At 41.5% G+C, this 253596-nt stretch overlaps 2 protein-coding genes and 2 pseudogenes across 43 annotated transcripts; 3 read left to right on the forward strand and 1 right to left on the reverse strand.

The window, feature by feature from the left end:
• The first annotated feature begins 5012 nt into the window (after positions 1–5012).
• SLMAP (sarcolemma associated protein) lies at positions 5013–180299 on the forward strand. Of its 42 annotated transcripts, none has more exons than XM_008964035.4 (24): positions 5013–5464; positions 5670–6971; positions 82650–82797; positions 92570–92642; positions 98501–98537; positions 101027–101089; positions 108963–109058; positions 109318–109389; positions 111931–112071; positions 113183–113320; positions 115756–115924; positions 116016–116066; positions 116451–116501; positions 122766–122828; positions 141132–141191; positions 147602–147682; positions 147965–148024; positions 158987–159109; positions 160178–160252; positions 163477–163797; positions 164254–164371; positions 168020–168191; positions 174008–174142; positions 178424–180299. In XM_008964035.4, the coding sequence occupies exons 2-24, from the start codon at positions 6774–6776 to the stop codon at positions 178514–178516; spliced, it is 2538 nt and encodes an 845-aa protein (XP_008962283.1). In that variant the 5' UTR covers positions 5013–5464; positions 5670–6773; the 3' UTR covers positions 178517–180299. The 42 variants fall into 42 exon arrangements, with proteins under 42 accessions (XP_008962283.1, XP_054966953.1, XP_063458534.1 ...); XM_055110978.2 differs by lacking the exon at positions 178424–180299 and adding an exon at positions 176974–177062; XM_063602464.1 differs by lacking the exon at positions 122766–122828.
• LOC103784985 (pyruvate dehydrogenase E1 component subunit alpha, somatic form, mitochondrial-like) lies at positions 49218–51527 on the reverse strand (annotated as a pseudogene).
• Positions 64031–65090, forward strand: LOC100994911 (small ubiquitin-related modifier 2). Its single transcript, XM_003811634.6, has one exon. The coding sequence runs from the start codon at positions 64171–64173 to the stop codon at positions 64456–64458; it is 288 nt and encodes a 95-aa protein (XP_003811682.1). The 5' UTR covers positions 64031–64170; the 3' UTR covers positions 64459–65090.
• A 6337-nt stretch (positions 180300–186636) lies between the features above and the next one.
• On the forward strand, positions 186637–198154 carry LOC129397530 (peptidyl-prolyl cis-trans isomerase A-like; annotated as a pseudogene).
• Positions 198155–253596: the final 55442 nt, after the last annotated feature.

A 253596-nucleotide genomic window follows, 5' to 3' on the forward strand; every position in this document is an offset into this window, starting at 1 on the left:
CTACCACCTCCCAGGTTCAAGTGATTCTCCTGCCTCAGCCTCCCAAGTAGCTGGAATTACAGACGTGTGCTACCACACCCGGCTAATTTTTGTATTTTTAGTAGAGACAGGACTTCACCATGTTGGCCAGTCTGGTTTTGAACTCCTGACCTCAGGTGATCCTCCTGCCTTGGCCTTCCAAAGTGCTGGGATTACAGGTGTGAGCCACCATGCCAGGCCAAAATATCATAGTTTTCTTAGAATAAAGTATGTACTTAAAATATATTTTTAAGTGCCACACTTGCAGGGAATTATTATATATACATATGTTACAAATCATTTGATGAGCAAAGCCATCGTATATAGAGTCTCTGATATTTTACTTGGTAACTAAGTTATTTGGAAACAAATCCAGATATACCAATAAAAATTCAGAAAGAAAATGCCTCATGGGGTTTTCTGACCCAGCCCTTTTACTCTTAAGCATTTGCTACATTCCAAGTAACATTCTCAAATTAGTTATAAAAAAACAAGCAGATACTTCCAGTAATCAAAAGGGGACTTATACAAGAGTGACAAAAAATAGCATAATTTCTTCCCTTCGTCGTCCGCCTGCCCCAATACAGGCTTTTTGCTATTGATATAAATTATTTATCACTTTTAAGAATAAGGCCCTTAGTGTTGACCTTCCCACTTCTAATAAACGTGGTATTTTTAAAAGGGCATGCTTCATGTGGCTTAGAATAGCATCTGGAAGAATACAGCTAACAAATTGTTAACAGTAGCATTAGACTAAGTATTTGTGATGGGGCTAGAGAGGACTTTTACTTTCCTCATTTTTGCTTACCTGAATATATGCAATGAGCATGTGTTTCTTTTATCAATCAAAAAAATCAATCGGGGCCAGCATGGTGGCTCATGCCTATAATCCCAGCACTATGGGAGGCTGGACAGGAGGATCACTTGAGCCCATGGGTTTGAGACCAGCCTAAGCAACACAGGGGATCCGAGGTATACAGAAAAGAAAAAATTAATAAACAAAAATAAATTAGCTGGGTATGGCGGTGGCACATGCCTGTGGCACATGCCTACTAAGGAGGCTGAGGTGGAAAGATTGGTTGGGCTGGGGAGGTTGAGGCTACAGTGAGCCGTGATTGTGCCATTGCACTCCAGCCTAGGTGACAGAGCAAGATATTGTCAAAAAATAAATAAATAAAAATAAAGATAATTTTTAGAAAGAAAAAACCCCAGCATGTACTTCGGATCTAGCATGGTGACTTATTTTCAGTCACTCAATCGAATATTAAGATTCTTAATGTTTTTCTTAATGTTTGAGCCTGAGCCTTAGTTTCCTTACCTATAAAATAAGGTTAATACTTAATACACAGAGATGTCATGAGGAAAATGCTAACCACATGGTAAATACACAATCATTAAAGTTCCTTCTCTGAGCCTCAATTTCCTTGCCTGTAAAATGTGGAAGCTGGATTTGTTGTCTATGATTCTTTCTGGAGTTATAATATTGTGATTCCCTCCTTTTATATTCACAGAAAAAGGTTGCTAAATGAACTTAATGTCTTCATTTCTCTTCAGGTAGTTATTTTTCTTTTATTTCCTGAATAACCAGGAAGCCACAAACATATGAGCAGTGCCTCTGGAATGTCTGGGCTACTCCACCCTGGGCACCTGGGAAATGACAGGGTATTTCCACTCATTAGAATCTCCCTGATGAGGAGAGCTTTCCTTAGTGGGAAGAGGATCTAACTTCAGTTGTAATAAGCCAGTGTGTGCCACTAAAAATGTTATATACTCTCAATTTTGGGCTTTGAGTACTCCCAGCTTTCTCTTAATTGGTTTGCTTACCTATATTTGCAATCCAGATACTCTGCTGAAACAGTTATGCAAGTGTTCCATAATTTATTATATACCAAGTGTATGTCATTGGTCAAAGTCCAATTAGATCATTATTAATTAGAAAGGGCTGCATATTAGTAGAGTTTACAGAGTTGTCTCCTACCATCAGAAATGCTAATAATTGCCCATCTTTGATGGTACTAGGATGATAATTTTACAAGTCTGTCTTTGCTTTTATAAGATTGAAAAGTGGCTTGGATCATAGCAGTGGCAATACTCATCAGACTATAAAAAGGCAAAAACTTAAAAAGGGAGAGAACTACAAAATCAGGAAACATTGCCATTCCCAATTTCTCAAAATATGACATGTTTTTTATTTAATAAAAATTTTGTGTGGATACAGAATCACAGAGAGGAACTCCCACATGACTTAGAATTCAAAGTATCTCATGTATGAGATTTCTTAATTTAAGCCTTTTCTGTGCCTGCTGAATACCAGTGGGTGAAGAATGCCTTCAATGCCATTTTGGCATTTCTAGCACCCTGTGTAGCTTGATAGGATTCTTTATCCTGACATGTTATAGTAGTCCCAGCTTTTCTTGTAGAAGAAAGTCCACTCTGCTTAACGTTAATTTTAAGAGATATTATAGTAGAACTGAATATAAACAGACTTTTTTTGTTTCCATATGTATGATTAAGTTTCTCTATATACAAACTAGAGATAAAACAACTTGCTCCTTACTATATGTGGAAGGCTGGGGGAATTCTTTCTATGAGCAATAATGATAAATATTAACATTCTGTGAGTGTCTACTATTTCCCAGCCACCATGGTTGGCATTTTGTATTCCATTGTTTTATTTAATCCTAAGAAGACTCTGTAAGGTATTATCTACGTTTTTCCTTCCCCCTTCCCAACCCCCCCTTTTTTTTAAAAAAAAAAAAGACTAGTCAAGTGCAGTAGATATATGCTTTTTTTTTTTTTCAGATAAGGAAGCTGAAATTTAGGGAAGCTAAATAATTTACCATTTATGGTGCTGGTAAAAGTATGCCATGTCTGATTCCAACACCTTGACTTTCATTACTTCTCTTTGATCTTCTAGGAGGAAGATGGAAATGTTCTGAAGTCTGGTGCATTGCCTAGAAGTCCTTCAGCAACTGAAACCTCACTTCTGTCACTCTTCCTCCTCGTTTTCCCTTATCTCTTATGCTCTGGTGATACGAACCTACTTGCAATTCCCTTAAAGTCCTGTTCTCTCAAGTCTCTGGACTTTTGTTGGGATTGCTTCTTAGCTTAAAATTTCTTTATCCCAATAGCATCAGACTAGCTGTTCTAATCCTTTCAAGTTTCAGTTTAAACTACTCTGCCATGCTTCCACTACTCTTGACATACTCCATTACAGCAAGGATCTTTCTGTGTCATCACCTAAATCGAGCAACTTGAGGGAGTCTTTTTGTTTCTTCATTATTGTATTTCCAGGACCTTTCAAAATATCTATTTCACAGTATCAATTAAATGTTTATAGAATGAATGTATGAAAGAATGCATAAATGACTTGCTATTCGTGCAAAAAAAAACTCATTAGGGATCTGTGGAGGGTCCTATCTTATTTTATTCCATAACAGCCTAAAAGTTATCAGAAGTGAAAACTTTTCATCCTCTCATAAGAAAGCATATCCTCATTTTGAATAGCATACCTGGAACACAGTGGTAGCTTGACAAATATTTGTTGAATTGATGAAGAGCTTGAAAAACGAATATAACGTCTTTATTATATAATGCCTATTCTTTCCAGACTCACTTTGTGTCCCGCATACTTTATCCTCTAATAATGAGTAACAGTATGTAATTTTCATTCATGCATCAAATACTTATTTATCCACTATTATGTGCCGGCACATTGGTGCACTGTTTCAAGTAGGCTCCTTCTTTTCCTTGCTATCCGTGTTTGGGGAAATTCATGAAACCATTCAGCGAATACCATATTTATTGTGGTTTTCCTATCTTCCTTCATTCAGTTCAGTTACTTCTCCCAGACCATCCCTGACCCCTTGGGCAGCTAGTGCCTGCCTCTATCTTAGCCCTGATTACATCAATTTCATGTTTGTCACTCCCTACCCTCATTTCTAACCCACAATACCGTTATGATCTCAGAAGGCAGGAATTGAAGTTTGGTTCAGTTATGTGTCCCCAGGGCCCAGCAAAAACCTAGGACACGGCCAAACTGTCTATATAAGTATTGAAATGAATAACTGCTACTTTTTCTTTCTTTCTTTCTTTCTTTTTTTTTTGGAGAGACAGTTTCACTCTTGTTGCCCAGGCTGGACTGCAATGGCGCGATCTTGGCTCACCGCAACCTCCGCCTCCCGGGTTCAAGTGATTCTCCTGCCTCAGCCTCCCAAGTAGCTGGGATTACAGGCATGCGCCCCACGCCCGGCTAATTATGTATTTTTAGTAGAGACGGGGTTTCTCCATGTTGGTCAGGCTGGTCTCAAACTCCCGACCTCAGGTGATCCGCCTGCCTCGGCCCCCCCAAAGTGCTGGGATTACAGGCGTGAGCCACCGCGCCCGGCCTAATTGCTACTCTTTATTGAACAACATGGATTAACATTTTGAAGTCTCACCACATCAAGTGAATTAACTATTATTAACATGTCATCCATGAGAAAAAAGAGGCTTGAAAAAGTTTAGAAACTTGCTTAAGGTCACACAGTGGTGGAGCCTGTTATTGCAGGAATCTGAAGAATGAAGTCACCTTTGATTCTAAATGAGTAAGTCTCCTTCTCACTATTTTTTCTTAAAGTTTTCATTTAGCCCTTGCAAAGTCTTCCTTCTTCAGACCAATGACTCCTCATCTTGATATTGTAAGTGGGGGAAATACCCTCTTTTTTCACTTTGGAAATTGTTCAATCTCTCTTTGGAAGAAACATGATTTTAAACTTTCTGGACGCTCCTTCTGTGGAAGAATCCGCGCAGGAGCCCTGGGGGCACATAATAGGTTCAGTGAGAAAGACTGTCATTCGAAATGGAATGCGGGAACTAAGATTTTTTTTTTTTTCCGGGAAGAAAACATAACGAATTTAGCAGAGGGGAGAATGGTCCTTCTGTTAGGTGCACAAATCCTGAGACTTCAGGGAGTTTGGCGGCTCACACTTAAGGTAGCTGCGGGTGACTGTGTTGCCCACAGCTAAGATGGCTGCTAATGACCATCTCCTTTGGCTGGGTCTGTTCTTTTGCTCGCTAGTATTTTCATCGAGAATTAAACAGAATAAAATTTAGTAAAAGTTGGCACCCCCTTGATAAGTAAATAAAATAAAAAGGTGGCACTGTTTGTTTGGAAAACCTTCTACGGCGCAAATTGTTCTTGCCCTTAACCAAAATGGTCGTTAAGGTTGTCCCGAGGTTTGAAGCTTCCAGCCCTTAACTAAGATGGCGCCTGGAGGCCCGTTAAAAATTACCTTGCCCTTTTTTCTGCCCTCTACCAACACGGCTTCCGTGGCGTCGTTCACGTGACATTCCTGGACTACGGCGCGGGAGAGGGGGTAGGAGGGCCCTTGAAGGGTGCGCGTTCCCGTGGCGGTGCACCGGGTAGGTTTCAGTCAGAGTCACTATGGCGGCCGGCGCTGGCAAGGTAAGCTGAGGCGGTGGTGGCGGCTAGGGAGGTAGGACCCGTCGTGGCGTCCTGGCTCCAAATCCTCGTAGCCTGCTTGCGGAGAGGTCGGCGGAGGTCGTGCCTAGCGGTGTGGGCTGGCGGGGGTCTGGCTGGAGGGGGCGACGGCTGAGGCGGGCGGGCTGAGGCGCCTGACGGCCGTTTGTTTTGATGTTTTCCCCACCAGGTCGGAAAGTTTCCTGCCTCGTCGGGCGCAGCTTGAGCTTGCCCCATCGGCCGCGATCGGTGGAGGCTGCGGCGGATCCAGCCCGGGGCCTCAAGGCCTCTCCCCAACCTCCGGGCCAGTCTCCCTCCCCCACCTTCTCGTCCGCCGGGAACTGCGGCTGCCGTCCCTGAGATGCGACCCTCGCGGGGGCGACCCTGAGGGGAGGCGGCCCATGTGCTGAGCGGCGGCCCAGAAGCCTAGGCGTCCGGGGACCAACTTCCTGCCGCCTGGGAACCCGAGCCTCCCGGTGTCGCGCCTCGCTCGGTCCGCACCGGCCTGCGGAGCCGGGTCCCCGCCCTGGTCGCGGGGACGCTCGCCAGGTGCCCAGGAGTCCCGACTTGGCCACTGCCCGCGCCCCGCCGGCCTCCACGCCTCGCGCGGAGGACCTCAGCCACCGCCGTCTCGGATCGTGCCAGGCCGGGGACCGCGTCCCCCTTCCCGGGGCGGCCTCCGCTCAGCAGGGGCGATGCAGACTGTCCCGCCGGCCGTCTAGAGCCCCTCCGCCTCCGTCACCTCTCGCCCCTTCACTCCGGGCGAGGACTGGCGGTGGCTGCCCAGAGGTGCCCAGCCACACCTTCCTTCGGCCCAAAAGGACTTTCCTGGCCGCGCCGAACCGACCCTTCCTTCATGCTGCAGTGCTGCAACGTTTCCGCCACCAAGGGGGAAAAGCGGCCGCGATCTCAAACCAAACACAAGAATTGGCGTGTGACTCATCTGCTTGGATACCTCCAGTCCCCAAACTGTGTTCCAGGAGTTTTCTTGGCCGAAGCTGCCCGATGTTTGAGCCTTTTCTTCCCAGAGAAGAAGATGGACTGAAAGCTGCCAGTTGGGGACTTTTTGTGATCACGGCGTTGCAGGGTTTTAAAGGAGGTGATGGGGCTTGCGCTGGCTTGTCTTCCCACCCAAGTGAAGAGTTGATGTTCACTGGTTATGCTTAGACAATGTGCAGTTTGTGTTAATTTAAAATTTTGGGTGGGATAGGGGCATAGGCTTGTGAAGGGCAGTCCGGATCCGGAGGAACTCCTCTTTGTCCCTGGTAGGAGAGACACCCCCAGTCTATCCTCGATGCCGTCAGCCTTGGCCATCTTCACTTGCCGCCCGAACTCGCACCCGTTTCAGGAGCGTCATGTCTACCTGGACGAGCCCATCAAAATCGGCCGCTCAGTGGCCCGCTGTCGACCAGCGCAGAATAATGCCACTTTTGATTGCAAAGTGCTATCAAGGAACCACGCTCTTGTCTGGTTTGATCACAAGACGGGCAAGGTAATGTCACCACATTGTCCAGCGGCATTGTTTAACAAACTTTTTTTCCCCTTTTGCCTTCCCTGAGAGGCCTAATGTATGCAGGATCCCAGGGTTTGCATCCAGAGGAGGCTTTGCGCAAAGCCACGAATCAACTGTTTGTGTGCCTGGTTCTAGTGGAAATTTGATTGAGGTGGTTGAATGGAAAACAGAGAAGGTATTGTAATTAAAAGCCTCAGGAGGGCTATGGCATCTTGATAACGTGGTCATTCCCAGTGAAATCCCAAACTAGATAGTGAAACTTGGCGTCTTGCTTTTAGTCTGTTTAGAAAGGTGAATTCACAGTTCAGCGCTTTATTAAGCAAGCAGCAGTTCTCGAAGCAATTCGGGGAATCCGTGGCCATTATTAGCCCGGGGCTCAAGTGTCTTAGTGGTGAAATGTAGTTAACACATAGCTTTAGGTGAGTTCAGATCAGGACCTTTCTAGTAAGGATAATTGCTGATATAAACCTAAGATTTTTGAAAGGTTTGATACATACTTGCCCTTGGAGGAGTAATTTGCAATAATCAAAGCTAATTTAATTAAGCATGAACAACTGTAACTTTATATATTTTCAGAGTTTTTTTTACAAGTTGGAGAACATACACATATTGCGTTTGAAAATCACTTTTTGATGTTCCCTGCAGCACTTATTAAGTACTTAATGCATACTTACAGAGGTGCTATTCAAAAGTTAGTGTTAGGAAATAAGCTTACTTTCTGAAATTATACCCTATTCTGTCAATTATAGCATTACTTAAATGTGATACGATGAATTCAGTGCTTTTCATTTTAAGCGTAACCAATTTAGTATTTTTATGTTAGTATCGTAAGTTACTATACATGTATGTGCTTTTATTTTAAGAAGTGAAGAAAGAAATTAAGATCCTTTCCATTTTTAAAAACTGTTTATTTATGTTTGTGGAGAGTATACTAAAGAGCTCATCTTTGTGCCTAAACCTCAGGTTTTTAGCTGAGCTACTGAATCAGTTCCAACTTTAAGTTATGTAAGACTAATAGGACTGTCTCAGGTTTCACCTCCTGACTTTTTGCCCCTCTTTCTGAGTTAAATAATTAAATCTTTCTTAAAGGAAGAACTTAAGTCTTCAAGAATATGTTTTGAAATGAAAGAAACCTGAGCCTCAAAAGGAAGAGAAAAAAATGATACTTCAGCAGCTACTGATTTAAGGAATTATTTTGTAAATTATTTTTTAAAGAAAGGAGGAAAAGATTGTCCAAGTGCTGTGTGCTGCATAATATCTATACTTTACGTGTAGGATGAGAACTGAAGAGTATGTTAACTTTTCTGTTTAACACCAGATCCTCATTTACCTGTGGAACAGACCCTTCACTCGCTCCCCGCAAGCTGAAGTTAGGGTGCCTAAAATACTTCATAGATTACTCGTAATCCTTTTTTTTTTTTTTTTTTTTGAGACAGATTTTTGCTCCTGTCACCCAGGCTGGAGTGCAGTGGCGCTATCTCAGATCACTGCAACCTCTGCCTCCTGGGTTCAAGTGATTCTCCTGCCTCAGCCTCCGAAGTAGCTGGTATTACAGGCACACGCCACCATGCCTGGTTAATTTTATATTTTTAGTAGAGACAGGGTTTCACCATGTTGGCCAGGTGGTCTTGAACTCCTGACCTCAGTTGATCCGCCTGCCTCAACCTCCCAAAGTGCTGGGATTACAGGCGTGAGCCACTGCACCTGGCCCTCATAATTCTTTAAAATGAATATTCATAGAACTCATTTTTCCAGCAGTTGAATTCAAACATCAGTTTACTACTAAGTAGTGCCTTAACTCAACCAGCTTTTACATTTTCACCATTTTATGTTCTTGGGCAACAGGTCTAAACTAATCAGACAACAGGTTTGCTTACAGTACATACTCTGCAAATGCACTCTCTTTGATGAAACACTCGAAGGGGACTCCCATTTTTTGTTTTACTTATTTGAAAAATACTGATTTCATGCCCAGTGCTTTCCATGGCTGTACTAAAACTCTCACAATAGGTTATTTTGAGATAACTAAGAATAGGTCAATAGTGACTGTTTCATGAATTGAGATGACATGCTAATATTTGTGGGTTTTTTTTGAGATGGAGTCTCGCTCTGTGGCCCAGGCTAGAGTGCAGTGGCGCAACCTCAGCTCACTGCAACGTCTGCCTCCTGGGTTCGAGCGATTCTTGTGTCTTAGCCTCCTGAGATCACAGGCGCATGCCACCATGCCCAGCTAATTTTTATATTCTTCGTAGATACTGGGTTTCACCATGTTGGCCAGGGTGGTCTTGAACGCCTGACCTCAAGTGATCCACCCTCCTCGGCCTCCCAAAGTGCTGGAATTACAGGCATAAGCCACCACACCTGGCCATGAAATCAGTTCTTCAGAAAAACTTATCTTTGAATGGTAGATAGGGCTTATTTCTACCATTTTCACTTTTTTCCTCCTTCTGCTTTATTAGCTAAAATAACATGCAGGCTATGAGATCACTACTTTAGATATAGATGTAATTATTGATTATTATACCACTTAATCTAGTTATAGCGGATGCTCTGTCAGATCTTACCATGTCATTGAATTGTTTTAGGAATTAACTATTTAAAGTTTTGGTTTGGACAGATAGTAGGTTTTAATTGAGCATCTATTATGTGCCAGACACTGTGAGGGATACAGTTCCAAAGAAAACCCACAGTGCGACCAAATAGTTCTCGTATGAAATTTGCAGTGTCTGTAGTCCCAGCTACTCGGGATGCTGAGGCACGAGGGTTGCTTGAGCCCAGGAGTTTGAGGTTGCAGTGCTGTGATTATGCCACTGCACTCCAGCCTGGGTATCAAAGCAAGACCCTGTCTCTTAAAAAAAAAAAAAGAATCCCTTCAGACAAGGAGTTTCGTTCTTGTTGCCCAGGCTGGAGTGCAACGGCGCTATCTTGGCTCACCACAACCTCTCCCTCCTGGGTTCAAGTGATTCTCCTGCCTCAGCTTCCTGAGTAGCTGGGACTACAGGCATGCGCCACCACGCGTGGCTAATTTTGAGTTTTTAGTAGAGACAGGGTTTCTCCTTGTTGGTCAGGCTGGTCTTGAACTCCCAACCTCAGGTGATCCACCCACCTCAGCCTCCCAAAGTGCTGGGATTACAGGCATGAGCCACCGCGCCCGGCCAGGTTTTTTTTTTTTTTTTTAAACATCTGGGGATGATAATGGTACCTATTATTGTTTTGAGAATTGAGGTAATTATATAAATCACTTAGCACCCTGTCCCTGGCTCTTACTAAGCACCCAATACTCAGCAGAGAGGGTGTTTAGTGGGAAAGAGGGAACTATTTAGACAACACTGTGCAATTTGCTATAGTGCTATGGAGTCTTAGGAAGGTGATGAGAAATTATTTTCTTTAATGTGATGGCATATGTAGAAGACATTTTGTTTTTGTTTTTGTTTTTTGTTTTTTTGAGACGGAGTCTGGCTCTGTCGCCCAGGCTGGAGTGCAGTGGTGCGATCTCGGCTCACTGCAACCTATACCTTCTGGATTCAAGGGATTGTCCTACCTCAGCTTCTCAAGTAGCTGAGATTACAGGCATTCATCACCATGCCTGGCTAATTTTTGTATTTTTAGTGGAGACAGGGTTTCACCATGTTGGCCAGGCTGGTCTCAAACTCCTGACCTCAGGTGATCCACTTGCCTCGGCCTCCCAAAGTGCTGGGATTACAGGCATGAGCCACTGTGCTTGGCCAGACGAAATTTTTAAAATTGAAACTGATGTAGTTGATAACTTTGTCTAAATTGGCAGTTTACCTGGGAGGTCGACAATTGGGGTAATATGTGCTTTGGGTGACTTTCACTTTGTGGTGACTGTTGCATTCTGCATTGTCCATTATGGGAGGCTCATTAAAAGTTGGAAGAAATAGGCCAGGCTTGGTGGCTCATGCCTGTAATCCAGCACTTGGGGAGGCTGAGGCAGACGGATCACGAGGTTAGGAGATCGAGATCATCCTGGCTAACACGGTGAAACCCTGTCTCTACGAAAAATACAAAAAATTAGCTGGGCGTGGTGGCATGTGCCTGTAATCCCAGCTACTCGGGAAGGCTGAGGCAGGAGAATTGCTTGAACCCGGGAGGCGGAGGTTGCAGTGAGCTGAGATCGCGCCACTGCACTCCAGCCTGGGTGACAATGTGAGACTCTGTCTCAAAAAAAAAAAAAAAAAGTTGGAAGAAATAATAAACACTTGAAACTTTATGATTATTCAAATGATACATGTTCATTTTAGAATATCTGCAAAATGTAGGCAGGTGGAAATCTAAGTGACACTTTTTAATGCTAAACTCATGGAATATCTTATTGTATAATACTTAAATCTGCATGTTGAAGGGTGACAGGTTTGGCACAAAGCAGAGTTTCATAATCTTTACCAAATCATCTTCTCAGTAGTGTAGCAGTTGGATATTGCCTTGTTGGATGCTGGCCCTGTGTATTATCCTTCATCCTTTTCGGAAGTCAAGCTCTTCAAATTAGATGGCAGATAGTAGAATGGTTTTGTTTTTTTTTTTTTGAGTCGGAGTCTTGCCCTGTCTCCCAGGCTGGAGTGCAGTGGCGCAATCTCGGCTCACTGCAACCTCTCCCTCCTGGGTTCAAGTGATTCTTCTGCCTCAGCTTCCCAAGTAGCTGGGATTACAGGCATGAGCCACCATGCCCAGATGCCTGGCTAATTTTTTGTATTTTTAGTAGAGACAGGGTTTCACCATTTGGCCACGCTGGTCATGAACTCCTGACCTCAGGTGATCTGCCTGCCTCGGCCTCCCAAAGTGCTAGGATTACAAGTGTGAGCCACGGTGTCCAGCCTAGAATGGTTATTAATTCCTCTGTTGATTCAAGGCACCACTGAGCAAGCAGATCTACCCATATAGTGGTTACATAGAAAGGATAGTGAGTGGACTCTTGTGATTTGGATGGCCCTATTTGATTTGAGGCTTTGGGGTACCGGTGACATGCTAGTGGTTGACATAGTAGTCTATTTCCAGTCTCACTGAAGTTTACTTACTAGTGGTGGTAGTTGTCTACTTCTAGTCTCACGTTTAATTTAAACTTAGTGCATCTTTTTTTTTTTTTTTGAGATGGAGTCTCGCTCTGTCACTCAGGCTGGAGTGCAATGGTGTGATCTCGGCTCACTGCAACCTCTGCCTCCTGGGTTCAAGCAATTCTCTTGTCTCAGCTTCCTGAGTAGCTGGGATTATAGGCACACACCACCACGCCCAGCTACTGTTTTTTATTTTAGTAGAAACGGGGTTTCACCATGTTGCACAGGCTGGTCTCGAACTCCTGAGCTTAGGCAATCCACCCGCCCCGGCCTCCCAAAGAGTTAGGATTACAGGTGTGAGCCACCGCGCCGGGCCTAGTGCATCTTTTTGAGCACCTGTTCTATCATGATTTGTTTTAGTGAAGGACATAGTGGTAAAGGGGGAGAAAATGACACAAACTGATAAGGATTTGTTATTTCTTCTTTCTAGGAACTTTTACATTGGATAGAGAGGGTGACAGTGCACTTTGAAAATAGTTGAGATAGATGATATTATATAAGTTTCAATGGCAAAAGAATGATGACATTTGACTTTAAAATCAGGGGTGGATAGATAAGAAAAGGTGTTTTTTTGGTTGTTTTTATTTTTTTTGTGGGGATGAGGATGGAATAAAAAGCAGATAATTTTGAATGAGCTTTGCATTTTCCAAATGCTGAGGAAACTGACTTTGTTGGATTAGAGAGTTCTTTGAAGAGTAGCCAAGGGTGAACATCTATTCTGTGTGATGTTCTTGTTTGTGCCTTGTCTTTGTAATTAATTTTCACACTCTGGAAGACAGGAACGTTTTCCTACTATCTTGTATAAAGTAGTTGTTGAATAAATGAAGCTGACTAGATAGTGTGGTGCCAGGTTGTGAAGTGCCTTGCTTACCAAGCTAAGGATGTGGACCCTTGGGTTATGGAAGGCCTACGAGAGTTCTGAGCAGAGCACTGACATACCAAACCCCTGTTTAAGAAAGAGTGGGCCGGATGCGGTGGCTCACACCTGTAATCCCAGCACTTTGGGAGGCCGAGATGGGTGAATCACCTGAGGTCAGGAGTTTGAGACCAGCCTGGCCAACATGGTGAAACCCCACCTCTACGAAAAATACAAAAATTAGCCAAGTGTGGTGGCATGAACCTGAAATCCCAGCTACTTGTGAGGCTGAGGCAGGATAATCACTTGAACCCAGGAAGCGGAGGTTGCAGTGAGCAGAGATCCCATCTTTGCACTCCAGCATGGGCAACAGAGGGAGACTCCATCTCAAAAAAAAAAAGAAAGAAAGAAAGAGTGATACAATAGTGATACAATAGCAGTATGTAGAGTTGCCTGGAGCAAGGAAAAATGGGTAACAGCTTAAATAACACTTTTGTACTAACTATATACTGGGCCCTATTCTAAATGCTTTACTTGTTAACTTATTTAATCTTCAAGTAACTCTTTGAGGTGCTTGTTTTTTCCGCATTGACCTGTGAGGAAATTGAGGCACAGAGAGATCTTGGTCAAGTTCACCTAGCTATTAAATGGTAGAATTGAGATTTAAACTCAAGCTCATAACCACTGTGCTATTCTAAAGGCTTTATAACACTTTAGATATGATGTGATTTTGTGAGGGCATAGACCAGGTTAACAGTAGGAATGAAAATGATTAAATGCCAGAAAATGAAAAAAGATAAGAGTATTAAATTAACTTGCACATTAGGACTTCGGCAAAGCGCAAGGTCCTATGTGAACTGAAGACTTTAGGGAAAGTTTAATGGATGAAACAGTTTCATGGATGAAATCCAATTTAAACTAGACCTTAGGACTTTTAAAAAGAGGAAGAATGGCCAGGAACAGTGGCAAATGCCTGTAATGTCAGCTACTTGGGAGGCTGAGTCTGGAAGATTGCTTGAGGCCAGGAGTTTGAGGCTGTAGTATGCCAAAATTGCACCTGTGAAAATCCACTGCACTGCAGCCTGTGCATCATAGCAATAATTTGTCTCTAAAAAACAAAAAGTTCAAAAACTTGTATTTGCCAGGGGTGCATCAGGTCTGTAGCCCCACCTATTTGGGAGGATGAGACAGGAGGATCACTTAGGCCAGGAGTTCAAGGCTATAGTGCACTATGATTGCTCTAGCCTGGGTGACATAGTGAGACCCATCTTAAAAAAAAAATATGGGGTTAAGGGATAGATTGTAGTTAGGGTCAGTCAGGGAAAGGAGTTTTGGGTGGGAGGAAGAAGCAGGGATGATACGGCATGTTCCAAGGACATTGTAAGGAAGTCATTGTGAAGAGCCTGCTGAATTTGACAACCAAGATTGTTTCTTCTTTTTTCCTCCACACATCTAAACATGACCACAAAGATCCTAGCCTCAGCTTTTGGGAGAATGGCAGGTCATACATTCTTTTACTTTTTATTTGTTTGTATGTTTGTTTTAACAGATACTTAAGTTTTTTGTTGACAGAAGTATAAAGATCATTAAGGGGTGCTGGTGTTTGTGAGAAAGTCTTTTACTTGACAAGTTGTATTTAAGACACATAATGTGAACATGTATAGGAAGCCAGATTATATATTTAAAGCACATGTTCATTTCCTTCTATATTATTTTTCATAATAGTGGGAAATTGATAAAATATTTTATCTGTGATTTCAAATTGTTAAAAATATCGACGGTGTATATACTTAAAGCATTCTTTTTCCCACTTAGTTCTTTGACATTACTCCTTAGGTTAAATTCACTCTTTGCCCTTTTAGGCTTCTGTCTGATTTTCTTTCTTTCTTTTTTTTTTTTTTTGAGACGGAGTCTTGCTCTGTTGCCCAGGCTGGAATACAGTGGCGTGATCTCGGCTCATTGTAAGCTCCGCCTCCCGGGTTCACGCCATTCTCCTGTCTCAGCCTCCTGAGTAGCTGGGACTACAGGCGCCTACCACCACACCCGGCTATTTTTTTTTTTTTTTTTTTTTTGTATTTTTAGTAGAGACAGGGTTTCACCGTGTTAGCCAGGATGGTCTCGATCTCCTGACCTCGTGATCCGCCTGCCTCAGCCTCCCAAAGTGCTGGGATTACAGGCGTGAGCCACCACACCCAGTCTACCTGTCTGGTTTTCTTAAGTGATATTTCTGCTAGAGCTTAGTATTTATTCTTTTTGGTAAGTAGGGAAGAGAATGTCATTTAGAGTTTTAAGTGAAAAGATTGTGAAGTTAACTCTTAATATATGTCAGTTACTTCATAGTTACTTGAATCAAGAAAAATGGTGGCATTTATTAGCGGCTGAAACGTTCTAAGTTTACAGTCCAGACTCTTTCCTCTTCTCAGGTACATGCTTCTCTTACTGACACTATATAGGTAGATAAATAGTTACACCTTTGCTTAAAAATCTTTGACGTTGCCTCATTAATTTTTAGCATTAAAATCTATATCTTATTTTCTTTTTTTCTAGCTCTCTCTTTTATTACTGTTTTTTCTTCACCCCAAACTTTGTGTACTAGCTGTATGACAGTGTTCACTGTTTCTAGAACAAGTGCCTTTTTTTGCTGTTTTGTCTTCTAGAATGACCTCTTCTCGTCATCCCTTAAGGCTCAGTTCCAATGTGAAACCTTCCCTGACTCCCTTTAACTGAAGAATTAATTGCTTCTTCCTCTATACTTCCATTTAACTTTGTGTATAATTTCTTTATTTCTTTTTTTTAAATTTATTTTTATTTTTATTTTTGAGACAGGGTCCCTCTCTGTCACCCAGGCTAGAGTGTAGTGGTGTGATCTTGGCTTACTGCAGCCTCCACCTCATGGATTCAAGCAGTTCTCCTGCCTCAGCCTCCCAAGTAGCTGGGATGACAGGCACCCCCCAGCACACCTGGCTAATTTTTGTATTTTTAGTAGAGATGGGATTTCACCATGTTGCCCAGGCTGATCTCGAACTCCTGGCCTCAAGCAATCCACCTGCCTCAGCCTCCCAAAGTGCTGGGATTACAGGTGTGAGCCACTGCACCCGGCCTGTATATAATTTCATTATGGGACATAAACAACAAAATAACTATGATGCAAATGTAGTACTGTCCCATCAGATGTGAACTCTTGAGAACAAGAGAATAGGCACTATATTCATGTTTGAATGAGGGAAATGTGAACAATGGAGCGGTTTGTATTTCTGCAAACCTGTGCAGTGTTAAAGGGCAGAAAGTCATTCAAGTTAGTTCTCAATTTGAGATCATGGACTCAATTATCAATATGTAGTCTTTGTATAAGTCATTATTTATTGAGAGCTTGCAGTTTGCAAAACATTTTGCTAAGTGTTTTTGGATCGTAGATCCAAATCTTGTGATTGGTGATATTAAATTATATATATGAACTATTACAATTTCACACAAAATAATTTTAAAAGGTTTTAGAATAATCAGAGTGCTTTCTTGTTTCATTTGGTCTATATAACACTTTTAGAAGGTAAGTAAAACAGCTGCAGTCTGGCTCCCTTTTGTCCAAAAAGAGTTTGATGTTTAGAGGTTATTTGTACAAGATCATCTAGTAGTAACTATGGGAGTTTTTTTCCCCCCGAAATAAAAGCCAACTATTAGACATTTATTCTGAACTGTCTTCTTAGGGACTGAGCAATTATTATGAAAATCTGTCTTTTGCTCTCTTGAAAGGTAATCTAAGCTATTGCTTTTTGATGTATAACCGAAACTTGTCATATTACGGACTTTCAAAGACTGAAATAACTCAAGTTAATTATTTCTCTGAGTCAGCTAACATTTTAAAAAACTTACCTCTACTACTCCTAGCAATACAATATTTTTTCTTGGGCTTGCATTCAGGCAAACTGATTTGGCTTTGGGTATATATGAAAATGAATGAAACAGCCTTGGAAAAACTTGTTTGGCCATGTACATTTTTCATGCTTTATAAGAGAGTAGCTGACAAATGTAAAGAAAAGAAGGAAAGCTTATATAGGCACTTGAAAATATGGATGTGTTTGGTGGTTAGTACTGTATCTTTTGTCAAGTATACAATTTGGGTTGGATTTTAAATTTAAGCACATAGAAACTGTGTGTTAAGATTTTCTCAATATTTTCAGGCTTACAGTTTTATTTATATATAAGTACTGACTTATTCTAGCTGAGCCAAGCAGAAATGATTTTCCAATATAGACTTTCAAGCTTTTCTTATTTTTTACTTATACAAATAACAGGAATACATTCTCATAAAAAGTCAAGCAGGCCAGGTGTGGTGGCTCACACCTGTAATCCTAGCACTTTGGGAGGCTGAGGCAGGAGGATTGCTTGAGGCCAGGAGTTCAAGTTCAGCCTGGGCAACTGTTTATATGAAATGTGTAGAATAGGTAAATTCATAGAAACAAAGATTGGTGGTTTCTAGGGGCTGAGGGTAATTAGGAATGTGATGGTTAATTTTATGTCAGTGTGGCTAGGCTGTGGTATCAGTTTTTCACTTGACCAACTTTTGGTCAAACACCAACCTGATATTCCTGTGAAAGTATTTCTTAGATGTGACTAACATTTATACCATTAGACTTTGAGTAAAGCATATTACCCTCCATAATGTGGGTGGGCCTCTCTAATCAGTCGAAGGCCTTAAAAAAAAAGACTGAGGTCCCCCTGAAGTTAGGAATTTTGCCCTCACAAAGCTGTTGGACTCAAGACTACACAACAGCTCTTCCCTGAATCCCTAGTCTAATGATATGCCCCGCCAATTTCATACTTGCCAGCACCCCCCACCCCAGTTGCGTGAGCCAATTCCATTAGATAAATCTCTCTATATAAATATACATGCAATCGGTTCTGTTTTTCTAGAGCCTTGACTAATATAGGATATGACTGCCAAATTGGTACAAGTTTCTTTTTGGGATGATGAAAGTGTAAAATTGATTGTGGTGATGGTTGCACAACTCTGAATTGTATACTTAAATTGGCAATTGTATGGTGTTTGAATTATATCTCCAAAAAGGATTTTTATTTTATTTTATTATTATTTTTTGAGATGGAGTCTTGCTCTGTTGCCCAGGCTGGAGTGCAGTGGCGTGATCTCGGCTCACTGCAAGCTCTGCCTCCTGGGTTCACGCCATTCTCCTGCCTCAGCCTCCTGAGTAGCTGGGACTACAGGTGCCTGTCACCACGCCCAGCCAGTTTCTTGTATTTTTAGTAGAGATGGGGTTTCACCGTGTTAGCCAGGATGGTCTCGATCTTCTGACCTCGTGATCCGCCCGCCTTGGCCTCCCAAAGTGCTGGGATTACAGGCGTGAGCCACCGCGCCCGGCTGGATTTTTTTTTTTAAGACACAAGGTCTCACTATGTTGCCCGGCTGGTCTCAAACTCCTGGGCTCAAGCAACCCTCCCACCTCAGGCTCCCAAAGTGTTAGGATTACAGGGTGAGCTACCACACCTAGGCCCAAAAAGGAATGTTAGATGAAGTAATAGCTTAGTGAAAGCAGCTTGGGATATAGGAAGTAGAAGACAGTGAGTGAGTATTCAAGGTAGGTAGGATTAACAGAGCAACTTTTGAAGTACCATATAGTTTGATTTTTCTCTCTGCTTCCTTATTGTGAATGTCTTACTCTTGGTTGGACCTTTGTTTTAACAAATGTAGTATATAGATAGTACGTTTCCAATCTTGAAATATTTGTTTCTAGGCACAATTTTGGTGTTATTGAGAAGTTGTAGTGCCAGAGTATTAATGTGAGAATTGAGAGAAATGGTTAAGATATAGTTTAAAAGTCTCGATCTGCACCTCAATCAGTTCAGCATAAGATTGATTTTACTTACCAAGGAATCTTTGATGTATGCAGGCACATACATAGAAGCAGTAAAGTATTGTTAGGATGAACTGTACTAGTTTGATTAGAAGACTGTATTCATTTAAATTGTAGCTGAACCCAAACTGGGGCCATTATGCATTCTTAGTCTTTAGTATCTGAGTGTCTCATTCTTGCAGTGCGGTGTGGTGTCCAGCACATAGTCCTGGAAAAATATAATTACGATACAAATAAGTCAAACAATAGTAGCATCTGTGAATCATTGTTTCCAGGGAGCTAAGAGAGTGATGTATTCCTTCCCCCAGGATTGGGGGCAGAAAATGTGGGAGCAAAGAAGAGAGCTTCACAGAGAAAGTTGTTTTTAAGCCACTGTTTGAAGAGTGAGTAGGGCTTTGCTAGCTGGATAAAAAAGAGCAATGCATTCTAGCTGGAAGCATATGTTTAAGGCAGAAAAGCCTGAAAGAGAGTGATGTATTCTGGGAATGCAAACCCAAAAGTTGACAAAATTGGGGGGAAGAAAACAGAGCTGCTGTCAGTTCTTTGGGGGTAGTCGAGAACTGAAGGCAGATGCCTTAAGGGAGGCAGTGTAGTCAAAGATTTTGGAGTTGGACTACTGGTATTGGAATCCTGGCTCCATTGCTTGCCAGATATGTGACCTTGGGGAGTCTCTGTGTTTTCAGTTTTCCTCATATGTAAAAGGAGGCTAATAATCGTATTTACTTCATGGGACTTTTGTAAACATTTGATGAGAATTGTAAAGCACTTAGCAGAATACCTGGCACAGGATAGGCAGTCAATAGCTTGTGGCTGTTAGAATTTTTCTTTCTTTTTTGGTTGGTGTGTTTGTATAGTAATACCAGTTGAATATCCCTTATCAAAAATGCCTGAGATCAGAAGTTTTTTGGATTCCAGATTTTTTAGGATTTTGGAATATTTGCATTATACTTACACTTACCAGTTGAACATTCCTAATTCAAAAATCTGTAATCAATTTGCTCCAAAATTCAGAACTTTTTGAGTACTGACATAGTACTCAAAGGAAATGCTCATTGGAACCTTTCAGATTTCAGATTTCAAATTTTCAGATTTGGGTTGCTCAACCTGTATTACTTACGCAAACTTCTCTCCTGTATGCTGCTCCTGCTCCTCCCTCTGCTCTCCCCTCCCCTTCCCTCTCCTCTCCTCTCCTCTCCTCCCTTCTCTTTCTCCTCCTCCTCCTCCTTTGAGAGAGAGAGAGAGAGAGAGAGAGAGGGAGAGAGACTTACTCTGTCACCCAAGCTGGAGTGCAGTGGTGGATCACAGCTCACTACGGCCTCAACCCAACCCTGCCTAGGCTCAAGCAATCCCCCCTCCTCAGCCTCCCGAGTATATGGGACCACAGCTGTATGCCACCATGCCTAGCTAACTTTAAAATTTTTTATAGAGATGGAATCTCGCCATGTTGCCCAGGCTGGTCTCAAACTCCTGGGCTCAAGTAATCCCCCTGCCTTGGCTTCCCAAAGTGTTGGGATTACAGGCATGAGCCACTGCACCTGGCCTTTTTCTTCTTTTTTTTTTTTAGACAGGGTCTTGTTCTGTTGCCCAGGCTGGAGTACAGTGCAGTCACAGCTAATTGTAACCTTGAACTTTGGGCTCAAATGATCCCCCAACCTTGGCCTCCCAGACTGCTGGGATTATAGGCATGACCCACTGTACTTGGCCTTATTTTTTGTAAATGTGCTTTTTCATTGTTGAAAAAAATTCTTCTTTGAATATATCTTTTGAGTTCCCTAAACTAAGTAAATTCTTTTTTGAATGCGTGAAACTTTTTTGAATATGTTAAAGAAATCATCTGTTGATTAATGCGTGTTACCCACTTCTACTAAGTTTGTACAGTTTCCCTGTTAAAGCAATAAAATCAGTAGCATAGTTAAGATCCGCCTTACTTGAAGATTTGAAATTAAAGAAGTTGGGTAAATTACAAGAATCTAGTCAGTCAGTTAGGAAAAATATAAAAGAACCTATAATGCTCTTATCAGGCACCATAGAACATGGTGAAATTACGATATTACTTCAGTCTTCAAGGAGTTTCTCGTTTAATTGGAAAGCTAAAGCTAACTCTCATAAAGAATTAAGGAAGAATTAAGAGCACTATGTGATCAAGATTGAGAAGGCTTGTTTGTCATGTAAGGGGGACTTGAATTGGACCCTGAAGATTTAGGGTAGAGAATAACAGATGTCCTTGGTGTATATGTCCTTGGTGTATAAAGGTCTGTATTGAAAGGCATTCCCCAGAGGAACAGTCAGGAGGCAGTTGAGTCTGGAAGAACAGTTTATCAGTTGAGGTTTTAGTTATATGCCACAGACATTGTTGATAGCTGATTTAAGAAGAATAGCAGTATGTTGAAAGGGGATTGGGTTGTTTTCAGAATCCTTGAAAGGCTGGGATCCAGTTTGGAAACCGATGCTGGAGTCACAGCCAAAATCGTGCCACAGAAGTGGCGTTGTGCAGACATGGCTGCTGCATTTCTTGAGCACTTATACCTCAGCTTATAATGTTGACATTTGATATTGGATGATGCCTTTGGCACTGTTGTTATTGCTGCTTCTGGAAAGTGGGTGATGATGCTTCTGCTCTGCCACCAGATAAATCTACCATCATGTTTCTTTTTTTTAATTTTTTTTTTTTTGAGACGGAGTTTCACTCTTGTTGCCCAGGCTGGAGTGCAGTGGCATGATCTCGGCTCACCGCAACCTTTGCCTCCCAGGTTTAATCGATTCTCCTGCTTCAGCCTCCCGAGTAGCTGGGATTACAGGCATGCGCCACCACGCCTGGCTAATTTTGTATTTTTAGTAGAGACAGGGTTTCTCCATGTTGGTCAGGCTGGTCTTGAACTCCGGACCTTAGGTGATCCGCCCGCGTCGGCCTCCCAAAGTGCTGGGATTACAGGTGTGAGCCACCACGCCCAGCCTACCATCATGTTTCTTTGTGGCACTAACTCCTGATGTAAAGTGCTAAGCTTGTATGTTTGGTTGAGCCTAGGTACATGACCATGACTTAGCTTCAAAGGAAGCTATAAACGACAGCATGTGTCATTTCAGCTTTTAGTGGGGGGATAGGCTTTGCCTCCCACCAAGTTGGATAATTATCCAGTAATAGCCAGCGGGTTGAGATGCCAGCATCCAAGAAAATGACCAGTGTTTCCTCCAAGTAGAGTTTGTATTTTAAGGAGCCCTATTACTGGATTACCACCAGATGGTTTAGATTAAATGACAGAGTTGAACCTCAGTTAGACTGCATTTCAGGTAAGCGGTGGAGATAAGTAAGTCCTCAACATCAGTGTCATCAATAGGTTCTTGGAAACTGTGAGACTAAGCCACATCATGTACTATATGCTGTAGGAACTTAATTCTTGTTTATATTAATTAGCCTATGGTAAAATTGGTAAAATTGGTTTCTTTATACAATATGTCATTTTACTTAAAATCACAGTTTCCAAAAACCTATCCATGACTATGTTAAGTGAGGACTTTCTGTACAGGGTTGATGGGACCATAGGGCAAAAACCTTTAGGAAATCAAGGCATAAACTTTGGGGGCTAAGAATCTTGGAGTTGCAACTGTGGGGAAAGCAATGCCTCCACTTAATTCATCTCGATAACCCAATAACTAAACTAGTATGTCCTAAGGTGGGTTATGAAACACCTGTCTGCTTTAGCATTCTGACTTCATATTAGAGTGATTGTAAAATGATAAAGATTTGTTTCATAAGTATAGTGAGCAGACAAGATTTGAAGATTCCAAAGTATTAATATAATTTATTTTCTTTTATTTTTAGAAACTACCTACGTATTGGAAAATAGGATGTTTCTTATTTTCAAGATTATTTTTATCTTGGCATATTAAAAGACTGCACTTGTGTGCATTTTTAAGATTTTTTTTTAACATTTAAAATACTGCAGTAAGCTCATTTAAATACTATTTCTGATATTGCCAGAAGTATAGATTTAATACTTTGAATAAAACAATGAAAGAAGTTAAAAGGATTATGATGAAAATATTGTATGTAATTGTCCAAGCAAAAGGTAGGTATTAAATGATAGAAACTGCTTCAAAACTTCAGTATGAAATATATTTTAAAACATAACACCTATGTAGTAGTACTAGTCTTACCATTTTAAACTGATACTCTAAACTGAGGTTTATTTATAATTGCCAGTTGTGTGGAGGCAGAGTTTTAAGATGAGCAGCAGTTAAGTTTGTTGGTTTTAATAGTTTTTTTACCCACTTCCCTGATTTGAGAACTGTATTAAAATTTTATCCTTTATTTTAGCTGCAGCTATTTTGAAAGCTGATATAAAAATAGGTAAACTTTTTGAATAATGTGTGAAAAAATGATTAAAAAGTACTTCAAACATTAGGTGTTAGTATTATTATGAAAATTAGTTGTTATTGCTGTCTCCTTTCACTAATCTTTATTATTATTGCTTTGTCATAGTGGTATGTAGTCTTAGGCACAAGGGAAATTACAGACTTTAATAGACAATTATTATTATTATTATTATTATTATTATTATTATTATTATTATTGAGACGAAGTCTTACTGTGTCCCCCAGGCTGGAGTGCAGTGGCATGATCTTGGCTCACTGCAACCTCTGCTTCCTGGGTTCAAGCAATTCTTCTGCCTCAGCCTCCCATGTAGCGGGGATTACAGGCATGCATCACCACACCCGGCTAATTTTTGTGTTTTTAGTAGAGACTGGGCTTTCATCATGTTGGCCAGGCTGGTCTTGAACTCCTGACCTTGTGATCCACCCGCCTCAGCCTCCCAAAATGCTGGGATTACAGGTGTGAGCCATTGCGCCCGGCCAACAGACAATTATTTTTAACATGGCTGCCTTGTTGTAGGTCTGATGATTGTGTTTCATATATTTAAGCATTAATATGTATTCATATATATACTTAAATGCAAAGTTAAACATTTTGTATATAAAAATGTTTACTCCTGATATTTAAGTCCTGCTGCCAAAATATTATTCCCCAAACCAAATATTTGGAGTTTTGGTATCTGAATGTTGGGATTGGATAAGAAAACTTTATATTTTTCTTTTTTTTTTTTTGAGACGGAGTCTCGCTCTGTCGCCCAGGCCGGAGTGCAGTGGCGCGATCTCGGCTCACTGCAAGCTCCGCCTCCTGGGTTCACGCCATTTTCCTGCCTCAGCCCCCCGAGTAGCTGGGACTACAGGCGCCCACCACTGCCCCCGGCTAATTTTTTTGTATTTTTAGTAGAGACGGGGTTTCACCGTGGTCTCGATCTCCTGACCTTGTGATCCGCCCACCCCGGCCTCCCAAAGTGCTGGGATTACAGGCGTGGGCCACCGCGCCCGGCGAAAACTTTATATTTTTCAAGTTCAGCCACTTTAAAAATACTTGTGGCTGGGCCAGGCATATTGGCTTACGCCTATAATTCCAAGACTTTGGAAGGCTGAGGCAGGAGGATTACTTGAGCCCAGGAATTCAAGACCAGCCTGAGCAACAAAGTGAAACCCTGTTGGTACAAAAAAAAAAAAAGAGCCGGGCGTGGTGGTGTATGCCTGTAGTCCCGGCTGCTTGAGGGAGGCTGAGTGCAGAAGATAGCTTGAGCCTGGGAGATGGGGGGCTGCAGTGAGCTATGATCGCGCCACTGCACTCCAGCCTGGGAGACAGAACAAGACCCTATCTCAAAAAAATTATTATTATGATTATTGTTGAGACGGAGTGTTGCTCTTGTTGCCCAGGCTGGAGTGCAGTGGTGCAGTCTTGGCTCACTGCAACCTCTGCCTCCCGGGTTCAAGTGATCTATTGCCTGAGGCTCCCAAGTAACTGGGATTACAGGCGCCCACCACCACACCTGACTACTTTTTGTATTTTTAGTGGAGATGGCGTTTTACCATGTTGGCCAGGCTGGTCTCAAACTCCTAACCTCAGGTGATCCAACCGCCTCGGCCTCCCAAAGTGTTGGGATTATAGGCGTGAGCCACCACGCCGGGCCAATTTTTTAAAATAATTTAAAAAAATTAAATAGATTTGTGGAAAACGATACTCATTCTCCCTTCTGGAATCAATGCCATAGTTTCAGTTTTATGACTATGTGCTACTTTGATAATAGTAGCAGTTAGTTGTTATTCCACTCACTTAAGCTTTCTTTACTTTTGAACTTTGAATTTTCTGGTTGTCTTTGGAGTTGGTTGGGCTGGGTAAATCTTAGTTATTAAGTGCTGTAGGTACAGAAAATGAAAATTTATATAATGTTTATACATTTAACATTGTTACCTTCATTATATTTCCCATTTCTGTTGCTTTCACATTAGAGTTTTGTACTAATTCAGACTTTGTGGTTCTTATCTGTTGGCTGTTTTAAGTGTGGATATGTTTTGGGCAAATTCTATGGATTTTTGTTTTATTCTAAATCAGAATTGAGTGATAGATCAAATAAGTGATCATTTAATGCTTTCTTTGTGAAATTTTACCAATTTCCACAATTCTCCCTGATTTGTCCCTTCTCTCTCTCTCTCTTTTTTTTTTTTTTTTTTGAGATGGAGTTTCGCTCTTGTTGCCCAGGCTGGAGTGCAGTGGCGCAATCTTGGCTCACTGCAACCTCCACCTCTCAGGTTCAAGTGATTCTCCAGCCTCAGTCTCCCAAATAGCTGGGATTACAGGTGGGTGCCACCACTCCTGGCTAATTTTTTGTATTTAGTAGAGACAGGGTTTCACCATGTTGGTCAGGCTATCTTGAACTCCTGACCTCAGGTGATCCACCTGCCTCAGCCTCCCAAAGTGCTGGGATTACAGGTGTGAGCCACTGTGCCCGGCCTGATTTGTTTATTCTCTTAATATTTTGAACTTTGATCATGTTTAACACTTCACTTAACCCTTAATTATATACGGTTCTGGGTAAATTATTTGATTATTATGGCCCTAATTAGCTTAAAATCTCCTTAAAAGTAACTGTAATAGACTATGCTACCTTGTGGCCCGACAGTATAGGTATAGTGCTTGTCATGTAGTAGATGGTTAAAAAAAATTATTGCCAACACAATACCTTTCTCCAAAGAAATTATGGAAGTACTAGCGTAAGAAATTTGACTTTTTTTGGGGGGAGTGGGGAGGGATAGCATTAGGATATATACCTAATGCTAAATGACGAGTTAATGGGTGTAGCACACCAGCAGGGCACATGTATACATATGTAACTAACCTGCACATTGTGCACATGTACCCTAAAACTTAAAGTATAATAATAATAAAATTTTAAAAAAAAGAAATTTGACTTTTTTAAAAAAACCTCTTAGAAGAGGATATAGGATAACATCCTTATGACCTTGAATTCAGGGAGGCTATAATAAGTAAGTTACAGGAAGCATACATTGAGGGAAAAGATTAATACATTCAAATACATTAAAAATTAATTTTATTCATTGGAAGATAGAATAGCCAGGCGCAGTGGCACTTGCTTTGTAGTCCCAGCTACTTGGAGGCTAAGACGGGAGGACTGCTTGAGCCCAGGAGTTTGAGGCTGTAATGTGCTTTGATGGTGCCTGTGAATCACCACTGTATTCCAGCCTAGGCAGCTTAAAAAAAAAAGAATAAGAAAAGTTCAGAAGAAAAAAATTGGCAAATATATTTGTAAAACATATCACTTGCAAAAGGTTAGTATTCAGAAAATAGAAATAAGTTGTTTAAATAAAAGACAACCCAACAGAAAAGAAACAGTCAAAAGACACACATAAGAATTTCACCGAAGAAATAAGATGCAGCAATAAACAAATGCTCAACTTTCAACATAAGTAAGGAAGTGTAAACTTAAACCATGAGATGCCGTTTCTACTCAATTAAAAACTTGGATAATATCAAGTGTGAGTGATACCGTAGAGCAGTAGCAACTCTCATACTTTGTTGTTGATATGATGAATTTCATTGATTGATTTTTGAATGTTAAGCCAAGTTTGCATTCCTGAGATAAACTACACTTGGTTGTGATGTATTATCCCTTTTATATATTGCTGGATTTGATTTGCTTATATTTTGTTAAGGATTTTTGTATCTCTGTTCATGAAGTATTCGTCTTAAATGCTTGTGAGAATTTACCAAAGGAAGCCATCTGGACCTATTTATGTTCTGTGGAATGTTGTAAACTATAAGTTCAATTTCTTTAATAGAAACAGAGCTTTTCTAGTCATCTATTTTTTCTTGAGTTAACTTTGATATTTTGTATCTTTCAGGAAATTTGTCTGTTTCATCTAAGTTCTTGACTTTATTATAAAATTATTCATAATATTACCTTGTTATACTTTTAGTATCTGTAGAATCTGTGGTGCTGTGTCATTACCTCTCTTATTCTCAATATTGGTAATGTGTGCCTTTTTTTTTTTTCCATTACACTTTGGCTAGAGATTTGTCAACATTATTGTTCTTCTTAAAGAATCAGGGTTTTTTTTGGTAGATTTTTTCCTATTATTTTTCTGTTTTCTATTTCATGAATTTTTGTTCTTTATTATTTCCTTGTTTCTGCTTGCTTTGTGTTTAATTTCCTCCTCTTTTTCTAGTTTCTCTTTTCTTTCTTTCTTTCTTTTTTTTTTTTTCTTCTTTTTTTTTTTTTTTGAGACCAGGCCTTGCTGTGTTGTCATTCAAGCTGGAGTGTGGTGGTGCAATCATAGCTCACCACAGCCTCAAACTCTTGGGCTCAAGCAATCTTCCCATCCTCAGCCTCCTGAGTAGCTAGGACTACAGGTGCATGCCACCATGCCTGGCTAATTTTAAAATTTGTGGTAGAGATAGGGTCTCTGTATGTTGCCCAGGCTGTCTAGTTTCTCAAATTAGAATCTTAGGTAATTGAGTTAAGGCTTTCTTCTCTTCTAATGAATCATGTAATGTTATAACCATTTTGACAAACAGTGTGACATGGTTACAATGCTGAATTTCTGTATATCTATTGACCCAGCAGTTCTTCTCCTAGGTATATACTCTAGGAAATTTTTTTTATATGTTTGCCAGGAGACATGTTCAAGCATGTTTATAGTAGGATTTTTCATTATAGCAGACATCCAAATGTTCATTGACAGGAATATGTACATACTTCTGTTAAATTACACCACGGAATACTATACAGTATTGAACGTGAATGAACAATAGCTGCATATATCAATGCAGATCAATCTCAGAAATGTTGAATAAAAAGAGCAAGGTGCAAAAGAATACTTACACTGTGATGTCATTTAAGATAAAATTTGAAAAATCAGTTGGGTGCAGCAGCTCACACTTGTATTCTCAGCATTTTGGGAGGCTGAGGCAGGTAGATTGCTTGAGCCCAGGAGTTCAAGACCAGCCTGGGCAACATGGCAAAACTCCATCTCTACAAAATATACAAAAAATTAGCCAAGCATGCTGATGTGTGCCTGTTGTCCCAGCTACTCAGGAGGCTGAGGTGGGAGGATTGCTTGAGCCCAGGAAGTTGAGGCTGCAGTGAATTGAGATCACTGCACTACACTCCAGCCTGGGCAACAGAGTGAGACCCTGTTTCAAAAAAAATAAATAAATAAAATAAAATAAAAATGAAAAATCACCATACGTACTGATATATCTGTTTTGCTATAAATATAGTAATAGGATGATAAGCAATCCTTGTGGGGGAGGCAGAGTTAATATAAAAATAGCTAAAGTTATATATTACATGTTGCAAGATGTTTTAAATACTTTATAAATGAATACTTATTTGATTCTCATAATCAAGTACTTCTGTGATGCAGGCACTATTTTTATTCTCATTTATAAATAAAGAAGCAGAAAAACCTTAACTTCCTAAAGTTATACCACTAATAAGTGGTAGACCTTATCATCAAATCCAAGCAAGTCTGGCTTGAGTCTGTGCTCTGAATGACTAAGTCTTAGTGCTTGCCATGATGGAAGGGGCAGGGAGTTTCTCAAGCCGGCAGTTGGGTACACTGACTTTTTTTTTATTGTTTCATTCATATTTATATGCTTATATTTAGTTTTATATTTAACTTAATTAAAATTTTAAAAGAGAAATAAAAAAAGTTAAACCACCTGAGAAGGAATGTAAGAACATAACCTCCCTAACTATATTTACATTCTAAATGGAATTTTAGGACATCAACACTATTAATGTTCCCTTTTTTTTTTCACACTGCCCTGCCCCTCCCTTCTTTTTTTTTTTTTTTGAGACAGGGTCTTGCTCTGTTGCCCATGCTGGAGTGCAGTGGCATGATCACTGCTCACTGCAGCCTTGACCTCCTGGGCTCAAGCCATCTGCCCACCTTGGTCTCCCGAGTAGCTGGAACTACAGGTGCACACCACCACACCCAGCTAATTTTTGTGTTTTGTAGAAACAGGATCTCGCCAGGTTGCCCAGGCTGGTCTCCAACTCCTGGGCCCAAGCGATCTGCCTGCCTTGGCCTCCCAAAGTGCCAGGTTTACAGGCAAGAACCACCATGCCCAGCTTCAACACTATTAATTTTCTATAACATATTTCCTAGATAATACTAATAAAGCATGAAATATTAAAAACTTGGATAGGTGAGGTGTTATTAATCTTATATATCTTGATCTGGGTGGTAGTTACAAGGGTGTGTTCATCTGGTGGTGATTCATCAAGCTATACACTTTTGATTTGTTCAATTCTTTGTAGGTATTTCAACTTAAATAATTTTTTTGTTTTTTTGAGACAAGGTCTTGCTTTGTTGCACAGGTTAGAACTCAGTGGCTCTATCTCTGCTCACTGCAGTCTTGATTTCTTGGGCTCAAGCGATCTTTCCACCTAGGCCTTCCTCGTGGCTGGGACTGTAGGCACGCACCACTATGCTTGGCTAATTTTTAATTTTTTTTAGAGATAGGGTCTCGCTGTGTTGCCCAGGCTGGTCTTGAACTCCTGAGCTCAAGTGATCTACCCGCCTCGGACTCCCAAAGTACTGGGATTACAGGTGTGAGCCACCTTGCCCAGTAAAATTCTTTGAAGATAGAATAAGATATATACATACACATATATATACCTATGTATGCACATATATATACATATATATACACACACATATATATGCACATATATATAAAATAATAAGATACAAAAAATAGAATAAAAAAATAAAAATAAATTAGCGAGGCATGGTGGTACATGCCTGTAGTCCCAGCTGCTTGAGCCCAGGAGTTTGAGACTGTAGTGAGCTATGATTGCACCACTACATTCCAGCCTGGGCAACAGAGTGAGACCCTCTCAAAAAAAAGGACTAAAAATATTAGATAAGATTTTCTTAAATTCCAAAGGTTTCTTATTGCAGCCACATTATGTATGTATTTGTTGGGATGATTAAAGGGATATAAAATAGGTTATAAAATGATTGGCTGGCTTTTTGAGATGTTACTTCATTGAAAAGGCTGTAAAAAGAATAAGGAAGCTGTTTATATACTGATATGGGAGATTTTCTAAGATATAAATTATTGGGTTAATAAAAGAACAAACAGGAGACAGCACCATGTGTATGATAATCTACCTTTCTTGTAACGAGAGAAAAATAAGAATCTATGTTTGTTATTTGTTTATGCCTAAAGAAACTCTGAAGGAGGCATAAGAAATTAGTAGCTGCGGTTACCTGGGAGTGTAGTGGGGATGGAGACTGTGTTGATATGAAATAGGGATGGCAGGAAGTCTTTTCACTGTATTTACCATTTTAGTTCTTTTTAAACCATGTAACTGTACAAGCTATTCTAAGTAAATAAATATTGACTGATTTTTTTTTTTTTTTTTTTTTTGAGATGGAGTTTCACTCTGTTGTCCAGGCTGGAGTGCAGTGGCGCAATTTCAGCTCACTGCAACCTCTGCCTCCCAGGTTCAAGCAATTCTCCTTCCTCAGCCTCCCAAGTAGCTGGGATTATAGGCATGCAGCACCACACCCGGCTAATTTTTGTGTTTTTAACTAGATGTGGGGTTTCACCATGTTGGCCAGGTTGGTCTCGAATTCCTGACCTCAAGTGACTGCCCATGTCAGCCTTCCAAAGTGTTGGCATTACAGGTGTGAGCCATGATTTTTAAAAGAAAGCATGTTTAGCATATCTCCGTTAGGTAAATTCAGAAAAAATTTTGGGACTTACATTTGATTATTTGTTGGATATAGGATATTTCCATTTCTTGAGATTTGGTCATATAATCTCTTGAAATAGAGAAATTTTGGGGATACTATATCATTATAAGGGCTTATGTTCAAAGAGGACTTTTTCAGTTAATTCCCCAAATCTTTCCAGCATCTCCCCGTTTCCAGGACCATTTTAATTCTTTTTAAAATTACTTTTTGCTCTTTTGGATATTGTGCATTTATAGGCAAAAGTTTCCTTTCCAATGAGATGTTAATAATATGACCTTATATTTAAACAGTTTTAGAATTAAAAAGGTGTTTTGTTACTGTGACTGAGCTTTCTGATATCATTTAGTTAAAAAGTAGGAAAAGCCAATGTTTAGGTGGCCAAACTTTCCTTTTATTCTTCTTTGTTGAGACGGTCTCACTCTGTCACCTAGGCTGGAGTGTAGCGGCATGATCTGGGCTCACTACAACTTCCACTTCCTGGGCTCAAGCGATCCTCACATCTCATCCTCCCAAGTAGCTGGGACTACAGGTGTGCACCACCATGCCTGGCTAATTTTCTTGTTTTTTGTAAAGATGGGTTTTGCCATATTGTCCAGGCTGGTCTCAAACTCCTGGGCTCAAGCAATCTGTCCACCTTGGCCTCCCAAAGTGCTGGGATTATAGGCATGAGCCACTATGCCCAGCCATGAATGGATTTTTGTCATTATCTTAGGAGTGGGTTAGTATTGTGTGAGTGGGCTTGTTATAAAAGTGAGCTTGGCCCCCTCTTGCTGTCTCCCTGTCTCATGCTCTCCTGCCTTTCCATGTTCTGCCATGCGGTGCTGCAACAAGAAGGCCCTCACTAGATGATGGCACCTTGATACAGAACTTCTAGCTCCCAGAACTGTGAGAAATACATTTCTTTTCTTTATAAATTACCCAATCTGTGATATTGTGGTATAGCAACACAAAATGTATTAAGACAGAAAATTGCTACCAAGAAGTGGGGGTGTTGCTGTAACAAACACCTGAAAATGTTAAAGCAGCTTTGGAACTAGGTAATGGGTAGAGAAGAATTTGGAGGAGCAGGCTAGAAAAAGCCAGTTGTGGTAAATGGAGCATTAATGGTGATTCTGGTGAGAGCTCCGAAGAAGGGGAGACGTGTATCAAAAAATCTGAAAACCTCAGAGATTACTTAAGTGTTCATGATCAAAATATTGGTAGAAATAGGGATAGTAAAGGCCATTCCGATGAGCTCTCAGATGGAAGAGAGAAATATCTTACTGGAAACAGGAGTAAAGGTCATCTTTGTTATGAAGTGGGAGAGAACATGACTGTTCTGTGTCCTTGCCCTAGGTCTTTATGGAAGGCAGAATTTAAGAGTGATGAGCTAGGATATCTGGTGGAAGAAATTTTTAAACAAAATATTGAAAGAGCTACATAGCTATTTGTAACTGCATACATTAAGATGCGAGAGGAGAAAAATGACTTAAAGGTGGATTTATAATTAAAAGAGAAACAGAAAGGAAAGATTTGGAAAATTTGCAGTCTGGCTATGTAAAGAGTGAAAAGGCATGTTTAAGAGAGCAAGCCAAGGGTGTGGCCAAGTAACTGTTTGCTAAGGAGATTAGTATGGATAGGAGGGAGCCAAGTACTTATCATCAAGAAAATGGGAGAATGACTCTGAAGCCATTTCAGAGATCTTCAAGGCTATCCCTGTCATCACAGGTGCAGACCTCTAGGAAGACAGAACAATTTTGAGTCAGGGCCAGGGCACCCTTTGGCACCTTTCATGGGCTTGATGCCTAGGGCTGCCCCTATCTCTGTTCCCTGCATTCTGTTGCAACACTGCCCTAGCTGTGGCTCAAGTGGGCCCAGGTGTTGCTGAACCTGCTGCTCTGAAAGGTACAAGCCATAAACTTCGGTGGTGTACACTTGGTGATAATTCTGTCACCAAATTCAAGAACCGTGGGGCCATGGCAGCCTCCACCTAGATTTCAAAGGATGTCATGGATAGGCGGGGGGCCCAGACAGAGATGTGTAGGAGAGGCAGAGCCACTACTGAAAGTTCCCACTAGAGCAGTGCCTAGTGAAGCTGTGGGAATGAAGCAGCCCCCAAGACCACAGAACTATAGGGCCACCAGCATATAACTGCACCCTGGAAAGGCTGCAGGCATAAGACTCCAACCTGTGAGAGCTGCTGGGTGGACTGAGTCTAGGAAAGCTATAGAGGTAGGGCTGCCTGAGGCCTTTGTGAGCCCAACCCTTTCCCCAGTGGGCCCAGCCTCTGTCCTAGTGTGCCCAGGATTTTGGACATGGCGTCAAAGGAGATTCTTCTCCAGCTTTAAGACTTATTGTTGTTTTTCTTGGGACCACCAGTTACCCCTCTTTTCCTCATCCCTATTGGAATGAGAGTGTCTGTCCTATGCCTGTGCCTTGTGTTTTGGAAAGTTGGTAACTTGTTTTAACAGGCTCACACTTGGAGGGAATTTACTTCAGGATGAATCATGCCTTGAGTCTCACCTATATCTGATTTAAATGAGACTTTAGACTTTTGAGTTGATATTGGAATGAGTTAAGACTTTAAGATTATTGGGATGGAATCTTTGCATTTTGCATTGTGAGAAGGACATGAATTTTGGGGTGCTAGGATGGAATGTTAAGGTTTGCATGTGTCTGCCATGGTTCATGTGTTGGAAACTTAATCCCCAATGCAACAGCATTGGGAGGTGGGGCCTAATAAGAGGTGATTATTAGGTCATGGATTAATGTTGTTATCTTGGGAGTGGGTTTGTTATAGAAGTGAGTTCTGTCCTGTCTTGCTCTCCCCTTCTCTTGTGCTCTCTTACCCTTTTGCCTTCTGCCATGGTATGTGGTATGATGCAGCAAGAAGGCCCTCACCAGATGCTGGCAACTTGATGTTGAACTTCTCAGCCTTCAGAACTGTGAGATAGATAGATTATATATATATATAGTTATAAAGTATTCAGTCTAGGGTAATCTGTTTATAGCAATACAAAACAAACAAGTATTTCAGCTATAGAATAAAATGTTTGCAAGATTTAGCAAACATAAACGTTTACTTGGTTTTAGATAATTTGAGGTACATTTCTTAATCTACATAAAATTTAAAACTCAAATATGTTGTAATAGGTTAGGGATTACACCAGTCATAATGATGCCATAGTTGCCTTACACCCTGAGAGAATGAGCCATTTTAACAAATAGGATTTTCTGAGCAGTTGAAAATTTATACCTTTTATGCCCAAATCAGTTTTGGACAGAAAGTTAAACATTTCCTGTCATCTTAAATAGAACAAAGGGCATAACCTTCTCTTAGTGACCTAGTTGCATTTACTAATATAATTATGCATTTAAGGGGATTAGAGGTTATAAAGTTTGTGCCCCGGGGCTAAATGACTAAATTATCATGATTTAAAGTTTCCTGATATATGAATTTTGTAATGTTTTGATTCTTCTGGGTTTTATTTTCTGTGTCAGCTATTCCTATAGAAACTAAATAGCAACATACATGTAAATACAGATCTGTGAGGAAGCATGTGAATTTTACATTATGTGAACTTGCCCATCTGCTTCTGCTACCACACTTCTCTTTTTTCCTTCTTGGTTAACAAGTGAATACCACCTAAAGTGGTATTATTGAGGTCTTTGGTAAATATATTCCTGAAACCTTTTAGAAAAATGTTAAGAGATTTTATATAAAGACCAGGTCACAAATGGCCATGAAATCTCTTCACCTGTTCTTTACCATATGTTATTTTTGTATAACATTTTCACGTTAACTATGTAGCTACATTTATTGGAAAATATAAGTACCTTTATAGTTATTTCAGCAACCATATATCAGTCTTCTACTACTAAGTAAAAGAACCCCTTCTACTACTACTTTTCTAGGTGACGGAGATGAAAAAACAGGTGTCTGAATTTTTGAAACCTAAAGTCTATTTGAATAAGACAATAAAAAACTGTTAAGTATAGTATAATATTTTAGTAGCAGTGTATACCTGGTGTTAAATGATATTATAGAGGAGGATCATCTAATTCAGCATATCAGTTTGATAATACTGTGGTAATAACTCCAAAACCACAGTGCCTTATAGCAGCAAAGATTTATTTCTTGCTCATGTTACATGTTTAGGTAGATGACAGCTCTGTCCATAGTTGTTCTCCTTTCAGGGGTTCAGGCTGAAGGAGCAGCTCCTATCTGGGACATGTATGTTCTGGTGGTTGAAGGAAAAGAGCTATCCAGAACAGAACCATGGAATTATAGTTAAAAAAGGGGAACATGTTATTCAACACACACTTTATTGGCCAAAGCAAGTCACGTGGCCATGCATAATGCAATTGGTTAGGGAAGTATAATTAATACTCATATAGGAGAAGCAGTAGAATAATTGAGTACAGTAATACATTCTACTACACTCAGCTTCGTTCCCAACTTCCCAAGTGAAAATTATATAGCTTTTTTTTTTTTTTTTTTTTAAAGACAGAGTCTCACTCTGTTGCCCAGGCTGGAGTGCAGTGGCATGATCTTGGTTCACTACAACCTCCGCCTCCCAGGTTCAAACGATTCTTCTGCCTCAGTCTCCTGAGTAGCTGGTATTACAGGTGCCCACCACCTTTCCCAGCTAGTCTTTGTATTTTTTTTTTTTTTTTTTGAGTTGGAGTCTCGCTCTGTTGCCCAGGCTGGAGTGCAGTGGTGTGATCTCGGCTCACTGCAAGCTCCGCCTCCCAGGTTCACGCCATTCTCCTGCCTCAGCCTCCTGAGTAGCTGGGACTACAGGTGCCTGCCATCACGCCTGGCTAATTTTTTGTATTTTTTTAGTAGAGATGGGGTTTCACCATGTTAGCCAGGATGATCTCGATCGCCTGACCTTGTGATCCGCCCACCTTGGCCTCCCAAAGTGTTGGGATTACAGGCGTGATCCACCGCACCCTGCCGAAAATTATGTAGTTTTGGGAGCCATCAAGTAAAAATGCATTATAGCAGAAATAAAGCTGTTTTCCAGTCCCTTATGAGCATTCTAATATCTATAAGTTAAATTGCTTGTGTCTCCCTTGAAGATGAGAGAAGCTGTAAAGAAATTATAATTTGAAGTAATGTTCTTTTTATGGGAGATGGAGGACTATATCATTGACACACTACTTGGTATCTTTTTTGAATAACTCTGACATCGAATTATGAGGTTCAATAATAAGTTTTTTTTTCTTTTCACATCTCTTCAATCTACTTTATGTTACCCATTAATCGATTGCTTTGTCATGGACTGAATCTATACAATCATATTTTCAAGCTAAAATCTGGGGTAGATTAGTTCATGGGGTCAAACATTAGCATATTTAAAATAGGAAATGACATGAATTATGTAGCATTTGCTTATTGGGCATCTCTTTCTTTTTTGAGACAGAGTCTCACTCTGTCGCCCAGCCTGGAGTGCAGTGGCGCAATCTCCGCTCACTGCAACCTCTGCCTCTCGGGTTCAAGTGATTCTCCTGCCTGAACCTCCTGAGAGCTGGGATTACAGGCATGCGCCACGATACCCAGCTAATTTTTGTATTTTTAGTAGAGATGGGGTTTCACCATGTTGGCCAGGCTGGTCTTGAACTCCTGACCTCAAGTGATCTGCCCACGTCAGCCTCCCAAAAGTGCTGAGATTACAGGCGTGAGCCACCGTGCCCGGCTAGGCATCTCTTTATTGAGCATCTCCTATGTGGCATATTTGCCAGCTGACTGGGATATAGGAGTGAAAGATATGATCCTTGCTTTTAGGGATTCTACATAAGTGGACATGTCTCTGGATAATACCAATACTGGGAAATAATTGCCAAGAGAGGTACTAGTCAAATGATCCGCAGTTGAAGTGTTTAGGATGGAATGACCAATGACAAGATGGTGAAGAAAGAGTGGTTAGAATGGTTTCTCCACAGGTGACAGCTGAAACAAGTCTTGAAAGAAGAGCAAGACTTTGTCATGCAAATGAGGGGAAGTACATTCTAGGCAGCACTAATATATATCATGAGTGATAGCATGAAGGAGTAAAAGCAGTGGTGGTTTATAGAAACTGAGTGATTTTTGTGAATCATATAGGAGAGAGGACAGGAGGTGAGGCGGAAAAGGTAGATTTGGACCAAGTCTTGAAGGACTTTAGTGTAATGCTGCTTTTTCCTTTAGGAGCAGGTGGTGAGGAGTTTGATAAGATTTTAAGTAATATAATCACATGCTTAAATCTTTGTTTTTAGAATAGCAGTCATGGTGATAATGTGGAAGACATTGGCTTTGTGCCTAGAGGCAAGGGGACTTGGTAGAGTGATTCAGTAAAGAGGACAGTTAGAGGTAAATTCTTGGTGTGTAGCCAAATCATCTGGATAGAGGGAGATAGACTTGGGAGTTATCAGTCCATGTAGTGAAGGTTACAGGAAATACACTCCCAGGGAAGTTTGTATATCGCTAGAAAAGTAGAGGCTGGGGAAGAACCCTGGGGATGACCAGCATTTGAACAGCTGGCAGGGAAAAAAGAAGGCAGACTTAAAAGACCATCCAGAGAAGTAGGAGGATGAGGAGAGATTAGATTTGTGAAGTACAAAGCAGGGGAGAGTTTTTGAGAAGAGAGTTGTGAATAGCCCTCAAATGCTACATTATAAGAGTTGAAAGTAGTCCTTGGACTTGTCAGGTAGGGGTCTGTCTCATCAATGGCTTGAGGGCTGGCTGTTCAGTAGAGTGATGAATGTGGAAGCTCGCCGGCAGTTGGTTAAGAAGGCAGTGAGTTAGGGAGTGTGACAGTTCTGTACATGCATTACTATAAGTGGATCCGGAGAGTAATTAAGTTATTTCCATAAGAAAGGTAGTGTTTGTATACTTCAGTGATGATCATTTGTTTTTCTCCAGTTTTAATTGTTGCTGCTCCCAAGGAGCCTGTGGTGATTCTGCCCTTGTATGTCGGGGGAAATGTGGCATTAAAAAAGCAGTACAGGTCAGGCACTCTCTGTCCAGATTAATTTCTCAATAGAGTTATGTGTAAATTGAAATCTTACTGAGTTGAATAAGTTTGTGCAAATGGGATGTTGGTAAGGAAAAAATTATTCAATGACACTTGTTAAAGCATGGTAAGGAAGATTTATTCAGGACCATTGAGATAGGTATAGAAACCACTGCAGTGGGGTGTGGGGATTGCGGGGCGAGGGTAGAGAGAGACTGGGCTCACTCTGAATACAGCATGGGCAATTGGGAATCTATAGCAAAGGACCAGTGTGAGGGTAAGTGGTTGGAAAATTACTAAGAGGAAACATCAGGGGTAAGGGGGATTCTGGCTAAACTGACTTAACAGGATTCTTGGTGGAGTCAGGCCAGGGTGTTCAGACATCACCTGAGGGATGGTAGATAATGAGGAACCTGATCATACATCAAGGATGATCAGCTGTCGAGGTTGAGGGGGTTCTGGCTAAACTGACTTAGCAAGGTTCTTTGGCTAAAACTGGATTTTACAAGGAAGTACACAGATGAGCCTAGAAGAAAGTTCATAAGCCTGAGTAAAGTTTAGCCAAGCAAAGAATCTTTGTCAACATGAGTCACATTGTTAAAAATATATGGAAATGTTAAAACTCTGTAATTCAACACAAATTAGAAATTCAGCAGCTATAGATGATATTCCCATAGATTTTTTGATGTTCTGAGTTCTTTTTTTCTTTATCAAGTCCAAAATGTCATGTTCTGAGTTATTTTTGTTTGTTTGATTTATTTTGTTTTGTTTTCGAGATGGAGTCTCACTCTGTCGCCCAGGCTGGAGTGCAATGGCATGATCTCGGCTCACTGCAACCTCCGCCTCCTGGGTTCAAGCGATTCTCCTGCCTCAGCCTCCCAAGTAGCTGGGATTATAGGTGCCCGCCACCACTCCTGACTAATTTTTTTATTTTTAGTAGAGACGAGGTTTCACCATGTTGGCCACGCTGGTCTCGAACCCCTGACCTTAGGTGATCCACCTGCCTCAGCCTCCCAAAGTGCTGGGATTACAGGCATGAGCCACCGTGCCCAGCCAATCATGTTCTGAGTTCTTAAAGCCAGAAACTTATCTTTGCATTTCTGATGATAGCAAAAATTAATTCTATGAAAAGTTTGTGTGTGTATATGTGTAAATATGTATGTGGATAGCTAAGTATACATTCAGCTCTTACTATGTCCAAAGCATATGAATGAGAGGCTAAGGACTGGTTACTATGGGGAAGAATGATTGTTACTTTACATTTGGCCAAGATCATAGATCTTATAACAAAAGGATTAAATGTTTTAGTATTGATCCTGATGAACACCTGACTTTTAAAGAAGGGTTATAAGAGCTTATAAACCAAGGTTAAGGAAAAAAAAAAGTGGAACACTGTGGTAAAATATTAATCTTTTTGCAGTAGATATATATTTTGTGAATTATCAAATTCTACCTAATTTTATGTTATTTTAATCACTTATTTTCTATTTGTATAATTTTGTAGTTTTCTAGTTTTGCATTCTTGTTTTTATAATAGGTGCTAAATATGTGAGTTTGTTAAAATGTACTTTCAACATTAAGTAAAAATGAACCCATCGAGCAATTATTAAACACGTAAGACTAATAATTCTCCTGAATTTATACCATATAAAATAAGGTCATGTATATGGAAGTATTTTATAAACTAGGTAGCTAGAAATTAAGTAGTTATTTTTAAGTAGAAGATAAGTTATTAAATATTCACTGTAAATTTTAAGAACATAATTAAGTTGCTTTGGAGCAAAGGGGTCACATAAAATAATTTCAATTTTAGAAAACAATATCCATGAATATAAAGATAATAAGGATATACTGAAATATATATGTATTAGATACACTTTCTGGGTTCTAGGATGGAAAAACTTATTTGGACAGGGGATGGGGGAAGAGGAATGGCTTTTTATGAGTTTTAGCCCAGTATAAATATAGCAGCAGTCTTACTTTTAAAAAATTGGATGGACGCGTTGGCTTACGCTTGTAATCCCAGCACTTTGGGAGACTGAGGCGGGCAGATCACTTGATGTCAGGAGTTCAAAGCCAGCCTGGCCAACATGGCGAAACCCCATCTCTACTAAAAATACAAAAAAAAATTAGCTGGGCATTGTGGAGCATGCCTGTAATTCCAGCTACTTGGGAGGTTGAGGCAGGAGAATCTCTTGAATCCAGGAGGCAGAGGTTGCAGTGAGCCGAGACTGCACCACTGCACTCCAGCCTGGGCAACAGAGACTCCATCTCAAAAAGAAAAAAAAAAGGATCATTTTATTTAGTATATGTAGTAGCTCTGAGCCTTTGTACTCTTTACTTGCACAATGTTTTCTATTGTAAAGCATGTATGTCAAAACCTAGAATCTGCACTGTCACTTCCTTATTGTAAATATGGCTCTGCTACTAAGATAACATCCCTGAAACAGGGTGTAAATTTCTCAGGGTCTTGAAAAACAGTTTGAGAAGGGGGAAAAAAAAGTTAAGGTATGAATAATTTTCTCAGTTATGACTCTTCTTTTAAAGTTCATTTCAATAAACTATCAAATAAATTTCTATTTCAACAGAAAATCCAAAAATTGCTTTTTTTTTGCATAGCATCTGAATTGGCTCAGATTAAGTATTTAAAAATTATAATTTTAATGAATAGTAGAAATCTCTCATATTTGAACCAATTTATATCTTTTACTAAACTTTAGAGTTGAAACTGATTCATTAATTTTAATAGATCTGTTTATTAATGATCTATTAATGATCTCAAATTTTGCTTGATATTTTAGATGAAAAAGCAGTACTTAACAGATAAATCGAAAACAGTATTAAAATGTAAGAAGTATAACAGGATATTTTAGTGGCCTGTCTTTTTATTGTGTTCAAAGGGAATTGTTTGAACTTAAGTTACAGCTTTAATTGCATGTCAATTATCTGCAAGTATCTTACTTAAAAAGAAAATATGTGAATTAAGCTAACTAGTGACATTTATCTTTAACAACAGAGCACTTTGATTTGAAGAACAAAATTTTGTAATAATTGTGTTGAGTAAATATTTAGATGCGACCTTCTTAGTGATATTTTTATATAAAACACCTTTATTTTGATGGTATTGATTTTACTATTTATACTTTTTATATATAAATGCTTTAAGTAAGAGCAATGTCTATCTTCTTCTCCATGTAAACTTATAAGTAAATTAGCTGAAACAGTCATTGTTAGAAATCATCCTTGCCTAAATTTTAAAGAAAAACATAGTTAAAAAACTACAGTAGTGACAAATGTGACAGCACATAATTAATGTGCTGTCACATTTGCCTGAATTATTTTAAGTCAGGGGACTGTCTTATTTGCTTCTGTGTTTATCGTTCTTAGTTTAATTAGTATTGAATAGGTTTTAACAGTTAGGTTTTATATTTTCTCTTTAGATCTCCTCAGTATTGGTTTTGTCTATTGTGTTTCACTTAAATTATATCTTCATCTATAGGGGATTTTATATTCTATATTGTGTGTTCCTTTAAATTGACCATGATGAATTCTGAGTGTGTAGGTATTTGTACCATTTAAGTCGTTAACTCTTTAGAAATGTATGGACTTATTTATATTTTTTATAATATTGACAGTAAAAAATATGGGAAATTTATTAATATGTTAAACATTTGACAACACAAGCAAGTTATGTGGGCTTTTTAATTTTTTTTAAAGAGATATAAAAAGTCTGGGCTACATTATGTTTCCCAGGCTGAACTCAAACTCCTGGATTTGACCGGATGCGGTGACTCACGCCTGTAATCCCAGCACTTTGAGAGGCTAAGGGGGGTGGATTGCTTGAGCTCAGGAGTTGAGACCAGCCTGGGCAACATGGCAAAACCCCATCTCTACCAAAAAATTGCAAAAATCAGCTGAGCGTTGTGGTGTGCACCTGTGGTCCCAGCAACTTGGGAGGCTGAAGTGGGAGGATCACTTGAGTCCAGGAGGCCGAAGTTGCAGTGAGCCAAGATCGTGCTACTGCACTCTGCCCAGGTGACAGAGTAAGACCCTGTCTCAATAAGAAAACCCAAAATATCCTCTTGAGCTCAAGTGATCCTCCCATGTCAGCCTCCAAGTAGTTCGGACTACAGGCTTACACCCCTACACCCTATAGGCTTCTTATGTCCTTCCAGTTTTTGAGGTTAATTCTTTTCTTCCCTGAAACTCTAGTTTTAGATCTCAGATATCAATGACTTTTTAAATTCATTAACATTTCATTTCTAGATATGAATTTCTAAAACATGTATGATATTTTATAGATTTCAAAGTGCTATTGATTCATTTAGCTAACACTGAATACTTCTTGTGTGCTGAGCTCAATTCTATAATTGATAAAAGTTTCTGTCCGTATGGAGCTGACATTCTAGTGTTCAGTATACCATCATCTATCTTTCATCATTACCTCAGCCTATTTAGAACAAATGAGAGTGCTTCTGAAATATTGGCAGCAAATCCAGCATAATTAATTTGTCCTATTAATTTACTGTGTAATAGCAATACTTTCATACATTTCCAGAGTATTCTGGTTAAATTTTAGTTTTGTCCTCAACTACTAGCATTTGGTGAAATCTGCCCATATCTCCTTCAGTTTTATGAATTTAGATAATATACGTACCTTCTTAACCTTGTTCTTTTCTGATGGGTAAACCTTCGCTTATTTTTTAAAGCTGGTGCGGTGACTCATGCCTGTAATCCCAACACTTTGGGAGGCTGAGGTGGGAGGATCACTTCAGCCCAGAAGTTCAGGATCAGCCTGGGCAACAAAGTGAGATCTATCTTAAAAAAAAAAAAAAAAAATTACTGGGTGTGATGGTGTGTTCCTGTAGCCCCAGCTACTCAGGACTCTGAGATGGGAGGATCATTTTAGCTCAAGAGGTTAGGACTGCCGTGAGATGTGTTCGAGTTACTGTATTCCAGCCTGGGTAACAGAGAGAGAGACCCTTTCTTAAAAACAAAAAAACAGTTTTTTAAAGTCATCAGGAAACTTTTTAGATGAGTCATTCAGTGATTTAGTTTTGGTGGCTGTTCTTTTTATTTTCTCCCTATTCTGAAACTCACTTTCCTAACTTCTTTAGTGTGCATTTTAATAGAACTTTCCAAAATTCTGTTCGTACACTATACTCTCTTAATTTTCTGACAGTTTTGGCATTTCTATCTTTGTCTCCATGGTCTGTAGTTACCACAAAGACTTTGTCTTTATCCTTTGGCTTTTACTGTCCTGAGTCTCTTTCAAAATTCACATACTTACAGTCTTATATTAACACTTATAAGCACTTCGTTTCAAAATTTATGTTTTTTTATGAATTTCTCAATCATTTTAGTTTGTTTTTACTTTTTAAGTGTACACTATAGTGGTCTTTAGTATATTCACAAAATTGCGCATCTATTACCACTACCTAATTCTAGAACGTTTTCATCACTCCCAAAAGAAAGTTTGTATTCATTAGCAGTCACCCCCCCCCATTTTCTCCTCCCTTCAGACCGTGGCAACCACTAATCTGCTTTCTGTCTCTCTAGATTTGCCTATCTGGACATTTTATATCGATGGAATGATACAACATGTGGTCTTTTGTGTCTGGCTTCTTTCATTTAGCATTTTCAAGCTTCATCTAAGTTCTAGTTTATGTAGGTATTGCATTGCTGGATAAAATTCCATTCTAGAGATAGCTACCACATTTTATTTGTCCATTAATCAGCTGATGGACATTTGAGTTTCTGTTTTCTACTTTCGGCTGTTATGAATAATGTCACTGTGAAAGTTTGTGTACAAGCTTTTGTGTGAATTTGTGTTCAGCTCTCTTGGGTACATACCTTGGAATTGAATTGTTAGGTAATATGGTAACTCCGTGTTTAACATCTTGAGGAACTGCCAAAATGTTTTCCAAGGTGCCTATACCATTCCCACCAGGAATTTCTCCACTTCCTGGTCAATACTTCTTAATGTTGGTCTTTTTTGTAGCCATCAGGTGGGTATGAAATGGTATCTAATGATTTTGATTTGTATTTCTCTAATGACTAATAATCTGATAATCTAATGACTAATAATTGAACATCATTTCATGTCCTTATCAGACATTTGTATGTATCTTTTTTGGAGAAATATTGATTTATATCCTTTTGAAAAATTGGGGCCGGGCATGGTGGCTCACGCCTGTAATCCCAGCACTGTGGGAAGCTGAGGCGGGCGGATCACGAGTTCAGGAGTTTGAGACCAGCCTGGCCAGCATCGTGAAACCCCGTCTCTACTAAAAATACAAAAGATTAACTGGGCATGGTGGCGCACACCTGTAGTCCCAGCTATTTGGGAGGCTGAGGCAGGAGAATTGCTTGAGCCTGGCAGGCAGAGGTTGCAGTGAGCTGAGATCACACCACTGCACTCCAGCCTGGGCAACAGAGAGAGACTGCGTCTCAAAAAAAGAAAAAAAGAAAAGAAAAATTGGATTATCAGTTGTATATTCAGGATATAATTCCTGTATCAGATAAATGATTTGTAAGTATTTTCTCTCATTCTGTGGGTTGTCTTGGTGGTGTTGATTGTGGTAAAATATGCATAACGTAAAATGTACCATTTGTACAATTTTAAGTGTACATTTCAGTGGCATTAAGTACATTCACAGTGTTGTGTAACTGTAACCTCCATTTCCAGAACTTTTTCATCATCCCAAACAGAAACACTGTACCCATTAAATAATAACTCTCCCTTTCCCCCTCCCCCAGCCTCTAGTAACCTCTATTCTACTTTCTGTCTCTAGGACTTTGCCTATTCTAGGTGCTTCAAATAAGTGGAATCATATAGTATTTGTCCTGATAGTATCTTTTAAAGTGTAAATATTTTTAATTTTGATGAAGTCCAATTTATCTATTTTTATTTTTATAAGTGATTTTTAGTAATTAAAACATTTTAAATTCATGTTGTCACTTGTGCCTTTGGTGTCATTTCTAAGAAGCCATTGCCTAATTTAAGGCCATAAACATGTATTTTAACCATTTTGAGTACTCTCTTACTTGGCTCTCCCTTCTATATTTAAAACATCCACCAATATAACTATCAAAGGTTTTATGGGAGGAGTTTTATTAAGTGTTCTGCTCTTTTTTGTTGTTGTTAAGATCAGAATAGTAGTTTTCAAACGGTAGAGTCTTCTGGGATGTTTAGTAAAATAAAAGTCCCTCAGCTGTTTTGTGTATTTGTAATAAACTTCCAGGAGACTTTGCATGATGTGGTTGAAAGAGTGTGGAATTAGGATAGTCTAGCCTAGTAATTAAGAGCATGGATCGTGGAGCCTGACTACCTGGGTGTGAATCATGGCTGTGTCACTTCCTGGCTGATTTTGGACAAGTCACTTGTTCTCTCTGGACCTTCATTTCCTCCCTCATAGGATTGTTGCAAGGATTAGCTAGGATATAGCTGTAAAGCACTTAGAATATCTGCAAAGCACTTAGAACGATTTGGCAACAGTCACCATATAAGTATTAGCTATTATTATACCCTTTAAGTCACAGTAATGTCATTTCTAGAGACCTAATCTAAGAACATTATCAGAGATGTTACATAAAGCTGTGTGTATAACAGTTTCATCACAGAGACTGATTATAAAATTAACCACATATAGTCAGTAGACATATGGTTAAATAAATTAATGAAATGTCATATAACCATTAAGTCACATTGTCAAAAATACTTAATGCCTTGGGAAGATATCAGTGAAAATGTCAAAAATGCAACTATATGTAGAATATGTCTCTAAAATTTTTTAAAAATTCAAGGCAAGGGGCTGGATATGGTGGCTCATGTCTGTAATCTCAGCACTTTGGGAGACCGAGGTGAGAGATCACTTGAGGCCAGGAGTTTGAGACCAGCTTGGGCAATGTAGTAGGACCCCCGTCTCTATAATTTTTTTTTTTTAAATTAGTCGAGCATGGTGGCATGTGCCTATAGTCCCAGCTACTTGGGAGGCTGAAGCAGAAGGATCACTTGAGCCCAGGAGTTGGAGGTTACAGTGAGCTATGATTGTACCACTGCCCTCCAGCCTGGGTGACAGAGTGAGATCCTGTATCTTAAAAAAAAAAAAAAAAAAGCCAGGTGTGGTGGCTCACGCCTGTAATCCCAGCACTTTGGGAGGCTGAGGCAGGCGGATCACCTGAGGTTGGGAGTTTGAGACCAGCCTGACCAACATGGAGAAACCTTGTCTCTACTAAAAATACAAAATTAGCCAGGCGTGGTGGTGGGTGCCTGTAATCCCATCTACTTGGGAGCCTGAGGCAGGAGAATCGCTTGAACCCGGGAGGTGGAGGTTGCAGTGAGCTAAGATCGCGCCATTGCACTCCAGCCTGGGCAACAAGAATGAAACTCCATCTCAAAAAAAAAAAAAATACGAGGCAGGAGAGTGGAATGTTAGTCGTGTAATGCATATAAAGCAATATGTTAAACTGTTGATGTGGTTATTCTTGGAAGCTGGGAGGTGTTATTTCAATTTTCTTCTGTACTTTATTATATTCTTCTGATTTCAATGAGTATTTTATACTTGGAAAAACAAAATAAATTATTTTTGAAAAAGATTAAATGAAAAGCCTCATAATGTGAATAGGAAACCTGAGTTTAGTACCAGTTATGTTATTAAATAGTTAGAAACCTTGGATTAATTTTATCTCTTCCTTGAGGAGCACAGTTTGCTTATCTGCAAAGTGATGAGTTGGGCTAAAATAGACAGTATGGTAGAGCGGTAAAGATCTGGAAGTCAGGAGTGAGGAATTAGGGATGACAGCTGTGGAGGTCACTGCAATGGGTTCATATCCTGGTTTCACCTCTTATTACCTTGGTGACTTTTGGCAAGAAATTTAGCTTCATTGTGCCTCAGGGTGTTTTTCATTTGTAAAGTGCAGATAATAATAATACCTCATATGGGGCTGTGAGAATTAAATGAGTTAATATATGTGAAGGCATACATGGCATGGCACACGGTAAAGACTAAATAAATGTTAACTAATTTTATTGGTATGTAAGCTCCTTTCTAAGCAGTCATTTATTACCAAGAATATTTTTAGTGAGGTGGGTGGTTTCTTAAATTTGTCTGTCATTTGAAAGTTTAACTAATTTTTTATTTAGGTATTTTCAGGATTGCTGAAGCTGTCTGTTTGTGAAGTAGAATATTTTGGACTTTGGACTTGCTTTGTTTACTTGTCTTGTTCTTATATAGGCGGCTGCTTTGGGGCCCTAAGTTACCTCATTGATGAGGGTATTTTGTAGTCCTTTTTATCACTAAAAATCTCATACTTGATTTTCTAGAGTGTTTTCTGACTCTCTTTGTTTTGAAACTAATGTTGTATGCAGCTTAATCTAAGTTGCATGGGCTGTTAGGTTGTAGCTATTTTTCCTCAACTGATGTTTTAATTTTAAATTTAGGAAATGGCATAAAACCCAAGAGAATATATATTATAGCTCAGTTGACTAGCCTATTCTAGGAAAAGCTAACATTATGACATAAACTCAGCTAAAAGTTGGTAAAGCATGACCTCTAGTTTAACTCAATTGATGCATAGATGTTATTTAACTTAATCCCAGAAAGAGAAATGTAGCCAAATGCTATTAAGAGATAAATCTGAAAATCACTTTCAGAGTCAGCAACCATATTGAAATTCACTTTTGGAACTCTGAACAAAGACTGCAGAAATGTTACTTTTATAATATTATTTTATTTCACTGTCTATATGAGATAAGTCTTCAGTGAATACTGACTCAGTTATTGTATTGCTTTGGAAATGTTGTCGGTGAGCAAGTCACTCTAGAGTACCTCACTCAGTTTATAGTTGCAGTCATAATAAAAATGATTATATTATTTCCTTATGGGGTAAGAATGGAAATTATATTTTAATATTTATTCTTAGATCTTTAGAAGCTCTCCCCATCTCTGCATGATGTAGCTGCAGAAGCAGCCCAATGCAGGAGTCCAGTCATCATTTCTGTGTTAAGAGTGTAAGTTAGAGTAGCATTACCAGGGAGCAAAAGGTAGGAGTTTGCCACAGTTAAGGGATACAATAACAGATGCTAAGGGATACTTATAACAGATGTTAAAGGATATTCTTTGCTAATCCTAATAACTTTTGTTCATTAAATATACCTAGCTAACCCATTACAGGAGAGAGGTAGTGTGTCTTCTGGCTTGACAGTTAGGTAAAGCCAGCCCAAGACAGCTTTGTGACCTACTGATGGAGGAAAAGGCTTTTGCCTTAGGGACTGGATTTTATTTTAGGTTGTTGTTTGCCTAAGGTCAAAGAATTACTACCTTATGTGTTGCAGAGATTTAACTCAGTGCCTCCAAATTCCCCACGTTTACTTTTTGTATCTTCTGCTAAGAACTTGGGTCCTGTTAATTACTTAGTATTTATATTTCTCTCCACATGTTTTTCTTTCTGAAAGTAAGAATTTATGAGCTTTTCCTTTAAACATTTTGAGCTTTTTGTGTTTGCTGTTTTTATTTTTCAGTTAAAATTTCCATTTTTTAATATATAAGAGGCTGATAACATGTTTGCTTCTGTGGAGGAAAATGGGGAAGCTCTGGAACATCAGGATGATGTATTTTTTTTATTGCATCACTGGACCTTTGGAACTCATTAAATTTTTTTCCCAACTTTTAAAACTTTATTTTATGCCATAGTACAAACGTATTTGCGAGCTTTTTGGTTTGCTTGTTTGTTTTAACAAAGTTAAGAATACAGAGTTTCTTACAGTTGACCATGGATGTTCCATTGAGGCATAATAGTAAATTTACAGTATCCCCTTAAAATGATCTGATTCTACTCTGGAGGCTAAGGCAGGGGGATTGCATGAGCCCAGAGATTTGAGGTTACAGTGAGCTGTGATTGCACCACTGCAATCCAGCCTGGGCAACAGAGTAAGACCCTGTCTTAAAAAAAATAAAAATCTACTTAAACTGGATCCACTGATTTACATCATAAACTTCAAAATGCAATAAATGTAACGGCCTAATTCTTCCAAAGGTAGTTTGGGATCAGTTGTATCAACATCGGTTTCCTTTCATTTGTTTTTTGAGACAGAGTCTCGCTCTGTAGCCCAGGCTGGAGTATAGTGGCACCATCTTGGCTCACTGCAACCTCCACCTCCTGGGCTCAAGCGATTTTCCTGCCTCGGCTTCCCAAGTAGCTGGGATTACAGGCATCCACCACCACACCTGGCTAATTTTTGTATTTTTAGTAGAGATGGGGTTTCACCATGTTGGCCAGGCTGGTCTCGAACTCCTGACCTCAGGTGATCTGCCTGCCTTGGCCTCCCAAAATGCTGGGATTACAGCTGTGAGCCACCCTGCCCGGCTGTCCGTTTATTCTTTAACATTGGCAAGATTGCTATTTACCATTTTATCTTTGAGAAGCATAATACAGTCAGTCCTCTTGCTTCTTGAATTTCTTCTTGTGTACAACTGACTCCAGGATCACTTACACTGTGCCTTGATAATGGTAAGTCTGCAGCTTCATCAGTATGGTCCCCTTTCCAAATATACAACAGGCAAACTTTGTTGCCTCATGAACACACAGAATATTCATTCTGTCTATCCTTAGTCCAGGTACAAAATTGCCTGTCTTATAGTAATCAGTGCTGGGTGCTGCTGTCTCAACAGATGCTCTTATTCCATAGCAGTTTTATTCTCACAGATGAAAATAGGAGGTAATTTCCACAAAGCGGCTATATTGTAGGCTTCAAATATAAAGTCATTCAGACCTCATCTTTTCCGTTATACTCACAGGCCAAGCCAATACCAGCTCCCAGGAGACCTGAGCTCTGACAATGCCATGGCTCCGGTAGAAGTTCTTGGCATACATATGCATTGATCCTACTTTTCCTTTAACACAACCTCCTCTTTGTCTTGTAAGCTCTACAAGAATTTCTGGGACAGAAAGTTCATGAGTAAAGCTAAAGCCAGAGCCTAATAGGCTGTGATGAGATGATCTGTGGGATTTATCCTGGCTTCAAGTCCTTCCCCTCCTCCTCATCCCAGCAGTCTTCCTGACATCACAAAAATGACAGAAATGTGAATAATTTCTGTCATTTTTGGTGACAATATATAGCAAATCAGCTATATACAGAAATAAATATAGCAAATCTGTATAAACAGAAAGGTCCATTTTAAAATTCCATTTGATGAACAGTCTGCGTCATCCTGTAATATTTGAGTCCGTCTTCCCTGGTGAGCACTATTGTGATAGGCGAGCCCTCTTCCAGCCATTGAGGTTACATTTCTTAATTTCAAGTTTGCCTCATTTGCAAAATTGCAGAATGCTACTAGCACTCTGCTAGCTGGCTTCTGGGTGAGCCCACCACACAGGGTGAGATGGAGGTGGGCATCTTCCTCTCTAATGCAAGCAGCAGTGGCCAGGATGTTATTATACTCTGCACCAGGCTGCAGGCCCACACACATTTTTTAAGGGAACATAATATTCATGGATAGGCTGTAATCTTCTTATCCATTCTTCCATTGTTGAATATTTACTGTTTTTCCTGTTTTTTTTTTAACTATTATAAATCATGCTTTGCTCAGTATCTTAATACCCTGATCTTTATTCATTTTTAAAATTATTTCTTTAGGGTAGATTCTCAGAAGTAGATCAAAGGGCACATTTTTTTTTTTTTCTTTTTTATTGATCATTCTTGGGTGTTTCTCGCAGAGGGGGATTTGGCAGGGTCACAGGACAATAGTGGAGGGAAGGTCAGCAGATAAACAAGTGAACAACGTTCTCTGGTTTTCCTAGGCAGAGGACCCTGCGGCCTTCCGCAGTGTTTGTGTCCCTGGGTACTTGAGATTAAGGAGTGGTGATGACTCTTAACGAACATGCTGCCTTCAAGCATCTGTTTAACAAAGCACATCTTGCACCGCCCTTAATCCATTCAACCCTGAGTGGATACAGCACATGTTTCAGAGAGCACAGGGTTGGGGGTAAGGTCACAGATCAACAGGATCCCAAGGCAGAAGAATTTTTCTTAGTACAGAACAAAATGAAAAGTCTCCCATGTCTACCTCTTTCTACACAGACACAGCAACCATCCGATTTCTCAATCTTTTCCCCACCTTTCCCCCCTTTCTATTCCACAAAACCGCCATTGTCTTCATGGCCCGTTCTCAATGAGCTGTTGAGTACACCTCCCAGATGGGGTGGTGGCCGGGCAGAGGAGCTCCTCACTTCCCAGTAGGGGCGGCCGGGCAGAAGCGCCCCTCACCTCCCGGACGGGGCGGCTGGCCGGGCGGGGGGCTGACCCCCCACCTCCCTCCCGGACAGGGCGGCTGGCCGGGCAGAGGGGCTCCTCACTTCCCAGTAGGGGCGGCCGGGCAGAGGTGCCCCTCACTTCCCCGACGGGGTGGCTGGCCCGGCGGGGGGCTGACCCCCCCACCTCCCTCCCGGAGGGGGCGGCTGGCCGGGCAGAGGGGCTCCTCACTTCCCGGTAGGGGTGGCCGGGCAGAGGCGCCCCTCACCTCCCGGACAGGGCGGCTGGCCAGGCGGGGGGCTGATCCCCCCACCTCCCTCCCGGACGGGGCGGCTGGCCGGGCGGGGGGCTGACCCCCCCACCTCCCTCCCGGACGGGGCGGCTGGCCGGACGGGGCGGCTGGCCGGGCGGGGGGCTGACCCCCCACCTCCCTCCCGGACGGGGCGGCTGGCCGGGCGGGGGGCTGACCCCCCCACCTCCCTCCCGGACGGGGCGGCTGGCCGGGCGGGGGGCTGACCCCCCCACCTCCCTCCCGGACGGGGCGGCTGGCCGGGCGGGGGGCTGACCCCCCCACCTCCCTCCCGGACGGGGCGGCTGGCCGGGCAGAGGGGCTCCTCACTTCCCAGAAGGGGCGGCCGGGCAGAGGCGCCCCTCACCTCCCGGATGGGGCGGCTGGCCAGGCGGGGGGCTAACCCCCCCACCTCCCTCCCGGACGGGGCGGCTGGCCGGGCCAGGGGCTGACCCCCCCACCTCCCTCCCAGACAGAGCGGCTGGCCGGGCAGAGGGGCTCCTCACTTCCCAGTAGGGGCGGCCGGGCAGAGGCGCCCCCCCCACCTCCTGGACAGGGCGGCTGGCAAAGGGCACATTTTTAATGCTCTCTTGGTATGCCTTGCCAAACTACTTTCCAGTAGTTTGTGCCAGTTGGCACAACAGGTTGTGCCAATTTGCATTCTCATGATGATCAGCTTGTGAAAAGTTTCTTTTATGGTACTCTTGGAAGCACTGAATATTTATTATTTAAAATACTTTTTGCTACATTTGACAGTAACAAATTGAATCCTTTAAATTTTTATATTTCAAGGTTATTTAAAATATGTGTATGTGTATATTTATATTTTGTTGTTTTTATCCTTCCTCTGTTCATTGGCTTCTTAAAAACAGCTTTATTGAGATATAATTTACATTCCATAAAATTCACCTATTATAAATGTAAGTCAAGTACTTGAAGTCAATTTTTTTTGTCATTCTATACAGTTACGCAACGATCACTGTAATTCAGCTGTAAAACAGTTGCATCACTCCAAAAAAAATTCCCTATGCCATTTGCAGTTAATTCTATATCCCAGCCCCAGCCTTAGGCAACTACTAATCTGCCCTTTGTGTGCTTTTTTTTTTTTTTAAGATGGAGTTTTACTCTTTCTGCCCAGGCTGGAGTGCAGTGGCATGATCTCAGCTCACTGCAACCTCCGTCTCCTGGGTTCAAACGATTCTCCTGCCTCAGCCTCCTGAATAACTGGGATTACAGGCATGTGCCACCAAGCCTGACTAATTTTTAAAATTATTTTTAGTAGAGATGGGGTTTCACTATGTTGGCCAGGCTGGTCTCGAGCTCCTGACCTTGAGTGATCCACCTGCCTTGGCCTCCCAGGCTTGAGCCACCGCGCTCAGCCTGCTCTTTGTCTGTACCAGATTTGCATATTCTAGAAATTTCAAACAAATAATGTCATATAATATGTAGTCTTTTTATCTGGCTGGTTTCCTTCACTTAGCATTATGTTTTTGAGGTTCATGCATGTTGTAGAATCTATCAATAGTTAATTCATTTTTATTTCAGCTAGACTATATTTTGTTTATATAGTGTTTGATGGACATTCAGATTGCTTCTAGTTTTTGATTATTATGAACAGTACTGCCAGGAACATTTGTGTACAATTCTTTGTGTCTCTCATTTCTCTTGGGTAATTTCTCTAGGAGTAGAATTGCCTGGAGCCCATTTAATTTTATGTAATTACTTAGCCACAAAAAAGTTTCTTTTAAAAAATGGATGATAGCACTATACTTGAGAAGAAATACATAATTAAATGGTGTAAGAGAGTTAAAGTGCAGTGATTGGAGCAGGTAAATGAAAAGTTCTAAACTATGCAGTATGAGTGTAATAATGAAAACTACTTCAGAATTTGTTGGTAAATGAGCAACTACTACAGTCTAAAACCAAGTGAAGGCAAATAAAAACAGTGAGCATCTGAATAAACATTGAAAACTTTGATTCCATGAAAAATGACAAAAATGGAAATTGGGCATGTTTGCATTCATTAGGATAGAAACATGAGTATATACTCATGTTTCCAGTATTAAAAAAGGCCATCAAGATTATGATAGATAAATAGGCCAAGGAGTTAAGTAGTCAGTTTATTCAAGATGAATGCATGTACCCTAGTGAATAAACAGGCATTCCTCCTTACTAGTAACTATAGCAATAAATATTTTATACATTTGTTGGTTATACTAAATTAACAAAATCAAATTAGTGCTAATGCTAGAGAGGTTGTGATGACATTAACTTTGTTGGTCTAGTCTGTGTGCCAAGCATTGTGGCAAAGCCATCTAGATCCTTGTAGATGTAAAATTTTGAAATAACTTTCATTTTTGTTTCCTTGAATGTAATTTAAATGTTTTAGTACTGTATAAATAAAGGAAGAAATAAACCAAAAGATAAAACAGTTTTAGATTCTCCCATGTGTTGAAGTCAAATCTGGTCATGCCTTCCTCTCCACTCTCTTTCTGTCTGTCTGACTCAAACTCTGGAGGCACAAATCCAACATGGGTTTTTTTCTTTTTGGGCCGGAGAGCTGCATGCTTGCTCTGCTGTGTTTTGAATCCTGCTTTTCTAGCTCGCCTAAATCCTGAATCCAGTTGTTCTTTAATCCAATGACTCACACCTTGGGAGTTTCCCTCACCCCACTCCAAGAAAATGCAATTAACTTTTCCATTTCAAGTAAATAATTCTGTCACGTGGTTTCTACTCTTTACCGATTTTGCTTTAGGTGCTCATCTGAAAATATGCTTCCTGTTGACTTTTTAAAAGTTCCTTGTAGAGTTCTTCTGTATGGGTGGGACCAAACATCTGTGAGTCGCTCCCAGTTAGTATAGCATAGTACAGTCATCTTAAGAGTAAGTGATTTTTTAATTTGACAGATTGTCTGCCAAAAAGTGATAAAGTAGAGCCAAAAGCAAGAACAGAAATTGACTCTTGCTCTATTTATTTTCACCTTTTCTCATCTTTTTTCATCTAACATCAAAGATTATTTCCATTTCTGATACATTTTTATTGTATTTGTATTATTTTTGTCTAATTACTAGCCTAGGTTTCTACATCATGCTTAAATGCTTTTCCTTGTTACATAGGGCTGTAAGACATTTATACTGTCAGTAGTTGAGTTTACTTGAAGTCATAGGTGAGAAGGTAATGTGTGATGATTAAGAAGTCAGGAATGATAAAATAAAAATTTTCTATTTGTTTTATCGTGCTTGACAATAAGTTTTGACTTATTAAAAATACATTGGCCAGGTGTGGTGGCTCACGCCTATAATCCCAGCACTTTGGGAGGTTGAGGCAGGAGGTCACTTGAGCCTAGGAGTTTGAGACCAGCCTGGGCAAAATGGTGAAACCTTATCTCTACAAAAAATACAAAAGATTAGCTGAGTGTAGTGTTGTGCACTTGTAGTCCCAGCTACCTGGGAGGCTGAGGTAGGAACATCACCTGTATCTGGGAGGTCGAGGCTGCAGTGAGCCATGATCATGTCACTACTTTCCAGCCTGGGCAACAGAGTGAAGCCCTGAATCAAAAAAATAAAAATAAAAAGTATATAGTACCAATTTACTTACAATAATATTAATAATTTTCTTCACTGTAGATAATCTCCTATCACTGTAAATGATCTTCCCCTATAGGTAGGGATACATCTGTGTTTGATCCTTTTAGTCTTTTGTACTCTAGATTGACTTCACTACTTTAAGACCTCAGAAAGAGATGTCCCAGTAGGTTCTGCTAATTTTCAAAAAGTTAATACAACAGAATTAGAGAGTCTAGATTGTTATTTGATGTGACTTTTTTTGATCTCTTGTGATCTCTGTTGGCTTTTTCAAGTCATTATGGTTTCTCTTTGTATACTGGTTGGAGGTATTAGCCCTTGACTGTTTCCCTGGCCTCTTGGATGGTACTTTTCCTGATTTTCCTTGTACCTTTTTGACTATATGAAATTCCTTCAAGCATTTTTTTTCCCACTGGTTTTTCCTCAAATGTGTGTTCCTAAATGTTCAGTCATTGTTTTCCCTGTTAGTGTTATTTTTGGATCATTTTATATATTAGAATAATTTTGGTGACCATTCAAATGTGGATACTTTTTAGATATATTGAACCCTGGAGTCTGAATTTTCTGCTGTCTGCTTACCTTTACTTACTAGATGTCCTTATAGTGAATCTAAAAGCAACATATCCAAAACTGAAGTGATTCATTCACTATCCACCATTGCTGCAGTATTGCCAAATACAGATACTGGTATTATCTGTCCAGTAGCCCAGGCTACCAACTGCTGCCTTTATCACTGAACACATAGTTTCTGTCACTGAGCCCCTCTTACTACTTCTAACACTGTCATAATTCAGGGCCTTATTATTTATTTCAGTAGCCTCTTAACTGGTCTCCAACTCTTTAGTCTGGTACTCTTCAAGGTACTTCTTCATTGAATGAAATATCAGTTTGATCTCAGTATGTCCCTGCCTAAACCCTATAGTCGCAAGTTCTCCATATGATAAAGGTTGTACTGCATGATATGTCCTAAAAGGCTTGGTGACTGCTTACCTCTCTAGCCTCATCTCCTGTCATTCTCAGTCTCATACATCACATACTAGTCCTCTTGACTCCCCCTACCAACCCCACACTATGTTATGTCTTACCTTTGTTTTTCATGATGTTTCAAGTCCCCTCCCTACTTCCCCTGACTCACTCTTACTCAGCCTTAATGATTCAGCATGGGACAGCTCCTTCAGGAATCCTCTTAATTCTCAGGGTTGGGCCAAGTGCTCCTTTTCTCTGTTCTTGCTAGTAGGTAAAACAGGGTTTTTTGTTTGTTTGTTTGTTTGTTTGTTTGTTTTTTGTAAATTTTACTTTAAGTTCTGGGATACAAGTGCAGACGTGTAGGTTTGTTACATAGGTATACATGTGCCATGGTGGTTTGCTGCACCTATCAACCTGTCATCTAGGTTTTAAGCCCTGTATGCATTAGCCATTTGTCCTAATGCTCTCCCTCCCTTCGCCCCCTGCCCCCCAACTGGCCCTGGTGTGTGTTGTTCCCCTCCCTGTGTCCATGTGTTCTCATTGTTCAGCTGCCACTTATGAGTGAGAACATGCGGTGTTTGGTTTTCTGTTTCTGTATTTGCTGAGGATGATGGCTTCCAGCTTCACCCACGTCCCTGCAGAGGATATGATCTCATTCCCTTTTATGGCTGCGTAGTATTCCATGGTGTTTATGTACCACATTTTCTTTTCTTTTCTTTTCTTTTTTTTTGAGACAGAGTCTTGCTCTGTCACCCAGACTGGAGTGCAGTGGCACAATCTTGGCCCACTGCAACCTCCGCCTCGCGGGTTCAAGCAATTATCCTGCTTCAGCCTCCCAAGTAGCTGGGATTATAGGCATATGCCACCATGCCTGGCCAATTTTTTTGTATTTTTAGTAGAGACAGGGTTTCACCGTGTTGGCTAGGCTGTTTTCGCACTCCTGACCTCAAGTGATCCACCTACCTCGGCCTCCCAAAGTGCCGGGACCACAGGCATGAGCCACCATGCCTGTACCACATTTTATTTATCCAATCTATCATTGATGGGCATTTGGGTTGGTTCCATGTATTTGCTATTGTAAATAGTGCTGCAATAAACATATGTGTGCATGTGTCTTTATAGTAGAATGATTTATATTCCTTTGGGTGTATACCCAGTAATGTAATTGCTGGGTTAAATGGTATTTTTGGTTATAGATCCTTGAGGAATCACCACACTGTCTTCCACAATGGTTGAACTAATTTATATTCCCACCAACAGTGTAAAAGTGTTCCTATTTCTCCACAGCCTCACCAGCATCTGTTGTTTCTTAGCTTTTTAATAATCAACATTCTGACTGGTGTGAGATGGTATCTCACTGTGGTTTTGATTTGCATTTCTCTGATGATCAGTGATGTTGAGCTTTCTTTCATATATTTGTTGGCCGCGTAAATGTCTTCTTTTGAGAAGTGTCTGTTCATATCCTTTGCCTGCTTTTTGATGGGGTTGTTTTTTTCTTGTAAATCTGTTTAAGTTCCTTATAGATTCTGGATATTAGACCTTTGTCAGATGGGTAGATTGCAAAAATTTTCTCCCATTCTGTAGGTTGCCTGTTTATTCTTCCTATTTGAATTGGAGTGGTGAGAGAAGCATTCTTGTCTTGTGCTGGTTTTCAAAGGGAATGCTTCCAGCTTTTGCCCATTCAGTATGATATTGGCTGTGGGTTTGTCCTGAATAGCTCTTATTTTGAGATATGTGCCATCAACACCTAGTTTACTGGGAGTTTTTAACGTGAAGGGATGTTGAATTTTATCGAAGGCCTTTCTGCATCTATTGAGATTATCATGTGGTTTTTGTTATTGGTTCTGTTTATGTGATGGATTATGTTTATTGATTTGCGTATGTTGAACCAGCCTTGCATCCCAGGGATGAAGCCAACTTGATCGTGATGGATAAGCTTTTTGATGTGCTGCTGGATTCGGTTTGCCAGTATTTTACTGAGGGTTTTCGCATCGATGGCCTGAAGTTTTCTTTTTTTGTTGTGTCCAGAGTTTTGGTATCAGGATGATGCTGGCCTCATAAAATGAGTTAGGGAGAAATCCCTCCTTTTCAATTGTTTGGAATAGTTTTGGAAGGAATGGTACCAGCTCCTCTTTGTTCCTCTGGTAGAACTTGGCTGTGAATCCATCTGGTCCTAGGCTTTTTTTGTTGGATAGGCTGTTAATTACTGCCTCCATTTCAGAACTTGTTATTGGTCTATTCAGGGATTCAGCTTCTTCCTGGTTTAGTCTTGGGAGGGTGTATGTGTCCAGGACTTTATGTATTTCTTCTAGATTTTCTAGATATTTGTATAGAGTTGTTTATTTTCTGTTGGTAGTTTGTATTTCTGTGGGGTCAGTGGTGATATCCCTTTTATCATTTCTTATTGTGTCTATTCTCTCTTCTTTATTGGTCTAGCAAGCAGTCTATCTATTTTGTTAATTTTTTCAAAAAATTAGCCCCTAGATTCATAGTTTTTTTTGTAGGGTTTTTCGTGTCTGTATCTCCTTTAGTTCTGCTCTCATCTTAGTTATTTCTTGTCTTTTGCTAGCTTTTGGATTTGTTTGCTCTTGCTTCTCTAGCTCTTTTAATTGTGATGTTAGGGTGTCGATTTGAGATCCTTCTAGCTTTCCGATGTGGGCATTTAGTGCTTTAAATTTCCCTCTTAACAGTGCTTTAGCTGTGTCCCAGAGATTCTGGTGTGTTGTCTCTTTATTCTCATTGGTTTCAGAGAACTTCTTGATTTCTGCCTTACTTTATTTACCCAGGAGTCATTCAGGAGCAGGCTATTCAATTTCCATGCAGTTGTGTGGTTTTTAGTGAGTTTCTTAATCTTGAGTTCTAATTTGATTGCGCTGTGGTCTGAGAGACTATTTATTATGATTTTTGTTCTTTTGCATTTGCTGAAGAGTGTTTTACTACCTCCAATTATGTGGTCAATTTTAGAATAAGTGCCATGTGGCACTGAGAAGAATGTATATTCTGTTGATTTGGGGTGGAGAGTTCTATAGAAGTCTATTAGGTCCACTTGATCCATAACTGAGCTCAAGTCTTGAATATCCTTGTTAATTTTCTGTCTCGTTGATCTAATATTGACAGTAGGGTGTTAAAGTCTCCCACTATTATTGTGTAGCAGTCTAAGTCTCTTTGTAGGTCTCTAAGAACTTGTTTTATGAATCTGTGTGCTCCTGTATTGGGTGCATATATATATATTTAGGATAGCTAGCTCTTCTTGTTGAATTGATCCCTCTACCATTATGTAATGCCCTTCTTTGTCATGACTATGGACCCTGGCCTCCCTGTGCTCTTGGTGGAGGCAGGGAGCGGGCAGGAGCCCTGCCCTTCCGGGCACAGCTGCAGGCACCCAAGTCTCAGCTGCACACCCAGGCCTCCCATTCCATGGAGCAGGCAGGAGCCCACCCCTCACACCCCCAGGTGCAGCTGCAGCCACACAAACTGTGGCTGTGGACCCAGGCATCCCTGCACTCTTGGGGGCCCAGGAAGAAAGGCCCCCCTGCCCTCGCAGGCTTGGAAGTGCCTGCTCCCACTTCCTGGCCTCTCCCTGCTGTTGGCGCCCATTTGATTTCAGAGCAAAGTCAGAGTGGAGCCCAGGTGCTGTCACAGACCAGCCAGGTGTGCACACGCTCAGGGCAGTGCTGACATACCAGCCTCCTGTCACCTCAGCCCACTCTGGACTTTGGGTGCTGACAAACATAGGAAGGAAGCCAATGAGGGGCTGAGGGAAGCTCAGCACTGGCCTACAGGTACCCCTTGGCACCTACAGCCTGGGCACCACGAACAGCAGCAGGAGGCAGACAGGTTCCTGGGTGGAAGGGGTTGGGTCCCTGGTGAGGCCCCGCCTTCAGACCAGTGAGGGCCTAAAGGCTGGGGGCCAGCCCTACAGACAGAAGCGGGAACTTGTGGTGCCTTTTCCGGTCCCATTCATGGCCACTCACAGACCAACTGGCTCACATTTCCTCCCCTCTGAGGCCCGTAGAAGCCTCGGGCTCAGCCAGAGCTGAGCAGACGTTGAGATGACCTGCCTGTAGAGAGGAGCTATCCACTTCAGGGCCTCCTCTGAGCTACTCTGTCACTCAGTAAAGCTCCTCTTTGCCTTGCTCACCCTCCACTTGTCTTCCTACCCCTTTCTTCCTGGACACAGCACAAGAACTTGGGACCTGCCGAAAGGCAAGGCTGAAAGAGCTGTAACACAAACAGGGCTGAAACATACCCCTTGCTTGCCATACTGCAGATAAAGAGGAGAGAAGAGCTGCAGCCCTTCAGGGAGCTCAGACCTGGAGCTCCCCAAGCCAGGGCTGTGACTCTTTGGTTCCCTGTGGTTCCTGGAGGCTCCAAGCTTCCAGGTGCCACCATGTTCCCTGGTGGCAACCATGGAAGCTGCTTGCGGTGTGCCTGATCTAGCCACAGCCTTACAGAGAGCCAGCACCCATGCTGGCACCTGGAGCTGCCCGCCCCACTGCAGCAGGCAGCATGCCTGTGCACAGTGGTCCGACCCCATGCTCGCTTGCTTACACACCCCTTGCTACTCCATGCCTGGCTTGCCGTTGGCAGGCATGGGATCCAGGCTGGTAGCATGAACCGAGTGCAGCCTGCCAGCCCAAGTAGGCAGAATGAGCCCAACAGACCCGAGCAAAACTCAGGCAAGGGCACCACCAGCCACAGAGGTTTCTGGCCAGAAAAGCGACACCCCAAGGATCCTGCAACAATTTTTCTCTTATTAGAAAAATTCTGTTGATTTCACTTTCTCTATTAGCATTCCTCATTTATTTGCTTCCATTTAGAGCAAAACTTCTTAAAAGATTTATCTATATATGCGGCCTCTCATTACTCTGTGTCCATTTTCTTTGGAATCATTCTGGTAAGGCATTCATCTTCCACTACGTCCACACTGTTCTCGCCAAGGTCGTCGGTGGCTTTCAGATTATTTCCAGTGGTCAGCGTTTGTCCCTTACCTTACTTGATCTATCAGCATCATTTGACTGTTGATCTCTCCCACGTTCTTGGAAAACATTATTCACGTAGCTTCCAGGACATATCACTTTCTCTTGGTTCTTTTCATACCTTACTGGCCATTCTTTACAATTTCCTTTGGTTGGTCCTGTTTTCCATGACTTTGAAACTTTGAACTGCTCCATGTCCTTGGACCTGTTGTCTATCTGTACTTGTTCCCTTGGTGATCTCATTCTGTCTCTTGGCTTTAAATTCTGTTTGTATGCTGACGACAGCTTAATTTATATCTCAAGCTGAGACTTCTTCCCCTGAACTCTAGGCTCATATATCCAGCTGCCTTTAAAAAATTTTTTATTGTGATAAAATAAATGTAACATAAAATTTATCATTGTAGCCATTTTTAAGTATACAGTTCAGGGTATTATATACATTCATAATGTTCTGTAACCATTATCACCATTCATCTCCATAACTCTTTTCATCTTGTAAAGCTGAAGGTTTTTAAATATTAGACAGTAACTCTCCATTTTTTCCTCCCTCCAGTCCCTGCCAGACTCCATTCTACTTTCTGCCTCCATGATTTTGGACCCCTGAAACTACCTCAAATAAGTGGAATTATATAGTATTTTGTCTTTTTGTGACTGGCTTACTTGATTCAGTATAATGTCCTCAAGGTTAATCCATGTTGTGGCATATGTCAGAATTTCCTTCCTTTCTAAGGCTGAATAATATTTTATTGTATGTATATTTTTATGTCATATTTTGCTTATCCATTCATCTGTTGATGGACACTTGGGTTGCTTTTACATTTTAGCTATTGTGAATAATGCTGCTATGATCATGGATGTACCAGTATCTCTTTGAGACCCTACTTTTGGCTATATACCCAGAAAGGGAATTGCTGGATCATATGGTAATTCTTTTTCAAAATTTTTGAGGAACTGCCATATTGTTTAACACAGTAGCTGTACCATTTTACATTCCACCAACAGTGCATAAGGGTTCCAATTTCTCCACATCTTTGCCAACACTTATTTTCTACTTTTTTTGAGAGTAGCTATCCTAATGGGTGTGAAGTGGTATCTCATTGTTTGCATTTCTCTAATGATTAGTGATGTTTAGCATCTTTTCATGTGCTTATTGGCCATCATATATCTTCTTTGGACAAATGTCTATTCCAATCCTTTGCCCATTTTTGAATTGGGTTCTTTGTTTTTTAGTGGTTGAGTTTTAGGTGTTCTCTATGTATTCTGGATACCAATCCCTTATCAAATGTATGATTTGCAAATATTTTCTCCCATTCTGTGGGTTGCCTTTTTACTCTGTTGATAGTGCCCTTTGACACACAAACGTTTTTAATTTTCATGAAGTCCCCTTTGTCTTTTCTATTGTTGCTTTTGCCTTTGGTGTCATATCCAAGAAATCACTGCCAAATCCAATGTTGTGAAGCTTTTGCGCTATGTTTTCTTTTAAGAATTTTATACTTTCAGGTCTTACATTTAGATCATTGATCCATTTTGAGTTCATTTTTGTATATAGTGTTACGTTAGGCTCCAACTTCATTGTTTTGTATGTGGATATCCAGTTTTCCTAGCACCATTTGTTGAAAAGACTATTCTTTCCCATTAAATGATCTTGGCACCCTTGGACATAATCTTTTGACTGTATATGTGAATGTTTATTTCTGGACTGTCTATTCTATTCATATTCTTTTGAATATGAGATATATGTCTGTCTGTATGCTGGTACCATACTGTTTTGATTAGTGTAGCTTTGTAGTAGGAATCAGGAAGTGTGAATCCTCAAGTTTTGTTTTCTTTTTCAAGATTGTTTTGGCCATTGAAATTCTATATAAGTTTTAGGATGAGCATTTCTAATTTTGTAAAAAACATCACTGGAATTTTGATAGGGATTGCATTGAATCTATTGATTGCTTTGGGTATTATTGGCATCTTAACAGTATTAAGACTTCTATGATTATGGGATGTGTTTTTATTTATGTCTTTAATTTCTTTCAGTAATGTTTTATAGTTTTTATTGTACAAATATTTTACCTCTTTGGCTAAGTTAATTCATTAAAATTTTTTTTTAAATTTTCCTTTTTTTTCCCTTAACCCCTTTCCCAACTCCCTAAGTTAGTTCTTTTTGATGCTACTGAAAATGAGATTGTTTTTATAATTTTCTTTTTGGATTGTTCATTGTTTAGTGTATAGAAATGCAACTGATTTTCCTGTATTGTCTTTGTATCTTACTACTTTGCTGAATTCATTTATTCTAACAGTTTTTTTCTGGACCATTTAGGGTTTTCTACATACAAGACTATATCATCTATAAACGGATAATTTTATTTTGTCCTTTCCGTTTGGATGCTTTTTTTTTTTTTTTTTTTTGAGACAGAGTCTTGCTCTGTTGCCCAGTCTGGAGCGCAGTGGTGTGATTTCGTCTCACTGTAACCTCCACCTCCCGAGTTCAGGTGATTCTCCTGCCTCAGCGTCTCGAGCAGCTGGGATTACAGGCATGCGCCACTGTGCCCAGCTAATTTTTGTATTTTTGGTAGAGATGGGGTTTCACCATGTTGGCCGGGTTGGTCTCGAACTCCTGGACTCAAGAGATCCTCCCGCCTTGGCTTCCCAAAGTGCTGGGATTACAAGCCACCATACCCTGCTGGGTATAAGCTTTTAAAATTTTAATAAATATTGCTGAATCATTTTCCAAAAAAGTTGTATCAGTTTATAGTCTCATGTCCAGGACAGTGAGCCTTCTGTATCCATGGGTTACACATCCATGGATTCAACCAATTTTGGATGGAAAATATTTGGGGGAAAAAAAAGGATGGTTGCGCCTGTACTGAACATGTACAGAATTTTATTTTTGTCATTTTCTAAACAATACATCATAACAACTATTTACGGAGTATTTGTATTAGGTATTCTAAGTAGTCTAGAGATGAATTAAAGTATATAGAAGGATGTGTGTAGGTGTTAATGCAACTACTACATCATTTTATAAAAGGGTCTTGAATATCCATGGTGGCTTTGGTGTCAGTCCTCTCCATGGATACTGAGAGATGATGTATATGAAAATGTTGTGCTCTCCCCTCGTCCACCGCTGCCGCCTCCTTCTTCTGCCGCTCCTGGTGCTGCTTGTGTGCTCGTTTGGTGCGGACCTGGTACCTCTTTTGTGAAGCGGCAGCTGAGGAGACTCCGGCGCTCGCCATGGCCGACGAAAAGCCCAAGGAAGGAGTCAAGACTGAGAACAACGATCATATTAATTTGAAGGTGGCGGGGCAGGATGGTTCTGTGGTGCAGTTTAAGATTAAGAGGCATACACCACTTAGTAAACTAATGAAAGCCTATTGTGAACGACAGGGATTGTCAATGAGGCAGATCAGATTCCGATTTGACGGGCAACCAATCAATGAAACAGACACACCTGCACAGTTGGAAATGGAGGATGAAGATACAATTGATGTGTTCCAACAGCAGACGGGAGGTGTCTACTGAAAAGGGAACCTGCTTCTTTACTCCAGAACTCTGTTCTTTAAAGACCAAGATTACATTCTCAATTAGAAAACTGCAATTTGGTTCCACCACATCCTGACTACTACCGTATAGTTTTCTCTATTCTTTCATTTCCCCCTTCCCCATTCCTTTATTGTACATAAAGTAACTGGTATATGTGCACAAGCATATTGCATTTTTTTTTTTTTTAACTAAACAGCCAATGGTATGTTTTGATTGATATCAAGTGGAGACGGGATGGGGAAAAATACTGATTCTGTGAAAATACCCCCTTTCTCCATTAGTGGCATGCTCATTCAGCTCTTATCTTTATATTCCAGTAAGTTATTTTGCTCTCACTGTTTTAACAAAAAAAAAAAAAAAAAAAACAACAACAACATAAAAATCCTTGCATACCTTGTTCAATTGGAGAATTTTAATGTTTTTCATTTATCATTGTAAAACCAAGGACAATTTTATAACTTTTTTGTACGTAGCTGTTACATGTAGGGCAATCTGTCTTTAAGTAGGGATAAATTACTCTAAAACAAAAAAGAATCCTAGATAGTTTTCCCTTCAAGTCAAGCGTCTTGTTGTTTAAATAAACTTCTTGTTTAAAAAAAAAAAAAAGAAAATGTTGTTTCCTCCACATTCTTGCTAGAGCCAGTTATCACTAATCTTAGTCTTTGCCAAACTTATATTAAACATCTTGTTAGTTGCCTATCTTCCTGAGCTTTTAGGCTTGAGAGTTTTGGCGTCAGGTGCCTGTTTGTACCTTCCCATACATGTCTTTTTTTTTTTAATGGAAATTTCAAATAATAGAGGAAGGTATAATGGGAAGGCCCTTATCCTTATACGGTGTCCCAAGTAGCATTTTGAGTTTTGAATAGAGTGAGTTATGACCTTCTGTGAGCATTATTCTTTTTTTTTTTTCTATTTTATTTTTTCTCCCTGCAATACTTTCCAAGTCACAAGCCCCTCTCTTGGGGTGAACCCATCCCAGGGTGTCCTTCAGTTGCCTGCCTGCCTTCTTTCCATTCATCGTCCATCTCTGTCACCCAGGCGGGAGTGCAGTGGCACGATCATGGGTCATCGCAGCTTCAATCACCTGGGCTCAAGCGGTCCTCATGCCTCATTTTTTGATTTTTTGTAGAGACAGGGTCTCACTTTGTTGCCCAGGCTGGTCTTAAACTCCTGGACTCAAGCAATGCACCCACCTCAACCGCTCAAATTGCTGAGGTTACAGGTGTGAGCCACCGTGCCCAGTCCTCTGAGCATTATTCTGTGGCTTGACTGGGTTTCTAGCCCTGTTACTTAGGGCCAGGAGTGCAGTAGGACCCTGGTTTAGAAAAGGAATTATGACATCTGCTAAATACTATTTAGCTTAATTTATTCATAAATTGGTTCACACTGTTAATTGAATAGTTACAGATCTCCTAGTCTGTGTAATATATTCTAAGCATACTTACATACACATGAGAGCTGACTAGTAATTTCCTCTTGATATAACTTCACTTAGGGCTGGGTGCAGTGGCTCATGGGTGTAATCCCAGGACTTTGGGAGGCTGAGGCAGGAGAATCACTTGAAGCCAGGAGTTTGAGACCAACCTGGGCAACAAAGTGATGCCTGTCTCTACAAAAACAAAACAAAACAAAACAAAAAAACTAGCTGGGTGTGGTGAATGCGTGCCTGTAGTCCCAGCTACTGGGGAGGCTGTGGTGGGAGGATCTCTTGAGCCTGGGAGGTTGAGGCTGCAGTGAGCTGTGATTGCCCACTGTACTCTAGCATGGGTTGCAGAGCAAGACTCTGTCTCAAAAACCCCCCAAAATTTGGGATTCCCTAATCCAGCAGTCTCCAACCTTTTTGGCACCGAGGACTGGTTTCATGGAAAACAGTTTTTCCATGGATGGTAGGTAAGGAATGGTTTCAAGATGAAACTGTTCCACCTCAGATCATCAGGCATTAGTTAGATGTGCAACCTAGATCCCTCACCTGCATCGTTCACAATAGGGTTTGCACTTCTGTGAGAATCTAATGCCACCACTGATCTGACAGGAAGTGGCGCTCACATGGTAATGCTCACTCGCCCTCTGCTTACCTCCTGTTGTGCGGCCCATTTCCTAACAGGTCACAGACCAATACCAATACCAACTATGGATAAGGGACCCCTGCCCTAATCCATATCACAGTGTTTTGTATTTGTTATAATTGGTTTTCTGTCCATGCTGTGAGACAAAGGCTTAGTGACTTCCTTCTATGCAGTAGTACACCTTTGCCCCCATCACACATGAATATTCTGTGAATATTACCATAAATATCATGGTTATTTATAATAAATATGGTTATTTATGATAACCATTTATTATAACCGTATCATTCTGATAATAACCATAAAATATTATATATGTTATATATTTATCACCTGTATATATTAGAGTTCAGCTGTTACTGATCTATTTATATCTTTTTTTTTTTAATTAGAGCAGGGTCTCACCATCTTGCCCAGGCTGGTCTTGAACTCCTGGACTCAGACAATCCTCCCACCTTAGCCTCCCAAAGTACTGGGATTACAGGTCTGAGCCACTGTGCCAGCCTTTTTATTTCTCTATCAGCTGTTTAAGTAATTGTCAAAGAACCTTATTTTTAAAAACCTTAACCATTAAAGGAAAGTCCTGAATCAGTTCCCTGACTGAAAAAAATCAAAGTGATTACGTATTTACACATATTCTGTGAGCTTAATAATAATAGCTACCATTTGTTTAGCAGTTAGTATGTACAAATACTGTGCTAATGCTTTATATCCTTTAACCTTTACAACAAACATTCTGAGGTAGGTACTGATGCCATCCTTGATTTAAATATAGGTAAAGGGAGGCTCAAAGAGGTTAAGTAGGTTGCTCATGGTCACACAATAAGTTAGAAGGTGATACAGCTTGAATTTAAACCATTTTTGTTTGTTTGTTTGTTTGTTTTGAGACGGAGTCTTACTTTGTCCCCCAGGCTGGAGTACAGTGATGTGATCTCGGTTCACTGCAACTTCTGCCTCCCAGGTTCAAGCTATTCTCCTGCCTCAGCCCCCCAAGCAGCTGGGATTATAGGTGTGTGCCACCACACCTGGCTAATTTTTGTATTTTTAGTAGAGATGGGGTTTCTCCATGTTGGCCAGGCTGGTCTCGAACTCCTTGCCTCAAGTGATCCACCTACCTTGGCCTCCCAAAGTGCTGGGATTACAGGTGTGAGCCACAGCACCCAGCCGAATTTAAACCTTTAATATATGCTCTGCTCCATATAGCATCCATTATTTGGATGTAATACAGTATGGCCTACTTTATGTTAAATCACAACTTAATAGCTTCCATTTTATAGTATGAATTACATCATTTATTGCTTCTACATTTAAAGAAGTCATATGTGACTTGTGCCTTTTGGAATTTACTGACAGGGAATGAAACATGGAAAAGATCAGATTATAGTGCTACTCAAAGTGTGGTTTGGAAATAGAGATGTGAGAGTTAGCTGCTTAACTTGGAATAAAGCCTGAGTCTTGGATTTAGTTGGGGGAAAGTGTTTATTTTGTGAGAAATGTTATCTGAAAGAAATCTTATTTGTTAAGCTATTTAAACTGAACTTCAGAAAGAAAAGGTGACTTTTAACAGGTAGAGAGTATGAGTGGGTGGAAGCAAAGGGCTTTTGAAGTCCAAGAGCAGCATAAGGAAAGACAGAGAGGCCTGGGGCTTGTGCAGGGGCACTGCTAGTAGTTAAGCAAGGGTGGAATGGATAGTACTTTGAGAAAAAGAGGAAGATTAGGTTAGATAGGGTGATTAGGGTCATTTTGAAAGACTTTGAAAGTCACAGCTCTTGGACTTGATTTTGAAGTCAGCAGAGGGTCAACAGTCCTTTTATAAAGTGAAACAATGTGATCAGGTTTGTGTTTTAGGAAATAAGTCTAGCATCAGTGTGGAGGGTGTAGAATGTGGAATTATCTTGGCAATGGTTAGGGTAAGAGGAACTGTAATCAGAAGGGAAAGGCAGTATGCAATTGAGAGATTTTACTGAATCAGAAATCATAGGAATTGGTGACACATTAGATGCCCTGAGGTTTTATTGATATTATTTATTATTACTGATAGTATTATTACCGTTATTATGCACTTACTGTAAGTGATTTCTGATGGTCACAAATCCATTCTATTATTAGTGGCTGCTGACTGAATTTCTGTTAAGAGATGCTCAGGAAATGATGGGTAAATGATGAGATGAGTCTAGGTTGTAGATGTTACAGTCATGTAATATTTATTTAAAATATTTATTTGGTTCCTGCTCAGAAGGCATTTTGTTTAGGATTGGGAATATCCCAATCTTCAAAGAATTTGCCGTATTCATGAGGAGTCTAAGAGGCCTTGTTTGCTGTTCTTTCTGTATAATCTTTGGACTTATGTTTTAACTCCTCATTCTGTTGGCTCATGTGGGATGCTGCTTATTTCATAGTGTTCTGAAGTTTAGATGAGGTAGTGTATGTAAAGTACCTAGTATAGCTCCTAGCATGAGCAAAAGCTAGTTCCCTTCTACTCTGTCATGGACACAGAAACTGGAAAACCCAAATTTATTAGGATTGTGTGTCAAATAGGTGGTAGCAGGTAGTGAATGAATTTCTGAAAGAAATTTTTAAAAGCTTACCTTTCCTGATGATTTGGCATCAGAAGGTCTGATTGCTATTTTACTATTCTTACCATTGTGACTATAGATAGGTCACTTGGTTTGTCAGCCTAAATTTACTGATTTATAAAATGAACAGAATCCTTGCTGTTTTATAGGAGGTCTGGAGAAATAGTAGAGATAGTGGATATAAAATTGCCAGATAAACATTAAGTAGTATAACAGAATGGTTGAGATCAAAAGTTTACTAGCTTAGGAGACCCTTTGGCGAGTTACTTAACCTCTTTTAGTCCTGATTTCTTTTTTGTTTTGTTTTGTTTTGTTTTTTGAGATAGAGTTTCACTCTTGTTGCCCAGGCTAGAGTGCAGTGGCGCAATCTTGGCTCACTGCAACCTCCGCCTCCCGGGTTCAAGCAATTCTCCTGTCTCAGCCTCCCTAGTAGCTGGGATTACAGGCATGCGCCACCACACCCAGCTAATTTTGTGTTTTTAGTAGAGACAGGGTTTCTCCATGTTGGTCAGGCTGGTCTCAAACTCCCGACCTCAGGTGATCCACCCGCCTCGGCCTCCCAAAGTGCTGGGATTACAGGTGTGAGCCACTGCGCCTGGCCATAGTCCTGATTTCTTTATCTGAAGTATGGGGATAATATAACATCTGCCTCATGAGATTGTTATATAGATTAAGTGAAAAAATGCATGCAGAGTAGTTTATCCAAGCACATGGTAAGCACTCAAAAACTGGCAATGATTATTGTAAATTATGTGGTACCCTTTTGTCACTGTAGAATAATTTTCTTTGATCTTGTTTTCTCTTGTTAAAACTTCTGTATATAAGTGATGTATATAAGTGATTCTGGATATAAGTGATGTTACCTTTGATGGTAGTGAAAGAAATCAGCAATGCTTTTAAAAGAAAACTTCATACTTTCATAAGCTTTGGCTCCAAAAACTTCCTAGGGAAAAATGTCTAGGGACTTATGTTTAAGTCATAAATAGAGATAGAATTTGAATGTGATACTTTCTATTACTAAATTTCAGTTCAAAACTTTAAAAGAATTAGTGATTCTTAACTGGGAGCATTACTAATTCTGAGAAGTGCTGGATATCATGAGAGGTGTTTGAACAGCTGAATCATGTGGCAGCAGAAAAATGAGAGCCACTGTACTAAACTCACATAAGGAGTTTATTTTCCTTCTTCCAAATAGTCATTTCCCATCTCAGACAAAATGACTGTTTCATAAATTGCATTGTTATTATTTCCATTTATTCACTTATGGTCCCCAGAAAGTTTGTTTGCTTTGTCTTTCAAAGTAGAATTATTATAATTTTTAAAGAACTTACCTGTGGATGTCTAAATTTTCCAAGCCTTGAGGAGATAAATCTCTCAAAGAATTAACTATCGCTAAAAACGAAGAAATATGAGTAAAGACCAAGATGTTTGAAACAAAGTTATATGCCAACTTGAATGATTGTGCCTAAAGAATGAAAAGGCCATCATAATTATTTTCATTACCTCATAAATTTAAAGCATTTTTAAAAGCTATGAATGTTCTTTTTTGGGCAGGTGTACTATTTATGTCTTTTAACATTTCCACTGAATTTGTTTGCCAAATAAATTCTTTGTGTGTGGGCAGGTTCCCCCCCCCCCCCCACAAATAAGATGCATAGTCCTATGATTTTCCAATTTTACCAATCTTTAATGGAAATTTTTTTATTTTAGTTTCTCTCTCTCCTACCTCTTAATGACTGTATAGATCAATATCAACTATCCTTAGATGGAGCCCATTGTATGCATTATTAAACAGTTTATAAGGCTTTAAACCTAGTGACCTTGTTCTTTTTTCCCACAAATGTGATCACGGGTACTTCCTTTTGTGGCAAACATGGCTGTTATTCTATGGGTAAGGTGTCGTTTTTGTTGTTGTTTGTTTTGAGACAGGGTCTCACTCTGTCATAAGCCTGGGGTGCAGTGGTGCCTCATAGCTCACTGCAGCCTCAAACTCCTGGGCTCAAGTGATCCTCCTGCCTCAGACTCCAAGTAGGTGGGACCACAGGCACACACCATCACACCCAGGTAGTTTTTGGATTTTTTGTAAAGACAAGGTCTCACCATGTTGCCCAGACTGGTCTTGAACTCCTGGGCTCAAGCGATCCTTCCCCTCCACCTCCCAAAGCACTGGGATTACAGGTGTGAGCCACTGTGCCTGGTCTGTGTGAGGGTTTTTAACAGAGATAAAGAGTGGTGGTGCAATTATTTTGTTGTTGTTTCAGCTGACCCCAGGATAGTTAGCATTTTGTGAGGAAAATCATGAAGTGTAGTGAGAGTATTGCATATTTAAAATATCACAATATGCCCTCGTTCTGTTCCTAATATGCTAAAATACATGACATTTGGGTAAAATATGTAATATTTAAAATATTGGTATTAATAATTTTGATATCCTTTGAGGTAATTAGAGACTTTTTGATGTCTAAAAGATTGAGTTTGAGATCACTATCTGTTCTTTAGTATCAGTTAAGTAGGAGCCTCAAAGACAAACAGCTGCTTCTTTGCTGTGATTAACACACCCCGAGAGGAAAAAATAATCAGAATTTTCTTGTCAACCCATCAGTTTTGGGGTGTGGGAAATAGATTAATCACTGCCAAATTAGAATTTGCTGTAGGCTTTCAGCCCCCGCCCCCACTACCACCCCATCTCTCAGAACTGTATCTGTAAACGCGAGGGCAAATGGTCCAAGGTTCCATACATGCAGGCGTTCTTTGCCTTGCAGGGTAATCTGGACCTCTGCCAACATTGTAGAATTGATTCTGCCCTCCTAGCGACCATCTCAGAGAGGCTGCAAAGGGCAATTCCAGGGAGATAGGTAAGCAAACCTTAGAGATACCTCCAGCGGGGGACTCAGCTCTCTCTGGTCCTGCTCCTCCTGGTCCACTTCGTCCTCCATATCCAGGTTTTCTTTCAAGCTTACCTCATCTTAGAAATTCTCATTTTAGGCAAGTCCCAGTCTCACTCCTGCCCCTACTGCCTGGTGAATATTGCCCCATTAAGGTCCAGGCCCTCCTTTATCTACAGGACTTAAGGCAAATTAAGGGGGATCTTACAAGTTTTTAGATGACCCTGACAGGTATATAGAGGCTTTCCAGAATTCAACATAGGTGTCTGAGATTCAGAAATCTAATTTACTTTGTCCTGAATTCTCAGTGAAGGATTGTCTTAATTTGAAAGCATATTTAAGAAATATGTAATAATTCTAGTTGGGTTTTATATGCTTTATACTGTTTTGATTACACTTTAAAAAATTTATCTTTCCCACTTTCCCTATTTCTGTCTTTCATAATCTTATCTCAGCTCCCATGTAGAGACTTATCTCAGTTCCCATGTAGAAATACTTTTTCTTTCTCCACTTTTCCTTGTGAGCTGGCCCCAAAAGAAAGATTTATTGTACAGTGAACACATCTAGAATGTCACTAGGTGGAAAAAATCTTGGCAAATTAACATCATTTGTAAGACGTTCGGGTAATATATTGGCAAGTTTCATTCTAGTTTACATGTGAGATTTCATTTTGGTGAAAACATTTCACCACTTCTATATATTTTCCTGTAGAATATGAATAAAGATTTTTATTTCTCCCTTCAGTGGCACAATTAAAAATCCCAGCCTCTGAAATGTGTGATGCTTTGTTAGCCAGGAAGCCAGAAAGGTTATATAAATAAATTAATTAATGTTGAACATGCATATAATTACTAAGTTTGTATACTCTAAGAAGCGACTAAATTGTTGGTGGCAAAAGTGAACAAATCATGGGTCTCCTTATTTCTGGTGACTCCCACTGCAGTTCATCCTACACACAGCTGCTAGATCATCAAAGCTGTTGGATTAATCTCCCTAAAACAATATTTCATCAACTCTGTCAGTAGTGCCTTCTGTCTTAAGAAATTGCAACTTCTTAGTCCAGTGCCAAAGGCCCTCTCTTTACAGCTGTATCTTGCATTTTTCCACTTGTTCCTTTGTTTGGTTTTTGTTACCCTCTGAGGGCCTTAGCTATATATAAATTTGCTGCAATACCTGTTCCTCCTCCTCCTCCTCCTCCTCCTCTTTCTCCTTGCCTTTTCATTCTGATTACCACCCTCACTCATAAATGCTTCCTTAGCAACTGATTATGCCTAACTGTATTTCCCACCAGGCTCTCAGGATTTTGGTACTTAATTCATCCTGTCTTAATTTATTCTCAGTTTAGGGTTGCTCTCCATATGATTTTATGGATGTGCAGTCTCTCCAAGATAGGTGCCAAGTAGATGTTACAGACTAAGTGATTTGCCTTAATGATGGAGGTAGAGTTGAAATTGGCTCTATGTATTCTGATTGCTTCAGGAAGTCTTTATACATGAAATGGGATTTCATAAGTTTGGAGTCAAAGATCAGAGAGTGTTTAAGTAGGGAAGAAAGGCAGTGTGGAAATTTTGCAGGAATAACAGTGTTAAATCTGCAATAGCTGTGAGGCCGTGGCACTCTGCTTAATATGCCTGAGGCTCGGTTTCTTAATCTGATGCCACGGAAAAAGGTAGAGTAGGAATCTCTGAATTGATTCCTCCACCGGAAGAACTACTGAGCTCGCATGAACTGTCTGAAGCAACTATTTTGGAACTCTGGAGTCTAGTAGAACATTTGCAGCATCCAAGGGAGTACTTGATGAGGAAAGAGGCTGGTAAGTTTCAAAGAATTTCATTGTTTTGGTGTTTGGCATAGTAGCTACCATCTCCCATCCCTCAATCCTGTAGCAGCCAGGTGATGGTTGCCTGTGTTCCTGGTATGACTTGCTGGTCCCCAGGTGGGCATTTGGGACCTTTAAAAATTGGGATTGTATATTATGATTGCTATTTTTAATTGCTGAGGTGCCAGCTGTTTCAACCCCCACAAGCTGAAATGACTTACTTGGCATTAGCCATTTAAGATTTAAAGAGACAGAACATTCCCTCGAACTCCTTTTCTTATTGGATCCAGGCATTTAAGGAAATCTGTGTTAGGTCACTGGATGACTGCAGAGATAACAGAGACTTCAGTGACCACATATGGCAGGGAGTATAATCCTTGCAAAGAATAGGTTGGAAAATTCACTTAAACAAGTGGCTGGCTGCCACCCTCATCAAGTAACAACAGCAGTCCTGGGGAGAGAAGGGAGCCTGATTTCCAGAGTTACCACATTACAGTTTTCGAAATATCCAGAAAAAATTAAAAAGCATACAAGAAAGAGGAAAGTATGGCCCATTGCTGGGGGGAAAAATGGACAGAAACCATCCTTGGGGAAATGCGGACATTGGACTTATCAGACAAAAACTTTATCTTTTTTTTTCTGATTTGGGTAATTTATTTTTTTCTTTTTCTTTTTCTTTTATTATACTTTTAAGTTTTAGGGTACATGTGCACAACGTGCAGGTTTGTTACATATATATACATGTGCCATGTTGGTGTGCTGCACCCATTAACTCGTCATTTAACATTAGGTATATCTCCTAATGCTATCCCTCCCACCTCCCACCACCCTACAACAGTCCCCGGTGTGTGATGTTCCCCTTCCTGTGTCCATGTGTTCTCATTGTTCAATTCCCACCTATGAGTGAGAACATGTGGTGTTTGGTTTTTTGTCCTTGTGATAGTTTGCTGAGAATGATGGTTTCCAGCTTCATCCATGTCCCTACAAAGGACATGAACTCATCATTTTTTATGGCTGCATAGTATTCCATGGTATATATGTGCCACATTTTCTTAATCCAGTCTATCATTGTTGGACATTTGGGTTGGTTCCAAGTCTTTGCTATTGTGAATAGTGCCGCAGTAAACATACGTGTGCATGTGTCTTTATAGCAGCATGATTTATAATCCTTTGGGTATATACCCAGTAATGGGATGGCTGGGTCAAATGGTATTTCTAGTTCTAGATCCCTGAGGAATTGCCACACTGACTTCCACAATGGTTGAACTAGTTTACAGTCCCACCAACAGTGTAAAAGTGCTCCTATTTCTCCACATCCTCTCCAGCACCTGTTGTTTCCTGACATTTTAATGATCGCCATTCTAACTGGTGTGAGATGGTATCTCATTGTGGTTTTGATTTGCATTTCTCTGATGGTCAGTGATGATGAGCATTTTTTCATGTGTCTTTTGGCTGCATAAAAAAAACTTTATCTTAAATATACCCACAGAGGTGAAGGAAATCATGGTCAAAGAACTAAAGGAAATCAGGAAAACAATGTATCAATGGGAAACATAGTAGAGAGATGAAAATTATAAAAAATATAATTCAGTAGAGAGTTCAATGGCAGATTTGAACAGGCAGAAGAAAGAATAAGTAAACTTGAAGACAAAGCAATTGCAATTACTCTGTCTGAGGAGCAGAGAGAAAAATTTGAAGAGAAATGAACATACCCTAAGGGACTTATGAGAAGACATCAAGCTTACCAACATATGCATTGTGGTAATCCTAGAAGGAGAGAGAGAAAGGGACAGAAAAAATAGTCAGAGAAATAATGGCCGAAAAGAATTTTATGGTTTTAGCTTTTATATATAACTCTTTAATTTATTTTGAGTTCATTTTTGTGTATGGTATGAGGCAGGGGTCCAACTTTACTTTTCTGCATGTGTCTCTCCAGTTTTCCCAGCATCATTTATTGAAGAGATGATTCTTTCCTCATTGAATGGACTTTGAAAATCACTAGGCTGTAGATGTTTGGATTTATTTCTGGACTCTAGGTTCTATTCCATTGATCTTTATATCTGTCCATATGCCAGTAACACAATGTTTTGATTACTGTACCTCTGTAGTAAGTTTTGAATTGAGGAAATATGCATCTTGCATCTTTGTTCTTCTTTCTCAGGATTATATTGCCTACTCAAGGTCCCTTGCAATTTCCATATGAATTTGAGGATTGACTTTTCCATTTCTGCAGAAAAGGTGGTCATTGGAATTTTGATAGGGATTGTGCCGGATCTGTGGATTGTTTTGGATAATATTGATACCTTCACAGTATTAAGACTTCCAGTCCATGAACATGGGGACATCTTTATTTAGACCATCTTTAGTATCTTTCAGCAATATTTTACAGTTTTTAAATGTAAAAGTCTTTTACCTCCTCAGTTAAATTTATTCATAGGTATTTTATTCTTCTAGATGGAAATGGAATTGTCTTCTTAATTTCCTTTTTGAATTATTCATTGCTGGTATGTAGAAACACTGTTTTTTGTGTGTTAACCTTGTAAGCTGCAAATTTGCTGGATTTGTTTAACTCATAGTTTTCATGTGAATTCTATGGGGTTTTCTATATATAGGATCATGTCATCTGTGAATAAACATAGTTTACTTCGTCTTTTCCAATTTCAATGCCTTTTTTTTTTTTTTTAATTCTTTCTAGACAAGAAACTTCTAGTACAGTGTTGAACAGCAGTGGTGAAAGCCGGCATCCTTGTCTTGTTCTTGATCTCAATGGGGAATGCTTTCAGTCTTTTACTATTGAGTATTATGTTAGCTGTGGGTTTTTTATAAATGCCCTTTATCATGTTGAGGAAGTTCCCTTCTAACGTTAGCTTTCTGAGTGCTTTTATTGTGAAAAGATTTTATATTTCATCAAATGCCTTTTCTGCATTGAGATGATTGTGTGTTTTCTTTTTTTTTTTTTTCATTTTCTACAAATGTGGGGCATTTAAACATTTTTATAGTATAAAATACCTTTTTAAAGTTGAACCACCTAGGGTAGATCCCACTTAACAAAGCAATGCCAGCCACTTTTACAGCTTGGATGAGTTCTGAGTTAGGCAAAACAAAGATGAAAGCCTTGCACCAGTTCTTCCTGTAGCCCCAGACAGGTGAAAATTAGACAAAATAATTTGTGATTAAGGTCTGCTCTGCTCCCTCTGGAACTAGGTACCAGGGTGTCCCACGCTGGGAATGCAGGCTGATGTCTCCAAGACTTATTTTGTGCTGGAGAGGGGGATGGGACTAGGGTAAGTAATGCCACAAAGCTTTCCTATATTTTAATTGCCTTTTTCTTGATTCAGCGTTTACTTGGGTGCTGTAAACCTTTGACTGTTTTCGAGACTTTTAACAAAGTTGGTTCTGATAGTTTCTGCTTGTTTTTCAGTGTTTCTATGGGGAGCTTGGAGCTGCCTACTCTGGCATTTTGCTGATGTCACTTTCTTCATTCTTTATGGTTTTAAAAAATTTTACCCTTTTTAAAACCTTTTATTTACTCTAAGGCATTATTTGTTATATTTAATCACTCTTGTGAGCCTTCTAATTTGTATTCATTTCTAAAATGAATTTTTCCTTTTACTTCTATTCTTTTGAGTTATTTCACCTTTTCTTGAGTTGTATAATTGTGATTTATTTTGCTCTTTCATGTCTTGAATTATTTTTCTAATGTCTTTTAGCTTGTTTTGAAATAGAAGTTTACAGTTTTGATCTCTTCCCAAGGTCTGTTTTTCATTATCTGTAAAGATACTATTCTGCTCCTTATTCTCTTTTTTCTTAAAATAACTGTATGGATATGACCTTGATACATTTCTGTTGCTAATTTTTATATGAAATTGGTTTTCCTGAACTTTAAAAAGGGGTCATGGTTCAGGATAACTTTTCTAATTCACAGAGCTCCCTCTTCTGTTGTTTTTGTAAAATGTTTAAAAATATGGTGGCTTCCTTTCCCCTTCTCCACTTTTATCTGAACCTTTTCTTTCCTTGTCTCTATTGTCCCTGTTCTGCTTAATTTTGGTTCCACTCCCAGCAGTTTTCCCTCAGTTTGGAGCCCATTCCTGGAAGGTAGCTTTGGTTGGTAGGTTGGTTTTAAGAATTTATATGGCTCAGACTGTTCCAGCCTTTTTAGGAACTTACCCTGCACTCACTTGTTATTGGATTGAGCCACACTATTCCCATTTCCAGCTTTTCTTCAGTTGGCCTCCATACTGTCCAGTGAACACCTAATAGCTATTTTGGTGTTGTCCTCAAGTCCCCCAAATGCCCCCTTTGTTTCCTTACATATCCTTCTGCACAGATGCTGATTCCATGCAGGTCTTGTGGCTTTTGGTGGTCTTCCCCACTCTTATTTTGGGGTTTGTGTGGGTACTGTGTCACCTACTTTTGTTACAAATGTTTCCTATGGGATTTTGGTTTTGCTGTCTTAGTCACTCTGATTTTAGGTGGTGATTCAAGGAGATTAAAAATTTTTGTTGCAGTATCTGCTATCTACCTCGAATCCATTCTGCATTCATATCTTAAGAACTCCCCTATATGGACTTAGAGTTTGTGGCCCCTGGCCTGTGGTGTGTCTACTATATTTGTGCTTTGTTCTGAAGCTTTAGTTCAAATGTTATTAATCTGTTGGTGTTTGGATATTGCAAAACCTATCAATGTAGAAAGAGTTAAAAAGAATCAGTGTATCATTATAATGGAAATGAAAATATTTACAGATTGTAGCAAAGTTGAAAGTGATGCAAAATGTATGTATTTATGGAATGAATTCATCTACAGCAGGAACTTTCTGAAGGTCAAAGAGCAAATTGTGCAACCTGTGAAGTGCTGTTCCTGTGTCATTGAAGTTAATCAGCAAGAGACAAGGAAAAGTGACTGATGAGACAGGGGTAAACCTTTCAATTCAAGGATCACCATCAATGCCTGATTGTTGGGAACTTAAAGTTTATTCAGGGAAAGCAAGGAGTTGATCAAAGAATTAAAACCTTAAAACAATGAAAGTGCTGCTGTTGAACTTTCACCTTAAGCCACACAGGGTTTTTAAATTCAGAGCTCCTTACTCACCTGCTCAACATCAAAGTGAATGTCTGGTGGCTAATGCAAATACTAGAGCTGCTAGGACATTCCTTAGGCTACTGGGAAAGAAAGATAGTTAAGACTTCAACAGATTCTTTATTTCTTTTTTAATGTGGTCAAAACTTCTTTTAAGAGGAGGGAATAAAAGCCTGATAGAAGAAGGTTTATCAGCATAGAGGAGAAGGATATTTCTGGTTTGAATTTGACAAAGGATCAAGTAATATATCTACTTGCTGGAAATGTACCCAGGGACTATAAGCATACTCCCTTTCTAGGCCCTTGCAAACAGTTTAACATTTATTTATTTATGAGACAGAGTCTCACTCTGTTGCCCAGGCTGAAGTGTGCAGTGGCACGATCTTAGCTCACAGCAACCTCTGCCACCTAGATTCAAGCAATTCTCCTGTCTCAGCCCCTCACTGCCGCCGAGTAGCTGGGATAACAGGCGTGCACCACCATGCCCAGCTAATTTTTTGTGTTTTTAGTAGAGAGGGGGTTTCACCATGTTGGCCAGGGTGGTCTCAAACTCCTGACCTCAGGTGATCCACCCGCTTTGGCCTCCCAAAGTGCTGGGATTACAAACGTAGGCCATCATGCCCAGCCTAGTTTAACATTTTTATACCTTAGAAACCTAACCTGATAGTAAATAGAATAACTTCTATACATAATGTAGACTGATTAATGGTAAATTGTTTTACAGGAGGTACAGAATCTTTTTTTTTATATATCAATCTTTCAAAACAGCCAAGGGCAAAAGGTTAAATTATATAAATGAAAATATTTCTGTAGAGAACTAAACTAATGTGCTGTAGCTGTATACAAGTACAGAGAACCGTTAGGGGGATGAATAGAAGTTAGTGTAACTGAAAAGGATGCAGAAGGAAAAGAGTGGGAGTGATTGAGTTGTGAGGGAACCAGGACCAGATCCTGTAGGGCTACAATGGTAAGGACTTTGGATTTTATTCTAAGGTGTTTGAAAGCCATTAGCAGGTTGAAAGCAGAAGAAGAATGAGCAACTAATATAAATTATATGTTCAAGCTGAACGGAGGCCAAAGGTACCATGGTATGCTTTGGACGGTAATATAGACATGTCAGAATGAAAAGAACCTGGGTTGATATTGATGTAAGAAAAAAAATTTTTTTTGAGACAGGAGTTCATGCTGTTGCTCAGGCTGGAGTATAGTGGCATGATTATGGCTCACTGCAGCCTCAACCTCCCAGGGCTCAAGCCATCCTCCCAGCTCAACCTCCCGAGTAGTTGGGACTACAGGCCTGCACCACCATGCCCAGCTGATTTTTTGTATTTTTTTGTAGGGATGGGGTCTCACTTTGTTGCCCAGGCTGGTCTTGAACTCCTGGGCTCAAGTGATTCTCCCACCTTGGCCTCCCGAAGTGCTGAGATTACAGACATGAGCCACTGTGTCTGGGCCCTGATGTAAAACCTTTTAAATTTGAAAATATGTTGTGGTTTTAGAGTTATATAGAAGCTACAAACATGAGGTGTTGATATACATACATATGTTGTATATATATGTACATATATTTCTTTTTGTTTTTCAACAGTGTTGTTAAACAGTAATGAACCTTTTTTCATGTATTCTTTATTTTTGTTCTGTTCCATTTTATGTTTTTTTTAAAATGCTAGTTGCAACTCACTAAATTGGCTTAGTAACCCACTAATGTATCAGAACTTGAAGTTTGAAAACCACTGTAAATATCATATAATCCCCTTATTTAACTTGCCCAGGCACATATTACTAAAAATAACCTGACCAGAATCCAGACATTACCACATTTCCCAAGAATATATTTATTTAAAAAAAAACTCTCTTATACAATGTAACATTAAGTTCCAGTGTAGAAAAAAATTTGAGGGTAAATATTCCTACTTGAAAGTATTGTCTGTCCTTATCTCCCTGGGTGAAATGTTAAGTCCTGTAAGTTTCAAATGTATTTAAAATATCAACACAATTTTCTAATTAATGGTCTGTAATTAGATATACAAACTGCTAATCAAAGTAACAGTTGGTCTATTTTGAATTATAAACAGAGAATAAGTCATTTATAGACAGCCTAGTGGCCTTTATATTGTCAGCTACCAATTAATGAAATGAAATGTAATTTGAACATTTTCTGCAGATTGCTTCTTAGTCTTTAGTTGTATTTAATTTTGGAAGAGAGCTGTGGGAGGGGTGAAGGATAAATGAAACATAAAGGTTGTGTCCCCTGTGAAGTAATGAGGAAAAATGGCCCTTTTAATTTTCTTATTTGAACTCTTGCTTCTGTGTTCCCCAGTTCTGTGACTTTTGAAAGATACTTAATATACCTGCATCTCACTTTTTTCCTTTATAAATGAAAGTAATAATATCTTTTTTTGTTTGTTTGTTTGTTTTTGAGATGGAGTCTCGCTCTGTTGTCCAGGCTGGAGTGCAGGGGCACGATCTTGGCTCACTGCAACCTCTGCCTCCCGGGTTCAGGTGATTCTCCTGCCTCAGCCTCCCAAGTAGCTGGGATTACAGGCACGTGCCACCACACCACCATACACCACCATGTTGGCGAGGCTGGTCTCGAACCTCTGACCTCAAGTGATCTGCCCGCCTCAGCCTCCCAAAGTTCTGGGATTACAGGCGTGAGCCACCACACCTGGCCTAAAATAGTAATATCTTTATCATAGCTTTAATGTTAAATGAGGGCCTGATGGCAAAAGTATATTTTGATATATAGTGTATTAGGTGTCTTTTTACCTTTCTTCCTTAGGAAGAAATTCAGCGAAAATGTGTTACTAAAATAAGTAGGGCTGAAGAGTGTGGAAAAATCGAAAAAGAAAGGTACACCTTTTTTTACAGGTGGTTCTCTTCCTAGTAAGTCTATTGTGTGTGATCCCAGTTGTGCTGAAATTTTTAAGGATTTGTAAGTGATAAATAGGTAGGCTTCTTGTGCCTCCTGCTATCCTTTCTGTTTTTAAAGAGGGAGGGTTACCCAAGTGATGAGAAGCAAATTTGGACAACCATCACCACTAATTTTAGAATATTTTCATCACCTCAGAAAGAAACCTTATACCCATCCCATTCCTACCTGCCACTTCAGCCTTTTGTAAGCACTCATGTACTTTTTGTCTGTATAGCTTTGCCTATTCTGGATGTTTCATATAAAATGAATCATTATAATACATCGGTCTTTTGTGACTGACTTCTTTTACTTCACATAATGTTTTAAACGTTCATTCATGTTATAGCATGTTATCAATACTTCACCCCTTTATTGCCAAATAATATTCAGTTATATGAATGTCTACCACATTTGTTTATTCATTTATCAGTTGATGGATAGTTGGATTATTTTCCCTTTTTGGCTATTATGAATAATGCCAACATTCGTGTAGAAGTTTTTATGAGAACGTGTTTTTAGTTCTCTTGGATGTATACCTAGGAGTGGAATTGCTGGGTTGTATACTAACTTTATGTTTAACATTTTGAGGACCTGACAAACTCTTTTTCCAAAGAGGTTGTACTGTTTTATGTAGCTGAATTTTAAATCACCTAGTTTTCAGATTCTAATTTCATATATATTAAAGGAGAACCTTAGCTGAAATGAGTGGTTTGAATTAATAGGGGAAAAATTCACGTGCAATGGTTGGCAAAGCTGGAAGCATTTTTTTAAAAAGTACATTTGGAATTATTACTATTAATATTTGGCCCTTTTTTGTTTTTGTTTTTTTTGCAGTTTTATCTTCAAGACACTAAAAGTAGTAATGGTACTTTTATAAATAGCCAGAGATTGAGTCGAGGCTCTGAAGAAAGTCCACCATGTGAAATTCTTTCCGGTGACATTATCCAGTTTGGAGTAGACGTGACAGAGAATACACGGAAAGGTACGGGTATGGATCACTTTTTTTATTACTTGTCTTTTAAAGGTTATTTAATTTTTTATTCTCTTACTTGACATGAAACATTACATGCTTGTGAAAGCGATTTAAATACAGCATTATATACAGTGAAAAGTTAAAAGTCTCATACTTTCCGTATTGCTCTTCTAAAATTTTAAATTCTGAAGTGTTATTTAGTAATTTATATTCTTCATCACAGTCAGGGACCAGTCAGCTGCAATGACAGCATACCCCACCAAGACAAGCTTAAATCACAGGATATTTATTATTGATGATGAGACTTAATGAGAGATCTGGAGGCAGATAGGTTCATTTGTTCAGTTGACTCAATGAGATCATCAGGGATCCAGGGTCTTACTGTCTTCCTGTTCTACTGTCTTAAACATTTTAGTTTCTCATGCTTTTGGTTGTTGCTTCATGGTCATAAGATGATGGCTGCAAGCCCCAGCCATCATTTTCCTCACACCAGTATCCTAGGCAAAAAGGATGAGGCGGGGATAAAATGCCTTCTTGTGTGGCTCTCTTCTTATGTTGAAAGAACAATCTTTTGCAGAATCCTCCCAGCAGATTTCTCCTTAGGTCTCACTGGCCACATGGGTAGATCGCATACATAGTTACCTGCAGATACAAAGAAGTCTGGTGAAGTTACTTAATCTCGTGAAAGGGAGCAAGAAGATCTATTATTGACATAGATCAGTTTTGATTTATTCCTTCAGGTTGTGTGTACATTGTTACCCCAAACAAAATTAGAGCTCTCTTAGCAAGAAAGAAGATGGAAAGGTAGTAGAGGTAGGCAGCTAATAGTAGCTATCACAAGTATAAAATAAAATTTAATGTCTCACGATTTTTGAAATTGAAAGTTCTTTAGCTAAATAAATGTAGATTGATCTTTGTTTTTACAATTCAGAAGCTTCCTGCCTCTACCTAGTTCACTGTCTTCTTTATGACCATGAAATTATATAGCTAAATCATAAAACTAAATGGATAAAAACCATAAGTGTTTAGTTCCACTTCATTAGTTTAATATGGATAGTGCAACCATTTGGCAAGTTTTTCCTTTCATTTGTCTGAACATACTCTGATCTGGTGATACTGGTCAGAATTTTGCATAGTAGAGATGGTGATGGTGGTGATGATGATAATGCTGATGATGCTGGTGTGTGTGTGTTCATATGCATATTTATGCATATACTTTCACTGGTATTGCAACAGCAGTATTATTTTTAATGGGTTTTTTTTGGCCTCCTCAGAAAGTTAGGTTTTGATATTTGAATTTGGGCAGGGCCAACATCTTAGGAATTTCCATTTACAATTGTAAACCAAAAAAGAAAGGTTTGTATTTTGGTAAAGAATATTGACACTTCTTACTAAGAGAATTCAACTTTTATATGACCATACTGGGAACAGCTGCATTAGACACTCCTATATCTGCTGTTGCCATATCACACCTACAAGTCATTCAGCAAACAGTAAACCGAGCTCATTAAATGGAACCCCGACTGCGAGTAACCCATAGAGAAAAAGAGAATTTGATTACATTGTCTTTCTCTCCAAGGAATGTCTGTTTTCTTGGCTTGCATTTCCTAAAGGGAATTATTAGGTGTTGATTGATAAAAAGGATGAGGTAATGAAATACATTTAGAGAATACTTAGGTAAGATAAGCAGGACTTCTTGGAGCTTTTAATATGCTAACATATATGCAGATTTCCAAGGAGGTGGCCATTATAGAATGCAACTCTTTCCAAACTCCTTTCCACTGTTTTTTCCCATCTATCTGTGAGGGTCTATCTGTGAGGGATACTCTTTAGAAAATGCTATAGAAAGCTAAGAAGATGACCCTGAGATTCAAGGTTCCTCTTAGTATAATCTTATTTTAGTAACATTAGTTTTTTTTTTTTTTTTTTTTTTTTTTGAGACGGAGTCTCACTCTGTTGCCAGGCTGGAGTGCAGTGGCACCATCTCCAGTCACTGCAACCTGTCTCCCGGGCTCAAGTGATTCTCCTGCCTCAGCCTCTCGAGTAGCTGGGACTACAGGTGCATGCCACCATGCCCAGCTAATTTTTGTATTTCTAGTAGAGACGGGGTTTCACCATGTTGGCCAGGATGGTCTCGTTCTCTTGACCTCGTGATCTGCCCATCTCAGCCTCCCAAAGTGCTGGGATTACAGGCTAAGCCATCACGCCTGGCCAGTAACATTAGATTTTTACAGTCTTCTGGGAAATTTGATTTATCTTTTATGCTAACTTTAAGGAGATTAGATTTTTTAAAAAAAACTTGCATCATTTAAAATGTTGTTTCTTTTGGTACTTACTGGCTTCAAAAAGTTGACTTATGTTAAGCACGGGCTCTTGGGATACAGCTGTGTCACCAGTTGAGTACTACCTGTTTAAGGACATACCAGAAAAAAAGTATTGATTTTTATCCTATGCTAAACAGTGCTGTGATAACTTTTGTATCACTTGGAGAATGCTCCTGAAATTATGCAACACTACTAGATAACCCCTGCATCAAAGAGGAAATCAAAAGGGAAATTTCACACTGTATTGAAAAGAGAGGAGACTTTTATGCCAAAATACAGTAAGTCTTTTAGTCAGATAAAATTAATAATCTTAAATTCCATTCATGTTAAAGAAGAAAGACAATTAAGAAATCTGACACTAATCAGAAGAAATTAGAAAACGAATAAGTAAAAGAATCTGAAAAGGAGAAATAAAAGCAGAAATTAATGAAACAAAAAATTCTACAAGGGATAAACAAACCCAAATGCTGGTTCTTTTATTAATAAAAAGAAAACAAACAGTGAACAAGGTAATTAATAAACCGTAATGCATTAAGTTAAAAATACTAGCGAAAATATACAAGATGAGAAATGAGAAAGGAGAAATAAAACACAAATACAGGATATACTACAAGAATAATAAGAGAATCTTATATGGCTATCTATGGCAAAGAGAAAAGAAAAAATTAGAGTAAATTGATGTTTTCCTAGCAAAATTATCTCAAGAAGTGGAAAAAATTGATTAATTGATTGTTTTTGAAAGAGACTAAAAAGTTATTAAAGATTCACCTTTGAAAAGACACCAGAAACAGAGGGATTTACAGCTGAATTTGATCTTATTTTAAAAAACAGATAAACCCTGTGTTATTTAAGTAATTCCAAACATAAAGATGGAAAGCTTTCAGAATCCTTTAAAGAACCTAGCATATCATTAATGTGAAAATCTGATAAAGATATAGATACAAAAAAGAAAACTATAATTAATTTTATTTATAACAATAGATGAAAAATTTCAATTAAGATACTAGGCCAGGGCTTGGCATAGTGGCTCATGCCTGTAATCCTAGCACTTTGGGAGTCTGAGGCAGGTGGATTGCTTGAGCCAAGTAGGTTGATACCAGCCTGGGCAACATGGTGAAACCCCATCTCTACCAAAAATGCAAGAATCAGCTGGGCGTGGTGGTGCACGCCTGTAGTCCCAGCTACTCGGGAGACTGAAGTGGGAGGATGGCTTGAGCCTGGGAGGCAGAGATTGCAGTGAGCCATGACCGCACCACTGCACTCCAGCCTGAGCAACAGAGCCAGACCCTGTCTCAAAAAAAAAAAAAAAAAAAATGCTATTAGGCCAGACACAGTGGCTCCCACCTGTAATCCCAGCACTTTGGGAGGCTGAAGTAGGAGGAGCCCTTGAGCCCAGGAGTTCAAACCAGCCTGGGCAACATAGGGAGACACTGTCTCTACCCGCTCCCCTGCCCCCAAATTTTTTTTAATTAGCTGTGGGCATGGCAGCTTGCACTTGTCTCAGCTACTCCAGAGGCTGAGGTGGGAGGATCGCTTCACTTGAGCCCAGGAAGTTGAGGCTGCAGTGAGCCCTGTTCATGCCATTGCACTCCAGCCTTGTCTCTAAAAACAAAAGATATTAACAAATTAAATTCAGAAATAAAGCTAGAATAAACAACAAAGTAGGATTTATTCCAGAAATGCCAAGATGAGTCAGTATCAGGCAGTCTATCAACATAATCCACAGACTAAAGTAGAAAGACCATGTAACTGTATAATCAGTAGTTGTGTCGCTGAATAACCAGAGATACTGAAAAGGCATTTGATCAAATTTAGAAGTTACCCCTAATAAAAATTCTAAATAAATAGGATGAAAAGAAAACTAAGTAAAATAAAAATGTTAAGTAAAATAGAATAAAAAATAGCAAAATACTATACAGCTATGAAAATGTATGGACTAAATTTGCATATATAAACAAGATAAATCTCAAACTTTATCTCAAGCAAACTGTCGAAGGATTTGTATAGTGTAACCATTTACAGAAAGCATGAATGCCTGCAAAACAATACTATATAGTGCTTTTGAATACACTTATAATAAAGTACATTTGTATACATGTGAATGATAAATAGGACTTATGAAAGGATGTTTTTGGCATCAGTGTGTATCATACTAAAAACAATGGAAGCATAATTTTAAAACTCCCCATTTGACAGGTATTAAAAAGAAAAATTATATTAATTGCAGGGATTTCTATAAGATATAATGTTGAGTAAAGAAAGAATCAGTTGTTTTTAATAATTTCATTATTTAAAATAGTCTCACCAATCCCTATAAATACCTATATGTTAGACATATATATCTCTAGATCTTTAATGTGAGTCATCCAGGAGTGTGGGTGGGAGGGAAGAAGGAATAGAGGAGAAGAGGGAGCCAAATTAAAAGGGAGAGGTTACTAGAACTACAATTAAAAAATCACCCAGTATGTAGGACATTTATGTATTTATATAAACTAATTTGTGTATATGTTAAAAATTTTCAGAAAAAGAATATGTATAATACGTAAGATTGTATGTGTGTGTATCAGGATTTTGTTAAAAAGGTAACATGAGCCTAATGCCACTGAACATATCGGTTCATATTAGTGTCATTTCTGTTCTTAGCAATCCAAAACAATCTGTTTTTTAAATTTTTTTAATTTATAGAGATGGGGCCTCACTGTGTTACCCAGGCTGGTCTCGAACTCCTGGCCTCAAGTGATCCTCCTGCCTCAGTCTCCCAAAGTGGTGGGATTAAAGGCTTGAGCCACTGGACCCCACCAACAATCTGATTTTGATGTTTGGCATTCTTTGTGTATGGCTTCAAGGAGAAAACTCAATGGTCAGGCATGTACACATAAGCTGCTCTATACTGATAAAATATTATTGTAAACAAAGAGCTGACATTCTAATAGATTTTTTAAAAGAAAGGAAGAAAGTGAGAAAGCCAAGGTTTACCAACCTAACCACTGGCCACTCCTCTTTTCCTGGACCCACAAACTGCTTAAAGAATGAGTTTTCTGGGTCACACATTATTACAGTAACCCTCTCTTGCAAAGCTTGGGGCCAGTTAGTTCTGTGAACACATGTAACTTCAGTCAGCTTATTACTTCAGGCCTTCATCACCAATATCTTTTTCTTAGTTAAGCTCCTGTGAACAAAGGGCCTATAAAGAGCAAAGTCAATGGTGTATCTTCCTTTGGCATTGTGCTTCAACTGCACTGAATTACTTTTACTCCCCCTAATAGACATGGCCTTCAAGCCCTTGCACATGCTTTTTCCTATGCCTAGAAACCTTTCTTGATCCTCAGGGCTGGACAAGGTGCCCACTCCATGCCCCTGTTGTACCCTGTACTCATCCCTTTTATGTGTTTACTGCCCTCACTAAACTGTAAGCTGTGCAACTATAGGAAGTGTGTCTGTCTTCACTGTAGAATCTCCACACACAACCTGGAACATATTGGTTGAGTAAATTTGAGAATGTCCCATTAATCTTCATCTATCTTTTGTTTGTTTGTTTGTTTGTTTTTTGAGACAAGGTCTCACTCTGTTGGCCAGGCTGGAGTGCAGTGGCACGATTTCGGTTCACTGCGAGCTCTGCCTCCTGGGTTCTTGCCATTCTCCTGCCTCAGCCTCCCTAGTAGCTGGGACTACAGGCACCCACGACCACGTCCGGCTAATTTTTTTGTATTTTTAGTAGAGACAGGGTTTCACTGTGTTAACCAGGATGGTCTCTCTCTCCTGACCTCGTGATCTGCCTACCTCGGCCTCCCAAAGTACTGGGATTACAGGCGTGAGCCACTGTGCCTGGCCCCTAAATCTCTTTTAAACCAAGCATTTCCCAAACTCATCAGACCCTCAGATCCTTTTTTGTAACACTTGCTAGCATTTTGGGAAATGCTGCTATGTGTAGTTGATTAATATAAGTATTAGAACAAAATATTTTCATCAGGTTGCTTTAATTACTTGCCTGTTGCAAATCAAAAGGATAACATGTCTATGCATGTGTGTATCTGGTTGTCATGAGAATCACATTAAAGGCATCGTTGACTGGACTAAATTATGAGCTTAGTCAGACGTGGGTTATTTTTGTTTTTGTTTTTTAAATTGCCTTCAACTGTGCAGCAACTCTGTACTGCCCAGTCGATATAGCCCTTGGTTCATCTCATAGATTTGCGCATCAGCTCATTTGCTGAACTTTCAGGGTAATGTGTCTGAACAACAGAATTACTGATGTTGTATATCACAGGTTGTCACCTCTGGAACTAGTTTTATTCTATAACTTGTTCTACCTATTTTTCTTTTTTAAAAAAACAACTTTCTACCAAATTAAAGTGTAGGTATTGCTGGATCTTCATGTTGTATTATGCTCCTGTATTTATTATAGGCTATTTATAGTGAATGTCTTGAGGAGCCATCCTCTAGAAACTCATTTATCATAAGAGAGAGAAATCTATCTCTTCTGTCTTTTGCCTGGGAAAGGAGAAAGCTAGGTGGTTCCTACAAATAGAGATGAACCCTAATGTCTTAAAAGTAAGAAACATCTTTGCACAGGAGTAATGGGAGCTATAAAATACTAAGCAGGCATGTTCCTCAACATCTTCAGTAAAATGCTTTCTGTACCAGATGACTCTGCTAAGTACACAGGTTTTTAAACTGAGAAGCAGATAATCCTTGATGCCCTCAAAGAGTTGAATCTAATTGGTGAGACAACAGTTTCTGTAAATCGTAAATATTCACAATGCAATGTGCTTAATGTTTTAAGAAATAGATATAGGAGGCTCTGGGGACATCTTACCCAGATACTGAGCTTTGGTGAAGGAATTAGAAAATCTGAGCCTGGAGACTAAGTAGCACATGGTCATGCAGGCGAGAGGATAAAAACATTGCTTACAGAAGGGACAGCCTGTGTAAAAGGCATGGGGCTGTGAAAGGTAAAGTGCTTGGAGATCGCAGGTAGCTTGGCTTTGTATAGGATATCCTTCGTAGCAGGATAGAGGATGAGGTCAGACAGGAATGAAGAAGCCCAGTGGTTCATGGCCATGGTTATTGTGCTGGGCAGAGTTTAGAAGACTGCCAATAGATGGTTCTGTTTTTTATTGTTGTTTGTTTGTTTGTGTTTTTGAGACAGGGTCTTGCCCAGCTGGAGTGCAGTGGTGTGATCATGGGTCACTGTAGCCTCGAACTCCCAGGCTCAAGCGATCTCCCAGCCTTAGCCTCCTGAGTAGCTGGGTACAGGTGTGCACCACCCCCACCCTGCTAATTTTAAAATTTTTTGTAGAGAGTGGGTCTCACTATGTTGCCCAAGCTGAACTCAAGTGATCCCCCCACCTCAGCCTCCCACAGCACTGGGATTAGGGGTGTGAGCCACTGTGCCCTGCCAATAGATCGTTCTTGATCTGTGTTAGCACTTTTTATATAATCAATTGGTAATGAAAATCAATACTGAATGCATGGTGTTAAATTCCTTAATTTTAATGTGCATTTCCAGATGACAGTCATATTACTTCATGTTTATAATATCATCTTGATGATTTGTCGGCCTGATCATTTAATATCCCCAAATGCATTAGCTCTATTTTTTTTTTTTTTTTTTTTTGAGATGGAGTCTCGCTCTGTCACCCAGGCTGGAGTGCAGTGGCATGGTCTCGGCTCACTGCAACTTTCGCCTCCCAGGTTCAAGCAGTTCTGCTGGCCTCAGCCTCCCGAGTAGCTGGGATTGCAGGCACCTGCCACCACACCGGCTATTTCTTTTTTTTTCTGGGATGGAGTCTCACTCTGTCGCCCAGGCTGGAGTGCAGTGGCGCGATCTTGGCTCACTGCAACCTCTGCCTCCCAGGCTCAAGCGATTCTCCCACCTCAGCCTCCTGAGTAGCTGGGATTACAGGCACCAACCATCATGTTGAGCAGGCTGGTCTTGAACTCCTGACCTCAGGTGATCTGCCTCGGCCTCCCAAGGTGCTAGGATTACAGGCGTAAGCCACCATGCCTGGCCTAATTTTTGTATTTTTAGTAGAGGGGTTTTGCCATGTTGGCCAGGCTGGTCTCGAACTCCTGACCTCAGGTGATCTGCCCACCTCAGCCTACCAGAATGCTGGGATTATAGGCGTAAGCCACTGTGCCCAGCCTAAGTTTTATATTTTTAGTAGAGGGGTTTTGCCATGTTGGCCAGTCTGGTCTCAAACTCCTGACCTCAGGTGATCCACCTGCCTCGGCCTCCCAAAGTGCTGGGATTACAGGCGTGAGCCACTGAGCCCGGCCTAATTTTTGTGTTTTTAGTAGAGAGGTTTCACCATGTTGGCCAGGCTGGTCTCAAACTCCTGACCTCAGGTGATCCATCCACTGTGGCCTCCCAAAGTACCGGGATTACAGGCGTGAGCCACCATGCCCGGCCAACATTAGCTCTATTCTTAAAATTCAGTTTTGTTGAGATATAATTTACGTATAACACAATTTTACATGTACAATTCAGTGAGTTTTGACAAATATATATGGTCTCATAACCACCACTCCCCTAATCGTGATGTAGTGTATTCTCATCAGCCTGCATTAGTTTTTAATCAGAGCTTAGTGAAATAAATAATTCTTTGAACTCTGGAAAATGTAATACAGTATTTGAAGAATAAAGAGAAATAAAAAACCATCAACCTTCAAGCCAGAAAACAATTTTTTAAAATTAAACCCACATATAGAGAAACTCTGTACAAGTGCTACTTTCAGGAGTTTTGTCTCTTAAAATCTTCAATAGGAAAAGGAGGAAGTAAGATGCAACAGTGAGAAGCTGTCTACAAAGGGACTGTACTGATGTCATTTTGGGGGTGGAGGAAGAAACAACTATCAAGAAAACAAAACAAAATTTTAAATATTGAAATGGAAACATGAGACACTAGCAAACAATTCTGATACTTAATAGCAGAGAATTGTCGAAGCAGTTTCACTTGTCTGAGGTCTTGGTTTTCTCACCCATAAAATGGGGGATTGAGTGGCATTTCTCAACTGTATTATGCAGAACTTTAGAGTTTTGTGAGGTGTGGTTAGGTGTGTAATAGGTTGGGGAAAGGAAGATTTGGAATAAGAACTATATTTTAAATTTGGGAATAGTCAGACCTTATGTTTGATACTGGCAGATGGGGAAAAGTGTATTTCCCCCTCACAATTTTATTTCCATATATTCAACTGACTTTTTATTGACTATTATTACAGAATTGGAGATTAAGACACTTTTCAAAATGATTCTATCCTTATTTCTACCTTGAAATTGTGATTCATTATGGACAAGATGAGTTTCTCCAGGGTAATAATGTCATTAAACCACTAGCTTTATTTTCTTTCTGAGAAATTGTTACTTTTAAGAATAAACTATGTTTACATATGAGAGGTGTGAAGTTTTATATTTTTAAACAATTATTTCATCCATATTATTTGTTTGTTTCAACCAGTTACCCATGGGTGTATTGTTTCCACAATAAAACTTTTTCTACCAGATGGTATGGAAGCCCGGCTCCGCTCAGAGTGAGTATAATTTAGTACTGTGAAGTTTTTGTGAAGTTTAGTACTGTAAAGAATTTAGTAATAATATTCTAGGTGATGGTGTACTGCTAATACCTGCTTCAGGACTATTTAAATAATGTTAGAAAATTGATTAGTACTTTTTGGAATATAATACACTTCAGTTTAAATTGCTTTTTTGCTTTAGTTACAATTCTAGTAAATAATAATGTATCAAAGGCAAAGATTATTTTGTTTCCAAATTTAATTTATATTTTGATGGATAATTAGTTGTTTTTCACAATGTTTCAAGTATATAAGTTACTGGTAAGTGATAGCTTCATTCCTTTTTATTTTCATTTAATATAGGACTTCTTAAACTGTGATCACTTCTGGTATTAATGCCAGTGTCACAATCTTACAAGACCTTGAGGATACCAATATAGTTGGTAGCTTATTTTGGTGGGAGGTTTTTGAAGATTTTTCCAATGTCCTATTTACTTTTTGTATGAAGGAGTGTAAAGGTCATTTAAAGGCCGACATTTGAAAGGGAAAATTACCCATAAAATCTAGATTTTTAAAAGCATATGTAAGTACATTTTGATCTTGGGGTTTTCAGAGATTATTATTATGAAGTGTTGAAGGGAGTTGAGCAATCTTTAAACTTAACATTTTTTATTTGTGGGAAAAGCCTTGAATATGCTAGAAGCTTGTTTTTATACCCAACATAATATTTTCCTGTCTTTCAAAAACAGAGACAGTGACCTGAGGGTAGGAGGTTAAGAGAAGCAATAAATTGAAGGAAAAGTAGAGCATTGAATAGGAAAGTGAGAAGGAAAGATTAAGCAGAGCGAGGCCCTCCCATTACTGTCTGTGCTTTCAGTAGAATCATTTATTTTATGCTTCTTAGAAGTCACATACTTTTCCTTGTTTGTTTACTTTTCAAGATATCTGAAGCAAAATAGCATAGGTTTTAAAACATTTTAATTCTTTTTTTCCTTTTTTTTTGTCCTTGGCATATGAAGTAATATCATAAATTTAAAACATTAATGTGTTTTCTATTTGCGATTACAGCTTAATTATTAAAATTAAAATAAACTTTCGGAAGTTTAATATAACTTAGCTTTTAAGAGTCAAGAATTAAGGTTTTAGAAATGAGTAACTATTAATCAACTAATGATATATTGCTTCTTAAAGACCTTGATGTTTGTATTTGATAATGAGATTTTTCTTTCATGCAGTTTGAAAACTTTGAACAGTTACGTAAGGAATCATCTGTGTTCTCAGGTTCCATCTAGTAGAACTTGTAAATTTTTTCAAAGTCAGTTGGAATGTGTTGTGTCTCTATCCTTTGTGTTTCTCTAATTCTTTTCATCTTTGCCCATTTTCTTATTGTTTGGCTTTTCTTATATGGTTAAATACTAGTATCACTTAAATTTTTGCTGCCAATGTAGTTATACATAATCTAACTTTCTGGAGAAGATGAATTTTGAACAAGCAATTCTCCAGAGCTGGAGGAAGATCAGAATGGCCTTTAGAGTTGGGTAGTCCAGTTTAAAGTCTGACTCCACTTGTTCTGTGACTTGATCAGGCAACATTTTTCTCATTTGAAATATGAAGATGATGATAGTACCTATTTAACAGGAATTTTATGAGAATTAAACAAGATTTAGTACTTAAAGAACTTGGCATAGTACTTGGCATATAATAAGCACATAATAAACATTAGCTGTTTCTATTACTGTAAACTAATTTTTAAAAGCATTAAGATGCTTTTGGGTATGCCAGAAAGCCTAGAGTTTAAGTTCCATTGTGTACATAGCATTTATTGCTTTTAAGAACTTCAGAAGATAGTACTCAACAAGCTGACTTTTTTCCTTCCTTAATTTTTATTACACTGCACAAATAATTTTCCTTTTGTTTTGTTTTCTTTTTTCTTTCTTTCTTTTCCCTTTTTTTTTTTTTTTTTTTTGACAGCCTGGTTCTGTTGCCTAGGCTGGAGTGTAGTAATCTCGGCTCGCTGCAACTCCACCTCCCGGGTTCAAGCAATTCTTGTGCCTCAGCCTCCTGAGCAGCTGGGACTACAGGTGCACACCACCACGCCCAGCTAATTTTTTGTACTTTTAGTAGAGATGGGTTTTACCATGTTGCCCAGGCTGCTCTTGAACTCCCGAGCACAGGCAGTCCACCCACCTTGGTCTCCCAAAGTGCTGGGATTATAGGCCTGAGCCACCACGCCTGGCCAATAATTTTCTGATGATAAGAAACAGAGAGGCCCAGCCAATAATTGCCTGCCTGCCTGCCTGCCTGCCTGCCTGCCTGCCTGCCTGCCTTCCTTCCTTCCTTCCTTCCTTCCTTCCTTCCTTCCTTCCCTTTCTTTCTTTTTCTTTCTTTCTTTCTCTCTTTCTTTCTCTCCCTTTCTCTCTCTTTCTTTCTTTCTTTTCTTTCTTTTTTTTTTTTTTTTGAGACAGAATCTCACTTTTGTCAACCAGGCTGGAGTGCGGTGGGATGATTTCGGCTCACTGCAGCCTCCACCTCCCAGGTTTAAGTGATTCTCCTACCTCAACCTCCCAAGTAGCTGGGATTACAGGTGCATACCACCATGCCCAGCTAATTTTTGTGTTTTCAGTAGAGATGGGGTTTCACTATATTGGCCGGGCTACCTCAAACTCCTGACCTCAGGTGATCTGCTCCCCTCAGCCTCCCAAAGTGCTGGGATTACAGGCATGAGCCACTGCACCTGGGCCAACCATTTTCTAATGATTAGAAACAGAGAGGCCTGGCGCAGGTGGCTCGTGCCTGTAATCCCAGCACTTTGGCACTGTGAGGCGGACAGATTGCCTGAGCTCAGGAGTTTGAGACTAGCCTGGGCAACAGGGCAAAACCCCGTCTCTACTAAAAATACAAAAAATTAGCCGGGCGTGGTGGTGAGCGCCTGTAGTCCCAGCTACTCAGGAGACTGAGACACGAGAACAGCTTGAACCCCGGAGGCAGAAGTTGCAGTGAGCCAAAATCAGACCACTTCACTTCAGGCTGGGTGACAGAGCGAGACTCTGTCTCCACACAAAAAAATTTTTTAAATTAAAAAAAAAAAATTGCATATAATCCCACCACTCTAACACTAAGTAACTATTTTCATTTTCCACATTTCCTTGTTATGGTTTGTATATGCATATGAACTTTATTCATACTTCAGAATATACTTATATCCAGGGTAGTTTTTGTAAAATACAGATGTATATCACTTATGGAATGTGTTGCCGGATTTTTAGCCATTTGTTTATTAATGGGATTGTTATGAGAAGATTTTATACTTGGGTCACTAAGAAAGGTGAATTAAAAAAAAATCCCTATTATACCATTTGTTTCTATTTAGACTTTTTTTTTTTTTTTTTTTTTGGAGATGGAGTCTTGCTCAGTTGCCCAGGCTGTAGTGCAGTGGTGTGATCTTGGCTCACTGCAACCTCCGCCTCCCAGGTTCAAGTGATTCTCCTGCCTCAGCCTCCCAGGTAGCTGGGATTACAGGTGCCCTCCACTACACCCGGCTAGTTTTTGTATTTTTAGTAGAAACAGGTTTCACCATGTTGGCCAGGCTGTTCCCAAACTCCTAACCTCAAATCATCTGGCATTTAGACATTCTTAAGTTCATTTCACTATATGTGCATATCTGCAGAGAAAAGGATATATACCCACAATGGTTATCTCTGAGTGCTGGTATTGAGTAATTTTTATGTATTTCCTCATGATTTACTTCACACATTTTCCATAATCAATATTTGTTATATTCAAGAAAAATAAATTATTGTTTAAAATGCCTATTTCAATGTTCTGGAGTAAAGTTATACATAATTTTTAAAAAATCTTTACTAGGCACCAACTTTGTTAGGGCCTGCTGATGGGCTTTGGGGATATACAGGTGAATAGGTCATAGTTCCTGAGAACACAGATGTATAATCAAAGAAGGACAGTAAAGTTTATGTAGGCTCAATGAAGTCTGTATCATGGGTGCTCAGAAGGGAGGTGGGTGCTGGTAGTTAATATTCCATTTTATTCAGCATTTTAGTGTATTTGTGACTAGTTGAATTAGACCAGTTCTTACAGTGTTTGCAGTTATTAAGGTGGGATCAAAATTATTCCTATTTTTAACTCACGTCTCATCAGTTTTTCAGCAGCTTACATATGATTTATCAGTTCAAGCTAAGAACTTTACCCAGTCAACCTTCAAGCTAACCATTATAAGAATGGCCTCTAGGATGTGGAGTGATTAGCAGCTGGTAGAGGTCATGCGTGGTAGCCTTGCTTTGAGTCCCCTGTACTCACCCCCAACACACATAAACTGTATCTTACAGGGCCTTGTAAAATAGGGACTCCAGCTTCCTTAGCTGCTGTATTCTCATGAGAGTAATAGTAGTGATCAAGTCCATTTCCAAAGCACTGTTTTAAGCCCTTTATTCATATGAATACATTTAGTATCCCCAATAACTCCATGGAATTGGTTGTATGATTATCTCCCCCCCACCTTTTTTTTTTTGGAGATGGAGTCTTGCTCTATTTCCCAGACTGGAGTGCAGTGGCATGATCTCGGCTCACTGCAACCTCTGCCTCCCAGGTTCAAGCGATTCTCCCACCTCAGCCTCCCAAGTAGCTGGGACTACAGGCACATGCCACCACACCTGGCTGATTTTTGTATTATTAGTAGAGATGACGTTTCACTGTGTTGGCCAGGCTGGTCTCGAACTCCTGACCTCCTGATCCGCCCACCTTGGCCTCCCAAAGTCCTGGGATTACAGGTGTGAGCCACCGTGCCTGACTCGATTATCTCATTTTATGCATGAGGAAGCTGAGACCTATATTGATTAGGCAATTTGCCTTTCAGCTGGTGGGTAGAGCTAGATTTTGGACCCAGTATAATTTCTGAGCTGCTATACTACCTTTTTGTCAGCAGTAGTTATCAGGCCAACAAGGCAACTGGTGCCAATTAATGCCATCTATTTAATGTTTTGTTTTAAAGTGTTATGCTGAGTTCAGTTTCATACATACATCTAAGTTTTCAGTTAGTTTCTGAGGTGGCTGGGTAGAGAAGAGGAATAGTAGTGTTTTGATTAAAGTTGTTCTTCACTGGAACAAGTTTCCAAATTATAACCTTGCTTTCCAGAACTTTGCTTTTTAAGACTTTCTGTATAGAAATGTTTAATTTTAAAAGAACATAATTTACATATTTCAAAATTGAAAATGGATTTTTTTTTTTTTTTTTTTTTTTGAGACAGAGTCTCACTTTGTCACCCAGGCGGGAGTGCAGTGGCACAATCTTGGCTCACTGCAACCTCCACCTCCTGAGTTCAAGCGATTCTTATGCTTCAGCCTCCTGAGGAGCTGGGACTAATGGTGTGCGCCACCACGCCCAGCTAATTTTTTTATATTTTTAGTAGAGACAGGGTTTCATCATGTTGACCAGGCTGGTCTTGAACTCCAGACCTCAGGTGATCCTCCCGCCTCAGCCTCCCAAAGTGCTGGAATTACAGGCATGAGCCACCATGCCTAGCCGAAAATGGATAAAGAGTACTCCTTTTCTGTATAGAAATTCGTATAATCAAGTAATTCATCATATCCCTCAAAAAGTAGTGGCTCCTCAAAGAGCATTTAATACATTTTGGATTTGGAATTTGTTTTTAGAACTATATTGATGTGTACAAGGTAGGTTTACATATTTTTGTTTTCTAAGAATTTTATACATTTATGAAGGATTGAAAAATAGTTCACCTTTTTTTAATTACATGAAGGCAAATGTATAAACTTTGTGGTGTAAGATATTCTGGTGCTCTCATACTCTGTTTCCTCTATTGTCCGGATATTAGATAAAACTTCTAAATTTTACTTTTCAGTGTCATCCATGCACCATTACCAAGTCCTGTTGACAAAGTAAGTTGCTAATGATTATTTTTTCCAAACTGACTCAGCTGTGTTGCTTTGAAAATGTTTGTTTTTAATATGCTTTACCTAGAAATTTATTTCTCTTTGGTAACAAAATATGTAGAATGCATATAGCTATATAGTTATTATAATCTTCTGATCTTCAATATCTGGAGAATCTAAGATGGATGTTTCTTCAGAAGAAGGCTTTGTTATCTCAGTTAAATTATTCACTGTGTAAACTAGGAGTACCTGTTTTGTGTCTAGCCAGGGATAAGGAGTATTCGCTGTTACTTTTTATTCTGAGATACAAGTCTGTCTAGAAATTTGTTTAAGTTTCTACCTAAATAGTTCACTCAACATTTACCAATACAGGGAGGTAATACAGAAATACAGGCTTACAAAAATTGTTCTTTTATTGTCTTTGAAGGTTACTTTTTACCTGATCTGATCAGAAACTTTGCAATAATTGCTTGCTAGAAAGCATTTTTCTTTTGTTCAGAAATAATGGTTTATTCAATTATAGGTTTCATTGCTAATTAGCCCCCCAAAATACATCTTTTGACATTAATGTGAGAGTCTAGTTTTCTTAGTGCAGTAACTAAACTAGTGGAAAAAATATTTTACGTTTTTCTTCCATTTGAATGAAGAATGAAAGCCTGCTTAAAACTGAAGTTCTCTGTTAGACTCCTTTTTTAAAAGTAAAAGTGGTTAATCATCAACTTCTGCAATACCAAAATTATTCAGAAGTAAATAATGGTCCTGCTAATTTAGAACTAAATTTAAAAAATAATGCCAACTCTCTGCTGTCTCGTCAGCATATTAATTAAAGTATAGTTTCCAAGCTTAATAAGGACTGGTGCTATAACATCATTAATAAGCTAACACATAGGGGTGAATATTACAGCAACCCAGTAGTCCTTCTTCCTTCTTCTTCTCCTCCTCCTCCTCCTCTTCTTTTCTTTCTTCTTTCCTCCTCCTTTTCCTCCTTCTTGGTTTTTTCTCCTCCTCCTCCTCCTCTTACTCCGTCTTCTCCTCCTCTTTCTCCTCCTCTTTCTCTCCCTTCTTCTCCCCCTTCTCCTCCTCCTGTTTCTTCCTTTTACTTTCTTCTTTCTTCCTCCTTCTGCCTTCTTTCTTTTTCCTTCTTTTTCTTCTTTCTTCCTTCTTTCTTCTTCCTTCTTTTTTCTTCTTTGTCCTTCTTCCTTCTTTCTTCTTACTCGTTTTTTTCTTCTTCCTCCCTCCTCCTACTTCCTTCTTCTTCTTCCTTCTTTCTCCTTCCTTCCTTCTCTTTTTCCTCCCTCCTTCTCCTTTTTCTTCCTCTTCCTGCTCCCTCCTCTTCCTCCTTCCTCCTCCCCTTCTTCTTTTTCTTCTTCTTCCTCTTCCTTTTCTTCCTCCTCCTTCCTTCTTCTTTTTCCTCTTCCTTCCTTCTTTCTTCCTCCTCCTACTCCTTTTTTTTTTTTTTTTTTTTTTTTGAGACAGTTTCACTCATGTTGCCCAGGCTGGAGTGCAATGGTGCAATCTCAGTTTACTGCAACCTCCGCCTTCGAGGTTCCAGTGATTCTTCTGCCCTGGCCTCCCGAGTAGCTGGGATTACAGGCATGTGCCACCATGCCCTGCTAATTTTACGTTTTTAGTAGAGACGGGGTTTCTCCATGTCGGTCAGGCTGGTCTTGAACTCCCAACGTCAGGTGATCTGGCTGCCTCGGCCTCCCAAAGTGCTGGGATTACAGACGTGAGCCACTGTACCTGGCCCTTCTTCTTTTTTTTTTGAGATGGAGTTTCGCTCTGTCGTCCAGGCTGAAGTGCAGTAGCGTGACAACGGGGTTTCACCATGTTGGCCAGGCTGGTCTCTCGAACTCCTGGCCTCAGATGATCCATCCCCCTCGGCCTTCCAAAGTGCTGGGATTACAGGCATGAGCCACTGCGCCCGGCCCTTTTTTGTTTGTTTTTCTTTTTAATAATGCCATAGTTCTATATTCTACAGCCCTGAAAAAACCCTTATAGAAGATATTCCTTATAATACTCTTGAGTTCTAAATAGTTTGACTATGACTTACAGTGTTTAAACACCATTACTTCCCATCTTTTTTCTTAAAACCTACCTATGGATTTCAAGAAACATTGCCTCAGGCCACTGGACAAAGTGTTGTATTTCATGTCCCTGCCCTACCTATACCACAAAAAAATACCATTTTGAAGATGGCTACTTCTAAATGAATGAGGCTTGTTAAAATATTAAAGAAGTATTTAATGATGAATTTTAAAGGGAAAATATGTGGATCTGTTGATTAGGAGGTTTTATTTCTGGATTAAGAAACGGCTATATTTCCGCCAGAAAAGAAAAAAATTTAAAAGGCTATATTGCCTTTGTGCTATAAATTTGTGATTTTAATAACAGTTATTTTGCATATTTAAGTAAGTAGACATTTCAAGGAATTGGTTTGTCTTTAATGTTCTTTATGAAGTGTTTTCTGTTGATACTGTGTCATTTGTTTCTAGGTTGCTGCTAACACTCCAAGTATGTACTCTCAGGAACTATTCCAGCTTTCTCAGTATCTACAGGTAAAAGTACATCTTGAGACTTCTTAAAAGCAGAATTTCTTTTAAACTTTTAAAAGTTCTTAAAAGCAGAATTAGGGCCAGGCATGGTGGCTAATGCCTGTAATCCCAGGACTTTGGGAGGCCTAGGCAGAAGGATTCTTTGAGGCCAAGAGTTTGAGACCAACCTGGGCAATAAAGTGAGACCCCTTTAATTAAAAAAATTTTTTTTAATTAACCAGGTGTGATGGCGTGCATTTGTAGTCCCAGCTACTTGGGAGGTGGAGGTGAGAGGATTACTTGAGCCCAGGGGGTCGAGGCTGCAGTGAACTTTGATGGCACCACTGCACTCCATCCTAGGCAACAGAGCAAGACCCTGTCTGAAGAAAAGAAGGGCAGAATTAAACAACTTATATTTTATTTTGCAAATTCACAAATATAGGATAAAAAAATGGCTGGATGCAAATAGAAAAGAAATACTGTCTTTTCAAAAAAGAACAAAGGATTAAAAGTAGATCTTATGAAGAAAGATAAAAGAGTCAACATTAAATCTAGAGAAAAGCCTTTGTACAAGAGGAATTTTTTTGTTCAAGTATGAGGAGGTTCCAAAACAGTTTTTAAAAATCTGTTTTCAAATTTTTTTAGAGACAGGGTCTCGCTCTGTCTCTCAGGCTGAAGTGCAGTCGCATGATCAGAACTCACTACAGCCTCAAACTCCTGGGCTCAAGTCTTTTTCCTGCCTCAACCTCCCAAAGTGCTGGGATTATAGGTGTGAGCCGCCATGCCGAGCCCCAAAACAATTCTTTATCCATAGATGACTTTTATTTTGTTTTGTTTTATTTTATTTTATTCTATTTTATTTTTGAGATGGAGTCTCACTCTGTAGCCCAAGCTGGAGTGCAGTGGTACGATCTCAGCTCACTACAACCTCTGCCTCCTGGGCCCAAGCGATTCTCCTGCCTCAGCCTCCTTAGTGGCTGGGACTACAGGCATCCACCACCCACAGCTGGCTAATTTTTTGTATTTTAGTAGAGACAGGGTTTTACCATGTTGCCCAGGGTGGTCTCAAACTCCTGAGCTCAGGCAATGCACCCACCTCAGCCTCCCAAAGTGTTGGGATTACAGGCATGAGCCATGGCGCCCGGCCCATAGATGACTTTTAAATAAAAAATAACTGGGAGAGATTTTGATTGCTTAATAATATTAATAGCAAGTAATTATATAGCACTTATTATATACCAAGCTTCATTCTAGCACTTTACCTGTATTATTTAATTCTCTCAACAGTCTTACAAGGTGCATATTTTATTCCTATTTTTACAGATAGAGTAACTGAGAGGCAGGAAGATTTAATAATTTATACAGTATCACATATCAAGTATATGGTAGAGCTGGGATTTGAACCTGGACAGCCAGACCTCAGATTTTCTGCTTTGTGTAACCACTGTGCTGTGCTGCTGGATTCACAGAATAATTTCTTGGTGTAGAGCAGATACTGCTTCAAGTTAATGCCATATTTAAAGAACCGTATAAATCTTTAAAAAGCAAACAAATGTTTTGGGTTGGTTTTTTTTTTTTCTGGTTTTTGTGGGTTTGGGCTAGATTATGTTTCTTATTCTGGTGAGGGAGCATGGTTAAAGAAAACTCCTGGATCAGGAGATTAGAGACTGAGGTATTTTTTTGTTTTTGTTTTTTTTTTGAAACGGACTTTCGCTCTGTCACCCACGCTGGAGTGCACTGGCGCAATCTAGGCTCATTGCAACCTCCACCTCCCGGGTTCAAGCAGTTCTCCTGCCCCAGTCTCCCGAGTAGCTGGAATTAAAAGCATGTGCCACCACACCTGGCTAATTTTTTGTATTTTTAGTAGAGTAGAGTACATTTTTAGGTTTCACCATGTTGGCCGGGCTGGCCTTAAACTCCTGACCTCAAGTGATCCATCCACCTTGGCCTCCCAAAGTGCTGGGATTACAGGTGTGAGCCACCGCACCAGGCAAGATTGAGGTTTTTATCTTAGTTCTGCTACTCAACCCACTTTTGTGACCTTGAGTGAGTCATTTTATGTGGGTAGGCCTTCAGTTGTCTTTTGTTTCAAATAATAGAACCAAACCTGTGATCCTGGGTCCCTATATTCTTTTTTGAGGTGGAGTCTTGCTCTGTTGCCCAGGCTGGAGTGCAGTGGCGTGATCTTGGCTCACTGCAACCTCCACCTCTCGGGTTCAAGCGATTCTCCTGCCTCAGCCTCCCGAGTAGCTGGGACTACAAGCATGTGCCACCACGCCTGGCTAATTTTTTGTATTTTTAGTAGAGAGGAGGTTTCACCGTGTTAGCCAGGATGGTCTCCAATCTCCTGACCTCGTTATCTGCCCACCTTGGCCTCCCAAAGTGCTGGGATTACAGGCCTGAGCCACCACACCCGGCCCCCTACATTCTTTTATAGGAATCAATCAGTGAGAACAGTTTCATCTTAGTTAAGAATGTACACATCTATGAAAATGAACAGAAAATTATCAATGTATTAATCAGATCTTATCTTCCACCAGGCATAATGTATGCATAGAAAAACATTACACATTTGGATTTTAATAGAGTATTTAAGAGTATTCTAAGCCAAAATTCCCTTGATTTAATCCTTGGCTTTAATTTCTGACCTACTGGAAAAGTTGTTTAACCCTTTTGTGCCTCATTTTCCTCATCTGTGAAATGGATATAGTAATAGCGCTTAACTTACACAGAATTGTGAAGAATAAAAAAATTAATATATGTAAAGCACTTAGAACAGTTCCTGGCACATAGAATGTATGCCATAAATGTTAGTAGTTTACCATTCAATAGGAAGGCACATTAATTAAGCTGCTTATTTTTAGAGGTGGAAGAAAACTTTGAGATTAATGTAGTTTAAACCTCATTTTTCATATGAGAAATTTGGGGCTCATATAGGTTAAATTATTTGCCCAGGCATGTATACTACTGTTACTAGTCATCGTGGATAGCAAATCTCACTCCCTCACTCTCTCACTCTTTCCAACCTTCTTGTTCTGTGAATATCCCTAGTGTCCTAATCCTCTGCTGTTCCTTTTCTAGCTCTTTGAGATAAAATTATACCAGTCTTTTCTGTATATGTTCTTACTGAACTGCTAAAGTTCTAATGTAACTTGTGAACATTTTAAGTAAAAACTGGAATAGATGCATTTTATACCTTAGAACTAACTAAAAGACCATTCCTGGACATATTAGATTTCTGTTAGGATATAGTTCATGGAGTTAAACTCTAAATGGAATTGAATTAAAAAGGTGAAATTACACCATCTAGTGGAAGTAGATTCTAAAGATATGGTTGGTTGATGGTTTTGTTTTTCAGTAAAACTTTTTGCAGCATCTGAGTGATTTCCTGAATGTTAGGAATGTTTTAGGAACTTAAACTTGGCAAATAGTCTCTTAAGTGAAGCTGTGTTTTAATATGGATTCTGAGGTGTATGGCTTTTTATTAGATTCTTTAACCAATAGCTTTATTATAACCTATAGCTTATATTAAAATGTAGTACCTCTAAGTAGACAAAATTTTCCATAGTCATTATTTATCAAGGATGTGGAGAGCAATAAATTAATGCTTTAAACCTCAAGTACTATGTTTGAAGTGTATAGTTCTCTGTTGAGGTGTCTCAGAGGCGTTAGGGTCATAAGTGTTCCTCTGGATAATGACAGGAATAGAACAAGGTGAAGAAGGTATGCCAAAACCACAACTAAGTGCTATGAGCATTTCACCTTGATTCTGAGTGAAGGAGTCTCGCTTAACAGCTATTAACTGTTAACAAGCCACCTAAAGTTTAGACTTTGTACACCAATGTCTTTCTGTGTAAAATATATCTTTGGGCTGGGCACGGTGGCTGTGCCTGTAATCCCAGCACTTTGGGAGGCTAAGGCGGGCGGATCACCTGAGGTCAGGAGTTCGAGACCAGCCTGACCGACATGGAGAAACCCCCGTCTCTACTAAAAATACAAAACCAGCTGGGCGTGGTGGCGCATGCCTGTAATCCCAGCTACTCGGGAGGCTAAGACAGGAGAATGACTTGGACCCAGGAGGCAGAGGCTGCGGTGAGCTGAGATCATGCCACTGCACTCCAGCCTGGACAATAAGGGTGAAATTCTGTCTCAAAAAAAAAAAATATATATATATATATTTACATATATATTATATATAATATATATAATATATATAATGTGTTATATATACACATTATATATATAACACATAATATATATATTATGTGTAAATATATATGTATCTTTGGATATATATATCTTTGGAGCTGCCAAATAGTTATTTAATTCTCCCATTATAAGTCCCTTCATTACATTGAACCAATATTCAGTGGACTCTTACCTATTTTGGTATATTAATTACTGCTAAGTGTTATATAGTCAGAGAGAATCAGAACACCTGAAAATGCAATAGGCTGTGCGAGTGAAGCAATCTCTCTTTTTAAATGTATATATTGGCCGGGCACGGGGGCTCTTGCCTGTAATCCCAACACTTTGGGAGGCCAAGGCAGGCAGATCACTTGAGACCAGGAGTTCAAGACCAGCCTGGCGAACATGGAGAAAGCTCATCTCCACAAAAAATACAAAAATTAGCTGGGCATGGTGGTGTGCACCTGTAGTCCCAGCTGCTCAGAAGGCTGAGGCATGAGAATTGCTTGAACGCGGGAGGTGGAGGTTGCAGTGAGCCAAGATCATGCCACTGTACTCCAACCTGGGCTGCAGAATGAGACTCTGTCTCAGAAATAAAACAAAAATGTATACGTTTATATAAACAACATTTTTAAAAGGAAAAATTAAAAGCTATTTCTATTTTAGATATCATACTTGTGCAATTAAGCCATTATAAAGTATTTTTGCTGATGACCAGATTATCTTGGCTTCAGTTGGAATGAGTTTGTTCTGAGATGTATATATTTCACATATATTCACATATATGTGTATGTGGTTGTATATATACACATGTATACATGTATATACTATCATGTATCACTTAACAGGCATATGATCTCATTAGGTGATTTTGTCTTTGTGCGAACATTATACATTGTACTTATATAACCTAGATGGCGTAGCCTTTACACACCTAGGCTATATAGTGTAGCACATTGCTCCTAGGCTACAAACCCATACAGCATGTTATTGTACTGCATACTGAAGGCAGTTGTAACACAATAGTATTCGTGTTTAGAAACATATCTAAACACAGAAAAGGTACAGTAAAAATACAGTATAAAAGATAGGAAAAGGCTGGAGGCAGTGTAATCCCAGCACTTTGGGTGACCGAGGCAGGAGGAACACTTGAGGCTAGGAGTTCGAGACCAGCCTGGTCAACTTGGCAAAACCCTGTCTCTACTAAAAATACAAAAATTAGCTGGGCATGGTGGCACATGCCTGTAGTCCCAGCTACTTGGGAGGCTGAGGTACCAGAATTGCTTGAACCCGGGAGGCAGAGGTTGCAGTAAGCCGAGATCACACCACTGCACTCCAGCCTGGATGACAGAGCAAGGCTCTGTCTCAAAAAAGAAAAGAAAAGAAAAAGATAGAAAATGATATACCTGTACAAGGCACTTACCATGCATAAAGCTTGCAGGACTGGAAGCTGCTCTGGGTGAGTCATTAAGTGAGTGGTAAGTGAATGTGAAGGCCTGTGACATTACTGGACATTACTGTAGACTTTATAAACACTGTACACTTAGGCTGCTTTAAATATATATTTAAAAAGTTTTTGGGGCAGGCATGGTGGCTCATGCCTGAAATCCCAGCACTTTGGATGGCTAAGGTGGGAGGATCTTTGAGACCAGGAGTTCAAGACCATCCTGAGCAACATAAGAACGCCCCATCTGTTAAAAAAAAAAAAAAAAAAACTTTAAATAAAAATATTAGCTGGAGGTTGGGTGCGGGGACTCACACCTGTGATCCCAGCACTTTGGGAGGCCGAGGCGGGCGGATCACTTGAGGTCAGGAGTTTGAGACCAGCCTATCCAACATGGTAAAACGCCGTCTCTACTGAAAATACAAAAATGAGCCAGGCGTGGTGGTGCTGCATGTCATCCCAGCTACTCAGGAGGCAGAGGTGAGAGAATTGCTTGAACCCAAGAGGCGGAGGTTGCAGTGAGCCAAGATCGTACCATTGCACTCCAGCCTGGGCAACAGAGAGAGACTTCGTCTCAGAAAAAGAAAAAAAAAAAATTAACTGGGCATGGTGGTGTGTGTCTGCCTCCTAGCTATTTGGAGGGCTGAGGCAGGAGGATCATAAGCTCAGGAGTTTGAGATTACAGTGAGCCATCACTTAGTGACATCATCATGCAACAGCACTCCAGCCTGGGTGACAGACCTAGACTCTTGTCTCAAAAAAAGAAAAAAAAGTTCTTCTTTCTTCAATAATAAGCTAACCTTAGCTTGCTGTAACTTTTTTACTTTATAAACTTACAAGTTTTAAAACCTTTTTGACTCTTGTATTCACACTTAGCTTAAAACACAAACACGTAGTACAGCTGTTCAAAAATATTGTTTCTATTCTTAATTTATAAGCTTTTTATTATTAAAAATTTTTTAAACTTGCTTTTACTTTTTAAACTTTTTTGTTAAAAATGAAGACATAAGCACACACATTAGCCTAGGCCTACACAGTATCAAGATCATCATTATCAATATTTTCCACCTCCACATCATATCCCACTGAAAGGTCTTCAGGGGCAGTAACATGCATGGAGCTGTCATCTCCTGTGATAACAGTGCCTTCTTCTGGATACCTCCTAAAGGACCTCTCTGAAGGTATTTTACAGTTAACGTTTTTTTCTTTTTAATAAGCGGAAGGAATGCACTCTGTAATTAACAATAAAAAGTATAGTACATGCATAAACTGATAAAGTCATATAATACTATTATGTATTATGTACTATATATAATTATATGTGCTATACTTTTATATAACTGGCAGCACAGTAGGTTTGTTTACACCAACATCTCCTCAAACACATGAGTAATGCCCCCTTGTGTTACAATGTTAGGATGGCTATGATGTCATTAAGCGATAGAAATTTTTCAGCTTCATTGTAATTTTGGGGGACTACTGTGTATATGCAGTCTATAGTTGACTGAAATGTTGTTTTGTGGTGCATGACTGTGTATGTGTGTATGCATAGGTATATGTCTACATACACACAGTGTGTATGTATGTGTGTGTGTGTATAAAATGCAAACCTGAAACATTTGTTAGCTTTTTCTATTGTATGTTTTTAAAAACTTGCTCTTCCAAATTATGAATAAAAAGAAAACAAAAACAGGTGACTTGTTTTCTATTATGGGAGAAGTTGCAGTTAGAGAACCTCTAATAGCAGTACTTTCAGCCCAACAAATGAGACTAAAATGATGTGGCCCATATACATGGAGTAGCCATTTCCTATCTGCAGGGAATATGTTCCATGACCCCCACTAGATGCCTGAAATCACAGATAGTACCAAACCCTATATCTACTATGTTTTTTCCTATATATACACATACCTATGATAAAGTTTAACTTATAAATTAAGCATAGTAAGAAATTAACAATAATAATAAAATAGAACAATTACAACAGTATACTGTTATGTGAATAAAAGTTATGTGAATGTCAACATTCTGTCTGTCTCTCTCAAAATATCTTGTACTGCACTATAACTGAAACTGTGGAAAGGGAAACCAGAGATAAGCGGGGACTGCTGTATGTTTTACAAAGTACTATCAAGTTTCACGTACTTTAAAATACATCAAGTGGGATGTAATATGAAAATATTTTAGAATATGCTGAAAATTGATCACTCCTCAAAAGAATCATGATGAGCTTATTAGAATCTGTTTTGTGATTTGTAATACTAGGAGGCCTTACATCGGGAACAAATGTTGGAACAGAAGTTAGCCACGCTTCAGCGGCTACTAGCCATCACCCAAGAGGCTTCAGATACCAGTTGGCAGGTATTCCAGTTGTTTTATATTTAAGAAACATTTAAACATAGTTTAATATTCCATACATGTTAAATAAACTAAAATGTAGCAAACAAAGACAAAGTTATTTCCTAACTAATGAACAAGTTGTTGAAGATTTAGCATTTTACAGTGGATGCTGGTCAGTTTTACGCTTTTATATCTTTTGTTGTCAGTAGCAACCTTTTTTTATATACATGTGACTTTATAATTACTCGGGTTTTACTTATATTTAATTTTTCTTCAATAGGCTTTAATAGATGAAGATAGACTCTTATCACGGTTAGAAGTTATGGGAAACCAATTACAGGCATGCTCCAAAGTAGGTATTAACCTCAAATGTGTAAAATGAAATGCATAGTTTTTTATGTGACATCATTTCTTTGACTATCATTTTGAGTATATGCTAAAAACTTCATACATTTCCACAATTCTTTTAAATCTTTTGTGCTGAGAAATGTCAGACATCCATGTAAATAAAAATAATTACATAATGAATACCCATGTACAAGTCTGTCTTTTTTCTATTGCAGTTAATATTTCTTGAAAAAACTGGGTCATTTGTCCTCTAGAATTTCCCTCAGTCTGCATTGTTATTTAAACATTTTTTAGCTCCCCCTCCCACTCCATAAATTAGTAGTTCCAGCTAGAGATTTGATGTGATTTAGGTTCAGTTTTTCTTTTTGTCAACAACACTTTATGGATGGTATTGTGTTCTTCCACCAAGGGACAACATAATGTCTAGTTGTCTTTCTTTTTGAGATTTTTATCAATCATTGATGATCCCAGCCTAGATCCATTATTTCATTACGGTTACAAATAAGGCTGGGCGCAGTGGCTCACTTCTGTAATCCCAGCACTTTGGGAGGATGAGGCGGGCGAATCACCTGAGCTCGAGAGTTCAAGACCAGTCCGACCGACATGGAGAAATCCCATCACTACTAAAAATACAAAATTAGCCGGGCATGGTGGCACATGCCTGTAATCCCAGCTACTCAGAAGGCTGAGACAGGAGAATCCCTTGAACCCAGGAGGCAGAGGTTGCAGTGAGCCAAGATCGTGCCATTGCAATGTAGCCTGGGCAACAAGAGTGAAACTCTGTTTCAACAACAACAACAAAAAAAAAGTTACAAAAATAATGATGTAATTCTGTTATTCCTTCACTTATTTAGCTGGGTTACTTCTATAAAGAGAAGTTTCCTTCCATACACAGTGGCTCATGCCTGTAATCCTAGCACTTTGGGAGGCCAAGGCAGGCGGATCGCTTGAGGTCAGGAGTTCAAAACCAGCGTGGCCAACATGGCGAAACCCCGTCTCTACTAAAAGTACAAAAATTAGCTGGACATGGTGGCATGTACCTGTAATCCAAGCTACTCAAGAGGCTGAGACAGAATTGCTTAAACCCGGTGGGGGTGGAGGTTGCAGTGAGCCAAGATCGCACCTCTGAACTCCAGCCTGGGCGACAGAGCGAGACTGTCTCAAAAAAAAAAAAAAAAAAAAAAAGCAGAGGCAGTTTGAGACCAGTATGGGCAACATGGCAAAACCCAGTATCTACCAAAAATTAAAGATTTGCTTAGCATAGTGGTACATAACCTGTAGTCCTAGCTACTCGGGAGGCTTAGGTGGAAGGATTGCTTGAGCCCAGGAGTTTGTGATTACAGTGAGTTATGATCGCAGAACTGCGCTCCAGCCTTGGTGACAAAGAGAGACCCTGTCTCTAAAAAAACGAAAAAAGGAAAAAACAATGGCCATTATTTTTTGTAACTTTGGCATCAAAAACCAAATACCACATGTTCTCATTTATAAGTGGAAGCTAAGCTATAGGTATGTAAAGGCATATAGAGTGCTATAATGGACATTGGAGACTCAGAAGTTGGGAAAGTGAGAGGGGAGTGAGGGATGAAAAACTCCCTATTGAATACAATATACACTACTCAGGTAATGAGTGCACTAAAATCCCAGACATCACCACTACATAATTCATCCATGTAACCAAAAATCACTTGTATCTCTAAAGCTATTGGAATAAAAAAATTTAAATAACCCTGAGGTATGTTTTCTACGGGGAAAGCAAGATAAGTGATTTTCTCCCCTTATTTATTAGATTTCAGAATAATGAATTGGTGGTTTTTCATCTACCAAAGACTGGCCATGAAGTGTTTTCTCACTCCACTTAGATTTAAACATATTTGATGTATTTAAATCTGGTGCAGTTGTTTTTCTTGTTTTAGAGACAGGGTCTTGCTATGTTGCCCAGGCTGGTCTTGAACTCCTGGGCTCATGCAATCCTCCCATCTCGGCCTCCCAAAGTGCCGCGGCCAGCCTATTTTTCTTATTGATGCTCAAATTATCCCATCTTTGGTCTGTGTAAATGTCTTCAGATTGATAGCTTCATGCTGTCATTTCAGACAAGATGTTTCAGGCTCATTTTGTACTTTTCCTGCCCCAGACATGAAGTCTGCTTTTCCCCCATGGTACTCTTATTCCTTTTGTTTTAACCATTGTTTTAGAATGCTTGGTGCCTTTGAAGGTAATTGATTATTTTTGCCTACAAATGTGAATATGGTGGCTTGCAGAAAATATGACAAATATAAAAGTAATTAATTTTGTATATTTTAGGGAAATTCTCAATTGCCTATAACTTTTTTTTTCTATAGTAAGTGGAAATTAATACGTTTGTGAAGGCATAATTTACTTATGCAACTTTTAAATACATCTTTAGTTAATACAGGGCCAGAATCATTTATGTTTGGAGGTACCTTAATATACAATTTAAAGTATATCATAATGTGTTAATTTTTTTCAAACAATAAATGCTTTTAAAAAATAACTTGTCTATAATTATAAATATCTTTTATTGTAGAATCAAACAGAAGATAGTTTACGAAAGGAACTTATAGCATTACAAGAGGATAAACATAACTATGAGACAACAGCCAAAGAGTCCCTGAGGCGGGTTCTTCAGGAGAAAATTGAAGTGGTTAGAAAACTTTCAGAAGTTGAGGTATTTCAATCAAAAAAAAAATACTAAATAGTATTATGAGTGTTCAAAAAAATCTCAAGCATTCCAGGATACTTTAAACTTGGGTATTATTATATAGTTAGGAAATATTTTCTGTCTGTCAGGTGGGAAGGAACAGTTACGCTGCTTTCATTGACAGCAATTCTCCATGTGAGTTTTGGTACTTATGCTCCCTAGTCAATGGCTGAGGAAATAAAAGCGTAACCAGGGAATCTTATTGTTTGCATTCTGCTTAGGATTCACCCTCCATACAGCAGACCATGATATGTGCTGGGGAATTGATCTCCTGTCACTTGGTTTTGCTTTGCTTCTATTTGAGGGGGGTCAGTGTAAGGCCAAGAGTCTACACTACTTGTTCTTTTTAAATTCACTCTGCAGAGAGGAAAACTAGCTGTGTCATATATTTAGGAAGTTCAAAGGTGAAATCATCTCCAAGGTCCTTTCTAGGTCTTGGAGGAGCAATCAAAATGCAATTTTTATTGCTTTGGGGAAAAAAATTCTAATTCATAATATAGATCTTTTCTTTGAACCACTGCAAAATTACCACATAAATAATGTATTACTAGAATTAGTTAAAATGCTCATCAGAAACTAAATGGTAAACATACCTTTCCTTACTACAGGTATAGTTTGTATTGCTACCTCATCCCATAGTGCCTGATTCACTGTTGTGTGATTAATTTGATATATAAAGAAAGTTACTAAGTGTCTTTTAATTTTTTATTAAATTAATTGCTGGATATTATTAAACTTGCTTTCAAGGATTGATAGGCTTAAAATATTTTCACAGCTAAAAGTCATACCCATTGGCCTTTCAAAAATGTAATTGTATAAAGGCAGCATCCTTTTCCTGCCCCTGCTCTACCTCCACTTTTATTTTTTTGTTGTTTTTGTTAATTCTTAGTTATGTTTTCTGTTTTAGTGTAAATTGAAATTCTTATGTTATTTGATCCAGCTTTATTTAAAGTCCAGGGCAGATGTTGATTTAGAATAGTCCATAGAATTATACTTTTTATAAATTTCATTTAGAAGGAATTCTAAATAACAAATATACACTTATTCTAATTAAATTGCCTGTAAACTTGAATCGCAGCGAAGTCTGAGTAATACTGAAGATGAATGTACCCATCTGAAAGAAATGAATGAAAGGACTCAGGAAGAATTAAGAGAATTAGCCAACAAATATAATGGAGCAGTTAATGAGATTAAAGATTTATCTGATAAATTAAAGGTATGTATTTACTCTGCCTAATAATCCCTAACACACTAGATAGCTTAAGATTTTAGGTATTGCTTTAGCTGGGCGTGGGGTGGCGGGCGCCTGTAATCCCAGCTTCTCAGGAGGCTGAGGTAGGAGAATTGCTTGAACCCAGGAGACGGAGGTTGCAGCGAGCTGAGATCACGTCACTGCACTCCAGCCTGGGCGACAGAGCGATACTCCATCTCAAAGGAAAAACAAACAAACAAACAAAAAACAGTTTGGGCCAGGCGCAGTGGCTCACGCCTGTAATCCCAGCACTTTGGGAGGCCGAGGCGGGCAGATCATGAGGTCAAGAGATTGAGACCATCCTGGCCAACATGGTGAAACCCCGTCTCTACTAAAAATACAAAAATTAGCTGGGTGTGGTGACACACGCCTGTAGTCCCAGCTCCTTGGGAGTCTAAGGCAGAAGAATCACTTGAACCCAGGAGGCAGAGGTTGCAGTGAGCCAAGATTGCACCACTGCACTCCAGCCTGGCGACAGAGCAAGACTTTATCTCACCAAAAAAAAAAAAAATTCAGTTTGAAAACCACTGGTATAGATAGATATTTTGAATTGATTTGCATAGTCTCCTTGAATGTGTTAAATTATGCTGAAAGTATGAAAGCAGGATGTAGGTGGTACTACATATTAAATAAGATTTCTATAAAAAAAGATTTTAGGTATTGCTGAATAGTTATTGATGTAAAAATTTGGTAACAGTTGAAATTTATAGTGAAAATAAGGTGTCTGTATTCCATTTAGCCCAACCTCCATTACTATAGATAATTGAAAGCCTGTAAATGCTGACATAGTTCCTCTGGATGAATATGTAGTCAGTGCTTCACAATAGACATTTTTAAAATATATAACAGGAAGTAGATGAGAATCAGCAAAACCCATGATATTCAGATGTTTTAAAACCTAAAACTGCTTATCATTAGGCCATCTAAAAGGCAGGGCCCAGCTATTTAGTGCTGTGCTGGAACAAGCCCAGAGAGAATCTGGGAATGATCTCCCTTTTAGCTTTCAGGGATGCTGTTAACTCTGCTTTAGCTGCCATTCCCTCTATCTATGAGACATCTAGGATAAGGACAGATCAGATCATAGGGTAATGATAGGGTAATGTCTAGTTGGTCCTTTAGAATCTTATAACTGAGGAAAAAAAAGTCTTATAACTGTTTGTGAAGGTCCATCTTGGTTTAATTCAGACTATGGATTGAGTGCCTAGAAGATATGTGTTTGTTAGAGAAGACCAGAGCATACCTCCATTGGTTAACCTATGATAGTTTTCAAAGTTGGTCTTGTTAAAAGGAGATTGTCGTTGTCCATTTTTGTTGCTATAAAGGAATAGCTGAGCCTGGGTAATTTATAAAGATAAGAGGTTTATTTGGCTCACAGTTCTGCAGGCTGAAGCTTCAGGCTGCTTCCACTGATGGCAGAAGGCAAAGTGGAGCTGGTACGTGTTCCATGGTGAGAGAGGGTCTGGGAGAGGTGCCAGGCTCTTTTTAAAAACCAGCTTTCATAGGACTAATAGAGTGAGAATTCACTCATTACCATGAGGACAGCACCAAGCCATTCATGAGGGATCTGCTCCCATAACCCAAACACCTCTCATTAGACCCCATCTCCAACATTGAGGATCAAATTTCAACATTGAGGCTTGGGGACGAACATCCAAACTATAGGCAGAGAGGTCTTTTTGAATAGTGATTGTACTGTCATCTCTTTACTAAATAATTTTGTTTAAAATTTCAGAATGTTAACATGATAGAACTTCAAAATTGAAATGATAGTAATTTTAGGGAAAAATCTTACTTCCCTCTTTAAAAATATGATTTTTTTTTTCCACATTGACCCTTTACCTCTGTGTGTACTGAGCCTACTTGCTTCCTCCAAGTTTCTCTCTCCTGGGTGTTATGGAGGAATAACCCAATGCAGATAATTTTTGACATCAAGCCTTTGTCTTTATCATCTTTACTGGTTTAGAAATGTCAGGTTAGCCGGGCGCAGTGGCTCATGCCTGTAATCCCAGCACTTTGGGAGGCCAAGGTGGGCTGATCATCTGAGGTCAGGCGTTCAAGACCAACCTGACCAACATGGAGAAACCCCGTCTCTTCTAAAAATACAAAATTAGCTGGGTGTGGTGGCGCATGCCTGTAATCCCAGCTACTTGGGAGGCTGAGGCAGGAGAATCACTCGAACCCGGGAGGCAGAGGTTGCCTAGGCAACAAGAGTGAAACTCCATCTCAAAAAAAAAAAAAGAAAGAAAGAAATGTCAGGTTTACAGATAATGTTCTGTAGAACATTTCTTTTCTACAGAACAAACTTTTCTTAGAAGTTTAAGTGAATAAAGGCATTCCTGGGGCTCGCTCTTAAAACAAAGTTAGGTTTGTTAAATAACTGAATTTTCTTATTTCTCTAGGTAGCAGAGGGAAAACAAGAGGAAATCCAACAGAAAGGACAGGCTGAGAAAAAAGAATTACAACATAAAATAGATGAAATGGAAGAAAAAGAACAGGAGCTCCAGGCAAAAATAGAAGCTTTGCAAGCTGATAATGATTTCACCAATGAAAGGCTAACAGCTTTACAAGGTAAGTAGCTAATCCAGAAATTGATTTTATTTTATTTTTTTTCTTTTTATCTGTGAAATATCTTTTTTTTTTTTTGGACTTTTATTTACAGTACGGTTAGAACATCTTCAGGAGAAAACTCTTAAAGAATGCAGCAGCTTAGGTAGGTGGCATCCATATTTCTTACTTAAACCTGAATTTTATCCTTAAACTTTTGACCTTGTTTACTGTCTCACACTGCATTTTTTAAGGGATGTTTTATGTATTAGGTATAAAGTATCTATATTCTTTTAGAAAATTTTCTTTAAAAATATGCTTGATTGCCACCAGTGGGCACCATTGTTTTCCTTGAGATGAGTGAAATTTCTGCTCTGAGATCTTCTACCTCGGGATATTTAAATAAGAAAAGTACATGAACAGCAGGATCCCTTTTAAAGTGTTCTATACAATCTTAATCTTAGGAATGCAGAATGCCATGGTTACACTTGAGACCACATTTAAAGTAATACTTCTTTGATCAGGCAATGATATACTGTCTTAATCCTAGGGATACAAGTTGATGACTTCTTACCTAAAATAAATGGGAGCACAGAAAAAGGTAGTGTAAAAAACTTAAATATATATATACTTTTTATGATATCATTTTAGTATTTAAGCAGGATAAGGAGTTCAGGGTTTTAAGTGTTTGGAATGAAAAGCATGCTCTCACAGATCATTGAACCCCATCATTTAAAAATCAAGCTTTCCTTTATTTTGTAAGAGTTGATGCTGTGATCAATTCTTAGATATCCCTTGTTATATGGAAATTTCAATTACTCAAATAAGAAAATTATTAAGTTCACCTTTAGCAATATATAATATAGATCTTTTTCCCCACTCTGTTTTTCGAAGAGCTGTACTACCATTTTGTTTCATCAAGTTCTGCCTCCAGTGATACTTGACCCCCATTTAAAACGTTCGAGTTTATTTAACAGCTTATTGAGCCCTTGGACATATCGTAGAAACTACTTTGTTTATCCATCTGTTTCACTGATCAGAGAGAACAGGGTCAGTTTTTTCTGCCATCAGAAAAATCTTTTATTAGTTGTTGGTTCTGTGACCCTTCTTTCTGGACAGCGTGGGTTCTCTCTTGCCAAAAACATATAGCCACTATTGGTTTTCCTGTCACTACATGGGGTACTTTTTACCCAGTGACCTCTATTATCCTTCAGTCTTGAAGATCCCTAGTCATTCTCCGTCTCTCCCCTTCCATCTAACATTAATTGAGCACCAACTATGTGCCAGACCCTGCACTCGGTGCTTGGAGTACAGTAGAAATTAAACTCTTTTCTGTGTTTACCAATCTGTGTGCCTTTCATCTCAGTTTTCTACAGAAGTTAGTGGAAGATATCAGAGTTGATACCCAGAACTTATTAAATATTTTTTCCCTTAGCCAGGCATTGTGGTGTGCGCCTGTAGTCCCAACTACCTGGGAGGCTGAGGTGGGAGGGTCAGCTGAGCCCAGGAGGTTGAGGCTGCAGTGAGCCATAATTGTGCCACTGCACTCCAGCCCGGGTGACGGAGCGAGGCCCTGTCTTTAAAAAAAAAAAAAAAAGAAAAGAAAAGACAAAATATTTTTTCCATGTATCAAGGGATATCATAATAGTTCTTGGGCAGCAATCAAACTGGTAGAGTTAGGAGGTGGGTTTTTTGGTTCTTTTTTTGTTTGGTTTTGTTTGGTCAGGTTTTAATCAAGAGCTGGCAGTATAGGCTCAGGTAATTGTGTGTATGTTAGCTGCAAGGTCAAAACCTTATTTGCATATGTAATGAATTTTTAAACTCTCAAGAAAAATGTTCATTGATCATTGCTGTTTGACTATTCTACGTATGTTTTGTAAAATGCATTGACTTTTTAAAATTCCAATTTGATGGAATTTAAATTTGAGAATTTTTAAAGGTGTAGTTTATATTCATTGCGATCAAGCAGATCGCTTGAGCTCAGGAGTTTCAGACCAGCCTGAGCATCATGGTGAAACTTTATCTCTACAAAAAATACAAAAATTAGCCACGCATGGTGGCCACACACCTGTAATCCCAGCTACTCAGGAGGCTGAGGTGGGAGGATCACTTGAGCCCAGGAGGTCGAGGCTGCAGTGAACTGAGATCATGCCACTGCAGGCGATGGGAGTGAGACCCTGTCTCAAAAAAAAAAAAAAAATCATGTCCAGGGCAGTGGCTCACACCTGTAATCCCAGCACTTTGGGAGGCCAAGGCGGGTGGATCACTTGAGGTCAGTAGTTGAAGACCACCAAGGTCTGGACAACTTTGTGAAACCCTGTCTCTACAAAAAATACAAAAATTAGCTGGGCGTGGTGGCACGCTACTGTAATCCCAGCTACTCTAGGAGGCTGAGGCAGGAGGATCACTTGAACCTGGGAGGCAGAGGTTGCAATGAGCCCAGATCGTGCCACTGCACCCCAACCTGGGCAACAGAGTGAGACTCTTGTCTCAAAAAACAAAACAAAACAAAACAGTCAATCAGTCATCACCCTCTTGATTTTATATTTATTAATAATGTTAGTATTAACCCAAGCTGGGAACCTGCTATTCATTCCTTCAGTTAAGAGAATCGTTTTATGTACATGGAACCGTCTTTATACTATTTAGAGTTGTAAAATTACTGATTCATTTTTTTCCAGTTCCAGTTGGTTCAGATGAAAATAATAGTAGACTGTTTTCATATTGTATTAATATAATTGTTAAAGACTCCTTGATTTTAAGAATAAATATTTTAGATACTTAAAGGTAACTCCTTGCCATAATTATTTTTTCCTTATTTGTGTGCTTGCTTTTTTGGTGGTGATATATTGAGTTACGGTATGATAGTGACTAATAGAATATTTTAAAAGAAACTAAGCAATAAATTTCTAGATGTACACGAAAACTTAGTTAAGGGTGGACTTTGGAATAAGATGGGTCACTTAATTCCATTCCAAATCACTTGTAATATAATAATGAACCAATTTTCAAGTATCCCAGTATTACCAATGTCCATACCCATATTATATAATTTTAACTAAGTTATTCTTTAAATAGTAGAGAGAGAGCCAAATATAGTTGTAAGAGGATATTTTTAAATATCTGAAGATGTTAAAATTAGTAATACTAATACTTTCAGTGAATCCCATTTTAAAAATTAAATATAATGTAGCTACTAAAAGCACAGGTTTTGTACTGTAAATTTTTTGTGTGTCTTATCTAATAAGCATAAGCTGAATGTATCTTAGAGAGTAAAGGACAGTGTTGTCTGAAATAAACATAAGGCTGGGTGTGGTGGCTCACACCTATAATCCCAGCACTTTGGGAGGCCAAGGTGGAAGGATTGCTTGTGTCCAGGAGTTCAAGACCAGCCCGAGCAACATAGTGAGACCCCATCTCTATAAAAAAATTAAAAATTAGCTGGGCATAGTGGTGTGCACCTGTAGACCCAGCTCCTCAGGAGGCTAGATGGGAGAATCACTTGATCCCAGGAGGTCAAGGCTGCAGTGAGTCATGATCACACCACTGTACTCAGCCTGGGTGACAGAGTGAGACCCCATCTCAAAAAAATAAAAAATAAACATAATGAGAGCCACATACATAATTTTAAATTTTCTGCTGGGCAAAGTAGCTTGCTCCTGTAATCCCAGCAAGGGAGGATTGTTTGAGCCCAGAAGCTCGAAACCAGCCTGGGCAACATAGTGAGACCCCATCTCTAAAAAGAAAAAAAAATTTTTTTTTTTTAATTAGTGAGGTGTAGTGGCATGTGCCTGTAATCCCAGCACTTTGGGAGGCTAAGCAGGGAAGACTGCTTGAGGCCATTAGTTTGAGACCAGCCTGGGCAACATAGTGAGACCTCTGTCTCTACACAAAATTTAAAAATTAGCCAAGTGTGGTAGTACACACCTGTGGTCCTAGGTAGTTGGGAGGCTGAGGAGGGAGGATCCCTTGAGCCCAGGAATTCAAGGTTGCAATAAACTATGATTGTGCCACTGTACTCCAGCCTGGACAACACAGTAAGACCCTGTCTCTTAATTTAAAAAAATTCTGGCAGCCACATTGTATTAGTCAGGGTTCTCTAGAGGGACAGAACTAATGGAATATATATATATATAATATATATATGTGTATTATATATAAAATATATATTATATATATTATATATGTGTGTATTATATATAATATATAATATGTGTGTATTATATATAATATATATTATATATGTGTATTATATATAATATATATTATATATGTGTATTATATATAATATATATATAATATATATATATAAAGGGGAGTTTATTAAGTATTAACTCACACAATCACAAGGTCCCACATAGGCCATCTGCAAGCTGAGGAGCAAGGAGAGCCAGTCTGAGTTCCAAAACTGAAGAACTTGGAGTCTGATGTTCGAGGACAGGAAGCATCCAGCACAGGAGAAAGATGTAGGCTGGGAGGCTAGACCAGTCTCTCTTTTCACATTTTTCTGACTGCTTATATTCTAGCTGCACTGGCAGCTGATTAGGTTGTGCCCGCCCAGATTAAGGGTAGGTCTGCCTTTCCCAGCCTACTGACTCAAATGTTAATCTCCTTTGGCAACAACCTCACAGACACACCCAGGATTAATACTTTGTATCCTTTAATCCATTCAAGTTGACACTCAGTATTAACCACCACACACATTAAAAATATAAAAAGCTGGGTGCAGTGGTACATGCCTGTTGTCCCAGTTACTTGGGAGGCTAAGGTAGGAGGATCCCTTGAGGCCAGGAGTTTGAGGTTGTAGTGCACTACAGTCACACCTGTGAATAACTACTGCACTTGATCCTAGACAACATAGCAAGATCCCATCTCTATTACATATATATATATAATATATATAAACAAAACAAATTCTAATGATCTATTTTGCCTACAGCATCCAAAATATTTCAATATTAATAAATATTAAAATGATTAATAAATTATTCATAAAATATTTCATATCACTGTTTTCTTACTAATTCATTGAAATCATTGTACATTTGTTTTATGCTTAGGACATCTCAATTAGAGCTAGCCACATTTGAAGGGTTTAGTAACTACAGTAGCTAATGGCTATAGTATTAGATAACACAGGTATATAAATAAAAATCCATAGGAAACTCATTTATATAAATAAAATGTATTTTAAGTAGAGTGGTTCTCTATCTTTTTATATTAATATCGGATTTTATCTAAACCAGTTTAGTAAATATTTTAATGTAGAGTTCAGATAAAAGTGTGATTGTTAGCTTTGTAAGTAATGGTGGGATGTCCCTCTTTAATAAATGTCATCTTAAGTTCTTTGATATTAGTCTGAAATATGTTTCAAATATGTTTTGTAAAGTCCTTTAGTTAAAATATCATTCCAAATGAGTTTATATATATATAACATGATGATGTAGTTAGAGTTTTTAAAGTGTTACCATAGCTAAAATAGGATTTATGAAAAACAACTTTTTATCTTGGCAATTACTATTATACTGAGGGCTCCCGTTTTGCTTTTCCTGGATCCAGTTGTCAAATTCTTATTTATTAGATTTTTTTTTAATTTCAAATTTCTGTTGCTGTTAGTATTTTTTTCTTTTTGAGGCTATATTGTATCACTATATAGTATTCTAGGTATGTAGTGCATTGGTCTCTCCAGAACACAAGTTTTATCAACCTTTTTCCTCCATGTTTTTGTCTTACACTGATGTTGATGATAGATGAGAGGCTCTGCACACCATGTAACTTATTAAAGCATAATGATAAATTTTAGTATAGAATTAAAGAAGGTAGCCAACAGGAAGGATGTAAAGAGAGGTAAGGCATGATCTAAGTCGGTAGTGTCTGCCTCTCATGCAAAGTTGAGACGATTGAGGAGTAACGTGGCCTGAGGTGGACGAGAGGGGAAGGAGGTTTTTATAGAGAGAATGGTGCCAACTCATGTGTCCCCTTTGACAGATTCTAATGCTTTCACACTTTCCAAGTAGTCATTATGTCAGAATATGTTTTTAACACTTCAACTTCCAAAATCGATTTGGTCATTTTGAAAGATATAAATACACATTAAAGGACATTATCCAGATTCAGAAGTAACTCTTTAAATCACAATAAAGATTATTGTAAGAAAAGAACTGAAACTTTTATTTAACCACTATGTTACATTTTTATTGTCTCCATTCATTTCTTTAAATGAAAAATAAATTCTGTTTGACTTGAGCAAAACCATTTACCAAGCTCTTACTTTGAAATGAATAGGCACTGATTTTGGTCATTTGGGCAGAGATAAACAATTTAATGTTTTAATACTGTATGAGGTACAGGAAGATTATGAAATGAATATGTAAAACTTATTACATCAATTTCTTAAAAATTTTATGGTATTACTTTATGATATTCTTAAAGTATTTACCTTTTGCCTCTTAACTAAGATGAATAGCTTTGAAGAGGGAGTATGATAGAACAATCACTTGAAAATTAATTTAATTTAATAATGACAAACTTAAATTATTTAAGGGTATTTGTTGAGTTCTAGTGGACAAAAGGTAGAAGAACCATTAAAGTGGAAGAACCATTTTAAAGCAATATATTTATGTGATTTTCTTGAGCTCTTTGGATAAAAACTACACCTTTAAAAGCTAACCATTCAGTGTACAAATTAATAATAATTTTCAGTCATTTAACTCCAAAATATTTCTGCTTTAGTATCAAAATATATTAAGCCTTTATTAGTCTTACTTAGTACCCGTGTTAATACTTTTCAGTTTTCCTACCTTTGCTGTTGGTTTTCAAAGACAGCAACAAACTATATCCTTAAAGGTGTTTCTTTCTTTATTAGAGCACTTGCTTTCAAAGAGTGGCGGGGACTGCACTTTTATTCATCAATTCATAGAATGCCAGAGTGAGTACAGAGTATTTTTCACATTGATTTTAATGAAGTCAGGGGCTAAAACTTAAAAGTGAGAGGTAAAATGAGGATCTCAATGTGTTTGTTATAGCAGAAGTGCTTAAAGGGGCATCTTTAGACAGCAGCAAACCTTTTCATAACTATTTGTCTTTTGAGAAAAGTATTTCTGTTGCATTTGCCTTCACAGATGGAGCTGAGCATTTCATAATAGCTACCATAAAAAAGAGGGAAACTTTCAAGCTTGTTAAATTTGAGGTTCTTAAATAAATTTCTTAGAGAAAATGAAGCCAGAAAAATAATTATTTAGTTTGGGCACTCCATTCTGAAGATGGCCCTCAGAGTAGCAGGAGCTTTTTAGAGAGGTAGTAGCAGTAGATTGTCCTACAATCTGACCTCCACTGCCTATCCATGGGAAGTTGTAAAAGGCTATCTTTAAGAATATTTTAAAGAGGCCAGGTGTGGTGGTGCACGCCTATAATCACAGCTACGTGGGAGGCTGAGGTGGGAGAATCGCTTGAACCTGGTAGGCAGATGTTGCAGTGAGCCGAGATCGCACCATTGCACTCCAGGCTGGGCAACAGAGCAAGACTCTGTCTCAAAAAATATATATATTTTAAAGATGGATTGGCTTGGCTGGGCACGGTGGCTCACACCTGTAATCCTAGCACTTTGGGGAGGCCGAAGTGGGTGGATCACCTGAGGTCAGGAGTTTGAGACCAGCCTGACCAACATGGTGAAATACCGTCTCTACTAAAAATACAAAAATTAGCTAGGTGTGGTGGCAGGCGCCTACAATCCCAGCTTCTTGGGAGGCTGAGGCAGGAGAATTGCTTGAACCCAGGAGGTGGAGGTTGCAGTGAGCCGAGGTCGTGCTACTGCACTCCAGCCTGGATGACAAGAGCAAGACTGTATCTCCAAAGACAGACAAACAAACAAACAAAACGATAAATTGGCTTTTGAAGTGATTTAGACCTCTGCTGAATTCTGAACAAAGATGTCATTAATTCCTTTTTACTTGAAAGTCCCAAAAGCTGCTTAAATCTGTAACAATTGCAAGGTTATGATATTTTCTTGGTTTTGTTAAGTAAAGGTCATTGTATGTGGTAAAGATTTGTTGATAATGTCTACGGTTTTTCCCATCAAGCAAATACTTTCTCAGGCATTCTTCTCATTCTGCTCTCCTTTCTTGGAAATGTGGTTTCCCAAGTTTTTATGCTCATAATTTCATTTTGTGGATATTCATGCATATGTGCCCCCCGCTACCCTGCCCCACTACCTCAGGAGCGCTTGGGGGTTCTATGGGTCATGCCTGGTAATTAAAACAGACACAAATTCAACAAATCAAATGTTATACTCCTTAGAGATCCTTCAAAGAAACTGAGAATTTCATTTAATAGTTTTCACAGAGCTTCTGTTTTTGCAGTTTCGATACTATAATATTAAGTATAAGTTGAGTATTACTTAGAGACAATTTATTTAATAAATGTGACATATTTCTTTGTCCTTTTAAAACAATATTTGGCCGGGCATGGTGGCTCACGCCTGTAATCCCAGCACTTTGGGAGGCCGAGGTGGGCGGATCACCTGAGGTCAGGAGTTTGAGATGAACCTGGCCAACATGGTGAAACCCCATCTCTACTAATAATAAAAAAATTAGCCAGGGGTGGTAGCACGTGCCTATAATCCCAGCTACTTGGGAGGCTGAGGCAGGAGAATTGCTTGAACCTGGGAGGCGGAGGTTGCAGTGAGCCGAGGCCGTGCCACTGCACTCCAGCCTAGGCGACAGAGTGAGACTCTGTCTCAAAAAAAAATTAAAAAGTAAAAAAATAAATAAATAAAACAATATTTATAAAGCAAAGATTAGTACATCTTTTTGTTACCTTCTGATTACTAAATCTCATTTTTATGGGAAATTGGCACAGGGACCTGGGGCAAAATAATTGGTGTCCACTGATACCAACTAAAAGAATATCTAATCTAAAATGCAAATCTTTAGGCCAGGTGCTATGGCTCACGTCTGTAATCCTGCTCTTTCGTGGGCCTAGGCAGGAGGATCCCTTGAGGCCAGGAGATCAAGACCAGCTTGGGCAACATAGTGAGACCCATTCCTATAAAAAACTTTAAAAAATTATCCAGGAGAGGCTGGGAGCTGTGGCTTATGCCTATAATCCCAGTACTTTGGAAGGCTGAGGCGGGCTGATCACTTGAGGTCAGGAGTTTGAGACCAACCTGGCCAACATGGTGAAACCCCATCTCTACTAAAAATACACAAAATTAGCTGGGGCGTGGTGATGCATGCCTGTAATCCCAGCTACTCAGAAGGCTGAAGCAGGAGAATCACTTGAACCTGGGAGACGGAGGTTGCAGCGAGCCAAGATCACACCACTGCACTCCGGCCTGGGCAACAGAGCGAGACTGTCTCAGCAACAGCAACAACAAAAAAATTATCCGGGAGTGATGGCACATGTATGTAGCCCTAGGTACTCAAGAAGCTAAGGTGGGAGGACCCCCTGAGCCCAGGAGTTCAAGGCTCCAGTGAGCTATAGTTGTGCCACTGCACTCTAACTTAGGCAACAGAGCAAATCCCTGTCTCTAAAAAATAAAATAAAATACAAATCTTTAGAAGAAAGATTTTTATTTTGAACTTTTAAGATTTATATTTTGAACCCTAATGAGAGCAGATAATTATCAAAAGAATGTCTACTCAGTTACAATTTGCAAAAATCCTTGTTTTATTTTGTTATTATTACTGGCTTACTTAAAACAAAACAACTTTTTGCCAGTAGTCCCAGCTACTCAGGAGGCTGAGGTGGGAAAATCACTCGAGCCTAAGGCAACATACTGAGACTCTGTCTCTTTGGGGAAAAAGAAAAAAAAAAAAAAGCCAGTGAGGTGGCTCACGCCTGTAATCCCAACACTTTGGGAAGCCGAGACTGGTGGATCACTTGAGGTCAGGAGTTCAAGACCAGCCTGACCAACATGTTGAAACCACATCTCTACTAAAAATACAAAATTAGCCAGGCGTGGTGGTAGGCGCCTGTAGTCTCAGCTACTTGGGAGGCTGAGGCAGGAGAATCACTTGAACCTGGGAGATAGAGGTTGCAGTGAGCCGAGATTGTGCCATTGCACTCCAGTCTGGGCAACAAGAGCGAAACTCTGTCTCAAAAAAAAAAAAAAAAGCTTTTTACTTTTTAATGTCTATTTTATTATTGAACATTTCACTTAAAATAGTATAAAATACTTAGCTATATTTGTAACACAGAATAAAGTTTGCTTTAAATATACAAAAGGTGTTTGAAGATTTTTGTTGCATCATAGTTTGGGGGGAAAATGGACCAAATAAACATGCAGAGATAGCACAGAATTTATATAAATTACACCAAATCCCTTCAGTGGGAATGTTAGAAAGTTATTAAAATGATGTTTATGAGGACTGTGTAATAGCATGAGAAAATACTAAACAGGTAGTACCTACATACAAGAAAAAAATCAAAATATAAAATCCCATTTTTGTGTACAAAGGGTGGACCAAAGAACAGTGAAAAAAACCAGGCACAGTGGCTCATACCTGTAATCTCAGCACTTCAGGAGGCCAAGGTGGGAGGATTGCTTGAGCCAGGAATTTACAGCCAGCCTGGGCAACATAGTGAGACCCCATCTCTACAAAAAATTAGCTGGCCATGGTGATAACATGCCTGTGTCCCAGCTACTCAGGAGTCTGAAGCAGGAGGATCGCTTAAACCCATGAGGTCGAGGCTGCAGTGAACCATGATCACACCATTGCACTCCAGCCTGGGCTACAGAGCAAGACCTGTCTCAGAAAACAAAAACAACAACAAAACAAAAGAAAATAAGTATTCCCAGACATCTGAATCTGAGTGCAAACAGAGAAAGTTTGGGCTATGAGTTCAGGTAGCTAAGGAGAGGCCTACTATTAAAATCTGTTTGGTTTCTGAGTTTCAGGTAGCAAGTAGTAAGAATTTGGTTATTGGTGATTCCAGAGGTATTTCAAAACTTTCCAAATCTGTTCGTTTCCTTAAATTTGGGTAACCAGAGTTGGGAAAGTGAGGGTTGACTCTGGTTTGACTTGTCAGAAGGGACATTTTATCATTTTATGACATGCTGCCATTGTAAAAATTGTTGTGTTTAATAAGTATTTTTAACATTATAAGCAAGACAAATTCAGCAAATATCTTAAGTAAATTTATACTCAAGCACTTTTAAAACAATTTTGGATTACGTATTAACAAGTGCACACAAGGTTTTTTGCCATTATTTTCATTGATAGGTATCTTGAACTGATTTATAATTTTGAATATGAAGTAAATATTTGTGTGCAGTGCTGCTTCATATTTCTTGTTTCCAGTCTTTTAAAAAGCAAATGTTAAATACCTAGCCTTCGTTATTTATTAGTGCTTCTATAGTATAATTCACCTTGTGTTTTAAAAATTAGAAAGCAAATCATTTATTTCCATAAGGTTTTCCTTGTCTGTCTTTAATATGTTGACAGATTTTTCAGTTTATGTGTATGAATCTGTAAGAGAACAATTTGGTTGTTGGCTCTTTCCATTTAAAAGTTGTAGAAAATAAATGAATTGAAACACATTTCAATTTGTTTTCCTTTTATGGTAAAACAGACTTTTTAAAGAAAAACTTCTCTTTTCTAAGAAAAACTTTAAATTCCAGACAAAGAAATTGGACTTTGAACAGAGATTTAAATAATGTTTTGCATAATTTCAGAACTATAAAGTAAATATTCTCTATTAAAAGATCTTTACCACATATAATCTAGAATTAGGAAGTCACTTCAGTAAAACTTGCTAAAAAAAGCTTCAGCAATATTTTCCTCTTCAGGGATTCAGACATGAGCTTGGTTTAGGCAAAACTCCACATTTAGTGTTCTCTGCAAATTTTAGTTACTTAAAGTTTACCATATAAACTTAATGGATACATTGAAACTTTTTGTGTTCTGCTAAAGATGCTTTCCAAATTAAGAAATAATGTATCTCTAAATCTGTTTCATACATATCCATGAACTCTGTCACTTGATTAACTTGTATGCGTGGTGGAAAGATGAAGGGTGAAAGGACATGGAGAACTGCCATCACTTGGTGGGCATAGAGTGAGAGATAGCCTTCTCTGGACTGCTGCCTGCCCCTTTGATTTCTTTTGCTACTGTCTGTTCTAATGAGGAGAGAGGCATCACTGCCAGATGCCAGAGAAATTTTCCTGAGGTCTACTTTGTAGAGACAAACTGCCCACTCCCCAAGGGCATCTCTCTCGATGGTAGAGTTAATCAGTGCCCTAAAGTAGACCTCATGCCTTTGTATTCTTTTTTTTTTTTAACACCTGAGATCTGAGGATGTATTCTTAATCCGTGTTTGTTATTATTATGAGACTTAACTTTTTGTTGTTATTAGTTTAATTAATATTTTATGTCTTACTGTTTTTTTCCTGATTTTCAGAAAAATCTTTCTCTCTGCCTCCCACCCCCGTAACTAGGAAAAATTATAGTCACTATCTGTATATGCTTTTCTCATTCCCTCCTTTCTCTTAGGGCTTTGCTCTCACATAGAAATTGCCTTATTTGGAGTAATGTATTGAATTGATGTTGCTTATGTGACTGAATGTTTATTTTTCATCACTCTTTGAGGTCAGCCTCTCTGAACAGTCTCAGTATTCTGATTACATATTCTACTCGAAACAGATTTTTAGATTTTCATTTTGTAAACTTTTATTTCTCTAAGCCAAAGCAGTTTATGGCAAATAATAGAAAACATGTATTGTGTTTCCCTGCTCATAATATGTTATGTCCCTGTAATAGGAAAACTCTGAGTGTCAGCTAGGTGCTGCTAATTTTATTTTTTTATTCTCAGAGTGGTTTATTCAATCTAAGATGTATTAGAGAGTTGTTTGTACTGATCATTTCCCTAGTCAGCCCACTTTCTAACATATCTACCAGATTTTCTCCCATTATAACTGCCCAGGTGACAATCTTAAGTACATGCCAATGGTGTTTTGGTATGTGTACTGTTGCTTTTTAAAAAAGATCTGTTTCCATATTCTTGAAATTGGTCCCTTTCACTTTGTTTTCAGTCTATCCTTGAATTCTAAATGCTTTTTTCCTTCTTTTTTTTTTTTTTTTTTGAAACAGAGTCTCGCTCTGTTGCCCAGGCTGGAGTGCAATGGCGTGATCTCGGCTCACTGCAACCTCCACCTCCTGGGTTCGAGCAATTCTCCTGCCTCAGCCTCCCAAGTAGCTAGGATTACAGGCACCTGCTACCATACCCGGCTAATTTTTTTTTTTTAATGTATTTTTAGTAAAGATGGGGTTTCACCATGTTGGCCAGGCTGGTCTCAAACTCCTGACCTCAGGTGATCCACCCGCCTTGGCCTCCCAAAGTGCTGGGATTACAGGCATGAGCCACCGCACCCAGCCTCCTTCTTAAATTTTAGAACAAATAGCTTCTGGAACTGTTTTTATGAAAAGGCACAACATCTTCTATAGCAAGAGTTACTTTAACTGATTAAATTTTGCTGCAGAAATGAGTAACCTTATGAAAGTCTGTATTATTAAAATTGGGAACCTCACAGAGCCTCTCCTATGAGGTTCTATGTCTCTATTTCTGTTTTGTTAATTATTTCAGAAGGGAAATAATTTTCTGGTTTGAATACCGATTATAACAATTTGTGTCTTGATATTCTAATCTCAGTTTCTTCATCATATTTGCTCTTGGTGATCTTTTAGGTAACGTTAACTCATTTCTGTTTATGATGTTTAGAATTCAATCAGAGGGATCTTGATGTGAATTCTGATGCACTCTCTCACTGGCAGTATGATTGTGGACAATACTGGGCAAATTTACCTCTTTAAACCTTGATTTCCTCATTTATAAAGTGGGATGGCAGTATCTCTCATAGAATTATGAAAATTAATTGAGATCGTATTTACTAAGTGCTCTAAGTAATGCATGACACACTGAAATGTACATTAGTTAGCAGGCAGAAAACATGTTGGAGAGGTGTAGAAGCTGTGCATAATTACCAGTATGCATGCTATTTAAAAAATTTGGTGTCAAGCACATTATTTTGATGTCCTAGTCATAACATTTTCTTAATGAAACCCAATTTTGAGACTTAGAAATATTTTCCAGGTTGGCAGTTACAGCAGCAGATTGTCTGGTTCTTTTATATTCACTCCCTCCTCTCTTCCAGTCAATTTGTTTCAGATCCCTAGGAAACTGACATCAGTATCAGATAGTCTGTGCTATTTGGGTTTATCTTCTGCTTTAGTTTCAATTAGTTGTAGCTGTCAAGTAAGGAAAATGGCTCTTTAGCTTTAAGAACTCAATCCATTCTTGGCATAGCTATCTCAAACTTCTGGGCTCAAGTGATCCTCCCAATTTGGCCTTTCAAAGCATTGAGATTACAGGCATGAGCCACCATATTCAGCCTCCTTTGAACTTCTTTTGAGTGTATTGTTTGTATTGTTTCTCATTTTTAATTTTATGCCACATAATAATATGGTTAGTACATAATTTATTTCTGTCAATCAAGAAGTAAATTTGGTTCTCTCTGTTCAGTCTTTGACAAGATTTGATAGTCTTCTGACTAAATGCTTAGATGATGGTACTTACATGTCAAACATATTATACTCTCAGTTCTACTCCTTGGTAGGTTCCCTACAGAGATGCCTGTGCATCAGGTACAAATTCAAGAATGTTCATAGCAGCATTATTCACATTAGATCCAAACTGGAAACAGCCAAAAAGACCCTCAGTAATTAAATGGACAAATACACTGGGGCATATTGGGCGGAAAAAAAGCCTGACACACTATATGGTTTTCCATTTATATAAAGTTCAAAACCACTAAAATCATATTATTTCGTCATGTATATTTGGGTAGTGTGACTATAAAGAAATATAAGAAATTAAATACCATGAAAGTCAGGATAGGCCAGGTGCAGTGGCTCATGCCTGTAATCCCAGCACTTTTGGAGGCCGAGGTGGGTGGATCACGAGGTCAGGAGTTTGAGACCAGCTTGGCCAACATAGTGAAACCCCATCTGTACTAAAAATACAAAAAATTAGCTGGGCATGTGTGGCGGGTGGCGGGCACCTGTAATCCCAGCTTCATGGGAGGCTGAGGCAGGAGAATTGCTTGAAACTAGGAGGTGGAGGTTGCAGTGAGCCAAGATCATGCCACTGCATTCCAGCCAGGGAGACAGTGTGAGACTCTGTCTCAAAAAAAAAAAAAAAAAAAAAAGCACACAGAATAGTAGTTACCTTTATGGGAGAGAAGGGATTTTTATTGGAGGGAAGGGCTTCCTCCCTGTGGAGGGCTTTAGGGGTTGGTGGGGTGGTTCTATTCCTGAGTTGGGCTGCAGTCACATAGATATTTGCTTTATGAAAACATATTAACTTATACCTTTGTGTTTTATGTTCCTTTTTGTATGCCATTTTTGTTTTGTTTTGTTTTGTTCTTGAGACTGAGTCTCAGTTTGTTGCCCAGGCTGGAGTGCAATGGCACGATCTTGGCTCACTGCAACCTCCGCCTCCCGGGTTCAAGCGATTCTCCTGTCTCGGCCTCCTGAGTAGCTGGGATTACAGGTGCATGCCACCACGCCCAGCTAACTTTTGTATTTTTGGTAGAGATGGGGGTTTCATCATTTTGGCCAGGCTGGTCTCGAACTCCTGAACTCAGGTGATCCGCCCGCCTTAGCCTCCCAAAGTGCTGGGATTACAAGCGTGAGCCACCATGCTCAGACTTGTATGTCATTTTTTATAATAAATATGGTTTTAAAATGGTGGAAAATGAATAATCACCTATCTAGAGTATTGCTCAAAAAAGAGAGTTTTAAGGCCATGTACAGTGGCTTATGCCTGTAATCGTATTACTTCGAGAGGCCAAGGTGGGAGGATCGCTTGAGTTCAGGAGTTCGAGACCAGTCTGGCCAACACAGTGAGACCATGTTTCTACAAAAATAAAAATAAAAATAAATTAGCTGGGCATGGTGGCACATGCTTGTAGTCATACCTGCCCGGGAGGCTGAGGTGGGAGGATCGCTTGAGCCCTGGAGCGGGAGGCTGCAGTGAGCCATAATTGCACCACTGCACTCCAGTCTGGGCGACGGAGTGAGACCTTGTCTCAGAATTTTTAAAAAAAGAGTTTTAGGGCTGGGCGCAGTGGCTCAAGCCTGTAACCCCGGCACTTTCGGAGGCCGAGGTGGGCAGATAACGAGGTCAAGAGTTCAAGACCAGCCTGAGCAACATGGTGAATGAAACCCCATGTCTACTAAAAATACAAAAATTAGCCAGGCATGGTGGCGCGCGCCTGTAATCCCAGCTACTCAGGAGGCTGAGGCAGGAGAATCACTTGAACCCAGGAGACAGAGGTTGCAGTGAGCTGAGATAATGCCACTGTACTCCAGCCTGGATGATGGAGCGAGACTCCATCTCAAAAAAAAAAAAAAAGTTTTAAAAAAGAAGAAAGAAAGCCTTCTACTCTGTCGCTCTTTGAGTTGCACCAAGTTAGATAGGTCTTTCAAGACCTGCAGTTATCATGACAGGAAAGTTCTTTCTTGAGTCTCTGAAGGGGTAAAGTGAGAGGCAGAGATCTCTGATCTCACCTCGATTGTATGTATTACACTTGTGACTCCCAAAGCATTGAGGTCTCTACACCAAGTTGGAGACTCAGTGGTTACAGACTGTTTTAAACTAGATTTTTTATTTATTATTATTTTTTGAGACGGAGTCTTGCTCTGTTAGCCAGGCTGGAGCGCAGTGGTGCGATCTCGGCTCACTGCAACCTCCACCTCCTGGGTTCAAGCGATTCTCCTGCCTCAGCCTCCCAACTAGCTGGGACTACAGGCACGTGCCACTATGCCCGGCTAATTTTTGTATTTTTAGTAGAGACAGGGTTTCACAGTGTTGGCCAGGATGGTCTCAATCTTGACCTCGTGATGCGCCCACCTCGGCCTCCCAAAGTGCTGGGATTACAGGCATGAGCTGCTGCACCCGGCCAAAATATATTTTTTCTTTATTTACAGGCCTGTAGTGATTCACAAGATTTGAAAATATAACTTTAAATAATTTCAGTGGTGATAATAGCAGCTAATTAGCCAGGAGCAGTGATTAATGCCTGTAGTCTCAACCAACTGGGAGACTGAAGCCAGAGGATCGCTTGAGCCTGGGAGTTAGAGGCTGCAGTTCACAGTGATCATGCTGTGAAAAGCCACAGTACTCCAGCCTGGTCAATGTAGCAGGATGCCATATCTTAAATAAATAAATAAATAAATAAATGCAGCTAATCATTATTTAGTACTTATAAACCAGTACTGTTCAAACTTTTTATATATATTATTTAATCCTTTTTTTAGGATGAGGAAACACTCAAATAATTTTTTCTTTTGATCCCTTTAAACATAGATGCTCAATTGATTCATTCTACAAAGATTAATTAAACATGTATGTACCAGGCATTATTTTAACTGTTGAGGTTATTAGAAGTGAGTAAGACAAAGAAGGCTTTGCCTTCATGGAGTTTACATGCTCTTGAGGAGACAAAAAATAATAAACCAAAAAATTAATATGTTAGGAAATGATGAGTCCACTGAAGAAAACAAAGACTGTAAGGGGATAGGGAACAATAAAGGTAGTAATGTGGCTGAACAGATATGGGACTAAGCTGAGTTGTATGTGTGTCTGGAGAAAGTGTGTGAAATAAAAACCATATGAAACCCTAAGACTGAGATTGGAGTTTTAGAAGAACTTAAACACCTTTTTAAAATAAAAGGCCAGATAGTAAATATTTTAGTCTTTGCAGGCTGTAAGGTCTCTTGGCAGCTACTCAGTTCTGCCATTATAAGGGAAATTAGCCATGGACAGTATGCAAATGAATGGACCTGGCTGTGTTCTCATAAAACTTTATTTGCTAAAGAGGCAGCAGGTTGGATTTGGCCCTGTGGGGGTATGGTTGACTGACCCCTGGGATAGATCACAAGGGACCTTGTAGGCCATGATAGGAACTTCAGATTTTTTTCTAAGGGTGAGAGAGTTTGGAGCAATAAATTACAATCTTCTGATATGTGTTTATAATTTTTAAACATGTCAGTATGTAGATCTTCAACATACTAGAGAAAGACTAGAATAGCTTTCAAAGCTATTTGTGTTTATACTATTTTATTATCTGCTGTGTTCATGTAACAGGCATTTGCAAACAACTATTATGTGTCAGAAGGGTGTTGGGAATTAAATTATTAAAAAAAAAACTTCTCTACTTTCACCAGACCCTAAATTCCTATATTTCTCTCATTTATCTTGGTAATCCACAGTGAGTGCCTGGTGCATAGTAAATATTTGAAAGAATGAGTATATTCCCTCAAGGAATTCATAGTAAGTTGGGCAAGGTAGACATAATGAATAGTTGCAATATACCTTAAGAGAGATAGGAATAGAGGCTTAGTGAGGAGAGATTCCAAACATATTTAGGAGAAAGGAAGAGAAGATAATTTCAGTTTTAGACATGGTGAGATTTAAGTCCCAGTGGTATTTCTGGGTGAAGATGTTTGGAAAGTAGTTGGACAATGGACAATAGGGTCCTGGGGCCAAAGAATGCTAGACTTAACATCAACATTTAGAAATTACTCAAGGTAGTTAAAGCCATTAAAAAATGTTGTTGTTGTTGCTGACAGAAATCTTAAAGGCTAATGCACATATTTAGATTATAATCAGAGAAAGGGAAAGGCAATAAAAGCCTAAGAAGGAAGGAATGAACAAGCACATAAAAGTAGGAGTGAGTGGTATCCTAGAAGTTAAAGTAGTAGTGTTTCCAAAGGGAGGCAGTAAACTTGATTAAATACGGTGAATGGACCCATTCATAGTAAAATATTATAGAAAGCATAAGTCACAAGGACAAGAGAATGGGAGAGAAGACTACAGTGGATAATAGATGCCAACAAAATTTTGGAAAATGTGAAACATACAATTGAGTAGTAAGAGATATGGGTTTCCACTTTCTCTTTTCTGAAGGCCTGCAATGGGGTAAAGGAAACTTCAGAAAACCAAGTTAAAACTGTGGCTAAGGGGCACTTAATACCTGTCAGGTAGGGCAGGAATGCATGGTTGCTAAAAACAGGATTAAAAGTTTATATAAGGAATAATTTGAACTATTTTCTTATTTTTCTTCTTCTTTTTTCTTTTCTTTTCTTTTCTTTTTTTTTTTTTTTTGAGACAGGATCTCTGCTGCCTAGGCTGTAGTACAGTGGCATGATCTTGGCTCACTGCAGCCACAACCTCGCAGGTATCGATCCTCCCATCTCAGCCTCCCAAGTAGTTGAGACTAAGGGCACACGTCACCACACCCAGTTAATTTTTCTATTTTTAGTAGAGACAGGGTTTTGTCATGTTGCCCAGGCTGATTTCGAGCTCCTGGGCTCAAGCGATCTGCCTGCCTCGGTCTCCCAATGTGCTGGGATTATAGGCATGAGCCACCACACCAGGCTGATATTTCGTATTCTTGTCCATGCAGACAGACAAGTATCTCTTTCTTTATTCAGAAAGACTGAAGGTTTGCTCTCTGGAGGCTGAAATGGAGAGTCTGTAGACTGGGGTATTTCAGATATGTCTGAGGGGGTAGGTATGAGCATCTCACTGGGGAAAAGTGGGAGAGTTAAATGAAAGTCTCTGTACTGAATCAGAATGCTCGTCAACAGGCTTATATTCCCCAGAAAGGCAGCTGCAGGGCTCTACTCCAGAGAAACCAATCAGACAAAGAGAAACACATATTGATACTGATATTTAAACTGTCCCAAAGTGTTTAAATAACTTAAATAGCAATTTGGGAGGCCAAGGTGGGCAGATTGCTTGAGCTCAGGAGTTCGAGACCAGCTTGGGCAACATGGCGAAACCACTTCTCTACAAAAAATGCAAAGAATCAGCCAGGCATGGTGGTGTGTACCTGTAGTTCCAGCTACTTGAGAGGCTGAGGTGGGAGGATGGCTTGAGCCCGGAAGGTGGAGATTGCAGTGGGCAGAGATCACGCCACTGCACTCCAGCCTGGGTGATAGAGCCAGACCTTGTCTCAAAAAAAAATAAAATAAAAAAATAAAAATCTCCCAACAAACTGCCATTGTGTGGCCCAGTGGGTGTAATAAGCCCTGCAAATGCATGTAAGACTTTGTCAGCTTCTTACTGCCTCACCCTTGGATATGAAGAGAAAGCCAAGATCAGACTTATGAGGAAATTCTTTCTTGACAAAGACAGAGATCAAACCAAAAAACAAACAAACAAAAAAACACACACAGAAAAATGTGAGTAGGGAAGAAATAGGAAAAAGGTAAGAAGCAGAAATTTTTTTTTTTTTTTGAAACGGAGTTTCGCTCTTGTTGCCCAGGCTAGAGTGCAATGGTGCAGTCTCGGCTCACCGCAACCTCCACCACGCAGGTTCAAGCAATTCTCCTGCCTCAGCCTCCTGAGTAGCTGGGATTACAGGCACCCACCACCACGCCCGGCTAAATTTGTATTTTTAGTAGAGACGAGGTTTCTCCATGTTGGTCAGTCTGGTCTTGAACTCCCGACCTCAGGTGATGCCCGCCTTGGCCTCCCAAAGTGCTGAGATTACAGGCGTGAGCCACCGCACCCAGCCAGCTTGTTTGTTGTTGTTGTTGTTTTGTTTTGTTGTTGTTGTTGTTGTTGTTTTTTGAGACAGAGTCTTTCTCTGTCGCCCAGGCTAGAGTGCAGTGGTGCGATCTCGGCTCACCACAACCTCCACCACCCGGGTTCAAGCGATTCTCCTGCGTCAGCCTACCGAGTAGCTGGGATTACAGGCACCCACCACCACGACTGGCTAAATTTGTGTTTTTAGTAGAGACGGGGTTTCTCCATGTTGGTCAGGCTGGTCTCAAACTCCCGACCTCAGGTGATCCGCCTGCCTGGGCCTCCCAAAGTGCTGGGATTACAGGCATGAGCTACCGTGCCCGGCCATCTTGTTTTTGTTGTTGTTGTTATTGTTGTTTTGCTTTTCGGTTTTTGGTTCTTTTTTTTTTTTTTTTTTTTGAGACAGAGTCTTGCTCTGTCGCCCAGGCTGGAGTGCAGTGGTGCGATCTTGGCTCACTGTAAACTCTGCCTCCCAGATTCAAGCAATTCTTCTGCCTCAGCCTCCCGAGTAGCTGGGATTACAGGCGCGCATCACTATGCCCAGCTAATTTTTGTATTTTTAGTAGAGATGGGGTTTCACCATGTTGGTCAGGCTGGTCTCGAACTCCTGACCTCGTGATCCGCCCACCTTGGCCTCCCAAAGTGCTGGGATTACAGGCATGAGCCAATGCACCCAAGAAGCAGAAACTTTTTTAAAGATATAATTTTTTTTTTTTTTTTTGAGATGGAGTCTCGCTCTGTTGCCCAGGCTGGAGTGCAGTGGCATGATCTCAGCTCACTGCAACCTCTGCCACCCAGGTTGAAGCAATTTTCCTGCCTCAGCCTCCTAAGTAGCTGGGATTACATGTGCCTGCCACCTGGCTAATTTTTGTATTTTTAGTAGAACCGGGTTTTCACCATGTTGGCCAGGCTGGTCTCGAACTCCTGACCTCAGGTTATCTACCCACTTTGGCCTCCCAATGTGCTGGGATTACAGGCATGAGCCACTGCGCCCAGCTTAAAAGTATAATTTTTGAAGTTTTATGGATGAAGCAAGATAAAGATGGTATTTTTTAAAGGAGCAAAATGCAAATAGAATTTTTGAAAGCTAAAAATATGATACCAGATTTTTTAAAACTGTAGGAAGATTGAGGAGAAAGTAGAGGAAATGTCCCAGAAAATATAAGAAAAAGGCAAGAGGTTTTTTTTTTTTTTTTCAAGAGGGAAAATTAAAGAAAATTTGAGGTTTAATCCTAGAGAGCTAATATATTAATAATGAATTCCAGAGGGGGAGAATAAGGGGGAGAGAGAGAATGGAATAATTTACCAATTAAGTAGAATACAAGATAATTCCCCAGAAGTGACAGATACGAGCTTATAAACTGAAAAAAAAAAAAAATGCACCGAGTACTTAGCACAATATATTTTAAATGACCACACACTAAGCCAGACACAGAATGTCATGTGTTATATTGTTTTATTTATATGAAATATCTAGAACGGGTAAATCCATAGAGCTAGCAAGCAGATGTGGGACTGCCAGGGACCGGTGAGGTGGAGGTGGGGAGTAAATGCTTAATGGGTATAGGGTTTTTGTTGGGTAATGAAAATGTTTTGGAACTAGGCACAACATAGTGAATATACTAAATTCTACAGCATTGTTCATATAGTTGTTTTATGTTATGTGAATTTCACCTCATTTAAGGAAAAAAAAGAGAAAAAAGAGACTACACACTGAGGAATATGAAATTTAAGAGCACCAGGAATAAAGAGAAGATTCCGAAACCTTCTAGAGAGAAACAAAGGATATCATATAGTCATAATAAGCTAAATTTATAATATAGTAATAAATAAGCCATGAGATTTTTTTTTTTTTTTTTTTGAGTTTCACTCTTGTTGCCCAGGCTGAAGTGCAATGGTGTCATCTCGGCTCACCTTGATCTCCGCTTCCTGGGTTCAAACGGTTCTCCTGCCTCAGCCTCCTGAGTAGCTGGGATTACAGGCATGCGCCACCACATCCAGCTAATTTTGGGGTTTCTCCATGTTGGTCAGGCTGGTCTCGAACTCCTGACCTCAGGTGATCCGCCAACCTCGGCCTCCCAAAGTGCTGGTATTACAGGCATGAGCCACCATGCCCAGCCAAGCCATGAAATCTTAATGGCTCAACTAAACAAACATTTATTTCTCATTCACACTACGTGTCCATGGTGAGGAAGACCACTCTGCTCCATATTGTCACTCAGAGATCTAGACAGATGGAGTCTTTACTATCTTATGATGTTGCTGTCTCAACACACAGTTTCTAGAGTTCCTGTGGTGGGATAAGGTGTAAAAAACTTAAACTTTCTCTTAAATGCTTTGGTCCTGGCTAGCATCAGTCCTATGAATCTTCTTCAGTGCTAGGGAGTTGGGATGTGCAGTCCTCCCTGATGCCCAAACAGAACAGGCAAACCAGGTATTACTGAGCGCAAGAAATCCCTACTATGTGTACTGAGGAACAGGATTCAAGCTGTATTAGACTCACCTTCTGGTTGGAAGCTAGAAGACAGTGGAACAATGCTTTCAAAATTCTGACGCAAAAGTATTTCCTGTAGATTTGTGTATCTAGTCAAAGCATCAATCACATGTGAAGGTAGAATGCTAACATTTTCAGAGAAGCAAAATCACAAAGTATTTACCTTCTGTCCACCCCTTTTCAGGAAATTATAAGAGGATATGTTATAAGAAAACAGAAAGAGGAAGGTGGGGATATATAATGCGATAAATTACTTGGTGTGTTTGACAATATTGAAAGTTCTGTGAGAACTTGGGCTATGTTTGAGATATATAAAAATTAATAAAACAAAAAAATGAAGCATTATAAATTCTGAGTATACTGAAGGCCATACAAGAAAGGAAATATAATTATAGCATACTATATGACTCATTATATAAAATAATTTTTCAATATAAATACTGATTATAGGCCAGGCGCAGTGGCTCATGCCTGTAATCCTAGCACTTTGGGAGGCTGAGGCGGGTGGAGGTCAAGAGATCAAGATCATCCTGGCCAACATGGTGAAACCCCGTCTCTACTAAAAATACAAAAATTAGCTGGGTGTGGTGGTGCGCACTCATAGTCCCAGCTACTTGGGAGGCCGAGGCAGGAGAATCATTTGAACCCGGGAGGCAGAGGTTGCAGTGAGCTGAGATTGTGTCACTGCACTCCAGCCTGGTGACAGAGTGAGACTGTCTCAAAAAAAAAAAAAAAAAGTGATTATAGATTGACAAAATGCAACTCTTGAGGATGGTAGTAGAAAATGGCAAAATTTAACCGTGTAAAATAGATTCTCAATAAATATCTAAAATGGAAAAATAAAATCAATGTATTATTTAGAAATATAAATGTAAGTATCAGAAGAAATGGCTAAAAGTTGTAGGAAGTGAATTTTAGGAATGGAGTGAAGTAGGACAGAGGACAGGTAGGACAGCTTACATTATACATCTTAATCAAAATCTGTTACTTTCTGGTTTTTTTTCTTTTTTTCTGTTTTTTTTGAGATGGAATCTCGCTCTGTCATACAGTGGCGCCATCTCTGCTCACTGCAAGCTCCGCCTCCTGGGTTCACACCATTCTCCTGCCTCAGCCTCCCGAGTAGCTGGGACTACAGGCACCCACCACCATGCCCAGCTAATTTTTTGTGTTTCCAGTAGAGACAGGGTTTCATCATGTTAGCCAGGATGGTCTCTGTCTCCTGACCTCGTGATCCACCCGCCTTGGCCTCCCAAAGTGCTGGGATTACAGGCGTGAGCCACTGCGCGCGGCCCCTCTTTCTGATTTTAAAAAGTCAGAGACAAAGTGCCACATACTGCAAAGAGCCTATGAGAAATGAAAATTAAGAAAAGGAGCCATGGGCATTGGGAGACTAGAGGCTATAATGATATTGGAGCAGTTTCAATGGTTGAGTGGTGGATGTAGACCAAGTTGCAGTTGGTTGTAAAGCAAGAGAATAGAAAATTTTCTTCACATATATTACAAATGAATAAATTGAAGGAGACCAACTGACATACAGGAGTAAATAAGGGGACACAGAATAGATATATCCTCTTCAATGAAATGTGGAATATGAAAATATGACTTTAAATTATAAAAAAGTAGCATTATACATTTACAGAGAATCCCCCATAAAACAAAACAAAATTTTTTTATTTCTTTGAATAGCTTTTCTAAAATGATTCATTTACTGAAATACATTATATAGGCATCTCTGCTGAATTATGTCAGCAGAGAACAGTAAACTATCGATATAACTTAATTTTTATTACTTCATTTGAATAAATACCTTTTCATAAATCTTTTATTTTAACTTAAAAGCCTTGATCTAAAGAGGATTGCTTTATTTCTTCTGAGCCCTTTTTATAAAAAGATCTAGGCTTTTAAAATAAGGTGAAAATAAAAGGCAAATTGTCTGCCTGCCCCTAGTTTTCTGCATTAACGTGATTGCTCTGTCATAGTTCCAGTTCTCTTAGTTCCCCTTCCAGATTCAAGTTTTTATTCAAGCTTGGTCATAGGAGTAATGTTATCATCTTTAAATTTGGTCATGGAATGTGTTACACTGCCCAGCTCAGGGAAATGCTGCTCAGTTTGGGCTTGGATGGTAACGTTTATTTTCCTTGGCAGAGAAGCTGATCGTTGAAGGGCATCTAACCAAAGCGGTAGAAGAAACAAAGCTTTCAAAAGGTTTGTTTTCTGTTTTTCTATGTTTTTTGACAGTTCTTTTGGATAATGAAGGTTAGTGTATATTTTCAAGGTTATAGTGTTTTAACCATCAGTTTACTTCTTATAGCTCACAAAATAGCAAGCCAGTAACAGTATCAGATAATATATAAAATAATCAGACTTCTGTTTTAAGAAGGGTATCGTAACTGGAATGTGTCTTTTTAAGTGGATGTATTGGTTTTTTGAATGTTAGTACTTGATATAGGTTTCTTTAGGTATTAAAGATTTGTTGCAATCTCTGTCATTCCCAGCATTAATTTCAGCTTTGATCTCAAATTTTAATCAAACACAATGTAAGTCGTTTGTGATACAACTTAAGTGAAACATGCTTGCACTTCTATTTTGGGGGTTACAGTACCTTTAAAATCTCTTATGATGTTTAATATTTCCTTAATTTTTGGCATCTCAGTTTGATTTAAACAAAATTAATGACTTTTGTGAATGTAGAATCTTCTTATATTTTATGAGTAGTCCAGTAATTGCCCAAAGTAGTTTATTGTGTTAATTCTGTTACAGTTGTCAGAGAAGAAAAGTGAGTTTTAAAGCACCATATTGTCAAGTCACTTTTATACATAGGGAAATTAGGCAAATAAATTTGGTGGCATGTGTTTATCATAGTAGAACTTTCATTAGACTATACCAGTATAAAATTTAAAACTAGATTCACAGTCCTTTTGGCCAATTAAAACATTGAGTTACAAAAGTTTGAGATACTTAATTTTAGTACATTCTATTTTATTAAAGTAACTGGATTCATTTGACTTTTTTAACCATGTAAGAGGATGGTGTTATTTCAAATATCTTGTGGTTTCCATTCTGAATTTTGTGCACGGCAGATGCCATATTTGGGGAAAAAATGCATAGAATATGCATCATTAATATTGTTTTGGCAAACAGGCATTGAGTTTCAGAACAGTGAACTATTTTTAGTACATATGGCAATTTTTTTCACCTTATTAAAGTGAGATGAGAACAGACCTTAAAATAGCTTTTACCTCACCATCCAAATACCTATTCAGATTAGTTGGTTGAATAGCCAGCACTTTGAAGTAGAGCCTTAGGAAAAAAAAAAACAGTGCTTCTTTAATTAAAATATCTTGCTATCTTATCACTTATATTTAATGCATTCTAACTTAGAAAATATTTTCTTGAAATTATGTTTTATCATTATTGGAAAAGTTTTGTGCATTACTGATTTCCCTTTTTAATTTATTGTTTTTATCTTATTGATACATAATGTGCATATTTTCAGGATATGTTTTATAGTTTGATACATTTAATGTATAAAGATCAAATCAGGGTAATTAGAATATCATCACTTTAAATATTTATCTTTGTATGATTTCCTTTTAAACCTGGCTATAAACTGTTTATTGGAAGTTTTAAAGAACATGCCTTTTGATCCAGCAATTCCACTTTTGGGTTTTTAACCCTTTTTTTTTTTCCCTTGAGACGGAGTTTTGCTCTTGTTGCCCAGGCTGGAGTGCAGTGGCACAATCTCAGCTCACTGCAACCTCCACCTTCTGGGTTCAAGTGATTCTCCTGCCTCAGCCTCCTGAGTAACTGGAATTATAGGCGCATGCCACCATGCCTGGCTAATTTTGTATTTTTAGTAGAGAATGAGGTTTCACCATGTTGACCAGGCTGGTCTCAAACTCCTGACCTCAGATGATCCACCCGCCTCGGCCTCCCAAAGTGCTGGGATTACAGGTGTGAGCCACCATGTCCGGCCTGGGTTTTTAATCTTAAAGAACAAATTGGACTAATGAGCAAGAATATTTATTTCAGTGTTGTTTAAAAGCAACAAGAGGAAAGCATTAGGGTCCATTAATAAGGGTATTTATTAAATAAATTATGGCAAATAAGTCCATGTAAATGAATAGAATATATTCTTTAAGAATAATACAAATATAAGTTTTAAATACTCAGGGATTTTTCTATCAGTAGTGAACATTTTACTAGCACCTTTCACAGTTAATAGGCAAAGATATGCTAATCCTTGTAACAAACCAGATGGCTGAAATAAGTTACGTTTTAAATCGAGCTATAAAGTGTTTTCTTTTGGATTTGGCTAAATTGTCTTTAATTGGCAATGTTTTTGGTGGAATTTTGTTGTTTGGACTGAAAATAGTAGTTGCCATAAATGAACAATTACCAACTGTTACCAGTCTTACCTCTTCTCTTACCTCTAGAAGATGTATCACCTAATGCAAAATGTGCTTTCTGTTTAATCTCTAACTCAACTTGCAGTCATTACATGTCTATATATAGCTTTGGAGGTAGAAGTAGAAAGAATATGTGTAGATAATTCTACCACTAATTAGCTGTACGCCCTCAGGCAACTTCAGTTCTTTAAACCTCAGTTCCCTCACTTGTGAAGTGAGATTGACAAAATGTGAGCCACCACTCATGGTCTTGTGTTTCATTCTTGAATAGATTTGATTTGCCTCTATATAACTATAGTATCAGGACACAACATTGAGGATCCATGACTTGACTTGCTAAAAACATGCTTTCTGGCCAACCTTGGTGACTCACACCTGTAATGCCAGTATTTTGGGAGGCCAAGATAAGAGGATCGCTTGAGCCCAGGAGTTCGAGACCAGCCTGGGCAACGTAACAAGACACTGTCTCTTAAAACACACACACACACACACACACACACACAAACTTTCTTTCTTTTTTTTTTTTTTTGGAGATGGAGTCTCGCTCTGTTGCGCAGGCTGGAGTGCAGTGGCTCAATCTCGGCTCACTGCAAGCTCTGCCTCCGGGGTTCGTGCCATTCTCCTGCCTCAGCCTCCCAAGTAGCTGGGAGTACAGGTACCCACTACCATGCCTGGCTAATTTTTTGTAGTTTTAGTAGAGATGGGGTTTCACTGTGTTACCCAGGATGGTCTCGATCTCCTGACCTCTTGATCCGCCCGCCTCGGCCTCCCAAAGTGCTGGGATTACCAAAGTTGCTTTCTTATTCAGAGTAGATATATGCTTTCAATCATCCTTTAAAAAAAAAAAATACCTACTAGGTACTAGGCACTGTTCTGTGCACTGGGAATATAGCAGTTAATGAAACAGACATTCCAGCCTGGGCAACATAGGGAGACCCTATCTCTTCAAAAAAATAAAATAAAAAATTAGCCAGATGTGGTGGTGCACACCTGTGGTCCCAGCTAATCAGCACGCTCAGGTGGGAGGATGGCTTGAGCCCAGGAAGCCAAGGCTGCAGTGAGCTGCAGTTGTGCCACTGTGCTCCAGCCTGGGCAACAGAGCAAGACCCTGTCTGAAAAATAAAAAAGAAAGAAAAGAAAAAAAAAAAACAGGCAATCTCTGCCATCAGGGAGTTATATTCCAATGAGATCTTGATGGAAAATTTGGCCCTACCTTTAAGGCAACTTTACCTTCCCAGCTAATACTCTAAATATAGAGTAAGAGTTCCTTCTAGGCTAGAAGAATACTTTTGCAAATATACTTCCTATTTACCTAATATTTTAATCCTAAAATTGCCAAAAATATTAAAATCAGGGAGAGCTGTTTTCCTGTTTTCCTTTTTGTTCTTCCAGAGTGGTTCCTTTTGTAACCATATATGGAGATTAGATGTATTAGCCTCTTTTATTTGAGAATGTAACTTTGTGATCGAAACTAGAACATTCAGAAATGTCTGATTTTAGCATACTATGAATGCAGCAGCGGTCACAGATTAGATTCCCATGGGCCTCCATGGCCAGTGACTTCACTTCTAATCTAAGTTCCCCGTCGCTAAGCAGTTGACCTTTGACTACAAATGGCAGTGAGAAAAGAAGCAAAGACTTCTTGAAATTCATCACCCATTTCATAAGTTAAGCCACAAATTCTGGGGGTATTCTTATATGGAATAGCCATAACAAGTTATATTTTAATGTTGTATTAAATATTTTGACAGTAATGGTTTTAGATGTGTTTCTAATTTCTTTCAAAATAGAAAATATATTTTAATTTCCTTGATTTTAAAACAATATATATATATATCTACAAATTTTTCAGTGTATGACTATGTGAAGTTAAAAAGTAAATGTCCACCATGTCCCTATCCCCAAAAATAACTAATGATGTCTCTGTTGTAGATCCTTCCAGACCTTGAATAAATATATGCAATTAAAAATTCATAGATAAATGTATAACTATTTTTAATCTACATGGGGTCATATTATACATACTGCTCTTTATTAGGCTTTTTACTTAGTAGTAAATATATCTCGAATAGTTTTCATTCCATAATATATGTATTTCATTTTCCCATAATGAACAATACTTCAGTGAGCATTATGTATTGCATATGTGCTGTGTTACTTCCTTTAGGAAAAGTACTAGAAGTGGGCATGCATGTACAAACAGTGAAATCAGGTCTGTAACATTATAAAAATATATGCTTTATAAATTTATAATCTCACTAAGGAAAGAAGATATATACACATACACAGAATAATACAAAATAAAGTATGATTAATTGAGGAAACAAAAGACACAAAGATACAATTAAAAGGAGCACCATGGTGGAGAAATGAAGACTTCCTTAGAGTTGATGGGACTTAAACTGTATATTACAGAATGAATAGGCCAAGTAGAGAAAATGGCTCTTTTGAGGTTAGGGAAATATTGAATCAAACAAATAATTGCAGGACATAATGCAGGCATGTATTAGCCCTATAATGAAGCTAGCATGACCAGAGCAGAGCTCCTGTGGGAAATAATGTAGGGACCAGATTACGGCTAAATTCTGCTATGTAAAGCTTGACTGAGGCCTTGTGGAGAATGGGGAGATAGGATTTCCATATAGGATTTCATTCAGAGAAATGACATTTTCTGCAAATGCTACCCTAAAGAATGCCATAGGCCAGGTGTGGTGGCTCACACCTGTAATTCTAGCACTTGGGAGGCTGAGGTGGGAGGATTACTTGAGCCCAGGAGTTCAAGACTAGCCTGGGCAACATAGTGACACCCCCTCTAAAAAAAAAAAAAAAAAAAGAAAGGAATTCCATAGTATGTACAGATGTGCCATTACAGATGAGGATCTGGGGCCTAATTAATTGCCAGTCATCTTTAATAAACTATTGGGCCTATAGTTAGGATTTCTGAGGACAATTCTTTGAAAATTAGGCCTAAGATGGCTTCATTGGACCAGGCAGAAGACCTCTTGTAAACAATTTCAAAACTTTTTTTTTCTTTCTTTCTTTATTTTGAGACAGAGTCTTGCTCTGTCACCGAGGCTGGAGTGCAGTGGCACAATCTCGGCTCACTGCAACCTCCACCTCCCGAGTTCAAGCAATTCTCTGCCTCAGCCTCCCGAGTAGCTGGGATTACAGGTGCCCAGCACCATGCCCAGCTAATTTTTTGTATTTTTTGTAGAGATGGGGTTTCACCATCTTGGCCATGCTGGTCTTGAACTCCTGACCTCGTGATCCATCCACCTCGGCCTCCGAAAGTGCTGGGATTACAGGCGTGAGCCACTGCGCCTGGCCCTAAACTTTTTAAAAAGTTTTTTCTTGGCCAGGTGCAATGGCTCATGCCTGTAATTCTAGTGCTTTGGGAGGCTGAGACGGGAGGATCAGTTTAGCCCAGGAGTTTGAGACCAGCCTAGGCAACATAGCAAGACCTCATCTCTACTAAAAATTTAAAAAAGATATCTGGGTATAGTGGCATGGTCCTGAAGTTCCAGCTGCTCAGGGGGCTGAGGCAGGAGGATCCCTTGAGCCTAGGAGGTCAAGGTTGTAGTGAGCTGTGTTTGTCCCACTGCACTCCAGCCTGGACAACAGAGCAAGACGCTGTCTAAAAAAAAGAAAAAAAGTTTTTTCTTACTGTGATTCAGGGACAGTTATCTTTAGAAATAAAAGGCTGTTAATTTTCTTATTTTAAGTGGCACTTTTTTATAAGAACTGATCGTGGTTTTTTTTTTTAAGAGTTTTATTATTTGAGTACAAATCTTACTAAAGCAGCCTTCTTACTAGTGTTTTTATGTAACAGAGCCTTCTCCTTTAATCATCTTTATACAGTGTCCACATTGTCCTGGGAATTGTACTATATTTGTTGCAGTTCTTTGAATACTTTAGCAAAGCTTGCTTCGTTTTTGTTTCCAGTTGGCAAGTGGACAGCCTTGAACAAAAGCCCCAGCCCTCAGCAAAGCAGACATGATCCACATTATAATTTAATATGAGCTACGTGTAATAACCAGCATTCCATTTTGGACAAGGGTGGTGAAGAAGTAAGAGATTCAGTGACCTGACCTATTTTAAAAGTACTTTGTGTACCTGTAGATTTTGAGCATTCATAGCCTGAAGCAGTTTTATTGATATAAGATATTTAACTATAATAAGATTTTACTTTTATTTTTTTCTTGGTAGAAAATCAGACAAGAGCAAAAGAATCTGATTTTTCAGATACTCTGAGTCCAAGCAAGGAAAAAAGCAGTGACGACACTACAGGTGAGTTTTAACCTAATGTTTACAGACCTGCAGCTGTTAATGGCAGTTTAGTTATATAGGTTAATGTGAGTGGAGATTTCAAAGTATGTGTTTGGGGGAAAAAAAAAACGCTTCCATTTATCAAGTCATCCCCTTTGAATGCTGGATATTTTGTTAAAACTACTTTCAACTACCCGAATATAATAGCTGTATCAATTCCAATTGTTTGTTTTGATAACAATAGCTTGCTGATAGATCTGAATACTGTCTGTAATTATATATGTATTTTTTTCCTCTCTGTAGACGCCCAAATGGATGAGCAAGACCTAAATGAGCCTCTTGCCAAAGTGTCCCTTTTAAAAGGTACTTTAACATGTTTTTATGACATCGTAAACCAGGGTATCAAATCACCCTTTGCCATAAAATCTGTTCTAGATATTATGTGAAGTTTTAATTTTTAGTTAAGAGATTAAGATAGGTTCTGTAAAGTGGCAGGGACTAAAAATTTAAAGTTTTGGTGTTTATACCCAATATTTCAAACTATTGTTGAATAATTTGGATCAGTCAAGATTACGAGGGACAAAGTGTTAAGTGGTAGAATATGAAATGCAGCTGTGTTTTTTGTTTACCCTTGTGTCTCTAATAGGAATTTATTAGCGCTTTTAACATAATTAGAATAAGGTGAAAATCTTAACTTTCTTGAAAGACTCACCGGTTTACTCTGTTATCATATGGTAGCAGTTGTAAATTTCCTTATTTTCTGGTCTTCTTCATCTTCTAGTAAATATCCGCAGGTTCTTATGACACTCTTCTAGAAATTTTGGGCTAAGAAACTTTAGGTGGATGGCCAGGCATGGTGGCTCACGCCTGTAATCTCAGCACTTTGGGAGGCTGAGGCAGGTGGATCATCTGAGGTCAGGAGTTTGAGACCAGCCTGACCAACATGGAGAAACCCTGTCTCTACTAAAAATACAAGATTAGCTGGGTGTGGTGGCGCATGCCTGTAATCTCAGCTACTTGGGAGGCTGAAGCAGGAGAATTGCTTGAATGCAGGAGGCAGAGGTTGTGGTAAGAGGTCATGCCATTGCACTCCAGCCTGGGCAATAAGAGCAAAACTCCATCTCAAAAAAAAAAAATGAAAAAAAGAAAGAAATTTTAGATGTTGATAAGATAAGTAATGCATGTAATTAACTCTGTCTCACCTCTAAACAGGAAGTACATTTCTTGATATTTACTTGTTTAGAATGAAGTGGGTAGAAAATAAATCAGCATTTATAAAAATGTTTTTAAAATAAAGTTCCTTGGGGATAGTTTACTGGAAAATTGTCAACATTCAGTCTCTTTTATGTTGCCTTATTGTACACAAGAAAAATTGACATATGTTGTAAGTTCAGCCCAGTGGGTTTATTTAAAATGTTGGTAGTGGTGTACTAACACCAGACAGCTCTCTGGGATCAGAGTGACAGTAGCAGCCTGTGGAAATTTCTCTTTGTGGAAGTGCCTATTTTTCTGGCTGGACTAATAGGGAATCTCCTTGTCCAGACCCCGAGCTTTGGGATTATATAAGGAAGGAGCACTCTTACTGATTTGTACTCTTCTTAGGTGATCTTTGGTGTTGATAAGACATGCTTTTTTTCTAATGTCATAATAATAAATATAAGTTAATGTTGGTATGATCCAGAACTCTCATCTCAGAAATGCAATACCATTATTGTGTAAAATGTAGTTACTGATACTGAAAGAATGTCAGACCCTATGGGCCTTTATGGGAACGTGGAGAAAAAAGAAGGGAGGTAAATGAGTAATGAACACACCCATACAAAAGTAGCCCTCTTTATGGTCTTTTGCACTACAGAACTCTCTTTTTTCTTTTTCTTTTTTTCTTTTTGTAGGTACATAGTAGGTGTATATATTTATAGGGTACATGAGATGTTTTGGTACAGGCATTCAGTGTTACAGAAATCTTTTCAATAGCCAACTTAAGACTGAGTATAGTGTTTATGATTGTGTTAATTGTATTCCACTATTATTAGTGCTTTTGTGATTTTTGTCAGTCTGTTTTAGATTTGATTTTTATCCCATTGCCTACCACAATGCAGGTATTCAGTAAAACTCAGATATTTGATGAATTAATTGATAATGGACTTCTTACATTAAAATTATAAAGCCACAAGAGCATTAGGAAAGTAACACTAGCCACAAAGCTAAGAGCCAAAGAACTCTGGGTTCAGTCATAGGTTTGCCATTTATTTGTAATATGTCCTTGGCAAATTGCTTAACTGCTCTGTGATTCAGGGTTTTTTCATGTATTAGACTGGCGAAAACCAACTTTATAGGATTATTGTGAAGATTGAATGAAAGGGTGTGCATGGACCACTTACCATGGTGTTGGGAACATAAAATGTTAACCACCATAATGAAGACACTGATCATGATGATGATGGTGATTGATAAAAGCAGGCCTATCTGTTGAAGGACTCTGAGTAACTCCATATTAATTGAATAAGATTGTGGAGTTTTAAAATTATTTCCTATAGTATTTAGGAACAAGGATTTGTTTGTAATGGATTTTTTCTAATTAGTAATGCATTTATTTGTTTGTTACTTGCCAGATAATCAGGAAAAAATATTTTTAATCCATGAGTAGCACCAAACAGTATCTATAAAAGTACTTACAATATAGCCTGGGAAGTCAGACTCAAGGAACAGGGAATGAAAGGGGAAAGATGTAGGAAAAGATTGGAAAATACAAGATGCATGTGGAGCTGGCGGCCTGTGTGCAGATGCTATTAGTAATTGCTTCAGGTGCCATTGATGAAGATGGGTCAGAGTTTCCCTAACCTTGCTTTACGTTAAGGTGAAAGAACTTCTAAAATTTTTCTTTACATTTCTGTATGATTGCCAACTTTTTTGTTAATGAAGTAGTATCTTTATAAATACCTGCTGAAAGATTTTGTGGCTTGATTTTATTTTTATGAATTTTTTTACTTATTTTGTTTTGTTTTGTTTTTAGAGACAGGGGTCTTGCTAAGTTGGTCAGGTTGGTCTTGAACTTCTGAGCTCAAGCGTTCCTCTCACCTCAGCCTCCCACCTCAGCTTCCCAAGTAGCTGGGACTACAGGCATGCACCACCCTACCCGACTTGTTTACTCTTTCACTTTGTTTCTCTTTCTCTCTCTGTCTCTCTCTCTTTTTGCAGCTTGATTTTAAGAACAGACTGTCAAGTCAGTCAGTGATTGGATGTAAAGAAAAATCATCTAGGTAGAAGGAGGCATATTTTAGAAGAGTCTCCAAGAGATAATTATCATAGCCCTTTATGGTCATTATTGTTTTTCTTTTGTAAAGTTTCTCTTGTAAGAGTTTTACAAATTCTTAAAAGTGATGTATTACTGGTACTTTTTAGAAACATTTATGTTATGCTTGATTATGTGTGGTTATGGTTTGTATCTGTATAATTAGGTTCAATAGACTGACATAATTTTCTCTTAAAAGTGTAAATTACTAGACAACAGTGTTGACCTTTAGAGCTATATAAGGAAGCTACATATAAGTAGCCTCTTTATTTTCCTCATTCAAACTCTGTGCCTGACTTCCTGAACCATTCTTTTCAAGTTTTTTTCCCCCTTTTTAAAAAATAGCCAATCTTTTTCTTTAGATTTATTGTGTACGACTTGTCACATTAGTCAGCTAGGACAAGGAAAATAATAATAAACATTCATTATGAGATAAAATGATGATAGCAGTAGTACCTTTTCCCTGATATAGTAATCATTTCTATCTATTTAGTTACTTTTAAATGAGAAATAAGTTGATCAAACTATGTTTTCTGTATGCTTGAAACCATCTCCCATAAAACGTTTTTTAAAATTGGAATTCACTTCAAATCATGTCTGTTGCAAATTTGCTCTATTTGGGGAACCTTGCCAGGGACTGCAGTGGTTTTAAAGTGTAATAAGACTGTCGGGCCGGACGTAGTGGCTCATGCCTGTATTCCCAACACTATGGGAGGCTGAGGCGGCCTGATCACTTGAGCCCAGGAGTTTGAGACCAACCTGGGCAACATGGCAAAACCCCATCTCTACAAAAATTAGCCAGGCATGGTGGTGCATGCCTATAGTCTCAGCCACTCAGAAGGCTAAGGTGGGAGGATCACTTGAGCCCAGACGGCAGAAGTTGCAGTCAGCCCAGATCATGCCACTACACTCTAGCCTCGGTGACAGAGCAAGACTCTGTCTCAAAAACAAAAGCAAAAATCTATCCTCTGGATTTAAGGAATTTCAAGGCAAATTAGTGATAGTACATTTTTAAAAACTTTGTATTTTCCTTGTGCCTCAACATCGCCACAAACAGGCCGTAAACACTCTGCCCTGGCAACCAGATGCACCAGTATGATAAGGCTGGTCCCTGCCACAAGTTCCCCTTCATAACTTTCCCTCGCAGTGGCCTAGTGAAATTTAACGAAATCACCTCATGCCTTTTGTTTGTGTATCCTGACCCCCAATACAAGCATTTGCCTACAGGTCCTCACTCTATCAGTTATACCTATTTGGCTGAACCCATTCTTTGGGCTTCTCCCATATGGTTCCCTGCATGGTGTACCTTGCCTCCCTCTCTAGGACCTTTGAGTATAATAAACCCTTTAATTTCATTTACCTCTCCAAGTATAATTCCCACAGCTATGTTGGAGTGATCCTTGAGGACCCCACAGGGAGACTTACTCCCTCCCCCATTTACCACACAGAGAGTTATAGATGATAAGCTGATTATTGGTGGTTGCTGCCATCAGGAGTCAAAGAAAAGAGAATGCCCAGGGTTTTTTTGTTTGTTTGTTTGTTTGTTTCAGAGGATGGGGAAGAAAGGCATTTTGAGTTTCATGGGACAAGAGTCATTTGAAATGACTCTATAAATAGTGTGTCTTACCATATGTGATATATTCAGTGATTAAGAAAAACTAAACCTAAATCTGATCAAGACTCTAGCTCCAACTGCCAATTTGCAGGACATACAAAGAACTAGGCACATATTCTAAATGATGTGATGGGGATACAACCAGCAAAATCCAGAATGTGGAAGATTCTACAGGACATACAACCCAGTTTCTTTAGCAATTAAATTAGAAGGGGAAAAAAAGGAAAGGGGACGGGGGAAATCCTATAAATTAAAAGAGATTTAAGAGTTATGTCGGCCAGGTGTGGTGGCTCACACCTGTAATCCTAGCATTTTGGGAGGCCAAGGTGGGCAGATCACTTGAGGTCAGGAGTTCGAACCTAGCTTGGCCATCATGGTGAAACCCTGTCTCTACTAAAAATACAAAAAATTAGCTGGGCTTGGTGGTGCACACCTGTAATCCCAGCTACTTGGGAGGCTGAGGCAGGAAAATCTCTTGAACCCGGGAGGCAGAGGTTGCAGTGAACCAAGATCATGCTACCACACTCCAGCCTGGGTGACACAGCGAGACTCCATCTCAAAAAGAAAAAAAGAGAGAGAGATGTCAACTAAATACAATGTATGAACCTTGTATGAATCTTCATTCAAACAATTCAACTGTAAAATAAATTTGGAACAATGGAAAATTTTAATACTGACTGAATATCAAACAATTAAGAAACTGCTCATTTTTTCCAGTGTGATCATAGTATTATAGATATTATTTCTTTTTAGTCTTGTCTTAAACATTTTAGAGTTTTTTTATATTTACATCTATAAAATATTTTTAAATGGGTAGGATTACAAGAAGAGTAGATAAAAATACCTTCTTAGAAAAAGGAAATATTAAAAATCACAAGCTAGATCAAATGGGTTTGGTTTGAGGATTGATAAGTATAATTAAAGTTTGTTCACATAATCCTTTGAGTGTTTTGTAAGATAGAGTGATCATTATAACAATTCAGTGGCTTCTGAGCACAGCAATGATATGATCAGATCTGCTGATCTGATCTGGGGAGGTTTATTGAATGAACTGGAGTGGATAGAGGCTACAGGTAAGGCAGTCAAGAGGCTTAATCATTTGAGAGTCTGAACTAGGGTAATTACTGTGGAAATTTCAGATAGCAAAAACCACTTGGGGCCTTGGTAATCTTATCTAGAATCCATTGGCCTGAGACACTAAATATGGGAGAGAGATGGAAGTCAGCTATGACTCCAGTATTTGACCCTGAGTGACTGAAAATTTAGAAATATTTATTTCTGGAAGAAAAGGTGTCCTGGTGGTAGCTGTGATGGTTTTAATTTGGCACATGCTAAACAGGAAGAGTGACCATGGGTTTGCCTGGAACCATTTATGGCTATTGTCCCAGCATAATTATCGTCAAAAGTGCTCTCTTTCATATTCAAAGCTGTCCCAATTTTATACGGTTACCCTAGGAACTGGAGATGCAGCTGGATGTGCAGAACAGAAACTAGAACCAACAAGTCATTTTCATTTATTTCTCAGATGTTTTATTGACCTGAGAGATACAGAGATAAGATACACAAGAAGGCTATAGACAGAAGATAGGAACTAGGTTTGGAAATTCTCTGCACAGGGGTGAACAATGGTAGCAGAGGGAATTTCTAGTGAAAGAAAAGAACAATGGTGAAAGTAAAAGAGCCAAAAAGATCCAGCTGTTGAGAAGGAAGCTGGCAGTTCAGAAAGAGTGGCAAAGGGGTAAGAATTGAAAATAAGAGGCTGCTACCTTAGGCTATTTGACATGGCCACACATACCCACAATGGAAAGATGATCTTCCTGCATTGTGAAGGTTGTTCTCATCAACCAAGCCTGCGATGACTAGACATTCTAAAGAGAAGAGTGATGGCAATGGAAAGAGGACACATCCACTTGCCAGGTCACTTCTATCAGTTGATGACATGCCATATGTTATGGCTAGATCAGCTTTCCACAAGTATGCACATGCAAAATAGAACTTGGGAAAAAAATCTTTGATTTGGCCCTTTACCAAGTGGATCAGTGTGTCAGAGTTCAGTTGAGCAAAGGTCAGAGTTTAAGTTGAATCTCCAGTCACTCTTTTGAAGATATTTGGTGATGCCAAATTTAATTTAGGATATTATGTAGGTAAGTATTCTGTCAGTTCATTTATAGTGTGAATTTACAGGATTTAGCCTTAGTCTGAGAAAAACTGGCCCCTGGCCCAGACTATACACCAGGCAGTTCTAAACATATACAATTCATGTTAAGGAAAAAACAGATTCTGTTAATCTTTACAACTTACATTACTCCTAAATAACATTTATTTCCATGTGACTTGCATGTCTAAATAAAATGAATTTGGCTTAGTAAGGCTTTCATTTATCTTCATCTAAACGCTTTTCCACCAGTACTCATCACAAGACTCCCCAAGGTTATGAAGCAGATTGATATAGAAACTCCATTTCTAGGACAAAAACGAGGCACCTTGAGAATGGACCCAAGCCATAATAAACTAATAATGCATTTTCCCACACAACCATATAAAATACAGTGAGCCCTTGATCAACCTTTGCACAAAAAGAATTGCTCATTAAGTCTTTGATTTTTTAAAAAATGGCACTTGGTTTTCTAGAAAGAGGATCTGCACACTAACTATTCGATTTGTTTGAATATAGTCAGATTATTATGTCTGTGTTTATTAGGCTTAATTTGAAAAGATTTTTGGTTAGTATCTCCACTTCTATGATCAAACACTATAGAGTTCAAGACCAGCCTGGGCAACATAGTGAGACCCTGTGTCTACCAAAAAACTACAAATCTTAGCCAGGCACAGAGGTACATGCCTGTAGTCTGAGCCATTCTTGAGGCTGAGGTGTGAGAATCACTTGAGCCCAGGAGGTAGAGCCTGCAGTGAGTAGACATTGTGACACTGCGCTCCAGCTTGGCCAACAGAGCAGACCCTGTCTTGAAACAAAAGAAAACAAAACAAAGAATCAGTTGCAGACATGATAGCCTTTATGCTTAAATACCTCAGTATACATTTCTTATTTATCTTATGTAACTACCATACAATTCTCAAAATTAAGAAATTAACATGGGTACATTACTATTCTCAAATCCAAATACCTGTTCACATTTTGACAGTTGTCTCAGTAATGTTCTTTATGACATGGCCCAGCATGGTAGCTCATACCTGTAATCCCAGCACTTTGGGAGGCCGAGGATCACTTAAGCCCAGGAGTTCGAGTTTATCTCCCAGGGGACATTTGGCAATATCTGGAGACATTTTAGTTGTTGTAAACTGGGGTGTGGGCCAGGGTGGAGGAGGGGTACTGAATCTAGTCGATAGAGACCAGGAAAACTACTAAACATTCTACAATTCATAGGGTAGTCCCACAGCAAAGAATTTATTCAGCCCTGGTGCAACATAGCAAGACCCCATCTCTACAAAAAATTAAAAATTTTGCTGGGCATGGTGGCACGTGCCTGCAGTCCCAGCTACTCAGGAGGCTGAGGAAGGGGGATAGCTTGAGCCCAGGAGGTCAAGTTGAGGCTGCAGTGAACTGTGATGGCACAACTGCACTCTAGCCTGGGCAACAGAGCAAGACCCTGTCTCAAAAAAAGAGAAACCAAGATCTAAATGTTTGGTGTCCTCATGGCTACTGGTGTATAATTGCTTCTAGGCCCACTCAGTGGACAGACTTAAGAAGTGTGTGTGTGGTTCTGTGTGTATGTGTGTGTATGCAGTTGCACACATATCTATATTTATTTCTATATATTTCTCTATATCTCCAAATCTATTCAAGTTCATACCCTACACCAGAGGATTAATCCTTTTTTTTCTTTTTCTATTTTGATACAGAGTCTCACTCTGTTGCCCAGGCTGGAGTGCAGTGGCATGATCTCGGCTCACTGCAGCCTTGGCCTCCTGGGTTCAAGCGATTCTCCTGCCTCAGCCTCCCAAGTAGCTGGGACTACAGGTGTGCATCACCAAACCCTGTTAATTTTCGTATTTTTAGTAGAGACGGGTTTTACCATGTTACCTAGGTGGGTTTTGAACTCCTGACCTCAAGAGATCTGTCTGCCTTGGCTTCCCAAAGTACTGGGATTACAGGTGTGAGCCACTGTGCCCGGCCCAGGGGATTAATTCTATCTTACCTGTTTTCATATCTGTAATTTTCTTCTTCAACAGTGAGAAAAGTGGCTTCATTTATCTGCAACGTATTTATTTGAGCCTTTTTAGAATACACAGAAAGTTGTTTCAGAATTAATAGCCAGTGCTTTTGTAGAAAAGAAACCTGTGTATAAAATTTTTTCTGATTATCAAATTATTAACATACAGCAATAGTCCTCAACACAGGACATTTTACCTCCCAGGGGACATTTGGCAATATCTGACCAGGAAAACTACCAAACATCCTACAATTCATAGGGTAGCCCCACAGCAAAGAATTTATTCAGCCCAAAATGTCAGTAGTGCTGAGGTTGAAAAACTCGATCACAGAGCAAGGAAAATACCTACACAAGGAATTAATGTCGATGTTTTTGTCAAACCACTTGAATGTAAGATGCAAGCATCATGATGCTTCTCTTCTAAATACTCCTTAAAAAAAAAAAAAAAGAGCATTATCCTATATAATGACAAATCCAGAAACGGGGGCCAGGACCTTTGCAGACTCCAGTGGATAGTGTTGAAAGAGCTGTGAGAGAAGTTTTGTAGCTAATGCAACAGTGTTTCTGCCACTGGAAAAATCTCTCTCTCTACATGCCCCTTCCCTGGCCCGAAGACCTTTTGAAGGAAGAATTGATAAGTTGACTAGAGTAGCTGAACCCAGAATCAAATTTTTTTCTTTCTTTTTTTTTTTGTTTTTTTTTTTTTAGAGACACAGTCACTCTCTGTCGCCCAGGCTGGAGTGCAGTGGCGCGATCTTGGCTCATTGCCACCTCTGCCTCCCAGGTTCAAGCAATTCTCGTGCCTCAGCCTCCTGAGTAGCTGGGATTACAGGCACGCACCACCACACCCAGCTAATTTTTAGTAATTTTAGTAGAGATGGGGTTTCCGCATGTTGCCCAGGCTGGTCTCAAACTCCTGACCTCAAGTGATCTGCCTGCCTCAGCCTCCCAGAGTGCTAGGATTACAGGCATGAACCACCGCGCCTAGGCCAGAATACAATTTTTCTAGAGAGAAAAATAGGATATAATCTATGAATATGAAAATATATATATATATATAATTTCCAAAACCTATTGTAATTGTATTGTGAAAGTTATTCTTAGCTCTTTTTTGATGGATTGAAGTTATTATGCTGAGGTACTTATAAACCAAGGTGATACTCAAATAGAATTCATTAGAACAATATGGCTTACCTGATGATATATTTATTTCAGGCAGTGTTCAGTAGCAGAAGGTTTTAAAAAATTAAAAAGCAGAATGATTGGAGAGGAAGGAGTTTAGGGGAAGGGGCATATTTGAAATAGAATGCTGGATTTAATTTATTTCGGTAAAACCACTTAGGTTACATCATTTAATATATTCAGCAGATTTTTGTTGTTGTTGCGGTTTTTTTTTTTTTTTCTTTTTGATACAGAGTCTCACTCTGTTGCCCAGGCTGGAGCGCAGTGGCGCGATCTCGGCTCACTGCAACCTCTGCCTCTTGGGTTCAAGCAGTTCTCCTGCCTCAGCCTCCCAAGTAGCTGGGACTACTGGCACCTGCCACCACGCCTGGCTAATTTTTTGTGTTTTTAGTAGAGACGGGGTTTCACCGTATTAGCCAGGATGGTCTCGATCTCCTGACCTCGTGATCCGCCTGCCTCATCCTCCCAAAGTGCTGGGATTACAGGCATGAGCCACCACGCCCGGCTCAGATATTTGTTATATGTGTGTGTTGGGGAAATGATGATGACAAAGTAGGCTCAGTAGAGCTTTCAGCCTAGTTTTTATTTTATGTTCCACAACTAGGGTAATTGTGCTAAAATTTAGCTGTTACTTGAAGAAAAGTTTCTTTTTGTTTTCCATATCCAGTTAAGTTCCAAGTGAAATTTTTCTGACTGGTTATCAAGAAATTTCAAAATTGATGAAGAAGTATAGCATTTTGCTCATCTCACTGAATTTCAAGTCTTAATAAGCAATGAGTTATAATCTATCACTGTCTGTTTATTTTGATGCTAAAATTGTGAATATATAATTTATGTTAATATATTTTTATAATGTCATCACCATGATTACTAATATATATAACTGTATTTGTATTTTCTCCCAACTACTAAAATGCTTACTATAATTTGCTTCTAAGTTTTATTTAACTCAGTTGTTCTATGTTGTTTATGCATGTGCAAACATGAGAGAGATTACCAGTCTTTTATTGTAGATTATAGTGTGATACTAACTCTTGCTTTTAAAATAAACATGTTTTTGTCAGATGACTTGCAGGGTGCACAGTCAGAAATTGAGGCAAAGCAAGAAATACAGCATCTTCGAAAGGAATTGATCGAAGCCCAGGAGCTAGCTAGAACAAGTAAACAAAAATGCTTTGAACTTCAAGGTGAGATCAAGATTACTTTGGTTCTTTAGGGATGTGTGGAGGCAGCACAATATAATTGGGTGGCCCCAAACTTGGAGTCCGGAGGCATGTTCCAGATTCACAACTTTATAAGATATGTGATCTTGGTATATTTACTTGACCTCTCTAAACTTGTGTTTCAGGTCAGTAAAATGAGGAGAGTTACAGTTGCTCTACCTTCACACTGTTGATGTGAAAATCAAGTAAGATCTTTACTAACTGAAAGATCTTAATAGTTAATTGCATATTAAGTACAACAGAAGGAAAACTCAAATTTCTAAATTTTTGTTATGCCTAATGTTAGCTAATGTCCTGGCCACATTCTTTTCTAGTAGCTCACTTATCTATAGGTCATAAGCCAGTGGAGTCTGTGCAGTTCCCTAGAGCTTACATTTCTGTATCATTCATAGTAACTACCTGGTTGCAGACAATTAGTATCTCAAAGAGTCTTAAAATGAGAAAGGGAATGACCTCTGGAGCCCTCATGTTCTCCAAGATGGCCTTCCTGCCTAGTAGGAAGATTTACATCCCAGGAGGGAACTAGGAACTTCTTGTTACTACTTCTTTCCTTTCCTAATTCTCAAAGAAATTAGAATTGGTATTCACTTAACTTGAACCTTTTGGAGGATCCAGGCTAATATATTAAATTACAATGAACAAATATTTAATAAATAGCAATTATTTAGTTTAGTGTTTACTATGTGCTTGACAGTAAATATAAGAATTTTAAGTCTTTTTAAAAAATTAAGTTCAAAATGCGATTAACAATTATCAAGACTGTTTCTCATGTTAAGAAAAGCACATATTGTCTTGGTGATACCAGGTCCAGAAAACTCCACTACTCAGTTGAATAGATTTATTACTTACTACAGTTCTGTGCTCCTAAAATCTTTAAACTAACTGCTAATACTGATAATACTTACTGCCTAACTTTTGTTTCTTTCAATAATCTTTTAGGAGAGAATTTTAAAAGAAATTTTCAGCTGCTCAACTCTGAGTACTTTCATTAATTCACAAAACTATTAATAGATACTGTGTTTTTACTTTTAGCTCTTTTGGAAGAAGAAAGAAAAGCCTATCGAAATCAAGTTGAGGAATCCACTAAACAAATACAGGTTCTTCAAGGTATGGAAGACCCCAAGGCTCTTTGAGATTGTTATTGTGTGTTTGTTTTTAGTGATTCAAAAGGAATGGAGGCCAGGCGCAGTGGCTCATGCCTGCAATCCCAGCATTTGGGAGGCCGAGAAGGGTGGATCACCTGAGGTCAGGAATTCGAGAGTAGTGTGGCCAACATGGTGAACCCCTGTCTCCACTAAAAATACAAAAATTAGCTGGGCATGGTGGTGCGTGCCTGTAATCCCAGCTTCTCGGGAGGCTGAGGCAGGAGAATTGCTTGAACCTGGGAGGTGGAGGTTTCAGTGAGCTGGGATTGCACCACTGCACTCCAGCCTGGGTGACAGAGCAAGACTCCATCTCAGAAAAAAAAAAAAAAAAAATGAAATGGAAAGTAAGAAGGCAGAGAGTCCCCATTTTTCATGGCTTTGATTCTCTAGAACCTCACATTTCAACACGGCTCTTGGTGGAGCTTTATTTATTTATTTGTTTTTGAGACAGAGTTTCGCTCTTGTTGCCCAGGCTGGAGTACAATGGCGCGGTCTCAGCTTACTGCAACCTCCGCCTCCCAGGTTCAAGCAATTCTCCTGCCTCAGCCTCCTGAGTAGCTGGGATTACAGGCATGCGCCACCACGCCCAGCTAATTTTGTATTTTTAGTAGAGATGGGGTTTCTCCATGTTGGTCAGGCTGCTCTCAAACTCCCAACCTCAGGTGATCCACCAATCTTGGCCTCCCAAAGTGCTGGGATTACAGGTGTGAGCCACTGCGCCTGGCCTATTTTTTTTTTTAAAGAAAATTCAAGGGAAGATTGTCCAGTACTCTCGTATTAGACACTTAGAATGGAAAAAGCAGAGGTGAAGATTTGGAGTTGGTAAGACTGTCACTTTCTGAGTTATGTCGTGAGTTCCTACAGAGGGCCTTTGGATAGGAAATCTGTTTGAGCTACTCTGTGCGTCAGCACTTTGAGCTTGCTGGTATATGTATATATTGATGGCTGGTGTAGATATATTGACATCTAATGCTCAGAACACACTTGTATTGCAAGAAAATATTTTTTTGTTTGTTTTTTTGAGACATAGTCTTGCTCTGTTGCCCAGGCTGGAGTGCAGTGGTGATCTTGGCTCACTACAACCTCCGTCTCCCGAGTTCAAGTGATTCTGGAGCCTCCCAAGTAGCTGGGACTACAGGTGCATGCCACCATGCCCAGCTAATTTTTGTATTTTTAGTAGAGATGGGGTTTCACTATATTGGCCAGGCTGGTCTCAAACTCCTGACCTCGTGATCCACACACCTTGGCCTCCCAAAGTGCAGAGATTACAGGCATGAGCCACTGCACCTGGCCTCAAGAAAAATTATATATCACGTGGAATAGGATAATAGTCTCTGCACTGATTTTCATTGATAATGGCTGTTCTTCTTATCACCATTTTGCTATTTCTTTGTCTGGGCTATTGCAGGGTTATTACAGAAATTTCCAGAAAGACCCCTGCCTGTCGAATGTTTACTTCAAGCTGGAGCTCCTGGTATATTATGAGGAAATTATATGATACCCCAGGAGAGGTCTTCCTTTCCCATGCCATTGTAAAATTCCTAAAGTAAAATTAATTTGCCTTCTTGTCAAAGAAGGAGCCAATGTTGTTTTAAAATTTTAGCTTGAGAGATAGGTGGGGAAGAAATTAAATAGACAAGTAATCACTATTCAGAAGAGAAGGGAGAGTCATTGTACGAGGCCCAAGATACTTGCCCAAAAATATCACAGAGAAAAACTAGTCTTTGGGGTCCTATTTTTTGAGTGGAACATTTGAGTTATTTAAAATTAGAATTTTATTTTGGTCAGATTAGAATTTCTAGGGTATGTCATATGTGTTTTTAAATTGAAAGCTCTTAAAACTCCTATTGTAGTTTAATGTCATTATCCATTAATTTACATAAATCTGATTTGGATCTCTATTTTCATCGTAGACTGTGTAGGGGCAATTTTTCCTAAAGGTTCTGTGACATAGTGCTACCTTTTTTTTAAAACCTGTCTTGCCCAGGCATCATTGAGTGCCCCCTGGTGCCAGCATGTGTATTTCACGACTGTATCAACAAATCATGATCATCTTCTCTGGCCATTGTGCCCTTTCAGATTCCAAACTTGTTACCTCTCAGTCCTTCCTACAAACTTAGAAAGTCTAATATCTTAATGTTTACTTATGTAGCAACCTCCCTTTCTCCCATCCCTAAATCCTCTTGTAATTAATTATTTTCCTTTGGAACTTTTTAAATCTACAACTTCCTTATAATATGGTAACCAATATTAATTTTCTTGTTCTGCGCCAAGTTTGATTTTATACAAATTGTTTCCAGTTTGGGTCATGAGCACAAAACCAGGTATTTTTAAAAATCTATATAACCCTTCAATGAGGCAGTATTAATTTTATTAACTCATTAATTCAACCAATAATTCTTGATTGTTTACTGTGTTAGATATTGGGGTATCCCCAATACCTGACAGCTGTGAGCAAAACAAATGCCCTACACACATGAGGTGTACAGTCCAGTAGAAAAGATAAACAATAAGCAAATTAATAGATAATATGATGTCCAATAAGGACTTCAAAGGAAAATAAAGCAGAGTAAAGAGCCAGAGAATGACAGTGAGCTGTTTTTCACATGAGTCATCAGAAAAGGCCTCTTTAAAGAATTGACATTTGAACAGAAAAACGAATCAAGGGCATCAATTGTTTATTGCTTTTATTGCTTACCATTTGACCAAGCAATTCTACACATAGGATTCACCCAAAAAAAAAAAAAAAAAAAAAGGATTGTATATAGTGTTTAAACACTGAACAGCCTAAAATGTCAAAAATAAAGGGTTGGGCAAATAAGTTATATATACTATAACTATTTTTTTGTTGAAAGAGTTTCATCAACAGAAGGATAGGGAACACTGCATATATTGTGATCACTCCCTATTTAATGTTTGTTTTTACATGTTTATAAATGCATAGGAAAAAATCCAGAAGGAATGTCAGAAGTAATTTTCTGTGTGTTGGGGAGATAAAGATTACTTTGGTTTTTTTTTCCTCTTTGCTATCTGTATTTTGACGCTTTCTGCATCAAACGTGGATTGTTTATACACTTTAATCAAAAGCAACAGCTCTGACAACCCAGGTTATGCATTAGCTACAATCCTGTATGGATTATTCTTTTATTCTAATGGGCCAAGAAAATGATGGATATACTTTTGCAGCCCAATTGCAGAGGTTACACATCGATATTGAGAATCTCCGGGAGGAGAAGGACAGTGAAATCACAAGTACCAGAGATGAATTGCTTAGTGCCCGAGATGAAATTTTGCTCCTTCATCAAGCAGCAGAAAAGGTTGCCTCTGAGCGGGACACTGACATTGCTTCTTTACAAGAAGAGCTTAAGAAGGTGAGAGCTGAGCTTGAGCGGTGGCGGAAAGCAGCGTCTGAATATGAGAAAGAAATCACAAGTCTGCAAAACAGTTTTCAGCTTAGATGTCAACAGTGTGAGGACCAGCAGAGAGAAGAAGCAACAAGGTTGCAAGGTGAATAAATGTATTTTACATAAAGCTCTTAACCTTTGACAATGATAACTTCTTAACTTGTTTAAAAAAAAAACATGCAGGCTCTTTTTTTCTTTGTTAGCTATCAGTTGTATAAACCAGTGTTTTTAAATCGGAGCTAAAAATGTATTTTCAGGTCTGCAAGTTCTACTTAAATTTATATTTTTTTACGGTTTTATATTTTATTTTAAAATTGTTAAAAATTGCTTGTCTTATAAAAGTGAAGTGGAAAAAAATACTATTGTTCAAGTACAAGCTGATAGCAGTCCTTGAGGTATACATGCAAAGTAACAGGAATCAAATAATTAACCATGTAAAATCTACTTGCTTTTAAGGGGGCAAAAAGTATGTTCTCCTCTGAAATCTTTTCCTTTATCCTTTGAAGTATTATGGAAGTTATATTTCTGTATTAACTAATATGTTTTGGGACTATTTTAGGTGAACTAGAGAAGTTGAGAAAGGAATGGAATGCATTGGAAACCGAATGCCATTCTCTAAAAAGGGAAAATGTTTTGCTATCATCAGAACTGCAACGGCAAGAAAAAGAATTGCACAAGTATGCAAGAACTCTCTGTTTTTCAGATATAAAATATTTCTTTATCTTAAATTTTCATCTAAATTAAATTTAATTTTAATACTTAAATATTTTACAGGAGCAAATGTTCAGCCCATCTCTGTTTGGCTATTTGTCAGGTTAACCATACTGAATAAATACTTCAGCTTTTTTTTTTCCTGCCACCACCATTATCCTGCATGTCCTTTCCTTGTACTCATGGAATACAGATTCATTAAATGTCCCAAAGAAACCCTGAACAAACAACAAAAGTCTGTAATTCATAGTTGAACTTGCCCTGTAAACTAATAAATTTCAAATATCAACTGCTTTTCTTTCACACCAGTGATCTCTTCTTTTAGTAAGCGTGATCAGGAAGTGACTATAATGAAGAATTTGTAAGGCTGGGTGCGGTGGTTCACGCCTGTAATGCCATCACTTTGGGAGGCTGAGGTGGGAGGATCGCTTGAGCCTGAGAGTCCAAGATCAGCCTGGACAATGTGGCAAAACCCTGTCTCTACAAAAAAAATACAAAAATTTACCGGGCATAGTGATGTGTGCTTGTAGTCTTGGCTACTTGGAAGGCTGAGGTGGGAGAATTGCTTGGGCCCAGGAGGTCAAGGCTGCAGTGAGCCACGATCATGCCACTGCACTCCAACCTGGGTGACAGAGCCAAACCCTATATCAAACAAACAAAAAAAAAAAAAAAAAAAAAAAAGGAATTTGTGCTACTGAAAGATATAAATTAATCTTCTGAATTTCAAATAGGGTTGTATGAAGGGTAATAATATATAAGACCAATAATTCTCTGAAACCAGTTAAATCTTTCTAGTATCTAATACTTGACAAGCAAATCAGTGAATGCATTAGATTTATTCCAGCAAATTTAGTAAAGTCCTATTTTACCACCACAGTTTGCCATATTTAAGTTTAAAATGGGTTTATTCCGGCCGGGTGTGGACATTATGAAACAACATCTCTACAAAAAATACAACAAATTAGCCTGGCCTGTAGTCCCAGCTACTCAGGAGGCTGAGGTGAGAGGATCACTTGAGCCTAGGAGGTGGGGACTGCAATAAGCCATGATCACACCACTGTAGTCTAGCCTGGGCAACAGAGCCAGTCCCATGTCTCAAGAAAACATGAATAAAAATAAAAACAAATGTTTTACATTGTTTATAAGATGTAAAAAACTTTGTAAAAGCAATTCCAAAATACGAATGGGACAAAATAAAGGTCAAAACTATAAATATATGTATATGATATATATCATATATGAAATATATATGAGATCTATGCATATCTTATATATAGCTATATACATAAATTTTTTTTTTTTGAGACGGAGTTTTGCTCTTGTGGCCCAGGCTAGAGATCAGTGGCGCGATCTCAGCTCATCACAACCTCCACCCCCTGGGGTCAATCGATTCTCCTGCCTCAGCCTCCTGAGTAACTTGGATTACAGACATGTGCCACCATGCCCACCTAATTTTGTATTTTTAGTAGAGATGGGGTTTCTCCATGTTGGTTAGGCTGTTCTCAAACTCCTGACCTCAGGTGATTTGCCCACCTTGGCCTCCCAAAGTGCTGGGATTACAGGCATGAGCCACTGCACTCAACTCATAATTTTTTTTTTTTTTTTTTTTGAGGCAGAGTCACATTCAGTTGCCCAGGCTGGAGTGCAGTGGCATGATCTCGGCTCACTGCAGCCTCCGCCTCCCAGGTTCAAGCGATTCTGCTGCCTCAGCCTCCTAAGTAGCTGGGATTATAGGTGTGTGCCACCATGCCTGGCTAATTTTTGTATTTCTAGTAGAGAGGGGGTTTCACCATGTTGATCAGGCTGGTCTCAAACTCCTGACCTTGGCCTCCCTAAGTGCTGAGATTACAGGCATAAGCCACTGCCCTCGGCCGAAAGTATTGATATTTTAATGATTCAGGCTAGATCCCTTATTTTTAAGATGTGATTAATTGGAATCTGGCAGATTCTTAAATACTGTTTTCAATTATTTCCAATTTTAAGTGTTGGGAAGCAAGCCTACAAACTCCTAGTGAGTAGAAGCATATGGTTTAAAAATATTAGGCCCCAGAAAGGGGCCTATAAGTCATTGGTCAGATCATCTGCCTAAACTCACATAAAGTATTTAAGACAGATTAATTCTTTTTCTTAAACTTTTCTGATGCCCTAAATTTGCTTGATAAGCCTCCCCAGCATTTAAGTAGTATTTAGAAGCTAGTCTTCCTTTACAGGGTCTTATGTGCCATTTAATTCCTAGCTGTATTGGCTTGACAACATCAGACCCACCCCAAAGAATCTGTGAAGTGTACAATCAAAATGGGATTCAGACTCTGTAGTAGTTCAATTACAGTAGTGAGTCTGAGTCTTGAATGATCCATTCTGAAAGATGTAAAACTGTCACCTTGAAAACCTTATACTCCTTTAGCTATTTATGGGAGCCAAATTCCCTAACACAGCTATACCGTACAGACCTTTTATTCTCTGTTGTCTGGGCTACGGAAGAAGGAATTGAAGAAGGAATTTCTGTTCACACATATCAAGCTGTTCTCCACATATATTGTAAGTCAGATTTTTTTAACATCCAGTTATAAAAGTGATCATAGAGACTGTGGTGGCTCACACCTGTAATTCCAGCACTTTGGGAGGCCAAAGCAGGCAGATCACCTGAGGTCAGAAGTTCGAGACCAGCCTGACCAACATGGAGAAACCTCGTCACTACTAAAAATATAAAATTAGCCAGGCATGGTGGCGCATGCCTGTAATCCCAGCTACTCAGAAGGCTAAGGCAGGAGAATCACTTGAACCCGGGAGGCAGAGGTTGCAGTGAGCCGAGATCACGCCATTGCACTCCAGCCTGGGCAACAAGAGCGAAACTCTGTCTCAAAAAAAAAAAAAAAAAGTGATCATAGAATTTATTAACCTTGGGAACAGCCTCAGAAGTTAATGAATTCAATCCTGTTATTTGGCAGTGAAGGGCACTGAGACTCTGCTTGTGTTAGTTATGTCTGTATTATGTGGTATCTGGTATAGGTCTAAGAGCTGAGGAAGTGTTTACTCTGAAAATGAAATGTACCAGTTAAGTGACTTGCTTAATATCCCCCAGCTAAATAGTGGCAGAGCTAGGGGTCTAGAACTCAGCCTCCTACTTCTTTGTCTTATGCTCTTTTCTCAATTTGGTGTGTCTTCTCATTTGAACAGGTTTATCTTTACTTGAATTGACAGTGACTCCTAAGCTTTAAGTTTCAGACCCCCATTCTATTTGTCAAGTATTTAAACTTAAAAGAAATTGTTGAAACATGTGTGTTCTTTTCCTGTAGAAGACCTACACTGAGTCTTTTCATGATGAAATTAATACAATTTGATACAACAAAATATACAGTTAATTACCTCCTATTTCTGTTTTTAAAATTTCAACCTTTGTGTATATTTGATGGGACACACCTTTAAACTTGCATTTTTTTAGTGTTTTGATGGTTTTTGCTTATTGAATGAAAATATTTCATTCTTTTTTATACTTTTCTTTTTTTTCTCTGAAATCCACTCTATCCCTTCTAGTGAAATGTATAAGAAACTGGACTTCCTTCTGTGTCCAGTTTCTACCTGTGAATAACTATCTGTCAATATTTATATTGCAGTTCTCAGAAGCAGAGTTTAGAGCTTACCAGTGATCTCAGCATCCTTCAAATGTCTAGGAAAGAACTTGAGAATCAAGTGGGATCCTTGAAAGAACAGCATCTTCGGGATTCAGCTGATTTAAAAACTCTTCTCAGTAAGGCAGAAAACCAAGCAAAGGATGTGCAGAAAGAGGTAAAGCGAAAAGACATTATGAGCCCAATTATGGTTGGACTTAAAGCCAAAAGCAAATCGGATATCCATGCTAGTTAGAAATAAAGGGAAGCAGAAGTCACATTACCTGTCACAAAATTGATACTTGGAACATCTCTGCTTGGTGATTTCTAGCTGCATATCATGGTCCATATATAGAGAATTCTTCAGTAGGGTTGGTCTCAAAAATATAATATACAAAACTACATTTTAATTTTTCTCTACCAGTTACTTATATGAGAAATCCTTTGTACCAGGTCTCTTGATCTATTGTTTAACTTTCAAAGAGAGTATCGTATGTAACTTAGCATACTTTTGGAAAGCAAACTGAGGCCATACTCTAATGCTGTCTGAACCCCTCAGGTAAATATGGCCTGAAAAGTTACTTAAAATTCACCTCATAGCCAGGCAGCCAGCCAAACACATGTTCTGTGGCCTTTTACTTTCTTCCTCCCACCCCCTTTTCACCTTATTCATAAATGTGCATGCTCACTTTTCATGTCATTCTGCTTAAAACCTTGAATTGAGTGGCTTTTTAAAAATTTGTGTTGAAGTCATAACAGTTGACTTTGGAACAGAAACCCTACCCAATTTCTTCCTGAGCAAGAGAGGTGCATTTCACTTCCCAAAGCCTTGAAGTTGACAGCAGGGCAGTAAGAGCTGTCTTCAATCCTGCTGGCCTCATACCACTCCCTGCATTGACTCCTGGCCAGCTCGGGGAATGGAGAAGCCTGATACAACTTGATCTACAGATTAGGGACCACCCCAGTTGTAGACTTTCTTAAAAGGATTCTTTATGAATTAGAAGGAAGTTGAAGACAACTCTTTGTCTTTAATAATGAACTTTCCCAAAGTTGTTTCTAGAAGATCTGCTTAATCAATGCAGTTTTTCTTTGCACTTTTCTTTCCTTGTAGTGTCCTGAATTTGGCAATGATTGTTATTCTGTCTTCATGTTTGTTCCAAATGAAAAAATACTGTAACATTTTTTATTTTCTTGTGGACATACTGATTTTGTGATGTGTTCGTTTTTACCTTACTAAAGATATGTGTTTTAGAAGAAATCTCATTTTATTTGGTTGGAACACAAATTTTGTGCCAAAGTAAATATCTTAGTATTTAATACTGTAAGCACTTTGTGTCCTTCCAGTCCATATGCCATAATTCTTTCAAACTCTGGGAAGAATGCTGTGGTTGGAAGATTATTCTGTTGTATGTTACTATGAACACATTAGTCATTTTGTTGCATTACTTGTTTGCCTGTTTTTGGTCACTGAGTAATCGGTGCAAGATGCTTTAACTGTTTCCACAAATGGCAGTGGCATGTTGTCACAGCATCTAAATTGTTGATAGTCTTGGATTGCATTAAATGCAGCACATTTAAAAATATGTCTGATCTTGTCAGTATGTTTCTTTTCTATTTTCTTGTTCACTGTTTTCCATTGTGAAATGATGTGTAGTCATCACACTCCTTTGTAATGTGAAATTGCTCTCTTTCTGTTTGTCCAGATGTTAACATGTTGGATACTATATACTATAGTTTAGTTATAGCTATATACTATAACTAAAATGTTCTTTAATGAGGTTCTTATCTCTGTGTAATCCACTGCAAATGAGTTATTGCCTTTTATTAATGCACATATATTCCCCTTCAGCATTTCCCCTTTGTTCTCCTCTCTGTCATAGAATCATGCTTAATATGCACAGTGTCTAATTATGTATTTTCAGCACTGTAACAGACTAAAATATTACAAGCTAAGCAAGCCCACATATGATTCTTTTTATGAAGAAGAACCAAAGGTGTTGGTAATATTGTGTGGTATTTCCCTCTTAATCAGGACCAAGCTCATTTGTCACCTCAGAGTTAGAAAGCAAGATGGAGCAAAAATGATAGCCAAGCAAGGCTGCAATAGGTGACCTTTGTTGCACAAATTAAAATTTATATATGTGGCAGCTTTTATATGAATATTTAACAAAGAAAAAGTACATGCAAAAAGTAAATCTTGGCTGGGCGCCGTGGCTCACGCCTGTAATCCCAGCACTTTTAGAGGCCAAGGCGGGCAGCTCACCTGAGGTCAGGAGTTCAAGCCCAGCCTGACCAATATGATGAAACCCCGTCTATACTAAAAATACAAAAATTAGCCAGGCATGATGGCATGCGCCTGTAATCCCAGCTACTCAGGAGGCTGAGACAGGAGAATCGCTTGAACCCGGGAGGCGGAGGTTGTGGTGAGCTGAGATCAGGCCATTGCACTCCAGCCTGGGCAACAAGAGCAAAACTCCATCTCAGAAAAAAAAAAAAAAGTAAATCTTAATCCTCAGTATTAAAAGAAAATAATGATATATCATCTTTATATTTGACTTTAGAAAGCATCACTATATTTTAATTTAGTAGGAATATCTGTAATTTAAGAATTTATAGGCCGGGTGCAGTGGCTCACTCCTGTAATCCCATCATTTTGGGAGGCCGAGGTGGGCAGATCACCTGAGGTCGGCAGTTCGAGACCAGCCTGATCAACATGGAGAAACCCCGTCTCTAATAAAAATACAAAATTAGCCAGGCATGGTGGCGCATGCCTGTAATCCCAGTTACTTGGGAGGCTGAGGCAGGAGAATCGCTTTGAACCCGGGAAGTGGAGGTTGTGGTAAGCCGAGATCGCACCATTGCACTCCAGCCTAGGCAACAAGAGCGAAACTCCATCTCAAAAAAAAAAAAAAAAAAATTCCTGAAACATTGAGCACACAGTCTACCCTGCAAAGACTGACTCAAGAAAGTTATTTGGCTTTACCTTCTTGCCATGGGGCCAGAGTCCTTGCCACCCCCTCACATGCTGGAGGTAAGCAACAGGATCCCCCTGGTTGAGCTGCCTTCCTGTGGTTCTGCTTCACAACTCCTGCAATGGAGAAATAAGTGCTTTGGTGCACAGGGCAGACTAGATGTAAGAATGGTGGAAAAGGAAAGTAAGGGAAAACTTGTCAACAAAGTACTCTTTACTTATTCTTTATTAGTCCCTGTTAAGAATCAGATCATGGGTCATTGAGAATTTATTATGTTCCAATTTGCAGAAACTAGTGTAGGTACAATGACTTTGCCTCGGCAGAATGCCAGTAATCTTCTGCCTTCTGGAAGGAAGTCCACAGATCTTCACATCAACTGAAAAAAGCTATCATAAAGTCCACGAATTGTACTCCTTTAGTTCATTCTCTGGCATACTATCCAGGCTTGTTGTGGGAATGTTGTTAGGTAACAGGGAGTTTCTTTCATATTTTACCTCCCTCTCTGTACCTGTATCTTTCTTCTTTTTTTCTGGTGACCTCTATGTTGACCCTAAGCCCCATCTCTCCTGTCTAATGTTTTTATACATTTATAGTCCTTCTTAATATTTATCTTTCTTGAGCATGATGATGGGCTCCTAATTAGTCATTCCAAGGTGTTTACATTTTTCAGAAGCACCTTTATAAAGGTTTCCTTTATTGAAGAATTTCTAGGATATAAGTAGAGAGGAACTGGAAACTTTCTACCCTCATAAGCTACATTTAGGGACAAGGAGGAACCTTTCTGGTATACATTACCTATGGTGTATCTATTTTATATTCAATCCTTGTCTATCTTCCTTCTAAAACCTTCAGAGATGGCAGAATAGGGCCGGGTGCGGTGGCTCACACCTGTACTCCCAGCACTTTGGGAGGCCGAGGTGGGTGGATCACTCGAGGTCAGGAGTTTGAGACCAGCCTGGCCAACAAGGTGAAACCCCATCTGTACTAAAAATACAAAAAAATTAGCCAGGCATGGTGGTGCATGCCTATAATCCCAGCTACATGGAGGGCTAAGGCACAAGAATCCCTTGAACCCAAGAGGAGGAGGTTGCAGTGAGCCAAGATCACGCCACTGCACTCCAGCCTGGGTGACAGAGTGAGACTCAGTCTAAAAAAAAAAAAAGAGAGATGGCAGAGTGGGGTAGTGGAAGTGGAGACAAAGGCACAGCCAGTAGCAGAACAATCTCTGTTCTTTGACTGTGAGCCCAGTTTGCGTGTAAGATGCTGTATCTAGAAGTGGAACCAGTCTAGAATTTCAGCCTCCAGGCACCATTTAAAGTAGGGGTAAGCCATACTACGTTTCACATTGGTCTCACCTTTAAAAGGCAGATGGTCTTTAAAAAGATGTGACTCTATCTGAAAGTCAAAGTATATACAGTGAATTGTTTTCCAGAACAGAAAATGACAAGTTTTGCTATTTAAAAATTTCTACTAGAAACAGGCGGGGCACGGTGGCTCATGCCTGTCATCCCAGCACTTTGGGAGGCTGAAGCAGGTGGATCACCCTAGGCCAGGAGTTCAAGACCATCCTGGCCAACATGGTGAAACTCCATTTCTACTAAAAGTACAAAACATACCAGATGTGGCAGCAGGTGCCCGTAATCGCAGCTACTCAGGAGGCTGAAGCAGGAGAATCACTTGAACCTGGGAAGCGGAGGTTTCAGTGAGCTGAGATTGCACCACTCTACTTCAGCCTGGGTGACAGAGCTAGACTCCGTCTCAAAAAATAAACAAATAAAATAAAAATAAAATTTCTACCGAAAACAGAATTTTTAAAATGACTTAGTTGATAACCTAAGTTTTTTTGTTTTGTTTTTTGAGATGGAGTTTTGCTTTTGTTGCCTAGGCTAGAGTGCAGTGGTGCAACATCAGCTCACTGCAACTTCCACCTCCCGGGTTCAAGTGATTCTCCTGCCGCAGCCTCCCAAGTAGCTGGGATTACAGGCATGCGCAACCATGCCTGGCTAATTTTGTATTTTTAGTAGAGATGGGGTTTTGCCATGTTAGCCAGGCTGGTCTCGAACTCCTGACCTCAGGTGATCCGCCCACCTTGGCCTCCCAAAGTGCTGGGATTACAGGTGTGAGCCACCGTGCCCAGCCAATGCCTGTTTTAAGTGGAGAAATAGAAATTTCCCAATCATAGTGGTCAGTACTTCAGGTACATTTCTTTGCTTCATTTGCCTAGAAAATTCACTTATCCAGAACACTTTAATACCCAGTAATGCTGGGTAAAGGGAAACCTATTGGGAATTAATACTTTTTACTTCAAGACTAAAATAGCTTGGCTGACACTCCTTACTAGGATATAAACTCAGGCTTCCTAACATTGGCTATGGAATTTTTCTTCACCTACTTTTCTTTTGCTCAGTTTGAAATTTTCCTTTTCTCCTGTAACTCACTTGGTGGAAAAGTGATCCTTTATATTAAAAACAGATGACAAAATGGTGATTACTCTTAATTTTTTTTAACTCCAGGGCCAGAAAATTCTTACATGGAATAAAGTCAACATTAAAGGCTTTTCTTTTTTTTTTTTTTTTTTGAGATGGAGTCTCCCTCTGTCACCCAGGCTGGAGTGCACAGTGGCATGATCTTGGCTCACTGCAACCTCTGCCTCCTGGGTTCAAGCGATTTTCCTGTCTCAGCCTCCCGAGTAGCTGGGATTACAGGCATGCACCACCACGCCCAGCTAATTTTTGTATTTTTAGTAGAGATGGGGTTTCTCCATGTTGGTCAGGCTGATCTCGAACTCCTGACCTCGTGATCTGCCCGCCTTGGCCTCCCAAAGTGCTGGGATTACAGGTGTGAGCCACCGCGCCTGGCCAAAAGACTTCTTATGAGTGCAAGTTATTCCTCCTTAAACAAAAAGACTTGACTTTGGTGTTCCAGGTGACTAAATAGGGTCTGGCGTATAAACCTGATTAGAACCATAACATCATACCCATTTTAAGTTGTATCTGCACACTTTTTTTTTCTTTGCCTTTAGTATGAAAAGACACAGACTGTACTCTCAGAACTGAAGTTGAAGTTTGAAATGACTGAGCAGGAAAAGCAGTCAATCACAGATGAGCTCAAACAGTGTAAAAACAACCTGAAGCTGCTCCGAGAGAAAGGAAATAATGTAAGTCTTTGCAAACTTGGCTTAGCTTTGATTGAGAGGCACATGAGAGATTGAAATTGATTTTCAGAGGACTTTATCACTGATTTGTGAAGCAAATGGTACAAATGAAATAGGCTTTTCATTATGAAATTCCATGATAGAATCATTGTGCTGTCAGATTTTTGAGTAAGAATTTGTACCTTTAACCTATACTCCTAGAAGAGCCTCAGGACTGCCTGGAGGAAGAGCCTTGTTTGCAATAAAGCAGCTTGCTTAAGAACTGTCAGCTTTTCCCAGATGAGTCTGAAGCTCTGTCACTAAGCTATCATCTGGCTCTTGTTTCTCCCCTGCTGGGAAATGAAGCATTGTACCACCAGGGATCCATTTAAGAGAGAGTAGTACATGTTGTTCTTATACCAATAGTGTTCTCACTGAGGCACAATTTCTAAAAAGCTTAATGTCTCTTTGTCATTCTGTAAATATTAGAAAATATTTGGTGAGTTTCTGTAGGGCTGTGAGAGAGATGAACATTTTGGTATAAATTGAGTTTAATTTTTTTGTTTTTCATTTGCTAGAAAGACAGATGGTCTTTAAAAAGATGTTATACTAAATAAATGTTGTGTTGTACGTTTTGGTGATCGTTACCTTTGTGGGCCCTGATAGATGTTTAGTGTGGTTGGTTGTGCTCTGACTTATTTAAAACCACTGTCATGGCTTGGACACTGCAGTGTGCGTGAGCCACATACTTCCTATGGAGGAAGCCACTCCGCTTACCTTGCAGCACAAGTACGAAAGAGTGATGTTGCATGGCCATCGTGTTACTCATTTGCACACAGAATGCTCATGAGTTGTGTCCAACTGTCCTTTGCTAAAGAAAGTCTTAGTTTGTAGACAGTAAAGGCTTGCTGCTTAGGTAGAAGCCTTTTAGAAGTTGATGAACTGGGTGTGGAGGCTTTATGCTAAGGAAAAATGGTTTGCATTTACTTTTCAAAATGTAGATTACATAACTCTTCTAAAATCAGATCATAATGGTTTGGTTACTTCTCTCTTTTGTGTTAATTCATATCCCTGGGATTATGGAATTTCAGTCTACTGCTAAATTAACCCATGAAGACATCTAGCATAATCAGAATGGATCTCCCCATACTATTTAGAACCTTTTCAAAAGTAACTTTGCTATTATTATTTATAGCTACCATTCACCTTAGGGGTGAATTTCCTTTTTTTGTGATATTGCACCTATGGTATTAAAATATTACTCGTAATAACACTCATTGTAGCAGTTTTCTTTCCATTTTAAAAATTAATTGTATTCTGGTAACATGATTGAAAGCCCTGAGACTCAGCTGCCTTTTTTTTTTTCTTTTTTTTTCTTTTTTTTGAGACGGAGTTTCGCTCTTGTTGCCCAGGCTGGAGTGCAGTGGCATGATCTCAGCTCACCGCAACATCCACCTCCCAGGTTCAAGCAATTCTCCTGCCTTAGCCTCCTGAGTAGCTGGGATTACAGCATGTGCCACCACACCTGGCTAATTTTGTTTTTTTAGTAGAGATGGGGTTTCTCCATGTTGGTCAGGCTGGTCTTGAACTCCCAACCTCAGGTGATCTGCCTGCCTTGGCCTCCCAAAGTGCTGGGATTACAGGTGTGAGCCACCGTGTCCAGCTCTGCCGGTCTTTATATACCAAACCTTTATTACATGTGAAATCTCTTGCCTGATTTAGGAAGCACGCATTATCACAGGGCATTTATTTTTAAGCTTGAAAGCAGTATCATCTAATAAGCAAAATTGCTTTGGTTGAAAAAAAAAAATTTGTTAGAGGGATAAAATAAACCTTAACCATTGCTGAGGGAGTACATTGTCAAATAATGGATTTCAGGTATTGAGCAAAAATAGTGTACTGTCAAGCAGAGAGCATCAGCTGGTGGTGAAGTATTGTCAGTGTTTTTTGTTTTGGTTTTTTTTTTTTTTTTTTTTTTGGTGACAGGGTCTTGCTCTGTCACCCAGGCTGGAGTGCAGTGGCATGATCTCACCTCACTTCAGCCTTGACCTTCCCAGTTCAAGCAATGCTCCCACCTCAGCTTCCCAAGTAGCTGGAATTACAGATGTGTGCCACCATGCTCAACTAATTTTTGTATTTTTTGTAGGGACAGGGTTTTGCCATGTGGTCCAGGCTGGTCTCAAACTCCTGGCCTTAAGCAATCTGCCCACCTCAGCTTGCCAAAGTGCTGGGATTACAGTCATGAGCCACTGCACTCGGCCTGCTCTGTCTTCATGTGCTATATTTCATTAGAATGTTAGGTACACCCACATTGCCCATTGCCTTCAGCTGTTTCTTTCTTTTTTTTTTTTTTTTTTTTTCAACGGAGTCTCTCTCTGTCACCCAGCTTGGAGTGCAGTGGCACTCTCAGCTCACTGCAACCTCTGCCTCCTGGTTCAAGCAATTCTCCTGCCTTAACCTCTGGAGTAGCTGGGATTACAGGCATGCACCACCATGCCTGGCTAACTTTTGTATTTTTAGTAGAGACAGCATTTCACCATGTTGGCCAGGCTGGTCTCAAACTCCTGACCTCAGGTGATCCACCTGCCTCAGCCTCCCAAAGTGCTGGGATTACAGGCATTGAGCCTAACGGTTCCTAGCTACTCCTTTTAAACTGATAGTTTCCCAACTTGCATACCACAGTCTATCAGATTGTGTTAGATGTCTTTAAAATGTTTGAATCTGTGTAAAACCTGAGTGGTATACTTCTATTATTTCATTCTTTCTTCCTACCTCCCACCCTACTGGGGTCTGAATCCTCTTATGTGATTACTTTCATAGCATAAAATGATTTTAATATGCCTTCCCTTCTTTAGCCTTCCATATTACAACCCGTCCCAGCCGTATTCATCGGCCTATTCCTGGCTTTCCTGTTTTGGTGTTTCGGTCCATTGTGGTAGAGAAAGGTACAAGCACTATTGTTGAGTCCTTGTCTGTTTGTCCCCGTCACCTTTTTGTGCCATATTTGTAATATAGTGCATGGCAAGAACACACAGGTATTTTGTTACCTGAAGCAAACCCTTCATTTAGTATGCCGTGTATTTGTGTCATACCAATGAACTGAACAGTCAACTAATCCCATAACTTTTTGTCTTGTTTACTTTGTAGTAATGCTAACCATGAGTTAATTCCAACCTAACCAGTTGTTAATATGCTTCCATTAACTGAGTCTTTATCTCTAGCAAACTGGAGTGCACTATGAATATCTGCAATATTAGTACCCTCTTTCCAGTTATGTGTTTAATCAGATTTGAATGAGAAATGAAGAGTTTGCCTCCTTGAAGTTTTCAGCCAGCCTTCTTCCCCTTCCTCCTTATCCTCTTCCTTTTCATAGTGTAGGTTTTCTTTGTTTCAACCCTTTGCCTGTTTATACTATGGCTATGAAGATGAAAAATAATGAGATTAACATAATGAACCATTGGCTCACAATCTCAACCCTATTGTGTACTTGCAAGGATATAAATGTATCCCATTTCTTTCTGAGCCCTGACCTGCAACATCAGAATATTTCTTTAAAAACCAGTTTTTCTCAATAACACTTCTGGAATACAAGTAAAAATAAAAGTGTCAACCAAAGCAAGTTGATCTTATAAAGCCCTCTAAAAGCTAGCAGGCAACAGCCCATCCATACTTGTTTCTAACTGGCATGCATGTTAGTAGAGCATATGCGGTGATCATGTGGCTTTATTACACTGAACAGAGTCTATACCAGAATTATCAGACAGGCAGGATCCCTAATGTTACTTTTCCATCTTGAACCCTGTTTGATTTTGTCTTCTGTGGTTTCAAGTTAGACGACCAAAGCCTAGACCATTATCACCTTAGCCACTATCCCCTTGCATAAAATATCCCAACATGTGAGTCTGGTTCTTATCAAGAAATAAACATTTTAGGCAGAAACATACTACAGGTGTCTATATACATCAGTTATATTGGAATATATGGATACCAGAGTAAATAAAGCAGGCAGAGCCCACAAATTTTCTTAGAAGTCACTATTAGGTTTCAACTGTAACAAAGTTGAAAACTTCCCAGGACTTTCTTGGGACGTGTTAGACTTCCAAATTGGTGGTCCTGCTGTTATGACTCTCCTTATACCTGCACTCCCTCACTTTTTTTTTTCTTTTCAAACTTTATATTTATGATGCAAAAATAAGATTTTTCCAATATTCTGTTAAGTATTCAGGACTCTCTGGAACCAAGGGGTTAATAGGTATGAAAGAGAGGGGAGAATGTGATATTGACTCTTGGTTTCTTTCCACACAGAAACCCTGGCCCTGGATGCCCATGTTGGCTGCCCTGGTTGCAGTAACAGCCATCGTGCTGTACGTGCCAGGTCTGGCCAGAGCTTCTCCATGAGAGCGTTCCTTGAGTCTGTACACCGTCCTCCCTCTAGAAGCTGGCATCACACTCATGCTGGGGACAAACAGAACCATTTTCTTCCTCTTTACCTCTTAAAACAGCAGAAGTACAAGAATACAGCTGTAGGGTCATTGCTTTAAATTATATAAAATGTATCTGTCTATAAAGAAGATATAAAATTGTGACTTTATTCTACTGTAAGCAATAATTTGCTTGCAATTTTTCATGTAATTTTTAAATTAGTATGTTAAGATTCTGAATATTATGGTGGCCTAAAGTAGGCTTCTTGGTACACCAGATTATTTATAACATTAAATTTATGAGTATTTTACTCTGAATTCTGATCACCAGATAATTCATTTTTCTGATTTGATAACTACCCAAACCAAACAATCAATACATACATGGGAAGAGAGGCCCTGTGTGCTCAGTGCCTATCAGTTTGAAATATATACACATATATATATATTTTTTACATATTTACGCCATTTTTACTTGTTATGAAACCACTGAGCTATTGGGAACAAGACTTAGAGACAACTATTTGCGTGGATTTTTTTTTTTTTAAGGAAAAATACATTTGGAAAATAAACTGTTATGGTGATAATTTGGGGAATATGTGCACGCTTGTTCAGCCTTAATGTGACTTGAAGATGTGGAGGACATCAACTTTGAAAAACTTTCCATGAGAGTGTATTTTCTTGAGCAAACTGAAGTATTTCTGGGAGCAAAAACATAGTAATTACACAATTTCAGTGCAGTCAACCAAAATGTTGAGTCAATTGGAATGTAATTTATTAAACCATGTATTTAAAGAGATATTTTTCTTTAAAAGCCAAGTTACTTTCTCATATACAGCATTTTAGGAAGCATGATTTTTTTTTTCTATCATCTATTCCTCCAAGCATGTTTAATTGAAGAAAGTATTAATATCTCTTTAGATAAGCTTGTATTGACCTAATTTGGTTTATGATGTGTCAGAGCTAATTCATGTTCAGGGTGAGCTGTTGTACCTACCAACAAATTTCCTGGTTGGGTATGCAAATGGTTATTTTCTTTTTATTGTGGTTAATTGGGACTTTCTGTTAATGAAAAGCACTATTCCCAAGATTAATAGTGTTCTATGCACAATGAAGCACCTAAAAACACTGCTTGATATTATAAATTTAAAACACAAGTGAAAGTTTAGCCATGGTTTTGTGCGGCATCATAGTTATGTCAATAAAGTTTATTTAGGTCATAGAATATCCTAAAGTATCACATAGTTAAATTTTTCAGTCAGTGAAGACCGGGAGGGAATGTCAGTGAATTGGCTTGAATGTTCTGTGGCAATCCACAGGTCTAGCCAAATATTGAAATAGGAGTTTAGGGTATAATTTGCCTTGTGATGTTTGGCAGTCACTGTTTATACTTTAAAGGTTATATTTTAAGCTATTTGAGATTGCTTTTGGGAAGATCACTAGATTTATGGAGGAATTAGTCACAAATGACTTGTAGAAAATACTGTCATATAGTTCATTTCATCATTTTCTGTTGCAGGAAGCCACTCCACCACAGAATGCTAATATGCCAGTGGTACCCAGTACCTCTTGTATATAGGTTATTGCAAATATTGTTCTGAAATGCTTAACTTCAGAATTACATTTTTTAAAGTAAATAATTGTTTTAAATCTATTTTGTAAAGATATAAAGTACAATAGAATTTCTGGAGTACAGATTAAACTATTTGCACTAACACACGTGACGTGCATGATTTAATAAAATAACTTTACTCTCCCTACGCATGTTTGAGTTGAATATCATTGAAGTTCTTAATGCTGACTCTACTATTGGGTTGTTAATAGTCTTCTCTTGACATGACTCTTTATGCAACATAACATACATTTGGTATTCTTCAGGGTTTAAAAGAAAACACTTAGCTGTTTCCTCCAAGTTTTATTAACCTTTTATTTAACTTACTGCTCTATTTTTTTCTCTTTTAATATGGTTATTGTTAAAATGAGAGTCACTTGCTAGACTGGTCTCTTTAAATGTAAGGTCTAGTATCAATATTTACTTCATTCAAGTGGAATAAATGGCTTTTTGTAGTTACTTCCAGTTTTCCTCAAGAATAGAAATAAGTCTGTTCATAAGCAATACCTTCAGTTTTGTTCAGTTCACTTCCACGTTAAATAAAGAATAGGATTATTCACTGGTAATAATAGAGTCATTAAGAAATATTAAGCATTGCAGCTAAAAATTGAACAACCCTGTAATGATACATTTAAGAATTATTCAAAGGTGCTACATGGCAGGGTTAGAGAATAAAAAGAACGTGGTGTTTGAAGCAAAAGAGATCTGTATTGGCATCTTGGTTCTACCTTTTATCAGATGTTGTTGCCTTGTGCAAATCACATTTTCTCTGAGTCTCCATTTTCTCATTTATAACATGCGGAGAATAATACTTATATTTGTGGTAGTAGTGTGAACATTAAAAAGATAATGTATGTGAAGTACCATTCGAGTGGTGAATACGTTTTTATGAGAATGTCATACTGAAAAAATATTGCAAATATTAAAGTTTTAGGTAAGCCTAAACTTTAATCTACTTTAATTAAATGAATTGATTGACTCAACCATTCAGAATTTCTGTGTATGAGTGAGATATGTGTGTAACATTATGAATCCTGAGAAAGCATTATCACCTAGCTCTGTTTGTCGCCTTCATAGTTCACTCTTTTGGAAGTAATATGCTTGGTTTGGTGATGAACCAATTGCCCACAATGGTTTTGGAATTCCTGTTGTTATTGCCTTTAGAACCACTTTTGAGTCACATGTGAAAACCATTCACGTTGCCCTATAGTCAGAGGCTTTCAACCAAAACTAGTATTGCCTACTTGATCTCTCACTTTAATCACTACACTTGACCAAAATCTGGTGACTCTTGGCTGCTTCCAGTGACTATTTATCTACTATCAAAAGGATGGGAATCTGCTACCAAAGAGAAAAAACTGCATGCAAATCAACTGAGTTAAAACTGCAGTCTTGGCTGGGTGCAATGGCTCACACCTGTAATCTCAGCACTTTGGGAGGCCGAGGCAGGTGGATCACCTGAGGTCAGGAGTTGGAGACCAGCCTGGCCAACATGGTGAAACCCTATCTCTACTAAAAATACAAAAATTAACCGGGCATGGTGGTGGGTGCCTGTAATACCAGCTACTCAGGAGGCTGAGGCAGGAGAATTGCTTGAACCTGGGAGGCGGAGGTTACAGTGAGCCGAGATCGCACCACTGCACTCCATCCTGGGCGACAAGAGCGAAACTCCTTCTCGAAAAAAAAATGCAGCCTTGCTCCTGACTTAAAAATTACAGGCTTGCTCCAAAAAGTTCACTTCTGGATAATTATTTTGAGAACATAATTATGTGCATAAAAATTTACTAGGACATGTAGTGCAGCATTTTTATCATAGTGACATAAACAACCTAAGTGGGTCATTGGTTAAATAAATTAGTATTACCACTCTATAGATTACTGTGGTTACAAAGTATGTAGAAAGATATTCATACTATATTAAGTAAAAGAAACAGGTTACCAGAGTAAAATAACCCTGGTTTTATAAAGGAAAATAAATGTAAACATACAAGATATGTTTGTAACAGGAGAACTTAGGAAGATTTATACCCAGACTGGTAGTAGTGGTTGTCTTTGTATGATTGTGGGTAAATTTAAATTCCCTTCCACCTTTATGATTTTCCTTTTTTTTTTTTTTTCTGAGACAGAGTCCCACACTATTGACCAGGCTGGAGTGCAGTGGCATGAATCTCGGCTCACTGCAACCTCTGCCTCCTGGGCTCAAACAATCCTCCTATCTCAGCCTCCCAAGTAGCTGGAACTATAGGCATGTGCCACCGCACCCAGCTAATTTTTATATTTTTTTGTAGAGATGGAGTTTCCCTATATTGCCCAGGCTGGTTTCGAACCTTCTGGACTCAAGCTATTGTTCGCCTCAGCCTCCCTTTTGTGATTTCTAATTTATTTTTAGTAATTAACAAATATGTATTGCTTGTATAAATTTTTTCAAGCTAAAATAAATTCCAAATTGGCTTTCATAGTTGAATGAGTAATTAACTTGTCAGAGTACCCACCCCCATCTTTAAAGGGGCTAATGTTCATTTGCACTGAGGAATTCTGGTGTGTTCACTCAACAGTCAGTCTTATAATGTTAAAAATGCTTTGTACATATATTCATAGAACTATAATGCTGGAGAAACCCTTAACAATCCTATCCCATCTTTTTGTTTATCCAGGAAAAATCCAGAAAATTTTTTACTTGGAATCGTAATAATAAAGTTGAGAACCAAGATGTTTCTTTCTTTTTTTTTTTTTTTCCTGAGACGGAGTTCCTCTGTTGTTACCCAGGCTGGAGTGCAATGGCGCGATCTCGGCTCACCACAACCTCTGCCTCCCGGGTTCAAGTGATTCTTCTGCCTCAGCCTCCCAAGTAGCTGGGATTACAGGCATGTGCACCATGCTTGGCTAATTTTGTATTTTTATAGAGATGGGGTTTCTCCATGTTGGTCAGGCTGGTCTTGAACTCCCGACCTCAGGTGACCCGCCTGCCTCAGCCTCCCAAAGTGCTGGGATTACAGGTGTGAGCTACCACGCCTGGCCTGTTACTTTTTCTGCTACTCCATGTTGTGTCTCCAGGTTTCAGTGGTTTCATATGCATTCATTTAGCAAATACTTATTGAGTGTCTGATATGAGGCACCGTGCCAGATCCTGACAATACTCAGTCCCTATCTTCATAGAGCTTTTGGTATGGAGGTGAAATACAGGCAAGGAAGCTGGCAATTAAAATACAGTGTAATAGAAGAAGACACTGGAGACTATGGAACCATAGAAGCATTGGGTGCATTTCCTCTCACCTTCAACCACTCAACCTTCCAAGCTGGGGATATCTGGCTACAGAGCCAAAGGTAAGTTTCCCTTCTAGATCGTCTAAGGAACAGGTCTGGTTTCTCTTGAAGCACATGTCATTGAAAACCATTAAGATCTGATCTTGATTTTCTTTAAAAAGGCATTATGACTGGGAAGCATTTTTAAGGCTTTGTGTGTACTCTCCTGGAGTTTTCCCCTGTTAAATGGTTTGAACTGTAACTTGCGAGTAATGGGTAACTAGTGAAGGTTTTTGGTTTTTTGTTTGTTTTTTTGAGACGGAGTCTCACTCTGTCTCCAGGCTGGAGTGCAGTGGCACCATCTCAGCTCACTGCAACCTCCGCCTCGCGGGTTCAAGGGATTCCCCTGCCTCAGCCTCCTGTGTAGCTGGGACTACAGGTGTGCACCACCACGACTGGCTAATTTTTTGTATTTTAGTAGAGACAGGTTTCACCATCTTGGCCAGGATGGTCTCCATCTCCTGACTTCGTGATCTGCCCGCCTCAGCCTTCCAAAGTGCTGGGATTACAGGCGTGAGTCACTGCGCCCGGCCTAAGGATTTTTTTTTTTTAAGCCAAGAAAAAGTGTTTTAGCCAGACAGGCTCTTTGAAAGGCGTCTCCTACTGATGAGCTGGGGCATGGATTGGATGGATCTAAATCCCTTGCACATGGAGGCAAGTGTCCACCATGTCTTATTGTTTGTGTTTATCGTGCTGTTTCATTCAGTAGATTGAGCAGGACCTTTTTTTTTCCCTAAAGATTCAGCGCCTTTCAGCCCAAATCTTAAAATTATGTGATCTGTTACCCTGTCATGCAAGGACACTGAGATAAAACCTATAAAGCCTATGAAAAAGACGCCAAGTGCGGTGGCTCACACTTGTAATCCCAGCACTTTGGGAGGCTGAGGTGGGCAGATCACCTGAGGTCGGGAGTTCGAGACCAGCCTGACCAACATGGGGAAACCTTGTCTCTACTAAAAATACAAAATTAGCCGGGCATGGTGGCACATGCCTGTAATCCCAGCTACTCGGGAGGCTGAGGCAGGAGAATCGCTTGAACCCAAGGGGTGGAGTTTGCAGTGAGCCAAGATCACGCCATTGCACTCCATCCTGGCAACAAGAGTGAAACTGTCTCAAAAGAGAGAAAGAGAAAGAGAGAGGGAGAGAGAAAGAAAAAGAAAAGAAAAGAAAGAGAAAGAAAAAGACATCATGAGCATTACGAATAAGAAAGGCAAAGGGACCAGGGGAGGGAGAAAGGAACAAGTAGAGAAACTGTTGCTGGTTGTGCTCCTTGTCATTTTTACCTTTTGAACTGGCCAGAGAATATCTGGGCAACCAGACTTCATTTAGCAGAGATTCAAACTTCTACTTTATGAAATTTCATCCTAGGATTTTTCTTTATCCTAAAGTCTGTGTACTCATTTATCCCATCAGCATGAGCATCGTGCTCCACATAGAATTGGAAGCAGGTGTGCCTGCTTGGAATAGCATTCTTTTCACTCTTAAATGGCGGGATCCCTTCCTGCTAGACTGAGGATCCTTCCTCATGGCAGGTTCTACAAGCAAACAAGGGAGGAGCTGCAAAGGCACTAAAAATACCAACCATTTCAATTTTTTGAATCTCAGGCTTCTGCCATAAATTACTTCACTGTGTAATCTTTGCATAGTTATGTCATTTTGTTTTGGGTTGAAAACTTGCTCTGAGATAATTAGCCCATGCTTATTTAGCCTCCCCCATTACCCCTCCTCCTGCACTTCATAGCTAATCTTCAAAGAGTTAATGTGTTTTGAATATCTTAAACCAAATTTTTGTTTTATTTTTTATTTTTAGGGACTGGGTCTAGTTCTGTTGATCAGGCTGGTCCTGAACTCCTGGCCTCAAGCGATCCTCCTGCCTCAGTACTGAAATTATAGGCATGAACCACCATGCAAGGCCTTATTTTCTTTAAATAGTGTTTATAGAGCTCATTACATTTACATTTTCTTCTACGAAGTAAATTTGGGATAGTTTTAAAGTTGAGCATTCTAATTTAGCACTTTATGTACCTAATCACATTTTTTTTAAAATCCATAAGAGTTTATTCAGTCATGCAACTTTGGCAAATAAAGTTCTATATTTTAAATACTTTTGCCAAAATTAGGTGGTAAATACATATGTGCTATGTGCACATATAGCCCTTTTTATCAATGAAGATGAGTAAGTACTGTGATATCACCTGGAATAAATAGAACCTTCTGCCTAAGTCATCTGTCTTTGAATACCTAAAATACATTTATTGGCCGGGCACAGCGGCTCATGCCTGTAATCCCAGCACTTCAGGAGGCCGAGGCAGTTGAATCACCTAAGGTCAGGAATTCAAGACCAGACTGGCCAACATGGCGAAACCTCATCTCTACTTAAAAAAGGAATAATAATAATACAAACAAATTAGCCAGACGTGGTGGCACATGGTGTAATTCCAGCTACTTGGGCGGCTGAGGCAGAAGAATCGCTTGAACCTGGGAGGCGGAGGTTGCAGTGAGCCGAGATCTCGCCACTGCACTCCAGGCTGGGCGACAGAGCAAGACTCCATCTCAAAAAATAATATTAATAAAATACATTTATTTTTCTGGCCTCATGTTATAGCAAAGTCCTCAAAATCCCAGCAACTCTGGAGGCCGAAGCAGGAGGGTCGCTTTAGCCCAGGAGTTTGAGACCAGCCTGGGCAACATAGTGAGACCTCCATCTCTAAAAAAATTAAAAGTAAAGTAGCCAGGTGTAGTGGCACATGCCTGGAGTCTCAGCTCCTCAGAAGGTTAAGGCAGGAGGATCACTTGAGTCCAGGAGTTCAAGACTGCAGTGAGCTATGCTTGCACAGGGTCTCTAAAATAATAATGTTTTAAATTTAAAAAAAAGTTATCCATTGCTGTGTAACAGATTACCCCCAAAACTTTAGCAGTTTAAAACAGCAAATAGGCTGGGGGTGGTGGCTCACGCCTGTAATCCTAGCACTTTGGGAGGCCAAGGTGGGCAGATCACCTGAGGTCAGGAGTTCAAGACCAGCCTGGTCAACGTGGCGAAACCCCATCTAAAAATAGAAAAATTAGCTGGGTGTGGTGGTGGGTGCCTGTAATTCCAGCTACTTGGGAGGCTGAGGCAGGAGAATCGCTTGAACCCGGGAGGTGGAGGTTGCAGTGAGCTGAGATGGTGCCATTGCACTCCAGCCTGAGTGACAAGAGCGAGACTCCATCTAAAAATACATAAATAAATAAACATGCAAATATTTAGTATCTTACACAGTTTCTAAGGGTCAGGAATCTAGGAGCAGCTTAGCTGAGTGGTTCTAGGTCAAAGACTCTCCTGGAGTTGCTGTCAAGCTATTGACTAGGCCTGGAGGATTTTCTTTGCTCATTCAGATGGTATTAACCGGAATCTTCAGTTCCTTACCACGTGGGTCTCGCCATAAGGCTGCTCAGATAAAGCAGCTGGCTTCCCTCAGAGCAAGTGATTCAAGAGAAAGGCAGAGGGATGGAAGCCACCATATCTTTCATAACCTAATCTCTGAAGTGACATACCATCACTGTGCAAAATTCTGTTGGTCACACAAACTAACTCTGATACAGTGAGGAAGGTAATAACCAAGGGCATGGATACTAACAGGCAGCAGAAGAGAGCCAGGTTACAGACTGGTTCTTCAACTAATTTCCCATTAGGAAACTTTTGAATTGTTGATAAGCTTCTTTTAATGAAGTATATCAAAACAGACAAACTAAATGACTTCTATAAATTACATCCTGGCTGGGCGCGGTGGCTCACGCCTGTAATCCCAACATTTTGGGAGGCTGAGGCGGGTGGATCACGAGGTCAGGAGATCGAGACCATCCTGGCTAACACGGTGAAACCCCGTCTCCACTAAAAATACAAAAAATTAGCCGGGCGCAGTGGCACGTGCCTGTAATCCTAGCTACTCGGGAGGCTAAGGCAGGAGAATCACTTGAACCCAGGAGGCAGAGGTTGCAGTGAGCCTAGATCGCGCCACTGCAGTCCAGCCTGGGCAACAGAGCGAGACTCCGTCTCAAAAAACAAAAACAAAAGAATTACGTACTTCCCCAATCTATTGATTCCCTAATATCAGTAAGTCATTGATACTGATTCTAAAGTTATAAGAAGTCCAAAACAAGAGAGCACTTAGGATTACTGTCATACTCACAATTTAAATTTAGAAATTGTTTTCAAAATTGATCAAAGTAGATAATTTTCTTAAAACTGTGTCTTCAACCACTATTTGAAAAGCTATAGGCCTCTAATCCCAGCTACTCAGGAGGCTGAGGCAGGAGAATCGCTTGAACCGGGGAGGCAGAGGTTTCAGTGAGCCAAGATCACACCATTGCACTCCAGCCTGGGTGACAGAGTGGAACTCCGTCTCAAAAAAAAAAAAAAGAAAGAAAAAAGAAAAGCTACAGGGACAGGGTGTTGTTTTTTTGTTTGTTTGTTTGTTTGTTTTTTGGTGGTCTTTGCTTTTTTGTTTTTGTTTTGTTTTATTTTGATTTTTGAGACTGGGTCTCACTCTGTCACCCAGGCTGGAATGCAGTGGTATAATCACGGCTCACTGCAGCCTTGACCTTCCAGGCTCAAGCAGTCCTCCCACCTCAGCCTCCCGAGTTGCTGAAACTACAGGCACGTGCCACCATGCCCAGCTAATTTTTGTATTTTTTGTAGAGATAGGGTCTCCCTATGTTGCTCAGGCTGGTCACATAAACTCCTGGGTTCAAGCCATCCTTCTACGTCAGCCTTCCAAAGTGCTGGGATTACAGGCGTGAGCCACCGTTCCTGGCCGGACATTTTTTACTGGGCACTAGGCTAGGTGCACCTCTCCTCATAGTTTACCCCTCCTTCCCTAGGCTATAATTGTTGGTTGCTTCTCTGTCTTCTCTATGAGATAGTAAGTTCCCAGAGTTCCCAGAGGGCAACTAAATACTGGGTCTTTACTCACTTTAGTATAACTGAAACCTAGTACAGTTCCTAGAACATCTGTTTGTTTGTTTGTTTATTTATTTATTTATTTATGAATGAGACGGAGTCTCGCCCTTGTTGCCCAGGCTGGAGTGCAATGGTGGTGTCTTGGTTCACTGCAAGCTCTGCCTCCTGACTTCAAGCTGTTCTTGCACCTCAGCCTTCTGAGTAGCTGGGATTACAGGCATATGCCACCATGCCTGGCTAATTTTTTGTATTTTTAGTGGAGACGGGTTTCACCATGTTGGCCAGGCTGGTCTCGAACTCCTGACCTCAGGTGATCCACCCACCTCCGCCTCCCAAAGTACTGGGATTACAGGCGTGAGCCACCATGCCTGGCCTAGTACATTTTAGATATTTAATAAATATTTGTTGCAGAAAGGGAGTAGAACCCTGGTCTGAAGGTGGACTTGAATCAATACTTTCTGGTTGCTAACAGTGGCCATTCATAGATAGTATGATGGTGTGCCCTCTGGTCTGGAATAAAATCACTTAGTGGCAGTAAACATTGTTACCACGAATGTAAATTTGACTGCGGCAAAGGACCTTATTTCTTACCAAATTTTAGACTTTCTTAAAGCATACACTTAATGAGAAAAGCGGAACCTAGTTTTCACCAATTACTAGATAGAAAGACTGAATAAACATTTATTTATGCCTGCCTCGTTTCAGTAAAGCTTTAAGGTGGCCTACACAGATATATAAAATATGGAATAGGCTGGGCACAGTGGCTCATGCTTGTAATCCCAGCACTCTGGGAGTCTGAGGCAGGAGAATAGCTGAATCCCTGAGTTCAAAACCAGCCTGGGCAACATAGCGAGAGCTATGTTAAATTTTAAAATTTAAAAAATTTTAAAATTAGCCACGTGTGGTGGTGCACAACTGTGGTCCCAGCTACTCGGGAGACTGAGGTAAGGATCACTTGAGCTCAGGAGGTTGAGGCTGCGTGAGCCAAGATCATGCCACTGCACTCCAGCCTGGGCAACATAAGGAGACCCTGTTAGATAAAATATAGAATATCATGGCTTAAATCGGGGGGTGGGGGGGAGAAAAGAAAGTAAAATAAGAGAATATAAAATTGAGCCAAATAAGTAAAATAAAATTGGGCCACGACTGAGGAGGAAAAATTACCCCATGCCACCTTGCACATACTTTCTAATAATCAAAATCCTAGACAGTTACCAAAGTCATCGTCCATAAAATTAATAATAAATTATTGAAAAATATGAAGGCTAGGAATTTCTATCAGGGCTATTTATTTGGAGATGGTCTCTGTCACCTAGGCTGGAGTGCAATGACAGGATCATAGCTCACTGCAGCCTCAAACTCCTAGGCTCAAGCAATCTTTGTCTCAGCCTCCTGAGAAGCTGAGACTGCAAATGTGTGCCACCATGCCCGGCTTATTTTTTTATTTTTTATATTCTGTAGAGACTGGGTCTCCCTGTGTTGCCCAGGCTGGTCCCAAACTCCTGGATTCAAGCAATCCTCCTGCTTCAGTCTCCCAAATTGCTGGGATTTCAGGCCTGAGCCACCATGCCTGGCCAGGGTTCTTCTTTTTAAATGCATGCTGGCTCTACACAGTGTTGCTTTGAACTAAAACTGCTCTAAAATTCTCTCTCTAAAAAAAAAAAAAAAAAAGAGCATGCTGTATAAGCATGCTTAAAGCATGATATAGGGAGTCTTGAATATCTTCTTTTCAAAAGTATCCTAAGTCGAGGCCAAGGTGGGAGGATCCCTTGAGGCCAGGAGTTCAAGACAAACCTAGGCAACATAGCAAGACCCTGTCTACAAAACTAAAAATTAAAAAATTATTCAAGTGTGGTGGTACACAACTCTAGTCCCAGCTACTCAGGAGGCTGAGATGAGGAGATCCCTTGAGCCCAGGATATCAAGACTGCAAGTGAGCTGTGATGGTGCCACTGAACTCCAGCCTGGGCAGCAGAGCAAGACCCTATCTCTAAAAACAAAGAAAGAAAAACACCACAGATATCCCAAGTAGATGGAAAAAAATAACACCATTTGTCAAAGCTGGGAAGGGCAAATGGGAGTTTATTATATTATTTGTTATACTTTGGCATATGTTTCAAATTTCCTACAATAGTTTAAGTGTTTTTTAAAATGTACAGCAATCATCATACTTAATGGGATGACTTTGGTAGCATTTTTATTGAAGTCAAGGACTGGACGTAGATACCCATTCTCATTCCAACTCCTCAGCATTGAACTAGCTAATGCTCACTCTGTCACCCAGGCTGGAGTACAGTGGCATGATCACGGCTTACTGCAGCCTCGGCCTCCCAGGCTCAGGTGATTCTCCCACCTCAGCCTCTCAGATAGATGGGACTATAGGCACACGCCACCAGAACTGGCTTTTTTTTTTTTTTTTTTTTTTTTGTAGAGATGGAGTTTCGCTGTGTTGCCCAGGCTGGTCTTGAACTCCTGGGCTCAAGTGATCCTCCTGCTTCTGCCTCCCAAAGTACTGGCATTACAAACATGAGCCACCGTGCCTGGCCCAAAACTTTTTAAGCTCCAACGTGACATGCAAAGGAAATTTACACTCTCAAACTCCTGGGCTGAAGCAATCTTCCTGCCTTGGCCTCTTTAAGTGCTGGGATCACAGGCATGAGCTACCGCACCCAGCAGGAATTCCTAATCAAGCAAATTCTTTGTCGTCAGCTAAGGAGCTCACTGAGTCAAACAAGTTGTTCTTGACCTCCTAGTCTTCTGGTACCCTGGGTCTGCTGCAGGCCTGTTTCTGGGCAGGCCTTCCCTGGAGCAGCATCAGACTCTTAATTTTGTGTGGAGTTACTGGGTAGGGCACTATTCCTATATAGAGCCGATGATCAGCGGTCCTCACCTAAGAAAAGCAGTCTTTTCTAGCCCTGTGTTCTGTGGCAGTGAAGCACACTGGGTGTTCCAGTCAGCACAAAGGGGTCAGCTGGAAAGCAGAGGGGGCCACCTGCTTCTTGGCTTCAGTTGATTGTATGCCATGCAAGTCTGTTGCCAACATCTTCTGAATTTTCAAGAGAAACTGGAAACCAGGCTGGGCACAGTGGCTCACGCCTGTAATTGCAGCACTTTGGGAGGCCAAGGTGGGTGGATCACCTGAGGTCAGGAGTTTGAGACCAGCCTGGCCAACATGGCGAAAACCCATCTCCATTAAAAATACAAACAAACAAACAAAAAATTAGCTGGGCATGGTGGCACGTGTCTGTGATCCCAGCTGCTCGGGAGGCCAAGGCAGGAGAATCACTTGAACCCAGAAGCCAGAGGTTACAGTGAGCCGAGATCACATCACTGCACTCCAGCCTGGGTGACAGAATGAGAGTCTGTCTCAAAAAAAAACCAAAACAAACAAACAAAAAACCCAGAAACTGGAAACTGGACTTTATGTTCACTTTCCAGATTAAAAAGGGGGAAGAAGGCCCTGTGTGAGGCAAGCAAAACATACCTGCAGGCCCAGTTTGGTCAGTGGGGCTACCAACTGGCAACCTCTGGTCTAATTAAGCCTAGAATTCTAAAGCACTAGAGGTGCCTTATGCTGGGGTTGGACTTCACAGACCAATAAAATGTTCCAGAAATTTTGGAGCTAGACTCAGGTTGCCAAACATTTTATTTTACTGAATGTCTTAGTCCATTTTGTATTGCTTTAACAGAATACCTGGGACTGAGTAATTTATAAAGAAAAGAGGTTTATTGCCAGTTGCAGTGGCTCACGCCTGTAATCCCAGCACTTTGGGAGGCCAAGGCAGGTGGATCACGAGGTCAGGAGATCGAGACCATCCTGACTAACAGGGTGAAACCCGGTCTCTACTAAAAATACAAAAAAAAATTAGCCGGGTGTGGTGGCAGACGTCTGTAGTCCCAGCTACTTGGGAGGCTGAGGCAGGAGAATGGCGTGAACCTGGGAGGCGGAGCTTACAGGGAGCAGAGCACACCACTGCACTCCAGCCTGGGCAACAGAGCTAGACTCCGTCTCAAAAAAAAAAAAAAAAAAAAAAAGAAAAGAGGTTTATTTAGCTCACAGTTCTGCAGGCTGGGAAGTCCAAGGAGCATGGCACCAGCATATTCTTGCTTCTGGTGAGGGCCACATGCTAGGTCACAACATGAAGGTCAAAGGGAAAGCAGACACCTGCAAAGAGAGGCAAAACCCAAGGCACGCCCTGGCTTCATAACAACCCACTCTCCCCAGAACTAATTGATTCCTGTGAGAACTAATCCAGTTTCCTCAGAGCAAGAACTCAATCACTATGGCAAGAAAGGCACCAAGCCACTCGTGAAGGATCCACCCCCGTGACCCTAGAACCTCCCACTAGGCTTCTCCTCCCAACATTGTCACATTGGGGATCAGGTTTCACCATGACTTGGTGGGACAAACAAGCAGTATTCAAACCATATCACCAAGCTATAACAGTTTTTAATGTAAAAAACATACCAAACGCTACTATTAACTCACCATTTAATTAAAGAAAGGCCATTACAATACTTGAAAAATAGGATACACCAGGTTTGCAGATGCTGCTGCCACTGGGAGCCCCATATTACCAGCCATGGTCAACCCCACCATGGTCTTCGATATTGCTGTCAACAACAAGCCCTTGGGCCACATCTCCTTCGAGCTGTTTGCAGACAAGTTTCCAAAGACAGCAGAGAACTTTCATGCTCTGAGCACTGGAGAGAAAAGATTTGGGTGTAAGGGTTCCTGCTTTCACAGAATTATTCCAGGGTTTGTATGTCAGGGTGGTGACTTCACATGCCATAATGGCACTGGTGGCACGTCCATCTACAGGGAGAAATTTGATTGCAAGAACTTCATCCTGAAGCATACAGGTCCTGGCATCCTGTCCATGGCAAATGCTGGACCCAACACAAGTGGTTCCCAGTTTTCATGTGCCCTGCCAAGACTGAGTGGTTGGATGGCAAGCATGTGGCCTTTGGCATGGTGAAGCCATGAATATTGTGGAGGCCATGGAGCGCTTTGGGTCCAGGAATGGCAAGACCAGCAAGAAGATCACCATTGCTGACTGTGGACAGCTCTACTAAGTTTGACTTGTGTTTTATCTTAACCACCAGACCATTTCTTCTGTAGCTCAGGGGAGCACCCCTCCACCCCATTTGCTCGCAGTATCCTAGAATCTTTGTGCTTTCACTGCAGTTCCCTTTGGGTTCCATGTTTTCCTTATTCCTTTCATGCCTAGCTGGATTGCAGAGTTAAGCTTATGATTATGAAATAAAAACTAACAGCAACAACAAAAAAGGATACACCTAATCCACAGTTTCTTATGAAACCCTGGAGGCCAGATGTATTTTGGAATTGCAATGTATTTACATTTTTGAAAGGTTAATATGGTGAATGTAACACTTCATAGTAAAATGCAAAATTTCCAGTGAACCATGTGAATATTCAACTAAGTGGAATAAGTAAAGGCTATAAATAACTATTTCAGTTCAGGTCAGAGTTTTCTGCAAAATGAGTTTTTATACCAAACCAAAAAAAAAAAAAAAAAAAACAAACTTGGTTTTCAGAGCCCTTTGCATATGGACTGTTATCAAGAAAGGAAAAGTCTTTTAAATGGACCAGCTTTAGGGCTATGGCCTTATTTTCCTCAGGTCACCCTAGCCCACTGGAGATTGCACTAATGGTTGGACATTTAGGAGCGTCTGATCTAAGCCAAAGCAAATCTTTATACAACTTCCCCAGTTTCATCTGACTCCCTCTTGCAACTGGTAGCATGCCACCGCACATGGCAGCATTTCATAATGTTAAGTGTTCCTAAATCTGTTTTCTAGTGTTTCATAGCTGCATTGGTCCTAGTTCTAATTGCTGTGCTACCCAGAACTCAACTCCTGCTTTTATGAGACTCCTCTGGAATGTACCTCTCCAAGCTGGCATAAGGCCCAATGAGCTTGGCTCCCTTAGCTGTCCTTGTCATGTGACAAGCTTGCCTTCCATGCCAAGTGCCTTCAGGGCTTTCAAGAATGGCTCCCATGTGGCCGGGCACAGTGGCTCACACCTGTAATCTTACACTTTGGGAGGCTGAGGCAGGAGGATGGCTTGAGCCCAGAAGTTCTAGATCAGCCTGGGCAACATAATGAGACCCTGTCTGTACAAAAAAATTTAAAATTAGCTGGGTGTGGTGGCACATGCCTGTAGTCCCAGCTACTTGGACGGCTGAGGCAGGAGAATCACTTGAGCCCGGGAGGTTGAGGCTGCAGTGAGCCATGGTCACACTACTGCACTCCAGCCTGGGCAACAGGAGACCCTGTCTCAAAAAAAAAAGTTTGAACAACCAAGTTATATCGATGGTTTGCACTGACTCAGAATTAAATGACTTCTCCAGAAAGCAGCCTGAGAAACTGGAAGGGGATGAGACATTGGAGGCAGGCCTCGAAGGACTGGAAAGATTTGGGCTTATTGTGGATATAACAGAAAGACATTGCAAGGGGAAGGTGGGAACATGTCAGGTGTGAATGAGTGGTTTCATGCTGGCTGGAGCTAGGCCTGGTGGAAGAGCAGCATTTGGAAAGCACATCAGGAAGAGGACATTTCAGGCAAAAGAAATGGTTGAGGCAAGAGGGAGCTCGCTGTGTGTGTGCCTGCACTGTACAAAAACTGCCCCCACTGCAGGAGAGGATTCACACTTTTGGTTGTGATGAGCCAGCTGGCTGGCTTAAGCAGGAAGAGAACTTATCATGAGGCTACAGTGCAGGGTATTGCTGTATCTGCCTCTCTGTCTTCATCCCATTCTACGTCAGAAATTCCTCTCCCTGCTCTCAGCCCCTGGAGGATTTCTTCTGTGACCCTCCTCTTACCCTGAGCATTTTCTACCCCATTTGGGGCATTTTCTACCCCAAATGACCCAGTTGCCTGGTGTCATTTCTCTCTCCTATTAAACTATAAACCCCTAACAGCAGGGCTGTGCCTTACTTGCCTGTGCCACCTTCCAGCCCCCCACTGCTCTGGAAAGTGTGGCCTGCAGGCTTTCAGATTTTCTCCATGTTGACCCTGCCTTGGCCTTCCCATGGGGAGGTACTCAAGTTTCCTTTTCTGTGTTATCTCCTACAGTCCCTTGCAAAGATTCAGATCTCTGGCTCCAGGCATTTATTGCATTTTTCTGATCAAAGCTCTCTTCCGAGCAGGATATTTTCCATACCGGGAAGCTTAAGAGAGTCCACAGTGAACCATGGGAAGAATGGGGTGATCATAATTTTCTCAAGTTCTTGCATTGATTTAACACAAGAAAAGGACTTGGATCCTTTGCTCAGCGTCTCCTCTGAGCACTTTAGTTAATTCGGCATACATATACTTTTTTTTTTTGAAACTTTTTTTTTTTTTGGAAACTTTTTACTTTGATATGATTTTAAATTTGCAGAAGAGTTGCAAGAATAGCACAAGGAACTCACATTTGCCCTTCACCCAGATTTTCCAGTTTACACCTCACCTCATTTGCTTTCTCTCTGTGTGTGTATACACACACACACACACACACACACGTGCGTATTTTTTTTCTGAACTGTTTGAGAATGTCAACTCATTCATTTTTTTCCTTTGCCCCTACACACTTTAGTGTGTATTTCTGTGGAAGAAGGATATTCTCTTTACTTTGTACCAGGAGTGCTGGTTTCTTGCCCTAATATAGTGTTTACTGGCAACTGGAGGGTTGGGGGGACAAGGATCTTATGGATCTGAAGGAATTAGTCAAGAAGTTGTCACAGCATCTCTTTCCTCCTAACTAGACCCTGCAGGGACAGAAACCCACTCTGAGAAGTATGAGGCTGGGTCATCTAAGATAAGTCTGCCTGTTCTTTCTGGATGAAACTGTGATTGTTGTCACAGGTCCAAAGCCAAACACATTTTGGGAAAGGTGACATCAATTAACCCAGCCAGCCTCAGACCTTGAGGCATTTTTACGGTCTGTGCAACACAAGAATCGAGAAGGAAAAGACGTCGTACCATTGCACTTGCAGAGAAGCTTTGTCTTCCATCTCAGTCCTTGCTGCCTGTGCTAACAGTCGCAATCCTAACATCCTACCTGGACATCATCTTCCTGCCATCATCATCTGAGCCTGGGGTCCCCCAAACCTTCCTGCTCTTAACCAAGTTCCGAGAGATTCTGGGATTCAGGGGCTCCCAAAACAGCTGTGGGCAACCTTCCTCAATTGAGTCCCCACTCTTTTGGTTATGCCTAGTGGATAGATGGACAAGTGGAACAACTTTTTTTCCTAATATAAAATTAATACATGCTTCTTGGGGAAAAAAGTATAGAAAAATATGAAGAAGGGATACAGATCACCTGTAAACTTACTCTAGTTCTGGTATCCACCCTTTCAGATTCCATCAGGAATGAACATTGTGTGATGGCTAAGAGCCCATACTCGGGTCATCAGGACTAGACACAGTTCTGGCTGTGCCATTACTAACTGAAGTAAGATAACTAACTTCTTTGAGATCCAGTTTCCTCTTCAATAAAACAAGATAAGGCTGGGCACAGTGGCTCACACCTGTAATCCCTGCACTCTGGGAGGCCGAGGCAGGCGGATCACTTGGGGTCAGGAGTTTGAGACCAGCCTGGCCAACATGGTGAAATTCTGTCTCTACCAAAAAATACAAAAATTTGCCAGGCAGCTGAGTGCGGTGGCTCACGCCTATAATCCGAGCACTTTGGGAGGCTAAGGTAGGTGGATCACCTGAAGTCAGGAGTTCAAGACCAGCCTGGCCAACATGGTGAAATCTCGTTACTAAAAATACAAAAATTAGCCGGACATGGTGCATGCCTATAATCCCAGCTACTCGAGAGGCTGAGGCAGGAGAATCACTTGAACCCAGGAGGCGGAGGTTGCAGTGTATCGAGATCGCGCCACTGCACTCCAGCCTGGGTGACAGAGCAAGACTCTGGCTCAAAAAAATTTAAAAAGTAAAAAGAAAAAAGAAGCCAGGCGTGGTGGCAGGCACCTGTCATCCCAGCTACTCAGAAGGCTGAGGCAGGAGAATCGCTTGAACCCAGGAAGCAGAGGTTACAGTGAGCCAAGATTGCACCACTCCACTCCAGCCTAGGCAACAGAGTGAGACTCTGTGTTAAAAAATAAAAAATAGGGCGGGCGCGGTGGCTCATGCCTGTAATCCCAGGACTTTGGGAGGCCGAGGCGGGCGTATCATGAGGTCAGGAGATCGAGACCATCCTGGCTAACATGGTGAAACCCTATCTCTACTAAAAATGCAAAAATTAGCCAGGCGTGGTGGTGGGCGCCTATAGTCCCAGCCACTCTGGAGGCTGAGGCAGGAGAATCACTTGAACCCAGGAGGCAGAGGTTGCAGTGATCCGAGATTGCGCCATTGCACTCCAGCCTGGGCAACAGAGTAAGACTCCCTCTAAAATAAATAAACAAATAAATATGAGATAATAATAGTACCTGGGCTGGGCGCGTTGGCTCATGCCTGTAATCTCAGCACTTTGGCAGGCTGAGGTGGGTGGATCACGAGGTCAAGAGTTCAAGACCAGCCTGACCAACATGGTGAAACGCCGTCTCTAATAAAAATACAAAAATTAGCCGGGCATGGTGGCAGGAGCCTGTAATCCAGCTACTCAGGAGGCTGAGACAGGAAAATCGCTTGAACCCAGGAGGTGGAGGTTGCAGTGAGCTGAGATTATGCCATTGCACTCCAACCTAAGCAACAGAGCGAGACTCCATCTAAAAATAATAATAATAATAGTACCTGCTTAAATAAGCTAATGCATGTAAAGGGTTTAGTCAATGCTTACATGAAGCAATCGCAAACAAATATTAGTTCTAGGTGATGAAAAAGGACTCACGCCATACCACTGTATAGCAGCCTGCTGTTTTCTCTCAACAGTAATTGATTCATTCAATAATATTTTTTGAGCACCCGTTGCATGCCAAACATAGTGCTAAGTCCTAACACTTAAACAAACAAAATCCTTGCCCTTATGGAACTTACATTTCTGGTGGAGAAAGAGACAGATAACATGCTTGTATATGTTATAAAATATGTCACAGGGCCGGGCACAGTGGCTCACACGTGTAATTCCAGCACTTTGGAAGGCCGAGGTGGGTGGATCACTTGAGGTCAAGAGTTCAAGACTAGCCTGGACAACATGGCAAAACCCCATCTCTGCTAAAAACACAAAAATTAGCCAGGCGTGGTGCATGCCTGTAGTCCCAGCTACTCGGGAGGCTGAGTCAGGAAAATCACTTGAACCTGGGAGGCAGAGGTTGCAGTGAGCCAAGACTGCACCACAGTACTCCAGCCTGGGTGATAGAGCAAGACTCCATCTCAAAATAAATAAATTAATTAAATATGTCATAGGTTAATAAGTGCTCTGGTGGGGGGAGATTCAGCATGTGTGGTGGATAGGGACCACCATCAGCGGGTTGCTATTTTATATAAAGTAGTCAAAGAAGGCCTCTTTAAAAAGGTGGCGTTTGAGAAGTCTGAAGGAAATGAGGGAACTATAAAATAAATATCTGGGGGAAGAACATATCTGGCAGTGGGAACAGCATGTGCAAGGGCCCCGAGACCACAGCGTGCTTGGCATATTTGAGGATGGTCAAGGAGGCCCTCGTGGCCAGCAAAGAGAGGAAGAAAGAGAACCGGAGGAGCAGAGGTCACGGAGGTAGTGGGGACCCAATTGTGTAGGACCTTGTAGGTCATTCTGAGGATTGTAGCTATTCCTCTGAGTGAGATGGGGACCTAGGGGAGGGATGGAGGAGAGGAATGATACAATTTGACCCTCATTCGATCTCAGTACTTGTATATTGTGGTTAAAGTGGAAAGCCACACAGTTCCTTGGACTCTATTAACCAGCATTCCCCAGCCCTGTGGGCCCCTCCCACCAGGAGTCCACAGCCTGCCTGACACGATGCAGCAACTCCCCGTAACCCCCTGCTGCCCACCACCATACCGTTTTTCTAGGTGGGAATGACATCCAGGCATACCCAGATGCTTCCAGGCTAGACCGTATTGTGCCCAGCCTTACTGTTCGCATCTCACTGGCCATGACAGCTAATAGCCACCATCGATTCAGGCCTTGTCATAAGCCAGGCCCCTCACCCCCAGAGCTCCTTTAATCCTCACAGCCACCCTGCTAGGCAGCCACTGTCATTCTCCCTTTTGCAGCTGCTACAACGATTGATTAACTTGTGCAAGGTCCTGAAGCTGGCAGGCAGGGAGGCCAGGACTTCTACCCATCCGTCAGACTCCTAAGGATGGGGACAGTGATGAACAAAGCACAGCATCCACAGTGCCTGGCACACCACAGTCACCCAGACAGCAAGATAGAAGGCTGCATGAATCGGCGCTCTTCATCCCTCCCTAAGCTCTCCTTCTGTTGAGAAAATGTCTGAGAAAGCATTCTGCACACTCTAAAGCATTACACAAATATGAGCATGGCTGTGAAGATGATTAGGAGTCCGAAACCTCAGGTTCGGGTTGGGCTCCTGATTTTTCTGATGGCCACCTCCTCCTAGTCATTGGCACGTTAACCTCAAACACCTGAGCGCCCCTAAACCTCAGCATATCCCTAGCTTCTCCTTTGCTTTGCCTGAAACAAAGCAAGTCTTTTATAAGCGAGGGAGGGGGCCTGTGGTGGCCTTGCTTTTGTGAACATGCTTTCACCTCCTTCCAGTTCATTGTTTTCATACAAAATTCCAGACGCACAGCGCAGGCAGACAGAAGCCTCATTCATAGCCAGAGGTCCCTCAGGCTGGGGTTTCCACGCCTCCTTCCCCTTCCCCCTCATCTCAGTCTCCTGCTGAAGTTGCGATCCACATGAAGCCACAGAGGTAGACTCAGGGCAAAGAAGAGTTTTTAATGTTGCTGATGGGGGTGAGGAGAGGGTGGCCCTCGGAAGGCCACCACATGGCATGGTGGAAAGAGCCCTGGATTTGCTTGACAATAGACTACTGCATTCCAGATTGGTTCCACCGATTGGTAGTCAAATGACCTTGGACAAGTCATTGACTCTGTCTTCTTGGAAAGACGTGGATCTCAGAATCCTTCACAACGCTTTGCTCCTGATAGCCAGTACCTGTTCAGCAGAGTCGGCACAAGCTCACACAGCCCTTGACCTCCTGTGGGCCAAGTGAACGCCTTCTTCCTGGTTTGGTTATGTTGGCATAGAGCTGAGCATGGTGCTGCTGGTGGTTCTACTAAATTGTATGATGGTTTAAAAAAAAAAAAAACTGTCCTTGAGGCTGGGTGTGGTAGCTCACGCCTGTAATCCCAGCACTTTGTGAGGCCAAGGTGGGAGGCCAGGAGTTGGAGACCAGCCTGGTCAAGATAGTGAAACCTCTACAAAAAATAAAAAACTTAGCCAGGCATGGTGGTGCACGCCTATAGTCCCAGCTTCTCTGGAGGCTGAGAGGCAAGAGGGTCACTTAAGCCCGGGAATCTCAGGCTGCAGTGAGCAGTGATCGAACCACTGCACTCCAGCCTGGGTGACAGAGTGAGCCCATCTCAAAAACAAGAAACAAAACCAGTTCTTGAGCAAGACATACCTTTCTAATTTCCCAGTACTTTCCAGCTTTCCAAACACTTCAGGCCCCACACCACCCTGATTTTTGTCACCTGCAAATAATAAAACTACAAACTGCACTGCACGTACACTTTTGTAAAGGCTTGAATCATTGACTTCCTCAGCCCCACACCTTCTGGTCAGCACAGGGCACTGCACTGCCGCTCCAGACAGGCCTGGGCAGTGAGGAAAGGTGCCAGCCACGTGGGCTGGGGGTGGGGAAAGTGACTAATCATGAAATCCTAATTTATAATGTGTTGCTATCCTTAGTTGAGCATTAATTTGGCTCTCAGAAATAGGAGAAGGTGTGGGTGACTGGTCTGAGGAGAGTTTCTGGGCAATTAGAACAAAAACAGAAGCATGCTCTTGCACACAAAGTGGACTTTCTCTAGGGTGGTGGTATTCTCTGGAGAGCTGAACTCAGGGAGTCTTTATTATGTATACTTCTGTGTGTCTAAACTTTATACAGTGCTGGGTGCCGTGGCTCACGCCTGTAATCCCCACTTTGGGAGGCTGAGGCGGGAGGATCAGTTGAGCTCAGGAGTTTAAGATCTGCCTGGACAACACAGGCCTCGTCTCTACAAAAAAAGAAATTTTTTTAAATTAACTGGGCATGGTGATGTGCACCTGTGGCCCCAGCTACTCAGGAGGCTGAGGCGAGAGGATTGCTTGAGCTGGGGAAGTTGAGATTTCAGTGACCTGTGATCAGGCCACTACACTCCAGCCTGGGCAACAGAGGGAGACCTTGTCTCAAAAATAAAATAATAATAATAATAATTAGAAAAACTTTACACAATGAACATATATCCCTTTTAGACCACATTTCCTGAGTCTAAGATGCCATTGATTGAAAGACAATTATTTTCTGTACTCCCCTGAAAGCAAACTGCTACAATGTGTCATCTATTAGACACATCTGCATTTTTGAGATGTTGAAATGTGAAAAAAATGTGCGTCTTCGAATTGACAGAATGAAGTAACTTTTTCAATTAAAAGATATTTTCAGCTGAGTGCAGTGGCTCACGCCTGTAATCCCAGCACTTTGGGAGGCTGAGGCGGGTGGATCACCTGAGGTCAGGAATTCGAGACCAGCCTGGCCAACATGGTGAAACTTCGTCTCTATTAAAAATACAAAAATTAGCTGGTTGTGGTGGTGGGCACCTGTAATCCCAGCTACTCAGGAGGCTGAGGCAGGAGAATCGCTTGAACCTGGAGGTGGAGATTGTATTGTGGTGAACAGAGTGAGACAGAGGAAAAAAAAAAAAAAGATATTTTCCATTTTTGGAAAAAAATTATTTAAATTGCTTTTGCATTCCACTCTCCTGCTCAGAATGATTTCCTCAAAAAAGCCAAGGGAGTCACATTTGAAGATGAGGAAATTTTTTTTTAATGTTTATGTGCCAGTTTCTTGCTAGACCCTGTGCTTTCTCATCCCTGACCCCATGGAGGCCTTATGAGAATGATAAGCCCAAATAAAATTACCACTTATGGAAAAGGAGTAATTTTGCAAGGAAGGAAACTGAAGGTCAGATTGGTGTTGCTGATCATGCAGTTCAGTAAGTGAAGGAGAGGCGGTTCAAACTCAGCTGCTGAGCCCCCGCTCCCCTCTTCTCACCACATGCCTCAGCTCTAAAGCTGTCCTGAGAAAGGAGCCAGGTTGGAACCTAAGCCTCCTCCCAGAAGCCTGGGGAATCAAAGGACAAAAGGGCTGAGGCCCGGGCTCTGAGGCCCACCCTGCGAATCCCGCTCTGTCTGGTGCAAAGGAAACTGACTTCCTCCATGCACACACTGCTCTGCCAATCTGAGTGACTCAGCCTCAAGATGACCTCACTGTCCTCAGTGGGCTGTTTGGCCGCCTGCTTCATGTCACTGAGCCCCAGCACCCAGCATGTCAGATATGGATTTACGAGTATTTTCTCTGCTCCACTCCTCGAATGTGGCTAGGTTTGAAAAGGTCACCCTTCCCCTTGCCCTCCACCTCTCAGCTTTCTGTTGCCAGGCTGCCTCTGCCCCTCCAGCTGGTAAAAACAGCCCAAGCTGCAAAAGCTGTTTGCTCCTGCCAAGCTCTGGTTGGACCACCATCCAGGGGGAGCTGGGGGCTCAGCCTGGATTTTCCCAGTGCCTAGGACAGAGGCATGGCTGGTGGAGGACGTTGCTTGCCAGCAAATTGGCAGAGTAAACTGAAATAGTAGCTCTGGGTCTGCGCTACAGCAAAGTATAATTTTCAGAAGGGGTCTCATACAAGTATAGAGTGACCACATGTCAAAGATTGATTTAATTCATTAACAAGGAAACCAACAAAAGGACAAAGCTGGTTTAAGAGATGATTTGAAAAAGTGGCTCTTTTAGTTTGCTAGGGCTGCCATAAGAAATTACCGCCAACTAAGTGGCTTAGAACAGCAGAAATCCATTCTTCTGCAGTTCATGAGGACAGAAGTCCAAAATCAAGGTGTCGGAAAGGTTGGCTCCTCTGAGAGGCACTGGAGGGAATCTGTCCATGCCTCTCCCCCAGCTCCTGATGGTTGCGGGCAGTCCTCGGCATTCTTGGCCTGCAGCAGCATCACTCCAGTCTCCGCCTCTGTGGTCACATGGCCATCTTCCTTGTGTATCTGTAGGCTCCAACTCTCTCCTTATAAGGACACCAGTGATTGGATTTAGAGCCATCTTAATCTAGTATGACCTCATTTTAACTTGATTACATCTGCAAAGTCTCTATTTCCAAATAAAGTCACATTCTCAGGTACTGGGGAATTAGGACTTAAACATATCTTTTTGCTGGGGACACAACTCAACTTTTAACACCTACATTACCAAACTCATTTCTCATTACTCAGCACCACAGACCCCTGGCTTGATAGGGGCATTTGGGGTGCTGGAAAGAACAGAGCAACAGGCAACGTTGATGTCAGCTTTGATCTGTCCCCAGCATTCTGGGATTCAGTGTCAGCCAGTGAAGGCTCAGTGAAAGACAGGGCATCTCCACCTCCGAAGTCAGTACCATGTAGGGTATAAAGAGAGACCTTGGAATCAACTTCCAGGATTCAGTTCCCAATTCTGTCCGCCACTGTGTGTGACTCCTGACATTTCTTCACCTCTCTGGGCCTCAGTTACCTCATCTGTGAAATGGGGGTGATAATGGTACACAGCCTATCAGAGAGTGCTTAGAGCAGCATATGGGAAGCTCTGAATAAATGTTTCCTGCTGACGATGATGATGATTATCCGAATCACTCTCACCTGCAGACACAGCTTTGCCGCTTTTTTGGTGAGATAGGCTGTTCCTGATGGACACACTGGAAAATTTCCAGTCCCCAGAAAACATGGCAAGGGCAGTTCCTGATTAGGATAAAGGAAGCCTCCCTGATGGTCACATGCCCAGGTGACTTGTAGGCAGAGGCCAGCCCTGCTTCCTGTCCCCACTTCCCAACTTGCCCTGCTTTTGTGAATGAGCTCTTTCCTAGCTGCTCATCCTGGGTCTAGTTTGGAAGGTAATTTCTCAGTCACTTTTGAGTTGACGCAGGTGGCAGTTTCCTTTATGAACACTCATAACCCAGGGTAAGCTTGACAGGGCAGTTAGAGGCCCAGAAACAAAAGTTGGGAACAACAGCCTTTCCAGCTAGAACTAGAGCTGGCTTGGTGAGAAACAGAAGGCCTCCCTGAGGTTAGAGGCCTAAGCAGACACCAGGTCTGGCCTTCCACATCCCTGCTGGGTGGAGCAAGACTGTCAGCACTTAGGAAGTGCCTTGCACGTTGATCTTTGGGAAGCAAGGGGCTCCTGTCATCTGCGTCCAGACTTCTCCATTCTCAGGTGGACCACACATGGCCTGGCCAGGCCAGACCCTGAGTGGCGACTGTTGCTGCTGCTGCAGCTGCTTTTGACATTATTGTCTGTAGAATAAAGGTAGAGGCTGGCGGGACCGCTGCAGCCATTCCCTGCCCAAGCCTGACCCTAAGTGCATCTGAGAGTGCTCTGCGTTGAACCAGGAGGGGTCAGGCCCAGACTCTCTAGGCCCCTTTTCAGACACACCCTCCCTGACTTCGAGTCTTCCCCTTTTCAGGCCTGGAAGAGAACAAGGCTTCTTTTTGTTTTTTGTTTTGTTTTGTTTTGTTTTGTTTTGATGAAGTCTCCACGGGGTTTCACCGTGTTGGCCAGGCTGGTCTTGAACTCCTGGCCTCAAGTGATCCACCTGCCTCGGCCTCCCAAAGTGCTGGGATTACAGGCATGAGCCACCGTGCCCGGCCTGAAACATTGTTATATGGCACATAACTGTATATGTATGTTTTACTTATTTTTTTATCTTTATTTTTTTGAGACAGTCTTGCTCTGTCACCCAGGCTGGACCACAGCAGCACCATCTCCGCTCACTGCAACCTCCACCTCCAGGGCTCAAGCAATTATTCTGCCTCAGCCTCCTGAGTAGCTGGAATTACAGGCGCCCACCATCACGCTTGGCTAATTTTTGTATTTTTGTAGAGGTGGGGTTTCACCATGTTGTCCAGGCTGGTCTCAAACTCCTAACATCAGGTGATCTGCTCACATTGGCCTCCCAAAGTGCTGGGATTACAGGTGTGAGCCACCACACCTGGCCATCTTTCTGTTTTGTTTTGTTTTGTTTTGTTTTGTTGCTTTTGCTTTTCTTTAAGGGAGTGGAGATTTCTAGGAAAGGCATAATTATGGAGACAAAAAGCAGACCATTGTTTGCCTGGAGTTGGGGTTGACTGCAGATGGGCAAATGACAAAATGGACATGTTTGAAAACTAGTTTGTAGTGGTGGTTGCACTAGTGTGTAAATTTACTAAAACTTGTTGAACAATACACTTATTATGGGTGAATCGTATGGCATGCAAATGATTCTTCAATAAAGCTACTTAAAACGTATATAGTTGGGGCACAGTGGATTGAACCTGTAATCCCAGAACTTTGGGAGGCTGAGGCGGGTGGATCACTTGAGCCCAGGAGTTTCAGACCAGCCTGGGCAATATGGCAAAATCCCATCTCTACAAAAAATTAAAAAATATATATAGCCGGGCGTAGTGGTGAATGCCTGTAGTCCCAGGTACTTGTGGGCCTGAGGCAGGAGAATGGCTTGAGCCCAGGAGTTTGAGGCTGTAGTTAGCTGTGATTGTGCAGTGGCTCACACCTGTAATCCCAGCACTTTGGGAGGCCAAGTTGGGCAGATCATTTGAACTCAGAAATTCCAGACCAGCCTGGCCAACATGGTGAAACCCCATCTCTACTGAAAATACAAAAATTAGCCGGATGTGGTGGTGCACACCTATAATCCTAGTTACTCAGAGGCTGAGGCAGGAGAATCGCTTGAACCTGGGAGGCAGAGATTGCAAGTGAGCCAAGATGGTGCTGCTGCAGTCCAGCCTGGGTGACAGAGTGAGACTGTCTCAAAAAATAAAGATTAAAAAAATGTACATATGCAGTTATGTGCCATATAACAATGTTTCAGACAGCGCAGTGGTTCACACCTGTAATCCCAGCAATTTTGGAGGCTGAGGCTGGTGGATCACTTGAGACCAGGAGTTAGAGACCAGCCTGGCTAAGATGGTAAAACCCTGCCTCTACTAAAAATACAAAAATTAGCCGGGCATGGTGGCAGGTGCCTGTAATCTCAGCTACTTGGGAGGCTGAGGCAGGAGAATTGCTTGAACCCAGGATTCTGAGGTTGCAGTGAGCCAACATAGTGCCACTGTACTCCAGCCTGGGAGACAGTGAGACTCCGTCTCAAAAAAACAAAAAAACAAGCCAAACAAAACAAAACAGGCTAGGCACAGTGGCTCATGCCTGTAATCCCAACACTTTGGGAGGCCAAAGCCAGCAGATCACTTGAGGTCAGGAGTTTGAGACCAGCCTGGGCAACATGGTGAAACCTCATCTCTACTAAAAATACAAAAAGTAGCCAGGCATGGTGGTGCATGCCTGTAATCCCAGCTACTTGGGAGGCTGGGGCAGGAGAATCGCTTGAACCCGGGAGGCGGAGGTTTCAGTGAGCCAAGATTGCACCACTGCACTGTAGCCTGGGTGACAAGAGTGAAACCCGTCTCCAAAAAAAAAAAAAAAAAAAAAAAAAATGGAGCCAGCACAGTGGCTGATGCCTGTAATCCCAGCACTCTGGGAGGCCGAGGCTAGAGGATCACTTGAGGCCAGGAGTTCAAGACCAGCCTGGCCAACATGATGAAACCCCATCTCTACTAAAAAACAAACAAACAAACAAACAACAACAAAAAATGTTTCAGTTGATGACATACCTCACCTGCCACGGTGATCCCACAAAATTATAATACTATATTTTTATTTTACCCTTTCTATGTTTAGATGTTTAAATATACAATTACTTACCATTGTGTTACAGTTGCCTACAGTATCCAGTACAGTAACATGCTATACAGATCTGTAGCCTAGGAGAAATAGACTACACCATTTAGCCTAGGGGTGTAGTAGGCTAGACCATCTAGGTTTGTGTAAGTGCCCTCTATGATGTTCACACAATGTTGAAATCACCTAATGACACATTTCTCAGAATTTATCCTTGTTGTTAAGCAATGCATGACTGTATATATAAAATGAATTCTCTTAAAACCACAATCAGTGAGAGATTACCGTCTTTTAGGTACTTTATAGGACATCCTCAGTGATTCTGAACTTGAAAAAGAAGAGGTAGGGGAGCTGAATTGGAAGCCATGGCCTTTATGTGACCTAGGGTAGAATCATATCCTCTTTGGGCCTTGGTTTCCCCATCTGTGATACCCCGATGCTTTTGGAGGAGATGAGGGATGCCAGGGTGATGGAGCCTCTGCTGTGGTTTCTGTGCCCGGCTCCAAAGGTGCATTGGACCTTCAGGTCATACCAGGCACCACTGTGAGCTTTGTCTTTGCCACAGGAGCACCTCTGCCTTCCTGTCTTTGTACAGAGAATTTCCTTCCTCCAGCCACATGGAGCAGCCAGGAACAGCTGGAAAATCTGGATTGGCCTAGCTTCGTTTTCTCCAATCCTGGCCCTTTCTTTGACCTAGACCAGGGAAGCAGCCAAGACACTGCCCTGGAGAAAACTCCCATCTTGGATGGAATGCATGGAGCACCTGCTGGGCATTTACACACTTTGCATAAATGTATGCAGCCCTGATGGGCAGCCTCAGCCCATTTTACAGAGGAGGAAACAGAGGCTCACACACAGAGAGACATTTGTTCAAGGTAACGTAGCTGGTAAGCACTGAGCTTCCTGCTCTTTCCACTAGACCCCCCTGCCTGCAAAGAGGCCAGTCACCTTGCTCAGGTGAGAGCTGGGCAAATTGGCTTATTTGGGAATCACCTGACCTTCTCTTCTTCTGCCTCTCCCAATCGGGTCAGAACACCAGGATAGCTAAAATGCCACTCCTCCAGGAAGACTTCCTGCAAACCTCCACCCACTCACCCAGCAAGTGCTGAGACTCACCTTCTTCTGGGTCCCAGCAGCAGAGACCCAGAGGCTTGAGACCCAGGGACTGTGAGTAGCTCCATTTAGGAGCATGGAAGGAATGAGGCCTTGGGAGTCAGAAGACCACTTGCTGGCCTAGCGTGGTGGCTCATTCCTCTAGTCCCAGCATTTTGGAGGCTGAGACAGTAGGATCACTTGAGCCCAGGAGTGTGAGATTAGTCTGGGCAACATAGTGAGACCCCCATCTCTACAAAAAAATTTTTAAAAATTAGCCGACACTTTGGGAGACTGAGGTGGGTGGATCACTGGAGGTCAGGAGCTCGAGACCAACCAGCCTGACCAACATGGTGAAACCCTGTCTCTACTAAAAATACAAAAATTAGCCAGGTGTGGTGGCATGTGCCTGTAATCCCTGCTACTTGGGAGGCTGAGGCAAGAAAATCACCTGAACCCAGGAGGTGGAGGCTGTAGTGAGCCAAAAAAAAAAAAAAAAAAAAAAATATATATATATATATATATGTATTAGCCAGGTGTAGTGGTGTGCACCTGTGGTTCCAGCTACTCAGGAGGCAGAGGTGGGAGGATCCCTTGAGCCTGGGAGGTTGAGGCTGCAGTGAGCTGTGATTTTGCCACTGTACTTCAGTCTGAGCAAGAGAGCAAGACCCCATCTCAAAAAAAAAAAAAAATTAGAAAAGAAGAAAATCTGGTGCTATAATCTGAACGTTTGTGTCCCCACAAAATTCCTACCCTAAGCCCCAAGGAGATGGTATTAGAAGGTAGGGCCTTTGGGAAGTGATTAGGTCATAAGCGTGGAGCCCTCACAGATGGGATTAGTGCCCTTATCATGTTCAGAGAGCTAGCAGCCTCTTCCACCTGTGAGGACATAGCAAGCAGGTACTGCCTATGAGGAAGGGCCCTCACCAGACACAGAATCTGCTGGGACCTTAGTCTTGGATTTCTAGCCTCCAGAACTGTAAGAAATAAATTTCTATTGTTTGTAAGCCTCCCAGTTTATGTTCTATTGTTATATAGCAGCCCCAATAGACTAAGACACCTGGCCAAGTGGTGGGGATAAAGTCTCGCTCTGTCGCCCAGGCTGGAGTGCAGTGGCACAGTCTTGGCTCACTACAACCCCCACCTCCAGGTTCAAACGATTCTGCTGCCTCAGCCTCCCTAGTAGCTGGGATTACAGGCACTTGCCACCATGCCTGGCTAATTTTTTGTATTTTTAGTAGAGACAGGGTTTCACCATGTTGGCCAGGCTGGTCTCGAACTCCTGAACTCAAATGATCTACCTGCCTCAGCCTCCCAAAGTGCTAGGATTACAGGCATGAGCCACTGCACCCAGCCTCACAGTAGGGTTCTGAACAAGGGTGGGACAAGCAGATGTGACTTAAAAGAAGGTGGCTCGGCTGGGCGTGGTCGCCACTGCACTCCAACCTTGGTGATAGAGCGAGACTCCGTCTCAAAAAAGAAAAGGAAAAAAAAAAAAGAGTGGCTGTAGCTGTGGAGTGGAGGATGGTCAGCTCCCAGTGGTGTTGAGTGGGAGGACAGGGGACCAGCCAGGAGGCTGCAGCTGGAGCTCCTTCTGTGGGGCCTCCAGGGGAGGGTGTGGCACCAACCCTCCTTTCACCTTTTCTCTGTCCCTCCTTCCTCATTCTTTTTCTGTCCCCTGCCCCACTTCCTGGGGCCCAGAAGAGCCTGCCTATCTGATAAGCTCTGGGGAGTGCCCACTTCATGGCCTGCTGCTCCTGGCAGTCTTTAACTGGTTTCTTCTGGAGATGGTGCAGGGGCTGCATGGTGGGCACACGGGACAGCATGCCTGTGGGGGCGCCATGAGAAGGGGAGGGCCTGAACCCCCAGGGCGGGCTAAGGTGCAGGTAGAAGGCCAGGGGAGAGTCCTGCAAGAGCTACTCCTGGCCGACTCAGACCCTCTTGCCCTTCTTATCGGGCCCGAGGAGCGATAAGGGGCCAGTTCCTGGACTGTGGGTTCTAGGCCTTTGTTTGGGACCGCCAGGAAGTGACTTGGTTTTGCTGTGGCTTAAGCAGTGGGGTTGATTCACCAGGGTGGGGGGCTGGGTGTGCCTGGGGGAGCCCCCAAACACCAGGCCCTGCACCACCCATCACCGACAGGCCAGCCGCTGGGAGGCCGCCGTGGGAGTGTGTCCAGCCTCCACATCCGCCTCCTGACAGCTGGCCACAGAGGGAGGATTCCTCACCCCAGGGCGTCTCCTCTTTCTTTACTTTTCAAGCAGAAAACACTTCCAGAATATATTATTCCCCAAATGTGCGAGACACTAGAATGAGTGCTTTGCCTACACCATCTCCTTTCAGCTTCACCTCAGTAACAACGGCCCTCAGGGCTCATCGTGGGTGTTATCACTGTCCACATTTTGCAGAAGAGGAAACTGAGACTCAGAGAGAGGAAGTAAATTGCTCAGGTTCACCCAGCTAGGAAGCAACAGATCAGGATTCAAGCCCAATCCAAAATCATAATTCACTCCCTTGAAAAGCCAAAAGAGAGAGAGAACAGGGCCAGACGGGGTGGCTTCAGGAGGGTTGTGAGTCCCCTGGGAGCTGTGCAGAGCTTACATCGGGTGCTCAAAGGAGCCCGAGCCAACCACTGCCCAAGAGATTCTACCAAGATGAAAATGGTTCCTCCCCAGCCACAGTTCCGTCACCTGCGTGATGGGATGAGAGACTGGATCAGGTGTTCTCCACAGCCAGTTATTAAGTGAGTAACCTGAGTTCATAAATGAGCAGTTGGGCGGGCTCCTCTTCCAGGCTCTTAAATGGGGAGCAGGGTGTGGTGCTTGGGGATAAGAAAAGAACATGAAATTCCCAGCCCAGTGGGAGAGACCCTATTAGTCAAGACAGCAAAGCAATTCCAAAAAAGGGAAGTTTCTGACTCATGTCGCTGAGCCATGTATCAGCAGGACTCTGCCCTTTCAGCACTGATCAGTCAGCTTGGATGTTGCTTCTTCCATGGCTACCAAGGTGTCCACTAGACTCCCCAAGTTCACATCTCACCAGCTCTGGCCCTAGTGGAAAGAGTCTCTGGCTGAGAAGTCTCAGAGAAAATCCTGATTGGTTTGTTTTGAGTCACCTGCCATCCCTGAACCAGTCACCATGGTCTGGAGAGGGAGTTTGCTATTGGCCAAGCCAGCACAGCCTGCCTACCCTCTCAGTGGATCTTGCTGTGGGGCGAGCCAGCAGCCCCACATGGATTAGGTGGAGATGGAAGAGGAAGAGGTGGAGGCAGGCAAAAGCCATGAGACCCCAGCCATCCGGGGGCTAGCTCCTCACCCAGCCAGTCTTTCCACACCCAGGCTTTGCTAGGCCATTCTTGTCAGGCCAAGGATGCTAGAGGGTCATCACCAAGAAGGAGCCACTCAGTGTCTTAGTTTAGGTCAGGGATTTTGAACCTCAGCACTATTGATATTTGGGGCTGATAATTATTTGCTGAGGGGGGCTGTCCTCTGCATTGTAGGGTGTTTAGCAGCATCCCTGGCCTCTACCCACTAAAAGCCAGTAGCAACTGCTCCCTCTTCCATTGTGACCATCGAAAATGTCTCCAGACCTTGCCATATGTCCCTGGAGGACAAAATCACCCCTGGTTGAGAACTATTGATTTAGGGCCAGGCACGGTGGCTCATGCCTGTAATTCCAGCACTTTGGGAGGCTGAGGCAGGCAGATCACCTGAAGTCAGGAGTTTGAGACCAGCCTGGCCAACATGGTGAAACCCCATCTCTTCTAAAAAAAAAAATACAAAAGTTAGCCAGGTGTGGTGGTGGGCACCTGTAATCCCAGCTACTTGGGAGGCTGAGGCAGGAGAATCTCTTTAACCCGGGAGGTGGAGGTTGCAGTGAGCAGAGATCGCGCCACTGCACTCCAGTCTGGACGACAGAGCAAGACTCAGTCTAAAATAAATAAATAAATAAATATTGGTTTAGGTGATCCCAGAAGCAGATTTTGAGATGAGGATCTCAGGAGGAGTGGGGAAGTGAGACAGGGAGAGAAGGCAGCTGATGCAGGTGTGCTCATGAGCAGGCTATCACTGTGGGCAGCTGGGGCTTGATCCCACAGGGGAGCCCTGGGGAACATGCTGGAACATGCAACTTAGCATTGCCCAGACCGACAAACAAGAGAGCACACTGGAAGCTGCTGGGATAGAGGGGTGTTAATTCCAGGGCACGTGAGGCCTGCAGTGTGGTGTAGAGAGGACCCTGGCCACTCAGAGAAGGCAGGTGCTGTTGTTAGCAGCAGAACGTATCCGACTCACGTGCCACCAAAGTATGTTGGCGATGGTGAATCCGTAAGGGTCTGCAGCAACCCCAATTCTTGCCACCTCAGAAGAAAGAATTCCACCAAGGGGCATAAGGCAGAATGAGAGACCAAGGTAAATGGTTTTTTGTTTGTTTGTTTGTTTGAGATGGAGTCTTGCTCTGTCGCCCAGGCTGGAGTGCACTGGCGCGATCTCGGCTCACTGCAACCTCTGCCTCCCGGGTTCAAGCTATTATCCTGCCTCAGCCTCATGAGTAGCTGGACTTACAGGCGCCTGCCACCACTCCTGGCTAATTTTTTTAATATTTTTAGTAGAGACGGGGTTTCACCATGTTGGGCCAGGCTGGTCTCGAACTCCTGACCTCAAGTGATCCACCCGCCTTGGCCTCCCAACGTACTGGGATTACAGGTGTGAGCCACCACGCCCAGCCCGACCAAGGCAGGTTTTTGAGCAGGAGTGAAAGTTTATTAAAAAGCTTTAGAGCAGGAACAAAAGGAAGTACACTTGGAAGAGGGCCAAGTGGGCGACTTGAGAGATCAAGTGCACACTTTGACCTTTGACTTGGGGTCTTATACAATGGCATTCCGCATGCGCAGTAGCCTGCCAGCGCTTGGGCGGGGCCCCATGCCCAGTGTGTTTACTGGGGTCGTACTCATGCTCACTGAGGTGTTTTTCCCTTACCAGCCAAGGGTTCCTAGAGGAAGGTCATACCAGTCAAACTCCAATGTTTTGCGTCTTAGTGCACATGCTTGACCCCACTCGCCTAACTCCTGAGATCTTATCTGGAAGCTGCTGCTCACCAGGTTCAGGTGTTTCTGTTGGGAGACTGCCTTTCTCTGGCGCCGGCTGCAACCAATTATTTTAGAGATACGGCGCCTGACCATCGCGGGATGGTCACCTGACATTCCCAGTGGGGGCCTCTCCTGCTGTGCTCATGTCTGCCTGGCTACCTGCTGCAACACTGTCTGCTGAAATGTGGGCAGTGGACACTGGGAGGGCAGGGGAAGATGGGAGCACATTCAATAACCCCCAGCGGTTTCCTACTCCTCCTTCTTGGTTTTTTCCTTTCCAGCCAATGTACCCATGCAAGGATTTGCCTCCGAGGAGGGCCTGTGGGCCTGCCATGCCCTCAGACCCCTTCCAGTGGTTTCTTCCAAGGTCTCCAAGTTTGCCATTGTCTTTCCCACCACCCCAGCCCTGGACCTGGGTTAGAATCCTGACCCTGCTATGTCTAAGCTGTGTGACTTCAGGCAGATTTCTTAACCTCTCAGGGCTTGGATTTCTGTATAAAACGGGGCCGATGATACCTGACACATGCTTTAGGGGGTGCTGTGGTTTAAATATTCATGTTCCCTCCAAAATTCATGTTGCAACTTAATCCTCAGTTCAACAGTAGAGAGATAGGCCTTTGGGAGCTGATTAGGCTTTGAGTCCTCCTGGAGGGATTTGTGCCAAATAAAAGGGTGGGAAGGAACCAGCTAGGCCCTGTGCTCTTCTCCCCTCCACAGGTGAGGGGATAGCAACGAGGCATCAGAGAGCAGCCCTCACCAGACACAGTACGTGCTCAATAAACACTGACAGACTGAGAAAATCACCACCCCAGGTGTAGAAAATGGAAATGATAGCTCCAGTACTTCTGTTCACTCATTGAGTAGGAGGCTGGGAGGAAGGTAGGCTGGTGGTTGGCACTCCTGCCGTGGCAGGAACAACGGTTGCTGGTCAGGTCTCCGCTCTACTTTTCACTGGCTGGGTGACCTTGGGGAAGTTCCTTGACCTTTCTGTGCCATAATCTTCCCATTGGTAAAATGGGAATAGTAACATCCGGGTGTAATTTTCTGGGTTAGATTAGTGAACGTAAAGCTCTTTGTCTGGAAGAGCTCAGTGCTTGTTAGCTCTTCTCATTCTTGGTAGTTGGGTGCTCATTACATGCCATGTTTCATCGACTCTAAGATGTCATCGATCACAAGAACACAGCACTATTTTATGTGCCACCAAGAAAGAAAAAGACTGATAGAAATCTCTTGTCACTTAGGATGATGTTTTTCTTCTCTCTGAGAAAGTTCTTTTATCATATAACATACCATCTATGTGACATAAGAAGAAAACTATGGTGAAATAAGTGAACCAAGATATTTTTTAGGGCCGGGTGCGGTGGCTCACGCCTGTAATCCCAGCACTTTGGGAGGCTGAGGCAGCAGATCACTTGAGGGCAGGAGTTCGAGACCAGCCTGGCCAACATGGTGAAACCCTGTCTCTACTAAAAATACAAAAATTAGCTGGCTGTGGTGGCAGGCACCTGTAATCCCAGCTACTCGGGAGGCTGAGGCAGGAGAATCACTTGAACCCGGGAGGCAGAGGTTGCAGTGAGCCGCAATCACACCACTGCACTCCAGCTTGAGCTACAAAGTGAGACTCCCTCTCAAAAAAAAAAAAAAGTTGAAAGAAAAGACCATATCTTTTCCTTTATCGTTCTTTCTTTCTTTCTTTCTTTTTTTGAGACAGGGTCTCGTTCTGTCACCTAGGCTGGAGTAGAATGGTGCAATTACAGCTCACTGCAGTCTCAAACTCCTGGGCTTAATCCATCCTCCTGCCTCAGCCTCCTTCCTGAGTAGCCGAGACTACAGGTGCACACCACCATGGCTGGCTGATTTTTTAAAAATTTTGTAGGGACAGAATCTTGCTATGTTGCCCAGCCTGGTCTTGAATTCCCGGTCTCAAGCGATCCTCCTGCCTCAGCCTCCCAAAGTGCTGGGGTTACAGGCATGAGCCACCGTGCTCTGCCTCTTTCCTTTGTTTGTTAACACATCCATTTATTGAGCATACACTCTGTACCAAGAACTGTCCCCAAAGAGAACTAGGAGCCATAAAGACGGAAGGCTGGGATGGGAGTGAGGTGGGGATATGGAAGTTCAGAATGTGGGTCCCTGTTTCCTGAACCCCACACCAAGGTCTCTTCCAATCATTGATCTCTTGAGTGCTAGGGCAAAAAAACAAAGTTGCTCCATGTGCCAGAGGGTTAACAGTAGGGGGTGACTTTCCAGGCCACAGAACCAGGTAGGACCTGGGCAAGTCCCACGGCCTCAGCCTGCGGTTGTCTGTGTTATTCACAGAGGCAGGACTGTCTAGTGCACGCTTATGTCTTCCTGGCCCCTCGCCTGCCTGGGCTCAGCTCCCAGCCCCAGGGAGGCGGTAGAATCCGTGGAATATGTAAGAATTTTGGCTCAGACATGTCAGGGCTTAAGTCCCAACACTGCCTATTTCCAGCTACCTAACCTTGGGCAAGTGACACAGCCTCCTTGTGTGTTTTCGTTTCCCCATCTGTGAAATGGGGGTGATAATATAATGACACTGACTTGGTTGTCATGAGTATTGAACCAGACAACCCATATAAAGGGCCCAGCCCATGGCAATGTATACTACACATTGGCCCTTTTTATATTTCTATTTTAGGTGATCCCAGGCCTGGGTCTCCTGCTGAGTCCATCTGACTTCCACTCTCCAGCACCCCCAGGGTTTACTGCTTCCATCCTGTTGACAGCCATCTGCTCTTCTCTGGCTGATTCAAGGTGATTTTTGGGGTCTGTCCAGGGCCCCGCATAAGGTCCTGGGGTGGGCTTTCTGCTCTCTCTCGTTAGGAGACAGAGTGTGAGGGTTTCCAGACTCCCCACAAAACCCAGGACAGACAGGAGTGAAATTCCAGTGATGGGGATGGGTTATAGAAGGATGCTGTCCCTCACTCCTATCAGATACTGGTCCTCATTAAAGACTTGATTAGAGGCCAGGCTTAGTGGCTCACGCCTGTAATCCCAGGACTTTGGGTGGCCGAGGCAGATGGATCACCTAAGGTTGGGAGTTCGAGACCAGCCTGGCCAACATGATGAAACCCTGTATCTACTAAAAATACAAAAATTAGCCGGGCGTGGTAGCACATGCCTGTAGTCCTAGCTACTAGGGAGGCTGAGGCAGGAGAATTGCTTGAACCCAGGAAGGGAGGTTGCAGTGAGCCGAGATCGTACCACTGTAATCTAGCCTGGGTGACAAAGCAAGACCCTGTCTCAAAAAAAAAGACTTGATTAGAGTGAGGGCTGTGCTTTTCACCCTCTGGAGGGGAAATATGGTCCATGGAAAAGGACAGTGTATGAATAATGTGACCTAGCCACAGGTGGTAAAGGGCAAATGCCAGGTGCAGCAGAATCACCACCCACTCATGAGGCTGTGAGTCTACAGGTAAGTGGGTGGCTCTGGGTCAGAAAGACATGGGTTCAATCCCTGGCTCCTCCACTTATTAGTCAAGCCTTACTTTCTTTCTTCATCTGTAAAACAGAATTCTAATGGCAATAGTCTGGCAGAACCCAAGGTATTCATCAACATCCATGGTCTCCTCTTCTTGGGCACCAGCCAGAATGTATTTCCCAGACCGCTGCTACATGGAGTGACCATTTGCTGTCAATGGAAAGTGGGTTTGGGCTTGTAATCGCAGCGCTTTGGGAGGCCAAAGTGGGGTGGATCGCTTGAGCTCAGGGGTTCAAGACCATCCTGGACAACATGGTGAAACCGCATCTTTACAAAAATTAGCTGGTCCTGTGGTCCCAGCTACTTGGGAGGATGAGGCAGGAGGATCACTTGAGCCCTGGAGGCAAAGGTGGCAGTGAGCTGAGAGTGCACCACAGCATTCCAGCCTGGGTGACAGAGCAAGACTCTATCTCTCTCTCTTTTTAAAATAATTTAGGCTGGGCGCAGTGGCTCACACCTGTAATCCCAGCACTTTGTTTGTCCGAGGCGGGTGGACCACGAGGTCAGGAGATCGAGATCATCCTGGCTAACATGGTGAAACCCTGTCTCTATTAAAAAATACAAAAAATTAGCTGGGCGTGGTGGTGGGTGCCTGTAGTCCCAGCTACTCGGGAGGCTGAGGCAGGAGAATGGCATGAACCCGGGAGGCGGAGCTTGCAGTGAGCCAAGATAGCGCCACTGCACTCCAGCCTGGGTGACAGAGCGAGACTCTGTCTCAAAAAATAATAATAATAATAATTTAATAGTATTTTGTTTTTGTGTTTTGATATGGAGTCTTGCTCTGTCGCCCAGGCTGGAGTGCAGTGGTGCAGTCTCAGCTCACTGCCACCTCTGCCTCCTGGGTTCAAGCAATTCTGCTTCCTCAGCCTCCCAAGTAGCTGGGATTACAGGTGTGTGCCACCACGCCCAGCTAAATTTTCCATTTTTAGTAGAAATGGGGTTTTACCATGTTGGCCAGGCTGGTCTTAAACTCTTGACCTCAGGTGATCCGCCCACCTCTGCCTCCCAAAGTGCTGTGATTACAGGCGTGAGCCACCACGCCTAGCATAATAGTGTTTTTTAATGAATTGATTTTGCCTTAAGGAGATTGTGAATCAGGAAACTCAGCAATAGACTCCTGTCTGTATGTTAGAATTACCTGGGGAGCAAAAATACTGATGCCTGGGCTCCACTTCCAGAGATTCCAATTCAATTGTTCTGGGGTAGAGATGAGCATCAGGAGCTTTTAAACAAATTTTCTAGGCTGGGCACTGTGGCTCATGCCTATAATTCCAGCACTTTGAGAGGCTGAGGCAGGTGGATCACTTGAGTTCAGGAGTTCAAGACCAGCTTGGCCAACATGGTGAAACCCCATCTCTACTAAAAATACAAAAATTAGCCAGGTGTGGTGACAGGCACCTGTAGTCCCAGCTACTTGGGAGGTTGAGGCATGAGAATCACTTGAACCTGGGAGGCGGAGGTTGCAGTGAGCCAAGATCCTGCCACTGCACTCCAGCCTGAGCAACAGAGTGAGACCCTGTCTCAAAAAAAAAAAAAAAGAAAGAAAGAAAGAAAGAAAAAAACATTTCTAGTGGGCCAGGTGCAGTGACTCACGCCCATAATCCCAGCACTTTGGGAGACTGAGGTGTATGAATAGCTTGAGCCTGGCAGTTTGAGACCAGCCTGGGCAACATGGTGAAACCCTGTCCTACAAAAAATACAAAACTTAGTTGGGCATGGTGCACATGCTTATAGTCCCAGTTACTAGGGAGTTAAGGCAGGAGGATTGCTTGAGCCTGGGAGGTCGAGGCTGTAGTGAGCCGTGATTGTGCCACTGCACTCCAGCCTCAGTGACAGAATGAGACCTTGTGCCAGGGCTGAGAATCAGTGAAGTAATTAATCTCAGGGCCTTTGCCTGTGTTCCCTCTATCTGGAAGACTCTATGACCAGGTCCTCCTAGAGCCAGCTCCTTCTCATTGTTTAGGTCTTGCATTAACTTCCGAGAGCTGCCAAAACAAATTATCACATATTTGGTGGTTTAATGCAACAGAAATCTCCTCTTACAGTTCTGAAGGCCAGAAGTCCAAAATCAAGATGTTGACAGGGTTAATTCCTTCTGCAGACCCTGAGGGAGAATCTGTTCCTTGCCTGTCTCCTGGCTTCTGGAGGCTGCTGGCAGCCCTTGGCATTGCTTGGCTTAGGGCTCCATAACTCTGATCTCTGCGTCTATTTTCACATGGTCTTCTCCTTTTCTGTCTGTTGTAAGGATATTTACCATTGGATTTAGGGCCCATGCTAATGTAGAATGATCTCAATTTGAGGTCCTTTACCTTAATCACATCTACAAAGACCCTTATTCCAAAAAAGGTCACATTCTGAGGTTCCTGGTGGACAGATCTTTTGGGAGCCGTAATTCAAACCACTACATCTCTCAAGTGTCACCTCCTCATGTTAGCAGTGGCAAATCTGTATAGGTCTGCAGCATCGCCAATTCTTGCCTCTTCGGAAGAAAGAATTTGACTGAGGGGCAAAAGGCAAGAAGGAGAGACCGAGGCAAGTTTTAGAGCAGGAGTGAAAGTTTATTAAAAAGTTTCAGAGCAGGAACGACAGGAAGTAAAGTACACCTGGAAGAGGGCCAAGCAGGTGTCTTGAGAGATCAAGTGCACGATTTGACCTTTGATGTGGGGTTTTATATGTTGGCGTGCTTCTGGAGTCTTGCATCTCTTCTTCCCTGATTCTTCCCTTTGTTAGAATGTTGGGTGTGTTGGGCCTCGGGGACAGGCCTCAGGAAACAGAATCTCTCTGATCTTCTCCCGCTCCCTGCTCCCTTTTCACCTGCCCCAAGGAAAGACTCCAATCTTCCCCCACCTTTCTCACTTGGGTCATAGACCCTCATTCCAGAGAGGGTCCTGCCCCATACTCTGGGGGAAGGAATGCTGAGCTTCCACAAAAGCCCAAGAGAAGGCTGGTGTGGTGGCTCACGCCTGTAATCCCAGCACTTTGGGAGGCTGAGGCAAGCAGATCACGAGGTCAGGAGATCAAGACCATCCTGGTCAACATGGTGAAACCCCATCTCTGCTAAAATACAAAAAAATTAGCTGGGCGTGGTGGTGCATGCTTGTAGTCCCAGCTTATCAGGAGGCTGAGGCAGGGGAATCGCTTGAACCCGGGAGGCAGAGGTTGCAGTGAGCCCAGATCATGCCACTCTGCACTCCAGCCTGGCAACAGAGCAAGACTCCGTCTCAAAAAAAAAAAAAAAAAAGGCCCAAGAGGACTGGGTTTGGAGAGCTTCTGGACAGCTGAACATTGGGAGGGTCCTGGAGGGTGCCCCAGGCAGGGCATGGAGCTCCATGCCCCTTCCCCAGTAGCTGGCCCTACGTGCTCTTCATCTGGAACCTTTGTAATATCCTTTATAATAAACCAGTAAAAGTGTTTCCCTGAGTTCTGTGAGCTCCAGCAAATTAATTGAACCCAAATAAGGGGTTGTGGGAACCCCAACTTGAAGCTGCTCAGTCAGAGGTTCCAGAGGCCTGGACTTGCGACTCGTGTCCGAAACGGGGCCAGTCTTGGGGACCGAGCCCTCAACCTTTGGAATCTGATGCTATCTCCAGGTAGATGGTGTCAGAATTGAGGACACCCAGCTTGTGTCTGCTGCTGAACTGCTTGCTTGCTTACTTGTGGGAAGAAATATTCTCATATTTTGGGATTACAGAAGTCTTCTGTGTTGATTGTTGTGTTGGTGTGAGAGCAGAGTAAAAACACAATTTAAGCATTTTCCCTAAACATTACATATGGAGATATACACATTTAAAGAGCTGAATAATGTCTAGGATTTGCTTTAAAATATTTCACACACACACACACACACACGATAAAGAAGAGAGAAAAAAGAAGGATAAATGAAGTAAATACAGCAAATCTTGTTGATGGTTGAATTGGGTTGATGGGTATATGTGAATTAATTGAATCATTTTTTCTATTATTGTGTGTATTTAAATCTTTTAATAATAATTTATTTTCTTTTTTGATTTTTTGTGATAAAATATCCGTAATATAAAGTTTATCATTTTAACCCTTTTTGAATGTACAATTCAGTGGCATTCGTATTATTGTGCAACCATCACCACTGCCCATCTCCGGACTTTCTTTGGTCTTTATAAATCAAAACAGCAACTCAGGGCCGGGCTTGGTGGCTCATGCCTATAATCCCAGCACTTTGGGAGGCCAAGGTGGGCGGATCACCTGAGGTCAGGAGTTTGAGACCAGCCTGGCCAACATGGTGAATCCCCCTCTCTACTAAAAATACAAAAATTAGCCAGGCATGGTGGCAGGCGCTTGTAATCCCAGCTACTCAGGAGGCTGAGGCAGGCGAATCGCTTGAATCTGGGAGGTGGAGGTGGCAGTGAGTTGAGTTCATGCCAATGCACTCCAGCCTGGGCGACAGAGTAAGACTCCGTCTCAAAAACAAACAAACAAAAAAACACAGCCAATCTAACAAAGTTGTCTGTAGAGCCCAATATCTACTCGGGTGATTTGGAGCAGGGGTGGGAATGAGTAGAATAGTCATGCAAAATCTAAAACATCCCTAAAGTTGGAGAGGGATTGGCCCCCTAAAATAGATGGGATGCCCCCACCATCATGGCTAAAGCCACCCCTATGTCTCTCAGGTCTCAGGCTGTTGATGAGGCCAGGCCCGGAGAGGAGTAGCCCATGAAGTCATCTTGTTCAGCCCCCTGACTCGGGACAGGACTGCACCCCATCCAGGTCAGAGGCTGACTCACCCCCAGCTATTCACTGGAAAGTTAGGCAGCTCCCTCCTCATCCTGCCTTCCAGGAAAGCCAGGCTTTCCGGAAGCCCAGAGGCTAGAGCTTGCCTCTTCCTGCCCAGGGTGGGATGAGGGGGTTGGGTTAGAGGATGGGGCGAGGGGCTGGTTCACTCTGACCTCATCACATTCTTGGACAGGAGAGCGGAAGCCTGGTGAGCCATCCCCAGGTCCAGCCTCCTGAAGCCTGCTGCTGTGATTTGTGGGCTGGCTTCCAGGCAGGGTAAGAATGGAATTGGCCCCAGGAACACACTGTAGGAAGGGACCTGTCTGCCTCCATTTGGGAAGGAAAATGGTGAAAACCTAGGCTCAAGTCCCTGCACTGCTGTTTCCTACTGTGTCACACTGAGCAAGTTATTTAAGCTGAGCACAGTCCTTTCCTGTGAAATGGGGATAACAATGGCACCTAACTCACAGGGCTGTTTTGAGGATTAAATGAGGTACCTTTATCCTTTGCATTATTCCTGGGGGCATGGTTTTTGTTCAGTAAATATTAGCTACCTGGAAAGCAAGAGCATTTAAAGGCAAAGGGGGCCAGTGAGGTGGCTCACGCCTGTAATCCCAGCACTTTGAGAGTGCTGCGGATCACTTGAGGTCAGAAGTTCAAAACCAGGCTGGCCAACATAGTGAAACACCATCTCTACTAAAAATACAAAGAAAAAATTAGCCAGGGGTGGTGGCAGGCACCTGTAATCCCAGCTACTTAGGAGGCTGAGGCAGGAGAATCGCTTGAACCTGGGAGACAGAGGTTGCAGTGAGCCGAGATTCACCACTGCACTCCAGCCTGGGCGACAGAGCGAGACTCTGTCTCAAAAACAAACAAAAAAATAGCTGGGCATGGTAGTGGACACCTGTAATCCCAGCTACTTGGGAAGCTGAGGCACGAGAATCGCTTGAACCCAGGAGGTGGAGGTTGCAGTGAGCCGAGATCGTGCCACTGCACTTCAGCCTGGGTGACAGAGCAATACTCAGTCTCTAAATAAATAAATAGGGCATTTTTCTTTAGGTAGAGCGTCACCTATCACCAGCTCCATCGAAACTAGTAGTGCCACAGCCGAGGCTCTCAAGGGAGGGGGCAGCGTAGTGGGGGCTGAGGGCTCACGTAGCTAGTGGGCAAGGTATAGGCTCTGAGGCCAGACTGTGTGGGTTCAGATACCAGCTATGCTATAGATTGCGTGATGTTGGGCAAGTCACTTAATAACCTTCCGTGTATCTCAGTTTCCTCCTCTCCACAGTGGAGGAAATAGTAATGTCAGCTTCACAGGGATATCATGAAGATTAAATGACTTCTATGTAAAACACTCAGAGCAGTGCCTGGAACACGGTAAATCCTACATGTGCGACGGCTCCAACCATCTGTATTACTTGTGTCTATCCAGAGTCTTCTTCCTCCATTCCCAGTCATAACAATAACAACAGCAATAATATCAGCAGCCACTGTTGGTTATCCTCTCACTTTATAAATTATCCCAACAGGAATGGTGGCTCATGCCTATAATCCCAGCACTTTGGGAGGCTGAGGACCACTTGAGGACAGGAGTTCGAGACCAGCCTGGCCAACATGGTGAAATCCTGTCTCTACTAAAAACACAAAAATCAGCCAGGTGTGGTGGCACACACCTGTAATCCCTGCTATTCAGGGAGCTGAGGCAGAGGTTGGAGTGAGCTGAGATCATGCCACTGCACTCCAGCCTGGGTGACAGAGCAACACTCTGTCTCAAAAATAAATAAAAATAAAAAATAAATTATCTCAACAAACCCAAGACACCATCCTTACCCTATAGGTGGAGAAACTGAGGCTCAGGAATGCTGGGTAAGGTGCTCGAGATCACACCGGTGCAGCCAGGATTTGAACTCAGGTCTCTGACTCGAGGGCCCACATGTGTGGCCATTTACTATTATATATGGCACTTAAGGAACAGCTCTGAGCTCAATACATAGATCCTCATAAAACAATAAGACCCTGAGGCAGTGGCCCACGAGACACTGACTGTGCCATGTCAGTTGTGTTGTAGGTGTTCAGAGGAGAGAATAAAGCTGGAACGACCCAGGGAGGACATGGTCTGGCCTTGGACCTTGAAGAGGAGGTGAGACTTGGATTAGTGCATTGGGAGGGGTGTGGTTTCAGGTGGGGGCAAAGGTGTGGAAGTAGGGCTGGGTGGGGCCCCACTTAGAGGCGGTGTCTGGGGTAAAGTCAGGAGCAGGGAGGGCGGCTGGCCAGCTTCCAAGTGGAATTGAGGCATAAGGCAGGGCTGAGGCTCAGGCCAGGAGCCGAGCACCTCCTTTTCCTGTTAGCCTCATTTCCCTTCCTCAGGGACCCACAGAATAAGCTCTTAACTAGAAGCTATTGTCCCTGCCCCCTCAAAATCCCAGTTTGGAGGCCCAAATGTCAAAGGGGAGCAATGGCTCTCTGGGCCAGTGGCATGGGGGTAAAATAATTTACCAAGACAGTTGTAGGCAGAAAAAGGCTGATTTATTGGAGAAAGTAGAAAAATAGGTTGCAAGGAGACAGGGCAGCCTGCATGAGAGATGCCGACTGCAAAGAAACAAAGGCTGGCTGGAGATTTTATAGGACGGTGCTGACACTGTGTGCTGAAGAGGGCTGTGCGCAGCACCACGACGCCAAGCTTGCAGTGAGCTCACCTGCAGGTGTCTGGTGATAGCTGGGCACAGGAAGATGGTGAGTTACTTGCGCAGGAGGGCTGTGTCCTGGACCACGAAGAAAGGCAGACTTGTAGCTCATCTGCTTCTGCTTTTGCTTTCCCCGGTCCCACCAGCCTGACTCCCTTTCCCTCATCAGGACTCCTCCACACCAAGGAAATAACAGGTCCCCCTGCTCAGATTCAGCCTCGAGCCAGCAACAAGGGGAGTCGGAGGAGGGCTTTAGCCTATTTTATTGGTTTATTTTCTTCTCACAGCAAATATGCCCAGCCTGTGGCAGGCATCCAGGCACACCCAGTACATGTTCCTGTCCTTCCTCCCCTTGCAGGTATGGAGTGGGACCCAGTCCCGACACAGACTCACTGCCCCTCTAAAACCACATCCACCCCCACCTCAGAAACGGAAGTTTCACTGAAGGTTTCTTAGGAATTTAAAAGGCAAGGTTCCTTCCCAGTTTAGCAAGACTTTCTGAAAAGCTCACCTCCCATCCCAGGGACTTTTTTCCCTAGGGCCCCAGCTTCAGCCCTCCTCCCAAATCACAGCCTCCTCTTTGCCTCTCCAGATGAATCCCAGTCTGTGGCCCACAGCCCTCACATTCTTAAACTAAGTGCCATTAGCAGGATCTGCCTGGTGCAGAATGAAAATGTGAGGCCCTTTTTCAGAAATTACGAAGAATTTCAGCTGGGCATGGTGGCTCACACCTGTAATCCCAGCATTTTAGGAGGCCGAAACAGGAGGATTGCTTGAGACCAGGAGTTAGAGATCAGCCTGGGCAATAGAGTGAGACCTCATCTCTACAAATAATAAAAATATTAGGCTGGGCTCGGTGGCTCACACCTACAATCCCAGCATTTTAGGAGGCTGAGACAGGCGGATTGCCTGAGGTCAGGAGTTCAAGACCAGCCTGGCTAACATGATGAAACTCCGTCTCTACTAAAAATACAAAGATTAGCTGGGCGTGGTGGTGAGTGCCTGTAATCCCAGCTATTCGGGAGGGTGAGGCAGGAGAATCGCTTGAACTTGGGAGGCAGAGGTTGCAGTGAGCCGAGATCATTCCACTGCACTCCAGCCTGGGCGACAGAGTAAGACTCTGTCTCAAAGAAAGAAAGAAAGAAACAAACAAACAAATTAGCCGGGCCTGGTGGTGCTGCTGGTGGTCCCAGCTCCTTGGGATGCAGGGGGTGGGAGGATTGCTTGAGCCTGGGCTGTCAATGCTGCAGTGAGCTGTGATCGCACCACTGCACTCCAGCCAGGGCAATAGAGCGAGACCTTGTCTCAAAAATTTTTTTAAAGAATTTCGGTGACAGCTGAGCATGGGTCACAAGCCCTAAAGCTGTCCTTGCCCTTAGCACATAGAATGTCAAGTTTTCAAGAATTTTAAAGCTAAGGTCTGAGATCCCATCCCCTCCCCCCACTCCACTCCCAAAAAAGCATATTTTGAGAAGGGCTGCTCTGGACTACACTCACCTCACACTCACCCCTTCGCTTTTCATCTTGCCCTTAGGCCCTCAGTAGAAGGTTTGAGGTCTCATAGTTGAAGTGATTGTACTTTTCGCAAAGTACTTTAAGCTGTTCTTTATGAGAGAGGTTATCATCCCATTTTACAGCTGGGCAAACTGAGATTTAGAAACTCCCACCTGGGCCAGGTGTGGTGGCTCATGCCTGTAATCCCAGTGCTTTGGGAAGCCGAGGCAGGAGAATCACTAGAGCCCAGGAGTTCAAGGCTGCAGTGAGCTATGATTGCACCACTGCACTCCAGCCTGGACAACAGAGCAAGACCTTGTCTCTATTTTAAAAAGGAAAAGAAAAGAAATTCCCGGCCGGGCGTGGTGGCTCACACCTGTAATCCCAGCACTTTGGGAGGCTGAGGCGGGTGGATCAACGAAGTCAGGAGTTCAAGACCAGCCTGGCTAACATGGTGAAACCCTGTCTCTACTAAAAAATACAAAAATTAGCCAGGCATGGTGGCAGGCGCCTGTAATCCCAGCTACTCAGGAGGATGAGACGGGAGAATATGCTTGAACCTGGAAGGCAGAGGTTGCAGTGAGCCAAGATCACGCCACTCCACTCCAGCCTGGGCGACAGAGCGAGACTCCGGGTCAATAAAAAAAAAGAAAAAAGAAAAAGAGATTCCCTCCCTGAGCTGACACCTTGCTGGCTAGTAGCATAGGTGGTACCAGCTCTGACCTCCAGACGTCCTCCGCCCGCAGCCATTTCCACTACAGAAAGCACCCAGACATCATCCAAAGCCAACACTCAGATGATGCAAAAGTCAATGCAGATAACTCACAGGAAGGAAGGTCATCCTGAGGTCTGATGAGTCAGGGGAGGACAGACATTCCTCACATTTTCACCAGCAGTTCTGCTGATAGAGGTCTCGTGGGGGTCTGGTGTTCGTCTAGGATTGGGTGGAGCCGTTTCAACATGGGAAACGGCTGTTACAATAACTACAATAAAAGATGGTCATGCTGATTTAGCAGTAAGTGAGTGGAGCCAGAAAACCAAACTGGGGGTGAGGGTGAGGAAGAGGAATGGGGCTTTGCAGTCGAATCCAGCAGCAAATAGGCCCATGCCTGGAAGGAAGTTAGTCTGAGGCCACAAAAAATCAGGCAGGGAGGTACATTGCTGGTAGCTACACATATTGGTGTCATCTTCCTAGAGGACATGTGGGTAGTTTATAAGAGAAACCATAAAGGGGTCATAAAGGTAAGGCTGGGTCGGGCGCGGTGGCTCACGCCTATAATCCCAGCACTTTGGGAGGTCGAGATGGGAGGATCGCTTGAGCCCAGGAGTTTGAGACCAGCCTGGGCAAAATGGCGAGACTGTCTCTACCAAAATGAAAACACGCCTGTAGTCCCAGCTACTCGGGAGGCTGAGGTGGGAGGTCAAGGCCGCAGTGAGCTGTGTTCATGCCACTGCACATCAGCCTGGGTGACAGAGCAAAACTCTGTCTCAAAAAAAAAAAAAAAAAAAAAAAAAAAAAAAAAGCTATTAGCCAGGCCTATTTATGAGAAAATTAGATCCAGCAGATGAACCCAGTGTAGGGAATATTCTATAGGATACCAGGCCAATTCTCAATACTATCAAAGTCATGAAACAAGGAGAGGCCTGGTGCGGTGGCTCATGCCTGGAATCCCAATACTTTGGGAGGCCAAGGCAAGAGGATCACTTGAAATCAGGAATTGAAGTCCCACCTGGGCAACAAAGCAAGATTCTGTTTCAGAAAAAAAAAATTGCTGGGCATGATGATGGGCATCTGTAATCCTAGCTACTTTGGAGGCTGAATTGGGAGGATCGCTCAAGCCCAGAAGTTTGAGCTGCAGTGAGCTATGATCGTCCCACTGCATTCTAGCCTGGACAAAAGAGTTAGACCCTGTCTCAAAAAACATTTTTGTTTTTTTGTTTTGTTTTTGAGATGGAGTTTCACTCTTGTCACCCAGGCTGGAGTGCAATGGCACGATCTTGGCTCACTGCAACCTCCACCTCCTGGGTTCAAGCGATTCTCCTGCCTCAGCCTCTTGAGTAGATGGGATTACAGGTGCGCGCCATCATGCCTGGCTAATTTTTTTTTTTTTTTTTTTTTTTAGATGGAGTCTCACTCTGTCATCCAGGCTGGAGTGCAGTGGCGAGATCTCAGCTCACTGCAACCTCCACCTCCCAGGTTCAAGTGATTCTCCTGCCTCACCCTCCTGAGTAGCTAGGACTACAGGTGCACAACACCACACCCCGCTAATTTTTGTATTTTTAGTAGAGATAGGGTTTTGCCATGTTGGTCAGGCTGGCTGACCTCATGACCCACCCACCTCAGCCTCCCAAAGTGCTGGGATTACAGGTGTGAGCCACCATGCCCAGCCTAATTTTTTTTTTTTTTTTGTCATTTTAGTTGAGACAGGGTTTCACCATGTTGGCCAGGCTGGTCTCAAACTCCTGACCTCAGGTGATCCACCCACCTCGACCTCCCAAAGTGCTGGGATTACAGGCATAAGCCACCACACCCGGCCAAAATTTTTTTTTTGAGCTGGAGTCTTGCTCTGTTGCCCAGGCCAATGGCACAGTCTAGGTTCACTGCAATGGCACAGTCTAGGTTCACTGAGGCAGGGTTCAAGCAATACTCTTGCCTCAGCCTCCCGAGTAGCTGGGACTACAGGTGCCCACCACCATGCCTGGCTAATTTTTGTATTTTTAGTAGAGACAGGGTTTCACCACATTGGCCAGGCTGGTCTCAAACTCCTGACCTTGTGATCTGCCCACCTTGGCTTCCCAAAGTGCTGGGATTACAGGTGTTAGTTACCACACCTGGGCAAAACTTTGTTTTAAAAAAGAAAAGCAATGAGAAATTGCCAAAGAGTGGAGGGGAGACATGACATCAAATGCCATGTGGTTCCCTGCATGGAATATTTTCGTTTTTTAGAGATGGAGTCTTGCTATGTTGCCCAGGCTGGAGTGCAGTGGCTATTGACAGACACGATCATAGTGCACTGCAGCCTCAATGTCCTGGGCTCAAGCAGTGCTCCTGGCTGAGCCTCCCAAGTAGCTGGGATTACAGGTGTGAGACACCACACCTGGCAGAAATAACAGCACAGAGATGAAGCGTCCCTTTCATCACATCCTGAGAGGGAGTCTGCCACATCACAGGGTACCACTGGCGAGGCTCACCTTATCACATGGTTAAGGAGGTGTCCCTTGGGCTTCTCTGCTGGAAAGCCACTATTTTTCACTTTCCATACTCTATTCTTTGGAAGCGAGTCAATAAGTCTAGCCTACCCTCAAGTAAGGAAGGACAGGAATTAGGCTTCTCCTCCAGGAGGAAATCTTGATTTTTAAAATGTTAATTACCTTTAAAAAAGAAAACCCGGCCAGGCACAGTGGCTCATGCCTGTAATCCTAGCACTTTGGGAGGCAGAGGCGGACGGATCACGAGGTCAAGAGATGGAGACCATTCTGGCCAACATGGTGAAACCCTGTCTCTACTAAAAATACAAAAATTAGCTGGGTGTGCTGGCACGCACCTGTAATCCCAGCTACTTGGGAAGCTGAGGCAGGAGAATTGCTTGAACCTGGGAGGCAGAGGTTGCAGTGAGCCGAGATCATGCTTGGTGACAGAGTGAGACTCTGTCTCAAAAAAAAAAAAAAAAAGAAAGAAAGAAAAGGAAAAAAAAGAAAACCTATCCTAGTGGTAAAATGCAAAAGATACCAAAGCATACATGGTGTTAAGTCCTCCTATCTCTGTCCCCAAAAGTAGCAATGTTACCATTTTCTTGTGAATCATTCCAGAGGTATTTTATGCACAGACAGGCAAATATGTGTACCTTGCTCCACCTTTTTTACACAAGGGCGGTACCCTGGCCATGCTGTTCTGCACCCAACCACGGGGCTGCTTGAATTATGAGATTCTGTAAGCACCTCGGTTTCAGATGTCTGACTCTGAGGGGATGGGTCAGTAAATGACATTCTGTATAGCAAGGGCCTGGCCACAGCTAGGAGCAGTGACACAGATAAGTAGCTTCTGGTCTCATGAAAAAGTAAGATGTCAAATGACAATAAAATCGAGTGCAGAGTACGTAATCATTTCAATTAGGTGGAAGTTATCTTTCAGGAGAGGCCGCAGGAAACTGTAAATCACTGAGATAAAGTGGAAGGCTTGTGAGTGGCATGTTTTGTTACATGTAAAAGAAAAACTAAAAGATGAGACTGTGAGCTTTTGGGAATGCAGTTTCCAGGATCCTGAAGCCAACCACATATGGGTGGCAAAGACCCCGTCGCCCTTTCCTGGTCAGGGAGGGAAGGGCCGTTTGACTTTCTAGAATTGTCTCCCTGGATTGAGGGTGTTTGCAGTTAATTGTTTTGTGGAAATAAGAGCAGAGCAAACACCCCACCCAGGGCAGGGACAGGATGTAGATTCCTCAGGCCTGAACTGTCAGGCTCGAGGCCACACACTTGTGGATGCCCCACACCCTGGTGCTACTCACAGCCTGCAGGATGAACGCTGTCCCTCAGACTGGTACCTGTCTGTCCATCCATCCATCCATCCATCCATCCATCCATCCATCCACTAGCTTATTTCCTTTATTCACTCAGCGTTTATTGTGTGCCTGACCTTGTGGCAGGTGCAGGGATATGGCTGTGGTTGAGATGGATACAGATCCTCCGCATGGAGTGGAAGGTCTGGTACAGAACTAACCAGGTGTGGGGCATGCATCTGTGCTCCAGCAATGCCCTGAGATCTCCATGTACTTCCCCACCCTGGGGAGCAGGGCAGCTTTGTGGAGGAGGCAAAGACCAAGCTAAGCAGGAGTGAGCTAGGCTTGGGGGGCTCAGGGGAAAAAAGGGGACACTCCAGGTGAATGGGGACAAGAAAAGGCTCACAGACCAGTACCAGCATCCATTCACCAAGTCTTTTCCTCAGCTGCACCCTGTGACTGGCGCCTGGCATTCACGATTTCATTTCATCTCCATAGTAGCCTTTTGAGCAAGATAATTATCATGCCCTTTAAAAAAAAAAGTATTTATTTATTCTTTCGAGACGGAGTCTCGCTGTCGCCTAGACTGGAGTGCAGTGGCATGATCTTGGCTCACTGCAACCCCTGCCTCCCAGGTTCAAGCGATTCTCATGCCTCAGCCTCCCAAGTAGCTGGGATTACAGGTATGCACCACCACGCCTGGCTAATTTTTGTATTTTTAGTAGAGACGGTTTCACCTTGTTGGCAAGGCTGGTCTCAAACTCCTGACCTCGTGATCTGCCCGCCTCGGCCTCCCAAAGTGCTGAGATTATAGGCATGAGCCACTGTGCCTGGCCTATCATGCCCTTTCTAAAGATAGGATGAAGGCTGGGTATGGTGGCCCATGCCTATAATCCCAACACTTTGGGAGGCTGAGATGGGAAGATCACTTGAGCCCAGGAGTTCTGACCAGTCTAGGCAACAGAGTGAGACCCCATCTCTATTTTTTTTTTTTTTGAGACGGAGTCTTACTCTGTAGCCCAGGCTGGAGTACAGTCGTGTGATCTCAGTTCACTGCAACCTCCGCCTCCCGGGTTTGAGCGATTCTCCTGCCTCAGCCTCCCAAGTAGCTGGGACTACAGGCGCCCGCCACCATGCCCGGCTAATTTTTGTATTTTTAGTAGAGAGGGGGGTTTCACTATGTTGGCCAGTTTGGTCTCAAACTCCTGACTTCGTGATCTGCCTGCCTTGGCCTCCCAAAGTGCTGGCTACGGGCTTGAGCCACTGCACCCTACCTGATTTAATGAATATTTCTTGAGCACCATGTGCCAGGACATAGGGCCACAAGGCCCCTGTGTAGAATGCCTGATGTATTCCAGACATTTGTGAATTTATCCTCCCTGCAAAATTCAGCGCCTCAAAGACAAAGCTGAGGGTTTCCTTGTTTTTTTGTGTGTCTCCCCAGTGCTCAGCCCAAGTCCTGACGTACAGAAGGCACTCAAACATTGCAGATAAGACATAGTAGCGGCTGGGCGTGGTGGCTCACGCCTGTAATCCCAGCACTTTGGGAGGCCAAGGCGGGCGGATCACGAGGTCAAGAGATCGAGACCTTCCTGTCTAACACGGTGAAACCCCGTCTCTACTAAAAATACAAAAAATTAGCCGAGTGTGGTGGCACGCGCTTGTAGTCCCAGCTACTCAGGAGGCTGAGGCAGGAGAATCACTTGAACCCGAGAGGTGGAGGTTGCAGTGAGCCGAGATCGCACCACTGCACTCCAGCCTGGGTAACAGAGTGAGACTCTGTCTTAAAAAAAAGAAAAAAAAAATGACATAGTAGCATGGGCTAGACTCTGCATATTGAATGTCCCCTGCCCATTGCTAGGAACCATGTATATGTCCCTGAAACCCTCCACCCACAGCTTCATGGTCCGTCAAACAAGAGTTCTTTCAACATGAATATTTTTAGAGCACCCATGTGCTCTAAAACAACAGCAGAGCAGTAAGAGTGCCTGGCACAGGGAGTTTCAAGGGAAGAGTCTGAGAAGTTACCAGAATGTTGTAATCTGTCACAGCAGGATGATTTGCTCTGATGGGGACCATACAGGGTACAAGGTGCATGCAGTTGGGCTATTATCAGGATGAATGGCATAACACATACCGGATAGAGAAGTTGGTGGTTTCCTGTGTGCCAGGCACTGTGTGAGTGCTTTGCAGAAACTTATTTGGGCCTTACAATTTCATCAGGTGGGTACCATTATGATCAGCCCGTTTAATGAGAGGAAGATGGTGGAGGCTCAGAGGGGTTAGATAACTTGCAAAGGCACACAGCTAGGCCGGGCGCACTGGCTCATCTGTAATCCCAAACTTTGGGAGGCCGAGGAGGGCGGACCACCTGAGGTTAGGAGTTCAAAACCAGCCTGACCAACATGGTGAAACCCCATCTCTACTAAAAATACAAAATTAGCCGGGTGTGGTGGCGCATGCCTGTAATTCCAGTTACTTGGGAGGCTGTGGCAGGAGAATTTCTTGAACCCGGGAGGCGGAGGTTGCAGTGAGCCGATATCATGCCGTTGCACTCCAGCCTGGGCAATAAGAGTGAAACTCCATCTCAAAAAAAAAAAAAAAAAAAAAAAATTAGCTGGGAGCGATGTCAGGCACCTGTAATCCCAGCTACTCCAGTGGATAAGGCATGAGAATCGCTTGAACCTAGGAAGCAAAGGCTGCAGTGAGCCTAGATTGTTGCACTGCACTCCAGCCTGGGCGACACAGTGAGACTCTGTATCAAAAAAACAAAACAAAACAAAAAAGTCACACAGCTAGCAGGTCTGGGACCAGAACGCAGGCTGATGGGCTCTTGACCATAGGATCTCCTGGATCAGGGAGACTGGCAGGTGACACTGAATTCTCCTCCTCTGCCCCACATAGGACAGATGAAGTCATGTGTACTATCATGGGGGCAGGGGGGTCCCAGGGTTGAAGGAGCCCCTCCAGGAAGACCTGTTTTGAGAACTTCAAATGAAGTCAAGGTCTGTCCCAAATCTCAGGCTCTAAGCTCTGGCCACATCCTGTCAGCAGCGTTCCGCCAGGGTGTAGAGCAGAGCGAGGACTGGGAAGCGCTGGGGGTGCACTACCCCAGAGTTTTGTCCTCATGTCCAAACCAACCCTGTTCCCGGGGGCCCGGGGCCCCTGCAGGTTTCCTGAACCAGAAGCGACCTTTGCCTCTCTGCTGCAGGGAGACGTGGGTAAGGCCTCTTCAGGTTTTGGCTGTGCAGGGTAGCTGACCTTTCCCTGTCTCTGAGGACCTCTCCCCACTTCCCTTTTTGTGTCCACCCTACAGTCCGAGCATTATTCATGCCCAAAATATCTCAGAAAGCCACAACAGCCCTGCTCTCCACCCAGGACTATAGTCTGTTGGCCTGTGTTCTTTTATTTATTTATTTTTATTTATTATTATTTTTTGAGATGGAGTCTCACTCTGTTGCCAGGCTGGAGTGCAGTGGTGTGATCTCAGCTCACTGCAAGCTCCACCTCCCGGGTTCACAACATTCTCCTGCCTCAGCCTCCCAAGTAGCTGGGACTACAGGCGCCCGCCGCTACACCCGGCTAATTTCTTTTTTTTTTGTATTTTTAGTAGAGACGAGGTTTCACCGTGTTAGCCAGGATGGTCTTGATCTCCTGACCTCGTGATCCGCTCATCTCGGCCTTCCAAAGTGCTGGGATTACAGGGGTGAGCCACCGTGCCCGGCCACTTTTTTTTTTTTTTTTTTTTTTAGTAGAGACGGGGTTTCACCATGTTGGCCAAGATGGTCGCAATCTCTTGACCTCGTGATCCGCCTGCCTCGACCTCCCAAAGTGTTGGGATTATAGGCATGAGCTACTGCGCCCGGCCGCCTGTGTTCTTTTAAAAGGTCGTCTTCCTTCCTGCCCTCCATCACTTGCTGTCCATGGCCCTTCATGGCCCCTCTGCTTCCCTGGACAAAGCAGAGATGTGACTGGTGTTCCCAGCATTTGTCCACAGACACCATTTTCCTCTCAGGCCCTGAGGTGCTGGACTACAGAGCCAGCCTCCCAGCCACCTGCCATGAAAACCTCACCTGGACCAGTGGGACTCTGTTAAATCTGTTAACACCCCCACTTCAGCCTCCCTAGACAACAGCTACATCTTGGAAAAAGGAAATGAAACTGGTTTAAAACCTCTCCCAACTGTTCAGAAGGCTCAGGCCCCATTTCCAAGACAGAAGGAGCCAGACTCTTCTGCGGATGTCCCTTTATTTATAGTCACCAGATCCTGGTCCCAGTGATCAAGGCTTCTGGGTGGGAATGGTCCTGTGTGATGTATGCAGCACACTCAATGCCCCCCCATGCCCCTTCAGCCTACACCACTCACCTTAGCCGCCAGCAGCCATGACTTTTTTCTTTTCTTTTTTCTTTCCTTTCCTTTTCTTTGATTTTTTTCTCCTTCCTTCCTTCCTTCTTTCTTTTTCTTTCTTCTCTCCTCTCTTTCTCGCTCTCTCTCTCTTCTTTCTTTCTTGAGACAGGGTCTTGCTTTGTCACCCAGGCTGGAATGCAGTGGCAGGAACATGGCTCACTGTATCCTCGACCTCCAAGGCTCAAGCGATCCTCCTGCCTCAGCACCCCAAGTAGCTGGGACTACAGGAGCACGCCACCACACCCAGCTTATTTTTGTATTTTTCGTAGAGAGGGGGTTTCACCATGTTGCCCAGGCTGGTCTCAAACTCCTGGCCTCAAGAGATCCACCCATCTTGGCCTCCCAAAATGCTGGGATTACAGGCCTGAGCCACCACATCTGGCCATGCAGCCGTGACTTTTTCTGATCACAGGAGCTGGCTGTGCTTGCACACATGGTCGGCCGGAGGGTGGTGAGTTAACAGCCCCTCCTCAGTTAGCCCTCAACCAATGACTACTGGTAAATGCAGGCCCCAGCCCTTCAGATGCCTTGGAGGGTACACTCTACCTGGCCCTTAGGTTCCCCTGCAGGATGGAGCTCCAGCTGCCCGCAGGAGCAGCCCACTCATGAATGCACCTTTTGTGGGCTTCCTGTCTTTCCAGCCTCACCTCCCACCTCCCTTGCCAGCACTTCTTGGAATCATTTCCCAAATGAATAACTCCTATTTGAATCCTGGACTTGGGTCTGCTTTTGAGGAAACCCAAACTAAGACAATATCAAATTGCCAACATTTATTGAGCACTGTCTCTGTGCTAAGCATCGTGCTCAGCATTTCACAAGTCTTAACTCATTTAATCCTATGACAGCCAGCACTATGAAGAAGAGACCGTTATCATTTCCGTTGTACAGACGTGGAAACTGACTCAGAGCATGGGCTTGAGGCCAAAGGCCTCTTCCACTCCACCCATCCTCCATCAGCCTGAATTGCTTTCATTTCCTCAAAATGCTGGGCTCCCACACCTCTTGATCTCTGCACTCTGGGGCACAGGGGGGTTAAATTACTTGGTGACACAGCAATTTAGAGGCTGAGCTACCCAGATTCAAGAGCCATCTCCAGGCTCAGAGCCCACATACTCTGCCACTGTGGTAAGCAAAATATTGGCCCCTCAAGGTATCCAAGTCCCAATCCCTGTAACCTGTAAATGTGACCTTACGTGGCAAAAAAGAGACTTCACAGATGTGATTCAGTTAGGGCACCTGAGATGAGGAGAGTATCCTGGATTATCCAGATGGGCCCCATGTAATCACAGCAGGCTCCGTAAGAGGAACTCCTCCTCCCGTCTGTCTTTCAGACAAAAGAAGATAGGATGACAAAGCAGAAGACCAGAGAGAAAGAGATTTCAAGATGCTACCCTGCTGGCTTTGGAGATGGAAGCAAGGGCCATGAGCCAAGAGGTGTATGTGGCTTTTGGAAGCAGGTAAAGGCAAGGATAGCCCCTGGAGCCTCCAGAAGGAGCCAGCCCTGCCGACGCCTTGACTTTAGCCTAGTGAAACTGATTGCTGACTTCTGGCCTCCAGAATGATAAGAGAATACAGTTGTGTTTTCTTGTTTGTTTGTTTTGAGACAGGGTCTTGCTCTGTCACCCAGGCTGGAGTGAGTGGGTCCATCTTGGCTCCCTGAAGCCACTACCTCCCAGGCTCAAGTGATCCTCCCACCTTAGCCTCTCGAATAGCTGGGACCACAGGTGCACACCACTACACCCGGCTAATTTTTTTTTATAGATGGGGTCTCCCTATGGTGCCAGGGCTGGTCTCAAACTCCTGAGCTCAAAGGATCCTTCTGCCTTGCCTCCTAAAGTGCTGGGATTACAGGTTTTTTTTTTTTTTTTTTTGTCAAGACAGAGTCTTGCTCTGTCACCCAGGCTAGAGTGCAGTGGCGTGATATCAGCTTACTGCAACCTCCGCCTCCTGGGTTCAAGTGATTCTCGTGCCTCAGCCTCCTGAGTAGCTGGGACTACAGGTGCACACCACCATGCCCAGCTAATTTTTCTATTTTTTAGTATTTCACTATGTTGGCCAGGCTGGTCTCAAACTCCTGGCCTCAAGTGATCCACCCGCCTCGGCCTCCCAAAGTGATGGGATTATAGGTGTTGAAGCCACCACACCTGGCCTAGTTGTGTTCTTTTATGTCATGAAATTTGTGGTAATTTTTTTTATTAAAGTAGCCACAGCAAATTAACACAACCACGGAGCCAGTCCCCACAGCCTGGTCAGGTGCAGCATGATTCCAGACAACAGCAAGGAGGAAGCCAGCCTTGTGGAGCTGATGCCTGGCAGAGAACATCACTAAGCAACAGGTGTCCTGAGTGCTTGGGTTTGAGGCCCAACCTTGCTATCTCCCAGCTGTGTGATTTGGACCAAGTAACTGGATCTCACCTCACCTGCCTGATGAGATAACAGGATTTTGTGAGGTTTATATGTATCTATGGCTCTTGGAACAATGTCTGGCACAGAGTAATTTACAAGGGCTCAGTAAATCTGTCATTTATGCCTCCCCATGTCAGCAGCTAGGTGGCTGGCCACAGCCCTCGTGGTGGAGTGAGGCTGGGATCTGGGGCTGGCCAATGAGAGGCCCACGTCTCCTTGACTGGGGGATCAGCCATGGTCACCAGAACCAACTCACATCAGCCCTGGACTTTGGCTGGAAGTTCTGGGAAAGAGGTGCTCTCTCCCTGTTGGGATCTTGTTGGGATTCTCGAGGAGCTCGGCCTGGAGAAGATGGCGGGCATTTTTGTCACCAGGAGGGGACAGCCTGCCTGAGAAGGAAGCCAACAGGAAGGAAGGTGGAGACCAGGATGGAGCAGGGCAGCTCTTGATGACGTCACCAAGGCCCTAGATCCAGACTTGCCTGAACCACCCCTTGGACTGTCTGGTTCCAGGAACCAATCACTACCCCTTTTTGCTTTAGGAGTTTTATCTGGGTTTCTGCCACTCACAACCAGGAGAGTCCTGACTGATAGACAGGGACTCAATGAACACATGTTGATTGAGTGACTGAGTGAGCATTCAGGGCTCTGGCACTGTCCTGAGCCCAGTAAATTTTGGGATGATTGTGTGGTAAGTGTCTCGCCTTCCTGTAGGACCATAGGGACTTGCAGGGGATCCTTCATTTGACTTGGGAAGATGCCCTCTTCGTCCTCCCCGCTTGCAGGGCTTGGCATCGAAGTCTAGGTTCCTTCAAGAGAAGGCGGAGGTACTGTGCACCTGGCCCAGGAGGCCAAATCCCTGTTTTCTTCTCTCTGACCCAAATTTCCCCAAACAGCGAGGTCTCAGCTCCACTTGGAGAGGGGAGATGGGAAAGAGGCTGGCTGCTAGAGTCCAAAGCAACAGCCCAGGAAATAAGGGCCTTTATTAGTCCCATTTTACAGATGAAGACACTGAGGCCAGAGAGCCGAAGTTATCTGTCTTCAAACCCAGGGCCCACCAAACAGAACTCAACTCTATCCTTGCTTCCAAACCACTGCTTCCTCCTCCTTAGCCATTTTCCATCTGGTGTTGGCATTTTTTTTCCTGGCTTTCTTGCCCTGTCATATTTGGATACTCTGTTTTTGTTTGTTTGTTTGTTTTTTGTTTTTTGAGATAGAGTGTCGCTCTGTCGCCCAGGCTGGAGTGCAGTGGCGCAATCTTGGTTCACTGCAACCTCCGCCTCCCGGGTTCAAGTGATTCTCCTGCTTCAGCCTCCCGAGTAGCTGGGATTACAGGCGCCACCACGCCCAGCTAATTTTTGTATTTTTAGTAGAGACGGGTTTCACCATATTGGCCAGGCTGGTCTCGAACTCCTGACCCCAGGCAATCCCCCCGCCTCAGCCTCCCAAAGTGCTGGGATTACAGGCATGAGCCACGGCGCCTGGCTGGATACTCTGATTTCTTATAATTACTCACTCCTTGTTCTTAGGTCAACGAGAAGAATGCCTGGGAGTTGGCTGGACCTGCTTTGTGTCTCTGCTTTATGCTGTACAAGCTGCATGTCCTTGGGCTAACGTCTTCACCTCTCTGGGCCTTGGTTCTTTCAACCATGGTTGTGGAGATGGCAAAACCTGATCTTAGCCTTTTTTGAGGACTAAGTGAGTTAATACATGTAAAATACTTAAAGCAGTAAGCCCCTTTTTGTTGTTGTTTGTTTGTTTCTTGAGATGAAATCTCGCTCTGTCGCCCAGGCTGGAGTGCAGTGGTGCGATCTCGGCTCGCTGTAACCTCCGCCTCCCAGGTTCTAGCGATTCTACTGCCTCGGCCTCCCAAGTAGGCCCTTTTGAAGCACTCAGCAAATGGTGGCTTTTATTATTATCTGAAACATTAATTTCCTTAAGAAATTATACTGTGTAGTATCTCTTGGAATTAAATAGGGAGAAATGTCCCCAAAATCATTAAATAAATAACACAACTTAGAAAACTGCAGTTTCACCAACCTAAATTCTCATGTTTTGCTTTGAAATGTTGAATACTGTTTTTTTTGGTTTTTTTTAAGGCAGACTTTCACTCTTACTGCCCAGCTTGGAGGGCAATGGCGCCATCTTGGCTCACTGCAACCTCTGCCTCCCAGGTTCAAGTGATTCTCCTGCTTCAGCCTCTCGAGTACTTGTGATTACAGGCATGCGCCACCACGCCCGGCTAATTTTGTATGTTTTTTTAGTACAGACGGGATTTCACCATGTTGGTCAGGCTGGTCTCGAACTCCTGACCTCAGGTGATCCACCCACCTTGGCCTCCCAAAGTACTGGGATTACAGGTGTGAGCCACTGCTCCCAGACAGAAACATTAAAGTCTTTACTCACATAGGCAGAAGAGCTAGGGCAGAGGTGAGAGGGTTGGGGCAAATATTTCCTGCTTCTCACCCTGGTGGACATACCAAGTCAACCTTCGCACTGAGAACACCTAGACATGGCCTAGAAAGATGAGGTGAAATTTGAAGTTGACCTCAGGCTTTGAGGTGGGACTCTAATAACCATGATTAATGCATTCAGGGAATAACATGACAAGAATGTCAGCAGAAAACTAGGAACTATAAAAAAGAATCATATGGAAATTCCAGAACTGAAAAATATGATACTGAAATTAAGATTTGCAGTTATTAAAATCACAGACTGTGAGCCACACTGCCCAGGTTTAAGTCCAGGCTCCAGTCTCTGCCATGTACAATGCCACACCTGTTTCTTTCTTTCTTTTTTTTTTTTTTAATCGAGGTAAAACTCACATAACACAATAAATCATTTTGAAATGTACAATTTGGCCAGGTGCGGTGGCTGTCTCTACTAAAAGTACAAAAAATACAAAAAGTACAAAAATTAGCCAGGTGTAGTGGCAGGTGCCTGTAATCCCAACTACTCAGGAAGCTGGGGCAGGAGAATCACTTGAACCCGGGAAGCAGAGGTTGCAGTGAGCTGAGATCGTGACACTGCACTCCAGCCTGGGCGACAAGAGCAAGACTCTGTCTCAAAAAAAAAAAAAAAAAATATGGCTGCGTGAGGTGGCTCACGCCTGTAATCCCAGCATTTTGGGAGGCCAAGGCAGGCGGATCACAATGTCAGGAGTTGGAGACCAGCCTGATCAACACGGTGAAACCCCATCTCTACTAAAAATACAAAAATTAGCAAGGTGTGGTGGCGCACGCCTGTAATCCCAGCTACTCGGGAAGCTGAGGCAGGAGAATTGCTTGAACTAAGGAGTCAGAAGTTGCAGTGAGTTGAGATTGTGCCACTGTACTCCAGCCTATTTATTAAAAAATAATAATAAATAAATAAAATAAAATAAACACATAATATGTGACTTTTTGTGTTTGGCTTCTTTCACTTAGCATGTTTTTCAGGTTCATCCATGTTGTAGCATGTATCAGTATTTCATTCCTTTTTGTGGCTGAATAATATTTCAATAATATTTCATTGTACAGCTATACCATGTTTTGTTTATCCATTCATCCATTGATGAACATCTGGGTCGTTTCTGTGTTTTGGCTAGTATGAATAATGTTGCTATAAACATTCGTGTACAAGTTTCTGTGTGTGCATACATTTTCATTTCTTGGGTATATACCTGGGTGTGGAGTAAGTCTTTGTTCCTTTTTTTTTTTTTTTTTTTTTTTTTGAGACAGAGTCTCACTCTGTCACCCAGGCTGGAGTGCAATGGTGTGATCTTGGCTCACTGCAACCTCCACCTCCCGGGTTCAAGTCTTTGTTTCTTAAGGTCTTGCTGCAGTTTCCTTGTCTGTAAAATAGTGCTGGTGGTGGTACCTAATTTATAGGGTTACATGAGACAATGCAAAGTGCTTAGCTTGTTAAACGGTTGCTGTAGATCAGAATTGTGACTCAAGCTGGGCGTGGTGGCTCACGCCTGTAATCCAAGCACTTTGGGAGGCCGAGGTGGGTGGATCACCTGAAGTCGGGAGTTCGAGTCCAGCCTAACCAACATGGAGAAACCCTGTCTCTACTAACAAACATACAAAATTACCCAGGCATGGTGGCACATGCCTGTAATCACAGCTACTGGGGAGGCTGAGGCAGGAGAATTGCTTGAACTCGGGAGGCAGAGGTTGCGGTGAGCCAAGATCGCTCCATTGCACTCCAGCCTGGGCAACAAGAGTGAAATTCTGCCTCAAAAAAAAGAACTGTGACTCAAGTTAGGTTGTATTTGTTGACATGTCTGTCTCTCGAGGTAGACTGCAGGTTCCTGGAGGGCAGGGGCTTTCTGCGGGCTGTACCCTCCAGGGCCTGGCATCCTGCCTGGCATGGAGCAGACATTCAATAGCTGTCTCTGGAGTATTTGGAGGTGATTCTTTCCCATGCATGGCCTTGCCTTCCCCTTAGGCTCTAACAGGGACAAGAGAAACACAAATATTATTGCTCTTTTTCAGCCACTGAGGAAAATGAGGTTCCCTGAGGTTGAATAACTTGATTCATGTCACAGGACTAAAGAGAAGTAGACCCTGACCTCCAATCTAAAACTTCAAGCAAGGGTTCATTTATTCCACCTTAATATATCCTGAGCACTTGTTGAATGCCAGGGATGTTGTAGGCAGTGGTATCTTCATCAGCTATTTGAGAAGGCAGAATATAAACAAGATAAATAAAGTATATAGTGTATATAGGTGATAGACTACACACCAGAAAATGATATGTACCAAGGAGAAAAATAAGGCAGAGAAGGAGGATAGGGAGTTGCCAAGGGAGGAACAAGAACCTTTCAATTTATATGGGATAGTCAGTGTATGCCTCACAGAGAACAGGACTTTTTTTTTTTTTTTTTTTTTTTGGAGACGGAGTCTGGCTCTGTCACCCAGGCTAGAGTGCAGTGGCGTGATCTTGGCTCACTGCAACCTCTGCCTCTCAGGTTCAAGTGATTCTCCTGCCTCAGCCTCCCGAGTAGCTGGGATTACAGGCGCACACCACCATGTCTGGCTAATTTTTTGTATTTTAGTAGAGATGGGGTTTCACCATATTGCCCAGGCTGGTCTCGAACTCCTGAGCTCAGGCAATCCGCCCACCTCGGCCTCCCAAATTGCTAGGATTACAGGTGTGAGCCACTGTGCCCAGCCCAGGACTTTTTTTTTTTAGAGATGGGGTCTCGCTCTGTCACCCAGGCTGGAATGCAGTGGTGGGATCATGTCTCAGTGTAGCCTTGACCTCCTGGGCTCAAGTGGTCCTCCCACCTCAGCCTCCCAAAGTGCTGAGATTACAGGTGAGAGCCACTGTGTCCAGCCTGGACTTTTGAGTGTGGATTAGAGGAAGGGAGAGGGTGAAGCATATGAATGTCTGTAACTGTGACTCAGTAGGATCAAACCAGAAGTAGATTTGAATGAAGATTTCTTTTCTTTCTCTCTTTCTCTCTCTTTTTTTGAGACAGGGTCTCAATCTCTTGCCCATGTTGGAGTGCAGTGGCACAATCATAGCTAACTGCAGCCTCGTCCTCCCAGGCTCAAGTGAGCCTCCCACCTCAGCTTCCCTAGTAGCTGGGACCACAGACAGACACCATTATGCCTAATTTTTGTGTTTTTTGTAGAGACAAGGTTTTGCCATGTTTCCCAGGCTGGTCTCGAACTTCTGGGCTTAAGCGATCTGCCTGCCTCAGCCTCCCAAAGTGTTGGGATTACAGCCACTGCACCCAGCTGAAGATCTTTCTTTCTTCTTCTTCTTCTTTTTTTTTTTTTTTTCTGAGCCAGAGTTTCGCTCTTGTCACCCAGGCTGCAGTGCAATGGCGCGATCTTGGCTCACTGCATCCTCTGCTTCTTGAGTTCAAGTGATTCTCCTGCCTCAACCTCCCGAATAGCTGGGATTACAGGTGGGCACCACCACGCCGGGCTAATTTTTGTATTTTTAGTACAGATGGGGTTTCACCATGTTGGCCAGGATGGTCTCAAACTCCTGACCTCAGGTGATCCGCCCGCTTCAGCCTACCAAAGAGCTGGGATTACAGGCATGAGCCACTGCACCCAGCTGAAGATCTTTCTTAACAATGATGATGATGATGATGACAGCTACCACTTCTTGGTTACCTGCTTTGTGCCCAGAACACATTACTGACATTACTACATGATCACCTCAGCACAGCCATGTGATCTAAATATTACTATTATTCCCGTACAACTCATCAATGCAGAATAAGGATTTGAACTTGAATCTGACTCCAGTACCTCACCATGCCTGGACTTCCCATGGTTTCCTGGGAGGTAGTATGGTGCTGTGGTTCCGAGCTTGGCTTTTGGAGTCAGACCTATTAACTACTTGCTTAATCTCACTGGGCCTCAGTTCCTACCTCGTGGGGTTATGTAAAGATTAAATGTGGTGCTGGGTGCGGTGGCTCATGCCTGTAATCCCAGCACTTTTGGAGGCCAAGGCAGGCGGATCACGAGGTCAGGAGTTCAAGACCAGCCTGGCCAACGTGGTGAAACCCCATCTCTACTAAAAATACAAAAATTAGCTGGGCATGGTGGCATGCGCCTGTAATCCCAGCTACCCAGGAGGCTGAGGCAGGAGAATCACTTGAACCTGGGAGGCAGAGGTTGCAGTGCCAAGGTCACCCCACTGCACTCCAGCCTGGGCAACAGAGCGAGACTCCATCTCAAAAAAAAAAAAAGATTAAATGTGGCAACACACATAAAGTACATGGAGTAGTTGTTGTTATGATTATTATTGTAATTACTAGAGAAGTCTTGCATTCTGGAAAGCCATATGATCCAGTAGATTCCCTCTAGTTCTAACCAACTTGGGACCCTGTGACTAGTCAGCCATCCAAGCCAACAAAGGTACTAAAATAAAAATGGTGAACCAATCACTCTAAAAATATAGGGGGGGGCTGGCCAATACTTCATTAAACTTGACCAACCATGTTGTAATTGTTCTCTTGATATTTATCAATGAGCTTCTGCACCAACAGCTCTCCTAGTTTAGGATCTAGGGAAACCCAGGAAAAATGCACTGTGTTGACTCTCACCCTCCCCTCCCCTCCCCTCACTATTAAAGACCAGCCCAGCATTTGGAGGAAGGCCTGACCTCCAGCTATTTTGGAAGGACCTATCTCCTATCGGGGGCTGATTCTGGTCTGAGCTGGGAGTGTATTTACTGGCCAAGGTCTGCTCCAAAGTAAACATGTCATCACATTCCTCACAGCCTGTAACCTCCACAGGGAGAAGCTGGGCCATTGTGGAGCAAGGGAGGTGAAGAAACCTTATCTCACTCCATTTCAGCAGGATCCCACTTCATATACTCTTCAGGGAAGACATGGGGGAGAAAAAGGAATAGATCATCTTAAATGAGTTGAACAAAAGAGCACCTTGGTGCACTTATCCTCTGCAGTGATAGGTAGGGGCGATGAGATTTAGAAGACAAACCTTTTATGTAGTGAAAGAGCATGCATTTTTTTTTCGTGGGTGTGCCTTTGAATTTATCCTTATTGCCTTTTTTCTGCTCATAAAAGTCAAACAGACTTGTAGGCTGGGCGCGGTGGCTCATGCCTGTAATTCCAGTACTTTGGGAGGCCGAGGCTGGTGGATCACTTAAGGTCAGGAGTTTGAGCCCAGCCTGGCCAACATGGCGAAACCCTGTCTCTACTGAAAATACAAAAATTAGCCGGGCGTGGTGGTGAGTGCCTGTAGTCCCAGCTACTCAGGAGGGTGAGGCAGGAGAATCATCAGAGCCCAGGAGGCAGAGGTTGCAGTGAGCCAAGATCACACCACTGCATTCCAGCCTGGGTGGCACAGGGAGACTCCATCTCAAAAAAGAAAAAAAAAATTGAAACACACTTGTTCTTCCTTCCTTCCTTCTTCCTTTTGATGTAATTTTGTTTTGATGTAATTGACATACAGTAAACTGTACATATTTGAAATGTACAATTTTATAAGTTTTGATACCCACCCATGTATGTATATACACACACAGGAGCATATATATATATATGTGTGTGTGTGTGTGTGGGCATGCATGTATGTGTGTATCCATGAAACCATTACTACAATCAAAACAGTGAACATATTCATCACCCCAGAAAGTTTCCAGGCCAGGCACAATAGCTCACACCTATAATCCCAACATTTTGGGAGGCCAAGGAGGGAGGATTGCTTAAGCTCAGGAGTTTCAGACCAGCCTGAGAAACATGGTGAAACCCCATCTCTATTAATAATACAAAAATTAGCTGGGTATGGTGGTGCATGTCTGTAGGCCCAGCTACTCGGGAGGCTAAGGCCAGAAGATCACTTGCACCTAGGAGACGGAGGCTGCAGTCTGCCGTGATGGCACCACTGCACTCCAGCCTGGATGACAGCGGGAGACCCTGCCTCAAAAAGAAAAAAGAAAGTTTCCTTATATTCTTTTGTAATCTCCTCCTTCCATCTCTTTCTGCTTACCCCCTACATCTCCAGGCAAACACTGATCTGCCTTCTGTCACTATAGAGTAGGTGGCATTTTCTAGAATTTTATATAAGATGGAATCATACAGTATGCACTTTTTTTTTTAACTGGCCTTGCCCCCTTCACTTAGCATAATTATTGTGAGATTCGTCTGTGTCCGTGTCATTGTGTGCGTGGTAGGTAGTTCCTTTCCACTGCTCAGGTTGATTCCATTGTCTGGATGCTCCAGTTTGTTCATCCATTCACTTGTTAATGGACCTTTGGGTTGTTTCTACATCTTGGCAATTATAAACAAAGCTGGTATGAACATCCAAGTACACATGCTTTTATTTCCCTTGGGTCATTACCTAGAAGTGGAATGGTTGGATCATAGAGTAGGGTATGTTTAACTTTTTAAGAAACTGTTTCCCTGGCCAGGTGTGGAGGCTAATGACTGTAATCCTAGTACTTTGGAAGGCCAAGGCGGGAGGATTGCTTGAGTCCAGGAGTTAGAGACTAGCCTGGGCAACAGAGTGATACCCCATTAAGAAAAAAATTAGGGCAGGGCGCAGTGGCTCATGCCTGTAAACCCAGCACTTTGGGAGGCCGAGGCAGGCGGTTCACGAGGTCAAGAGATCGAGATCATCCTGGCCAACATGGTGAAACCCTGTCTCTACTAAAAATACAAAAATTAGCTGGGCATGGTGGTGCACACCTGTAGTTCCAGCTACTTGGGAGGCTGAGGCAGGAGAATCGCTTGAACCTGGGAGGCAGAGGTTGCAGTGAGCTGAGACTGCGCCACTGCACTTCAGCCTGGCCACAGAGTGAGACTCTGTATCAAAAAAAAAAAAAAAAAAAATTAGGCCAGGCGGGCACAGTGGCTCACACCTGTAATCTCTGCACTTTGGGGGGCCAAGGAGGGTGGATCACCTGAGGTCAGGAGTTTGAGACTAGCCTGGCCAACATGGTGAAACCCTGTCTCTACTAAAAATACAAAAATTAGCTAATCATGGTGACGAGTGCCTGTAATCCCAGCTACTTGGGAGGCTGAGGCAGGAGAATCACTTGAACCTGGGAGGTGGAGGTTGCAGTGAGCTGAGATCATGCCACTGCACTCCAGCCTGGGTGACAAGAGTGAAACTCCATCTCAAAAAACCAAAACAAAAAAACCAGGCCAGGTGAGGTGGCTCATGCCTATAACCACAGGTACTCGGGAGGCTGAGGCACAAGAATTGCTTGAACCCAGGAGGCAGAGGTTGGAGTGACCTGAGATCATGCCACTGCACTCCAGCCTGGGCGACAGAGCAAGATTCTGTCTCAAAAATAAACAAACAAACAAACAAACAACCTGTTTTCCAAATTGGGTGTGTGCTATGATGCATCCCTACCAACAGTGTATGTTTTCAAAACATTAGGGAAACATTTAAGGTAGAAATAAAGTCCTTAAGGTAAAAAGTAAAAGTTGGCCGGGTGTGTTGGTTCACCCCTGTAATCCCAGCACTTTGGGAGGCCGAGGTGGGTGGATCATCTGAGGTCAGGAGTTTGAGGCCAGCCTGGTCAACATGGTAAAACCCCATATCCACTAATAATACAAATATTAGCCAGGTGTGGTGGCATGTGCCTGTAATCCCTGTTACTCGGGAGGCTGAGGCACGAGAATTGCTTGAACCTGGGAGGTGGAGGTTGCAGTGAGACAAGATCGAGCCACTGCACTCCAGCCTGGGCGACAGAGTGAAACTGTCTTGAAAAAAAAAAAGTAAAACTTATCATTTTACCTCATCATGATTGTCTTGGCCCACTGCTATAAATCCTTTCAGGGTTTATTTTTTTTTTATCCATGTACAGAACTGGACTGAGACATATAGGTGCCCTGGGCAGCCTAAAAAGTTGGCATCCCCTCAACCTGATATTTGTAAGATAGTTTTTCAAAATGTATTTAGGCAGAATGTGGAGAAACCAATTTTCTGTTAATGAAAAATAACATTCCTCTTTCTTTTCAAAATAAAGGATTTATTACAGGCACAGAATGTAAGCTGGCCTTTTGACTTATTTGGAATTGTCTTGGAATTGTAGTTCTCCAAGCCAGTCAGCTTCTCGGAGCTGCCTTTTTTTTTTTTTTTTGAGAAGGAGTTTCGCTCTTGTTGCCCAGGCTGGAGTGCAATGGCACGATCTCAGTTTACTGCAACCTCTGCCTCCTGGGTTCAAGCGATTCTCCTGACTCAGCCTCCCGAGTAGTTGGGATTGCAGGCATGCCACCACGCCCAGCTAATTTTGTATTATTAGTAGAGACAGGGTTTCTCCATGTTGGTCAGGCTGGTCTTGAACTCCCAACCTCAGGTGATCCACCTTCCTCGGCCTCCCAAAGTGCTAGGATTACAGGCATGAGCCACAGCACCCGGCGGAGCTGTCCTAAAGGGAATAGGATCAGGAGCTGCGCTAACAAATCACTAGGTCTTGGGCGCAGCATGCAGCCTGGACCAAAGACTAAACTGACGTGAACTGACAAGTCCTGAGAGAATCTGTAGCTGGACTCTAGTGCTGGGGAGGAGGGTGTTTTCGTTTCCCCCAGTGGGTGCTATATACCTCTGATCACCGGGGGTTACAGGTCCACCTCATGTGGAAACCTGAGTTACCTGGCACTGTGTTTCCATTTCTTTCAGTCCTGTTTTGGCTCCCCTCCTAGACTGGTTCCCTGGGAGGCTGCCCAGCTGATGAGCAACTTAATCCATACATACATTAACATACATTAATCCATACATTAACATATATTAGTGCTTTTTTTTTTTTTTAATTTACAGACAGAATCTCACTATGTTGCCCATGCTGGTCTTAAACTCCTGGGCTCCAGTGATCCTCCTACCTCAGCCTCTCAGCCTTCCAAGTAGTTGTAGAGATGGGGGTCTTGCTATATTGCCCAGGCTGGTCTCAAACTCCTGGGCTGAAACAATCCTCCTGCCTCAGCCTCCCAAAGCACTGGATTATAGGTGTGAGCCACCACACTTGGCTGTTAGTGCTTTTTAAATTGTTTTAACTTTACTTTTAATTTTTCTGAGACAGGATCTGGCTCTGTCACCCAGTCTGGAATGCAGTGGTGCCATCTCAGCTCACTGCAATCTCCACATCCTATGCTCAAGCCATCTTCCCACCTCAGCCTCCTGAGTAGCAGGGGCTACAAGTGCACACCACCATGCCCTGTACTTTTTGTAGAGATGGGATTTTGCTATGTTGTCCAGGCTGGCCTCGAACTCCTGAGCTCAAACAATCTGCCCACCTCTGCCTCCCAAAGTGCTGGGATTACAGGTGTGAGCCACTGCACCCAACTGCTATTTTTGTTTCTAAAATGTGCACACAAATTAAATCATACAAATTCATGCTGGTCTGTAACTTGCTTCTCCCCTCCTCCTGCTTTACAATAAATATTCAGATAAGCCTATATAGATCCATTACATTCTTTTAAGAAGTACAGCTGAGTGCAGTGGTTCATCCCTGTAATCTCAGCACTTTGGGAGACCAAGGTGGGAGGATCACTTGAACCCAGGAGTTGGAGACCAGCCTAGGTGACATAATAAGACCCCATCTCTAAAAAAAAAAAAAAAAAAAAAAAAAAAATTCTTTTAAAAGTGCCAAAGTAGCCCATCTGATGGATGTACTGTAATGCAGCTCCTTTCAAACTTGAATGAGCACATGGATCACCTTAGGGGTCTTGTTAAACTGCAGCCCCTGATTCAGTGGGTCTGGGTGGCACCTGAGATTCTGCACACTCCCAGGTGACGCCCAGGCTGCTAGTGGGACCACATTTTTTTTTTTTTTTTTTGAGACAGAGTCTTGCTCTGTCACCCAGGCTGGAGTACAGTGGTGCTATCTTGGCTCAGTGCAACCTCTGCCCCAGATTCAAGCAATTCTCCTGTCTCAGCCTCCCGAACAGCTGGGATTACAGGCATCTGCCATCATGCCCAGCTAATTTTTGTATTTTTAGTAGAGGCGGGTTTCACCATGTTGGCCAGGCTGGTCTTGAGCTCCTGACCTCAAGTGATCCGCCTACCTCGGACTCCCAAAGTGCTGGGATTACAGGTGTGAGTCACCTCGCCCGGCCCTAGTGGGACCACATGTTATCAGTCCACTAGTGAGGGATATTTAGCTTGCTGTAAAAAGTGCTGCAATAAACTTCCTTGAAGATACATTCTGGAGTGCTACAGAATAGGTTTTGGAGTTAGAAAGCAAAAGGGTGGCTGGGCGTGGTGGCTCACGCCTATAATCCCAGCACTTTGGGAGGCCGAGGCGGGTGGATCACTTGAGGCCAGGAGTTCCAGACAAGCCTGGCCAACATGATGAAACCCTGTCTCTACTAAAAATACAAAAATTAGCCAGGTGTGTTGGTGGGTGCCTGTAATCCCAGCTACTTGGGAGGCTGAGGCAGGATAATTGCTTGAACCCGCGAGGTGGAGGTTGCAGTGAGCCAAGATCGTACCACTGCACTCCAACCTGGGTGACAGAGACCCTGTCAACAAAAAAAGGAAAGAAAGAAAGAGGAAGAAAGAAGAAAGAAAAGAAAGAGAAAGCAAGAAAAGAAAGAAAGAGAGAGAAAGAAAAGAGAAAGAAAAGGAAAGAAAGAGAAAGAGAAAGAAAAGGAAAGAAAGAAAGAGAAAGAAAAGAGAAAGGAAAAGAACGAAAAAGAAAGAGACAAAGAAAGAGAGAAAGAAAAGGAAGAAAGAAAGAAAGAAAGAAAAGCAAAAGTTGAGTTCTGATGCTGTCACTGTGTGACCTTGAGCAAGTCACTTCACCTTTCCGAGCTCTCCCCACTCCATAGCAATTCAGTGAGTGATCATAAACGCCTCCACTCTTTTAGATAATAGGGATAAGAATAAACACTCTGTTCTCGGGTGCTCTGAGAATAATACTGCTAACCCTGGCTGGCGGAGGAGTAGATGAGATAAGGACGGAAAAGGGCTTTGTCAGCGTAAAGCCATTCGCAAAGGGGAAGCTCTGTTCCAGTTGGAAGGCAGACTGGCTTTGCCAGGTGAGCAGTAGCTAGACAGTTTTCTTTAGCAGAAAAGTGCTCTGTGGCATTCGTCTGCAGTTAAAACAAAATAAAACAGAGTCACACAAAAATCTTCTAAAGAAGTGAAAGTCAGACTCGGTGGAGGAAGACAGCCCACTCATTTGCAAATTGCACATGTGAGATTCTAGTGAGACTAAGGTGGGGTGTGAGGCATGCTCTGGCCATGGGTTCCACCTTGGGCTGGAAAGGGCCAGTGGGAGGAAGTCGAGGCCCTTAGCAGGCCCTGATTCCCCACCTCTGCTGAGGAACAACACGCAGATGTGGAGTGAAGGGTGGCTGCCGCCTTCATTCTCTTACCACAGAAAGGTAAGCTGTGCTTTGGGCAGTTAGGGCTGTGTGTTCTGAAGGACTGAAGAGATCTCTAAGATCCAGAGCTGGCTTCTAGAGTTGGTTAGACTAGGGTTCAAATTCAGATTCTGACACTTAATACCTACAGGAGCTTGCATAGGGGACTTTCTCTTTGAGCCTCAGTTTCCCAACTTGTGCTACAGGGATGATAATTTTAGTACAGTAGTTCTCCTTTGTCCACTGTTTCACTCTCCATGGTTTCAGTTTGCTACAGCTAACTACAATAAAAAAACATGGAAAATTCCAGAAAGAATTCATGTTTTACATTGCACACCGTTCTGAGTAGCATGATAAAATCTCACCCTGTCCCACCCTGTCCTGCCTGGGACGTGAATCATCCCTTTGTCCAGTGTGTACACATGCTGTCTACGCCACCTGCTCATAGTCCTCTTAGTTATCAGATTGAAAAAGCCTGGGAAATATAGGATTCAGCACTGTGGGCAGCCTCACGCATTCACTGGAGGTCTTAGAACATGTGTGTCACAGATAAGGGGGGACTATTGTGTCACACTCAGTAACACACACAGTATTCTTGAGATTTAAAAAAGGATGCAGTGGCTCACGTATGTAATCCCAACACATTGGGAGGCAGAGGCAGGCAGATCACTTGAGTCCAGGAGTTTGAGACCAGCCTGAGCAACATGGAAAGACCCCTATCTCTACAAAAAATACAAATATTTGGGCGTGGTGGTGATGTGCACCTGTGGTCCCAGCTACTCACAAGGCTGAGGTGGAAGGATCGCTTAAGCCTGGGAGGTCCAGGCTGCAGTGAGCTGCCATGACACCTTCGCAATCTGCCTTGGTAACGGAGTGAGACCCTGTCTCCAAAAAAAAAAAAAAAAAAAAAAGAAAAAAGAAAAGAAAAAAGATAACCCATGTTAAGATACTTAGTGTGGCATTTCTTACATCTGTGAGGATCAAAGGAGAGACTATAGATACAATCACTTAGCCCACTGTGTGAATAAACAGAGAGTAGAGAATTGCTGTCATGAAAATTGCTCTGCCCTGCCCCTTCTGATCTCCACCTTGGCTGCTGGATTAAGAGTGGGAGGGTTGGAGAGAAGGCCTGTGCCTTCTTTTTTATTTTTTGAGTCAGAGTCTCACTATGTTGCCCAGGCTGGTCTCCAACTCCTGCGCTCAAGAAATCCTTCCACCTCAGCCTCCCGAATGGCTGGGATTGCAAGGATGAGCCCCCCGGCCGGACTCCCATGCCTTCTTCAAGCAGCCTGCCTGCCAGCAGCCCCTGCTTTATCTCAGGTCAAGGCTGGCTGGTGGCGCCATTTTGAATTTGGAACTGCAAAATGCCATTATCTTTTGCTACCCGGTGGGGAAGGCCTGCCCTCCCAGCACGCCTCCTCTTCTTCCCACCTGAGTGGGCTTCCTCCCAGCACCCTACCCAGATGGTCTCAGGACCTTCACAGCCAGACTGGGGCTGGGGGGTGAGCACACCCACCTGTCTAGGGAGCTGTTGAGAAACCAGCTCCTCCTTCCTCTCAGGGTGGAGGCAAAGGAAATATGCTTCTTTATATTTTGCTTCTCTTTCTTGGTGGCAGGGTGTGGACATTGGTGTAAAATTACAACTGAGAAGGCCCCCGCCCTGGGGTGAGGACTCCTGGGGCCCCACCCTGGGGAGGACATGAATTCATTTTGCAAGTCCTGACTCTCTATCTCTATTTCCTTTGGAAAGCGGGCTTCTAAATCTGGAACCTTCAGCCTGCATTCTTTGGATGTTCAGTCATGAAGGTGCAGTGATGATCATGATAATAGCAGTATTAACTCCCTCAGTTGATACTTATTTGCTAAGTGCTATGCCCCCAGTTTCTCATTTATCAGAAACTCCTGGAAGACATGTTAACAATGGCGGTTACCTGTAAGGAAACAAACTCCGGGTAGCTCCAGGTCCTTGCAGTTAATCATAACTGTTGCCGGGGGACTTTTTTAGTATCCACGCTCTGCCACTCTGTGATCTCAGGCATATGACTACCCCTTTCAGCCTCAGTTGCCTTACCTGTAAAATGGGGATAATAACAACACCTCCTAGGGTTCTTGTGAAGACTAAATGAGATAACATCAGTACTCCAGAAATGGAAGCTTCTATTACTATGGCCACCACTACTTTTACTATTACAAATATCCTGACATTAATATAATGACTACAATAGTGGACCCCAGGACACTGAGAAACCACAGAATGAAGGTTCACCTGGGACCCCTCTCACAGAGCTGGGATTCCTGAATTGTGCAAGTGGGTTTCACATATAGAAATGGAAGTCCAAGCATTAGGAAAAATAACTAATGCATACTGGGCTTAATACCTAGGTGATGGGTTGATAGGTGCAGCAAACCATCATGGCACATGTTTACCTATGTAACAAACCTGCACATCTGCATATGTACCCTGCAACTTAAAATAAAAATAAATAATAAATAAATAAATAGGCCAGGTGCAGTGGCTCATGCCTGTAATCCCAGCACTTTGGGAGGCCGAGGCAGGTAGATCACCTGAGGTTAGGAGTTTGAGACCAGCCTGACCAACATGGTGAAACCC

Source organism: Pan paniscus, chromosome 2 (assembly GCF_029289425.2).
Source record: "Pan paniscus chromosome 2, NHGRI_mPanPan1-v2.0_pri, whole genome shotgun sequence".
Taxonomy (NCBI): domain Eukaryota; kingdom Metazoa; phylum Chordata; class Mammalia; order Primates; family Hominidae; genus Pan; species Pan paniscus.

Bases quoted from the DNA above. Each gene is read 5' to 3' on its own strand.
- SLMAP (XM_008964034.4), top strand. From the start codon at position 6,774: ATGCCGTCAGCCTTGGCCATCTTCACTTGCCGCCCGAACTCGCACCCG. The intron at 141,192-147,601 runs GTTTGTTTTCTG...TTTTCTTGGTAG, and splicing joins AGAAACAAAGCTTTCAAAAG to AAAATCAGACAAGAGCAAAA. The intron at 168,192-174,007 runs GTAAAGCGAAAA...CTTTGCCTTTAG, and splicing joins CAAAGGATGTGCAGAAAGAG to TATGAAAAGACACAGACTGT.
- LOC100994911 (XM_003811634.6), top strand. From the start codon at position 64,171: ATGGCCGACGAAAAGCCCAAGGAAGGAGTCAAGACTGAGAACAACGAT.